The sequence below is a fragment of the Chionomys nivalis genome, chromosome 4, assembly GCF_950005125.1.
Source record: "Chionomys nivalis chromosome 4, mChiNiv1.1, whole genome shotgun sequence".
Lineage (NCBI taxonomy): Eukaryota > Metazoa > Chordata > Mammalia > Rodentia > Cricetidae > Chionomys > Chionomys nivalis.
This window is the reverse complement of record NC_080089.1, coordinates 73936492-74180284: the sequence shown is the minus strand read 5'-3', so window position 1 is coordinate 74180284 and position 243793 is coordinate 73936492. Positions and strand designations below refer to the sequence as shown.

Here is a 243793-nt window from a genome sequence, read left to right as displayed (position 1 = left end):
GCCTCTCCCCTCCCCTTCAATCCTCTCCAAGGTCGCCATGCTCCCAATTTATTCAGGAGATCTTGTCTTTTTCTACTTTCCATGTAGATTAGATCCATGTATGTCTCTCTTAGAGTCCTCATTATTGTCTAAGTTCTCTAGGATTGTGGTTTGTAGGCTGGCTTTCTTTGTTTTATGTTTAAAAATCACCTATGAGTGAGCACATGTGATAATTGTCTTTTCGTGTCTGGGTTACCTCACTCAAAATAATATTTTCTAGATCCATCCATTTGCCTGCAAAATTCAAGATGTCGTTATTTTTTTCTGCTGTGTAGTACTCCATTGTGTAAATGTACCACATTTTCCTTATCCATTCTTCAGTCAAGGGACAATTAGGTTGTTTCCAGGTTCTGGCTATGACAAACAAAGCTGCTATGAACATAGTTGAGCACATGTCCTTGTGGCACGATTGAGCATCCTTTGGATATATACCCAAAAGTGGTATTGCTGGGTCTTGAGGAAGGTTGTTTCCTAATTTTCTGAGAAATCGCCACATTGACATCCAAAGGGGTTGTACCAGTTTGCATTCCCACCAGCAATGCAGAAGTGTTCCCTTTACTCCACATCTCTCCAGCATAAGTTGTCCTCAGTGTTTTTGATCTTGGCCATTCTTACAGGTGTAAGATGGAATCTCAGAGTTGTTTTGATTTGCATTTCTCTGATGACTAAGGATGTTGAACATTTCCTTAAGTGTCTTTCAGCCATTTTACATTCCTCTGTTGAGAGTTCTCTCTTTAGGCCTGTAATTCTCTTTCTTAGTAATGTCTTTATGTGGTTTGGGTATCAGGGTAATTGTAGCCTCATAAAAAGAGTTTGGCAATGTTCCTTCTGTTTCTATTGAGTGGAACAATTTGAGGAATATTGGTATTAGTTCTTCTTTGATAATCTTGTAGAATTCTGAGCTGAACCATCTGGTTCGGGATTTGTTTTTTTTTTTTTTTTTTTTTGGTTGGAAGACTTTTGATGACTGCTTCTATTTCTTCAGTAATTATAGGTCTGTTTAATTTGTTTATCTGGTCTTGATTTAATTTGGGTAAGTGATATTTATCCAGAAAGTTGTCCATTTCCTTTAAGTTTTCCAATTTTGTGGAGTACAGGTTTTCACAATATGACCTGATAATTTTCTGTATTTCTTCCGTGTCTGTTGTTACGTCCCCTTTTCATTTCTGATTTTGTTAATTTTGATATTCTCTCTCTGCCTTTTGGTTAGTTTGGAAAATGTTTCTCTATTTTGTTGATTTTCAGGAAGAACCAACTCATTGTCTCATTGATTCTTTGTATTGGTTACTTTGTTTCTATTTTGTTGATTTTAGCTCTCAATTTGATTATTTCCTGCTTTCTAGTTCTCTTGGGTGACTTTGATTCTTTTTGTTCTAAAGTTTTCAAATGTTCTGTTAATTCACAAGTGTGGGATTTTTCCAGCTTTTTTATGTAGGCATTTAGTGCTATGAACTTTCCTCTTAATAGTGCTTTCATTGTGTTTCATAAAATTGGGTTTGTTGTGTGGTCATTTTCATTGAATTTTGGAAAGTTTTTTATTTCTCTCATTATTTCTTCCTTGACCCATTGATGATTCAGGTGAGCATTATTTAATTTCCATGTGTTTGTGGGCTTTCTGGAATTAGTATTGCTGTTGAATTCTAGTTTTAAGCCATGGTGATCTGATAAGATACATGAGGTTATTCCAATTTTTTTGTATCTATTGAGGTTTATTTTGTTACCGAGTATGTGGTCAATTTTCAAGAAGGTTCCACAAGGTGCTGAGAAGAAGGTATATTCTTTTATGTTTGGATGGAATATTCTATAGATGTCTGTTAAGTCCATTTGAGTCATAACATCTGTTAGTTCCCTTATTTCTCTGTTAATTTTTTGTCTGAGTGACCTGTCTAGTGGTGAGAGTGGACTGTTAAAGTCTCCCACTATTAGTGTGTGGTGTTTAATGTATGATTTAAGCTTTAGAAGTTTTTTTTTTTTTTCATATAAGGGTGCCCTTGTATTTGGGGCATAAATGTTCAGTATTGAGATTTCCTCTTGAGGGATTTTTTCCTGTGACTAAGATGAAATGTCCTTCTTTGTCTCTTTTGATTGATTTTAGTTTGAAGTCTATTTTGTTAGATATAAGGATAGCTATACCAGCCTGTTTCTTAGGTCCATTTGATTGGAAAAATTTTTCCCAACCTTTTACTGTCAGGCAGTGTCTGTCTTTGAGGTTGAGGTGTGTTCCTAGTATGCAGCAGTAGAATGGATTCTGTTTTCATATCCAATCTGTTAGCCTGTGTCTTTTTATAGGTGAGTTGAGTCCATTTATATTAAGGAATATTAATAACCAGTGATTGCTATCTCCTGTTAATTAATTAATTAATTAATTTATTTATTTATTTTTTGGTTTTTCGAGACAGGGTTTCTCTGTGGTTCTGGAGCCTGTCCTGGAACTAGCTCTTGTAGACCAGGCTGGTCTCGAACTCACAGAGATCCGCCTGCCTCTGCCTCCCGAGTGCTGGGATTAAAGGCGTGCACCACCACTGCCCGGCTTCTCCTGTTAATTTAGTTTTCATTGTTGGTGATGTTAATTTGCATGCTTTTCCTGTCTTTGGGATTTCCTGCTGTGATATCATCAATTGTCTGTGTTTTTGTTGATGTGTTTTCCTTGGGTTGGAGTTTTCCTTCTAGTATTTTGTATATGGTTGGGTTTGTGGTTAAGTATTGGTTAAATCTGGTTTTGTCATGGAATATCTTGTTTTGTTCTTCTATGGTGATTGAAAGTTTTGCTGGGTGTAGTAGTCTATGCTGGCATGCTGGCATCCGTGGTCTTTTTTTTTTTTTTTTGGTTTTTCGAGACAGGGTTTCTCTGTGGTTTTGGAGCCTGTCCTGGAACTAGCTCTTGTAGACCAGGCTGGTCTCGAACTCACAGAGATCCGCCTGCCTCTGCCTCCCAAGTGCTGGGATTAAAGGCGTGCGCCACCACCGCCCGGCTATCCGTGGTCTCTTAATGTCTGCATAATGCTTGACCACGACCTTCTGGCTTTCATTGTCTCAAATGAAGTCAGGCGTAATTCTGATAGGTCTGCCTTTATATGTTACTTGACCTTTTTCCTTGGCTGCTCTTAATATTCTTTATTCTGTATGTTTAGTGTTTTGACTATTATGTGACAAGGGGACTTTTTTTTTGGATCCAGCCTATTTGGTGTTCTGTATGCTTCTTGTATCTTCATAGGCATATCTTTCTTCAGGTTGGGAAATTTTTTTCTTCTATGATTTTGTCAAACATATTTTCTATGCTTTTGAGTTGAACTACTTCTATACCTATTATTCTTAGGTTTGGTCTTTTTATGGTAACCCATATTTCCTAGATAGTTTGTGTTAAGCTTTTGTTAGACTTAATGTTTTCTTTGACTGATAAGTCTATTTCCTCTATTGTATCTTCAGCGCTTGAGATTCTCTCTTCTGTCTCTTGTATTCTGCTTTTTATATTTGCATTTGTGGTTCCTGATCGTTTTCTCATGATTTCTGTTTCTATAATTCCCTCAGCTTGTGTTTTCTTTATTGTCTCTCACTTTTAAAGTCTTGAATAGTTTCTTTCATATGTTTGATTGCTTTTTCTTGTTTTTCTTTAAGGGATTTGCTGATGTCTTCCAGTTTTTTGTTTGTCTTTTCCTCCATTTTTTTGAGAGGATTTCTTATTTCCTCTTTAAGAGTCTCAATCATTCTCCTGAAGTTATTTTTTAGGTCATTTTCTTCTGCTTCATTTATATTTGGTTGTTTAAGTCTTGCTGTTGTAGGGTCTGTAGATTTTACTGGTGCCATGCTGCTCTTTGTGGTGTTGCATGTGTTCTTACCTTGGCTACTCATCTTTTCCTCTAATTGGTGTGGTTGGGGCTGTGACTCTGGTGATTAATCTTCTAGGTGCCAGTGGATCCTAGGCTCAGATGGTTGTTCCACATGTACAGTCTGTGCCACAGTTCATTTTACCACGCTAGTCACTCCCACTCTGTGTTCCTAGGATTTGCTCTGCTCCTGTGGAGTTTGCTGCCTCAGGCCTGCTCCAGTGTAGGCTGCCACCTCAGACCTGTGCAGTTCCTGGTCTGGATCTGCTCCTGCAGACGTCCCTGGCTTGGGATTGGTCCTACAAAGGTCTCTGGTTCTGATCTTCTTCCTCAAAGGTTCCAGACTCAGGTGTGCCTGGACCCACAAAGGACCTGGGTCAGGCCTACTCCCTCAGAGGTCCCATACTCATGCCCAGACCCGCAGAAGTTTCTGGTTCCTGCCTACTCCCTTGGAGGTCCCAGACTCATGCCCAGACCTGCAGAGGTCCTGGCTCAGGCCTACTCCCTCAGAAATCCCAGATTCACACCAAGACCCACAAAGGTCCTGGCTCAGCCCCATATTTCTTATCTATGCTTTGCCACGTAGCTTGGTACCTTTTCTCAGTATGGCATGCCCATCTTACTTTGCTGTGTCTGTTCATGACTCCAGACTTTCTCCTTCCCAACATTCTCAGCTTGACTCTCCTGCATACCCTTGTCCTATCAAGCTATTGACCAGTCAGCTTCTTTATTAAACCAATCACAGCAACATAAATTCACACAGGAATTTTCCACAAAGTACCATATATACAGGTATTCATGAATTCTACTTTCATACAAGACTGTTCAGAGCTATAGTGTGCTCTGAACACAGTAAATATTATTCTACATGTCCAGGATTCACATGAAAATTCTATGGTCTTCTGGGCTCTTATTCTTGTTGGAAAGACAAATGGAACGTTAGACAGTGTTAAGTGTATGTGTTCATTTGCTAGAGTAATCTAAGTGCTACCATATGTGTTTCAACAATGGAAAAGTATCATCTCAGCTCGGGAACTGGAAATCCCAGAACAAGGTGTCAGCTTGTGGGTTCTCTGAGGTCTGCATGGGATAGTGTGTCCCATGTCATTCTCCTGGCTTCTGGTGTTTTAATCACAAACTTTTGTTCCTTCTTTTTTTTTTAGACGTGGAGTCTATACATAGTGAGGCTGGCTTGGAGCTCATCCTCATACCTCAGCCTCCCAGTGCTGGGATTATAAGAGTGTGCCACTACACCCAACTTTTTATATCTTGACATTGGTACAATACCCCATCTTTGTCTTCATCTTCATGTGGCATTCTCCCATGGAGAATGCATGTCTCTATATCCAAATGTCCCCTTTTTACAAGAACACTGGCATATTGAATTGCTTAGGTTTTTGGGTTTTTTTTTTGTTTTTTTTTTTTTTTTTTGGTTTTTCGAGACAGGGTTTCTCTGTGGTTTTGGAGCCTGTCCTGGAGCTAGCTCTTGTAGACCAGGTTGGTCTCGAACTCACAGAGATCCGCCTGCCTCTGCCTCCCATGTGCTGGGATTAAAGGCGTGCGCCACCACCGCCCAGCTTGGCATATTGAATTGAATACTACTTTATGACTTCAGATCAATTTGATTGCTTGCAAAAGATGTCTCCAAGATCACATTTGTGTAGGTTCGAGAGTGGGGAAGGACGTCAACACCTTATGAATGTACATAATTCAACCCATATCAGTATACACTGCAGAAAATCTATGCAGAGAGGATGAGAGAATGGAGAGTATGGGGAGACCAGAAACTTAAAATAGAGCACACATTGCAGTACTCAAGACATTTTAAAAATGAGGACTCTCTGTATTTCAGCAGTTAACACAATGAAAACACAAAAATAAATTTTCACTGGCCTATTGGTTGCTCATTCCAAGAGTTGGTTACAGGGCTAAGGAAAGGGCAGTCTACAACACTGTCTTATAGAGTAATACTTCTAGTTCTACAGCCAGGCAGAAGCCTAGAGGCAGAAACAAAGTTGATCTGTGTTATTTTGTTTGTGTTCTGACGAATATAGCTTGCTTGGAGATCAGAGGGTTGAGTTAGCCACTAGTTAACCATAGAAGCTGGGCAGTGGTGGCACAAGCCTTTAATCCCAGCAGTTGGGAGGTGGAGACAGGAAGTGATAAGGTGGGGCAGAGACAGGATCTCAGCTTTTTTGGACTGAGCAATGAGAGAGGAAGGAAGCAAGAGGTGGATGCTCCTGGTTCTCTGATCTTCCAGGATTTAGCCCGATATCTGGTTCCTGGTTTTTATTGATTAAGATTAATTAGATTAACATTTCACAAAGTGCTAGTTTCTAGTTGTGGAAATTAGAGTTCACACCTATCCTAATTTTTTTTTTTTTTTTTTTTTGGTTTTTCGAGACAGGGTTTCTCTGTGGCTTTGGAGCCTGTCCTGGAACCAGGCTGGTCTCGAACTCATAGAGATCCGCCTGCCTCTGCCTCCCAAGTGCTGGGATTAAAGGCGTGCGCCACCACCGCCCGGCCACCTATCCTAATTTTTAAATATTTTTGAAGACTGGGTACTGGGAATAGGTGAAATTTGGGTGAATGAAGAAGTTCTGATGGATGGGAGGTCTTTTCTGTTTGAAGGAGAGACAGAGGAACAGCTTAAGGGAAAGAAACACTGATGTAGATAAAGCATATATATGTATGAGTATGTATGTATTTTATATCTATGATCCTAGCTCTAAGGAGGCAGAGGCAGAAGAATCACTGCAAGCTCAAGGCCAGCCAGGGTTTCATATTTTGACGCTGCCCGAAAAAGCAGAACAGTTAAACTAGAAGTTAATTTCAATTTACAGCCATTATTAGATTGCAAATTAGAAAAAGGTCTAAGATTGTAAACAGACAGTGACTAATGTCGAAGCAGGTAGAAATGCTAATTACTGTGGTGTGATCATAACAGCATATCTACTTGTTAAAATTCAAAAAGCAGCTGAGCACGGCCATGTTTGCCTGCAATCCCAGAACTCTAGATGGAGACAAGAGGAGCAGGAGTTCAAAGTCATGCTCAACCACAGAGCCTCGGAAGATGGCAACTCTGTGGATACCTTGCTCTCAAGCTTCCAGCTTTCAGAAATGATAAGATTAATTTCTGTTATTAGGTCATCTGTCTGTGACTTTGTTATGGCAGACCCAACAAACTAATAAAATACCCCATTTTCATATAACATGCAGCTCTACATTCTCAGTTATTCCATATTGGTAATTCAGAATTCTTCTGAATAGGAGCCAACTCATTCCCCCATACAATCATTCATTAAATTATTTACTTTGGAGGGGTTCTTTTGGGAGATGGGGTTCAATGTCTTACTCAGTAGCTCTAGATGGCTGAGAAGTCATGATCCTCTGCTTTTTTCTCCCAAGTGCTGGGCAACAGGCATATTCCACCACACCTGGCACAACGATTTGTTTATATCACACCTGGTATGAATTGAAAGAATTTTAATAAGGTGCCTGCTTGTTGGGGTTTCTGTCCTGCCCAGTTCCCACAGTCTTTAGGTCCCAAAGAAAATCACACAGAAATCCACACCAGTCAAAAACCGATTGGCCCATTAGCTCAGACTTATTAACTCTTGTAACTTATATTAACCTATTATTCTTATCTATGTTAGCTACATGACTTGGTACCTTTTTCGGTGGGGCAGGTCACATCTTTCTTCTTCGGTGTCTGGACAGGACTGCAGAGAGAGCTTCCTTCTTCCCAGAATACTCCTGTTCTCATTGCCCCACTTCTACTTACTGTCTGGTTGTCCAGCCTATACTTCCTGCTTGGCTACTGGTCAATCAGCACTTATTTAAAACATAATTGACAGAATACAGAATTGTCCCACACCAGGTGTCAACTTGTTTGTTCAAGTCATTGACACTACAGAGAGCTTTTAGTTGTCCCCTTTGTCCTTGATATACATCCATTGTGGAAATTTGTTTGGGGAGCATTTCCTTACTTTTGAGCATACTTTTCAGGGTCATCTTGTACTTATCTTCTCTGTTTCTCCAAGATATCTGCTTTCCCTTTATTCAAGAATGTGTGCCTTTGTTGCTAATGTGGTACTTAGCTTCTAAACTCTTAGGTGCTATAGCAAAAGGAAATAATTATGTATTCTAACTGCCTATAAGTATCTTTAAATGTAGCTACCTGCATCTATGTTAAGCCAACCATAAGTTCACATTGTGTAACGTTCTCAGTTTATTACTACATGGATGATCCTAACCAATTTGTCTTTCTTTTTATAACTCCCATTCAAATAGTGAGAAGCCCATATGTCTTTTAAGGGTTTCTATTACCACAAACAGATACCATGACTATGGCAACTTTTATAAAGGAAAGCATTTAATTGGGGTGGCTCGCTTACAGTTTCAGAGGTTCAGTCCATTATCACCATGGAAGGGAACATAGTGGTGTGCAGGCAGACACAGTGCTAGAGTAATAGCGGACAGCCCTACACCTTGTAGAAAACTGAGACACTGGGTGCTGTCCTGAGTCTAGGAAACCTCAAAGCCCACCCCCACGGTGACACACTTCCTCCTGCAAGGCCATACCCATTCCAACAAAGCCACACCTCCTAATAGTGCCACTGCTTATGAGATTATGGGTGTCAATTGCATTCAAACTACCACACCATACTTCTATTATTTATACAGAGCTTCCTTTTGTAGCCTAGATGGTCTTGAAAGTCATAACAATTCTCATGTCGCCTGCCTCCTGTTAGGATTATAGGCATTCACTACTGTGCTCAACTTGTAAGCCTTCCTTTTAATTTTTAACATTACATTTGTTTATTTATTAATGTATCTATTTATTTACTTTATGGGCACATGTGGAGGTCAGATGTAGGGGTTAAAGGACAACTTGTGGGAGCTGGGTCTCTCCTTCTACCATGTGGGTCCTTGGGATGGAAGTCAGGTCATCAGGCTTGGCAGCAAACATCAATCCCCATAACACACCCCTCTTTCTCCCTCCCCCACTCTCTCCCTCCATTTTTCCCTCCCCCCCCCCTTCTCTGTTTCTGGAAAACTCTTGTTGTTAAGAGGTTCAAGTAGGATAAGTGAAAACACGTACTGGAGAGGTGGGTACGGCAGTGTGTGCTTGTAATCTGAGCACTTGATGGAGATGAAGCAATGATAAGACGCTGAAGGTCAGCCTGAGCCTCATGAGAACCTTGGGGTGGACAAAAAGAGGGAGCAGGGTCCTAGGGGTGTAGTTCACTTGGTAAAATACATACCGAGCAATCTAGAAGCCCGGGATTTGGTTCCCTACACTGTGTGTAGACTGGATATGGTGATGTGGTGTGACTGTATTACAATAATTGAAATTATTTTGGCTTTGGTTGACTGGTTGGAGTCAAGATCTCTTGTAGTCTATACTGGTTTCAAACTCTATACTGACAAAGAAGGTCTTGAACAGGATCCTCTTTGTCTCCATCTCCAAATGCTGAGATGCCGGGTGTATGCCTCCATCACTGGCTTCAGCACACTGTAATCACCCGAGGGACAACCCTGCTGTACTCTACTGTGAAAATACATCTGCACAAGATTCAGAGCTACCTAGAACTTCTGTTTGCTATGTTCACAGCCACAGAGTCGGGCAACTCTTGGAACAAATAGTGGTCACATCAAGGTCAGGCGATTGCCAGGCAGTGGTGGTGCACCACTTTAATCCCAGCACTCGGGAGGCAGAGGCAGGCAGATCTCTGTGAGTTTGAGGCCAACCTGGGCCAGCCTGGTTTACAGAGTGAGTTAAGGCTACAAAGAGAAACCCTGTCTTGAAAAAACAGAAAATAAAGAAAAAGAAAGAAAAGAAAAAAGAAAGGTGAAATTCCATCACTAAACATAGCAAAGAAGCATTTAAAAGAATCAAAGATAGTGAAAATTTGCCTGAAATGGATGTGCACAACTGCAATTTCAGCACTTGTTTTGTGTTTGTTTGTATAATTAGTATTAGTGTTGGTGTGTGTGTGTGTGTACTATGGTCTACACAAGCAGAGGCTGGGATTACAGGTGTGTAAACTGAGACAGGAGGATCTCAAATTTGAAGTTAGCTAGGTTACAAAGTGATCCAGGAGGAGGAGGGAGGAAGGAAGGAGATAAACCTCATTCACTTCTATCATTCTTCCCGTTTTTCCTTTTTTATCAACCTACAGCTGATGGCATTTGTTCCAGTAGGAGCTAGCTCTCTCTCTCTCTCTCTCTCTCTCTCTCTCTCTCTCTCTCTCTCTCTCAAATCTGAATTTAAACAATGACCTTGATAATCAGCCTCAGGAGGGGGGATTAGCCAAATATTGGAATAGACCTTAGAGGCTAGCATCAGGAAAGTAATCTGATGGTTTTTAGCAAGGCAGAAGGGACTGGGGAGAAGGCCAAGACGTGCCGGAACCACGTGTTCAAGTGGCTAGTGTACCTTCATTCCGCTTTTTTCGTTTTATTATTGGGTGGCTGGGTATTATCTCTGGCTGCTTCCTGCTTACATTGGGGCTTTGTTGTTTGGGGACCAAGGGGTCAAGGTCAGGAGCTTCAGGCTGTGTCAGCCAATGTCCAGGTTCTGTGGGATCATCTGAGGCTAGAGAAGTGTAGTCTGTGAGGCTGGACCAGGATATAGATTGAGGAGATAGCTGGGGCTGGCTGTGGAGTTGTTGGAACAGTCTGTAGTTGATTTGAAATCTGTTGGGACAGATAGACTAGGGACAGAGGTGAAGTTAAAGTTTAGAAAACAATTACCTTGGATGTACATTTGAAATTGTTAGGTTCATGGTCCTGGTGTTGGGAAGAGGAGTCCCAAGACTAGGGTTGGGGGAGAGATCTCACCCTTATTTAGCCAATCCCTCCTCTGTAGGTTGACTACCAAGGCCCCAGCTATCAAAGTATTGGAATCAAAAGCCCCCTTTGCTTCACTAATTAACAGGCCCAATTAAAATTAAACACTTAACCCAGGGTTTTCCTTTGGACCTTTATAAACCGCCATTTTCCTATGTGCTACATCTGTCTCCTCTCTGGCTAAAGGCAGTTCTTTGTCCTCTGGGGCAAATACTTCTGTCCTCTTTCCCTAGTTCCTTTCCCCTTCTTCCTCTATCTCCTATCTCTGTCCCTTAACCCTGCCATCTGTCCATCTGAAGCAAGTAACTCCTTTGGGCTGAGAACTTGGTCTTGGGGGGTTCTGAGTCGATACTTTGCCTTTCAAGCACACTTTTTGGGGATTATAGCATGCTGTCCCTTTCATTCAGAGGCACTCTTCAGTCTCACCTCTAGTGACTCACCTCCTGACACTTTCAAAGACATGCCAAGACTGATCTCTGTCTCAATTCTTGTCCTCTTGCCTCGCTTGAATTTTTGCTTTCTTCGCGTTTTAAAAAAACAGGTTGGAGTGTAAATTCTACAGGGATTAACACACACACACAATTCTAGACAGCCTTTGACCAGGGAAACTCCCTAATAGTTAGTCACTAGCCACTTCCCGACAGGTCAGGTCAGAGCATCTTTTTTTCCACTCTGTTTGGCCCACGACTGGCATAGTTTGAATCTAGAGCTCATGAATTAAGAGGGCTGGCCCCCAGCTTACTTGGCTATTGGAGACGGTGGGTCTTCATGGGAGATTTTATGTCATCAGAGACACGCCCACAAAGGAAACTGTGGGGCCCAAGATGCCTCCTCAGTCATGTCTCCCCGCTGTGAAGTTTTTGTTCTGCCACAAGGTCTCTGCCATGATGTGCTGCTCCCCTACAGACCCCAAAGCCATGGGGCAAATGATGATGGACTGAAACTTCAAAGCTTATGAGCCCAAATAAACCTGTTATCCATCTAAACTACTTCACGAATTTGTTACAGCAACTGAATGAGCTGTTGTGGAATATTATCATAACTAGACAAAGATGTTACGCTTGTTTACACTGAGGACTATTACGTTAACTATGTGAAGATGTGCTACCTTGGTTTATTTATGAAAAGATGTGCTGTCTTTGTTTCTCCTTGCTTGCCTAAGACATCTGATTGGTCTAATAAAAAGCTGAATGGCCAATAGCTAGGCAAGAGAAAGGAAAGGCGGGACTGGCAGGCAGAAAGAATAAATAGGAGAGAAAAAAGAAGAGGAAGAATGAAAAGAGAGGGGAGAAGAGGGACATGTCTGGGGTAAGAAGCCAGACAGAGAAGCAGTGAAAGTAAGATACACAAAGGCAGGTAAGGTAACAAGCCTTGAGGCAAATGGTAGATCAAGAGAAACAGGTTAATTTTAGTTAAAGAAGGAGCCAGAAATGTGCCTAAGCTAGGTCAGGCATTCAAAACTAATACGACTCTGTGTCATGATTTGGGATCTGGTTGGTGGCTCAAAAGAAAAAACCTGGGGCTGGAGAGATGGCTCAGAGGTTAAGAGCACTGGCTGCTTTTTCAGAGGTCCTGAGTTCTATTCCCAGCAACCATATGACATCTGGTGCCCTCTTCTGGCAGGCAGGCATATATACATAATAAACAAAAATAAATAAATAAATAAATAAATAAATAAATAAATAAATAAATAAATAAACCTAGTACAGAGATCACTAACAAATGACTCTATTCAAAACTTTCCAAACATATAACAGCAAAAACAATTCCTCTAAACTGGAATCTTGTTATATGTCAGAGTCTCTCAAAAGGACTAGGTCCCTCATTGCTAATTTATCTTAAATTATTTGTTACTCTTCTTACATTCCTCCGCCACAGGCAGGTATCTCCTTCTCGATGGGAATGGTGCTCTCCAATGAAAACACAGACTCCCAAATCAACAGCCCCTTCCTCAGGTCCCTCTCTTTGCACTGTCCACTACACTGCACATAGTTGTCTTCACACTAAATCTTTCCCCTCTTTTTGCTTCAGACACTTGTAGAACATCTCTCCATGGGAACGAAACATACTGTGGATCAACAACATCTTAAAAGAACAGATTTACAAGTAACAATTTGTCGAACACATTGTAAAAGGTAGCTCTTCAGCCAGAAAGTAGTGGTGCACACTTTTAATGCCAGCACTCAAGAGGCAGAGGTAGGAGGACCTCAATGAGTTCAAGGCCAGCTAGCTGGTCTACACAGTGAGTTCCAGGACAGTCACATCTTGGGAAAAAAATGTAGCTCTTCAAAGTTTACATAGAATTGAAAAAAACTTTCCTTTTCTTTTTAGAATTGTGGGACTTGAATCCAGCGCCTCAAAAATGCTAGTCAAGTGCTTTACAACTAAGCCACGTAACTTCACTCACCAGCTTTCATATAAAATACTAGACTACAAATAATGTGAACACTATTACACACGATTCTCTTAAATGTGCATGGCTAGCAACTCAAGCAGTAGAGTACAGTGCATTCAAGTCAGATGTCTCAACCAGTAGTAGTCTTATAAACCATAGCACTAATAGATTTTTTTTAAAAATCATCTTTTAGCAAGAAGTCATAGTGATTACTGTTTCCCATGTTAAGGCGGCTTAGAACTGAGGAAAATATGAACGGTGGACAACTGACACGGAAGCTCTGTTGTGACTATGCAGTAATTCGACAGCCGATACCTACACACAAAGTGGCTAGAAATGCTAGCACTTACAGATGCTAAAGGAAAGCGAGAGCTCACCATGCTCTCCACAGCCCGATTCAGTAACTAATGAGGAGGTCATGGAGCAGTGAGCAGTTTCGATCAGAGAGAGAATGTTTGCAAAGTTTTAACCACAAACTAGAAGCAATGAACACATATCCCCATCATGTGAGTGTAGATCAATTTCAGTGAAGCCTGGGCTTTATGAGAATAGAATTATTTGGCACACTCTCACATAACTGAGCCTAAGGGCCTAGATCCAGAAGCAAGTTGCACTTGCTTGTCCTCTGGTTCCCCATCTATAATTTTGTCTTGACATCCCATTGCTGCTTTTTTGTTTTTTCAAATACTTGGGAGACTGTGTTTTTTCCAAAACAGGATGTCACTATGCATCCTTCACTGGCCTGAAACTCATGATGTAGAACAGGCTAGCCTTGAACTCAGAGAAACACCTGTCTCTGCTTTCCAAGTGCTGGGATCAAAGATGAACAACACACAGCACAACCAGCCTCCATTTGTGTATTTGATTACGTATAAGCCAGTTTTATGTGCTAGATCACAGTAATGAAATAAATTTCCTTTTGAGGAAGTTAGAAGTTGAACTAATAACACAGAAAAGCACATAAGTTCTAAACCAGAGTGGTTCATGAAGGGATTCAGAAATTAGCTGTGGGTTTTAAAACCTTATTAGTGGAGCTAGTTTTGTCAAGTTGGCAGTTTTGAATCACCTAGGAAATCTTAATGAAGAATTATTTAGAATAGTTTGCCCTGTGGACACACCTGTAGGGATTATCTTGATTATATTAAGTGGAAGGACCCATCCACTGTGAGGGGCAACATTCCCTAGGCAGGGTGCTAATACTGAACTAAGAAAGTAATTTGAGCACTAGAATGCATTTTAGATTAGCTTTTTCCTCTCTGCTTGTGTGTGTGTCCTGGAACTCAGAGAGATCCACCTGCCTCTGCCTCCCAAGGGCTGGGGTTAAAGGTGCACACCAACACCACCTCCGGCTTCCTCTCTGCTTCTTAACTGAATGCAATGTGACCAGCTGTCTCAAGCTCTTGCTACTGTGATTTACAACAATGGCATGGAACCTGGAACTATACGCCAGAATAAATGCTTTCTTCTCTAATTGCTTTTGTCAAGGCTTTTTACCAATACAGCAATAGGAAACAAAACTAAGTCAATTAGCTTCTGCTTGCTGTGACAAACACCTGAGAAAACAATTAAGAGAGCATTTTCTTTGCTTCATGGCTTCAGAAATTTCAGCTCTGGTCACTGAACTCCACCTAGGGTTTTTGTTTGGGGCCGTAATGGAAATTAAACACAGGTCCTTGTGGCTGCTACACAAGGGCTCTACCATTCAGCACCAGGCTTCTTGTTGAGTATGTCTCAAGTCCAATAGGGACACTGGTTACCAACAAGGCACTAGCATCACTACCGTAGGGTCCCTTCCCTTACTTTTGGGTCTGAGTATGGTGAAGCAAATAGTGGTGGAAAGCATGTTCATGGAGCAGTGACCCACCTCACGGAACACAGGAAGAAACCCAGAACCAGTCTTTCAAAACATGTCCTCAGCAACCCAGTCTCTATGAAGATGCACCATATCCACTCCTTCACAGCAGTCTTGGATTATGAATCCATCAGTGGATTAATAAGAGCTCATGACCAGAAGACCGTCCTCTAAATACTGCATTCTGTAACATTTCACACCCAAACTCTAGAAGCTACATGAGACTCACATGATTTAAATCACTGTGTTGCCTGGTATGGAGGTATTCAATTACTCAGGATGCTTAAGTGTATTACTTGAGCCCAACACTGAAGGAAAGTCTGGGGAACAAAACCAGATCCCTGTCTAAGAAAACCGCCGTGGCTTCCACAGTAATCAACGTGGAAGGGGTTAGAGTAGGGTGGCAGAGAGCAAGAACAGCTCGGAGCTACAGTAGTGACACCAGACGTGCTGGCTCATGCCTGTAATCCCAACACTCAGAGGCTAAGCAGGAGGGTTGCCCTGAGTCTAAAAGAAGCCTAGTCTACAGGTCAAGTCTGAAGTCAGCCTAGGCTAGAGACCCTGCCTTAAAAAATATAATAAAAAGCATTAGTGGCTTTGAGTATGGTACAATAAATGTCTGGTCACTACTTCCCCCCAAGGAGGAAAAAAAAATGAGGATAACTTCAGAGCCTTTGAATGCCTGAGTGAAGTCATGGAGGTATTTAGAAAGTATGACTGTAGAGAGGTCCAAATTTAAGGAGAAAAAAAAGCTGGTTACACGTTTTCAATCTTCCTTACAAAAGCTCACCTTTGGCCGGGCGGTGGTGGCGCACGCCTTTAATCCCAGCACTCGGGACGCAGAGGCAGGCGGATCTCTGTGAGTTCGAGACCAGCCTGGTCTACAAGAGCTAGTTCCAGGGCAGGCTCCAAAGCCACAGAGAAACCCTGTCTCGAAAAACAAAAACAAAAAACAAAAGCTCACCTTTCTCCACTTCTTCTCTTTGTAAGAATGAAGTTTCCTTCACCCCAAAATGCATTTTTCTTCATTCCTCCCACCCATCCTCACAGCAACTGCTACCTAACACCACCTGAAAACTCGTCTCTGCTGTGCCACACATACTCTACCTGAAGAACTCCTTGCACTAGATGTTTTAGAACTTTACTGAGATGGTCTTATAAAGTTGTGTTCAAGGATGATCTTGAACTCCTGATCCTCCTTTCTGCCTCCCTATGAGGTTACAAACATGTGCACCCAGACCCAGCCTACAGTGATAGGAACTGAACCCAAGATTCTGTGTATGTTAGGCAAGCATCTACCAACTAAGCTATATCCTCAGCCCTGTAGGCTTCCTGAAACTATTTCTACCTGTCTCTTTCATCTTTCTGTACCTAATATTCTATACACAAGATGAGAACAGCAGGGTTTCATTAACACATTTAAATTAAGATCTAAGATCACAATTTCTTCATAGTGGCTTAACTTCAGAAAACATTAACAAATAAGACAAAACTGCATATTAAAATCAATAAAAATTAGGTAGATCCATTTATTTTGGGTATATTTTACAAGTATAAGTTTAGAAGGGCTATTTGACAAACCAGCATTAGCCACCAAATCTACAAGCATCCTTAACAAGAAAAGGCAATTGTGTTGGTCCTTTGCAAACAGGCAGTGTCCTATTGCATATCAAATGGCAGAGATGCAGTGACAGATTTGAGGGCATAAAGGAGTTAGATTTCTACTGCTATTTAGTTGACAAATATCACAGAAACATACATGGATGGGTTCACCACCACCAGTGATTTATAGAATTGAAACCTATGGGTCTACCTACTTAGAAAGCTGGAACTAGTAAGAGTATCCTGTTGTCATCAATTCATGAAATACTATAAGTTTCTTTGATCCTAATTTCTAAAAGTTGTATGAAAAGTTGGAGAAAGAGACCCGGGTAAGACTGGCAGTACATGCCAAGTGAGATCAAGATAGTGCTTTAGAAAATGTTAAGTGTGCTGAGTGGTGGCGCATGCCTTTAATCCCAGCACTTGGGAGGCAGAGGCAGGCAGATCTCTGAGTTCGAGGCCAACCTGGTCTACAAGAGCTAGTTCCAGGACAGGCTCCAAAGCTACAGAGAAACCGTCTCGAAAAATCAAAAAAAAAAAAAAAAAAAAAGGGAAAATGTTAAGTGCTTACAGTGGGCTTCAAGGATGAACAGAAATGGGTTACAACGTACGTAGTGAGTTTGACAAAGCCTTGATCAGGACTGCTCTTCCCACAAGATACCTGTGTTTGACCACCAAATACTAAGTTTAGAGCAGAGTTTGGGTTGATAGTTCAGCTTTGGTAAGACAGTGACATATTAAGAATACAAGTCTTACTGGGCAGTGATGGGGACGCCTTTAATCTCAGCACTTGGGAGATAGAGACAGGTGGATCTCTAAGTTTGAGGCCAGCCTGGTCTACAAGAGCTAGTTCCAGGACAGGCTCTAAAGCTACAGAGAAACCATGTCTCAAAACCAAAAACAAAACAAGATTAAAAAACAAAAAAACAAGTCTTACTTACTAATGACTTCCAATAAATACTCAGAGGTATACTTTGGGCACATCAAGTAAAAAGAGCAACTAATTCTAACTGTGGAATAATAACAAGAGGAGGCCTTGCCATGACTGCTTTAAACAGTTTGGACATGTTTCCAAGTCAGCAGTACAAAATTATCTAACAACTTGTAGATTACAAAATGCCCCTCAATATAACCCAACGCTATTCCAATAGACACGAGCTGCAGCTATTAGTCAGATGTAGCCTTCAAGGTATTTCTTAGAGGAGGTACTGAACAAAATAGACTTTAGCCAGTTTGCCTTTAGTATTTTTATCAACTTCAATTTTACTCTAACATTAAAACTAGTCGTTCCTTAGACACAACTTTGACATACAAATGGACAATTAAGCTCATTTAATCAGTCTTCACTAAATGATGACCAAAAATCCTGCAAACATGTCTACAATAAGTTTTGAAGCAGAACAAAAGACAGGAAAATGTAAAACTTCTCTCAAGCACCAATAATGGAAGCTATGCAGCTATACGTACACATCCTTAACAGGTCTTTCCTTCTGGAAAATCCTGAGATTTTACTTAAGCACTGCTACTTTATAGAAGGCAGGTTGGTTCAGTGAGGAAACTTACTTTTGATAGTGATATTTTATTTGGGGCACTTAGTATTTCACAGATCCTCAAGTCTTGAGGTAGGTTAAAGATCAGTGTCCTATTATACAAATCAAAACTCACTCAGGTGTTACTCACTTGTCATAAACTGAGTCTGGTAGTCAGGAAGAAAGAGTATGGCCACTGCGATTTTAGATGCATCTAATGAACTTAACGGTGTGGGCTTGCAAATATCCATGGGGGGAAAACTAGATACCAATCCTACGGTGAATTACACATATTACAGAATAGTCCATTTGCTCATTACAAATGCATTTACATAAAATGTGGAGTGTGTTGCTTTTTTGCCCTTCAGATTGAGTGGAGGACTAATCACTAGTGTGGAACCACAGGAAAGCAGGTACATAAATGTAGCCACAATACAAAATGATGCCTGTATTCCCATAGTGGGATAGGTCTCATCCCAGCCCAAGATGAAGAGAAAGAATAGTATCAGCTCAGGCTGCTGCGGCTCAATATTCCTCCCCAACACCCCAAGGGAAGAGCTGTAAAAGAACAGTAAATGTATCCCAATAAAGTGTGCTGTTTTCACTAACACATAAACCACAAGTAAAAGTAAAGTGATATTTTATTAAAATGACATGAATAAGGGAAACCTAATTTTAATGTTTTACCTACTACATAAATCACTGTAATATTGTTATAAGCCCAAATTCTCCTAGTTCATTCTAATTACTTAAAATTATTTACCAGAATTCAGCTAATCCTGACAGTTTCCTAGACCAATCTTTTCAACTACTTGCTTCATTATAAAGTTCCCTTAGGGATAAGAGCGTAGTTCCATAGTACAGTGCTTGCTAAGCACATGTAAGACAGTGGTTTGATCCTCAGCATAACAAAAAAACCCTCACAAAAGTCCTTTTATTTAAGCAAGTTTAAAAAGTAAAGACAAGATATAGATATGTATGTTCTCATATAAATGGAACGGCCCAACACAAGTCACAGAAGCAAAAGAGCGAAGATGGGGGTTGAGAAGAATACAGAAGGCAGAGAATGCAAGCCTTTAACTTTAGTATCCCCCAAAGTTGAGTGTGGAAGTAAAAGTTTCTACATTAAGAAAGTTTATATAAATTATATGAATTGTAATTTTTTGTAAGAGTCAAAATGAAATGTTCTGCATAGAACAAAAGATATGCCTAAGCAACATATCATATTTGTACAAGGCCACTGAAAGTCATGAATATTAGTAACAAATAAAAATGCTTAATTCTGTATCAGGGTGAGTAGATTTTAGTTTGGTATTCTAATAAGCTCAAGATTGTAAACTATTCTTATACAAAAGCAGTAATGGTGGGCAGATTTGTGTAGGAAGTCTTGTGCTTCTGGTTGGCACATTATCTACTTTCTAATATGGTAAAATTAATACAGACATTTGTAAAAGGTTGTGCAAAACTATTGTATTTACAAAAATGGCACAAAAGTGAATGCAATAGTCAGTGCACATGCACACCCATTCACGTCTTCAACAAAGAAAGCTGTCTCAAGACTGCAGAACCGAGGAAGAGCACTAGCTTCAATGACAGCTGGTAAGCACTGGAGTCACACAAGTCACACCAGAACGGGCAAATATCGCCCAGGTAAGATGCTCCTGTTAAAGCTGAAACAGCAGGTTTAAGGCCGTCAAGTCCAAGCAGTTATTCAAATCTTTTGCCGCCCATTTACTTGTGTTTGAATTATGTGACTTGTCTTCCAACTTGTGGTCTTAAACTTCTGTCTTACAAAATTCAAAAGGAAAATACAGAAGAAACCAATACAACAGAGGTTCTATTAAATAAGAGTAACATACAAAGCTGTAATTACGAGGAAGTAAGGAAAACCAGAACATTAAAGCTGTAAAACTTGCTTGCTACTTGTTGGAGCCAGCCCTACACCAGCTAGGTAATATGTACAATTATTATAATGTCAATTACTTAAGTTGCTGTTACATGTCCTTTGCATCAGTGCACTGTAAACTAACCAAAACCTCTACATATGTATGCTCCCTTAAGACAGCAGCACACACTACCACTATCTGCAAAGCTGTCCGTCTCAAATGACAGAGTGAGTGAAAGGAAACAGAAAGTGGGGAAGGAACATAGTAAGGAGAAATAAAGGACATTAGAAGACTCATGCAGTTCAGCTCTTTTAATCAGCCAGCCAGCTTGCTAGCAACCAGGGATGGTTTCCGCTGAGGAAGGTCCTGTGGAGTGGGAATGTGGTCACCAGTGACCTCTGTCTTATCCGGGGCTGCAGCAGGAAGCTGCTTGTTCTTCATCTTTGCTTTTGCCATGTTGTAATCCCCAGAATCAAAATACTTTTGCTGCAAACAAAAAACAAAAAATTAGATTAGAGTTTAAAAGTTCTTCATACCATTGGACTGATTTTGGATGGAAAAAACCATAGGCCTCTAATACCAGGATAAAGCTGTAACAATAGCTTAATGACAACCAGGGGAATCTGCTTGAGGTCTGGCTCATATCCATTTCTACTGAATGTCTGCTATACATAAACTAATGTTCAAGAGCTAGTGAGAGATAAAAAATGGTCAATTAAAATCAACCATCATAACAACTTTTACAATCAAAGATAAGGTTTGGTCATTAAAGTCTGGGTTTGGCAAAATGAAATAATAAAATGATGAAATGATGGCCTGGATAAATAATGAGCAGAAAAAAATTTCTCATACTTTAGAGTCCCTAAAATGAAGTAGCTGAGACTCACAGTTAGCATAAGGCTACTGAATGGCCTAGGAAACAGGTCTTATTAGCTGGCTCCCCCTTTTTGATAAGCCAGATCTGTGCTATGGCCAATGGACCTATGAATAGAAACTACTTTGGGGATAGCACTGTACAAGTTTTATATGGAGCAGTTATCAATGAAATGCAGGCAAGGTATGTCTGAGGTTGTTGCAGTATCATTTTTGTATGATGCTTTAAAATGAGTGTAGAATTCTAATGCCCCAAATCAAGAAGCTGCTTCTAGCTAAGTATGTGTGGCACACCTGGAATCTCTGCATTAGGATGTGAAGGCAGGAAGACAGATGCTCAAAGTTTGCTTCAACTATGTGAAACCCTGTCTTAAAAAGGAAAATGGAGCACTGCTGGCATATGGACAACAAACAGCCTGGTAAATTTCTTATGTGTGTTACTTAATTACAAAGTAAGAAACTGAACACTACAAACTAAATTAAATAAATAATTATATTTACTTATTTACTGGGTATGTGTGTCAAGAGAGTCTATGTGGAGGTCAGAGGGCAATTTTCACAGTTGGTTCTCTCATTCCACCTCGTTTGAGTCATGGGGACTGAACTAAGGTCAACAGGCTCGGCAGCAAGATTCTTTATCCTCTCTCATCTTACATGCCTAAGCACCATAAAATTTCCTCCAATTTAATGAACTCAGTTTCTAACAAGAACTGTTTTATACTAAAAATATTAATCATAAAATTGCATATTGGGATGTTCTGCTGAAGAGAATACACAATCCTCAATTTGGAGTCTTTGTGCAGCAGGAATATGAGAGCAAGTTTGAAGTCAGCTTGGGCTAATTAGTAAGCTCCAGGCTAGTGTGAGCTATACTAAGACCCTATCTCAAGTAATACAAACTCCTTAAAACCAAATAAAATATACTTTAGATCATATGGAAGGCAATCTTACAAAAGCCTCTCTTCATATTCATTCATTCATTCATTCATTCATTCATTCATTCATTCATTCATTCATTCATTCGAGAAAATGCCTCATGTAGCCCAGGATGCCTGAACTCTCAAGTACTGACATCACATACATTCCCACACCTAATTTCCCACTAAAATTGAAAAGCACTGACACTATGAATGTGATTACCTAACATGACAAACTTTAAAGTCATGTTTATTAGAACTGGGTCCTCGGTCTTGGTACTTTACAAACCTTACAAATACAGAAAATCATGCGCTAGACTGTTCAAACCCTTACCCACTCTGATGGGCTATAACATCATGTACACAGTATTACTGTTAAAAGCGCAATGGGAATATTATATAACACTAACTTCATAATACCACCAATAATACAGAAATAGATCTGTATAATAATACAGAAAAAGATCTGATATGGTAATTAAATGCAATTTAACTCTCTCAAGAAACAAAGTCTCTTAGCTTGTTAACTATCATGGCAGAAGAAAATTGAAATCTAGAACTTTGTGACTCAGACTTTAAAAAAATTCTAAAACAACAGCAACAACAAAAAAGCTTACTTCATTGACAGTCTGAGAAAATACAGAACCATTCAAACATTCACATTCCAAATTCTACAGAATTATTTGATTCAAAGCACAAAAAGCTTATTCCATTGATAGTTTGAGAAAATACAGACTCAAACATTCACATTTCAAATTATATAGAATTATTTGATTCAAGTGGCATTTACTTCATTTCCAACTGTTTACATCTACAATACCAACTTTAAGATACATTAATTCATTAAGAGAGACATATATGAATCTAATCTACATTGGAAGTAGAAAAAGACAGGATCTCCTGAGTAAATCTGGAGCGTGGGGATCATGGAACAGGGTAGAAAGGGAGGAGAGAGGAAGGGAGGGGAAGCAGAGAAAAATATATAGCTCAATAAAAAAAGAAAAAAAGATATATTAATTCTGCTGTGGAGAAACCATCTCTTAACTAATACTAATAACCAGTCAAGTGCAAACATGAATTTGATGCCCAGGATTATACATGATTATGTCATAGCTGAAAATATACCTAATCGTAACAGTACTGAAAGCAGACAGTACACGAACATTTTGCACAGCTAGATTCCTAATGAATGCAGTTCTCACTGTGAGATTTCTATTTACCCACTACATGATTTTTACAATCATGATTTTATATAACCACATATTCTATTTTGTTGACTGATTATAACTTAGTATTTCTCTGATGATGAACAATAAGGCTGTTTCTAATTATAGTAAAAGCTTTAAGAGGGGAAAAAAAAGCTTCAAATTTGAAGATATTTTTCTCATACTGAATTATACTCTAAAATTAATTTATAAGAGATTAGTCAATGTAAACACTTCCATAAATCTCCCATAAAACACTTTAAAAATTAAGAGTAATGATTTTAATGTTTATACAAAACAAGTTATCAGTAATATTTAATTTCAAACTCAGCAGCAGGAATTATTCTAAGTATTTTCCCACTTTGGCTGAAGTTAGTACGATTTCTATCATGCATGTAAACAGTCATTATTTCCTCTGTTAAATCCTTTATTTAGAGTCATGTTAATGTTTTATAAGGTCCCGATATTTGAAATAATTTCCCTCCTAGATTCTGTTTTATGGTACAGAAAATTTACATTTTTCTATATTTAACATAATTGTCTATATATTATTTGAAAGATGTGAATCCTTTCATTTCACAAGTTTAAAAAAACACGTTATTTGTTGGTATCTTTAAAAACCATTTGTTAAAAATCACTTTTGGAGTTCAGAGTTGAGAAAATAGTTCATATGTAACTATGGTGCACACCCACAGACTTGTTTTTTATATATAAGCAGTGGATACCAATACACTTAAGGTATTTACTTAAAGAGAAATATAAAAATCTAGCATCTTCTACAATAAGTAATTGTCTTCCACATATACTTCATCATTCATTCTCTGATCCTCATATGATAAAGAATTCAAATGTGCTTTAATCCTAATTTTCAAATTTTTTTCAAGAAGGAAGGAGTTGAGAAAAAATTGGAAACAAACGAGTAGCACTACGATTTCAATGCTAAGAGATAATGAAATGTTTTCATTAATTTGAACTACTAAGATTATACTGTGCAAATTGGATTAAAGAAACTATGAAGCAAATTAGATGATTTTATAAAGGATCGTAAGCCTCTGGATGTTATGTGGGGCTTGCTTTCTAATAGGTAAGCTTTAGTAAGGGTGGTAGGGTAAAACGCCAGTTTCTAGACATCGGTTCTTTCTGAAGAGAAGAGGGAGAAGGGTCATAGAGAAAATACAGGGTAGGTTTGAATTATGCCTACAATTAGTTTCTTACAAAGGTGACAATACATCAATAGTAAATGAAGGTGGTGGTTATAGGACTTCTCTTACATTATCATCTGTACTATGCTACATACTTGAAATACTTATAATTTAAAACATTATAATTGATTCTTTTCATACATATTCATGGTATGAGGTATGTAAAATATTGACAAAGACACACACACCTGAAATACAGAGATAAAAATGCAGACATTCACCTCACAGCCTGTCAGCACATTAAGCTCATTTCCCCATGAGGGAAGACATTACTCAACAACTTACCCCTTTCTGCAATCGCTTCCTTAAGAAATCGGACCCGCCAGGCTTTTGTCCCAAGTGTGGGTACCTTGCTTTTAATTTTGCTTCTTCAGCTTTCTCTGGACTAGTTACTTTATCTTCCATTTCCTGAAATAATTTCAAGTAAATTATTTCTATTAAAACTCAGATTTGAAAATAATTCACCTTTTAATATCTGGATTCTGACTTTTGTTGTTGAATGCCAAGTAATCCAGTCTCTAACTAAGACCAAGCAGAGGAACCTTCTAAGCGCCTCTGTCTTCCTTCTCGAATGTCCCATGTGACAGCTCTATTATAGCTGTGATGCATGTATAACACCCCACACACTGGATAAAAATACCGAGACAGCTCAGCTCTCAAGGCTTGCAGTCACTTTCAGTCATGTATAATACATTTATAGTTAGTCTCCTTCTATGGACTCTTCAGCTCTCTGTCTATATTTACAGAATCTTCTTAATACCACCATAATCTAAGGCCTTTCTGATTTCCTATTTATTCAAAATGATGTAGAATTTTAGAATTTTAAACTCCTAAGACTCTTTTTTTTTTTTTTTTTTTTTTTTTTTTTTTTTTTTTTTGGTTTTTCAAGACAGGGTTTCTCTGTGGCTTTGGAGCCTGTCCTGGAACTAGTTCTTGTAGACCAGGCTGGTCTCGAACTCACAGAGATCCGCTTGCCTCTGTCTCCCGAGTGCTAGGATTAAAGGTGTGCGCCACCACCGCCCGGCCTCCTAAGATTCTTTACTAGACATTAATAGCTGCCCAAATACCAGCATGTTTTTCCTAACTAAATGAATTCAGAAGACCTTGAAGTCTGTAAAGGAGAGAAATATGTTCACTAATCCTCACATCTGGCTGGATGTGAGAGATTATGCCTTTAATCACAGTACCCAAGAGTCTGAGGCAGGAAGATTGTATAAAGTTCAAGGCCAGCCTACAGTGACTCCCTATTTCCTACCAACAAAAGGCAAATTCCATTCATGTCGAAGAGATCACATATTTTTAGGTATCAAAGTATTTTCTAAAAAGACCGTCATTAAATTTCCCCTCCCGGGCTAAGGATTAAACATGGGGGCACTCGCTTATACCTCTGGTCCTGTCACTGTATGAAGATCATTTTCTCAAAACCTATCTTGATTTAGCCCACATTCTTCAAAATGCTATCTTTACAGAAAAGAATTTATTCATCATATCATGTCAGAAACAATAAATCAAGAAAATCACAGGCTTCCTATTATGGGAGGTTGGGCAGCTGGCAAGGGCAAGTTTAGCTATCAGACTCATTCTGAATGGCAAAAACCTTACTTTGGCTCATTTTGAATCTCTAAGGTTATTTGTGAAGTAAAAATAGCCGAAATGTTAAATCTATAAATGTCAAGCCAACCAACCGTTCTTACACAGCAAGTAAATAACTTACTTAGGAACTTTTCAATCTTTTTTTTTTTTAAGATTTTCCTCAAAATCACATTTATACATATTCTATTCCCTTCTGTATTATCAACACTTGGCCCTCAACAACTCCTTTATGCACCTCGTTTATGTCTTAGAGGATTTTGAGGGAAAAGGTGCTAATGGCAGATACCCTTTGTTTTCTAATCTCTTTACATAAACCTGCCTTTTCTGTTTCAGATGTCCTACTTCTATCTTCTAGGCTGCAGTTTCATATACCTATGTTGACTTCCAATCTCTTACTGTAGCCATTCACACATATGCTTCATAAAAAATTTATCTGTGTATTCAGCACAGGTAAGAATCTAAATAATGATTTTTCCAGTCCTTACATTTAAGAATGGTATGTTCAAAAGTTCAAATGTGAGGTATACAATACAAACCCCGGGTAACTCTCAGTGCGTAAGCATATCAACATGCTGTTTATTACTGTCACATTTAAAAGCTAAGCCTTCATAAGCCCACTACTTCAGCTGGTATGCAAGTTGTATGAACAAGTAAAAACAAAAATTAACTGCAATATCATCATTCTTTAAGGAATTTTATGTTTGTCTTTGAGACAGGGTTTCATTCTGTAGCTCTGGCTGTCCTGGAACTATGCAGACCAAACTGGCCTTGAACTCAAAGAAATCTACCAGCCTCTGCTTCCTGAGGGTTGGGGTAGTTCCTAATTTAATGCATGATTTCTGTCTCATAAAGTGTAGAACCTAACTAGGTAAAGATATGAAGATACCGTACTTATGTAAAGCTAGACACGCTAAGAAAAAAACAAGGTATGCAGTTTAATGCAAGGTGTGCTAGAGCCTTAGCGACATCTAGTGGCTGGCTGCTCACCCTTCACTACACAAATCTGCAATCCACTGGCATTCTCAGAACTGCAATTTCAAAGCAAAACTGGATGCAAGAACCTATTAATCTTGGGCTTCCCTGTCCAGTTAGCCCATTTTAAATATTGTTATTGAAAAGGAGCCAAAGGCAACTGCTGGCCTTTAGTCCCAGAACTTTCAAACCTTCCTGTCACAGAATCAGATTTTCTTGGGCCAAAAAGATTACACAGCAGCTAAAGAAGCTTGCCACATAAACTTGGCAACCTGAGTTTAATCTCTGTCTCTGATGGTGGTTGGTGAGAACCAAGTCCTGAGAGTTGCTTTCTGACCTGCACGTGTATATGGAGCACACATGCACCCACACTCATGCTCACACAAGAAAAAAATGAGGCTAAGCTGGTGGTCTACATATCCAGTTCCAGAAGAACGTCTACACAGAGACATTCTCATTCTCTCTCATATTCTCTCCCTCTCTCCCTCCCTCCCTCCCTCCCCCCCCCCCACACCAAACCCACTTCTTTTGATAACTACTTGAACCTAGGACCTCAAAAGTTTGAGACCAATGAGACCTCATCTCAAAACAAGGAGAGGATGACAGGGAGAAGAGAGAGGTGAGACCAAGTGAAGGGTGGAGGAAGAAAGAGGGGAATCTAATTCTTGACTGTCCTTGCCAATACATAACACATTATCAATAAGTGCTGCTAGTACAATTTCCTAGATGAAGTCAAACTTTCTGTATTCAATAAGAGAAGGAAAGATATGAAAAGGCAGACCTAAACTACAATTTAAAACAAAGTGAAGCACTATCAAGACTTCCACAATACTTTTCATGAACCATACAAAACCATTCTTAATCTACTGCAGAAGTTTTAGGACCTTACATTAAATAACTCCAAGTTGCTGGACTTTCACTAACATTCTAGCTACAGATTTGCTTATATCGATATAAAAGTGTGGGGGTGGGGTGCTGTGGCTGCTGGCATTTAGCCACTATTGCTCTGCTCTACAGGCTTCCCCAAACAGTACAAATAGAAAGCTAAAACTACGTTTTCCAAACTGTATTCCAATGAGGTAGCCAATGGTAGCCACAACAGATTAAAAATAAAAAGGTGTGGGAGAAAAGAACCCATTCTTCTCTTGACCATACTGCTACAGAGCAGCAGGCCCCTGTGAGTTCCTCCAGTGGGGTATTCACAGATAATCAAGGGGTCTTGTAGCAGCTACATGGCAGTGGGGTAGAAGATGGCAGGCTCCAAATAGGACTTACTCCTACAGTCAGAGACATTCCTCAATCTCTGCCTCTGGAAACATCTCTTTATTTCTCCCTCTGTCCTTCCAACCCTTTCAAGACTTTGTAATCTAGCACCCCAAACCATTTCCTTTCTGTTTGAACTATGTCAAGTAGCTTTTGTTCTTGTCCTCTTCATATGATGCTTAATAAAAGTCAAGTGGAATAATTTATACCTGTAGTTGTGCTAAAAATGGAAGCAGACTGAATTTGCTATGATTACAGGTTCTTGAACATCAAAGACATTCTCGAACATTTAATTGAGCTAAGAAAGAAAACAAACTGAAGGGAGAAAACGATTTGAGATAAAGAGAATGAAATATAAAACAAACAAAAAAATAGGTTACATATGCATCAAATATTTATACCCTAGATGTCTTTTGCAGGAGGGGGTAAAGGGAGAGATTCAGGGCCAGGGATGTCGCCTGTGTTAGAGAGCACAGAGGCCATAGACTCACAATTTCCTGCATCTGAGAGGGAAGGAGGTAGGCAACAAAGGGCTGGGGTGTGGCTCAGTATAGAGCACTTGCCAAGAATGGGCAGGGCCCCGGGTTCAATTTCAAGTGCCACAAAAACAAAATGAGACAGAAAAAGAAAAACATACGTCAGGACAGTGTTTTTAACTTACATGTTGTAATGTGGAAGTCGTGATGGGTTTATACTGACTGTCAAAACATGATAGGAACCATAATCTCTAGGTATATTGTAAGGGAGTTTATAGATGGTTAATTAGGTAGCAAGATCTACCCTAGATGTTGTCAATATCATTTTATAGGCTGGGGCACTAGACTGAATTTTAAAAAGTGGACTAAAGAGATGGCTCAATGGTTTAAGAGAAGTTATACAATCACAAGGACTGGAGTTTGGATCCTAACACCTATGTAATAAGGCACACATTGTACAAACACTTGTCACTCCAGCTCCAGAAAATGTGATGTCCTCTTCTGGACTTCATATGTGCACTTACACACATGTTCATGCATGCGCGCGTGTGCACATATACACACACACACAATATGAGAAGAGGATAAAGGGAGAAAGATGAACACCAACATTCATCTCTGCTTCCTGGCTATAGATGCACTGGCTCATGCTACCATACATTCCTAGCCATCAAGGAGTATATCCTCAATCTCTGAGCAAAAGTAAACCCTTCCTTTAAGCGACTTTTTATCAGATATTGAGTTAGAGCCATGAGAAAATAAATTAATACATAAGTGGTCTTTTATTTTTTTCAGGACGGGTCTCTCTGTGTAGCCTTGGCTGTCCTGGCACTTGCACTACCGATCAGGCTGCCCTTAAACTCACAGAGATCTGCCCGCCTCTACATCCCGAGTGTTGGAATTAAAGGCATGTGCCATCACCACCTGGCTTGCAGAATAAAGTTTTAAATGGGGCTAACTAAACAAAAATAAAGCATAACATTTCCAAATTGGTAGTTTAGTAGTGAAGAAAAAATCAATGAGGAAAGTTAATAAAATAATAACGGGATACTACCCACATAGCACCATAATAACAAAGGGACAAAGTAAACATGATTTGCTCAAAATGAAAAAAGGTGAGATGAAAAATAAAAACAAACAAAAACACTGAAAATGTCAATGATCACAATAACTATAAAAGGACTGATGGACCTGTCCATTTAAATCTGTAGCTGGAAGCCAAGAGAGACAGTCATGCCTGTAATCCTAGTATTTGAGAGACAGAACCAAAAGGATTGCCACCAAGTCCATAAGCATGGCCAACATAGCAAGTTCCAGGACCGCCTGTTCAAAATGCCAAAATAAACAAATGAACAGATAAAAATTCAGATACAGAATAAGAAACAACAAAAACTAGTCACTTACTAAGTAAAATTTAAAAATAAGTGACAGGTAGAAAATAAACAGAGGAAATAACATATTAAACAAGCCCTAATCAAATGCCAGTGCACCTATATTGAGTAACATAGATACTAAAAGTATTATTAGAAATATATAGGACAGCCAGGTGGTGAATGGCACGCCTTTAATCTTAGGAGAAGGTGGATGAGTTCGAGTCTAGCCTGAACTATAGAGTTAGTTCCAGGATAGCCAGGGCTACACAAAGAAACTCTGCCTCTTCAAAACAAACAAACAAACAAACAAAACAGGCTGGAGAGATGGCTCAGCGATTAAGAGCACTGCCTGTTTTTCCCAGAGGACGGTGGGTGCCCTCTTCTGGCCTGCAGGAATACATGCAGGCAGAACACTGCATACACAATCAATCAATCAATCAATCAATCAATCAATCAAGAAAGAAAGAAAGCGAGCTTAAAAAAAAAAAAACCAAAACAAAAAAAACCCACAGAAATACAGAGGCCCTGCTCTCTGTGCAGTTCCCTGGGCGGGCATGGGATGGCAAGTGCTACTTACTGGTACTCTACGATGAGAAGGTACAAGTCTGTGTGTTGTATAAAATAAACACAGGTGCCCGATCATGCAAGTAGGTCCCAGCACCACAAAAGGGATCGAAGATAGTCAGTGTTGTTTTATCCTTTGAAGGAAGGAAACGTAACTGGCACTAGAGGCCCACCCAGGAACAGTACTGGTTGTTTGCTTTTTTTTTTTTCTCTTTCTTCTCTCTCTCTTTCTCCCTCCCTCTCCTGAGACAGGGTTTCTCTGTTTAACAGTCCTAGCAGTCCTTGAACTATCTCTGGTAGACCAGGCTGGCCTCAAACTAACAGATTCGCCTGTGCCTGCCTCTGGGATTAAAGGTGCCACCATCACCCAGCAGCAACAGAGCTGTTTTACCCGAGGAATGAAAGCCTGGGGTCTGGAATTTCCCCCTTGGAGGAGACTGGCATGGCAGCAAGGCTTTGATGATTTCTGTGATGATTTCTGCTGTTTCAACTATGAGCAATGTCAGGAGCAGAGACGTCATTCAGGTTACTGTGGACTTTGTCGCTACAAAGGATAATTTCTGGACCCTAGGAACTCTGGTCTTTCCTATGTTAATCAGTGTGAGCAGTTATCAACTTATTATGGAAAAAAAGGCTTGAAATCAGCACATTTATGAACGAGGCAGCTAGTTCACCATTAGCTGAGTATGCTGGCAGAATCACTTGAGTATGAGTTCAATGTCAGCCTGGAAAAACTTACTGAGAGCTCATTGTGCCCCATCCTAAAGCAGAAAGCATTTACTTACATTTATTTATCTTACAAGTACTTGGTTTTACAAAAAAGATCCCAATAATTTCTTTTACATGTATGTATTTATGTATGTATGTTGTGTGTGGGGCATCTGCATATCACAACAACAGAAGTGTGGAAGTCAAAGGATAACTTGCAGGAGTTGGTTCTCTTATTCTACCACACAAGATCTGGAGATCAAACTAAAGTTTTCAGGCTTAAAGGCAAGAACCTTAACACTCTAAGCCATCTCATGAAGCCCTGATAAGAGAGGGAGGAAGGAAGGAAGGAAAGACTGATCAGGTCTAATTACGTATGCCAACATTCCTATTATTCAAGATTTGTGGAAATTTATGGTGAGTTCAGGGACTCCCTGGCTAGTGATACCTGCCTCGATACAAAACAAAAGGAAGTCACACAAAGACTGTATACATGTGTACCCTTAATTCAACTGCAGAGCAGTTGCTTGGGTAGTATGAAGACCTGAGTTTAATTCACAGCAGGGGTCAGGAAAAGGGCAATAAGCAAAGAAACTAGTAAGAGTCAAGCAGCCTCAAACTTCTAGGCAAGATTACAAGCTCGAGGACAGCTTGGACATACTAGAGATTTCCAGGCCAGCTGGGGATACAAAATGAGACTGTTAAGCAGAAGCTTAAAAACTGGGCATATGTAACCCCAGCGTGCACAAAGTGGAGGCAAGAGAATCAGGAGTTTCAAGCCAGGATGCAATATATAAAGCCAAGTTTTAAAAAACAAACAAACGGGCTGGAGAGATGGCTCAGCAGTTAAGAGCATTGCCTGCTCTTCCAAAGGTCCTGAGTTCAATTCCCAGCAACCACATGGTGGTCCACAACCATCTGTATTGAGGTCTGGTGCCCTCTTCTGGCTAACTGCATACAAAATAAATAAATAAATATTTAAAAAACAAACAAACAAAAACAATAGTAAAGGAAGCTGGGCAAACGTGCTGGCAAAGCCTTTAATCACACCACTCAGGAGAAAGAGGCAGAAGACTCTCTAAGAGTTCAAGATCAGCCTGGACAAGAGTGCCAGAATGGACAGGGATACACAGAGAAACTCTGTCTTTAAAAAAAAAAAAAAAAAAAAAAATCAATCAAACAACAAACCCCAACCAACCAAAGACACTCAAAAAGCCCCCACAAAAGTAAAGGGCCACTTGTCACCAAGCTTAATGACCTCAGTTTGATCCCTGGGTCCTGGATTGTAGGAGAGAACAGACTCCCACAAGTTGTTCTCTATTCTGCCCATATATACTGTGGTAGATGGGCACTTGCACACTCACACTCACTCACCAATAAAATATAATAAAATTTAAAAAGCTTAAAAAGAAATGCCAAACTCAGGAAGAAAAGTAGTTTTAAAAATTCAAAGCTGATTTTGAAATTTTATTCTTTAAAACCTGTGTCACATGCTGTGGATTATGCTCATTGTTAATAAAATGCTGACTGGCTGAGAGTCAGGCAAAAAGTATAGGCGGGTGATCAGACTGAGGATGCTGGGAGAAAGAACGGTGGAGTCAGAGCTGCTGAGCAAGCAGGACGTGTAGAAAATGAGGTAACAAGCCATGACATGTGGCAAAGTCTAAAAAGAAATATGGGTTAATTTAAGTGTAAGAACTAGTAACAAGCCTGAGCCATTAGCCGAACATTTACAATTAATATAAGTCTCTGTATGGTAATTTGGAAGCAGCTCCTGGGACAGAAAACCTCTACAGTCACAGGTTTATATATTTTAATAATACACGATGAAATAAAGTATACCTATATAACTAAGTGACTTAACAAATAACGGTGGGATGGTTATAACTGTCTTCGTATATGTAGGGCCCAGGTCTACCCTTGTTCCTGGGGTGCATCTGCGAGGACAGTTTCTGGTCAGCTGACAAAGCTTTCTGTTTGTACCTGTGCTTCCCCTGCCCCGCCTGGTGATTAGCTGTAGGGCATTGACTCCATTGTTGGTATGGTAATTTCCCACCTGCCTGGGCGGAGGTCCTTGTGCAGCAGTTAGATACTTAAGGACTTCCCCAAGTCTGAATAAACGGCATTTGGCGAATGACCCAGGTCTCTTTGTGTGTTCTTTCAATCTCCAGGCCCTTGCCCGACTCGCCTACGGTACAGTGGCGCTCGAACTGTACCGAGGGTGTAACACAGAATCGGGTGTTACACGTATAGTCTACATTTAGAAGAGAACCAAATCCTTATCAAATGTAAACGTGAACTAAGATTAACACATGTATTTCTGTGAGTTTTACTATGAGAATACAATAGAAACCCTTTGTTACTAAGGCATAAGCTATGAATACATATCTGGAAATATTCAAGGGCTAGAGTTCAGTAGCAAAGCACAATCTAAAATCCATGAGGTCCCAGGTTCAATAGCTCAGCACCAACAATAGCAAAAGGCCTTTGAAAAATTATTAGGCCTGGGGATGTAGCTCAATGGTACAGTGCTTGCTTCACATATGCATGATATTTCCTAGGTTCAATCTTTAGTACTGAAAAAAAGTTAAATGATTATTTTATATTCTAATAAGCTAATAATAATTTTATCAAAACATTTTTCAGCCTGTGGCTAAGTTAAATAGCTCAGCAGTAAAACCTGGGCACTTGAATCAGTTCTCTGTCTGCTAAGCAATATGGCAACATGTTCACTAAGGCACTGATGAATTGACAAAGGTCAATAGACCTAACGATATTGTTAGGAAGGTTCAAGTATCCGGGCGGTGGTGGCGCACGCCTTTAATACCAGCTCTCGGGAGGCAGAGGCAGGTGAATCTCTCTAAGTTCGAGGCCAGACTGGTCTACAAGAGCTAGTTCTAGGACAGGCTCTCGAAACCCTGTCTCGAAAAACAAAGGAAGGCTCAACTACTGTTACCAATTTATTGAGTCATTTTTGTCCTGTAAATCCTTAAGATTTGCCAGTGCTTGGCATTCAATGACAGTAAGTAGAAGTCTCCGGAAGGACAATGTCTTTCAACTGCATCCATAAAACCAAGAAACTTTCAACATAGATAGATTTACCATTGGCTTGAGAATATTTGATGCCACAGAATTAATAGGTTCAGGAATCTAAGTTACAAAGTACAAATCTTACACATACTACAGAAGCAAATCTAACAAGCTGGTAGAGCTGGAAACGTAATTAACAAGGTTCTGGGTTTCCTCCCTAGCACCACAAGACGGGACATGACTGAAATCCCAGTACTCAGGAGGTAGAAGTAATGAGGTAAGGAGTTCAAACTCATCCTGACTACCCTTTTAGTTCAAGGCCAGTCTGGGATAGGAGACCCCATTGGACAAACAAGAGAGAAATCTGTCTGGATAGAAAAAAAGAACACTATTAAGCCTACCAAAAAATATCAAGATCAAAATTAACTAGAATTTTTTAAAAACAGGGTTGGGGGGGGTGGCAAATTTACATGTACTGCTAAACACTGACATAAGGAAACAGTCATGTTACACATATGATTAGGGATGTTCAGGAAAATGTATTGTCATTAGAAGACATCAGAGATGGTTCCGTGGTTAAAAGCAATGGCTCTTCCAGAGGACCTGGATTCAATTCCCAGCACATACAAAGTGGCTCACGATGGTCTCTAACTCCAGTCCCAGGTAGGTGATCTGATGCACTCTTCTGACCTTCCAGGGCACCAAGCAGCACACAGATACACAGACATACATGCAGACAAAACACCCATACACATTAAAACAGCCGATAAGAGATAAATGCCATGTGTAAGATTTAAGAAGCCTCCCATGAAGAAAAGAATACAGTTTTTGCCCTCTGTGTCCTTTCTCATGGTTTAATGAGCTCAAAATGTCTGAAACTGAAGCAGCCATACTGCAGTAAGAACTGAGGTGCTAAGAATGGTGGAGCAGCAACAAAGGATATAAGGTTTTTGAAAACCTCAGAACCACTATCCCAGTCCTTGGGCTAGCCTTTTCGGCCTCTCTGTCAAGAAAGGAAAATTAACCTCTATCTTGTTTAAACTACTATTAGCTTCATCTTCCTGCCACCTGTAACCAAGCATAACTCTGATTACAGAAAAGGCATGTAGGATTTAGACACACAAAGATGTAGGCAAGCAGGTTTTGTCTAAGGATGGAGGAAGCATCAGTAAGAGAATGTAACAGGGTGGGCAAGGGGAGATGAAGCAAGAGAATGATGAAAGGAGCTGGTGAGCTTGGACTTCATCCTGTGACAATCGGGCAGATAAATTTAGCCCCAGCCTGGGCTGTGCAAGCTCACCCCCCAATCCACCAACAGGCAGCCCTTGAGAGAACAGGAGGTTTTTCACTGCAATTCTATTTAACAGTTCTCTTCTTTTTACACCATGAACAAAAACACCAGGCCTTGATATATATTTGTATTTTTTTTCGGGGGGGGGGGTGCTTGTTTATTTTTGAGATAAGGTCTCTCTACATAGCTCTGGCTGTTCTAGAACGCTCAATGTGACCAGGCTAGCATTAAACTCAGAGACCTGCCTGCCTCTGTCTACAGTGTACTGGATTTAAAGTGAGCGCTACACACCTGGCCTGTATCTTTTTAAAAAATAATTATTTTTAAGTTTGTGTATTTTGTCTGCATGTATGTCTGTATACTACTCATGTACCCTGGACAGAAGAGGACACTAGATCCTCTGAAACTGGAGTTAAAGATGGTGGTGAGCCACCATGTGGGTGCTGAGAATGAAACCAGTTCCTCTGGAAGAGCAGCCAGTGCTCTTAACTACCTCTCCAGCCTGGCCAGGTGTTCTTTAATAGAATATTTCAGTTGGGAGCTCTACTTCAGCTAGTCAGTCTAAGACACTTTACCTAGCCTGAGTAAAATAATCTCTAGAAACCCTGCTACTGGCATCTTAAAGAAACAAAACAAAACAACAACAACAACAAAATCCAACCTGAGCCACAATGCACATAAACATTATGTATTTAGTTTTGTTCATATTTTTAAAGTGGATCAAAGTTAAGGTTTCTATGCTTTATCACCATGGGCTCACTGTGTTATACTGGACAGCTTCTGCTTCCTGACTGCTGGGATTATTAGGTGTGAACCACTATGCCTAGCTAGAACTAATTTTAAAATTATCTTAGGTTCTAAATAGTTAAATGACCTCATAGCTTATGTTAAAAGGAGAACTTAGTCATCACATGGCCAATGGGGTAGTTAACTTTTAACAGCAGCTACCATTTCTCAATATATTTAGTTTCAGCACAATACCAGCTATAATGAATAGTTTATACATAGGCTGTGTTTCTGTTTAAGACTGATACAAAGAAACAGATATCTGTGTTTTTATGCTCACACATATCTAATTAATAACCTAATTAAAAATAGGTGCCTATCTGATTGCCTTCTCTTTTAAAAAAAATTGCTTTCAATTTTATAACCATTGGTCTGTGTACTTCTTCTCTTAACATGAGTGTGTGCCATTTATCAGGCGTAGAAACAGTGACCTTGTCCTACTTCTTGCAGGGCCCCGCTATCTTAAACTTTTAAAGACAACAAGCTAACAAAAATCTTAAAAGTATTTTTAACTGAATACTTTGGGTATAATTGAAAGGTCAAATGGGAACAGAGACAATAATCAACTTTTTAGGTCATGTAACTGTTCTTCCAAATAGAAGAAACAGGTGATCTGGCTCACTAGAACACAGAAGTGACTTTGCACATTTTCCTCTTGTTTAAGGATAGTGTTCATGCCTCAGGCACTCTTCAATTCAAAAAGGGACATCACATTCCCAACACCCTCTAATTTATATTAATGATATTAGCTAGAAACAGACTTTAAAAAATGCTTAAAGAGAAAACATTAAAATTATCCTTGATATTAGGTATTATATTAGGCTATTTTAATCCAAAGTATTTATACCCTAGAAAGCAATACTTCAAAGTTTGGCAACATACTAACAAATCCTGTCACCCAAAATTATTTTAGCTGGGTGTAGTGGCAGCTGGACTGTAATCCTTGAACTTGGGAGGTTTAAAGCCAGAGGAGCACTTCACATCAAAGGCAAGCAAGGGCTACAGAGTGAGCCCCTGCCTGAAAAATAATTAAACAAGGGCTAGCAGGATGGCTCAATGGGTGGGAGCTCTAGCCACCAATGCTGACAACCCAAATACTGGTGTTCTCATAGTAGAAGGAGAAAGCCAGCTCCTGCAGGTTATTCTCCAACCTCTACACAAATACCCCCAACATACAATAAATTAAAAAAAAAAATCACCTCCCACACCATTATGTATCAAATTAAAACCAAGATTTATTTCAGTGTATTTAAGACAAGATAGAGATGGGCTTTGAGTTCCTAAATCCTAAACAATTGTGAATACATCAAAGCTTACAATATGAACAGGTAATATTTAAGATTACTGTTCAGACTATAATCCTTAAACTGTATGCATTTTATTTAATTTTTTTGGCTTCCAAAATTCATTACTCAGCTGGCCCTCATGGCACAGGTTTATATAACCTGAGTCACTTGGTGTCTGAGCTTAGAGGATCACCAAATTCAAGGCTTGTCTGGGCAACTTAGTGAGATCATTTAAAAACTAAAAACAAAAAGATTAGGGCCAGCATGGTAACCGACCAATAGTTTCAGGGCCATACTCTCTGGCTAGCCTGAGCCACACCAGTTCTTGTCCCAAAAAGACAGCAGGGGCTGGGTCAGTAAAGGGCTTGCTCTGCACACACATATTCTCTTTTCTTCTTACTTGCTGTTCTCACAAAAGCAGAAGGTGACCCCAGGAATAGAGCTCCGAGGTAAAGCCCTTCCTTGCCTAGGTTGCCCCAGAGGCCCCCTACTGCAGAAAGAAAAAGAGAAGGAGGAAGGGATAAGAAATCTTTCTTCTTGCAAAGGATACAACCAAATAATGTGGTGTTTTTTATTATCTTTGTTTTCCTTTTCATCAGTTAATTTACAAGTACTGTCAGAACGGAACTATCACATGGAAGAAATTACACAGAAAAAGTTGACATGCTTAAGAACATACAGGACGGGCACAGAACACTAATCTACACGGCAACATTAAGTATAAGCCCTAAGAAAGTTTAGACAGTAGACCAAATCTCATTTACAGTAAAGCAGCGTAATCATCCATTAATTAATTTGAGACAGGGTCTCATTATGTAGCTCCAGCTGGCCTGGAACTCACAGACATCTGCCTGCTTTTTTGCCTGAGTGCTGGGATGAAAGGCGCAGTTTGATTTTAAGAAAAAATGTTGGGAACTCTCCCTAAAACAATGTAAGAACCGAGACCAAGGGCTGTTCTCCTTTCTTAGCTAACTGATTCCACGCACCCAGGAAGGCAAGGCCTCGGAACAATTAACTACGATGGAATGGGCAGGCAACAGCCCAGATAAACACACAGGCCTCGTATTCCTAGACGGATGGTTAGCTCGTTTTTCTTCGTCAGGGAAAACACAAATGAGCTGACAAAAGCATCCCCATGTTTCGAGAAATACCTGAGTAGTGAAAATTTGTAAAGCTCCAATTCTCGAATTTTAGTCAAGTTGTGCTGGGTTTCCATGATCTCGGCTGGGCCTCACAGCAGTGGTGGGAAGTGGACACTATCACCTGGACTTTACCGACACCGATCATGGGGGCCGCGCGGCTCACCATCCTGATCTAGATCTACATCGCCCCCCTGAACCGAGACACCGCTTGGGGGAGGGGGGGGTTACCTGCAAGCTTACAAGTGGTCGGAGCGCTTCCGGGAGAAACCAACGTCCTAAGCAAATAAAAAGCTCACTATAAAACTTGGGTCCCTGGCACGGGCCCGAGGCCTGCCTCCCTCACATACTCAAGTGACACACCGAGGCACCGTGGAGAAGCGTTGGGTGTCCGAGCCTCCGGGGGCCCCGGCTGCGGGGAGAGCCGACCGCCTCGTGTGGTGTCGCCAGGCAGCCTCCAGCGGAAGGCTCCGTCGGGCCGCGCTCCCGCAGGCCCGCCGGCCAAGGACCCCGCCACACCTGCTTCCCTCAGCCCCGCCGAGCCACCGCCGCACGCTCACCTTCTGCTCCTCCGCCGACGCTGCCTCGGGGACTTCCGCGGACATGGTGCTCCTTCTGCAGAAGAGACGCCGGGAGGGGACTGATTACCGGGTGGCAAGGCCTCCCGCTGCCTTTTGCCTGCCCAGCTGCCCGCCGGGCTGGCGGCTGTCGCCTTGTGACGACACGGCTGCCCGGCTCCCGCCCGCCGTGGCTCCCGCAGCCCAGGCCCGCCAGACTCCCGCGCCGCGCCCTTACCTACCTATCCCCGCGCCTCCGGCCCTGAGACGCCCAAGCACTTCCTCTTTCCCTCAAAGGTTGAGGCTCGCGCCTCACCTCACTTCCGTCCGTGAACGTACAGTGCTTTCTGGGAATTGTAGTTTATCTGTAGCACCGTCTTTTCTCCCTTCTCTGGCCTTTCCAGACTACTCTGACCTCCCATTTACCCATCTGCTTGCACTGTGATCTGCAGTAGCTCTGCTTCAGTTTAACCCCGTCCACCATTACTTCTTCAGTTCCCCCACCTTGTCTCAGCACAATCTTTTCTTCTTAGATCAACCTCTTCAAAGCTATCACAATAAGCACAGCATCATTAGACAGGAACTATGATCTCTTTGGTAATGTCGCCTTCCCTCTCTAATGCATTAGCCACACTAGGGATAGGGCCAATATTTCACTCTGAGATCCTCCCCAGATCTTGGTATTTCCTACGAAATAAATAAGTAACGAATGAATTCAGCTTCCATTCCTTGTTCTTTCATGGCAGTTAGCTCAAAACACTGAGCTCCATAAAGACTTTCTTAATTGCCAAGTCCTGTGGCTTCGAATCTACTCGTGATTCTACAAAGCATCTTATACCTGCTGGCGCATCTGGTTCCAAAGTATTGTGCCTCAGAACTCTTGGAATAAAGTGGCCTTGTACGTTCAGCTAGTAGGAATTGGAAGGTAATGAATGGGGAGCAATCCAAAGGTCCTAATAATTGGATGTGGAATTTGGAAGCCATAAAAACTGGAGGTGGGCCCTGTGGCATAGGAATGTAATCCCAGCTGTCTGGGAGGTTGAGGCAGAAGGATGGCAAATTTATGCCTGCCTAGGCTATAGAGTAAATAAAAGACCAAGCTGGGCAATTTAATGAGGCCCTATATCAAAAGGCAGGTATGGAGCTCCTCAGTGGTAGAGGGTTTTGCTGTGGGATAATGCTTTTGTACATTGTAAAGATTTGTCACTCATATTGGTTTAATAAACGCTGATTGGCCAGTAGCCAGGCAGGAAGTATAGGTAGGGCCACCATGCAGGAGAATTCTGGGAAGAGGAAAGGCAGAGAGGCAGTCATAAGCCAGATGCAGAGGAAGCAAGATGAGAATGCCCAACTGAGGAAAGGTACCAAGACACATGGCTAAACAAAGATAAGAATTATGGGTTAATTTAAGTTGTAAGAGCTGAGCTAATAGGCCAAGCAGTTTATAATTAATATAAGCCTCTGTGTGTTTATTTGGGACTGAATGACTGCAGAACTGGATGGGACAGAAACTTCCATCTACAGGGTTTGCTTAGTATGTACAAATTCCTGCATTCAATCTCTCTCTATCTAGCACCAAAACAACATGGGGGGGAGGGGGAGAGCACGCTAGGAACTTAACTCAGTAGTAGATGGATCATTTGCCTGGAACAAGTTTGACTCCCAGCACCACATAAAACCAAAATGGTGGGGGTTGAGAGATGGCTCAGTGGTTAAGAGTACTGCCTGCTCGTCTAAAGGTCCTGAGTTCAATTCCCAGCAACCACATGATGGCTTACAACCATCTTTAATGAGATCTGGTGCCCTCTTCTGGCCTGCAAGCATGAATGTAGGCAGAATACTATATACACAATAAATAAATAAATTAAAAAAAAAAACCCAACATGGTGATTCATGCCTGCATACCTATAGTCCTAGCATGGGGGAGGTAGAGGAAGAAGGGTCAAGAAGTTCGAGGTCATCCTTAGTTTGACCTTGAGGCTAGCCTGGGCTACATGAGGCTCTGTCTCAAAAATAAAACAAGACAACAACAAAAGTCAAGGAAACACAAAGCCTCAACAAGTGCAGGATTGCCGGGCAGTGGTGGCGCACGCCTTTAATCCCAGCACTCGGGAGGCAGAGGCAGGCGGATCTCTGTGAGTTCGAGACCAGCCTGGTCTACAAGAGGTAGTTCCAGGACAGGCTCCAAAACCACAGAGAAACCCTGTCTCGAAACCCCCCCCCCCCCAAAAAAAACACCCAACAACAACAAGTACAGGATCTCACACAGGAAGAATTGCCTGGGACTTAAGTTTGAAAAATAAAGTGAGTCATAATACTGAATTCCTGTTGAAAAAGGAAGGGAAGGTTAGTCAGCCTTAAATAGGCACTTAACCAAGTGCCTGTTGATGACAAAGGGCTTAAGGGACTAACTCTTGGACAAAGATATCCCTTGAGAATGGCTGGATTTCTTCACAAATCAAATGTAGTGCATGCTTCGAATCCCAGAACTTTGCAAGCAGAGAGGAAGAATGTCAGTCTAAGGCCAGTCTCAGTTATGGGTGAGTTCAAGTTCAGCCCACATGGCATGAAGGTATCCTCAAAACCAGAACTGCACAAAAAGAATAAAAACAACTGTGTGTTTGTTATCCTTCTATACTGACAAAGTAACCGTCTGATATTTGCTCCCCACCCCGATTTTTTTTTTTTTTTTTGAGACAGAGCCTCTCATGTATTCCTAGCTATCCTAGAACTCACAGAAATCTGCCTGCCTACATGGGCCACATCTGACATTGTTTGTTTGAGACAGGGTCTCACTCTAGCCCAGGCAGGCTTGGAACTCGCAGCAGACCTTTTACTTTAGCCTCTCAGTGCTTTTCATTTGAGTAGAGCTATAGATGGAAGAAAGATTGTACTAATGGACACATCTAACTAGCACTTTTAATTAATCAAATACACACACAGATATATGAATAAACTTGAGTAAATTTTGGGTTAAGATGTGACAAGAAAAACGGGGGGGGGGGGGAAGGTATTTGTGACCTTACAAAGAATCTGTTCAATCGGGCAGAGGTGTGGCGCACCTTTAATTCCAACACTCAGGAGCAGAGGCAGGTCAGTCTCTGAATTCAAAACCAGCCTGACCTACAGAGTAAATTCCAGAACAGCCAGGGCTACATGGAGAAACCCATTCTCAAAAAAAAAAAAAAAATCCCTACAATGAAAAAAAAAGCTTCTATGTAAAAATGACAAATTGATAATCCACTGTACCAAAAGTTCACTTCTAAGAATTGAATCCTAATGATGCCATGCCTATCTACAATTCTTTCTGTAACTGTTACACAAATAATGTGTTGATAATAAAAACTCTGCACGTTTCAGTGTGCACATGCATGCATATACACGAGGAGAGAGAGAGAGATGGGGGTAGGAGAAGACAGAGACTTTAAATATATATCTGTTCCTAAAAGATAGATAGTAACATTCATGTCAGAACAAATCTAATTTCTGGGAGGCAGGGTGATCAAATAAAAAATTCCTCAATGGCAATGTCATATCCTAGAACTGTCTGAGAAGCCATCCTTCCCCCAAGTAACACTGTCAACAGGATAAAGCTTGGCTCTGGTCCCAGTGTAATGCTCACCTGCATTAGGAGAAAAGAAGATGTTAGATGTGGTGGTACATGCCTGTAATCTCAATACTTGGGAAGCAGGTACATGAGTTCCATTTCTTTTCTTTTTTTTTTTTTTTTTTTGTTTTTTCGAGACAGGGTTTCTCTGTGGTTTTGGAGCCTGTCCTGGAACTAGCTCTTGTAGACCAGGCTGGTCTTGAACTCACAGAGATCCTCCTGCCTCTGCCTCCATGAGTTCCATTTCTTTGCCTTACTCATATTAGTGTTCCTACATAGAAATGATGAAATAGAAGTCAGGACACGTGCACATACATGTAGTAGGAGGTCACTTGTTTGTTTCCTGGCTGCTCAGACCCAAAATAACCACACAGAAACTGTATTAATTAAATCACTGCTTGGCCCACTAGCTCTAGCTTCTTATTGGCTAACTCTTATATCTTAATTTAACCCATTTCTAGTAATTTGTGTATTGCCACATGGCTGTGGCTTACCAATAAAGTCCTAGTGTCTGTCTCCGGCAGGGTTACATGGCTTCTCTCTGACTCTGCCTCCTTTCTCCCAGCATTCAGTTTAGTTTTCACCACCTACCTCTTTTCTGCTCTGCGCAGACCCAAGACAGTTTGTTTGTTTGTTTGTTTCTTTCTTTCTTTCTTTCTTTCCCTTCTTCCTTCCTTCCTTTCTTTTTCTTTCTTTCTTTTTTTTTTGATTTTTCGAGACAGGGTTTCTCCATAGCTTTTTGGTTCCTGTCCTGGAACCAGCTCTTGTAGACCAGGCTGGCCTTGAACTCACAGAGATCCGCCTGCCTCTGCCTGCTGGGATTAAAGGCGTGCGCCACCACCACCCGGCTGACAGCTTCTTTGTTAACCAATGGTATTCACAGCATACAGAGAGGAATCCCACATCACATACAGATTTAGTCCTGTGCCCAAGATACCAGAACTGGGAGCTAGAAGGGCCAGGGTTTGGGGGCAGGCCAATTTCATTCCCAGCGTGTTATATTCTTTAGGAAGCAACTTTTGGCAAATCTTAATTCCCAGGGCCTGTTAGAACACGATTCTGCACCATCATTACTCATGTACTTTAATCTTTAAAACCGCACATTGATTCCCAATACCTCATTCCTCAAAATGCTGTCCTTTTGACCTCTAGATATTGGCCACACCTCCTCCACTTTTTGTTGCTAAGATAGGGGCTTACTAAGAAGCTAAATAGGCCGGCCTCAAATTTGCTGCAAAGCTCAGTTTGGCTCAAATTAAATGATTCTCCCTCCTTTGGCTGATTCCTGCTGTAGCTAAGTCAGCTATTTGCCTCTTTTTACCAAGAAGCAGAGAAAACCAAGAAATGGCAGCGGTTTAAAGGAAATGTGGCTTTGTTTCTGTTGTTGGCGCTTTTCTCTTTTTAGTTTGGAACAAAAGTGACAGAGAAAAGTCCTCAGTGCCTCCCCACCTGGACGGCAGCTACATGTAAGTCATGGAAACCACGAAACTCAACTCAAGGAATTCGTATGTGTGGCTGTAGCTATACATTGTTGAAATCTTTGCTTGGGGAAATCTCTCGGTGTTTAGGAATTTGGGCTACTCTAGTTCCCAGCATTGGGTTTCCTGAAACATTTTTATTCTCTATGGTCCCTGTACCTGAAACATTTATCCCCTACGGTCCTTGTACATACCACATCACAAGGTACGAGCCGCCATTCCTGCCCCTGCCCTGCCCTTTGTCGAGATGAGTGGTCTCACACTATGCTTTAGGTTGGTCTTGAAATCATGAATTTCCTGGGTTCAATCTTCAGAATTCATCGACTTCTTGATTTTTCACAAATGGTCTATATTGTGTAATCACACTGAGGTAAATGAAGCTGATTTATTAAGGACTTGCAATGGTAGCTCAGTCAGTACAGCATGGGGCTCTTAATCCCAGGGTCGTAGGTTTGTGGCCCACGTTGGGCACCAGATATTGCATAATCACACTGGGGGAAATAAAACCGATTTATAAAGAGTTTGCAATGGAAAGGCACAAACTCACAATTGCAGAGACAGGACAGAAGCCATTGCCGATCCTGCGCTGTCTCTCGGCTGTCCAGGGTCTCCCCTCACACTAAAGGAGAGCCAGAGCAAGAGAGCTTTCTCTTGCAGCTTATCACCTTGGACCACACCCAAAGGGCTGGTCCCCCAAAGGTAATTGGCTAAATGGACTCCCACAGCAAGTCTAACTCAGGCTAACCTTCAACTTGCTATGGATTTACAGCTAGACTTGAACTCATGGTCCTCCTGCTTCAGGCTTTGGAATGCTGGATTATATGAGCCACTATGCCTTTTTACCTGAACTTTGACCGAGTTCTTCATTTTTTTTTTTTTTTTTGTCTTGAGACAGACTAATTGTGCAGTCTATATGCTGGGTTCTAATAACAGTCTCCCAAACGTTGGGATTACAGGCCTGTACCACTATACCTGGCTTTACTTACCTAACAAGATTTTGGGGCTAGTGGGATGGCCTTAGTAGGTAAGGCACTTGACCCCAAACCTGACAACTGATTTTAATGTTTTCTCTTTAATCCCATTCTCTTACTTCCAGTTTTACCCTCTTCCAGAGATCACTTCTACCCTTGTAGACTGACCAGCCATCAATCCAGAATAGGGCTGTTCCATAGTATTTTCTGTGATGATGTGAGTAGTCTACATTTGTGCTATTGGACACACTAGCTACTAATCATATATGGCATTTAGATGCCACTGAGCATTTAATGTGGCTAGTACAAGGAACGGAATGCTTAAAGAACTAGCCATCGAGATTAGAAACACCCAAACACTCTTGACAGAGATTCTTACAATTAGGGCCAGTCCAAGAACAGATGCTAACCAAAATTCCCTCTGGTGGTTCTGATGTGAATGTGCACACAATATTTGGAATCTAGTAAGCACATAAAGCTTTTAAAAGATCAGAATTTTTCTTCCTTCCCACCCTCCCTCCCTTTGTTTTTGAGACAGATTTTTAGCTCAGGTTGGCCTCAAACTCACTATGAATCAGGAATAACCTTGAACTCCTGATCCTCCTGCTTCAGTCTCCCTTGTGCTGGGATTACAATGTGTACCACCATGCCTGGTTCACTCTGTGCTGTGGGATTAACTCCGGGCTTTGTGCATGTCAGACAAGCACTCCACGACTGATCTACAGTTCATCAAAGGAGAGAATGGATTTTCAACTTAGTAGATATATAGTAGGAGACTTGAAAATTATCTGAAACCAAGTGAGATGCTTGGTAGTTCAAATAGGATTTCTCCCTCCCTCCCTCCCTCCCTCCCTCCCTCCCTCCCTCCCTCCCTCCCTCCCTCCCTCTTACAGGGTCTATGTAGTCCTGGCTGTCCTGGAGCTCACTATGTAGACCAAGCTGGCTTCAAACTTGAAGCAATCCTCTAACCTCTGCACCCCCAGTGTTGTGATTACAGGAGTGTGACCCAATCCTGATCTGCACTCCAAATATTCCTGCCCTGTTGTCTAGTATGCTGCCCATCACCCCAACGTGAATATCAAGACTGCTGTGTTCTATCCAAGCATGACAGGAGGAGGCTTCTCCTACATCCAGTCAAGCTCTCTTGCTTGGTAGCCTTTCCAATTTTCAAATGCTTCACTCCTTGGCAGCTGCAGAGGTAGAATGGAAACTGTCTGATGGCTAATGCAACAGTCATATAAATATCTCATCTAAAAAGAAAAGCCAAATACACATTTTAGTTTTCTGCATATATTTACAATATAAATATTAATTTGTTTTTAAAAGTACATATTCTTTTCAAAAGTGTGAGAAAATTATCTAGCATGGGACAACAATTTAAGTAAAACCTCTACAGTAGTGATTCAGGAAAAATAGAACATTTTGGGTGGAGGACCTTAGAAGGAATGAGAATGGGGATGAGGCTGAGAGCTTGCCAGGGGAATAGAGCAGCTTTCTCTGACTGCACCGAGAACAGTATGTTACTCCAGAGACAGCCCCTGGATGAGTGTTATAAAAACTAACCCGGAGAGATATAAAAAGCATACATGCTTGCATAGTGCATTAATCTTAAAGAAGCCCAACATTTCATTCTCAGTAGCTTAAATGAACAGCACTTAAAACACACCACACAAAAATTAAAGACTTGTGCATATATTTCAGATTTCAACATTAACATCAAAAATACATAGGATGATTTTACATAGGATTGTGCTACATTAGAACACTAGAGACAAACATCACTTGAGTATGAAGAAAACATTAAATATTAAATAAGAGAAATAAAATGTGCAAACACTAATCTAACTGGGGATTTTGCTATTGCAGCTGTCCAATGAAGTGGTTTCGACAGTATGAAAAGGATGAAGACACGGATGCTTCCAGTCCACTTGAAGTCATGGATCTCACTTCAGGGGTCCTTTAATAAACCTGGTCAAGGACAATGGAAGAGGGCCACTCTCCTGGCTCTGATTTGATGTACTCCATTCTGTGAATGCTCACGTTTAAGCTTGGGTACTGAGCGAATACTTTTAGTTGCCCCTCCACCCCCATCAACATCTTGGTGAAAACTGAGGGTTTGTTGGCGATTCAGTGTACGATTTGAGTTCATACGCAGCGCCACTATCAACCTCCATGGACTTTCTAGAGAACAGGAGCCGTACATCTCTATGGAGGTAGATCTTTCCAGATTTAGAACTCTGGAACCTAAGTACAGAGAAAGAAAGAATAATAATGTTAGAGAACGAGTCTTTAAATGCACTCCTGATTCATCATTTCCTAAACTGCATTCCTGTTCTGTAGTGGGGTCAGGGCTTCTTTTTCCTGTGAGCCTGCGTTTCAGCTCCGCTGTTCCTCTGCTGTATCTGCACTTTCCTCATCCACGGTATCCAATTTCCACTGACATTAGCCAATTACATGATTATGCCTTGGGCTTTGTGGTTAGGCATATTCTAGACACACAGACAAATGTGTGTCTGCCCATGATTCAGGATAGATTAAAATGAATTCCATACCTGAAGAATACTAAAAGCTTTCTGTATATTACTGCGAATGCCTGCAACCACACCATTCGTAGACTGAGGCAAGAGGACTGTCATGCTTGAGACCACCACGGATTATATATTGAGTAACAAACTAGTCTGGAGTCTAATATAAAACTCTATCCCAAAGCAAAACAAAACCCAGACAAGATTCAAGTTTTTCTTAAATGTGTACTTGTGCATGTGAGCATCCCTGTGTGTATCTTCCTCAGTTGCTCTCCACTTCATTTATGAGGGGAGCACTCTTGCTGAACCCAGAACTCACTACGTAGCTAGTCTGGTAGCTTAACTACGGTTTCTAAAGCTGTGATAAAACTCAATTACACAAACATGGGGAGGAAAAGGGTTCATTTACTGCATCTTACAACTTGTAGTCCATCAATCTGGGAAGCCAGGGTAGGTACTCAAGGCAGGAACCTAGAGGCAGAAACTGAAGTAAAGGCCATAGAGGGGCACTGCTTACTGGCTTGCTCTTCCGCTTTCTTGTTGCACCCAGGACGGCCAACCCAGAGGTGGCACTTCCCACAGTGATCTGGGTCCTCCCACATCAACTGTCTATCAGGAAAAGCATCACACGTTTGCCCACAGGCCAAGCTGGTGGGGGCATCTTCTCAGTTGAGTGTCCCACTTCCCAAATGACAAACGTATGTCAGGTTGACATAAACACTAGTCAGCACCTCTAGCCAGTCAGTTCACTCCAGGAATTTCATCTCCGCCTCCCAAGAGCAAGTATTCTAGATGGCTGCCAGTCTTCCCAGCCTGTATGTCTGTTCTGGATCTCAGATCTGTGCAGCAGGAGCTTTACCTACTGAGTCATCCCCTAGCCCATAGTTTTTGTTTTGATGTTGGGTCTCAACAGTACTCAAGCTGCCCTGGAACTCACTATATAATGACAGCTGGCCTTGATCTTTTAGCAGTCTTCCTGCCTTAGCGTCCTTAGTGCTGCTAGTATTACAGATGTATGCATCATGCCAGGTAAGCTTCAAGTTCTGGGATAATCACTGCTATTCTTAGCAGCTGGTTAAACAAAATCATCAAACCTAACACCACTAGCAGTAATGATAAAAGTTAGTGGTGAAATGAAATCAAAAGCTGGCTCGGAGCTGTTTCTATCTTCCACTAACCTTCCCGAGCAGACTCCACACCGTGCTATTTTCTCCTAGTTTCCTTGGCATAGCAGAAATAGTCTGTGTTTGTGGATTTTACTCCAAAACTAATGGAAAGGCCTGGTGTGACAACATGTGCCAGGGTGGACTTCACTGGCCGGCTCACACTCCTCCCCTAAGTTTTCACCTTGGGAAGCCTTAGGGAAGATGCCATTTCTTCAATTAGGCTCCGTACAGTTGTATATAAATACTTTGAGTATTTAGTCATTGGGTGAAGACTTAAAGGAGAGGTCGCTGATTTGGGATAAATGTTGACTATACATGCAAAGGCTGTAAGCTGTGTCTTCAGCCCTCCTTTTTCTTTTGATTCTGACAAGGTCTCACTATGCTGTCAAGGCTGGTCTTGATCATGCACTGTAGCCCAGGTAGAGCTGAACTTGGGATCCTCCCTCTTCAGCCCCTCAACCTGCTAAAATCAATGTCTATGTCACCAGTGTTGGCTTGTTACTATTTCTACTATTATTATTTATTTTTGTAGCACTGAAAATTGAATCCAGGGCCTTCCTCAAACTAGGGAGACACTCTCTCAGTAAGCAGCACTGCCAACCACTGGAAGTATTGCTATGGCATGCTATCTGATTACACATCTCCTTGTATTTATCTGCTGCTATTTCATTACACATCTCATTTTATCTATTTGTTTTTTAAGTTTCTTGCACCAGGATATCACTCAATTATCCACGTTTACATGAAATTCACTATATAGTCTGGGATGACCTTGAACTCATGGCAGTCAGTCCTCCTGCCTCTGCCTCCCCAAGTGCTTGGTTTAACTATCTGGAAACATTTACATATATTTAAATTTCTTTACATTAAAAAAATTTGTGTGTGTGTGTGTGTGTGAGAGAGAGAGGGGGTACTTGAACCATGCAAGTAAAGTTCAAAGAACACCTTGTGGGAGTTGGTTTACCATCTGGGTCATATCTCACTGGCCCATGTGTCTTCTTTAGAAAAATTTTTTTTTTTTTTTTGGTTTTTCGAGACAGGGTCTCTCTGTGGTTTTGGAACCTGTCCTGGAACTAGCTCTTATAGACCAGGCTGGTCTCGAACTCAGAAAGATCCACCTGCCTCTGCCTCCCAAGTGCTGGGATTAAAGGCGTGCGCCACCACCGCCCGGCCTAGAAAATTTTTTTCAAGTTTGTGTTTTATAGACAGCTTTTCATACTTATAGCTTGAACAGCTAGTCACTTCTACAGGTGTGGAACTTGCATGTCTAACTAACTCCCTACCCCCCAAGTTGCAGCATTGGTGGTTATACTCTGGACACCCGGGACCCACAGGGTTCCTGACATTAGAGAGTCAATCACTGATACGGCTGAAAATGTTCTATAGTTACAGGAACAAGCTGCTGACTTCTGGTTTGCTTTGCTTAATGTTCCTGAGGGCTACACGGGAATTGTGAGGCTTAAAATGCACCTTAGAGACGTTGGCAAAATGGGCCAGAAAGACAACAGACAACAAAGCCATTATACAACCTAGAGTTCAGTAACTTGCAGGATAAGACATCTCTAAAATGTGTCCTCCATGTCAGCACTGTTACCTCCCAGATTTCTAGAAGCAAGCCCTACAGGAAATGGTCAAGGAGAGACTGAGTCAATTTTCAGAACCCCTCTGTGCAATATGGTCACTATCTACATGTTGCTAACAGCCACCTGAAACAGAACCACTTCAAACTGACTGTGCTGCTGTAAAATACATTGCTGATTTTGGAGATGGAAAAGCACCCAGACGCCTCTACCACCCAGCTGCTGTGATTACAGCTAAGAGGCTCCATAGCCAACTCTGTCACTTTGCTATATGTCTGCTGCTAGCTGCAAACCAGGCTGATGGCTCAGACTGAGTTTCTATCAACATCACTCATTTAAAAACTTATTGCTTGAATTATCAGGCTTCATTCTGACTTTTAGTATTTACCATTTAACAGTTACAAGTGTGAGCCCTGATTTCAATAAGTAGCAAGGGTGGTAAGAATGAATGCCACTTGTTCTCCACATCAGCATGTTGTCAAAAGACCCCATGAGCAGATTACACGGTACTGGTCCACTCAGTCAAATCCTTTCCTTAAAAACCAAGTGTAATGATGTTACATTGTCCTATTAATTTGAAACATCACCTCAGATGTATGAGGTAGCGTAATAACTGTGCTGTGTGCTGGACGTTGTCCTTATTAATACTTCTCTTCATTTCTTGTTTAACAGGAACAGAAAACGTCCTCTGTCGCAGGAATGTCTGGTGATTGGCTGGCATACCTCGTAGGTCATACATCACAACAAACATCTTCACCACAGTCTTATTAGGATTGAATAAGGTCTGAAGAAATAACAGAGGGGTTATTCTTCACAATGATGATAGATTTATATGACTCAGAACACCATGCCAGTAACTACACAGGTGGTTTAGTAATCTAATTCCACTGGATAAGTTTCATTTCAGAGGCTAACATTAACGTTTCAAAAGTTCACAAAATAATCAAAGATTCAACTTCATTTCTTATGTCATAATAAGAGAACCTTGTAATAAGTCAAAATCTTTTGTCACAAATTTCATATTAATAGCAAACTAGGCACATTTTGTCATTGTTCAGATTTTCAGAAATTGTTCTAATTTAAGCATAACACACCTTTCGTGGTGTATTCTGCATTAGAATATTCTAGGTTTCTTTCATCATTTCAAATATTAGCTTCACTGGATATTAAGCGCAAATCCTCAAGGTGGATTCAATTTTTCTTATATTTTAATGGACTGAAATTTTTAAAATAAAAATACAAGCTCAGCAAAGAAGGATTTTTAAAGCAGCCGTTTTAACTACTTACTATAAAATTGCTATAGACGCTCAAGGGGAGACTTTCTATTGAAAACATTTCAAGGCCAGGAAATAAAGCTCATTCTCATTAGGTCCAAAGTCTATAGCAACACTGTTTTCACTCTTGGAATCGTTCACAAACAGTCAGGCTTTACAAACCATCAGTATCATTACAGACCAAAATACGTATTCTCAGAGAAGACTGAAGTACTTCAATTGTTCTTGGCTATGAATCATTTTTTATAAATATACATTTGTAAATAAAAACCCAAGCTGCTGAACTGACTTTAACCAAATTACCAACACATCAATCGGTAACTTGGTGCCATGCTTTCAGAAGCTCATCCCAGGGACTGGACATCACTCACTGAATCAAAATGAGAAATACATCAACATTATGATCCAAGTTTACAACCTAGCACGTGCTAAGATCAAGGCTGATACATTCAACAAGCACAAGCAGACCCAGGATTTCAAACCATGTAAGAAATAGAATCATGCTTAAGATAGGCCACTGAGAGGTGGACTTCTCTTTCTGGGTTAATGTCTTATTCCTAGGGTAGCTCACAGTTAGCTCTCCAAGGATCCACACGCCCTCACGGGTTTCACAGTCAGGAGCTAGGGAACGGGCACCTGTTACTCTTTAACTTTAAAAAATGTCTGGGATAGAGAAACTCATTTTAATATGCAGCCATTCTTCTGTGGTACACATGCACTTGCTCACTACTGTCTCACCCCGTGAGATGCCAGACAAATGCACAGGCTTGGCATAGCACTGGTACGGATGTGGTATGGTGTGATCAGATCCCTGAGGTCACAGCACTCAGGGAACCTGTAGGCTATACCAGGGGCTGAGTGTGAGCAGCCAGCCTCAGCCAGATTCTTCCAGTCTGCAAAATCTGAAGCAGATTGAGGACTTGTGGTGCTATCCTTGCAGGTAACAGTAAGAAAACGCACATCAGGCCTGCCCTGGTTATAAGGGTATCCTGAGTCCAAATTAGATGAATCTATAGATGAAGGAATGCCACCTTCTCTGCCCTGGAATCATCAGATTGCATTGGTTCAGTTTTAGAAATCATTACCCTAGTAATAATACCTCGTTTCCCAAATTTTCCTACCAGAGTGACACTACTATTCTGGGGGTCTCCTTTTATATAGGTCAATCTCAATATGGTTTATATTTAATAGAAGGCACTGGTCAGGATCTAATTATATTGGAAACAGGTCAGTTGGTGTCATGTAAATCATTCGTATTACTTGTCTAAAGTATTCACCTCTATTAGTTTACTAATCTTTTTCTTTAATGGAGGTCCCCCAAATGCTCATTCCTGGGGCAGAGCATGGCAACTCCAAACAGAGCTGCAGCCCCACTGTTACTTACCGAGGTTGTTGCAGCAGCAGTAGCAGGAGAAAGGGCTAAGCTCTATATGTGTGTGAGAGAATGATTATTGCAATTGTAGGCTATAAAACACATACCACTTGTATCGTTCCTGAAGGAGGTACTCGATAACCCCTTTTACCAAGGGACTCTAAAGTAATCACACCCTTGAAACAAAAGAAGACAAATTGAGTGCATAGGTATATAAAAGACAAAAGCAAGAACACAACAGGTTAATTCAAGTTCAGTAACATATTTCTATGGAAATTGCATTGAGATACAGTCTGTGAATAAAACAGTGAGGCTCCCCCTTCTAAAGAAACCATTCACTGCTGCTCTTCCCGGACATGTTGCAACAAGCAGCATACAGCATTACATAAGGCCGCACTGCTGAGAATTGCCACTGAGACACAGACTAAGGGGTCAGGTTTCCTAGCCATAAGGAAGCAAAGTGAGGCTATAGGATTGGTCTAAGAGGAGGGGGAATGGAGAAGCAAAGAAATGATTTGATTAGTCTTGGAGTATGGAAAAGTAATGAGTACACAAAGTAAAATTTTGGGCCCCAGCTGGAAGGAATTCTTCAGTCAGGGAGTCAACTTACACATTTGAATTCCTAATGACAGAAAGAAGAAAAGAATGCAGTCATCAAGTAAGTGGGGTTGAGGGCTGGGTTTCAGTCTGATAAATTTCCAGAGGAAGAGATGTTCAAAGCAAACGTGAAACACGAAGGTTTCACAGTGACACAAGGCTGCCTGTTGTGTGAAAAAGCCACACAACTCCCTTTTCCAAGAGGAAATGCTACTTTAGAGTACCTGAGTCACGTTGTCTTAATCTTACATTTTTATATCACAGGGTCTCATGTAGTCCAGGCTGGTCTCAAACATACTGTTTGCTGAGGCTGGCCTTGAACTCCAGAGTCTCCTGCTTCTGCTTTCCATGTGCTGGAATTACACTGTGTGTGTCACCATGGCCAGCTTATTTCTATTTCTTTTGGCTGGCTTTTTTGTTTACACAAAGCCTTCTATGTAGCCACGACTGGGCTAGAACTGATGAAACTCCTCCAACCTTAGCCTCTCGAGTGCTGGAACACCCAGGCACTGCCTTTTAGCTGTTTATTTGTTAAGAATATGAGACTTTGAACTGGCTCTAAAACTCAAGCACAGTGGCTTGACTCTCTGGGGCGAGACTCGAGGAGAGGAGAAAGGGAAAGTGCAGTCATTTCCCCAGACGAATCTAAGAGGAGACAACGAGGTCCTCAACATAGTCTGGTGCTCAGAGCGGCAGGAGCAGCAGCAGCACATACGGCCTTGCTGGAAAAGCAGTCTGCTTGGCCACTCTCCAGATCTACCAAACCAAATCTTCCTTTCAACAGGACTTTACTGATGACATCATTATAAGCCAAGTTTAAGAAAACCTTAACCTTAAGCATAGGTACTTTTTCCTGCAAAGTCCAAACAATGTAAAGTAAGTTCAAAGCTCAGACTAAATGTTAAAAGCTTCTCAATAACCAGGGTGACCACAGGTGGCAACAGTGAATCTGACGCTTGTCTACTCTCTGGGTGATTCTTTTCCTTCCAGTAGTTAAGGCAGGCAAGCAGAGTAAGTGTGTGCTGTACAAAGTTCATGATTCCATCATTACGTATTGTAAATAGAAATCATAAGGTAAATATAACACAGGCCTGCTACACTAGGTGGTATCTTTGTTGGGCTTTGAAACTAGACTTAGGTTGGGAGTATGAAGGAGTGGACCAAGGTGAAGAGAGAGCCATACTCTGACATATGATCCTAACTTCCCACAGACAGCAGGGATGTTACATAGTATTTTCCCACAGTGTGCTCAGCATACTCACTGAGACACTCAAGAACAAGCACTGTGGACAGTTACATGAAAAACACACTCTTCATTCTAGTTCCAGAAAGAAAAGGTAAAGCTTATTAAAATGATAGCTAATTTATAATCACACTGGTAGAGTCAGGAGTTACTGTCCTACCTCACAACTTCCTTCCCATACAAGGAGAAATGTACAACTCTGATAGTTTTAAGAACATAATAATAATGTGATTAAGCAGATAGTGACTGAAGATCTTTAAAAGGTCTTTTACGTTTAGGACAGCACTCAATACAACCATTTCTTTTTCTTCTTTTTAATTCTGTGTACTTGTGCATATGAGTACAGTACACTTGGAAGTCAAAGAGGGCACTGGATTTCCTGAAACTATCATCAGAGATAGTTTGAGTTGTGAGTTGCCCGAGGTGGGTGCTGGAAACCAAACTTGGGTCCTCTGGAGGAATAGCCAGCGTTCTTAACTGCTAAGCCATCACCCTAGCTGCCAAACAACAATCTCTAAAGGATATAAAACCAGTAGAAGCACTGGACAGTTAGGAAATGCAAATATCAGGATTTGATTGCTATTACTTGATTTGTTTCATAGGCCAGACTATTGATATTTATTAATATAAAATTATTAGGAACATAAAGAAATATCTCCGCTGGCATTTTTGTAATAATAAGGTTAAAATAAACGAAACTTGATAGACTCCTAGTACACACAAAAGTAATCTTTAAGTTATCGTGTAATAAATAATATGAATTGCTGGGTGTGGTGACACACCAGTAACCCAGAACTTGGGATGTGGAGGCAAGAAGACCAGGAGTTCAAAGCCAGCCTCAGCTACATAGACTTTGACGTCAGACTGTCCTACATGGATTGCATGTCAAAAACCAAAAGAAACAACAACAAAAACTGATCTGGAACAGTAGATGGAAAACTGAGAGCTGCCAGCCTTGGCCTGACCAATTACAAACAGGCAGAAGCTGCACCTGGCCAGTCATGAGTCCATAGTGCAAGGCCTAGCCTGAATTCACCACCATGATGGCTGGCTTCTCTGGCAGCTTCTAAGCAGCTGAGTGGCACGGTGGAGTTCCTGGAGAATACTCTTATCGTTGATGCCAACATGAAGAATTAATTTTTAAAGAATTGTTTGATGCAAAATCCCACCACAAAGACTGTTCTGTCCTAACATTTTACCTCTGGGGACCATTCAATCTGAGGAAAGGTTATACAATTACTAGAGTAACAAAGGTGCATTACTCCTGATGGTTTGTGATATGTATCATCTAATAAAACAGTCCTATCTTACAAAACATGATCAGTCCTTTTAAAGAGGATTAAGCTATCAAAATAGAAAGAACAACATTTAAGATAAATCTGTGATGGACTGTTTGAAGTGAGCCACTATGAAAGGAACCCACACCTACCAAGGAAGCAGACTTGGGGAAAACATGACAGGCAGCTGAGTGAAGACTATCACAGGAAAGTCAGGCAGGCATTGCTTTTTAGTTGCTTTAGGCTTTTGAGACAGGATTCTCCTCTGTAGCCAAGGCTCTTCTAGAACTTACTATATAGCCCATGCTGGCCTTAAACCTACTGAGATATGATGGCAGGCATCCTTAAAAGGATGGATTAACTTAATTCAGTAGGCTGACTTAGCCCCTTTCCAAGAACTACTCAGAGTCCTCTGTTTGAATGTATTTTGGAATTTTGTTTCCTTTCCCACCCAGACCATTATCTTCTATCAAAGTAAAATACTAGGAAGGACCCTGACAAAAATTTCACCCTAAAAATGGAGTAAACCTAAACTAACCTCCTTGACAAACTAGGTGAGCAGTGAGATGGCCACTTAGGTCCCTAAAAAGTATAGCGTCTCCTCCTCTCAGGTATACATAAAGCTTTTCATAGCTTTTATTTTTAAAAAAAAAAATACTTTCACTAATGTTCTTCAAAGCACTGAAGGCAGGAGAGAGGAAGCCACTGGCAGGTGCTAAGCCAGGGCTGCACAGTTCTAGGCCTGTGAGAATTTCTGCTTCTCACAGAGAGACAATGTTACTCTGTGCTTTACACCATCACTACAAACTGCTCCTCTGTATTTGAAGAAGTGTTTATATACACTCCAGAAGCTTCTGCAGGGTAATGCTGATTTTACCCAGAATCCACTGCAGTAGGAAATGGGAAAGGTGAATTTATAGGACCTCAGGCTCAGGACTGTGCTCTAATTCCCAGGAGCTCTCTTACTCCCCACTAAGACACTGGTGTGATCAGAAATAGCTCACACTCACACTCTCTAGCACCCTGGAATCAAAAAAGGATGGGCCAGAGACAAACTAAACAGGAGAAGGGGAGAGGGGTAAGGGAACCTCAGGTAGTCACAAGTCTGACTGAGATAGGAACCATGTGAGAAGGCAGCCATCTGGAATTAGAGTGTACAGTAAGATTGGGGATTTGTGTGAACTTAGCAAGCTGGACTGACTGTGTCAGCCGTCAGTAAGTCATGCAGAAATGAGTAAAATTTCAGCACCTCTTTCAAATGCAAAACAGGCCACCTGTTATTTAAGCCAGCTGAGAAAAAGGTCATGGACAGTATTTTGGCTTATTGATCTGTATTCACTTTCTGACTTTCTCTTAGGAATTGCTTCACGCTTTCAAGGACAGGACTGAAGCAAAGGTGTGAATTATTCTTAGGTTCCCTGATTCTTGCAGAAAAAGACAATTAAAAGTACTTGCCATATAAGGCGAGGGAGCATTATCATCCGAAACACTGTAGAATGACACTTCCACCGGCAGAGTTAAGTGTGTGGGGCAGAAAGTACCACTGGCTCCAACCTCGGCAGTAAAGCCATCAACTATGCCGAGGGGGTCTAAACGGTAATTCAGAACAGATTCCTGGAAGACAAAGTAACAAGCTGTGTTTTAAAAAGATAGAAAAGTTAGTAATTAATTTCATTTTCTTTCTTTCTTTTCCAACACAGGGTTTCTCTGTGTGGCCCTGGCTGTTCTGAAATTTGTTCTGTAAACCAGGCTTTCCTGAAGTCAGAGGTTCACTTGCCTCTGCCTCCTGAGTGCAGGATTGAAGGAAGGCATGCACCACCTTTATTTTCTATTTAAGAAAATATTTGACTATATTTTCTAGTTTCCATGGTAGCATGCATTTGCTACATTTGGGAGGCTAAAGTAAAAGTATTATGAGTAGCCACTTGGGAGCCAGACTGTGCTAGAGAGTAAGTTCAAGGCTAGGCTGGGTGACGTAGAGAGACCGGGTCTCAAAAAGAAAAATGATGGCTGTTATAATAAGTCACACCTGTAATCTCTGCACTTGGGTATCTGAGGCAACAGAATTTCTATGAGTTCAAGGCTCGCCTAGGCTATGTTCAAAATAGGCCAGATTTTGAAATAAAACAAAACACTCTACCATAGAAGGTATTTGGCCCTGAGAGAGCTCCCTAGAAGGTGCTAGAAGGACTTAAACAGGCCACATACAGAAGTTGCATTAGAAGGCTAAGCCAAACATTTGTCATGTTGAAAATTTATTGCTTCTTTTAAAAATGCTGTTGTAGAATATATGGGGCTTTGTTTAGTTTACCTGAAAAAAAATGAGAAAATATGCACTAGAGACACGACAGGGCAGAAACCAGAGTGGAAAAGCTCTGCCTACCCATTTGGTGCTCACGCCCAGGGACCACCTCTGAGGGAGTCAGCATTCTAGGTGCTCTCAAGCCCCTCACAAGCTTATGAGAACTGACCAATGAGCACACTAGGGTGTGTGCAGAGCTTCCCTTCAATTAGGTGATCACTTGAGAAGGGCAAGGTAAGTAATTTCAAGGCTTTGGAGAAAGAGTCTAACCATTTATTCCCTTTTCAGAAAGAGTGAAGACATAATAGTCCTACTTTGGGGAACTTCGACCCCTAAAACAGTTTCAAAACAGCATTACCTCAAAACTTCCTAGGAGACTAAGACTTGTGATTGCTGGAGCGCTCGAACTCAGAAAAGGTTTTTCATGAGCATCTGGGTCCTCTTCAATATTCAGACATGGTCGAGAGCTGTTTAAAAAAAAACAAGGAAAAAAGAACACATTAACTGCAATATTTTTTATTTACATCTGTAAAAAGGAGTAAAAGCTCATTAGAATTAGAAATTAATTCAAACTACTATAATAAAATTAATGTTATCAAATTTTAAGACAAAATTTGTAGTGAAATTTCATATTAAATATTCTATTGCTAGTATTTGGTAAAGAATACATACATACATACAAACATCATTCACTGACGAGTTTCAAGGTATAATTTATAATACATCGCAGAGCGGAAGCTACTGGAAATGTATGATATTCAGAATTTTACATCCATCTCACTTTCAGCTGAAAACAAGAATTCAAAGGCAAAATTATGTGGCTGTGATTACTGGGCTGGAGATAGAGCCCAGAGAGTGGTAGAATGCTTAACTACTGTATATGAAGTCCTTGGCTGGATCCCAGTGCTGACAAGGAAGGAAGAAGGGAGGGAGGCAATGTGGCTAGAAGACAGAGGTTAAGGATCAGAAATGAATGAATCGACTTCAGACCTTAAGCTGGTGTGTTTCTGGTTACGGTGACAATGAATGACTATGTCAAACTGTAAGCTGGTGTGTTTCTGGTTACGGTGACAATGAATGACTATGTCAAACCGTAAACTGGTGTGCTTCTGGTTACGGTGACAAGAGCACAGTGAGGCTCGCTGTGTGTGCGACATCATGATGAAAACAAGACTTCCTTTTTCTTTAATTAAAAATTTTTGATTTCTATAAAGTTTATGTACAAGGGATGTTTTGTCTGTATGTACATCTGTGCACATGTCTGTGGAGGCCATAAGAAGGTCAGATTACATCTGCAACTAGAGTTACATATGGTTGCAAACCACCATGTGAGTGCTGGGAATTGAACCAGGGTCTTTACAAGAGCAGCCAGTGCTCTTAACCACTGAGCTATTTCTCTAGCCCCAAGAAAAAATATATATTTTTACTACACTTTGACTGAGAGTCAGCAGGTCTGCTGCACTGGTCTGCTGTGCCATTGTTTTACACACACACACATACACACACTCTGAGTCGTTACCTTCTAGAGGACAAACTTCTCAGATGCAGCAGCGATGTGTCCAGATCAAAGCAACCCGACTGTGTTTTTCTTTGAGGAACCTAAAGGCAAAATAATTAGTTGTATTGTTTAATGGACTACCTTTTAAATTAATAAAACACTTAGAAAATCCAAGTTAAGCATATGGTTTTGTTTTTTTAAGATTTCATTTATTATGTATACAGTGTTCTGCCTGCATGTATGCCTATAGGCCAGAAGAGGGCACCACACCTCATTACAGATGGTTGTGAGTCACCATGTGGTTGCTGGGAATTAAACTCAGGACCTCTGGAAGAGCAGCCAGTGCTCTTAACCACTGAGTCATCTCTCCAGCCAAAGCATATTGTTTAAATGACATTTATCTCCTGTTTTGTACATGTGTGGGTACATGCATGCAAGGGCACACATATAGAGGTCAGAGGACACACACAGAGTCAGTTCTCTCCTTCCATCATGTGGGTCCAAGAGATTGAATTTAGGTCATATGACTTGGCAGCAAGCACCTTTATCTGCTGAGCCATCTCGCTGGCCCAGGCATATCCTTAAAGTAATAAAATTTCTCTAATTAACAGTTTACTTCAAATAATGAGGCTTACCACATATTTTTCTCTCATTCTCATTCTATTAACTAATATGGGAAAACCCCAGATACTCATAAAAACACTTTGACTATGTTTTAAATGGAACTAGGATTTTCCCAAAACTAAAGCTTGTGTGGTGTCTCTGTACAAGGACTCTTACTCATGTGTGTGTGTGTGTGTTGTATGAATTTGTGTACAAGTGCAAGCATGTGTTTACAGATATGCACGCGTGTGGAGGTCAGAAGTCAATGTCAGGCGTCTTCTTCAGTCATTCCTTACCTCCCTTTATGAGTCAAGGTCTTTCACTGAGCCTGGGGCTCACTGATGCTACTAGACTGGTGGTTAAGCAAATGCCAGAGCTCCCCTCTCCCCTCGTCTCTGCCTCCCATCCCCAGGACTACAGACACATGCTATAGTGGGTGCTCTTGATTGGCACTGAGGATCAGAACTTAGCTCCTCAGGCTTGTGAGCTGAGCACTACCTACTAAACTATCTTTCCATCCCAAGACTTTTACTTGTATACCTTATATATCTGTGTACTTGGGGTAGGTGCGTGTGTGTGTGTAGCCTATACCACTTAAGCGCTTAAATTAAAAGGGGCATGAGAGTGCTGGCATCCTATCCACTATAACAGTCCCAAGAAATGTAATACTTTTCAGAGAATGGCTTTAAAAAATAGTGCTCTGGATTTTCAATCACCAGCATACACTAAATTATATTTCTCGTAAACCACTTATCAAAGCACATTAAAAATGGAAACTCTACTTAAGGGCAAATCAAAGATAGTCAGATACAACATGAGAATTTTATCTGTTTTTGGAATTAATATAAGATATGCATAAAAAAATCTGATGTGCTGGGGAGAGATGGTAACCCGATAAACCTCATAGGATGCTGAGGCAAGAGGACAGGAAGCTCAGGGCCAGAATGGAAAACTCTGGGAGACTCTGCCTCAAAGCCAACCACCCCAGACCACAAAAAAAAAAAAATTGGTAGGGCACTTTCCTAGCATTTGCTTATTCAAATGGGTTCAACCTTTTAATACCACTGAAAACATCTCTGAATCAAATGTGTCCCAGAGCCAGACCATATAAAACAAACCAACAAAAACAAATAAAAAAGAACGAGTCTGTACAATTCTCAGCCTGACTCATGCTTCAGAAAACCTCTGGCTTCCTCTTCTTCTTCATTCTCCATGCTCTGCTGGACGTCCTGAGCAGGTCACTTGGTTGTCTGTGGCCCTTTCAAGGTTGCCATTCCCTCCCTTTCTGTCTGTCATGCTAGGTTCTTGCTAAATATCTGTCTTACACCTACTGAACTTCCACTCAGCCCATTCCATTCTACTAGTTTATCCACATGGAGTGCATGTGTGTATGTGTGGGTTTACATGTATAGGTGTGTATATGCATGGTTGTGTGTGTTAACACTTCAAGGAGAATAATTTCATATCCAGATGTCTTCTTTCAAACATAACCCCACCTTTTGGAGACAGGGCCTTACTTTCTAGCCCAGGATAGCCCTGACTTGCAGTCATCCAACCTCACCCTCCCAACTGGTGCTGGGATGGAACCCAGGGCCTCCTGCATCGGTTTGCTGTCTCTGAACAACACCCCACGCCCTCCAAAGCAAGACTTTAACCACTGCACTTGAAACTATGGAACTATTTGTACCAGTTTCTAGATAATACTGCTGCTGGTGCCAATATTTGCTGATACTTAAAAAAATTTTTTGTAGGAATTTCTATCAACAAAAATGTATCTTTAAAAATCTTTTCTTTCTTCTACACGTAGTAACAATTAAAATGTTCAGCAAAAGAACTGGGAAAATTACAATACCAATGAAATACATTTTATTTTTGTTCCATTTATAGTCCTTCCCAATATAATCATATAGCTATTAAATGTACTTTCAAAACCCACAAGGTTTTCTAACTGAAAATTTATTTCACAGGCTCTGAAACATTTCAATTAACGTTAGCTGAGATGCTTGCGAGCTGCCTGCAGGTGCTGGGCATGAGGGAACGCAGGGCACTTACGGGACTTGAGAGGAGAGGCAACCCTGTCTGAGGGTGAAAGGCTCTGGTTGATGTCCCATCCAAGGAATGAAAATTATGTTTTCTCCAGATGCTTGAATGTTTCAGTGTATCCCTCTGTTGGGAAAAGTACTAGATTTTAGTGGGAATATCCAAATAATGGCAAATTTGTAGATTCATTCCTAATGTAGTCTGAGGTATATACCCTTGGTGGGAAAACTGAAGATCCCTTTCCATTTTGTATGTATGAACATACACATACATCAGCACAGAAAACATTGTTTTTATATGTATGAACATACATACACACATCAGTACAGAACATTGTTTTTATATGTATGAACATACACATACATCAGCACAGAAAACAGTGTGTGTTTTTATATGTACGAACACACACATACATCAGCACAGAAAACAGTGTGTGTTTTTGATATCTTGCTTCAAAAGTTCTGAAGTGTGCCCAATGCAACTGTTTTACCAGCATGTTCACTCACAGTCTAGCATCAACTGTTTTAACTTATGAAAAACAAAGCTGGAAAACAAAGTTAAGACTGTAAAGTATAAAACCATATCAGTAACAAGAGCCATTTTTAGGGGATTTAATTTGGTTTGACAAGTTCAGAAATATAAAACAGGCTGGAGAGATGACTCAGCAGTTAAGAGCACTTACTGCTCTTCCAGAGGACTCAAGTGTGGTCCCCAGCATCCACATGGTGGCTCACTATCATCTGTACCTTTAGTTACAGAGATCCAGTGCCCTCCTCCGGTCTCTGTGGACACCAGACACACATGTGGTACTCATATATATGGGCAAAGTGCCTACAGACATAAAATAAAAGTAAAAAAATCTTTCCTAAAAACTAGTATAAATCGCCGGGCGGTGGTGGCACACGCCTTTAATCCCAGCACTTGGGAGGCAGAGGCAGGCGGATCTCTGTGAGTTCGAGACCAGCCTGGTCTACAAGAGCTAGCCCAGGACAGGCTCCAAAACCATAGAGAAACCCTGTCTCGAAAAAACAAAACAAAACAAAACAAAACAAAAAAAACCCCAAAAAACAAAAAAACCTAGTATAAATCAAGAAACACAGTCACAGTACTATGTTTTTACTGAGTCAGGAAACAGGCAAAGTGGGAATGGTGGCATATGCTTGCCATCCAGTGGCTTACAAGGCTAAGGCAAGAGGACTGCTGAGCCCAGGGTATTCGAGCCCAGCCTGGGCAACCACGTGAGAGTCTCACAAAGCAGGGGGACTTCTTACAAACTGGACAAATTTATATCCAAAGATCAGAAATTCACAAAAAAATATATCAATGAAAACTAAAAAAGGCTGAGTTGGCCACAATTCTAACATTTCCCAGCTTAGTGACCAGGACATTATTTAGCCCTTCCGGCTTGTGGGAAAAGAGCGCCTGACCCAAGGAGAGGGAGGGTTTGGGCAGACAAACACCCACACAGTGTGCTGCCCTAGAGCACATCGCAAGTGGGACACAATTTTATGAAAAATAAAACCAGGAACAAACATGTCAGTGCTAGAGACAAAACAAAAAACATATCCAAATTACTCTTGAAGGGCCTGCTCACCTGACAGGGCGGCCTTGAGCCCACATCTCTCTTCCCTGAGCTCTAAAATCCTGGAACTGCAGGCATGCTCCACTGTGCCTCTCCAAAAACATCTAGTGTTGTTAAGGCCACAGTAAGTCTTCGTGACTATTGCACTTTTAGGGTGTACTTTCCTACTTAAGCAGTATGTTAAAGGTTCATGCACTATAAAGAGCGATTATCATTTTCAGAATTATATGGTTGATTTGGTGTGACTCAAGGACTAAGCTGTGAGGGGGGGGGGGACCAGGAACTAAGTCCTCTGATTAACCACTTAGTGGAACTCTTGCAGACAGCCTAACTCATTGCTGTGCAACATCTGTGCCAGGCCAGAGTGGCTTGAAAACTTACCAAGCTGACAGGGGTGTCTGATTCCTGGTTATTTTCTACTGATTGTTTACAATACTCAAATAAAAAGCCAACAGGAAAAATCCAAGTGAACTGAGGACTTGCACAGCCCACAGATTTGTCCTTGATTAATATGAGGGAGCAATAGAACCCTGGATTACAAGAAATCTGAAAAGGGGGTAAGGAGTGCACTAGGCACATCCAACACTTGGAGCCTCAGTTTCCCCCACTATTGTACCTGACCCCCGACAAAGCGTCAAAAGGAACTGAGTGCTCTATAATCATGTGACATCACCAAGAGGAGGCTGTAAAGAATGCAGAAATCAACTGGGTTTTTTGTTTGTTTTTATAAACAGCACTCATTCCTGCATCTACAGGCCAAACATAAAGGCCAGGTCATGTGGCCTTTAGATGGTGCTGAGGGTAGAAACGACAGACCTCACAGACCTGGGAAAACTGACTCCTGTAATTGCAGTTTTTAAAAAAGGGACCACACGGGGCTGGAGAGATGGCTCAGAGGTTAAGAGCATTGCCTGCTCTTTCAAAGGTTCTGAGTTCAATTCCCAGCAACCACATGGTGGCTCACAACCATCTGTAATGGGGTCTGGTGCCCTCTTCTGGTCTGCAGGCATACACACAGACAGAATATTGTATACATAATAAATAAATGTATTAAAAAAAAAAAAGGGACCACACACTGCATTTTAAACCATGAGATCCGTGATCTACTTCTGTTACCTAGTGGGCTACTGGTGAGGATATTAATAGTTCTGTAGAAGGTTTGCCATACCAGACTAGGTATTCTACAGATAGCAAGCACATTGGGGCCTTTGTAACCAGATCTCCTATGACTAACAGTTAACAGCTAGTAGTTGAAAATTATGTTCGAAATATTACATGTTACCTACCAACGTGTCTGCATTTTTCAGTCTTTCACCCGTAGACAAACAATACTTCACACTTTTCCTTTGAGGTTTTCCATCGACAGAATCTTCTTTTTCCTCCTGCTCAGTTTCCAGCTGGTCTGAGGCTGTACACCTGGAGCCTTCAGTACCATCACTGAGGTCATGTTCTGTGCTAAGCTGACTGCTCTGCTCACAAGTCTTTGATCTTTGTGAGTCTTTATTTGAACAATTAGTTTTGTACTTACTGAAACAGTCAGACATTTCCAACACAGTAACTTTTATTTGTGAGTCAATACCATTTGAATCATCACATTGGATATGACTGAGAGATCCTGGGTTATAATTCTCGTTATTTATTTTCTCTGTACATTTATTTGTGCAAATCTGTTTGTCAATACTGTTGCAATGTGAACACTGTTTCTCAGTTTCACGGCTCATTTCATGTTCCTTAAATTGTGATTTACAAGGTGTACTTTCCAATCTGCTAATCAAACCCATGTTACTTTCATTGGAGAGAGCCATATTAGAGGAAGTCAGTAAGCCAACAGCCTTGTTCTGTGCCTCCTGCCCGGCGCTGTGGATGATGTCACCAGGATGCATCTGATGCTGAGTTCTTACTTCATGTGTCAGAGGCTTTTCTTGGGGACCATATGTGAAAGATCGGAAGCATTTACTAGGTTTTGGGCTTTTCCCATCCCCTCTGGCTCCCAGTAAGGACGCTTCTGCATGTGAAGCAGAAATAGAGGCATTCTCTCTGTTCTTCTTCAACAAGGTTTTGCCATCATATGAACTCCTGAACACTTTAGAAGGAATGGAATTGGAGTCATGCTTGCTGAATGTAGGCCGGGGAATGTGAGCTGTGGGGTCGATGTGTTCCAAGTGCTGTGCGATCCTGGCTATGACGTCCTGTCGCTCCTGGAGCAAAGAGCCAATTAGTGGGTTCGCCTCCCCAGCAGGCTGGCGAAGGTAAGGGCTGTGAGAGGTGCAGCTTTCTCCTTGCGTAGTTTCCGACTTCCCTTTCCCCTCACTGGCGTTTTCTGTGGTACTAATATCTGGGCTCCCAAAAGATCCTTCTCTGCATCTCCTCACACTCTCATTGTCCTGGGAAATGCGGTGAAGCTTGGAGCTAAGTGAGGTGGACTCCTGGGTATTGAAGGGGTGTTCAGACATGCGAGAGGAGCTGGGGTCACAGTGGATCAGATGCTGAGCAATCCTGGCAATGACTTCTTGTCGATCCTGAATCAAGGAGTCAATTAGAGGGTTAGGCTCCCCCACTGCCTGCCGGGAGCTCGGACAGCTGGAGACACTGGAATCGATCAAAGAGAATGATTTCAAAGTTCTCACTGACGCCTCCTGTGATGACCTTACTTCTCCCGTGGTGCCATTGAAGCCCAGGACACTGTCTTGAGATGCCTCATGATCAGACTTGCTGCCTGTGACTGGGCAGAGCCTGACATTTCTAATGGCTGCAGTGTACTCAGGAGTCACGCCACTTCTTACATGCAGGGCACTCCCGGGTGCTGCGGTCCATGTGTGTTTGCTGCACACACTTTGGGAGCTGCTGGGACAATGGTGTTCTATTTCACCAGGGCCACGGTGTTGATAGGCTTTTAGCTCCTGCTCTTGAATTCTCTTCTCATAAAGAATGTTAGTATGAATACTACAGGTCAAAACCGGATAATGAGCTTGTCTGGGCAGGGACTGAACACTGACTTTCAAGGCCACGTTGTGAGAGACGTTGGGAACAGGAAACACGTGTTCAGTTGGAGTCTGTGAAAAACTCCACTGTAAGTCGACATCAGCAGCACTGATTCTAGGGCCAAACAACACAGGTCAGTCATAAGCAGCCCTCTGCCTCTGCACAACACTTTCAGGGGAAAAGGCAGCCATGTGCTATGCATTAATTCCCACCAAGGTCCACACTCAGCACTTTACCATGCATGTCACTGCCAAAACCAACACACATGGCACAACAGAGTACTTGGTAATGACTGTTCTTAATATTTTGTTCTTTAAGACAGTTTCATAGCTGGGCTGTGGTGCTGCACGCCTTTAATCCCAGCACTTGGGAGGCAGAGGCAGGTGGATCTCTGAATTTGAGGCTAGCCTGGTCTACATAATGAGTTCTAGGACAGCTAGGGCTACACAGAGAAACTCTGCCCCCCCAAACAAAAATAAAAATAAAACAAACAAGACAGAGTTTCACTCTGTAGCCCAGGATGTCCCAGAATTTACTACATGGCACAGGTTGGTTTCAAACTTGCAATGATCCTCCTACTTTAGCTGTCTGTGGGATTATAGGCATGAGGCACCATGAGCAGCTGAGATATCTTTTTAAGAACTTAAACACTAAGAGCTCAAGAATATTATAATTTAATCATATTTACCAAAATAGAAAGGAAAAAGGACTTTGCATTTATTAAGTGGGTTCTGCTCATTTTAATTGAGCAAGATAATTTAGAAACTATTTAACCTGCATAAAAATATTAGTTGCTTTGCAGTCTGCATGTTTGTGTACACATACAAATACACAATCACACACACATGCATACAGGAACTCACACACACGTACTTTTTTTTTTTTTTTTTTTTTTTTTTTGGTTTTTCGAGACAGGGTTTCTCTGTAGCTTTGGTGCCTGTCCTGGAACTAGCTCTTGTAGACCAGGCTGGCCTCGAACTCACAGAAATCCGCCTGCCTCTGCCTCCCGAGTGCTGGGATTAAAGGCGTGCGCCACCACCGCCCGGCCATGTACTTTTTTTTTTAAAAGACAAGTTCTTGCTATTTTTCTCAGGTTCAAACTCACTGCTCAACAATTCTCCTACCCCAGCATCCTCAGTAACTTGGTGATGTGGGCACACAGTACTTTTTTTTTTTTTTTTTTTTTTTTTTGAGACAGGGTTTCTCCGTAGCTTTTGGTTCCTGTCCTGGAACTAGCTCTTATAGATCAGGCTGGCCTCGAACTCACAGAGATCCACTTGCCTCTCTGCCTCTCGAGTGCTGGGATAAAAGGCGTGCGCCACCACCGCCCAGCTGTGGGCACACAGTGCTATGCCCAACAATGTTTATGTGTTTTAGATAGAAAATTCTATTCATCAAAAGAAGTAACAAACCCATGTGGCTTCTGTTTCTACTTTATCATGACATTAAGGCTGGACTGGCTTCCTAAAGTAAGCTTGAATGCTTTCAAAACATTATTCTACACAAATTTAACCCACCAAGCTATCTTAACAAGACTTAACCCAACAAGATTACCCATAATATTACTCTTAACTTGTTTTGAGAAAAACTTTTACTGATTTTCATTTTAAAATTAAGGAAATTCGCTTTTGACAGGTAAGACACCATTCAGTAAACTGGCCGTGAGTATGCACTGTCCCTCTTCCCCTAGACTTACCTGTAAAGGATATTTCGTGGAATAGCACCATGAGAAACACTCAGCCAAGCACTTAACTGAGAAAAAAATACAAACGACCGGACAGCCAGCAGAAGCGTCTTCTCTTCAACAAAGCGATCGCCACTCCTAAGGGGAGGAAGAAGGCACAATCACAGGCCAGCAAATACAGAGTGACTGCTTTTGCCGGAGAAAAGTGGGGACAAGAGCCTCCTGGGATGTGTGCTCTGGGAGCACACACATGCACTTCCTAATGTCACTGGGTGTCAGAATTACTTAGTGAACACAGTAAGTATCTCATCTTTACTACATAAAAAGAGGGAGTCAGAGACATGATGCGATATCACAGTAAGGTGTAAGAGGTCTTGGAAAACTTGAGACCAAGTTTAACAACTCACTGTCGGGGAACCGGCTCCAAGATCCACCTCTCCAGTAACAGCGCGTCTTGCTTAATGGCGGGGTCATTCAGATCCGTCCCCTCAGCGCTAGGCCCCTCGTCGCTGTAGCAGCAGTCTGGCAGGAGCATTACTTCCACCATGATTGGAAGATTATTTTTCCACAACAGTGCGACCTCAGATCTGGTTCGTCTGGCTTGGCGACACTTAAGAGAAAATGAAAATAAACAAATGTCTCAACAACTGTCCTAATTTTGTATTTAAATCTCAGAACTCTAATCGCAGGCATCTGCATGAGGAGCATGCCATGTGGCAGTGCTGCCCAGGCTTGGCCATGTGGCAGTGCTCGCCCAGGCTTGGCCATGTGGCAGTGCTCGCCCAGGCTTGGCCATGTGGCAGTGCTCGCCCAGGCTTGGCCATGTGGCAATGCTTGCCCAGGCTTGGCCGTCTTGTGTTCTTGTTAAATGCCGATCTGTGCACTGGACTCACTGTACAACATTTATGCTGTACATTTTCTTGGCAAGAGTAATTTTGCTCTATTTTATGGGAAAGAATAGCTACATACAAAGTCTGACAGGTCACTGAGTGTTCCCAGTGTGCCTCGTCAATTTTACCAGTTCACAGAAAAGATTCTGAAACCTGAAGACTAAAACATAAAAATTTATTTTCATTAAATAATCAAAAGAAACATGATTTTTTTAAAGTTTGTATTTTTAAGTTTAAAAATTAGAATGTTGGAGAGATGGCTCAGCATTTGAGAGCACTGGCTGTTCTTCCAGTGGACCCAGGTTCACTTCCCAGCACCCACATGGTGACTCACAACTATCTGTAATTCCAGTTCCAGGGATCTGATGCTCTCTTCTGGGTTCCATGGGCATCTGGCATTCAAGTGGTATGGAATACATGCAGTCAAAACACTCATATTTACTAAACATTTTTTTTTTTTAAAGTAAGCCAGGAAGTGGTGGTGCATGCCTTTAATTCCAGCACTGGGAAGGCAGAGGCAAGTGGACCTCTGAGTTTGAGGCCAGTCTGCTGTACAGAGTGAGTTCCAGAACATCCAGAACTACCCAGAGAAACCCTGTCTCAAAACAACAACAACAAGAAATTTAAAGTTCAATATATTAAAGAAATAATTGAGAAAAATTAAAAAAATATGTACTACTTATGGAAATGTTTTAACATTTAAAAAAAATATTGATAACAAAAATTATTACCATTGAAAATTACAGGGGAGGAGCAGGAGAGATGGCTCAGTGGTTAAGAGCACTGACTGCCCTTCCAGAGGAATCAGGTCCAATTCCCAGCACCCACATGACAGACAGCTCACAGCTGTCTGCAACTCCAGTTCCAGGGGACCCCAAACCCTCACCCTGACATACATGCAAAGCACCACTGTACTTAAAATAAAAATAAATAAATTTTTAAAAGAAAAACATACAGGGGAAATAGGTAACGTAGGAAAACCATCCTAACATTAGGAACACGAACTGGAAGGGTCAGGGTAAGAATCTCCAAGAGGAGAGAAGGGAATCACACAATGAAGGTTGGCCAGCCTCCCTTCCCCTCAGTGACGTCACCTACAGCACTTTCAACACCCACTTGAATACAAACACCACTGTGACAGAATGGTAGGGATGAAAAAATTGGAAGAGGTTTACACAAAGGACAGATCCCAACAGCAACGGAGCCCAGTCCTCACCTGGGCCAGCTTGTCGCTGCACTCATGCCTGGCTGTTCCTGGGAAGCGAGACTGCGCTGGAGGGCAGTGGAAACTCTCTGCACGGCCCTTCACAGAGCACTCGGGTGTCCGTCCTTCTGTTATCAGCAAGGCCAGAGAGACCAAGAACTCCTCTGCGTCATATTCAAAATACTCATCCAGGGCATCTGGCATTTTAAAAAAGGAAAGTTTTTTAAATTAAAAATTGCATTAAAAATTCCATCACTTGAATTAATCACATTTTTGTACAGTGTTATTGTTTATCTATCATTGTGGGGCTGAACCCAGGAACATACACAGACTAGGCAAGGGCTTTGCCATGCTTACAAGTACTCTACAACTGAGCTATAATCCTGCTTCATTAATTTTTAATTAATTGATTGTAGATAGGGTCTCATGCAGCCCAGGCTGGCCTTGAATTCACAAGTGGTAGAGGTTGGTCTTAAACTCCTAACCTCTGCCTCTTTTTGTTTGTTTGTTTATTTTGAGACAGGATTTCTCTGGGTATCCTTGACTGTCCTGGAACTCACTCTAGACCAGGTTGACCCCGAACTAACAGAGACCTGTCTGCCTCTGACTCCTAAGTGCTGGGATTAAAGATGTGCACCACCACTTTCTGGCCTGGCTCTGGCTCTTATGAGCTGAGATTACAGGTGTGCAGCTCCAGGCCTGGCTACTCTAACTTACTCTGTCTCTGAGATACACTTCTAACCCTAAAGTACTCAATGGGAACTCATGTGAGCTGGGTGCAATGGTACATGTCAGCATGCACTCAGGAGGCTAAGACGGAGGACTTCTGTATGTTGTGGCCAGTCTAGATTACCCAGTAAGTTGCAGGCTACTAATGGTTATATAGCAAGACCCCTGTCTCAAAAAACCAAAAACCCCTCCAAATGCAAAACCCAAACCACTGCCTCCAACAACAAATACCGTCTCTAATTAAGGGTAGTAGCCTAGGTCTAAAATCCCAGCTCTGGGATTTTACTCTGTGCTATGAGTGGCAAGGAATCTTTCTATTACCTTGGCAGGCTGTAGAAATAAGTCAAACAGCATGTGCAACAACAGCCTAGCGGCCCTGGGAAGAACACTCCTCCTCCATTGCCCTGCAAAACTAGGTGGGGTTTTCAAGGATGTGCATTGCAGGTATTGGTGCAGTCAGAGGCTCTGCTCACCCTGCGTCTCTTAGGAAGCATGGCTGCGATCTCTCCAAGTTTTTTTCCAAGCTACTTCTGCCTCCCCTTTATTTTCTTGTTAGTTCATTAAGTTTCTCTCTCTCTCTCTCTTTTTTTTTTTTTTTTTTTTTTGGTTTTTTGAGACAGGGTTTCTCTGTTGTTTTGGAGCCTGTCCTGGAACTAGCTCTTGTAGACCAGGCTGGTCTCGAACTCACAGAGATCTGCCTGCTTCTGCCTCCCGAGTGCTGGGATTAAAGGCGTGCGCCACCACCGCCCGGCTCATTTTTTTTTTTTTTAAAGATAAATTCTAATTTACCACAGGCAGGCCCCAGATTCACTACATAGTCAAGGCTATCCTTAACCTTCTGATCTTCCTGCCTTTACTTCTCAAATGCTGAAGCACATCCAGCTCCACTGCTTCTGAAGAGCAGAGATTCACAAACTCTCAAGGTTGAAAGAAGCTTGAGGAAGTCTAATTCGACCGCTCCCGACAGCCTTCAAACGCTGTGCTGCAACTGTCAGCAGCTGTCCTTGCACGCCTAGTGGTGAGGGAGCCTATCTTCCCAAGCAGCTAGAGCTTTCACTATGCCTAAGTTGCTTACTTTCCTAGCTGAAGTGGACTGAAGTCCAGAGCTTCAAGAACACGGCTCTCCAAAGTCCCAGCCTAGCCCCAGATCCCAGACAGACTGCAAGCACAGGGCACAGAAGCAAGGGAATCTGTGCCCTGTTCCATCTCCTACCCCAGTACAGATCTATCCTACTGAAAACCTACTCCATGATAATCCTTAGGGTATGAAGGTTCTGTTATTCCTCTTCTTCACTGGTTGGCTTCCTAATTAATCCACTTATAACCCTTCAAGCTTGACACTATGGTCATAGCTGTCACACAGAGCCAGCTGTTCTAACTGGACAATGTGACAGGTACTCTGCTGTGGATGCTGCCCGAGTCCCAGGTCAACTCAGCTTTTACAGCTTCCTGCATGGCCTCTCCACCCCAGACAAATTCTTATCTACAGAGTTCTTGTCCTTTCCATTCTCCTTCCAACCCACCAGGCATGCCTTTGTCCTCTCCTTTTCACCTGCCACAGCTTCTGAGACCTCCCGATCTTGCCTTGAAAGGCCTCTATTCTACATGCTCTCTACATTGACCTCCTATTGAATTCCTTCTCTGTCCACAGCTGCATAAGCCACTGACACATTCGGCTGTGGCAAGATGCTGGCATGCAGCCTAGAGCCATGGGCACATGGGTACATCCACATGGGTTCACATCATCCATTTTCCATGAGTGGACAAATTATTTCAGACAACCTTCTCCAAAACTTGGGGCACTAACCACTAATGTGACCAGGAGAAAAGGAAGGCTGAAGGAGCCAAGCGGCACTACAGCTGAACTCAGGTAACTGTCCTGATAGCTCTGTAACACCAGGAATCTTCCACTTCTTCACACTGAGAGTCTTAACACTTCATCCCTGGAACCTGAAAAAATGTGAAAGAACCAACCGCCCACAGTTGGTTCTCTACCCTCCCCATGCACATCATATATATGCACACACACACGTCCATACACACTACACGTATACACACAAAACTAGTGTTTTCTTTAAAAATGTAAAAGAATTTAAATCTTCAATAAATTGATTATAAGAAACGCCAGTAACAAACCTATCATGGATTAACTTGGTTTTTGTTTTAGATTTTTTCTTTAAAGATTTGATTTGTAAATTAAGTACATATGTGTGTATCTGCGTGTGGAAATGTGCAGGTGAGTGCTGGTACCTTCAGAACCCAGAAGAGGAAGTTGGCTCCACTGGAGCTGAGGCTACAGGTGAGTGGTCCAACATGGGTGCTGGGAACTGAACTCTGGTCCTCTGAACTACGGAGCCACCTTCCTAGCCCCATATCCAACTTCTTTAATTCAGCTTTCCCCTTATTTAATTTTTGTATCTTTGCATGTGTGTGAGGGTGCATGTGAAGGACAGAGAATGTTGCCTGGTGTCTTCCTCGACTGTTCTCCATTTTCTCTGAGGTAGGCCTCTGGTTGAATCTGGAGCTCACCACTGAGGGATTGTAGCTAGTCAGCTGGTCTGGGGGTCCGCTGTCTCCACTTCTCAACTGGAGATGCAGGTGGGTTAGCTGAAGTTACAGACACCAAGAAAATATCACACTTACCTAGCTTCTCCAGATCCTGATGTGGTACACAATTTTCAGCATCCCCCAACTAAGGCTGTTATGCACCCTTTTTTCATTAAAGAAACATCTCCTCCTCCTCCTCCTCCTCCTCCTCCTCCTCCTCCTCCTCCTCCTCCTCCTCCGTGTGTGTGTGTGTGCCTGCGCACACATCCCCAAGTGCAAGCTTGTGTGTCCCACACTACATGTGTGGAGACCGGAGGGCATTTTCTGGAGTCAGTCTCTCCCCTTACCACGTTACTATGGTTCTCGGCATGTACTCAGGCTTGTTTCGCAAGTGCCTTTACCTGCTGCACCATTTCATTGACCCTCTTGTGTGGGCTCCAGACAAACAATATTTTAAACATTTTAAACATTAACTCTATGCAATAAAGGTTAAGTTAATTTTGAACCTGGATTCTTACAATGTGATAGTGCAACCTATGGCAAATCAGTTGTAAGCTGAGCTAATGGAGTGAATGAGCAAGCTGAAATGATACTTTCCCCAATGCTGGAATCAGGTCCAGGAGAGCTGGGGTCCTCTTCTGGGTTCTGTGGACACTGCATTCATGTGCACAAACATACACAGACAAACATGTACATGAAATATAAAAAAATAAAAACAAACTTAAAAAAATGTCCATTGGGAGACAAGGCTCAGTGGCTATGAGCACTGACTGCTCTTCCAGAGAACCCAGGTTAAATCCTTAGCACCTATATGTTGGCTCACAATGATCTCTATGTGTTTTTTCCTGACTTCTATGGGTACCAGGCATAAACATCATACACAGACATACATGCAGGGAAGACACCCATAGTCATTTTTTTTAAAGGCCCATTGTGGTGTCACGTGCTTGCAATTTTTCTGCCAGGAAGGCAGAGATGGACAAATCTTTGGGGCTTGCTGGCTAGCCTACTTGTTAAGTTCTGGGCCAGTGAGAGAGCTTGTCACAAAACAAAACAAAAAGAAGACAGGACTTGAGGAACATGGACACCCCAGCTTGTCCTTTGGACTCCAAAGGACATACAGGTACTTGTTCCACCACACAAACATTGTGGATGTGTAGACACACATATACACACTGTGAGGGGACACAGCACAAAGGCTCTTGCTAGTTACAGTAGTTCCTCAGTCTTCAACTTCTTAGTCACAAACCTGCAGGAAGTAAATCTGTCCCCTGTCTACTCCAACAGGGTCTCGTTATATTGTCATTACAATTCTCTTGCCTCAGGCTCTCACACAGCTGAAACTAAGGTGTGTACACATCCCTGTGCTAAGTTAAATGTATGTTCTTTTAAAGTTCTGAATTTTGAAAGTTATTGAGATGATTCGGTAACTATAGATTCTTGCTGGCAAGCTCAATATTCTGTTTCCTTGGGACCCACATGGTAGGAAGAGAGAGATGGTTTCCACAGCTGTCCTGAGACTTCCATACATGTGCTGTGACATGAGTATAGCCATGCATCTGCATACACATTCACATGAATTCAAACACACAATAAATATAACAGTTTTTAAAATTATGATGCCTAAGATTATTGTCATAATAGTACAAAACTAAGACAATTACCTTGACTTCCTGTTACGTTAACTATAATTAAGGTATATAATTACTTTATAGTTATTATAATGATTAGAAATGGGTATGCCACACATTGAAGTGGTCTCACTTAAATGAAGAAGAATCTGCTCTGTGGTAGGATACATAATGAAATTAAGATGAAGATAGAGAGAACAAAGAAACCATAAAGACAGACAGAGGGACAAGAAAAACAGCTACAATGAATCCATTGAGCACAGAGTCATCTGCTACCCTGTCCTGTTCCTATCCTCCCAGCCCCACACCTATTCTTCTTTCTACATTTTCTCTACATTCTAACACTGCACTCGCTCAAGGAGCCTCGCTAGCTGGTTTTCTTTCCCACTCTATGGCTGTAATCTCTTCCAGGGTAACTACAACAGTTCCCTGGATGGGATCTCTACATCTACTCCTCCTTCTATTCCATCCATTCCTAACTTCCTCAACAGACATCTCTGTACAGGATAAATGATTATGTTGGATCAAATTTCCACAATGGTGCCCACTATTTACTTTTTAATGTCCAAATTTCTGTTAAGAAACAGTCTATCTGGGCAGTGGTGGCGCACGCCTTTAATCCCAGCACTTGGGAGGCAGAGCAGGTGGATCTCTGTAAGTCTGAGGCCAGCCTGGTCTACAAAATGATTGTTATACAGAGAAACCATGTCTCAAAAAAAAAAAGGAAGGAAGAGAAGGAAGGGGAGACAGGGAGAGAGGGGGAGGGGGAGAGGGAGAGAGAGAGAGAGAGAGAGAGAGAGAGAGAGAGAGAGAGAGAGTATAAAACTACTAAATACAGGCATACAGTACTGTTACTAAGGCTAGTCACCAGGGTACCAGGGTGTTCATGTATCGTGCATTCAGGATATTCTAAGTAATCAACCATAATTAGTGCAAATGAGTTTTGCTTCTCTGTTTCCAGTCTTTATGTTTTAACTTGTTTTTCATGCCATATTACAATGGCCAGTTACACAACACAAGCAAGTAGTAATTGTGAACATTTTATTTCTGACCTTGGCAACAGTGTTACATACTTCACAACTAAATATATAACTAGTTGAATATTTTTCACATACATCATTTGTTTGGTCAAGAAGGTTTGTTTATAAAGTTACCTCCATTTGATATATGTCATGTGAAACAGAATCCTCATAAATATGACATCCATTATTTCACACTGTCCAGCTAGTTTGTATCTTTTGTATTGAGACAGAGACTCATTACGCACCCAAGGCTGGCTTGGAACTGATTCTGTATCCCAAGTTGGCCTTGAATTCTCCTGCCTCTGCATCCTGAGAGCCAGGATTACAGCTATGCATCATGTTCAGCTTTCATTTTTTTTTTCATTTTTTGTAGGACTGTAAATTAAGTGCTCTACCACAGAGCTGCACCTCTAATCCTAGTTAAGGACTTACAGCATTTCAGTGCCTGGTAAATCTAAACAGACAGTACTTACCAAGGTCTTCGCATCTAAAACCAGAAAAGATATATGTTGGGCAGTGGTGGCGCATGCCTTTAATCCCAGCACTTGGGAGGCAGAGGCAGGCAGATCTCTGTGAGTTCAAGGCCAGCCTGATCTACAAAGTGAGTTCCAGGACAGCAAGGGCTGTTACACAGAGAAACCCTGTCTCAAAACAAAACAACAACAAACTAAACTAAAAATGGTTTGCTAGTACGAGAGAAGAAAGGGTTGTTACTAGACTTGTATTGCAAGCAAAGAGCTATTAAGCAACCAGGGAAGGGCCTTGCTAAAACAACTTCATTCTCCAAGTCTATTATGAATAGGTTTTCTTTTTGTATAACCTCTAATACCAAATTTCTTGGATAAAATTCCATGGACTATTGTAACAATGGGTATTACATTTCTGTATTTTGGAAAAATGTCAGAACAAGAGTCTTTAATGAGCAGCACTCCACTCTATAGCACACCCATTCGGCATTCTACAAATGCAGCAGTCGAAGAAACACCAACAGCATCAGTTAGATTTCTGCTTGCTAAAGGACTTGCCTGCAGTACAGAGCTGTGGGAACAGCCAATGTCTTTCGCTGACACTGCAGAGCCCTGTGCACTGTTCTCTGCACTGGTTGTGGATTTACTGCACTGTTAGCTCTAACACTGCTACAAGGCCATAGCAACTCACTCTTAGGTGCCTTCTGGATGCCGGACACCATGGTACACATTATATCTCATTTAATCTCACAATATTAATACAATAAAATGTAAAGATATCAGTGGCAGACTAGAGATGGGTCACCGGATTAGAGTGTGATCTGCTCTTTGAAGACATTGAAGTTCTATTCCTAACAACCATGTTGGCTAGCTCAACTACCCCAATTCCTGGGATTCCATACCACCTGCCTTGACAGGCACCTATGCTCACACATACAAAGTCACATTCAAACCCACACATATACATATAATTAAAGATAAAAATGAATCTAAAACATGTTTGTCAAGCCCTGGTCACATTGTCCACCTCCAAGAAGTGGCCATTAAATTTAAGTCTTTTATGTACAATTACAGTTGTTACTTCATCAAATCTGTAATGTCATTAATTTTAAGATACACAACTTGTCTTAGTTAGGTTTTTTATTGCTGTGAAGAGACACCTTGACCACAGCGACTCTTATAAAGAAAATATTTAATTGGGGTAGCTCGCTTACAGTTTCAGAGGTATTGGTCCATTATCATCATGGTGGGAAGCATGGCAGCATGTAGGCAGATGTAGCTAAGAGTCCTACATCTTGGAGGCAACAGGAAGTCAACTGAGACACTGGGTGGTATCCTGAGCACCTCATAACCTGCCCCTACTGACACACTTTCTGCAACAAGGTCATATCCAATCCAATGAAGCCACACTTCCTAATAGTGCCACTCCCTATGAGATTATGGGTGCCAAATACATTCAAACTACCACACAACTATTTATTATTTTCCATTTAAGAAAAAAAAGGCCTGTCAATTAAACTATTATGTTCCATCAAGTATTCATTTAGCAAGTGGAAGATGTACACCTGTTAAAAACCAACCAAGTGTAGAAACATAAAGTGATGGTATTTATCCGATTCTTGTTTACATGCCATATAACATGACTGGCCAAAACAAAAGCAAGCAAACTCTATTGGTTAATATTGGTTGTCACCAAGAATGACGACAAATTATGATGTCATGGTTATGATCAGGTTAACAAATAGCCTGAGTCTTGACTGTACTTTGAGCTATGTAAGCTAAGAAAATAGATCTTATCTATTTAAAGCTTATTTTCCTGAGAAAGATGGAGACAATATATAGCTTATAGCATCGTTCACTTCAAAGGTAAAGCACTTTGTCTGAACATGCTTATGGTATAAATGCTATTATGTAACATGATTCTTATCTTAATGAGATTTAAGAGGTAACTTCAAAAGTTTGAAATTTTGTGTTTTGAGTTTTAACTACACATAGAACAAACTGGAAATCTTTGAAAAACAAAAATAGTGGCTGGGAATGTAGCTCAGTGGCATAGTTTACGATTCATATGCAAGGCCCCGCATCTAATTCTGAGAACCCAAACAAAAACACAATTACAAAATAATACTAGGGCTCCACTTCAGACCAAGCATTATATTTGTTTTTCAAGCACTGTATCTTTAAGAAAGGATTCCTAGGAAATTTCAAAGTGCAGCCACTGCGGATAATGTTTAGAGATTCAGAACTCCTGTTCTTATTTTTTTTTAACTTTTATTATTTTATTTTATTTTGTGTGTGTGTGTGTGTGTGTGGTGTGTGGTGTCCACAAAGGCCAGAAGAGGGCATCATATCTCCTAGAACGTAAGATATAGGTCATTATGAACTTTCCCACATGGGTGCTATGAACCAAACGTCAGTCCTCTGAAAGAGAATCAAGTACTCAACTACTGGGCTATCTCTTCAACCCCCAGGAACTCCCTGCTCTTTTTATTTGTTTGTTTGTTTGTTTGTTTGTTTGTTTTTGAGACAGTTTCTGGGCAGCCTTGGCTATCCTGGAACTCGCTCTGTATACCAGGCTGCCTTTGAATTCATATTTGCCTGCCTCTGCCAGCCTTGCTGCTCTTAACACAACCTTGAAACCAGGTGATAAGAAGAGAGTGAGCACTAAGCAAAGGAGACTCAGAGAGGGCAGAAGGAGTTGTGTCATAATGGGAGCACCATCTACGCTGTATGCAAGAGTCTTGTGTCAGCTGTAATCACAAACTGCATAGATCAACCAATAACACATAAATGAGGAATGGGTATGGTTGTGGGATATTTGTACACTGTGAAGCTGTACTGCTGTGATTGGTGTAATAAAAAGATGAACAATCAATAGTTATGTAGGAGATATAGGCAGGACTTGAAGGCAGAGAGAAATTGTGAGAAGGAATCTGGATATATAATTTCACCAGCAGACTTAGAGCAAGTTGGATATGCTGTACTAAGAAGACGTATCTGAGCCACATGGCAGAATGTAGATTAAAAGAATATGGGTTAATTATTAGTTGGGAAAAGTTTAAGCTAAAGTAAAACTTTAAAAATTAATAATAAGTTTCTGGGTCATTATTTGTGGGTTAGTCCAAAAAAGATAGTCCAACAATAAAGATGGATTCCTTCAAAAGTAATAAAGGTCAAATCTTATTGGGGGAGACCTCCTGAAAATCTTGGCTACAAACATGAAGAAAAACAAGCAAACAAACAAACAAACAAGAAACCACTAAAAATACAATACAGGTGATATATATGCTGATTCCTCAACATAGGAACAGAACACATAGGGTGTCTGGATCCTGTATGATGCTTTGTTGACTTTAAATTTTTTAAATACTAATGAGCAAAAACCAACAGCTTCTGAGAGACACTGGATTATGGAAACTGCTAAATTAAACCAACCTATAGATTTTAATAATGTCTTAACTTCTGAATGCAAGTCAGAAAATATGCTGCACTGGGGAAGAGGTTTTACTTTTGTTTCTATAGGAAACAAAAAACTATGAATTCCTTCAAAATTAATAAAGATCAGATTGATGGGGGAGATCTGAAAATCTTAGCTACAGACATGAAGAAAAAGCAAGAAAGACTACAAGACAGCTGATTCCTCAGCATGGAAACAGCTCTGAGACATGATAAACCCTGTTGGGTACTCAAAAATTAGAATTACATGCTATACTTTCATAGGGCATGAATAGAGATCTGATTATACAGTCCAAATGAACATATAAAGTTGACAGGTGCCTTTTACCTGCCCAAACATGAAACAAGAAAATCATCTTTAGCTGGATTGTATACTATACACTGCACATTCCATACTTGTGTTAATACAGATATGTATTTTACCACTAAAAGTCTGTGGGTTTTAGAAGAAAATGACCAAATGCCAATGAAATTAAGTAGCCTTGGTGATCCAGCTTCTCAAAATGCCTCTGTTGCAGTTCCCTCAAAATTCTGCATCCAGAACAGTTGTTAGCTGAGATGGTCCATCCTCACAGACTACTCCAGTTAAAACTTCAGATGAGGGGCTGCTCAGAGGTTAAGAGCACTGTCTGCTCTTCCAAAGGTACTGAGTTCAATTCCCAGCAACCACATGGTGGCTCACAACCATCTGTAATGATGTCTGGTGCCCTCTTCTGGCCTGCAGGCATACACGCAGACAGAATACCATATACTTAATAAATAAATAAATTTAAAAAAATTAAAAAAAAAAACTTCAGATGAGCTCTACATTTTCTCATCACAGAGACTAAACAAAAAAATAATAGAGCTAACTTTCCAAGGACTTGACCATTATCCCAATTATCTCAGGTCCCCTAAAGATGCCTTCACCCACAGACAACAGAAAGCAGTCTAGAGAACATGATACCCACATTCCCAAAGGTGGAGTGGGTGACTTTTGGTTATTCAATGGATTATGGATGTTTATAATCATTTAAGAAGGTTGGTTACAAGTTGTTGTTGGTCATAGTCAGATAGAAAGCTGATCAAAGTAGATTAGATTCAGGGAATTCATTCTGGAAAAAAAAAGGAGGATATAGAAATGATAGGCTAAAAGGGTAGATTACTGAATCTATGTTAAACTAAAAAGCAACTATAAATCTCAAATATTTAACACTGGTTAAATATTTTTTATATTGATACAAATTTAAGATTATTTTTGTTATAATTATATATAATATATTTTGTTATACTATATAATAAAACATATATTTGTATATATGTTTCTACTCTTGTTTAGGTATTTTACCTATGCAGTTAATTTAAAAATGTAATATATAATTAAAAAATGCAGTTTAGTTGTTAGTCACATTTTCACGGTTAAACTGGTATACTTTAGATAGATAAGTGATCTTCAAACACTTCAGAGACCTACAGAATATGGAATTTGAGATGTCTTAATAACAAGAAGCTTTCTATGAAAGTGAGACATGTCTGCTCTGGCAACATGAATTTACTTCAAAAAAGGGCGATTGGCATTGAAGAACATCCAGATGGAGATTGCCTTCACTGTGGCAAAGTTAGACATTGGGCAAGAAACTGCACTTGCCTTGATTATTGACAATGTTGTTCAAATTAGACAAGCAGGATACCAAAGAAGGCAACTGACAAACTTTGTCAAGAAAAGGTAGAACAGTCCTCCACAAATTCCTGCTTCATAGAAAAGTCTATCACATATTCTAGGCTTGTAGGCCGAAGATGGATACCCCAATGTTGCAGAGGAATTTTGGGTTCCTCTGTCCAGGTGGCCAGCTGATTCTGTCATTTAATTCTGGAAGTTACTTGCTCTGTACTTCCTGTTTACTCAGGTAATATTCTATTCATCTTGGGTCTCTGATAGACTTGGAGACCAGATATAATTACAGTTTTTCTTAGTTATAATAGAAAATAAATTAGGTACAAAACTTTGGACTCACCAAGCAAGGATAGATAACAGTAGTTTCTCTAAATTTTCTACATACAAATGGACTGGATATTGCAAATGTAATTCTTATTTGACAATTGCTCTTATTGCATACAGTTTTAAATGTATTAGAGTTAAAACCTTTCCTTTTTATTTAGACAAAAAAGGGGGACGTTGTGGGATAGTTGTATAGTGTGTGAAGATGTATTGCAGTGATTTGTGTAATAAAAAGTTGAATGGCCAATAGCTAGGCAGGAGGTGGGACTTCCAGGCAGAGAGGGAATTCTAGGGAAAAGAAAGGCAGTCACCAGAAAGATGCAGAGGAAGGAGGATTAGCAAAATGGAGACGAGGAAATGAGCCATGCAGAAGAATGCAGATTAAACAATATGGATTAATTAAATTATAAGAATTAGTTAGGAACAAGTTTAAGCTAAGGATGACCTTTCATACTACTAATAAATCTTTATGCCATTGTTTGTGAGCTATTGGCCCCAAGGAGAAAGCACTGTTACAAGATATTTCTCAAACTGGAACATTTGACTTCCTGGGGAACTGACAGGGTCTTTCTCTTCAAATCAATATGACTTATTTCAAAGTGATTTATATCAATGAATCATTTAAAAACTAACACAAAGTTATCCTGATAAACCTATCCTGAGTCTTATCAGTGCCATAAAGCAAGTGCTGCCTCACACTCACTGTGATCAGCATTTATAGATGGACTGCTCTAACTGCATGATTTCAACAGCTCTATGGACAGAGGTAATTAAAATACAGGTTGTGACATGTGCAAGGTGTCATGGTGGCTTGGAAGACTAAGAGTTGACATTGCTCTACAAGCAAATATCAAGATACACAGCATCACAAATACTACCAACTCTGAAAGACCTGGCCCCTAACACTGAACCAACCACTGAGCTCATATATCAGTAACTTTATAACTGTAACATGTCACAGTGGCTTACAGTGTATTGGTTCTGTAATTTGATTGGCTTTAAAATTGTTAAAGGGTCACCTCTTCTGGCCCTTCAGCATGTGCAAACCCACAAGCCTAGTTCCAGACCCATGACCCATAAGAACTCTCTTTGTGTGAGAGCCATTGTTCCTTATTAAGTTTAGTTACCAAAGAAGCCTCTCTTTCTACCAAGTTGAAACCATTACAGAAAACCAAGACTGTACACAATGCAGAAATCAACAGTTCATGGTGAGTCCAGCCCCAGTGGGTATACCTCCACCATGGCTTCTGCATCTATAGCTCAAGGAACATCAAAGAAGAGGGAACAGAAAATTTGTAAGAGCCAGGATACCAGGCAGTCTGCTGTGAAACAGCCTCTCCTACAAACGACTGCATAAAGAGGACCAGGACAATGGCAGTTACCAGTAAACATGTTACTACAGAAGGGAGGAAATTCCATGGGATCCACCATTAGACATTTTAAAAGCTACAGGCAACTAACAACTGCTGGAAGAAGGAGAATGAGCCCCTTGATGGTTGTCCACTGCAAAGTGATCAGCCTTGAAACCATGCACACACACACAAACGGACTCAGCAGGCTGAATTTCTATATATCTGTGCACACGCACACATATGTAACAAAATCAAGTTGAGAAGGGGATGTGAGAGGGATTCCAGAGCAGTGGCGGGGAAGGGTTAGTGGGAGAGCGGGGCAATATAATTCTATTTCAATTAAAGTATATTAAAATGCTGAAATCTTTGGTTTTATATTTTATGAGGACTATGTATGAGGATAATTTTTTTACTAAGTTATTTTTCTACATTGTAATTAAAAATAACTTATGCAAGCCATTTCAATTTAATGTTTTTATCCTTAGGCAGTTTTGAGAGGCCTGGAAGACACTGAGTAGGTTCTAATCTCATTTTTTAAGTTATGAGAATGTCTTCAAATTTTTATAAAACATTTAAGACATCCCTCCCTTGTACCTTGAAGTCAGTAAAAGTTGTACTTTGCCTTCCTAAACACATGACGGATTTCTTAAAATACTCTGAATGCTTGTGTCCTCTGAAAGTCTTCATTGAAACTAGCACCCAAAATGATGGTAGTCAGAGTTGGGCCTCTGGGGGCACCCAAAGGAGCCTGTTTGTCCCTTTACTTGAGGATATAACAGGAAGGCTTGTCTCTGAAGCAGAAGTGAGCCTTTTACAGACCTAAATCTTCTGGTGCCTAGATCTTTGGACTTCCCAGCATCCAGAACTGTAAGCAACACATTTCTCTTTGTCATAAATTACTTAGTTTAGTGCATTTTGTTATAGCTGCTGAGATGAAATGAGACAGTTCCTAAAAGCAAGCCAACTTCTTTTTATTTATTAATTCTCCCTGATAAAACATTAAAGAAGTTCAAAAAAAAATTCACGATGGCGGCGCACGCCTTTAATCCCAGCACTTGGGAGGCAGAGGCAGGCAGTCTCTGTCCTGATTTACAAGAGCTAGTTCTAGGAAAGGCTCCAAAACTACAGAGAAACCCTGTCTCGAAAAACCAAAATAAATAAATAAAATAAAATAAAATAAAAATAAAGAAGTTCCAGAGGAAGTCTAGACAGGTTATGTAACCTCCTTCAACATACACAGGAAACGCCTCCAACAGCACATCTCGGTCCCATTTCAGTACTCGAGTCTCCAGTCAACAAAGCCCCACAGACCTCACTACTTACTAATTTTCTGTCTTTAACAACTCTATCAGAGTTGGTTCGTCTGTAGTCTCCAAGGCTCAAGGACTTTGTACTGGGTTGATCCTAAATATATATATATTTTTTTTTACAAAGGACATCAACTTTACACCACTCAAAGTATTTCACTAGCAGTAAAGACAAGGAAACAAGATTTTCCTGTCCCATCTACACTAAATGTGATTCTGACATGAACAAGACATGCTGCTGAGACAGATCCAGGGGAGGAAGTGGAAAAGCAAAGTACAAACCATGATCCTTCATTTTGAAAATGCATGTAACATGTGTGCATTTGCTCTACTTCATTATTTATAATAACAAAATAACATCCTAAACTCAGGAGCAATGGAGAGGCCATTTACTTTATATAATATTCTAATTATGGTTGCTCAATTTGACAAAAATAAAACTTGCCCAACTACATTTGAACTTCAGTACAGGATATACTTGTACTACAAAATTACTCATTCATCTGAAACTTTGATTTAAATGAGGCACCATATTTAAAAAACAACACTGCTGATCAAGTCTACATTACTATTTCTAATGTTTGAGCATCTAGGATTTCTGAGCCTTATATATCTACACAGTGCCCCAACACTAATGGAAGTACCTAGAATATGCATTTATTTCCTACAATGTGCAGCTGAATAAGCAAGGCTGGCAGTGTGGTTCAGAAACACAGCATGTGCTTAGCATGTACAAGGGTCCTTTCTCTAGCACCCAAATGACAAAACTGCTTCGAAAGTATGTCAACACAAGTACATTCCTACACAGCAAACTATGCTACTGCTAGCGTCATTAACTCTACAGATGCAAAGCCACTGCTCTGCAGGGACAGAGGAAGCTGATGACATAAATACAGGATGGTCCTCTTTCTGGTTTTAGGAGTTATAAGGCATGCAAAATCATTTGCATTTATGTGGCTAAAAAGTGGCTAGAAATATTGGAGATACCTAAATCACACCGCTGTCACCATTTAGTGGTGTGGGAGGTCCTTCAATCTCTGTGTTGCTTTTATTGGTTAATGAACAAAGAACTGCTTTGAGCCTGTGGCAGGGAAGAACAGAACTAGGCAGGGAAAGCTAGGCTGTATGATGGGAAAAAGAAGGGTGGAATCAGAGAGATGCCATGGAGCTGCTGGAAATAGATAGACGCTGTGAACTTTACCCGGCAAGCCATAGCCATATGGCGATATACAGATAGAGTTAGCCAATAAGAAGCTAGAGCTAATGGGCCAAGCAGTGATTTAATTAATACAGTTTCTGTGTGATTATTTTGGGTCGAAGTTGTCAGGCAGCCGGAAACCAACAAGTGGCTTCTTCCAACAATTTAGCCCTGAGAAACAGAAAACAGTAAAAAAGGAGTCAGCTCTATTTGATGACATGCTGTCTTGTTTTCGTTTTGTTTCAAACATCGTGTAGCATTTTTGTAATGTCTTAAAAACAAATCTTAACAAGCTGGGGCATCGTAGAAATCAAACAAACACATGTGCAGACCTATCTGGCTCTATGTCTTTCAAAGACACAGACAAGATTTATGAAAACAACAGAAATCTAAAACAATACAGACTTTTACATTTTGCTAAAGGTATTTTTAAAAAAAGAATCTTATTTAGCAAAATGCATGATGAAGTTCACTCAGTTAAAAAGAAATACAATTTCATATTTCTTAATTTTTGAATAATGCCTAAAGATATGTTAAGCATGGTAGATCATACCTGTAATCCCAGCACCTGGGAAAGACCAGGAATTCAAGGCCAGCCTAGATGCATAGTGAGTTTTGGGTTAGCCGAGGCTATATGAGATTGTCATAAAAATAAAGGAAAAGAGTAGTATTAAGGATAATATAAAAAAATCAAAATAACATAAGCTTGCTAATTTTCAGGATTAAGAGTCTATATACTAAAGATGTTACTATTTTGCTCCCTAAGCAAAAGTACAGGACTACAAAAAGAAGTATTAGGCTGGGCAGTGGCAAACGCCTTTAATCCCAGCACTTGGGAGGCAGAAGTAAGCGGATCTCTGTGAGTTCAAGGCCAGCCTGGTCTAGTTCCAGGACAGGCTCCAAAGCTACAGAGAAACCCTGTCTTGAAAAACAAACAGAAACAAATAGAAAAAAGACAGAAAGAAAAAAGTGAGGTGTTTTAAACTTCACTTCATCATAATTTCATAAATGAAAAGATACTTTAGAATAGATGCTAGGAGGCAGAATCATGATGGGCTGGCCTGTCTCTGCTCTGGATATCTGCCATCCCTTAGTAAAAGCACAGACAGGCTTGAGGTTGGCAGTAACCAGGAGCTTCAGCACAGCATTACTGCGAGGTCCTTCTGCTTCCCCACATCCCTCCCCCCAAAGTCAAGAGACCTGTGCTCCCCAAAATGGAAAACAATGGAGACACGGGTCAGAAGTGTGGAAGAAAGTTTTCTGGGACTGGGAGATGGTTCTGCGGTTAAAAGCACTGACTGCTCTTTCAGATGACCCAGGTTCAATCCACACGGCGCCTCACAGCTGTTTGAAGCTCCAGGGATACAAGGCCCTCTTCTGGCTTAATCAGCATTAGGCATGCATGTGGTGCACGCATGCAGGGAAACTACCCCTACACATAAAATAAAATTTTAAAAACAACAGGTTTTCTAAAAGAAGATGAGACATTACAGCAGCATTTGGAAAGAGGAACCACAGCTTCCTCCAGTGACTTGACTACCTGAGGCAGAATATGCCATCTACTGGCCATTCCCTTCCTCGAGGGATTCAATAATTCCTCTTTATACACCGCTACAGAGATCAATCATTTAGGATGCAACATTTTAGCTTAACTATCAGCTTTTTTTTTTTAAAAAAAAAGTATCACCTTATTATCAGGTTGGTAAGAACAGAAGCCATACTTTCTTCAGCTTTTATCTTCAAATGCCATTCCAAGCACCCTAGCTTCCCTTTAGAGTGGCAAAGGCCAGAGATGGGATCCTTTGTTAAATACAATGATCAAGCTGTGGGATTTAATAACACAGCAACACTTTTAATTAATGTTTTATTGGATCGCAGTGGTCATTATCATCAGCTTCAGGCAATCAAGCACAGACTATTTCCTAGGGCCAGATTAAACTGGTTTGAGGCCAGCCAATCAAATGTGCACAGTTTTTATAAGTAAGCAATTATTTGCTGCTCATTAGCCCCAAATTTATCTTGAAGATAGTGTGCCAATATGCTTAAAGTCCACATTCCACTTCCATACTTGGCTCTTTCTCCCTAAATTAAAGAAAATATTTTTTGATAGAGTCTCATATCACCTAAGCTGGTCTTAAACTGGCTGTGTAGCTGATGATGACCTTGGAACTCCCCCCATCCTTCTGCCACCATCTTCAAAGTGCTGGGATTACAGGTGTGTGACACCTTACCTGGCTTCTTCCTAAATTCTGACAGCCAAGAAACACATCTTTAGGTCAGTATTTGTAGTTGTACCATATCTTGAAATTCATAGATCTCTCAAAAAAAAAAAAAAAACCCACAAGACAACCAAGCAACAACAAAAGCTAAACAAACAACCAAAAACCAAAAACAAAAGCCGAATAAAAGCAGCATTTCCCGTCCTGTTTTCAGGTCACGGAACAGCTCAGGAAATGCTGCTCCAGAGCCACGTGTCAGACCCTGCAGTCACGGAGTCTCCAGGCCCTAGCGAAGGTCAAACCCTCTGCCCCTCCCTCAGCCCATGCTGACAATAGAGGTGTGTGAAACTCAACGGGCATCTTCCAGTTTCAGTCCTTGCAGTCAGCAGCACCATTCCATCTGTTGTTTGTAATACCACTTTGGCCACAGGCACAGGTTGACCCTAAGTCTATCCTACCACAACAAACTAAAAATAATCACAGGGGTGCTAGCTGGATGGAAGCCTTGTCCCAACCACAGCTGCATTTTGAGACTTGAAACCTAAGAATGACATACACTTCATTTCCATCTCTGTCCCCAGCGTGCCATGTGTTTTAGTCTCATTGCTCTATTTCCAGCAATTCCTTATTTCTGACCCATGGACATTTCCAGGACAGCTGGATGCTGGAAGCCCAGTAACAGGGCATGGGGTGAAAAATCCAAACCCCAACCTATTCTTTTATTTACTTAGTGTTTTGTTTTGAGACAGAATCTGTGTATCCCTGCCTGGCCTGGAATTCTCCGTGTAGATCAGGTTGGCTTCAGACTGGGATTTATCTGCCTGCCTCTGCCTCTGGAGTGCTGGGATCAAATGTGTGCACCACCAAGCCCCAGGACATGTACCTCATTCTCCTTCACTCAGTCAGTCACCTCAGTCACTGAACTGCTCATTTCTAGTACCACCTCCTGAAGGTCTCAGGAGCTACACCATGGAGACCTGGGTATTCCAGAAGGTAATTCATCCTCTTGCGCACCCGAAGAGCACACCCATTCTTCAGCACCCTCGTCCTGCTTTCCTTGAGATGTCACTTGAACTTATTACTGGGTCCCTATAACTATAGCTAGAGATCAAAACAACAATCACCTTCTAGAAGCCATGGGGGCTTAGATCTCACCATTTGTGAGAGCCTCTTAAGACACCCACTGGGAACTCTGCAGTCAAGCTCTCACAGCAGGTAGAGGGGATCAAGCTGGGTTTAACTTATTTATTTTATGTGGAGGTGTCAGATCTCCTGGAACTGGGGTTACAGAGAGTTGAGAGTTGCCATGTGGGTGCTGGGAATTGAACCTGGGACCTCTGGAAGAACAGCCAGTGCTCTTAACCACTGAGCCATCTCTCCAGCCTCCAATCAAGCTGGGTTTAAAAAGTGCAAGCAGATGTTCCCTTTATATTTCCTAACATAATTTTTAAGGGAAAATTCATCATATTCTACTTATCAAAAAATATGCTATGGACTGGGTGTGGTGGCTCTCACCTATAATCCTAGTACTCTGGAAGGTGAGACAGGAGGATGACTAGCTTAAGGGTAGTTTGGACTATATAGTGAGATCTGCCTGAAAAGAGGAAGGGTGGATATAAAACAATTAGAAGAGCTCCATTTCAGCTCATGAACACTACTACCCTTCTTTGACTCTCCCCATCATCTGAAGCCTATATCCTCTTCTGCAGCTCCGTCTTTGGAAGACCCCACTGCAGTGTGCTTTTCCTTCCTAAACTCAGCATGAATAAAACACATCTTTAGTTGAAACTCCATGGAAAGAAGGCCAATAAGGTGTGTATGCGCGTGTGCGTGTACATGATGTATGTATGTGTGTGTACATGTGTGTGTATAAATGTGCCTGAATGCATGTGAATCGTACAGAGGATAATCTTATGGAGTTTTCTTCCATTTTTACTTGGGTTCTGGACATTAAACTTGGGTTTTTAGGGTTGTACCACAAGCCCTTTACCTGCTGATCCCACTTGCTGGCTGAGATGTGTTCAGCAGGAACAGGTTCTTGAATGAAAACTCAGTGTTGGTTCTAGATTTGTTTTCTTATTTTCAGCTTCTTTCTGATTTAAGTGATAAAAAGTTTCTCATTTGCCTTCCCATAAAATGATTTCCATTATCCTTACAATCTTCGTAGTTTAATAGCCAACTACTTTCTAATCTATCAATATAGATTCCCTTAAATGGGGAAAAAGAGTAGCATTTATTTTTAAAATAAGCAAACTGCCTTAGGCAATCACTCATGAAGTCTCTAACACAAGAGTCAAAGGTATCCAAATCCATAAAAAAACAAGAGATGAGAGAGAAATTCCTAGGCCTGGGCAATCTTTTAATAGGACTGCAAATAAACATTATACAATCTACTGAATGCTTACATAAGGAATTGGGGGTAACCAAGTCTCTAGAAAAGCCCTCTGAACTCAAACTGAAGAATTAGCTCGAAGATTGGAGTGGAAACAAGGAACTTAATGTTTAGGTGTGAAAAACTATCAGCAAAACTCAGCTCTTCAGAAAACAGAAACAATGCCAAGCAGTGGTGGCACACTCCTTTATCCCAGCATTGCGGAGGCAGAGGCAGGTGGATCTCTGTGAGTTTGAGGCCAGCCTGGTCTACAGAGCCAGTTCCAGGAAGGTTGAACAAGACACCATCACAACTTCCAAGGGAAGGGTGGAGCAAGACTCCATTACACCGTCAAGGAGAGTGCCATCTGCAAGGATGGCAAGGGGGTCTCATTTGTGTTATGGTGAGAGTTAATAGTGAAACAGAGGGACCTCGATTCATCAGAGGAAGCTGTCACTCTCAGGGAATCCACTGGTATCCTGGAGGATACAGTTTTGCCTCCTTATAATTTGGGCTGCAAAACTATGCTTTCATCCATGTCCGAGATGTCTGCACTGGGGGCCACACAGCTCTGGTTCACTGCCGTCTTCCTTGCCTAAGCCCACTTCACATCACTTCTCTGTATTCCTTGAAAAGCATCAGCCTTAAGACGTTGCTCTTTCAGGCTGAAAGGCCTCAAGGAGAAGGTATCCTTTCCGCTGTCCTTTGTAGAAACATTCGCACTGTCTGGTATTATTATTCCACAGCCCACGCAGAAAGCACTTGGAGAGGACACTGTCCAGTAGAAAGCCAGTGCCCCCCCGTTCAGAACCACATGCTCTAGATTTAGCCGAGTGCTCAGAGAATAGTCTGTGCTAAAAAGGTGACCATCTACTATTCTTGTGCTGCTTTGTTTTGTTCCAGCCTTACTAATCCCTGATAACTGGCACATAACTTTCCAAAATTATCCTTAAGCCTAACCTAATTTAGTCTTGCATTTCACCTCATGGGAATATGGTTACAACACAGGCTGGTCCCCCAAAACACACTCAGTCCTTTCAACATTCATCCCTCTGCCACATGTGTGATCCTTCACTCCTTAGCGCTCTCAGCATTCACATTTTCCACTGAGTGTGTGTTTGTGTGAAACCTAAAACTCCTGGAGAAATAAGAAAAGATAATGGGACACAGACGTGCTTCTAATTGCCAGATGAAGCAGCAGCAGCTCAGCTGGACTGTCTTAAACAAAGATGGAGGAAGCTGACAGTCAATGGACCTCCATTTCTAGAACAGGACCATGTCTGCAGAGTCCAGGTAGCTTCGGGTGTCCAGAAATTCCAGCCTGTGGCTCAGAGTAAATTCCAGACTGATCTTTCCGTGCCTGGCTCTTTGCCACAGTCCATTCAGAATGCAGAAGTCAATGCAGACACTGGGCTTCATCAGGACAACCTTAAAAGCAGTCATTTAAAGGATACACTCTGGTACATGTCACCATCTCCTTTGAGGCTCCCAAATCCATGCAGGTGTTCAAAACCTAACGTTTTTCTCTCATGCATGTCCTGAAATCTTTACTCCATCTGTCTTAAGCCTGAATTCTGTGTCTGTGTGCATGTGTGTATATGATGTACATGTATGTATGTGTATGCGCACATGTGTGTACCTTTGTGTAAGTATAGGAGTACCACACCATAGCATGCACGTGGAGGTCGGAGGTCAACTTTAGGTGTCAGTCTCAGCTCCCAAGTTTCCCTTTTGTTGTCTGTTACTGCTGCGTAGGCCTTGCTAGCTGGTTCAAGAATCTACCTCTTATCACAAGGGTTGTATACATGCATTACTATGCCCAGCTTTCCACAGGTTCTGAGAACTAAGACTCAGGTGTCAATATCTGAGTGGCAATGGCTTTACTCTCTGAGCCATCTTCTTCAGCTTTGTTTCGGTTTTTGAAGACAGAGAGTCTCATGTCATTCAGGCTGATCTTGAATTCACTATGTAGACAAAGATGACTTTCTCGACCTCCTGTCTCTACCTCCAGGTGCTAAGACTATAACTGTATATCGCTCATGCCTCACTTCTATTGTTTTGTTTTGTTGTTTTTTAAGATGGGGTCTTGTTAAGAAGCCCTAGAAGGCCTGGTACTAACAATATAGCTTAGGCTGGCTTTGAACTTGTGGTAATTCTACTGCCCCAAACTCTTAAAGGCTGTGTTATTTTTTTTATTAAATACAAAATAATCCCTGGGCCTGATCCAGACAGCATACTAGCAGAACCACTGTACTGACAGCAAGAACATGGGGGCTGATAGGAGGCATCAGCTTCCTTTTTTAATTTTCTTGCTTTTTAACTATCAACTAACTACGTGGTCTTCAGCAGGTGTAAAGATGTTTATGTGGGGACCAAATCATCTCAGAACTAGGGCTGGGTGCAGCTCAGTGGGGGAGTGTTTGCCTTGCAAATATGAGGCCCTGGGTATGACCCCCCACACACAAACATACACACACAAACCTTAGTATTAAAAGAAAGCATAAAAGTCAGGATGGGATCCAGACTAAATCTTGCTCATAACACAATAAAATTATCATAACTTAAAACAGCGAAAACACTGCGATCATTAGAAACTTTGTGAATGAATTAAAGTGACCTTTTAAAAGAGTGTTTTCTGAAATTTTTCACTTTGAAGTTTGAGTTTTCAAAGTGTAGCTTCATAATAGCCGAAATTCTATTCTGGAAATTTTTGCACTCTGGGACAACTCTTATTCATCCCATTTGTGAGGTCCACTTCCTGGCTTCAAGACAGCAGGCAATGGTAGCAATGATAAGGTTGCCCTGCTAAATTCCTGCTGGCGAACCCCAGGGAGAAACAAGTTACTACCCAGAGACTTGACTCAGAGGTCAGAGCAGTTGGGCATTAGCAGGGTGGGGTGTGCACAGCCCAGCCCACAGAAGACTGCTCTGAACACAGCCTTTCTTTTCCTTCCCCGCCTTCCCTCACTCTCTAGGCCCACTGTCTGCAGTGAGCTGCTGTCTGACAGCCATCCTCTCTGACTCCCTTTTCTGAGTCAATCCTCATGTCTCTTTACATAGCTTGACACAGCTCACAAAATTGAGAAATGTATATCTATAAATGTGAATCTTGGGACAAAGTCTTAAAAACTTCAACTTAAAGTAATACCGAGAAAATTTAACACATTCACATTTGGGGATTTACGTCAGCCTTCACTGAGTGTTTAAATGGGTCATTAACCTGGGTACTTCTGTACATTTTTTTCATTGAGACCTCAACACACCCTGAAGAAGAGCCAGGGTCCATGGTCCTCCAAGGCACAACTCAGATCCCAAGCCTCCACAGGAAAACAGGCCAAATCATTAGTATTATTGTTATCACTATTTGAGACACTGTCTCACTGTGTGTCCCAGGCTGGGGTTGAATTCACAATCCTCCTGCTCCGGCCAACAGAGGTTCCAGGCTTGGCCCACAATGCTCAGTTTTCAACTTCAATCTTAATGCCAAGTATATTTAAGAATACAAGTTGGAGATGGGGCATGTATAACCAGCTGCCTCAGTTCCCTCTTGTACCACACAGGAAACTCTAGCAAATCTGAGGTCTGACTGGTTATTTTTTACATGCTATCTTGACTAGTTCCTGTAATTTGTAATTTTATTGTCCCAATGTGCACCATTATTTCCTTGGATGGCTCAGAATCTCTGAATAAGAACAAGAAGGTAATAATTCCAGCTTCCCTGCCAACAGTCCTCTGCTGCCAGTTTCGTAACAGTCTTGGCACAAAGGATTATATAACCAGACCCAATTAATATCACCAACAGGTAGATTTTCCCATCACCAGTCTTTGACTTTCCACAGTGACATCTGAAGGCTAAAATAAGACACACTCTGTTCTTACAAAAGCATCAAGTCTATATACTAGCACAATGATGTGTGAAATTGCCCAGCAACAGCCTGGGAGCTGCCATGCTGGAGGCTAGTTCCTGTTAGGGGAGGCTGAGGCAGGATGGTCACCTGAGCTCAAGAGTTCATCCAACTGGATATGAGACACTGTCTCAAAGAAAACAAATGGAAAAAGCAGAGAGAGAGAGACAGAAAGAGAAAGAGAGAGAGAGAAGAGAGAGAGAGAGAGAGAGAGAGAGAAGGGAGGGGAGGAAGAGAGAATAGCTGACCAAAAGAAAGAAAAGTTATGATCCATCTGCCCCACCTAGCTGACTATGTAAACTAATCTTTCCTGTACTCAGGCTACAGACAAGCAGGGAGTTTCTGCAGGGGAAAGCTCAAGGTTCTTTCATGCAGCATTTAGGGGACACTTACAGAACAAGGAAGCACACATCTATGGTAACATCTACAGTAGCAATGATTTCACAGGCCTAGACTGAAAAGCCACTGCTGCCAGACTGGTACTCATTCTAGTCCCAAAAGTTTAAACAGCAGAGCTTAGTTAGGAACCGCGCTGGAGAAGAGGCGCAGTGGCAGTACACTTACCTAGTTTGTCCACTTGGCCTAAGCCCCAGCACCACCTACAACATTCCTCCTTCCAACACAGGGCAGAATTTAGGACTAGGAAATGAGATGTATTTACATAACACAGTTTACGGATTTCAAAACATACAGGCAAATTTCTACATCACTGTACCTGATAAATAGAACTGCATTTGCTTCAATAAAGCAAAGTGCAAAGGCATATAGTCAATTTACAGATCTGATACAGAAGGCAGGGGAATTTCTACCATCAATAAACCAGGAGTTAATCTAGATAGCACCGCCACTCTGACTACTGGTTTCTAGCTGTCCGTCATCCCAAGATTCTGACAGCCAACGGGATTCCCAGTGCTCTCATACAGAAAACATCTTCAGATGCTCAGCAAGGACGCAGAGGAAGGCTCTGCCAGGAATATCCCTGCTGGATACAGCAAAGCCTGTGTGACCAGTGAGTGTGCTCAGCTCTGTGTTCTCCCATCTTTCACAGCATATGAAAACAGCCTGCACCTAGAGTTCAATTAATTCTTATGAAGTAAACCAAAGGGAACTGGAGAGCAAAACATTTTAAGTAAAGCTCTGGGTTGTGATTATGTAACTTAGACAATAAAATTAGCAGTTGATGAGAATGAGTTCAAAAAGAGAAGACAGCAGATTGACTCCACGTGGTCATTTTCTTCTTTTAAACACAGGGTCTGGCTCTGTAGCCCAGGCTGGCCTCTAATTTGTGATCCTCTTGCCTCAGCTTTTCAAGGGCTGGGAATACTGGAGTGTGCCACCAGACCCAGCAAGATTTAACAAATGGATTGTTAAAAATAAGTAACAAAGGACATAAAAGCACAAACATATTTTAAGTTGTTTACAAAGGAAAGAAACATCTTTTCCTCACTTATCAAAAATGCTGACATTGGTTGCTATGACTTTCTAATTACAAGGACTTTTTGAAAAGAACAGAAAACAATCCTATTCCAAAGAATGTTTATAAAGATTAAAAAGTTCAGACACAAGTCTCAAAGTGAATTGAAAAGGAATGACTTACACAACCACATAAAAGAAAATGTGATGGTTGACAAGGTAGTTCAGAGACACAGTGCTTGCTTAGTATGGAGAAGGCCTGAATCTGATCCCTGGTACCACAAAATAAAAGTAAAACCACAACCAAAGCCTGTACTAGTTACAGGTCAACAATGTTCATAAATAGGAAACTAGCTAATTGTTCTGTTTTACTTTAATTAGCTTAAAGAATCATCACCTGTATCAATTATATAAATTCTGATTTCACAGTATTTAATTAAAAAACTGAAGCCAGGGAGTGGTGGCACACGCCTTTAATCTCAGCTCAGCTCTCAGGAGGCAGAGGCATAAGGATCTCTGAGTTCGAGGCCAGCCTGGTCTACAGAGTGAGTTCCAAAGACAGCCAGGGCTACAGAGAAACCCTGTGTCACATGCACAAAAAAGGGAGGGGGGAGAGAAAGAAAAAAAGGAAGGAAACAACCAAAAACCCTCATTATATAGGCCAGTATTTTCAGACCTCAAACTGTACCTTATAACCTATTCAATTACTAAATCAGTGTTGTTTAATTAATAATTTTTTAATACTTGCAATTAGCTCACCAGGTGTAGAATTATACTTAGGAGACTAACTTTAGTCTTAAAATACTATTGTAAATAAACATTTGTAGGTTGGCTTCAAAATCTCTTGCTCTCTAAAAAAAAAAAAAAAAAAAAAAATCTCTTGCTCTATTTTCCAGATAGACATTTAACTGATTTAGTGGTGAATTACATCATCGTATCCTATCTGAACTGCATAAAACTGCACAAAAATTAAGAGCCTGTTTAATTCTGGAGAGCATTTTTCATAAGTGCACATGGATGGGCAGTATGGTTCCCTTCCTGTCAAAAATCACTAAGCTAATTCTTGACAGTTTTGATCTCACTCAGAAATAATTAATTCAACTAAACATACATAACAGATTTTCCAAACATTCCTTGGCAGCTTTTGTTTTAAAATGCATTCTGTGCACGCAGCCAGGACTTCTGGCTAACTGCGCTCCCTCTTCCACGTTCTCATTTCTATCACATTTTTCCTCATTAAAGTGAGCACACTGTATGTATCTGGTTTCTTTTCTTCCCACTCATTGTTCAGATTAGCATTTTAATAATCATTCAGGCAATGCAGTTCAAAGAAAACAGGCTATCTGCAGCAAAGAACAATTCCCTATGTCCCATGACTCTCAAAGTCCAATCATATCTCTGGACCTGTTTATTAAAAATCCACATAAAGCAGCCGTACAATCAACAACCACCCCAAACTGGACGCTTGACAACAAAGCCACTGAAAACACCTCATTACACACCTTGTCTTCGGAGCCCTTTGTTCCCACTGAAAACCATCCTAGAAGCCTCCAGCTGTCAGTTGCTACACTGTCAGCCACGGAGGGATCCAGCTGTCGGCAGTGGTGGAAAGCACGGGAGCTGAGCGGAGCGCAGCACTTCCCGGTGCAGGCTCCTCACAAAGGCAGAGTAGGGAGCACATAGCAACAGTGCGCTCAGCTGATTGGATGCGGGCTGTGCTCAACCTCACTCCTGGGTCGGCTGCTCGCTCACAGGGCTTCCTGTCTACTTGGCAGCACTGTCGTGTTTTCTTTGCTCCTCTTAAGAACTCAGCTGTGTTTAGGCAACTTGAAAGGGAAGAACAGCGAACTGACAATGACCAGCACGGGGCCCCAACACTTGTACTTCTAATTGCTCTTAGAAGACCAGAAGTATGTAAGATAAAATTGATTGTTACTGTTGTACATGAAACCCAGGACAAAGCAGGGAAGGGAGGGGAAACATTTATTACCTTCCACTTCAAGTAAATCGTGTTCTCACTCAAGCGAAACCCTCAAACAACACGTAAAGACAGAAATAGTAACCATGTGAAGGCAGTACAGACCTTCAGTATCTACCTACTACTATCAGCAAACTCCTAGAAAGACACCACCAGAGAGGCACTCAACTGGCAGGCAGGGCCTGTCTGTCTGACCTCACAAATCCCAGTGCCTTACGAGGTTAGCAGGTCGCAGAGTAAGAGTCAAAAGGGAAAAGTCACAAGATGCTTACTGAGCTCTTACAGTGTAGGAATTCCAGCATAAGGTCTCTTGTTACATGAAGCAAGGCACATAATCTAAGTTCATTTACTTTTATCTCAAAATTACCTGGACATGGGAAGGTACTGATATTTTTCAGGTTTCATGTATACTAGCCCATATTGTCTCCATGAACATCAACAGCAAAAAACACCTTGCCAGCTTGCAAAGCTGTCTGGATTTTAAATTTTTTTTTTTTAGTGGCATTGGTTATTGAACCTAGGGCCTTGTGCTCTCCAGGCAATCTCTGTGTCACTGTCATACCCCAAGTCCCTGTAAGAGCCTGGGAGCCTCAACTCTGGTATTAAGGGACAAACAGGAAGGATCACAAATGTTTCTATTTCAGATATGTTTTTCTGAACATCTGTCTCATCAAGCAGGGCATAGAGCTCTGAATGTTAAAGCAGTGGAACCTTTATGAGTTCTTGGTGGCAGCTCTGAGAGATCTGCAGAGCAGCCACAGCAATCTGCTTGTTACTGGGAGCTTTGTTTACCTCAAGTGTCCTAGGTGGGGGGAGTACAGGACGATGGAAATACTGGCCACTGCGCTGGGTGAGCACCACAGGGCTATTTTTACACGAGAGGCCACAAACAGCACGGCAGTTTCATAACAGCCCCAGAATCCACAGGATTACCACCCCAAGGAAGCGTCTAGATCGGGGGGTTTGTAACACACAAGTAAACACACCCAGACTTAACTCTAACCCTACTGTGCAGGCAGCAGAAGGGCTCCCTACTCTCCTGAGGGGCTGGGTAGGGGTATGCTGAGAACACAGAATGAGCCTGTGACTTGATGCAGGTAACTCAAGGAATGCTACCGTAGAGAAGGCAGAGTTTTAAAGTCAGACCAAATGGTTCAAAACATGAATCTTCTATTGACTCACAGTAAGAGAGAAAAGTACAAAGTCACTAAAAACTTCCCTGGTTCAAGACTAGCCTCAGGGCCCCTAAGTACTGGACCTAGTATACTGCTGCTGCAAGTGGCCACTTTATGGGGTTTCCTCCGCCACACTGCATGCTCTTCAGATGGCAGTACCACATTGCATGTCATGACTGCTAACCCAGCACCACACCAACTTAATCCCACATAATTTAATTTTATCCCCAAACTACTGAAGATGAATAGAACACAAATGAATAGAGGGTATTATTTCCAAAGCTCAAATAAGAAAACTGGTTCATGGAAGGGATCACATTAAAAATCTGGTTTAATAAATTTGTATTTCAAAATCAACTTTTCTTATCTTTCAAAAAAGAGAAGACTACATAAAACACAGCTGAGCATGGTGGAACACAGCTGCAACATTAGCATTCTAGAGGCTGAGGCAGGATGATTACAATATCCAGGTCATCTCGGGTTATGTAGTGTAGATTCTGTCTTGGAAATAAACACAATACTAATAGTTCCTAGATAGAATGGGAACACTTCCTTTCATTTATGCTGTTGAGCTCTGTGGTTAACAGCTTATGCTACTGAGTGCTTACTGATACTAGAGTATGGCTCAACAGCATAAAGAAAAAATTTCCAGGCCAGGTGTAGTGCACACCTATAATCCCAGCACTTAGGAAGCTGAGGCAAGAAGAATCAGATTTTGAGACCAGTCTGGGTTACATAATGATACTCTGTTTCAAATACACACATACATATATACTAAGCAAGAAAAAAAGAACTCAGAAGATACATTAAAATTATTTAGTCACTCCGGGCAGTGGTGGCCCACGCCTTTAATCCCAGCACTCGGGAGGCAGAGGCAAGTGGATCTCTGTAAGTTTGAAGCCAGTCTGGTCTACAAGAGCTAGTTGCAGGACAGGCACCAAAGCTACAGAGAAACCTTGTCTCAAAAAACCAAATAAAAAATTATTTAGTCAGGATGTAATTATAAATTAATAACCTAAAGCATACCACCTTGAAAAATAAAAACCAACCAGGAAAAGTTTGTTTAGTAGAATGCTCCCCCTGTGCTGCTGGTTTCCAGTATTTTGAAAAGCACCCTCCGTCTTTCTGAAGGAGTCTTGCTGACCTTAGTAAACAAAGCAATGACAGATACGCTTGGCAGCACAGCTTCAGTTCTGCAGATCTCTATCCGTAGGCCAAGAGTCTAGACACAGATGCTACACAAGGGCTGGCTGCTGTCCTTAGTCTCTGCCCCGCCACACATACACTTAGTACACAATCTACATGGCCCAGTTCAGGAAGTTACTTCTGTTATCCTGATGCAAGGAAACTGACAGGAAAGCTCATCTTTTATAATGGGTTTTAAAACAATATATTTATTCCAAATAGAAAATGGAAGAACTTCAAAAGTCAACTTTTTAGATTGTTTTAGATTATCCATGTTTCCTTGTAGCAGAAATAACTGCTAAGATACTTTAGGTACAAGCTTTGACACTTCCTGAACAAAAAGGGCCTTTCAAAGGTACCTGTCAAGCAATGTGGGTATGTTCAGTAACTACCATGGATATATGCACACTGGGGAGCCACTACATAGGAGCTGCCACCCAACTTGCTACATACCCACCTCCTCTCACTCTCAGGCAGTTGTTAGCGAACACCTGAGAAAACTGACTTGCTACTGCCCAAGTAACAGGAGTCAAGTGGACAAAACTAAGGTTCAAATGTAGTTCTTCCTGTAAGAGCTTAGACACAGATGTCCTCAGAAGCTGTGTGTGAGGGGGAAACAGACAGACAACAGACAGACACTGGGGACTGAACTAAGGGCCTTGAACATGCTGGACAAGTGCATTATCACAGAAATACATCTACAGTGGTTATTTTTCTTTCTTTCTCTTTCTTTCTGTCTGTCTGTCTTTTTTTTCCTTCACTGAGTCTTGCTATGTAACCCTGGCTGACCTCAAACGCACTGTGTAGCCAAGGTGGCCTTGAGTTTACAGTGATCCTTTGGCCTCAGTCCTGTAAGTGTTGGGATAACAGTTGCTCGGCACCATACCTACTTTGCCAATTTTTTACTTATTTAAATTGAAATGGGGTCTCAAAACCTTGCTTGTCTTCCCTGACCCAGAATTCACTATAGTGCACAGGCAGACCTTGAACTTGGGCTTCCCTGCCTCAGCATGATGAGCAGATATAATTACAGGCCTGTGCCACCACACTGGACCAATGCTTCTTATATCCATCCATCCATCTCCATCCATAAGGCAAATACTGACTCACACAAGGATAAGATTTAAACATGGAAAGTGTCTAAATTAAGAGAAAGCATTAATGTTTTCTATCTTCTAGCTAGTTTCTGCCACTACAGCCCACAGCATGCCAAAGCTGCAATCAGGCTGGGACACACCTCAGCAGCAGAGTGCTCCTAGGAGGATAAATGCAAAACCAAAACAAACCATCTATCTGTAAAGCAACACTCGTTATGTAGGAAACCTGGAAGCAGCAAGGCCATGAGGTGAACAACAAAAGGATCAAGCTGGAAAGCTTGTCAACTCATGACAGAGGTCACTCGCTCAGTCCAAGGGAAGTGAAGCAAGTGAAAATGGACAGTGACCTGAGAGCCACAGACCGAAGACTTAAACTTGGCTTCCAACCAGCTCTGTGAATGAAGTGCAGCTTTGAAATGCTCCAAGAGTGCACAAGGAAGGCCAAATGAGACAAAGCTGTGAAGGCTGCCAGGTGCGCCACGACTAGGCTCTAACTTCCCAGGGTGAACTTCCGAGACAAAAGCCCAGGTGGGAAGTGCAGGCACTTTTTCACATGAACGCTAACCTCACTGCAAAGATCACTCAGGGCGGAGGCTCTCTGTCCTAGCAAAAGCTCCCTGAGCTTATTTATTCATGAAGTGAAAATAAAGATTTCTCCAATGCCACAAACCATCTAGCCCAGCACTTGGCCTTCAAGCAATTCAAGAATGTGTAAGTCTCTTCTTGGGCAGGGAAACACAGCTCAGTAGCAGTCAGTGCTTGTACAATGCCCTCAGCTGGATTCCCAGCTAATATTTTAAGTTTCTTTACCTTTGGATACATGAGGTCCAGGCTATAACAAAGAAATTCAGAGCACTCCCAACACCTCCCCACATGTATACACAGAAAAGAGAGACACAGAGACAGACAGACAGACACACACACACAGAGCAATACAGATAAATAACAAAGAGATGAAACTGATCTTCACTACCAAAGGTCTCTATTCTTATTTTTGACATTTCTTGTCATTTAACACAATAATTAAGTTGCAAGAAAGATAACAAAATAGTTAAAATTTAACATGGTTAACGGTTCTAGACACAGCTACGCCCTTTTGAAAATTAAAAACAGAGTATTATGCTGGTGGGATGGCCTAGGGATAAATGAAGATATTAGCCACATTCATTTCCTCTCCCATGAATGCCGAACAAGGAGTCTGTATTTGCTGAGATGGTTTGGGTGGCAAAAGAGCACCCAGAATGCTTTGTTATTAACAGTCAAAAGCGTCTTTTATATAAATTATAAGACTCAAAGGAACCTAATTGGCATCCTCATCTGTGCAGAGGTCTGGGTTACAATGACCTAGATGGGGGGCAGCAGCAGAGCCTTGCAAAGTACCTCCAGAGCCTTGTTTACAAGACCTATGATCTTGGAGAGAAGAAAATGTTCTAGCTGGTTCTTTTGGCACCATTCATACTACATTGTTTAAAATGAGCTAGAACAGGGGTTATTTTAATCTAAGCTACTGGGCAAACACTTTGTCTAATAATATCTGCACACACATTAGTCACATACAATAAGCATCAAGATCAGGTGTAAAAATTCATTTTAATACCCTATAGCATATGGCTAATTTCAGCATTATTACATAAAGCGTGTGTCGAGGTGCACATGGATCTCTCTGTACTTCCTCACAGATGCACTCTGGGTTTGCTAACACCCTGTTCTTGCAAAGCATGCTACTTTCAAGTCAACTAGAACCAATACTTTTTATTCTGATAACTCGATGTTTTCCTGAAAGCTTTTCCCATGGTGCTAAGAGCCCATAATTACCTATTCTTCTGTTCCTGAAATAGTATTTTGAAGATTAAGAGGCTGACTAAAGAAACTAAAGCAGTTGGTGAGTGACAACTCCAACTTATATGCCTGTCATTGATATATTTACTGTCACCTCTATTAACGGGGCTGTTGTCAGTGACAGATTCTGTGTTATATTCTGGAGAAGTTTAGCAAAAAATAAGTAAGGTGAACAGACACAGACCTAGTCAACCTAGTCTGGTGACACACACTTGTAATCCCAGCACTAGACACCCTGAGACAGGAAGATAGGGCAGGCAGTCTGAGGTCAGCCTGGGTTACACAAAAAGATTCTCTCAAAAAACAGGGATGGGGACATCACTGAATAGTAAAGGACTTTCCTAGCATGCACAAAGCTCTGGGTTCCACCCCCAGCACAGCGCTGCACTAAATTTAGTTAACTAATTAAACACACACAGAGAGAGAGAGAGAGAGAGAGAGAGAGAGCGAGAGAGAGCGAGAGAGAGAGACAGAGAGAGCAGGTAGTAAAATTAAAGTGTTGAAAAACAACAAAGAAACCAAAACTGTCATTTAAAAAAGAAAAAAAATCCATTTTTCTTTATTTATGTGTGTAGTGTGGATGCCCTCAGAGGTCTGATGAGGTTGCCAGATCCCCAGGAGCTGGAAATACAGGCGGCTATGAGCCTGGCATAGGTCCTGGGAATAAGAATCAGGTACTCTGCTATTAAGTCACTGAGACATCTCTCTAGCTCCATTTCTTTTTAATAAATAAGGAAAAGGAAAACATTAGCCACCGATGCATGCAGAAAAACTGACAAATGACTCTGGCAGAAGGGAAAAGGTTATCTCAGAGCAGCAATGTCAACTATCACTGAAATTATTTCAATATACTCTATGAAGGTATGCTAATATTTTCATTTTATTTTTTAAGGTACCATATGAAATCCAAGCACAACAACACATATCTGTAATCCCAGGACTTAGGAGGTAGAGCTAGGACTATCAGCAGTTTAAAGCCTGTGAGGGCCCACAGATCTAAGTCATGTGACTTACGACAAAGGCCAACCTCAGCTCTGTAGGGAGTTCAAGGCCAACGCAGGCAATGTGAGATCCTTCTGAAACACACCAAGGCACACCAAACTCCTCACACATCCTGCCTGTCCCTTTCTACTCATCTCCAAGGTGCCCTTGTTGACTAAGCAAGAGATGAGCAAGACACTGGTTTATAAACACTCTCTAAAGCCAATTCTGTGGCAGGAAGAAGAGACACAGTCAAGGGCTTGGATGCACCCTCTTCCCTTGGAGAATAAAAACTCAAGTGAGCAATCAGGTTAAGGCAGTAAAAAAAGTGTAGTCAGTACCTGGTCTTCCTTCAGTTCCAAGAGGAGGCCAGGCTCTTCCTAAATTTAGTGTCTTTGTACAAGACACCTTGCCCTGGAACATTCTGCCCCGACTCCCTGCACAGTTGACTTCCTCTTGTCCTCTGTTCTCTTTCTTGGAGGTCTTAACCACTTTCTCTCTGATCTCAGCCTCTCTTTTGACCTTTGTAGGTTTCTGTCAGAGCACCTGGAAGATGTGATCAACCTATGTATTGAAGAAATGCTAGCATTCACAGCAATAAGCAGCACTGCAAATTGTTTAGAATCAAGTTGTAGACTCAACACTTTCCACAGCTCACCTCCGCTGACAGCTGCAACAGCCCTGTGCACAGGTCCTACAACAAATGCTGTGCAGCTAGGAAACTGAAGCCAGCTTTTACAGCTGGACAGGTGAATACTTTTCTCCAAGCCTTGTCTTCCCCTACCACTTCCCTCTCTCCCTTCCTTCTTTTTTTCTTAGAACTCATTCTGTAGTCCAGACTGGCCTTCAACTTAGAGATCTGTCTGCTTCTGCCTCCTAAGTGCTGGGATTAAAGGCGTGTGCCACCACCACCTGACCAAAGCTTAATTTTTTTAAAGATTTATTTATTAATTATGTATATAGTGTTCTGCCTGCATGTATCCCTGCAGGCCAGAAGAGGGCACCAAATCCCATTACAGGTGGTTGTAAGCCACTACGTGGGTGCTGAGAATTGAACTCAGGACCTCTGGAAGATCGGTCTGATGTGGTATTCCCCTCTGTATGCTATGAATATGTTTTATTATCATTGTTTATTAAAGAAGATACTTTGTCCTATGGCAGGGCAGAATATAGCAAGGTGGGAAATCCAAGCAGAGATAGAGGAGGAAAAAAAGGTGGAGTCAGCCAAATGCCATGTAGCCGCCCAAGAAACAAGATGTGAGGTAACAAACCACAAGCCTCATGGTAAGATATAAAATAATATAGCTGGGCAGTGGTGGCACACACCTTTATTAATCCCGGCACTCGGGAGGCAGAGGCAGGCGGATCTCTGTGAGTTCGAGGCCAGCCTGGTCTACAAGAGCTAGTTCCAAGACAGGCTCTAAAGCTACAGAGAAACCCTGTCTCAAAAACCCAAACTCAAAAAAGTAGTAGTAGTAGTAGTAGTAGTCATGGGTTAATTTAAGATAGAAATAAACCTAAGCTGTTGGTCAAATAGAGTTGTAATTAATAGTTTTTGTATGATTATTTGGGCCTGAGTGGCCAGGAAACAAAAGTGTTGTCTCCCTCCGTTTACAGCAGCCAATGCTCTTAATTGTTGAGTCATCTCTCCAGCCCCCATTTTTAAAGATTTACTCTTTTTTTGGGTTTCTCTGTGTATCTTTGGCTGTCCTGGAACCCACTCTATAGAGCAGGCTGGCCTTGAACTCAGAGATCTGTCTGCTTCTGCCTTCCAAGTGCTAAGATTAAAGGTATTATGTACACATGGTACAAAGTCTGGTTTTCTTAACTGCAAAAGTTAAAGAGCTTCACATTCTCCAAAAGCCTTTCTCACTCAGGCTTCTAACAGCTGAATCTGTGCCACTATGTATGTAACCTGAGGCTTTCCCTCTGAACTGAGCCATTCAGAGTACCTGGTAGACACCTGAACTCTTCAACCCGAGTTACCAGAAAGGCACAGGTCAAGGTTAGATGATGACAAGCTGAGCACAGTAGACCTCCAGGACCAGTGTTCACTCTGCATAGTCACTGCTAAGATGAGAACACACTTTCTCAATGGTCTGGCTAGATCCTTCCCAGCTTTTAAGTAGACATGTCCAGAGAAACAGAAAGGAGTTATGAATAAAGGGACAATGAACCTAGAAGGGCCCAGAAGTCATCTCATCCAGCCATCAGATGAAGAGGCTAAAGGGAGGGTGACTATTCACACAGACAGCCAGAGAACTAAGACCCAGACCCTCGTAGTTTTTGCTTCATGCTCTTCCTATCCTAAAAAAGCCTCGTCTGCTGTCCACCAGCTTTCCTTCCTTAATCCTTAGTTGTGGATGGGGAAGGAAAGATGCATGACCATCCTCTCCCCAACACAGCCAGCAAAACTGATCCATGTTGCAGGGATCGTCATGCTCAGGGCTCACAGGAAGCTGAAGGATAAGACATCTAATTACATAAGAGTCATTAAGTTACTGCAAACAGTTGTCTAGAATGGGAAAAGGAACCTCTGTCTTCCCACCTTACCATGTGTGTTTTTCCCTCACATGTTAGAACCTGTAGCTAAACACTAGTGCAGCTTACTGCTCGACAAGAGTATCATAAAACAGCAAGCACATGATGATTAGTGCTGTGCACGACACTGGTAGTTCACGAACTCTCAGAATGGAGAAAACTAACTCTTCGTGTTCATAATCAAAGAACAAAGGCAAAGAGGAGGATAAACGAGGAAGAGGAAGCAGAGGTTAGTGCTAAGTAATTTTTCTAAGTGCAGGTCACAATGTAACTCTGAGATCTAAAACATGATCTCAAGACTGTCCGTATTATCTCTAGGCTTGCTTACAGCTAAATTAAAGAAACAAAATCCAATGATTTTTCTAAAAAGTTCTCTGTCGTCATCCCAAAGTACTTACTAGCTAGTGTCCACCAAATAGATTAAGTAAGCCCAAAGTTCTTGGCTTAATTAAAAAATTGAATCTCTTCTACTCCTAAATTAGACCTCAATCCAAGATTCTGTCTTCTACCTTGTTTTAGTTAAGGTTTCTAGTGCTGTAAAGAGACACCATGACCATAGCAACTCTTATAAAGGAAAGCATTTAGTTGGGGCTTGCTTACAGTTTCAGAGGTTTAGTCCATTATCTTCATGGTGGCAGGTAAGCAGACATGGGCCAGAAATGTAACTGTGAGGAGTTCTACACCCAGATCAGCAGGCAGCAGGAAGAGAAACACTGGGCTTGGCTTGGACACTGGAAACCTCAAAGCCGATCCCTAGTGACACACTGCCTCCAACTCGGTCACACCTACTCCAACAAGGCCACAAATCCTAATCCTTTCAAATAGTGCCACTCCCTATGAGCCTATGGGGATCATTTTCATTCAAATTCAAAATTGCAGCTCTCCTTAGAATGCCCTTTGCATTGTCTCAACCCACAATTGAAAAAAAAAAGCCCATCTATGTCGACATAAAATGTGTCTTTTAAGGCTCAACACAGCTGCTGTGTCTTTTTAGTTGTACACCTTTAAATCCATCTTCCTGGCTACCATCAATCACCCCATAGCACTCTGATGGAATCACAGCTCTGGGGCTCCCTCGCTATCAGCTCATTTCTGATGACTACAAGCTGCTACGAGACAAACAATTACGAGTCAGAGTTGCAGAAACTGTTCTGTATAACCATAACTTTTCTTAGCAAGACCTCAAAAAATGGAAGGGATTTTACAGATGAAGTAGCTATCTATGTTGACATTAAAACAATGCCACAAAAAATCTAAATTCATTCCACAGCAATTTTGAATTCCACATCAGGGAAGGTGTGTGTGTGTTCTTTATTATGGCCCTGAGGGAACTTCTCAGAGACCCCAGCAGTGGGGTCCCCTTTACATGTGCACCTACTCCTAGGTCACAGCTGTATCAGATCACTAACTGTGCTGGCCTCGATGCTTCTGGCCCTTTTCCCACTGGATTCTCATTGCCTTGACTTAATCCTCTCTATGTGTGGGGAACACCCAGGTGACATATAAGCACACATGCTTAGACACAGACTCTCTTGTGCTAGTTGGGGTGGTGAAGCCTGTAATGCCAACACTCTGGAGGCAGAAGCAGTAGACAGCTTTGAGTTCAAGGTCTGCCTAGGCTACATAGTAAGAACAGACTAGCTTGGGCTACATGCTAAGACCCTGTTTTGTTTTGTTTTAAAAAAGCAAACAAAAAGACTAAATAATTTCTTATGTTTAGTACATATATAGTTCTTCTTTATCATATAATTTCATTCAACCCACAGATAACCTTACAGGAATAAATATCCCCATTTAGAAGAGAAAAAAAAACGCTGGGCGGTGGTGGCGCACGCCTTTAATCCCAGAGGCAGAGGCAGGCGGATCTCTATGAGTTCGGGGCCAGCCTGGTCTACAAAGGGAGTTCCAGGACAGGCTCCAAAGCTACAGAGAAACCCTGTCTCGAAAAACCAAAAAAAAAAAAAAAAAAAAGAAAAAGAAAAAGAAAAACAACACCAGAGTATTTCATTTTACAATTTTACATTATAAAGCTAACAAATTATAAAATGATACACAGAAATTACCATTAATTCAAAAAACTAAAAGGAAAGAAAGTCCCATTAATGACCAGTTCTTTACCCCTCTCCCCCAAAGGTTTTAACTGACATTGGCTATTACTTACAGTACCATGATACAAGTCTGAATTCTGGGCTTGGAGAAGAGCCTGGTCCAAGTCCTGTGGAATCCTAGGCAATGCTCTCAATTACCAAACTTCAGTTCTGGCTAGTAACTCATCATTCTGTATTTTCCGTCACATTCCTAGTGCCCACCACTGCCCCAATCTCTCTGCCCTAGTATTATTCTAAACTGGTCATCACCACCCAGAAACAGCTGGATTAACCTACTTCCCCTTTCTTGTGGTGTCTGCATAGTTCAATGTGGGTTTCAACTTCAAGTTTGCATAGTGCACACAGTGTTGATGGGGACATAGTCTGTTGACCTTTTGTGCCTGTTAAAAGTAGTTTTTATAACAAAGTTCTGAAATACTCAGTTCTTCAGAATAGATGAGGAAAAGCAAAAACCAGAGCTAACCCTAAATCCCTTCCTGTATTATGCGTGGGCTAGGTCTTTCTGAAACCCACGAGACAAGTGAGCTAACCCATACCCCTGCCTGTGAGGCATATGGTGCCTGCCACTGCCAAATTCTCAGTTCACTTTCCAAAAGGCTTCGGGTTGACAGTGTCAGAGCAAGAACTGTTACTCACACAATGTAACTGTCTAAGGGTCATTTTGGTATGACAAATATTGGCATTATAGTACGTGAATATTATATATATTTATTTATTCTGTGTGTACCATGTGAGTGCCTGGAAGTGAAAGACAGCTGAATTATCATGTGGGTGCTGAGAACTGAAGCTAAGTCCTCTGCAAGAACAGCAACTTCTCTTATCACTGCGTCATCTCTCCAGCCAGCCCCTGCAGTTAGAATTTCAATCCAGATTTAATCATGAGGTCTCAGATCCTTAACTCTTGTTACATTACATCACACAGCTAAGAGGGTCCAACTGACCTGACTAAATGATGGTCATGGTTTAATAGTCCTGGAAAATCATCTAACCAAGCTGGGCCTGTGGTACAGCCCCATTACCCCAGCTACGTGGAAGGCCAAGGCAAGGGACAAGTCCCATCTGGGCTGTGAAGACAGTTGAAGGCTAGCCCAGGTGGCTAAATAAGATACTGTCTCAAACTCTGAAAATAAAAAGTATATCTATATATGCATTTATTAGTTGAAATGACTCTATACTTGGTATAACAAGTGGGGGAATGAGGAGTAATTCATTTTTCTATTTTTGGTTGTGAGCCTAGCCTTTAACGGCTGAGCCATCCCTCCAGGCCGTAATTCAATTTTTTTTTTAAAATATTTATTTATTTATTATGTATACAATATTCTGTCTGTGTGTCTGCAGCCAGAAGAGGGCATCAGATCTCATTTCAGATGGTTGTGAGCCACCATGTGGTTGCTGGGAATTGAACTCAGGGCCTTTGGAAGAGCAGGCAGTGCTCTTAACCTCTGAGCCGTCTCTCCAGCCCCCGTAATTCAATTTTAAATGTGTAAGTTGCGATTAGGAGAGAAGCCCCAACTGTGAAGCACCTGATTGTCCTTGGAGCATTTCAGCTCCTACTCAAAAAGATTCTCCCTTCAGGGTAAACCAAGAGTGTCATTATAGCATTCCAGCTCAGAGTCCTTTGTCGCATCATTTCACCTGAGCTCAGAAACAATACTGAGCCAAACACATTTTCTAGATGAGGAAAGAGGTTTGGGACTTGACCCAAATCACAAAAATTTATTCCCTCCCTCCTGAAACAATAGGAACCAGCTGAGCGTGAGGAAAGTGATCAGAGTTTTCTCCAAATGTTTTTGTGGATCACTTGCTAATCAGATAACATAGAGACCACTGACACCTGACCAAAGAGCCTTTGCCTACTTATTTTATAGTATTTTATTTCAGTTCAACTTGACTTTACAACATACACATATGCACACACTTTTTTCAATAAGAAAGCGCTAGGCTGGTGATGTGGCCCAGTTGGTAGTAGAGGGGTTGCCTAGCTAGCATGCAAGAAGCCCTGGGGCTGATCCCTAGCACTGCATAAAACTGCACAGTGGCCACAACCTGCAATCCCAGTCTTGGAATGGGCAAATGTTTTAAAATGGGTTTCAGGGGCCTGGAGAGATGGCTCAGTGGTTAAGAGCATTGCCTGCTCTTCCAAAGGTCCTGAGTTCAATTCCCAGCAACCACATGGTGGTTCACAACCATCTGTAATGAGGTCTGGTGCCCTCTTCTGGCCTACACACATACATACAGACAAAATATTGTATACATAATAAATAAATAAATATTTAAAAAATAAATAAAATAGGTTTGAAAAAAATCAGGTATAAAGTTGTGATAATAGCCTCCAAGTTACAGCTCAGAGAAATACCTAAGATGGAAAAATTTCAGTTGGTGTCAATATCTACTTTTTCTTTCTCCCATTTCTTCCACACTGATGTGTACTCGCCATTCATCCATTCATTAGTTCATTTAACAAGTGTCTATCAATGTATTGTAGGTGCACCGACAATATACCTGCTGTCTACAAAGTCGATGAGCCAGGGAATATAACTATGGCCTCATTTATCAACAGACAGCAAACAAGAAAAAAAAGATAACTAATTACAAAATTTGGTAAATGCTATTAAAGGATCACAGAATGCTGACACAGAACAGCAAGAGACATCTAGTTTAACAGACATATCAATAGTAACAGTTAATGTGAGTGAAGAACATGAGAGTAATCAGGGAAAAAAAATACCTCTCTGAAAGAAATGGCATTCCAGCCTAGAAGACAAAAACAAGGAGCACCATGAGATCCTGGAGAGAAGGGCTTTTTTCGATAAAATGAAAAGTGTGATAATCCAACTCTAAAAAGGTGGCCAGTGGCACTGGGTGTAAACAAAAGGAAGGTATGAACAAGGCCTGTTTTATCTGATGAGTACTGTCTAGGTGAAAGGGAACTGTGTGGAAGCTCACCTCAGATGTCTACCTGGAGTTCACGTATCGGATTCAGCCCTGGGTCTAATGTTTCGGTTAGGAACTGCAGTCTTTGCCCAGTCAGACCAACGGGAACCTCAGACATAATATGGAACTACTCCGATTTTGTTGTTTGCTTTTGTTTCTTTGGATATAACATCACACTCTGAAGTCAAGACTGGCCTGGAACTCATTCTGTAGCCCAGGCAGGCCCTGGAATTTGTGATAATTTTCCACCTCATGCTGCTGAGTGCTGGAGATGTGTGAATTGGCAGACTGGGTCTATTCTGCATCTTCCCCCAGCTAAGTAAGGAGAGAATGACCCGCTATTCCAAGTATAGCGATTTCCCTTTAAATCATACCAACACCAGGAATAGGTAACGCTAAGAAGTTTAGTGTTCTCACTTTAAAAAGTTCTCAGCTTCCAGAAGAAGCAAGGAAGACACTACCATGATCAGATGTAAAAATGAGAGGGACCAAAGAATAAAGCAAGCCAGGTGTGGTGGAAACCTGCGACCCTGGCAGTCCAGAAGCTAAGGCAGGAGGAGTGTTCCAAGCTTGAGGCTGGTCTGGGATACAGAGTAAGACTCTGTCTCAAGAAGAAAACAAAAACAAGAAAAAGAATAAATATAAATGATATTTGATTAAACAACTAAAATCCTCTGTACTTGTTTACGTAAGATGCTCAAAACACATAGATTCATCACTGTTTGAAGATAAATGAAATTTTAACATTTAAATCATTCAGTGTACATATACATTAGCTTTCCAAGTCTACCTTCAGATTTTTTCCTCATTGGACAGAGAAATGACAGTGCTCAGTCCACTAAATCACTTCCTTTTCACTGGATGACAAGCAAAAACATAGGGTTCCTCCCTGTCCACCCCTTTACCATCCCAGACTCAAAAGTCGCATCAAAGCGAGCAATTATCTGTCAGCGCCTGGTGTCAAGGCTCATCAGCGTAAGTGTGTGACAGCCTGACAGGGCGGCCGCTCTTAACTCAGATCACCTCAACTCTGAGCAGGAGCTCAATCAGCCCCTTTGTTTCTTCCTCCCGGCTTTCTCTAAATGCCTGGCTTCTTCCTTAGAAAATGTCCAACCGCAACAACAGCAGAGCACATTTGCATGCTTTCTAAGTGGCAGCTGCTGTTCTGAGCACATTATGTATGTTAACTTCATTTGCAGGGTAACTCTGAGCCAAGGTACTATTTATTAAAAAGCCCATTGTGAAGGCACTGGAGCTGTGAGGACCGGGAGCATCCGGAGTCAAGGAGCTCAGGGATAGTTGTTGCGGTTTCCCCAGCTTCTACATTTATTTGTTTGTGGTGTGTGTGACGGAGGGGGGGTGTCTGTTGTCTCCCTTCACCATGTGGGTCTTAGGAGTGAAACTTGGACTGTCAGGACTGACGGCCAGACTCCCTCAAGCCTACTTTCCCCACCAATTAAGATGTATCGTATAATACTTTAATGTAAATGACCGCCACCAGTGAAGCTGGGAGCACATACCTGAACTCGCTGTGAACTCAGGCTCACCTTTTTAACTATCTGGATGCTTTCTATAAGAAACTAAAATTCTAGCCGGGCGATGGTGGCGCACGCCTTTAATCCCAGCACTCGGGAGGCAGAGGCAGGCGGATCTCTGTGAGTTCGAGACCAGCCTGGTCTACAGAGCTAGTTCCAGGACAGGCTTCAAAGCCACAGAGAAACCCTGTCTCGAAAAACCAAAAAAAAAAAAAAAGAAACTAAAATTCTAGTCAGGTGGTGGTGGCACACGCCTTTAATCCCAGCACTGGGGGCGGGGGGGGGGGGCAGAGGCAGGCGGATCTCTGGGAGTTCGAGGCCAGCCTGGTCTACAAGAGCTAGTTCCAGGACAGGAACCAAAAAAAAGCTACGGAGAAACCCTGTCTCGAAAATCAAAAAAAAAAAAAAAAAAAAAAAATGCTATAGAGTATGTGGAATGTAGTCATTTGCTACACAGTAACATGTTAACTGAGTGTATTCTATTACTTAACAAGCAGTGTTAACTAGTATACCCACCATAAAAGGGAACTGATACACATGCACACACTCAACACCAGCAGACAATGTGCAATTTCTGGTTGCCTGAACACTTCTGTTTCACTAGAGATGCATAACTTATAAAAATCTAGAAGACTGGTCTCTTGCTACTAAATTCATTTGCACCACTCTCTCCATTACAGTAAACAAAGGAACAGTGCATTCAAAAACTATTGCTGTGAAAAGCAAATTGAATGCTTTGGAACAAGTCAGTCAGTCCATCCACCCATCCATCCACCCACCCATCCATATATCCGCCATCCATCTGCCATCTACCTACCTATCTATCCCTTCATTATCCATTCCCTCATTCATGCATCCATATTTCCACAGAGCAAATCAGTACATGCACACTGGGGATTGAATCTTGAGCTTTAAGTGTACTAACTATACCCTAACTGAGCTATACCTTAAACCCCCAAAATACACTTTTGATGAACTTCCCTCCCCCTAAAACACACTTGTGAATTATATAATACAAAATAACTAAAAAATTGCTTGTAAAATTAGAAATTATTAAAAATGTGAGATTCCAGCCTTAGGCTGCTCTGATAGTCTTCTTCCACCATACACCTGTGTTCGGATTGGTTTGCACAAGAAATAGTATGCCTAACTCTAAAAACAGACTACTTTCACCTCCAAAGGCTCAAAGAGATAGGGTATGACTTAAGGGTACTGAGCGTACAGGCCCTGGGGTTAATTCCTAGTGCCAAAAAGAAGAAATGAAGGGCTGAGGACCTGGCTCAGTGGTTAAGAGAAGACTGCTCTTGCAGAGGACCCAGGTTCAGTTCCCAGCCCTCTCACGGTGGCTCAAAACTGTGTGTAACTCTAGGTCCAGGGCATCTGATGTCCTCTTATGGCCTCTGAAGATAGCAGGAGCAACACACACACACACACACACACACACACACACTGAAGGACATGAAACGAAAAGCATTTTGATTTTTCTGTGATTCCCACTGCTTTTTATCAGCCAACCAAGTATCACACCCAATCATAAAGCATGTTCCAGAGCAATGTGGTCTACACAGTGAAATCTTGTCTCAAAAATGAGGGTGGACACAGCTGTACCCTCTTAAGCAAACAGTTTCAAGTTGCTACATTAAAACACACGCTTTACGAGTTCTTAGACAGTACCTGAGAGTCTCTTATTTGCCCTCATTTTACAGAGAACCTGGTATCAAGTAGGATCACATAGTTCTCCAGGACACAGACTAAAAGCCGGAAACAAGAGGAACAAGAACATTAGCAACAGAGGCTGCTAAAACAGGGGGCCAAAAACCAGATTTAACAAACGGAAGAAAACAGTGGAGTGCTTGAAGTTAGAGACACCAAGAAAATGTCTCACCTAGCTTCTCTAGATCCTGACACGGCGCCCAATTTTCAGCGTCCCCCGCCACTACCCCATTTGCAATCAACTAAGGCTGCTATACTGACTGTATGCACTCTTTTTCCTTTAAGAAGCATCTGTGTTTTGTGTGTGTCTTATAGAGAAAGGAAGGGAGGGGGAGAGAGAAAGAGAGAGGAAGAGGGGCAAAAGAGGGCATCAGATCCCCTGGAATTGGAGTGACTGGTGACTGTGAGCCACCATGTGGGTGCTAGGACCTGAACTCAATTCCTTTGGAAGAGCAGCAGGTGCTCTCAACTGCTGAGCAATCTCTCCAGCCGCTCTTTCTTTGTACTAAAATAAATGCCAGTACTTAGGTGGTGGAGGCAGGAGAATCAGGTTTGATGCCAGCCTCAATGACAAAGTAAGTTGAAGGTTAGCCTGGGCTAAATGAGACCAGACAAGAGCATGTTGCTTGAAAATTGAAAAAAAATCTGTGAAAAACTTACTTCAGTGTCTCTGTAGTAGTTTGTTAAGAATTTGTAGTTATTCTGAACATTGTTAAAAAAAAATCTCCGGGCGGTACTGGAGCAGATCTTTAATCCCAGCACTTGAAAGGCAGAGGCAGACAGATCTCTGTGAGTTAGAGGCCAGCCTGGTCTACAAAGTACGTTCCAGGACAGCCAGTGAAACCCTGACTCGAAAAACAAAAACAATAAACAAAATAAACCCATGAACTAGACAGTTCATGGATTTAGTTGTTTGTTGGTCGGTTAGTTTTATTTTTATTTTTTCCAGACAAGGTTTCTCTGTGTAGCCTTGACTCTCCTGAAACTTCATCTGTAGCCCAGGCTGCCCCTGCCTCCGGAGGGCTGGGATTCAAAGTGTGTGCCACCACCACCCAACAACAGTTCATGTTTTTATGGAATAAAATGCAACATTGGATTTAGGATTATTTCATTTCTGACCTGAGAATAATTAAAAAGATCAACAGCTTTCAAGGGAAAGAAAATCACTCTCACTTCTCTGGGAATCTTGGTAAATGGATTTATTTTCCTTATTAACTTGTATCAGTCCATAATCAAACCTTTATTGTTTAGTTACAGTTTTATCTAAGGTAAAACATGCTTTATAAAGTTTCTGTTAGCCAGGCGGTGGTGGCGCACGCCTTTAATCCCAGCACTCGGGAGGCAGAGGCAGGCGGATCTCTGTGAGTTCAAGATCAGGCTGGTCTACAAGAGCTAGTTCTAGGACAAGCTCCAAAACCACAGAGAAACCCTGTCTCGGAAATAAATAAATAAAGTTTCTGTTGTAAATGCTATTTTTCAACTGCTGTGGCTTTAAAGCAACTTTTTAATAAGAATCCAAGACAAACAGTGACTTTGATTTTATTTGCTTGTTTATTCTGAGATGCAGCTCCTGACCTTGGTGCCAGTTTTTCCAGTCACTGATGTAATCTAAAAATCTAAACTTAGCATGGTACACAGGCAACCCTCTCAGCAGCAATGCATTTGACGATATGCCTACAGACATAACTGTACACTTATTTCAACTAACAGTAGAACACTCAAAAACTAACTGAAAGCATGAAATTAATATAGCTGTCTCCCACTTCTTCCTAGTATATTTCAGTAGACATTATTACCAAAAGACATACTTTAACTAGACAATTTGTATTTCTAATCATTTTGAAAAATGGATATAGGAAAATAACCATTTTAATGCACAGATTCTTGAAAATCCGCTTCAGAGGATAAATCACTTTTTCCAGTCCTGAGAGCTGAGATTTCAAAGAGTTCCATTGTCTAGCCCTTCCTTCCGAACACAATGATACCTACTGCACGATTTCTTGGAATCAAACTCACAACTGATAAAGAAGTCTTCACTCCTAACCACTACTATTTTATCAAACTCGCCTCAGGGCTGTCCTTATCCCTAATCAGAAGGCTGACAAACAACTTCTGAAGTCTCTGAAAAGCAAAAGAAGGCTGGTGTGTGGTGTTGAGGGACTGTAATCTCAGTGTGCAGGAGACTGAGGCAGATGGGCTCTAGCCACAGCCACATGGGACACATCATTTATACTTTTTCTTTTTAAGGTATTTTTTATTATGTTAAAATATTCATATATTGGGTCTGTGTGTGCAAATGCGCATGGGTTGAGATCAGAGGACAACTTTCAGGAGTCGGTTTTCTCCTTTGTAGGCTCCAGGGTTTGAACTCAGATCATCAGGTTTGGTGGCACCTTTACCTACTGAGCCATCTTCTAGGCTTGTGACGGGGAGGGGCAAGGTATAGACATTATTTTCTAAGTCTTGAAAATGTAGGGTTAGAGCCTGGCAATGGTGCAGTTAATCCCAGCACTTGGGAGGCTGAGGCCAGAGGCTCTGAGTTCCTGAATTCAAGGCCAGCCTGATCTACAGAGCAAGTTCTAGGACAGACAGAATTACACAGAAACCCCACCCAGGGGGTGGGGTGGAAAAAACAAACAAACAATAAGTCTGGCAGTGGTGGCGCACCTTTAATTTCAGTGCTCAGTAGGCAGAGAAAGGTGGATCTCTGTGAGTTCAAGGCCAGCCTGGTCTACCAAATGAGTTCCAGGAGAGGCTCCAAAGCCACAGAGAAACCCTGTCTTGAAAAAAGCAAAACAAACAAAAAATAGATAATAATAATAATAATACAGGTTTAGAATGGAAAATTGGGCCCTAATTGTCCATATAGGGGACTGAAGCTGGGGTACTCTAAAAAAAAAAAAAACAAAACAACTGGAATTCACTAAGAGCACTAAAATGAACCAAGGAGAGGTGGGGGGGGGGGCGCATGCCTGTAATGCCAATATCGTGGAGGCTAAGGCAGAAAGATGGTTAGTGAGTTCTGGGCCAGCCCGGGTTACACAGTGAGATCTGTGACAGCCTAGAAAACTTGGCAAACAACAAACAAACCCACAAAAACAAAACACAGCTAGTGAAAAACAGTAATGATAATAAAATAATACTCTTTATCAAGTTCAAACTGAAGTTTCAAAAGTCGAAAAACTTTTCAGAAGTTGGATTGACTTTACCTAAAAAATGAGTAACTGCAACTAAAAAGGACACGAAGCATGCGGCCACTCATTAAACGCTATTTCTGTCACCTTCATTGTGCCACACACCAAACACTCTCCTAGAACTGGTCCTCCCATCCGACTTCAACCACCCACTCCATAAGCTCATCTCGTCCTCGGCAGCTGGTGTCTTCACAGAAACTGTCCTTTCACGTCTGAAACAGGAATAGTTGATCCTGTGGAAAATTAGGTTAACGCCTCTGAAAGGAGACAGAGAAACAAAACACAACTCAGGCCCTACTTAAATAAATCATTTACCTCGGTCTGGCTTCATTTTCGCATCCAATTTCCACCCAAAGTGCTGTAAAACACAGGTGTGGGTTCTTCCAACCGGCACACCGCTGACTCAACAGCTTCTGCTTCGTTTTCCGAACGCTATGAAAATAAAAAAGAAACATTCGAGTCTCGTTTTAACCCCTAGATCTTGCAAGAAAAACTACTAAGTTAGGCCTCTTCCTGGTGCAGACTGCAGTGACAGAACCCTGGGCAGGTCTGAAGAAAAAAAAAAAAAACAACCCTCAAGTCTGTGCACCGCCTCCCCGGGCGTCCTCGGGCCTAGCACCCCTGCTCCCCGCCCCTCGGCTCTCCAGGCCAAGGTGTCCTCCTCTGACACAGCGTCTCGGAAGCACAAGCAGGATCTATTTATGCCCTGGAGGGACAGGCACGGAGGAGGAAGAGTCGGGCCAAGGGAGCTAAGGCAGCCCTCGGTCAAGTGTCCTCTGGGCACCGAGGCACCACCGCAGGGGCCGGGGCGCAGCAGCCCCCGCAGCCCCCCGGGCCTCACCTGCGGGGCTCCCCCTCAGGCTAGCCTCGCCGAGGCCTCGGTAGGCGGGTTCCCGCCGGAGTCGGAGTCGGTCAGCAGCAGAACCCGGGCATGTCCTCAGCCGCGCCGACCCACGCGTGGCGCTGCCCACCCGAGAGCGGCTCCCATGGCCCGCCCGCTCGCCGCCCTCCGGGACCCCTCGTTCCTCCTCCCGGCACTGCTCTCCGCGGCCGCCCGGCCGCTCACATCACACTCCGTGCTCCGGGCCACGCCTCCCCGAGCGCAGCGCGCAGCGACCCCGCGGCCGACGAGACGCCCAGACGCCGAGACGCCGCGCCCCGCGCATCCACCGGCCTCGCTCGCTGCCTGCCCGCCTCGCTCGCTCTCTACTCTTTCTCTCACTGTTTGCCCTGTCAAAACACTACCCGGGTCACGTGTCCCAACAACAGCCAACCCACTCTCGTCACTTCCTTCGCCAAGGCTGCGCGCGCCGGTTGTTATGGCAACGCCGCCGCCGCGCGCCCTGGAGTTGGAGTTTGGGGACCTGTCTTCCCGGGCCAGGGTCTCAGAGGACGCGGGACCCACAGGGGCCACCTACGCTGCGCACTTAAGCAGCTACGGAACTGCGCCCAGAGTGCACTAGGGTCACCTGGGAGATGCCACCCCAGGGCTTACCCCAGACGGGAAGATAATTATAGTTCCTCCTCCTCCACAGGGATGCTGGCCTGGCGCAGAAGAGTTGGAACCCAGCCCTAAATACATGCAATTCCCCATAGAACCCGTGTTTGTTGTGACCAGGACAGGAAGATGGGGGCCATACATATCAGGTCCTCTGCATCCCTAAATTTTTCCGTATCTGCTAGGACTCAAGCTTCAGAAGCACTGGATGAGCTAAAAATAGCTCGCAACTTCTAAAGCACTGACTCACCACCAAGCGGACACTTCTGACATCATGTTATTGTTGGGGAGCTGTAATTTTCTTGTTGTGCTATAACAATGTGACACGATGACATTGCGTGTTCTGATGTTGTGTCATCACTTAAGCACAAACAGATGTCAAGAATCTGCTACAGCTAAAAAAAGCAACAAGGGCTGCAGCTATTAGCCGCTCAGATTATAGGCAAACCCAAATGAAGAAGTACAAAATTGCAAGGTTCTAGTTTCATTGGAAAAAAACACACTTATTTAAGAAACTTTTTTTTTTTTTTGCATATGAGTGAGAATCACAACAGGAAGGACTATGGCCGGCTCTGTGTCTTTTCCCCTTTATAGTTTTTCCATTTCTAAATTTTTAGAGGTATGATTTTTAACCCACGTTTTTGGCAAAGCACGAAATTGGCAATACTAGTATTATTAATTAAAGATTTGGTTTGATTTTTTTTTGTATATGAGTGAGGGCTTGGGATACTGCTCAGTGGTAGGGTGCTTGCCTAGCATGCACAAGGCCCTGGTTCAAATCTCTAGTGCCAAAGGAAAAATATAACAATGCATATGTGTATAAGTATTTATCCACTTGTGTTTTTGTCTATGTACCACATGCAGGCAGTGCATCCAGAAGTCAGAAGAGAATGCCAGCTCTCCTGGAACTAGAGTTACAGAAAGTTGTGAGTTGGGAACTGAACACAGGTCCTCTACAAGTGTTTTTAACTGCTGAGCCATCTTTCCAGCCATCATCATCATCATCATCATCATCGTTTTGCTTCAGATAAATTACATGGAATTTCTGTTGTGAATAAGTAGTATTTTGTTGATGATTAGATATGTACAATAAAATAACATGCACAACCGACGTGACTAACTTTAGCTCCAAAGCTGCTTTGTGCAGGGCAGAACATGGAGAGGTGAGCTGTTTCAGCAATGAGACATGAACCTTTGGACAACCGAAAGAGCTCTTTGAGATAGTGGTGGCCACAAATGTTAGCTGCTGGAAGACTTCCCATGGACATTATTTAGCAATGTCTTGTGCAATTTTTAAAGAAGGGAACAGAAGTTTGACGTGTTCTGCAATCTCTTCTTAGTTAACCCTAGTAATGGGAAACAGACAAAACAGTTACAGACAATCAAAAATAATTTAACACAACAGCTGGGGTCACATACCAGCTATTGTAGGAGGCTTATGGGAGAATAGGCAGCGAGAGCTGTGACTCAGCACCAACACCCCTGCTTAGCTTCTAAGAAGTATGAAAAACAGAAAAAATGGGCTGACGAAATCACTTAGGTGGTAAAAAGTGTTTGCTGCCAGGCCTGGTGACCTGAGTTCTATTACCCCAGTCCTAGGACCTACATGGTGGAAGAAAAAACCCGAAGCCCTCAACTTGTTCTCTGACTTCCATTCATGCATATATATATATATATATATATATATATATATATATATATCCTTCCACAATAATAAATATAGTTATAAACAAGAATAGAAAAATGTAGCTGGGCAGCGATGGTGCACACCTTTAATCCCAGCAGGTGGATCTCTGTGAGTTTGAGGCCAGTCTGGTCTTAAAAGATAGCCAGCGCTACAAAGAGAAACCATGTCTTGAAAAAAAAACCCAAAAAACAAACAAAACAAACAAAAAACAGAAAAAAGAAACAGAAAAAAGGAAGAAAGAAAGAAAGGAAGGAAGGAAGGAAGGAAGGAAGGAAGGGAGGGAATAAAAAGTGTTGAGAGAACACCTGTAATCCTACTACTCAGGGGCTGAGACAGGAGGATTGTTGTAAATCTGAGATTAGCCTAAACTAGCCTGGACTATGCAATGAGTTTCAGGTCAACCAAGGCCACAGAGCAAGAGTCTCCATTTTATCGTTGTTTTTTTTTTTTGTTTTGTTTTGTTTTTTTTTGTTTTTTTGAGACAGAATCTCTCTGGGTAGCCCTGGCTATCCTGAAACCCACTTTGTAGACCAGGTGGCCTTGAACTCGCTGAGATCTGCTTGCCTCTGCCTCCAGAGTGCTGGTTAAAGGCTTGTGCCACCATATCCAGCTGAGATTCTATTAAAAACCAAAACAAAGCATCTTCAGAAAGGCTGGAGGTGTGCTCTGTGGCAGAGTTCTTATCTGACATGAGCTCCCAACACTGCAAGGAAGAAATATGAAGACGAAGGAGACAAAGGCTGAAACTCGGTCATGTGACAAAAAGATCAGCAATCCAGAGGATGGTCACTAAAACATGAAGGTATTTATTTATTTATTTATTTATTTATTTATTTATTTATTTATTTATTTTTGAGACAGGGTTTCTCTGTGTCGATTTGGAGCCTGTCCTGGAACTAGCTCTTATAGACCAGGTCGGCCTTGAACTCATAGAGATCCACCTGCTTCTGCCCCCCAAGTGCTGGGATTAAAGGCGTGCGCCACCACCACCTGGCACATGAAGGTCTTTAATTCCACAAAAATCATTATAAACCAATTGAAAATGTTAAGAAAATCTTTCAGATATCAAATGTAAGTCTATGGGCTGGAGAGATGATTAAGAACATTGGTTGTTCTTCCAAAGGACCCTGCTTATAGGTGCCCATAGCTCCAGTTCCAGGGGATCCAATACTCTCTTCTGGACCAGGCACCAAGCACTCATATGATATCCACACATACGTACAGCAAAATCCCATGTGCATAAAATAAAAATAATTTTTAAAAGTAATTCTATCATTTATAGCTCAAGGACAATCATAAAAGAGCACTTAAGAATCATCTAATGTAGCCGGGCAGTGGGAGGCAGAGGCAGGCGGATCTCTGTGAGTTCGAGACCAGCCTGGTCTACAAGAGCTAGTTCCAGGACAGGCTCCAAAACCACAGAGAAACCCTGCTCGAAAAACCAAAAAAAAAAAAAAAAAAAAAGAAGAAGAAGAATCATCTAATGCAAACACGCGCTGGGCTTGCCTGCTTAGAGGCAGAGTCTGGCTATGTAACCCTGGCTGGACTTGAACCCAAGATCCCCTTTCTCAACCTCCCAAGTAATGTTATTACAGGGTGTGTGCCACAATTCCCAGAAATATACTCTTTCAAGTATGGCATTTGATAGCTTTTTTCATCATAAAGTATGTGGAAATAAAAATGCAAAGATAATTAGAATATATGGCTAAATCTAGTCTTGCACGGTAACTAACAACAGACAGACCAAACTGTGTGGGTTTCCTCTCTGAAGTGTAAGCTGTCTTTTCTAAATGGTTTCTCATAGCCAAGACACCAGCTTCTATAAACAATCCTATGCCTTTCCTTCCATTGGTTGTCTTCTCTGTCCTTTTGTGACACTGTCTACTCTCTGACCACAGGTATAAGGAAGTGAAAACTGGTTCTAGTTCCTGCCTGCAGAAGTGACTGTAGTACCTAGACACGCAAACACTTCTAAATTTAAAACCATGGCAACTTTTAATTATTCCGCAGGTTTGCTGAGCTGTGGGAGGTCTCTGTGTCATGGCATGTGTGAGCCTGTATCTGAGGTCAGAGGTCAAGCTTGGGTATCATTCCCTACCCCTTTGTCCATGAATGTGTTGCATTTGTCTTCCTAAACTTGGATTACATAATTAAAATTGCTTTTTCAGTTTTATCCATTTTCCTCCAAAATTCATTTTTTTTCCTTTTCAGCATGTGTATGTATCACATTTGCATTTCCAGTTCATCAGCTGATACATGTCTAGGCTTATCTGGTGTCTGGCTGTTATGAAAAGAACAGCCCCAGCAGCGGTTATAAAGAGATTTTGGTAGCGCACAGGCTCCTTGGGTGTGCCAACCATGTTCTTTTAAAGGCTTATTTTATTTTAACAATGTGTCTCTCTATGTGGAGGGGAGCTGGTGTGCATGTGTGTGCTGGGGTCCAAGGAAGCCAGGAGAGGGTTTCAGATCCCCAGAGCTGGACTTACAGGAGGTAACCATCTGCTTCGTGTGAAGGCTGGGAATTTAACTCAGGGCCTGGGCAGGAGTAGTACACACACACACACACACACACACACACACCCCTAAACCATCTCTCTAGCCTCCTAAAACTCCTACTTTTAATATGTGAACTAGGAGTTATAAAAAAATGAAGTTGTGGTTCCCCTCTCCTCTTTCCCTCCCTCTGTCTGTCTCTGTCTCTGTGTCTCTGCTCTCCCAATACACTCTTCCCAAATAAACTTCACACCCAAGCTCTAGAAGAAGAAGAAGGAGAAGGAGGAGGAGGGAAGGAGGAGGAGGAGGGAAGGAGAAGAAAGAGAAGAAGGAGAAGGAGGAGGAGGAGAAGGAGGAGAAGGAGGAGGAAGAGGAGGAGGAGGAGGAGGAGGAGGAGGAGGAGGAGAAGAAGAAGAAGAAGAAGAAGAAGAAGAAGAAGAAGAAGAAGAAGAAGAAGAAGAAGAAGAAGAAGAAGAAGAAGAAGGTGGTGGTGTCCAGGGGAGATGCTGAAGGGGACTAGGAGTAGATATGATTACATTCCTTTGTATGCATCTATAAAATATAAAAAATAAAAGTAAATGGAATATAAGAGAAATACCAGGTTGACTGGTGAGGTATGGGGAGAAGGAAAAGTGAGAATAAGAGAATTGTGTTTTAGGTACATTGTGTTTGAAAAACCCGTAAGCATCTAAACAGACATTCAGAAATAGAAAAATATTCTGCCCTGGGACCTGCAGCTGGGGTCTCACTCTAAGTACACCATGGTAGTGACTCCATGGGAGAAAAAGAGATAATCAGGCCTGTGGGGTATCTAGAAAAAAAGAGTGCTCACTTACCTCAACTGCAGCAAAGACCTCAGATAAGGCAAGGACTGAAAAACGTCCTTTGATTTGACTGTCACATCACATGTAAAGGAAGAAACAGTTTTGAAACTGCTTTTACAAAGAGAGAGACAGGGACTAGGTACACATTCAGCAAGTCATCCATGTTTGGGAAATTTACCATGTATTGCTGTGGATATGATTGTTATTTCATATCAGGTTAGTGTGGTATAATCCTGAGATGCGCTAATGTGCTTCTCTTGAACACATGTTTTGGGAATTCAGCATCATTTATACTAAATTCCAGAAATTCTATTATGCATTATATGATGGAAGGTTCCAACAACAACAACAACAAAAATATATAACATATTGTGGCTGGAGAGATGGTGCAGCATTTAAAAAAGCTTATTTGTTGAAAAGGACCAGGGTTTGCTTCCCAACACTCACAAGCACATCACAGCAACCTGTTATTCCAGCTCTAGAGGATCAGATGACCTCTTCTGGCCTCCATAGATATCTACACACACACACACACACACACACACTTTAAAATAAATCTTTGGGTGAAAAGTCTAACATCCAGAAATCTTTTTTTTAAATTTTTATTTATTTATTAAAGATTTCTGCCTTCTCCCCGCCACCACCTCCCATTTCCCTCCCCTTCCCCCATCAAGTCCCCCTCTCTCATCATCCCTAAGAGTAATCCGGGTTCCCTGCCCTCTGGGAAGTCCAAGGACCACCCAGCTCCATCCAGGTCTAGTAAGGTGAGCATCCAAACTGCCTAGGCTCCCACAAAGCCAGTACGTGCAGTAGGATCAAAAACCCATTGCCATTGTTCTTGAGTTCTCAGTAGTCCTCATTGTCCATTATGTTCAGCAAGTCCGGTTTTATCCCATGCTTTTTCAGACCCAGGCCAGCTGGCCTTGGTGAGTTCCTTGCAGAAAGTGTTTTGCTGAGAGTAATGTACTTCTGAGATGTTTCCTGGAGTACTGGAACGCCACACAGTGAACACTACAGGGTTCTCGCAGTCTCGCTCACAGATATCTGTGGATGGGGTTTTTCTGCATTGTGCTACACGTACTTTCTTCCCAGTGTATTCTGACTCATGTCTAACTCTTCATCAGAACACATCAGGATGATTCCAGGAAACATGGCTGGACATCCACGTCCTGTTCAAGTGAACATCTCACAGCAGAGCTATTTCATGAAGATGCGGGTATGCAATGAAGGCAGCATGGCTGTTCAGGTTACTGACACGGGCACGAGACACGTGCCCTGGGTATGGCTCAGAATACCTGCCTTGTTCGGGACTCCCTTTGTGCCAGAATTCTGATGCTCCTGGCCACTGGGATTTATCCAGGGATCAATACCTGACCTGAAGCAACCCCCTGCACCATGGGTGGCCTGCAGAGTGTCCAGCTGCTGGAGAACTGAGCCAGATAGGAGTGTACCATGCTGGTAAATGAGTAGCTAAACCAGAAAGAAGCGTGTTATGCTGACGAGTGACAGCTAAGCCAAAGAGGCAAGGGTTACACTGGTTAGGGACTTGCTAAGCCAGATAGGAATGTGTTACACTGGTTAGTGAGGAGTTAAGGCAGATAGATGTGTATTATTCTGATCAATGACTGGCTGCATGTATTCATCTTGATGGTGGTAGTGGGAGGACTGGAATGTGATCCAGATATGCACAGCTAGTACCAGCTAACTCTCCAACATAGAGCTCTCCCTGAGAGCAGGCAACAGATAAGGGAGTAAGAGCACTTACGTCTCAAAGAATACCAAGTGATCCTTTTTTTTTTTTTTTTTTTTGTGGTTTTTCGAGACAGGGTTTCTCTGTGGCTTTGGAACCTGTCCTGGAATTAGCTCTTGTAGACCAGGCTGGTCTCGAACTCACAGAGATCTGCTTGCCTCTGCCTCCCAAGTGCTGGGATTAAAGGCGTGCGCCACCACTGCCCGGCTCCAAGTGATCTTTTTTAAAAAAGAGAGAGTTAATCATTTTTTATTTTATGTGTAGGAGCATGTGCCTGCATATGTATGTGTGCATCATGTGCATGCAGTGCCCATAAAGGCCTGAAAAAAGCCTTGGATCCTCAGGAACTAGAGTTATACATGATTGTGAATAGCCATGTGAGTCCTAGGAATTGAACCCAGGTCCTCTGGATGAGTGGCCAGTATTTTTAACCTGGACCCATCTCTCCAGCCCTGAAACCAATTGCTCTCAACCTAAGAGCTTCCATTGTAGGCTACAGGAGGTGCCAGGTGAGAACCAGGTGGTCCATTGTTCCCTGGCTTGGGTGCTACGGCTAATGAGTGCCTTCTGTGCTATGTAATGAGACCATGTCTAAGCAAGTAAATAAAAGTAAAACAATCTTACACAACTTCAAGTCATGAGTGAAAAAGTTAAAAATAAACTCCTAATTAGTTCTCTACACACATCTGTTATTCAGTCAACGATATGTCTGGTTGCCTACTATGTGACAGACACTTGTACTAATTAGGAGTTTAATAGTGAACAAAGTTGTTGTGATTCCTGCCTCCTGGTGCTAGAGTCTGCAGGAATGTATAGGCTATGCATCCTGTGGACAAACTTTAACTTCACAGAGCTCAGAAGCTTGCGATCTGTACTCATCTGTTTTTTTCTTTTTTAAATGTATTTGGTCTTTTAGACATATTACACCCACAACATATCAAGACTCGTGTGTTAGAATACTTCCACAAACACTACAAAATTTAGCCACGGACTTTCTAAAACTTAGCACTTTGAAACAAGGCAAGCGGCAGAAAGCAGCCTCAGTAAACGTGTAACTATTAACTAGACCGTGGTCCCTCGGTAGCACTAGAAGTATAAAATATAATGAAATTTGCAAAACTCAATTACAAGCAGCTGATGACCTGTACGAGGCTAGCATTTTGTATCAATGGGAAAGTGCCACAGACAAATGAAAAGGAACCCAGAGAGTAATAAGTCTTCCTTCCTCATCCTAAGAATGAGATATACTGAAAATTAATGGCTTGGAATGCCCAAGATAAGAGGCTGAGAAAATGAAGAGATGGGTAATTTATTAAACTAGATTAAGGAAGATGGAGGAGATGGGATCTGATACTTGGTGAAATTGAAACGTCCAGGACCTGACATTGATGCATTCCAAGATGACCCTGCTGTGATTAAGGGGCCAAGCCAAAAATCTAAATGTTACGTTTCTTATACCAACAGAATTAAAAATGTTTTCCCCAGAGGAGATAAAGTAGCCCCAGGGGGTTGGGTTCCAGCACTCAGAGTGTTGAGGTACAGCTTTGAAGAGTTGGGGTGCAGCATTGGAGGTTTGGGGTGCAGCACTAAGGTGCTAAGTGGTTTATAGTTGCTCAGAATCATTAGGTATTAATCTATTTGAACTTCAAGGAACTACAAATGTTTCAGTTATATTCTACCATTCAAAATTTGTACAGACTTTCTTTCTAAAACACCCAAATCCCTAAATGCGAGAACTCTTAATTCTTGCATGAGACTTAATCTGGCTGCTACAGTAGCACCGTGGGGATTCTCTCTTGTTGCTTTTAATTAAATAGGTTGCAGTTCTACAAAGAGAACACAGACATTAGAGATGAGGACTGCTCACTTTAATTATGAAAATGTTACTTATAATTTTATATAAGGACATTCAAAAAGTAAGGCGAATGAGTAAAATGTAAATCATAAAACGAAATCAAACTAGGTAGAGGCAAGTGTGGTGCACCTGCCTAATCCCAGCACTCGGGAAGCTGAAGCAGGAGGACTGAGGCAGGAGGGTCTCTGTGAGTTCGAGACCAGCCTAGTCTACAAGAGCTAGTTCCAGGACAAGCTCCAAAGCTACAGAGAAACCCTGTCTAGAAAAACACAAACAAAAACAAAACAAAACAAAACAAAATCAGGTTTACAAAAAAAGATACTAATTAAATGGGCCTGCAATATACATGTGCCTAACCATTTGAATTGTTCTTTAGTTCAATAAATCAGGCAGAGCTTCTAAATAGAGTGCCCTGTATGATCCGACTAGTTTTCATTTTGATGCAGTCTCTTCAAACACACAACATGGTGGCCCATGCCTGTCACCCCGAAGCTCAGGAGACTGGAGCAGGTCGCTGTGAATTTGGAGCCAGCCTGGGCTATACAGAACATTCAAGGCCATCTTGGGCTATACAGTGCATTTCAGGCCAGCCTTGGATTTAGTGTCCAAAACAAAACAGTATCAACAAAAACAACTCGGTCCTCAGCACCCAACTCAAATATACAATGTAGAATTACAGTACTATGGGCATCAGTGTCTGGCCGCCGCTCCTCCTCCTTGTCTTCCTCCTCCTCTGTTTTATAAAATTCTCCTCACCCCTTTCTTTGTTTTTCTCTTTTGAAACATAGTTCCATGTATTCTATGCTGTTCTCAAACTCCTTATATAGCCAGAGATTACACTGAACTTCTGATCCCCCTTCCTCTACCTCTCAAGTGCTAGGATTACAGGCAATGCACACTGCCATGTTTAGGGTAGGCAATGCTGGGCTAAAGCTCAGGGTTTTGCGTATGCTAATGCTAAGCAAAGACTCGACTAGCTGAGTCACACCCTCTGCCCTTGCATCACCTTCTTAAGGCCTACCTCGATAGTCTTTGATATGAGATTGCTTAGAATTAAAGTAGGTATTATCATTTCTCCTTAGAGTCAAATAATTCATGGAAATTTGACATGCATCTTTATTTCAAATGACTCAGAAAATCTAAAACACAGAGAAGACCAAAATAAATCATTAATGACACAAAAATGTCACTGTTTTACAAGAGCACCAAAGCCAAAACATTAGACAAGTTCCTACCACATGCCTTAAAATCTAATTCAGAAATACATTTTCTCTTGCCGGTCATGGTGGTGAATGCCTATAACCCTAGCACTAGAGAGGTAGAGATAGGAGGATTAAGAGTTCAGGATCAGCCTCCTCTACACAGTGAGTTTAAGACCAACTCACTAACCTTTTCGTGATGATCTGTTGCCAAGTTCACATTCCTAGCCCCTGACCCTCTGATCATCCAGCTCTTGGAAGCAAGGGTTTTTTTTTTTTTTTTAATTATTATATTTAGGAGTATGAGGACTGTAGGCATACTGGACATGTGTTATATCATGGAGTTACACCATTAATCCAAAGAGACTTTTTAAGGTGCGGTTGTCAGACTGTGTCTCCCTGGGTGAGCTGAAGGGGGTCAAAATCATATACATCCTGATGTGTTACAGGATACAACAGAGGATTCTCTGCGGGAACTGTCCCGGCAAAGGCTCACGGCCAACAATGATGGAGAAAACTTCATGAAGAGGCGTGGAGGACAGTTGGGAATGGGTCTGAAAGACAGAGGGGTCTACATCAGCTGGGGTCTCAGTGGCAACTAAGATGACTTTGACATTACGTGAGCTACTTATTTTGCAGAAGTCATTTTAACTGCTATGCTGAAATTAGCCTCTAGTAGGGCAAGGACAGACCTAAAGGGCAGGTTAGTAGGCTGTGACTATTGTCTCTGAATGACCTAGTATGGCTTGGGCTGCCTTCCACTTCTTACCCAAGCTAAAAGTGAGCAATCCCAGTCATTCTTCTCCGCCATTTACCCAGCCACCTCCCACCTGAGTTAGTCACTCTCCTGTTGCTGAGACCGAATACCCACGACAACATCCTAGGGGAGCAAAGGCTGATCTTGCTCACGTTTCTGTGGGTTTCCATCTGCCAGGCTGGAGGGTGTGGTGGAGCAGAACAAATCACTGTGCAGAAACAAGATGCAGAGGAGGAAGGGAGTGGGGACCGGGCAGGATCTTCAGAGGCATGCCCCCAGTGACCTACTTCAAGCTAGGCTTCCTAATGGCTCCTACACCTCGAAAACAGTACCATCATCTGGGTATTGAGTGTTCAACTCATAAGCAAGTTGAGGACAGTTCTTCTTCAAACCATGACACCAGCTGTCTTCCAACCCACAAACCCCTAATCCCACCCACTGCCTCGATGCTATACAGAATCCTCTACTCAGACTTATCTGGACTACTGAGGCTTCCTAAATGGCTGTTCTGCTTCCTGTTTTCTGGTAGGCAAAGGTGTTTTAGTAACAGAGGATCTGAAGCTGGGATGTGTGTGTGTTTTATACACAGTCTGTAAGAGAGGCTTGATTTCGTTTTTGTTAACATAGAAACAAGGATTGAATTTCCTTTGATTGTGTATATATGTGCCAGATCATAATATATCAGCAGTTCCTGCACCTGTCGCCAGCAGGAATGATAGACATCCTCAAATCACAATGAAGTTGTTACTTTTATCCCAAGAAGCTGCTTACTCTCCCTTGGAAATTACATTAGGTCTATGGCTGGATTTTCGTATGCTTATAATGGAGCTACTATCACAGGAAATGTTTCAGAGTTGGGCATGGTGGCCTGTGCCTATAACCCAGCTCTCAGGAGCTTGACACAGAGAGATGGAGAGCCAGAGGCCAGACTGCCCTACATAGGGAGTTTGAGACCAGTTACTTAGTGAGATTGTCTCAAAAAAAGTTGTGTGTGTCTCAACATTTTTGTATATCTTTAAATTTTATTACATTGTGTGTGTGCGCGCGCACACACGTGTGCATGCATGTGTGCATGTATGTGTATGCATGCCACATTATGCCTGTGGATGTCGGAGGACAATTGTTAGTTCTTTTATGTGGTGGTTGGATTTAGGTAGGCTTGGGAACAAGCATCTTTACCTGCTGAACCATAGCAGCCCTTTGTATATCTTTCTTTCGTATGCCTTACTATATAGCTCTGGCTGGCCTGGAACTTGCTATGTAGACCAGGCTGGACTCAAACTCGGAGAAATCTTCCTGCCTCTACCTCTCCTTTTCCCTCCTAGTATTGGGATTACAAGCATTTACCACCTGTAATACAGATTGTGTTCTTTTAATTTCTATGCATTTATTTACTTGTCAGAGAGTCTCATGTAGTTCAGACTGGCTGTGAATTATTAATCCTCCTGCCTCTACCTCCTAAGTGCTGGGATTGTTGGAGCATGCTGCCAGACTCATCTTGCATTTTGATTTATACATTTTAAAAATAATATCAGCTAACTATGGTGGCTAACACCTGTGATCTAAGTACTTGGGAGGTTGAGACAGGAGGATGGTCATGACTTGAAGGCCAAACTAGGCTACATTATGAATTCCAAGTCAGCTTGTGCTACTTAGCAGAATCTTATTTCAAAAAAGAAAAGACATTAAAAAGAAAAAATAATAATAAAGTTATATTCTGTGGAATTTGTGGACTTCACCAGGTTGTCAAAGGAACTCAAGTCCAGAAAAGACTAAAATTTTGTAAAAGTCATTTCAAATCTCTGCTGGCCTGATCTTATCACTGCCTGGCCTGGAGCTTCCTGGGTGCTTGTCAGTGTAGAGGGTGCAAGCTCAGAGTCTCTTGTTTTCTTGTGTGGACTCAGAAGCAAAGCCAGGGCCTCACACACTAGGCAAGAGCTCCGCCACTAAGTCAAACTCCTGCTCTTAGACCGTATTCCATTGTATAACTACACGACATTCAAAAAATTGTCCTGCTTTGTGGCCTAGGCTGATTCAAGTAATCTTCCCACCTTAGCTTCATAAATAGCCAGCATGGTTAGCAAACCCCCTGCTCCTCAAGGCTGCCAGGGATCTTCGTATCTGTGCTTAGTTTACTTCTATTTGCTAGAAACTTTTCTCCTTTAAATAAGCCCTCATACAGTACTTCTTGGGTGTACTTAACTCACAGCCTCTGATGGCTAAATCCCACAGTTCTCAATGTGAGTGCCCTTGCCAGAAGTCAAATGTGAGGGGGGAAAAACCTTATTCCAATTGCTTCTGAAACTAAGTAGATTTCAGCAGAGCCTGAGACGCTATGTTAAGTTGTCGGTCAGAACTTGGCTCTTGTAGCTGCAGGAAAACAGAGATAAATGAAGACTATTCTGGCCATCTCAGATCCCTGTTGGCCCTTGGCCACTTTGTCCCTGTGGGTGTTCCTCATGTTTCCTGATCCAGCAAAGCCTGTCCAACCATGGACAACTGTTCTATATTCCAGAGTTCTCCTCTGCTAGGAGTGCCCTCTCCCCCACCCACTTAGAATGAATTAGTCTCTGCCTCTCCTCTTTCTCCTCCTTCTCTACCTTCCCCTTCCTACATCACATTATGCATGCCCTTCAACATCCTCTTTGGAGTCCTGGTTGACCTACTTGCCTTTGCTTGCTCAACAGTAACACCTCATGGAGAGAACCTCTCTTACATGCCTTAGAATCCCTAGAGGGTGTCAACAGATGCTTTAGTGGTGAGTGAAACCGAATTAAACTATGACCTTTTAGATAATTGATTCGAGAATATGATTCAGTTCCTTTTGTGTGTGTGTGTGCGCATGTGGGCTCATGTATTGTGTATGAGTGTTTATATACAAGCTTAAAAGTGTTTGTGGGCATGAGTGTGGGTATGTGTGTACATGTATATGTTCATGCACATAGAGACCAGAAGCTGATGTTGGTTATCATCCTCCATTCCTTACCACTTTATGTATTGAGGTACAGTCTGTTGTTTGACCCACAGCTCACTAATTTAGCAAGTCTAACTAGCTAGCTTGCTGCAGTGATCTCATCTCTATTCTCTGTGCTCTGTGATTACAGGCAGCTAAAAGTGTTTGACCAGCACTTATGTGGCAGCTAGGGGTCTGATCGCAGGTCCCCAGGCTTGCATGACAAGTGCCCCACCCACAAGAAATCTTCCCAACTCCCTGACTCACTTCTTTAGCTCATAAGGACACGATGGGCTACACCTCAGAATATTTTCCCTATCTTCGAATATGCAATTCTATTTGCTTTATAACTTAATTTTTATTTGCAAAACACAGACTAGAAGGAAGTTGCATTCATTAGATGCAAACACTCACTGTTTGTTGACTGTCCTCAACTTGTTTTGTAGACTAGGCTGGCCTCATACTCACAGAGATCCGACTGCCTCTGCCTCCTGAGTCCTGACATTAAAAGACGTATTTGTTTGTTTTTGAGAAAATCTCAAAGTCCAGGAAGGCCTCCCACTGATAATGTAGTCAAAATTCCTTTGAGCTTCCTGATTCTCTTGATTACCTCCCAAGTGCTGGGACCGCAAGTCTGTGCTACCATATCTAGTTTATACATTGCTAGGGATCAAACCCAGAGCTTTGTGTGCGCTAGGCAAACACTCCACCACTTAAGATACATCCCAAGTCTCAGAAACACCATGTTATAAAAAGGCTCCTATAACTTGTTTAAATAAAGATTTGAGCCAGGTGGTAGTGGCACACGCATTTAATCCCAGTACTTGGGAAGCAGAGGCAGGTGGATCTCTGTGAGTTCGAGGACAGCCTGGTCTACAAGAGCTAATACCAGGACAGCTAAGGCTGTTTCACAGAGAAGCCCTGTCTTGAACAACCAAAAAAGAAAAAAGAAAAGAAAATCAGCAAAGTACAAAGCATGGGCAATGGTGTAGCTCAGTGTGTTTGTAGCTCTGGATTCAGTCTCCCATACTAAAGAAAACTTAGGCAAAGACTTGACTAGAAACTTAGAAAAGGAAACTTTTCAGAGCATTAAAAGAAAAGACAAGAAGAAAAAAGAATGAGGAAAACAACTTAGTGAGGATCATCCAGCCTTACAAATACCTCAGAAAATACAAAAGAAGGTTGAAAAAACTCAAAAGGCTAAAATTATGAATATTGATAACATCAAATATTTTCTTTTTTTTTTTTTCGAGACAGGGTTTCTCTATGGCTGTGGAGCCTGTCCTGGAACTAGCTCTGTAGACCAGGCTGGTCTCGAACTCACAGAGATCCGCCTGCCTCTGCCTCCCAAGTGCTGGGATTAAAGGCGTGCGCCACCACCGCCCGGCCAACATCAAATATTTTCAAGAATGTAGAATCCAGCCGGGCGGTGGTGGCGCACGCCTTTAATCCCAGCACTTGGGAGGCAGAGGCAGGCGGATCTCTGTGAGTTCGAGACCAGCCTGGTCTACAAGAGCTAGTTCCAGGACAGGCTCCAAAACCACAGAGAAACCCTGTCTCAAAAAGCCAAAAAAAAAAAAAAAAAAAAAAAAAAAAATGTAGAATCCATACCTGCAGGGATGTGTAAAAGGATGCTATGTTTTTGGAAAACTACCTGTTAGTTTCTGCTTTAGTTAAACCTGCCTCTGCTTTATCATCCAACAATTCTATTTAATGCTGAGAATCAAACCCACAGCCCCAGACATTCTGGGCAAGCATTCTACCACTGAGCCACATTGCCAGCCTCATATTTTTTTTCTTTTTAGTTTGACACAGGATTTCACTAAGTTGAAACAATCAATTCCATCAGAACACAAATGATAGTAAATTTACAGAGAAAAACACTACACCATAATTTAAAAAATGCCTTGAGGGTAGTGCTACACTTCTGTAATTCATCACTCAGGAGGCAGAGGCAGGAGAATCAAGAGTTTAAGGTCAGCCTGAGCAATCTAGTAAGACCAGGCTCAACACACCAGGAGCTGAAGATTTAGCTCAGTCCAGCATGCAAAGGACACTGGGTTGGATCTCCTAACGGCACAAACAAGCAAATGAACAACCGCAGGAGCATTGATCAGCTTCAAGAAGATCAAGAAATCTTACAAAGACTGAGAAAAAGCCAAACACAGGAGGAATGATAAGAAAAGGGAACAAGTTGGGGCAGAGAAAGACAAATGTCACTTATTTTCTTCCATATGTGAAATCTACAGTTAATACATACATATATATATATGTATATACATATATATATATATATGAAAGAAGATCAAAAGTACATGATACAGAACTGGAGAGATGGCTCAGAGGTTAAGAGCACTGGCTGCTCTTCCCGGGGTCCTGAACTCAAGTCCTGGCAACCACATGGTGGCTCACAACCATCTATAATGAGAACTGATACCCTCTTCTGTCATATGAAAGCACTGTATACATAATAATAAATAAATCTTTTTTAAAAAAATAAATGATATATATGTCTGCAAAAGTCTTAGTGGCGTACATTTTCTATTTTCTATGCCAAATAAAAATGATGACTTCCAGACATGAAAGAGTTCTAGTCTATGACTCTTTTTATATAAAAGTTAAGCAAAATCCTGTCTAAAAGATGTTCCTAGAAGCCATATCAGGGAACCATTCTTTCAGGACCCAGAATGAAAAGCACACAAAGGGGCTCTCATGGATACAAAATATGTTCTGTCGTTTATCTAGATAGTGGCTATTTAGATATAGAATGTGGACTGACATTTAATCGCTTTGCTATTAGATGTTATTACTAGTACAACAACAGAATAAGTAAACAAACCAGCAGCAGTGGTCATGGTTTTGGAGATTCATGTGTGGCAAAATGTGGGGGAAGGGTTTTGATATAGTCCAACACAAATTGCCATTTGACCTAGTGGAAAGAAGAAAGTTATTCTTGGATGGGTAAAACAGGGGAGTGAAAACAAAAGTATTTTTGAAAATAGAAGCACTGTATAAATGTGGAGCATTAAGAGAAACATTCCCCGGCCCAGGGTGAACAAGAGCCTGCTTAAACCCAAAGGCCCCTCCCTAAGCGCCGTGGTAGGATGGCCTCCTACAGGGAGCCAATAGTAGTTTTCCTATCTACCTTTTATTTCCTTTTTCTTGTCTATACCTTCATACTGGTTGTGTTTGGGCTGAAAAGAACTGTATTCTTGTTGCTGTCAGGCAGGACATGGGAAGATGAGGGGCATCCTTGGCCATGGGGAGAGGGGCTCTCCTTGTGTGGCCTCCAGGTTTCAAATGCTCATGTCCTTACATAGCAAATCTTTCTGTTTTGTTTAGTTCTTTTTTTTTTTTTTGCAGAGAAAGTGGGTATTTATTTAGTGGGTTATGGAGGGGAAAGGGAAAGGGGTAAAGGGGAGGAGGGGGAAGAGCAGAGAGAGAGAAAGAGAAACAGAGAGAGTAGCGCAGAGGAGAGGAGAAGCTACCTCTTCGGGAGAGAGATGGAAAAGCTTGGTTTGGTTTTTCTTTTTCTTTTTCTTTTCTTTCTTCTTTTTTTTTTTTCTTCAGTTTTTTGAGACAGGGTTTCTCTGTAGCTTTGGAGCCTGTCCTGGAACTAGCTCTTGTAGACCAGGCTGGCCTCGAACTCACAAAGATCTGCCTGTCTCTGCCTTCTGGGATTAAAAGCATGTGCCACTACCGCCTGGCTTTGGTTTGGTTCTTTAAGATAAAGTCTTACTATGTCATCTGAGACAGCTTCAAACTCAATATTCTTCTGTCTCTTCTGCTTGAGTTCTGGGGTTACAAGTGTGTCCCACTATGCCAGACTTTTTTTTAAAAAACAAACAAACAAACAAACATGTTTTGGGGGAAATTGAATTTATGTCCTTGTGCTTTACAAATTAAGCTAACTCCTTATTCCTGAGATGTGTACTCTTATTTCCCCTTTCTGTATCAGTCTGATTTAGTATTGTCAGAATGAGGCATCAGCAGCAATTGGGTTTTGCATTCTCTTTGTTAGAATAGTCAGCTCTAGAGCAAGTTTTTCTAACCAAATGTGATACCATAGGCATGAGGCTTTCTAAAACACAGCTGTCTCTTTTTTTAATACTCAGAATAAGTACATTCTCTTAATGTACAAATCTAAACTTTAGATTTCTTTTTTTTTTGGGGTTAAACTTTAGATTTCTTAAGTTTCTTTCTTTTCCTTTCTTCTCTCCCTCTCTCCCTCCTTCCTTCCTTCATTCTTTCTTTCTTTCCTTCCTCCTCCTTCTCCCCCCCCCTCTGTTTCTCCCCTCCTTTCTCTGGTATTGGAGATCAAGCCAGGGCCCTGTGAGTGCCAGAGAATTATTCTGAGTTATGCCCTAAGACCTAAAGTTTAGATTCACAAATTAACTGTGAGTGGAAAACCAGCACAGATGCTTATTCTCCTTTCTCAGATGATGCCGAAATCTACTACCAACTTGAGCAGTAGACAGGTCCATTTGAAGCAAGGCTTCAGCGACTTCTGGGTACTTGGGCAGTTAAACATCAAGAAACACCTTCATAGGTGGTCCTCTGTGAGTGGGGTACCCTTGAAGTATTCCCTTTTCTTAATCAATTTTTTTCAGATTAATCTAATTTTCCATGCCCCTGAGCCTGGGATAGGTATGATCTGGCTAATTATTGAAATTTCCTTCAGGTGTTTCCCCTTATTGTCCTGATGAAACTTGGTTGACTTCCTTTTAATAGGCCCTCACCACTTCTAAAATCACACTGTTTTTAGCTCCTACTTTGTATGAGCACTTTTGATCAAGCTACAAGTTTTTCAAGGCTTTCTTTCCCTTCTGTCTTTCGCCACCAGTCTCACTATGAATCTGGTGAAAGGTATCTAGGTATAGTCATGACATAGTCTGAATACTAGGCCATTTTGAAATATCCTCTGCTAAATTAATTTGTTTGCCACTTTAAAGCTCAACTATCCACAAAATCTAGGACATGGAAAAGATGTCAACAAATTCATTGCCTCATTGTAATATTGATTGCTCCTGGCAGCCCGATTCCTTGCAGAGTCCTTGTTCCCACCTGAAGGCCTCAGAGGCTGATTTTCAGCTCTCTATATTCTCATAGGGTGTTCTGGTCTTCTGAGCTCCCTCCAGAATCACATGTCAATCTGAGTTTGCAGCATTCTAGGGTATGGCTATCCCACTCCTCCAAATACCCCCAAACCAGATCCAAAACAGCAACAACCCCACTTCTGGTACCAGTTTTCTCTATTAGTTATTTTTCCATAGCCATGACCAAAACTCCTGAGAGAACAACTTAAGGAGGGAGACATCCACTTTGGATCGCAGTTTCAGGGGTTCAGTGCATGGTGGCTTGGTCCCACCCTCTTGGCAGGAGCATATGACAGAGAAGATTCTTCAACTCATGACAGACAGACACTGAACAGAGAGAGACACAGGAGGGGCCAGGACAAGATACCCTTGAGAGTCTGTTCCCAGGGACCCATTTCCCTCAATTATCATCTCCCACCTCCTAAAATTTCCAGAAACTTTCAAAATAGCACCAACCACATGGATACAGGCCCCTAACACATGGACCTTTCATAGAATGTTTCACATTCAAACCACAGCAGTAGCTTTCAGTCTGGGGCTGAGTAGGATTCATGGTTCCTTCAAAAACAAACAAACGGGCCTCGTGACTGGTCCTACCATTATACATATTTACCTAGAGCACATTCAAGGAAATGATATCTAGCAAACTTCAGCCCCAATTGCTTATAGTTTCTAAAGACAGTTGAACAGTGTTTATTACAATAATGTACATCATTATAATTGGATGCTGGGGGCTAAATCAAGGGCTATGTGTGTGCTAAGCACAATCACTGAAAGGTGACCATTTTATAACCATCCAGGAGAGATCAGTTTGGATGAGAGTAGATGCTAACCCAGAGGGGATGTTCACATGAGGAACAGGGTATTTGTATAACCTTGCTGGATCTACAGAATACTTAAAGGCTTCAAGGGAATAAGGAGCAGAGACACAAAGAATCACATACAGTGACAGGTGAAGAAAAATGACATCCTACAATAGAGAACAACAGATACCCTGTGCCTTATCTTTGACCTTCTAAGGACATAAAACTACCCATCCAATTCAAGAACATGTGAAATGTCAATGTCGCAAGTGATAAAAATCAGTTAATACCAAGTTAAGGGTGGAAAAGAGACATGATCAAAAGCAACATTGGAGCCAGGCGGTGGTGGCGCACGCCTTTAATCCCAGCACTTGGGAGGCAGAGGCAGGCGGATCTCTGTGAGTTCGAGACCAGCCTGGTCTACAAGAGCTGGTTCCAGGACAGGCTCCAAAGCCACAGAGAAATCCTGTCTCAAAAAACCAAAAAAAAAAAAAAAAAAAAAAAAAAAAAAAAAAAAAAAAGCAACATTGGTGGGAGGAAAAAAAATGATTATTTGGGCAACTGACAAAATTGAAACAACATATGAACTGTAGTTTATATGAAAACAATCAGTTGCTATAAAAAGTTCTAGGATTTCGTGCTAATGTGGCATGTAAAAGAATGTATTTGATGTTTGATGTAGAGAGATATTTCAGTGGGAAAAGTGCTTGCCATGCAAGTGTGAGGACCCAAGTTCAGGTCTCCAGTAGCATGTTAAAAGCTGTCCTGCTGCAGGGCTTGCTCTCCTACACACCCGCCCCCACCCCCACCCCCAAACCTGCCTTGTCTGCAAGGTCCTTAGCTGTGGAACAGTTTCCTGCCATTTCACTAAGGCTACCAACCCAGAGCAGTGAGTCCCTGACCAGAGGGCAGGCCTCAAGGTCCCCGCCAGGGAAAGCGGGCCCTTGCTGCTGGGGCTGCAGTCTCTGCTGTGATCTGCTGGACCTGCTCTGCCTGCGCCCTACTTCCATTAGTCCCTGGCTCATTGGGGCATCCAGGAGTTCCTGTGTAGGTGCCAAGAAGTTTCATCGGGACGGGTGAGTGTGTACTATCCTGGGGCGGACGGTCCCGGTAGAGAGCACAAACGCCCCTACACTAAGGCTACCCAACCAGAGCAGCGGGCAGGCCTCAGCAACCCCCGAAAGGGAGCGCAGGCACCTCCAGCTGCAGTGTCGCCTGTGTTCTACTGGACCCCGCCCGACCCCTTGCATTCGGCCTTCTTTACGCGGGTCATTGGAATACCACGCATCCATGTTTTGGTGTTGAGGAGTTCACCTGGAAGGGAACGGTTCCTGCCCCTACACTGAGGAGATACACCTAGAGAGTTAGTCACAGCAAAGACTGGTCCAAGACATCAGGCCTCTCCTGGCTCCATTTGAAGGAAAAGATGGGCAGGCGCCAATGCAAGAATTCCCCCAACAACTTGAAAGGCAACGTGACATCACCAGGATCCAGGAATCCCGAAATGAGAAGTCTAAACCCTAATACAGAAGAATTAGAAGAATTCGACTCAAAAGTGAATTTTATGAAAATAATAGAGGACCTTAAACAGGAGGTGAAAAACTGCCACAACCAATTAGAGATTACAAACAAAAAGGTAGAGGAAATGAATAAATCTCTCAAAGATACCCAAGAAAACCAAGAGAAACAAGAAAAAGTAATCAAACAGGTAAGGGAAACGGTTCAAGACTTGAAGAACGAAGTGGAAGTAATAAAGAAAACACAAACCGAGGGAAGGATGGAGATGGAAAATTTGAATAAACCAACAGGAACTACAGAGACAAGTACCACCAACAGATTACAAGAGATAGAAGAAAGAATCTCAGACACTGAAGATACCATAGAGAAAATAAACACTCTCATCAAAGAAAACAGCATAACCAACAAATTCTCATCACAAAACATTCAGGAAATCTGGGACACAATAAAAAGACCAAACCTAAGAATAATAGGGATAGAAGAAGGAGAAGAAGTACAGCTCAATGGTCCAGAAAATATATTTAATAAAATTATAGAAGAAAACTTTCCCAACCTTAAGAAAGATATTCCTTTGAAGGTCCAAGAAGCATACAGAACACCAAATCGACTGGATCAAAAAAAAACATCTCCTCGTCATATAATAATCAAAACACAAAACATACAGAATAAAGAAAGAATATTAAGAGCTGCAAAGGAAAAAGGTCAAGTTACCTATAAAGGTAAACCTATCAGACTTACACCTGATTTCTCTATGGAAACCATGAAAGCCAGAAGGTCCTGGATAGATATACTGCAGAAACTACGAGACCATGGATGCAAGCCCAGACTACTATACCCAGCCAAGCTTTCGTTCACTATAAATGGAGAAAACAAAGTTTTCCAGGATAAAAACAAATTTAAACAATACGTAGCCACAAATCCAGCCCTTCAGAAAGTAATTGAAGGAAAATCACAAGCCAAGGAGTCCAACAATGCCCACAATAACTCAGACATCTAAAGACCCTTCACCAGCACAACTTGAAGAAGGGAAACACACAAACTCTACTACCAAAGGAAAGAAAGAAAGAAAGGAAAAATGACCGGAGTTAACAACCACTGGTCATTAATATCACTTAATATCAATGGACTCAACTCACCTATAAAGAGGCACAGGCTAAGAGATTGGATACGAAAACAGGATCCAACATTCTGCTGCTTACAAGAAACACACCTCAACCACAAAGACAGACATCTACTCAGAGTAAAGGGCTGGGAAAAGGTTTATCAAGCAAACGGACCTAAGAAACAAGCAGGTGTGGCCATACTAATTTCTAAGAAAGTTGACTTCACACTAAAATCAATCAAAAGAGATGGAGATGGACATTTTTTACTCATAACAGGAACAATTCACCAGGATGAAATCTCAATCCTGAATATATATGCCCCTAATATAAAAGCACCCACTTATGTAAAAGAAACGTTACTAAAACTCAAGGCAGTCATCAAACCACACACACTAATAGTAGGAGATTTCAACACTCCTCTCTCACCAATGGACAGGTCAATCAAACAGAAACCTAACAGAGAAATAAGAGGATTAAGGGAGGTAATGAATCAAATGGACTTAACAGACATCTATAGAACATTCCACCCAAATAGGAAAGAATATACCTTCTTCTCTGCAGCTCATGGAACCTTCTCGAAAATAGACCACATACTCGGTAACAAAGCAAACTTACACAGTTACAAAAAAATATCGGTAACCACCTGTGTCTTATCAGATCACCATGGATTAAAGTTAGAATTCAACAACAATGCTATCCCCAGAAAGCCTATGAACTCATGGAAACTGGACAGTCAACTACTGAACCTCACCTGGATCAAGGAAGAAATAAAGAAAGAAATTAAAGTCTTTCTTGAATTCAATGAAAATGAAGACTCAACATACTCAAACCTATGGGACACTATGAAAGCAGTGCTAAGAGGAAAATTCATAGCATTAAGTGCCCACTTAAAGAAAACGGAGAAAGCACACATTGGAGACTTAATAGCCCACCTGAAAGCTTTAGAAAAAAAAGAAGCAGACTCACCTAGGAGAAGTAGAAGACTGGAAATAATCAAATTGAGGGCTGAAATCAACAAAATAGAAACACAGAAAACAATCCAAAGAATCAATGAAACAAAAAGCTGGTTCATGGAGAAAATCAATAAGATTGATAAACCCCTATCCAAACTAATCAAACGGCGGAGAGAGAATACGCAAATTAACAAAATCAGAAACGAAAAGGGAGACATAACCACAGACTCAGAGGAAATTCAGAGAATCATTAGATCTTACTACAAAAATCTGTATGCCACAAAATTGGAAAATGTTATAGAAATGGACACTTTTTTAGATAAGTACCATATACCAAAGTTAAACCAGGACCAGGTGAACAATCTAAATAGACCTGTTAGTCGCGAAGAATTAGAAGTTGTTATAAAAAACCTCCCCACCAAAAAAAGCCCAGGTCCAGATGGCTTCAATGCAGAATTCTACCAGAACTTCCAAGAAGACCTAATACCTATACTCCTTAATGTATTTCACAATATTGAAACAGAGAAGTCATTGCCAAATTCCTTTTATGAAGCTGAAGTTACTCTGATACCAAAACCACACAAAGACACAACCAAGAAAGAGAACTACAGGCCAATCTCACTCATGAACATCGACGCAAAAATACTCAATAAAATACTGGCAAACCGAATCCAAGAACACATCAGAAAAATTATCCATTATGATCAAGTAGGCTTCATCCCAGAGATGCAGGGCTGGTTCAACATACGAAAATCTATCAATGTAATCCATCATATAAATAAACTGAAAGAAAAAAACCATATGATCATTTCATTAGATGCTGAAAAAGCATTTGACAAAATTCAACATCCCTTTATGATAAAGGTCTTAGAGAGATTAGGAATACAAGGGTCGTTCCTAACTATAATAAAAGCTATTTATAGCAAGCCGTCAGCTAACATCAAATTAAATGGAGAGAAACTCAAAGCTATTCCACTAAAATCAGGAACACGACAAGGTTGTCCACTCTCTCCATACCTCTTTAATATAGTGCTTGAAATTCTAGCAATAGCAATAAGACAACATAAGGGGATCAAAGGGATTCAAATCGGAAAGGAAGAAGTTAAACTTTCATTATTTGCAGATGATATGATAGTGTACATAAGCGACCCCAAAAACTCCAGCAAAGAACTCCTTCAGCTGATAAACACCTTTAGTAGCGTTGCAGGATACAAGATCAATTCCAAAAAATCAGTTGCCCTCCTATACACAAAGGATAAGGAAGCAGAGATGGAAATCAGAGAAGCATCACCCTTCACGATAGCCACAAATAGCATAAAATATCTTGGGGTAACCCTAACCAAGGAAGTAAAGGATCTATTTGACAAGAACTTTAAGTCAATGAAGAAAGAAATTGAGGAGGATACCAGAAAATGGAAGGATCTCCCTTGCTCTTGGATAGGGAGGATCAACATAGTAAAAATGGCAATTCTACCAAGGGCAATTTATAGATTCAATGCAATCCCCATTAAAATCCCATCAAAATTCTTCACAGATCTTGAGAGGACAATAATCAACTTTATATGGAGAAACAAAAAACCCAGGATAGCCAAAACAATCTTATATAATAAAGGATCGTCTGGAGGCATTACCATCCCTGACCTCAAACTCTATTACAGAGTCTCAGTATTGAAAACAGTTTGGTATTGGCATAAAAACAGAGAAGTCGACCAATGGAACCGAGTAGAAGACCCTGATTTTAACCCACAAACTTATGAACACCTAATTTTTGATAAAGGAGCTAAAAGTATTCAATGGAAAAAAGAGAGCATCTTCAACAAATGGTGCTGGCAGAACTGGTTGTCAACGTGTAGAAGAATGAAAATAGATCCATATCTATCACCATGCACAAAACTCAAGTCCAAATGGATTAAAGACCTCAATATTAGTCTGAACACACTGAACCTGATAGAAGAAAAAGTTGGAAGTACTCTACAACATATGGGTACAGGAGATCACTTCCTACGTTTATCCCCAGCAGCACAGACATTAAGGGCAACATTGAATAAATGGGACCTCCTGAAACTGAGTAGCTTCTGTAAAGCAAAGGACACTGTCACTAAGACAAAAAGGCAACCCACTGACTGGGAGAAGATCTTCACCAACCCTGCAACAGACAAAGGTCTGATCACCAAAATATATAAAGAACTCAAGAAACTAAACTTTAAAATGCTAATGAACCCAATAAAAAAATGGGGCACTGATCTGAACAGAGAATTCTCAACAGAAGAAATTCAAATGGCCAAAAGACACCTAAGGTCATGCTCAACCTCCTTAGCAATAAGGGAAATGCAAATTAAAACAACTTTGAGATACCATCTTACACCTGTCAGAATGGCTAAAATCAAGAACACCAATGATAGCCTTTGCTGGAGAGGTTGTGGAGAAAGAGGCACACTCATTCATTGCTGGTGGGAATGCAAACTTGTGCAACCACTTTGGAAATCAGTGTGGCGATTTCTCAGGAAATTTGGGATCAACCTACCCCAAGATCCAGTAATACCACTATTGGGAATATACCCAAGAGATGCCACATCAAATGACAAAAGTATCTGTTCAACTATGTTCATAGCAGCATTGTTTGTAATAGCCAAAACCTGGAAACAACCTAGATGCCCTTCAATGGAGGAATGGATGAAGAAAGTGTGGAATATATACATATTAGAGTACTACTCAGCAGTAAAAAACAATGACTTCTCGAATTTTGCGTGCAAATGGATGGAAATAGAAAACACTATCCTGAGTGAGGTATCCCAGACTCAAAAAGAGGAACATGGGATGTACTCACTCATAATCGGTTTCTAGCCATAAAATAAAAGACATTAAGCATATAATGTGTGATCCTATAGAAGCTAAATAAGAAAGTGAACCCAAAGAAAATCATATAGTCATCCGCATGGAGAGGGGGAAGTAGACAAGATTGCAGGGCAAAAACTGGGAACTTGCGGGTGAGGTGGCATGGGGCAAAGGGGAAATGGGATGAGAAATATGAGAAGGGGAGGATGGGAGGAGCTCGGAGGATTGGGATGGTTGGGATATAGGAAGGATGGATACGGGAGCAGCGAAGTATATATCCTATCTAAGGGAGCCATCTTAGGGTTGGCAAGAGACTTGACTCTTGAGGGGTTCGCAGGTGTCCAGGAATATGTCCCCAGCTGGTACCTTGGGCAACTAAGGAGAGGGAACCTGAAATGACCCTATCCTATACTGATGAATATCTTGCATATCACCTTAGAACCTTCATCTGGCAATGGATCGAGGTAGAGACAGAGTCTCAATTTGGAGCAACGGTCTGAGCTCTTAAGGTCCAAATGAGGAGCAGAAGGAGGGAGAACATGAGCAAAAAATCAGGACCACGAGGGATGCACCCACCCACTGTGACAGTGGAACTGATTTATTGGGAGCCCACCAAGGCCAGCTGGTCTGGGACTGAATAAGCATGGGTTGATTCCGGACTCTCTGAGCATGGCGGTCAATGAAGACTGATGAGAAGCCAAGGACAATGGCACTAGGTTTCGATCCTAATACATGAACTGGCTTTGTGGGAGCTTAGCCTGTTTGGACGCTCACCTTTCTGGACGTAGATAGAAGGACCTTGGTCTTCCCGCAGGGCAGGGAATTTGGTCTGCTCTTCAGTATCGAGAGGGAGGGGGAATGGAGTGGGGGGAGGAGAAGAGGAGTGGGGATAGGGGGAGGCAAGTGGGGGGAGGGCAATATTTGGGAGGAGGGGAGGGAAATGGGAAATGGGGAGCAGGTGGAAATTTTAATTAAAAAAGAATAAAAATAAATAAATAAGTAAAAAAAAAACAAAAAAAAAAAAAAAAAAAAAACCAAAAAAGATATTTTCAGCACACAAGAAAAAAAAAAAAAAGCTGGGCACAGCTGAGACACTACCCTTCCAACACTGGCAGGTGGCGGTCCCTGGGTTGGCTCACTAGCCAATTTAGCTGAAACGTGGAACTCCAGGTTCAGCAAGATGAAATGAGAGGGCACACCCCCTCGCACACAGAGAGGAATTTCCTTAGAGAAGATTAGACTGAGGGACCATATATTTTCCATCTACTTTCAAGTTACTCAAAAGCAAACAAATAAACTGAAATGCAGTGACCATATGGAAAGAGACTCAAACCAGGGCGTTTTACCAACTGAGCCATATCACCAACCAACCCGTATGCCGTTTATAGATGAACCTCTGAGTGCAGGCTTGTCACCTATTAAAATCTTGTCCTGAATCCACTTGCTTTCCATACCACAGCAACCCTGTTACCAGTGAAGTCAGGGGAGGCTCAGGGATTTTTTTTTTTTCTTTCTGCGACTTCAAGAAAGGAGAAAGGAGTTGGGTGTGGTGGTGCAAGCCTTTATTCCTAGTCTTCCTGAGGCAGAGGAGGGGGCAGGCAGTTCAAGGTCAGCCTGGTCTTCCGAGGGAATTCCTGGACAGTTAGGCCTTCACAGAGAAACCCTGGTCTTGAAAAACCAAAACAAACAAACAAGCAAGCAAACAAACAAACAGAACAAGAGACAACAGCAACAAAAAGAAGCAGCGAGGAGAATTGAGTTGTCTTGGGGGAAAAATTGCTGTGCATATTAATTTAGAATGGTCATTAAATAGGACGAAGTGAATGAACAAAGCAAAGGAAAGAAAGGTCAAGCGAGCCCCTTCCAGTGTGCGAGTTATGTTTGATGTGAACCGACTCAGAGACTGTTCAGTGGGAGAGACTCCGGCCACCTTCCCTGACAAGTATGCAACTTTAGAACAGCCCTGGGGTCTGGGAGCTGAAGCAGAATTACAGGGGGGAAGTCAACCACAAGCATGGAGAGGTTGGGTTTGTTTGTTTATTTGTTTGGTGTGTGGTTCTTTTTTTCTATTTTCTTTTCTGAGGCACAGTCTCACTTGAAATCCTCCTGCTTCAGCTGTGTTGGGATGAAAGGCATTGGACACCAAATCCTGTAACAAAGCTGGTGACATTTTCCATCTTGATCAGGTTCTTTAATCCCTTTACCTCTGCAGCTGATCACTTTCATCCATTCCGACTCTCATCTTCTTACCCCCATCACCTGCTGCAGGTCCCGTTTCCTCTAGGTTCCTACCTACCAGGTGTCCACCACAGCGGCCAGGGTCTGTTCTGTGGAAGAGAACTGAGGGCCTGAGAGCTGAGATCGGAGCCTGCAGGACAGCAGCCTACGCTATAAAGAGAGCAAGGCTTCCACGGAGAAGCCCAGAGGGAGGCTGATTAAAAGAGATCTACTCCTCAGGGAGCCCTGCCCTGCCTGCAGTGCAGAAGGCCCTTGACTGTCCTAGCCTAGCTCTCCCAAAATAGTTCAGACCTGGCTCCCCTAAGGGCAGTGGTTCTCAACCTTCCTAATGCCGCAACCCTTTAATACAGCTCCTCACGTTGTGGTGATCCCAACCATAAAACGTTATTTGTTGATATTTTATAACTGTAATTTTGCTACTGTTGTGAATCATAATGTAAATATCTGATATGCAAGATATCTGTTATGTGGTTCCTGTAAAAAGATCATTCCTCTCCCCCCTACATCCCTCCCCCCAGGGCTGCAACCCACAGGTTGAGAACCATTGTGCTAAGGACTCTGGGTGTTTTGTTGTTGTTTTCAAGGTAATGGTGTTGAATTTTATACCCTGATACTTGTGTTGATGAGCTGATAGTCACCCCACAGAACTACAAATGCCCGGAGCTACAGAAATGCTACTTATGAGATGCCTCGCTGTATTTGCTGGCACTGATCCCAAAGAGAGGCAGCATTAAAGTGTCCTCAAGTGCCAAGACCCAGCGGGACGTTTGACAGTTAGTGCTGAAAACTGCAGCTGTCAAGTCTGCTCTCCTCCCCTCCCCTCTCTCTCCTCCTTTCCCTTTCTCTCTCCTCCTCTTCCTTCCCTTTCTCTCTTTTCCTTTCCTCTCCTTCCATTCTCCCCCCTCTTTTTCCTTCTTTCCATCCTTCCCTCCTTCCTCCCTTCCTTTTCTCTTTTCTTAGACTGTCCCTCAGGAAGCTTCAAAACTGAACCAAGCTTATGAATGAATAAAAGGATTTTATTCTCGGAAACTAGATGGTCCCTCATGTAACAAATACCCACATCCAGTTTTCAGATGCATTTTCAACAAGAAGTTTAGTCGAAGCCCACCCCCCCCCCCCAGCCAGGCATGTCACAGCTAGTCTGGAGGCTGGGGCAGGAGGATCACAAGATCAAGGCCTGCCGGTCCCTGGAGTGAGTTCAAGGCCAGCTTTGGCAACTTAGACTCTGGCTCTAAGTAAAAAGCAAAGAAGACAAAAGATGCCTGTGAGGGCTGGGAACATAGCTTATCAGTAGAGTGCTTGCCTAGCAAGCACAGTGCCCTAGATTCAATTCCCAACATCCCCCCACTGGAAAAAGAAACAAACATATTTCAGTAACACAGGAGGCTAACAAAGGAGGCTCTGGAGCCCATGGCCAGCTTGAACTATTGTGCTGGTGAGGCGGGTCATGTTACTTGGGAATAACCTTTGAAACCGTATTTCAACACCCAGAGAACACAGATACTGAGAATGTTCTAGGGCTCGGAGTGTCTCTTGTGAAGGAGATCTGGCAGGAGGCTGGGATTGCAGGAGGCCAACATGCTGCCTTTAAAGCTCCACGAGAGGACCGTGACAGGCCATGCTGCTGCAGGCGGAGCCACCTGCAAGTCCATGGGAGGACTGGGACAGGACACACGGCTGCAGGTGGAACCACCTGCAAGTCCATTAGGGGACTGGGACAGGACACACGGCTGCAGGTGGAACCACCTGCAAGTCCATGGGAGGACTGGGACAGGACACACGGCTGCAGGTGGAACCACCTGCAAGTCCATTAGGGGACTGGGACAGGACACACGGCTGCAGGTGGAACCACCTGCAAGTCCATGGGAGGACTGGGACAGGACACACGGCTGCAGGTGGAACCACCTGCAAGTCCATGGGAGGACTGGGACAGGACACACGGCTGCAGGTGGAACCACCTGCAAGTCCATTAGGGGACTGGGACAGGACACACGGCTGCAGGTGGAACCACCTGCAAGTCCATGGGAGGACTGGGACAGGACACACGGCTGCAGGTGGAACCACCTGCAAGTCCATTAGGGGACTGGGATAGGACACACGGCTGCAGGTGGAACCACCTGCAAGTCCATGACTGGGACAGGACACACAGCTGCAGGTGGAACCACCTGCAAGTCCATTAGGGGACTGGGACAGGCCACACAACTGCAGGCAGAGCCACCTACAAGTCATCCTGTTGAAAGCCTCTCTCCTTCTCTTTCTCTCTCTCTCTTTCATTCATTCTTTCTTCCTTCCTTTTTAAAATTTCTTTTTCCTATGTATCTTTTACACCATGTATCTTGATCCCCGTGCCTTCATTTCCCCATCCCTTTGCATCTGCCCTCCACCCATGTAGCCCCCCCCAATAAAACAAAATTTAAGACAAAAAAGAAAAAATTAAGATAGAAAGGAAAAAATTAAAATCTCATCATGGAAGCTGCACCATGGCACAGCGAGTCATGCCGTAAACCCCTTTGTCCATATGTCCTGCAAGTGTTCATTGCAAAGAGTCACTGATCTGATTCGAGGTCTCTGGTTTCTGCTGTGCTATCTCTATAGGTGCTGGGCCCTCACTGGGACTCTTTGGGTATCCTGTTGTTGCCCTGTGTTGTGGAGATCCTGCAGTTTTGAGTCTGCGGGTCAGGCCCCTTCACGTGCTCTAGCAGATCCTAGACGGGGTGGATGCTGGGGCGGGCCAAGTCATAACCTTGGGTCTGGGCCTGGGCAGCGGTGGGGATGATCTGCCAGATGTGAAATGGGGACAGCTCTCCCATATTCACAACTTTGGGCCTGGCTTACCCATGCCTGCACTCACAAGGTCGGCTCTACTGTGCTGCCCTGGCGATATGCAGGGTTTGAGAGCCTCTTTCCTTTCCAAGATTCTGGGTCTCTATGTGAGCCAGTACCAGTTTGGCTCCGAAGGGCATTGGTTTTGTGAGCCATTTTTCTAGACACTGGACTATGCATAGCGAGCATTTCAAGACTTTGAATTGCCTGGATAATTTCTGTTGAGTTGTAAGTAAACCTTCGTTTGTGCCCTCAGTCTCCTGAGAAAATGCAGACTTTAAAATGCTGGTAACTTGGTAACATTCTAAAAGCCTTCACTGATCTGGGAGTGGTGGCTTTATGCCTGTAATCCAATCATTTGGGAGGCTGAGACAAGAGAATTTCCTTGAGATCAAGGCCAGCCTAGGGTATATATTGAGTTCCAGCTTGGGCTACAGTAGGAGTTTCTGTTTCAAAAGTCAATACAACAGCCAGAGAGCGTCATACACAGAGAAACTCTGTCTCAAAAAAAACAAAGCAAACAACAACTACAAAACCAAAAGCAAAATGAAAAAATCAATACAACTTCTACTACTAATAATAATCAGGAAGAGAAGAGGAGGGGAAAAGCAAGGAGGATGGGGGAAAAGGAAGAAGAGAAGGAGAAAAATTCCTCCTTAGGAATCAACCTGTAGGATTCTGGGGTTACTACCTGACACCCTAGAGATTCATACAATAAAACCTGTAGGATTCTGGGGTTATCTACCTGACACCCTAGAGATTCGAACAATAAAACCTCTGGGTACATACTTCCGAACTTCCTCAGAAGGAGCAAATTTTCATCTGTTTGTTCAGTTATAATTGTTGCCCAACAATCCATTCCAAGGCTTATCTATATATGAGATTTTTTTTGTTTTGTGTTATTTCTTTAGTATATTTTTTATCAATTCTTCAAACATTTTCCCATTATAATTTTTATTAAATATTTCAGAATTTCATAAAACACACCCTGATCACACTCACTTCCCACACCTCCCAGGTCCATTCTCCCATGCTTGTGCCCCCCCCCCCGCAACACACTAAGTCCAATTTGTATTGCCCATATACTCATGTTCAAACTCCCAGTGGCCAGTCCTTAAAGAAAACTGAGTCCTTCCCCACCCACCACCAGAAGCCATCACTGTGAAGAGCTACACTTCAGAAATTTATCACCATTTCAAAAGCTTCCTGTCTAAATTGTTTCTTTTCTGGGGCGGGGGATGGAGTGGGAAGAGGTTGTCACAGAATCCTTCAATGTCTCTCACTCTCAGATATGAGTCTTCAGCAAAAGAAGCTTCCCTGTCCACAGCAGCTGGTGACAGCACCATGGACTTCCACATGGTTTCCAGAGGCAGCTTGGAACACTGACGTCAACCTCGTCCCTGGGAGCAGCCCAGGTCGTGGACATGGAGTATCCTCCCTGTTCTGTGCTGGAATGGTGGCTTGTTTTGTGTGTATTTTTTTTATATGTACAATCTTGTTGTAGAGCGCAGGTCGGTCTCAAGTGAGTAACCCTCCTACTTCTGCCTCCTGATACTGGGGTAACACACATGTATCACCGTTTCCAACAAAAGATTGATTGAATCTCTTGTCCGCACAGATTCTGCATTGGGAAGTCTGACAGGGAAGAAAGGCAATGGCCCAACTCTGTTTGGTGAGATCTGGATCCTCCACGAGGAAGAAGGTGCGTGAAACAGAGGCTCAAAGCTGGAATCCACTGCCCCACCCACATATCTGGCACTTGATGGCTGGACACATCTACTTACGGTCTCTCAGTGGAGTCTCTATTCAGAACTATTTGGACTTCCGAACATAGCAGCTGGCTTCCAAGAACCAGTGTCCCCAGAGATGAGGGCCAGAGGCATGTGAGATATTTCTGTCCAGGCTCGAGGTCTCATGTTAAAATCGGAATGTGGGGTGAGATGATGTATTACAGTCATCTTTGGAAGATCATAATCAACAGCCATAGATCTGACTTTCAGAAACAGCTCAAATTCCTTGGGAGTTAAGCTTGATAAAGAAGAGAGGGGAGTGAAGCTGTTTGGATCATAAACTAAGAGTTATGGGCTGAGGATGTGGTTCAGTTGGTAGAGTGCTTGCCTGGGACACACAAGGCCCTGGGTTGAATCCACAGTACTGCATAAACCAGGCCCGTTGGCACAGGCCTGTAATCCCAGGGAGGGGTGGGGATACGCTCCAGGCTAACAAGATCCTGTCTCAAAACAAACAAACCAGACAGAACATCCACACCCACACCCACAAAACGGTTTTTGACAAAGTGTGCGCTCCAGTGGTGACCTTGGCCACTTTGAATTGGCCCTGTACAGACCCGTAGTCACCTCAGGAGCACTTGAAGAGCTGCCTAGTGGACTGGCACATTCATGCAGGAGAAAGTAGCCATGTTTCTAATCAAGAGTCTCTAGACTGGTTGGATTTTTTTTTTTTTTTTTTTTTTGGATTTTTCGAGACAGGGTTTCTCTGTAGCTTTTGGGGCCTGTCCTGGAACTAGCTCTTGTAGACCTGGCTGGCCTCGAACTCATAGAGATCCCCCTGCCTCTGCCTCCCGAGTGCTGGGATTAAAGGCGTGTGCCACCACCGCCCGGCTCGACTGGTTGGATTTTATGGATGGGATATTTTTAATTTTTGTAGAGATGAGATATTATAGATTCATAAACTGGGCTTGGGTTGGGTTATCTTTGATACTCGCCTCTTGGAGACAGGGTCTCATGTAGCCTAGACTTCCCAGACTGGTCTTGAACTCACTATATAGCATTGATGATGCCCTTTATCCTCTGAGTGCTGGGATTCTAGGTGGGTACCACCACACACATGCGATCCTGGGGAAGGAACTCAGGGTCTTTTTAGGCGGGTACCATCCTGAGCTATGTCCAAGGAGGTTGCACTTTTGTTGTTTTTGTTGTTGCTAATGTTGTCCATTTGCTTTTTGAGACATGGTTTCTCTGTGTAGCCCTGGACGTCCTGGAACTGACTCTGTAGACCAGGCTGGCTTGGAACTTACAGAGATGCGATTGCCTCTGCCTCCTGAGTGCTGGGATTAAGGTGTGTACACTACTGTCTGGCTTACCCAACTCTCCTCTCCTCTGTCCTCTCCCTCAAATCCCCTTCTGAGACAGGATCTCTACAGCACTGGCTGGCCTTGTGCCAAGCTGGATTTGGAAGACTGGCAATTCTCCCACTACAGCTTTAAGGTTTTTAATTGTATTTGTGTGTGGAGGGTATGTGTCTGTAAACACATGTGTACATGTGACTAAACATGTATATGTAACCTGATAGGTCAACCATTGTTTATTTTTCTCTATTTCCACTTTATATTTTTACATTTTTATTTATTATTATTATTTTTTAAAATTTCGAGTCAGGGTCTCACTATGTAGCATTGACAGGCCTGGAACGCACATTGATCCACCTGTTGTATTTCTATTTCCTGGTCCACACACCACTATTGCTCGGCCAGTTTACTTTTGAGTCAGAGTTCACTGGCAGGCTGTGCTGCCTGGCCAGAGAGCCCCAGAAATCCTCTGGTCTCTGCGGACCAGCATATGGGCTAAAGGCACGAGCTACAATCCTTGGCTTTCATGTGCCGGGGCAGTGAACGCAGATCCTCATGTTTGTGCGGCACACAATCTACTGATGGAACCATCTCCCCAGGCCCTGTTACAGTCCCTGTTACAGTGTTGAGTGCTGGGATCACAGGCATGCCACACCATAGCTGACTCAAATGCTTTCTAATGGTGTTTCCTAAAACTTTATTCTGCAAAATATTAGTTCCTGGAGATGGGAAGTTCTCTTCCTGTTGCAATATGAAATATTTCCACACTAGCCCAGAACTAAGTATAATAAAGGCTAATTTATAAGGGGGTAAACTCACAGAATTAGTAGTAATATGCTGTCCTCTGTGTGTGCTGGGAACCGGAACTGAATCCAGCAACCAAAGGGCTCGCACCCTCACCTACATCTGCATATGCAGTACACAAGACCATGCCCGCTAGCATCCCACAAACCATTGGTTAAAGGAGTTCCCACAGCATCTTCCAGATACAACTAATTACAAATTCAGCTGAGAATGAAAAGGTCTCCACAAAGGAAACACATCTGTGGAGCTGGGCTTGCCCCAGCTCTGCAGCACAGCAAGGAATTTGTCGGGGAGCTTCAACTCTAGAAGGAAAGCACAGAACAAAGGTGTTTGATGTTTGAACCCAGAAGCCAAAGACTCCTCTTTCAAAGAGATCTTACTGCTGTCTCTTGGAGCAGGGGAGAACACTGCTGTGCAGTCCCATCCTTAAAGAAAGACCTAGAACTGATCACGGCAGCTGCTGTGCAGCTGATTTGCTGTTTGCTCTGCGTTCGTTTTTAGTTTCTGATTAAACTGGCACCAGCTGATCTGATTCATTTGGGGACTTCAAGGCCGCCTGGGGCCGTTTGATAAAGGCTCATTAATATAACACAATTGTGTTGCCCAGGTTTCCAGGCTGCTTTCACAAACATGAAAGGCAATCTGGGGTATAAATGGTAAAAGGAACCGCTGAGCTGGAAGAAACCTGAGAGATTATCTCCTTCATTGTAAGGATGAAAACTGAGGCTTAGCTTCTGTTGGGCGACTTCCCCAAGAAAACATTCGTCAATGCCAGCTAAACCAGCACCCGGTGCCAAGCGCACTTTACCTGACGCAGCTCTTTCAAACAGAAACGGTGTGACTGTGTGTCCCGGGCAAAATCTAGATCCTTAGGCGGCAGAAGCAAAGCTCTATGGTTTTAGATTTATTAATTATCTGTGTATGTGGGAGATGGTATATGCACGTGAGCGCAGGTGTTTATAGAGACCAGAGATATTGGGTCCCCTGGAGCTATAGGCAGTTGTGAGCCAACTGATGCGGGTGCTGGGAACTGAACTTGAGTCCTCTGTAAGAGCAGTGTATGCTCTTAACCACTGAGTTGTCTCTCCAGCACCAGAAGCAGGACTACATCAGTTCTTAATGGCTAGATCTTTTAGATGCTCTACAAATTGTTTCTCTTCCCCTGAGCCTCTGCTTTCTCGTCTATAAAACGGTATTGATTCTGTACCCAGCTGACTTGTGGAGTAATCCTAAGGGTCAAATGAGGTAATGTTTGGGAAACACTTTAAATAAACTTTGTAGTTCTGGGGATGAACCAGGTGGAGTGCTTGCCTAGCAGGCTCAAAACCCTGGGATGAAAGGTGGGTGAGGTGGTGTGTGGCTGTTGAGGCAAGAGGATCAGAAGTTCAAGATCATCCTCCAGAACACAGGGAGTTCAAGGCCAACTTGGACAATGTGAGCTCCTCTCAAAAACAAAAACAAAACAAAACAAAAAAAAAAACAAAACAAAACAAAACAAAAAAACCAACTCACAAAGTAGCCATTTTCTTTTTTTCCCTTTTGTCAAGGAATGAATAATTGAGAGCAAATCCACACATGCTCAAGAACTCTTGGAGATAAAAACAAGCACCCACAGCTATCTTCCTACTGGGCTTACTAGTTGAAGGACCAGATGTTTGGTGCTGAGAGGCCAGTTAGAGAGGCCTGCCACAAACACTTTAGGGCAAGGAGGGTGAGGCTACAAACAGGGAGGGGCTTCTATACCTTGGGTCTGTGCACAGAGAAGTTGTGAGCAAAGTAAAGCTGTATCTGAACAAACACACTCTTATCTTGCTATGATGAGGAACACACCTTCATAATAACCCAGAGCTGTGTGAATGTAATATTCTCAGAATTTCACACACACACACACACACACACACACGGCATCACAGAAAGAATCAAACCTGGTCCCGGGCCCAGGCGTCTGGCCCCTGCTCATAGCCCACGGGTGCACTTTTCATCTGTGGACACTGGCTGCACTACACAGGCAGTCCCTCCAGGAACTGGCCATCTCAGTTCCCATATTCAAACTGGATTTCCACATTCCCTTTGAAAAATCCATACCAGTCCCTCCTCCAGACCAGGAGGTGTGTACTAGAAAGGTGGAGTTCAGGAAAAATGCTAACTGACTCCCACTGCAGGCTCAGGACTGCCTTGATTCCAAGGAATTCGAAAGCTCAAAAAGAGTATTGCAATAGTGGTCTAGATTCAGGGACTTATATTTCGAAGCAGGTCTCTTATCTGCCATTTCACTGTCGTCCTGACTTTGCCAAGAGAGGCAAGGCCAGTGGAAGGACAATCAGGATATAAAATAAACATACAGAGCTGGGGAGATTGCTCCGGAAGTTAAGATAAGAGCACTTGCTGTTCTGCCAGAGGACCTGAGTTCAATTTCCACTACCCACATAGAGGCTCACAACCATTTGTAACCTAGCCTCTTAAGAGCTAGGATTACAAGCCCGCCTGTCAAACAGAATAGATTCTTGTTCTTTGAGAGTGCTGAGAAGCAAAAGGAAAGAATTCCTTGCTGAGCAGTTCTCCCGCAGAGTTGATAACATCTGCATCTGGACTGTCAGGTAGTCATGTGTACCCTCACTTCTGGTTCTAAATCAGTTGAAGGACAGTCTCAAGAGCCTACTAGGAACCCCAGTTTTACCAGTGAGAGCAGAGAGTACAGCTTGACCTTGTGACCAGGGGACAGCCATCAGTCAGCATTCTACCATCTTACTCTTCCTGTGGGTAGGAAGTGCTGATCCTTCCCTATGGAAGAGGAGATGCAGAGGGGTGTGGGCCTTCTAGGGAGGCCGTGGGTCTCAGTCATCTCTGTCTGGCACATGGGAACAAAACCAGAGAGGGCAAGGTGCAGGCAGACTCAGCAAGAGAGAGTGAGCGGACAATGGACCTTCACCCCATCTGTCCCCAACATGGGTCACTCCTCCCCAAGGGCCAGAGCCCAGAGCAGCTTTTGCTACTTTACTGAACGACAAAGTGTGAGAAGTCACTTCAGGGCCAATGGTGGCAGAAGAGACAAATGTGTCTTTCCCAATCAGAACATTGCAGACCAGGGGTTCCTGGAAGCTAGATTTCCAAATGAACTCCACTTTTTACAAGAATGGGGCCGGCTGCCATCCACTTCATGTGGCTCTGGGTGGGTGAATGAGGTGACAGAGAAGACATATGTAGTTTATGAACTGAGCTGTGGCAACTGGAACTCTTGATACCAGTTTTGAAAAGTAGCCAAGCGCTTCCTACTGGGAGTCCCACACGATGGGATTGGAGAGAAGAAAGTGATAGTTGTGTGTGTGTGTGTGTGTGTGTGTGTGTAGGCCAGAGGTCAATCTTGAGTGCCATTTTTGAGGTGCTATTTACCTTAGGTTTTGAGACAGGGTCTCTCATAGACCCAGAGCTCACTATTAGACCATCAAGCCTTAGGGATTATTTTGTATCCACTGCCTCAGTGCTGGGGTCACAAGCATGCAGTACCATATCTGGCTTTTTTTTCTTTTTAATGTGGATCATGGGTATCAAACGCAGGTCCTCATGCTCATGCAGCAAGCATTTTAGTGACAAGCCCATCTCTCCAGCCCCCTCCCCCTTCCCGAAGTGAAAGGACAGAACGAAAAAAATGTGTCCCTCCTGGGATTGTAAATCAGAGAGAAAAGCTTGGGGTTGATTGGGGTATCTAAGGATGTGCTGGAGTTTTGGCAGAGTGTGAAAATTAGACAAATTTCTAATACCTCTCTCTGGTCTCCTTTTTCCCATAGCTTCCTGTATGCCTGTCCCATCTTCCATGTCTTTTCATCTAAACTAAGTCAGATTCAGGCATCCCTTCATCCCTTCACATGTAGCTCATGGGTAGACGGAGAAAATGCAATTAATTAAAATAGCCAATAGTGACGTAAGATTCCTAGGTCTCCTAAGACACCAAAGACACTTTTGTGCTTTGAAAGAACAGAGTGCTTATGGGAATAAGTTCAGTGGTCTACATTCCAGGCAGAATTCTGAAGCTGTTTGTCTGAGGATGGGAGATAGGTCTGTTCTCAGCCCTCACAGACAATACAGCCTTCTGTGGAACAGAGAGCGGGGAAGCACCAGTCACAGACTCGGCAGAGGTCATGCATGGAGACATAGAGATGACCACTGATGGTGTAGAATGAGGTCACTGGTTACTTCAGGAGCTAGGGAGAACTGTCGATGGTGAATTATACCATGTGGATTTGGTTTAGCAAGGAGTTTGGGGTGTTTGTCTCCTAAAGCCTGGGCCGATGTAACAGCCTAGAGGGGAATATATTACTTATATTATTCCATACTTACTGGAATAATAGGATATTGCTTCTGAGAGATAAGAAAAAAAACTTTTTAGAACACTGGACATTTAAAAAGAAAGACAAGGTCTTGTTTTTCTCAGGCTAACCTTGAACTTGCTGTGTGGCTGAGGCTGGCCTTGAACTCCTGCTCTTTTGCTTCCATCTCTTGAATGCTGGAATTACAGGCAGGCAAATGCCATCAAGTTTAGCTATACCCTGGACATGCAACTGCTGAGCTTGCTTCTTTTTTCCAAGCAAACCTTTAGTCTTTAACTAAGGAAAAGTTAGCCTGTCCCTTGCTGCCAACTCATGGACACCTGGCCCTTCTGCTGAGGTAAGCACTTGGACAGTCTAGCCAAGCACATGGTCCCTTCCTCGCCCCGGGCAATCCCTCCCCTCCTCCACACTGCTTCCTTACTCTTGCCTTGAAGCCTTCATTCCTCTCTCCTCACCTCTACTCTAGGTTCTCCTCCACCTTTCCAGCAAGGCTCCCTCTGCCCCTCAGAATAGTACACATCCTTCCAAGCCTGCTCAAGATTCCAGAACTTTAAGTAACAGGACCCCCTACTCCTGATTCCTGAACTCTGAGGTTCTATCACCTTTTTGATCTATCTATATATCTATTTGTATCTATCTATCTATCTATCTATCTATCTATCTATCTATCTATCATCTATCTGTCTGTCTGTCTATCTATCTATCTATCTATCTATCTATCTATCTATCTTCACCATCGTCATCATTTTATTTATATAATACTAAGGTCTGACCTTTAGGCTCTTGAGCATTTGAGGCAAGGGCTCTCTCAATGAGCTACAGCCCCAGACTTCTTTTCACTCTTTGAGACAGAGTTTCACTTGGTTGCCCAGGCTGATCTTGAACCCATTCTTTAGCTCAGACAGTCCTTGAATTTGTAATCCTCTTGCCTCATCCTTCCTAAGTGTCTGAGATTATAATCTGTGCCACCAGGTCTGTCTGAACTTGCAATATAATAACAACGCTCACGGTAATGATCACGACTGTAAGAATGAGGTCTTAATGTTGGCATATTACAAAGAATGGCAACAACATGCTATTGCATTTGAGTGTTACAGGATTATAACATAAGATAAGGGTTTAGTATGATTACTGCCTAAAAATAAAAACAAAAACAATGAAAATGTTCAACATGGAAGCCGAGGTCCAGAAAGAATAAATTTTGTGGACTGGAGAGATGGTTCAGTGGTTAAGAGCAGCACTGCCTGCTCTTCCAAAGGTCCTGAGTTCAATTCCCGGCAACCACATGGTGGCTCACAACCATCTGTAATGAGGTCTGGTGCCCTCTTCTGGCCTGCAGGAACATACACTGACAGAATATTGTATACATAATAAATAAATAAATAAATATTTTAAAAATGGGGAAGAAAACGTTTTAAAAAAAAGAATAAATTTTGTTTCAGAAGATGGCGAAGTACCTGTGGTGGTTTGAAAGAAAATGGCTCCCAAAAGAAGAGGCACTTTTAGGAGGTGTGGCCTTGTTGAAGTAGGTGTGGCCTTGTTGAAGGAAGTATGTCACTGTGGGGGCGGGCTTTGAGATCTCTTTTGCTTAAGTTTCACTCAGTGTAACACTCAGAACAATTCCTGCTGCCTGCAAGCCAAGATGTAGGACACTCAGCTACCTCTCCAGCATCGTATCTGTCTGCATGTCCCCATGTCCCACCATGATGATAATGGACTGAACCTCTGAACTGTAAGCAAGCTACCCCAGTTACATGCTTTCCTTTATAAGAGTTATTATGGTCATGGTGTTTCTTCACAGCAATACAAACCCTAACTAAGACAGGCCCTTTCCATTTTGGTCTCTTAGGTTTATGGACAGCTATGTAAGTGGCCAAATATATGACAAACTACTTAAATCATTTAAGGGCTTTGTTTTCACACCTTAACTAGGCAGTTCTCTGTAGATGACAACATCATTTTGCAATGTCACAAGTTTGAACACACCTGGTAGTTTCTGATTAACTGGGGTTTTACAGAAGCCAGGTGTGGTGGTACATGCCTGCAGTCCCAGCTAGCTACTTAGGAGACCGGGACAGGAGGGGCAGGAGTTCTAGACAAGACTGAGTTACATGGTGAATTTGAGAACATCCTGAGTAAGTCAGCAAGACCTTGGCTCAAGCACATGTGTGCTCACACAACCCCCCTTGCAGTGTTTTTAAGTCTTTTCCATTGCTAATTTGACTCTCTAGTAAGATCACGGGTTTCTTCAGGGCAGGAAACCTCTACTGGGGTTTTCATTTTGTTTGTATTTTTCTCAGCTTCTAGAATTGTAGCAAATGTGTAATTGGGGCTTAGGAAGTGCCACATCGAGCTGGGGGTGAAGTTTAGTGGGAGGGCATCCCTCCGGCACGAAGGAGGGCTGGGGTTACACACCAGCAGTGAAGGAGGAGGACCCTGTGCAAGCATGAGTGTGGAAGAATGGACTCCTGGGTGAGTCCACTCACTTCATTCAGGTGTTGAAGGGAATGGAGAGTGTAGAGACTTCAAAGGACTCTTTGAGATGGAAGCTTCATTACTAATCTCAAAAGTTCTTCAGTGTTGGAATCCACTTGCTTGTTGCCACACAAACTTGTGTCCCAAGTGAGGCTATACAATCTTCTGATGGCATCAGGGAGCTTTGTGAAGATTTACATTTGTAAACATAATGGATGGAACATTAAAGTTTCAGTACTTGGAGTATCGATCACTGTGCAAAAAGATTAATTTGAACCCCATTCTATGTTGAGTATATAAGCGTGCCAGCAAGATTTCAGAGGCAAAATCACCAGTGTATGCTTCCTAGTCCCCAGATCACCTTTAATAAACACGTAACAACTTCTTTCGCTTCTAACTAAGACATCAAATGTTCCTGAGAAGTTGACCTTCTCTGGAGGGAAATCAATCAAACTATGAAAAGCAATGAATGCCCTGAATAAACACAAGAGCTGGGGAAATAAATATATTTGTGATGACAAGGATTATTTTATTTTTCAGAATTTTTCTCCCTTCTATACATCAGACTAGGAAATCTTAGAGAGAGAAAGTTTAAAAAGTAGTTTGAAATTCTAAGTGCAAGGGGTGGGGGTGTGTAGCTTGGCATAATGGTGTTTGCCTAGTGTGAATGAGGCTGGGGGGGTCTGATCCCCATCATTCACAAACTGGGTGTGATGGTTTGTGATCCCAGTACTGGGGAGGTAGAAGCAGGAGGATCTGAAATTCAAGGTTATCTTTGACTCCATAGAGAGTTCAAGGCCCGCCTGGGCTACGTGGAACCCTACCATCAACATAAAATGATAAATTCTAAGTATGAAAATGTTTCTTGTATACATAGTAAGGTATAAAATCATATCAGACAGTCAGAGAAGCAATCAGAAACTATATCTTAAGCAAGAGAGACCAAAAAATGGCAGATGTATGGAATGGGGTCTGTTATGTAGTTAGTCTGAGTTCATGCAACTGGTCTCTGAGGGTAAAATAGCAAGTTTTTCAGTAATGTTAGTTACATGCCTAGTGTTATCTCAAGCAATTTAAACATATTGAGATATTTAATTGTCAACTCGATAAGTTAGATTTTATTCTATTTGTTTCATAAATAAAGGAATCATGACCAAGATCAGTTTAGAAATTTATCCAAAGTCACACAACCAGCACTGAAAATACAGTCTCAAGGAATCCAGAGGCAAGGTTATCTAACCCAGCGTGACCTTCGACTCACAACAATCCTGCTTCGGTCCTGGGATTATATGTATGCACTATCATTTTCTGCAAGGCCGTGGTCTTAACCATATAGAATCTCAAGTTTCAAATATGACCACTGATAATAGTAACAACAACAACAACAACAATAATAATAATTTTAGTTTTTTTTTCTTATGTTAAAATCCAAGGTAAAAGTTGGGATATTAATGAGATACATGCTTGCAGACACCTGATCACAGTTCTATAGCAAGCCATATCCACAATCCCATCTTATTATGTCTTGGATTGTGACTGACAGGCAAGGGGCTGGTTCTGGAAGGTTCTGAAAGTTGACTATCAGCTCACAGCTCATCTAAGGAATTCTCTACATATAGATTACTTAATGAGCTGTGGAGACATACCCTTCACTCCAGGCACCAAGGCCATCTGAAGACCAGCTGGTGCCCTGCAGAATGGCTTCGGCAGAGGCCTTTGACCACTCCTGTGATAGGCCCAGCCAAACTTTCTCTGTGAGACTTCTCATGTGAAAGTAGGTGCAACCAGGAGGAGTGGGCAGCCTGTGGTAGCAGAGGCTAGACTAGCTGGGAGGGGCAGGGCATCTGCTGGCTGGTGGGAAGGGGTAAAATGATGAGATATCAGCTTTGCAGGCTTGATGGCTGCACAGCCCATGGGTGACAGGGCTGTGTGGCATCTTGAACCAATCCAAGTGACATTGTCTGTGAAGATGGCAATGAGAATGTGGAGATGTTCTCGTGTGTTCTTGAAGAGCCCACAGACCCTTAGGAGCAAGTCCTATCCTCCAAGAGGGCTATCACCATTTCCTGTTCTGTGATAAAATGTCTAGACAAGATGCAGCGGGGGTGGGGGAGTGTGTTTTAATGCATAATTCCTGGTTCCAGCCCGTGAGTGAAGTCATGGGATCAGAGACTTGAAGCAGAGAGTCACGTCACAGTCGCAGGCAAGAGCAGAAACAAGCATTTACTGCCCAGCTATCTTTCCTCTACTCCTGTATAGTTCAGGGCCACAAACCGGGAAACAATGCCATACACTTTAGGGCTGGCTCTCCCCACATCAGCGAAGGCAGTCATGACAAGCCAGCACAGACATGTACACAGGGCACCTGCTCATCTAGACAGTCTCTCACTGAGACTTTTCCCAAGCAATTCTACTTGTGCCAAGTTGACAGTCGAAGCTGGCCATGGTAAGAGCCTTTTTGTAGCTGGCAATAAAAAAAGAACTGAGCAACCCAGGCACTGCGACCCCCTTCTCCATTTCCCTGCTTCCAAGACCACCTACTCTCAAACAGAGCCAACCCTGTCTGCCAGCCTTCATTTCCAACCTACCTCAACTGCGAGCCCCCCATCCCTCCTACAGAGGCCTACAAGGAGCTCCCAGTAGGACTCACTTTAGAAACATAATTTGTTTAAAAAACAAAACATTCTGATGAAGAATTTTCAATGAGTTCTAGGCTCATTTGCAAAAAGAAAAACCTTTAAAATTTTTGATTAGTATGCTATTATTGCTGATTGGAATCAGAACATATGGAAATTTCCAAGCTGGGTTTCAGCAAAAGTGCTCGCATAATGGGGACATGGGGCTGAAAAATAGCGATCATGATTTATGAACACACGGATTCCTTGGGGTCTGCTTTACCTTGGTGAGGTGTCATTCATCAAACTTGATGGCCCCTCAAATTCTGTGTCAAAACACACCAATCTTCTGCATGGAGAGATGCTTAGAATGATGGAGTGTTACCCACCTTTCTGCTCATACTTAAACTATTAATGCTGTTTCCAGGAATAACAAACACTTAAAAAAATTACTCAGGGGTCCCATTGGCACAAAACTATGTTCTTAGTAACACGAAGCCTGGGTTAAAACTCTGCACCACAAAAATAAATTATTTATGAGCTAGGAGGGCACTGGGGCCCTGGATCTACAAGACAATATTAGGTTATCTCCATTCTTTCTCCTCTTGCCTTTCCGGCCATCCTCTGCCAGTGCTCACTGCGCTGGCTGCTCTGCAAGATCCTGCTGCATGGAGCCCCTCTCAGCCTCTCCTTACACAGTGGTTTCTGTTGGTTCCTTACACCATCTTGGATGGTTGAATTCAGTCTATTTGAAAAAAGCCCTTACTATTTACATTCTCCTTTCTTCACACCCCTTCTTTCCCTTCCCCTACCCCTCTTCCTCTCTTGTTCTAGAACTCAATCTGTAGTCCAGAATGGCTGCAAACTCTTGTCAATCCTCCTGCCTCAGGCTCCCGAGTGCTGGGATTGCAGGCATTAGCTTCCTAACGGTGGTTCAGACAGAGGCTCTCCAGCATGCTGCTGGGATTCCCATCTTCGACTGACCACAGTTTTCCTGTGCCCTGATGTTTCACATCTGCATCCCTGAGAATTTTCCCGAAACTTCTATCAGCCCAGTGATCCCAAGAAAGCAGATTTTATTTCAGGTCCTGCTGTTTCACAAGCATCTAAGTATCTCAGATGCCTCTGTGAGCACGCAGTTGTTCTAGCTTTGTGATATCAGCCTGAGTAATCTCCCCGTGGGACTCCTACCTTCCTCATGCTCTTAGACCTGGCCATACATTATATGCTTCCATTTAGGCTTCCTGAGAATTAGCGACCAACCATTCCCGTGAAAACAGAGGTCGACTCCTACAGTTCCTCTCACAGCCCATGAGACAATCCCAGCTGCTGGGTGCCTTGACTTCATGTTTAACCCCCAGACATCTGCTGCTTGTCAGTATTGCGTCCAACAAACAGGCTGCGTGAGCTACAGGGTAGGTTGTGGCTATGAAGTGGCCTAAGGGCATTTTCACAATAGGAAGCTCCCATCTCAGGCCCATTTCAGAGAGCCTCTGAAAAGGCAAGAGAAACACCTTCCTTTCTGGCCAGAAACATTCCTGAAGAAAATGACCTCACGGATGAGGCGGGGAATTCTAAATCATTCACAGGCCCTGGTCTTCTTGAGACATAGCACGGAGGATAGAAGCTCTAGTTATTGACTCACCCGGAAAGGAAAGCACAGCCACCTGTCATGACTCACGCGGGCCGTCTGTCAGTGGTTTCCAGGTTTGCCCTCCAATTAAGAAGCTGAGCATAAGGACAGAGATTGTCTAGTTGAGCCTGTCGGGTAACAGGTGTTCAGACCCTAAGTCCATGAAGTCACTCCCAGCATGGGGACTTCGTCTGAAGATGAATTCTGATTTTTGAAAGTGGTTAGGCCAGGGACTGGGAATGCAGCGTCGCTGGTAGTGCCTAGCAAGCACACAGCCCTGGGCTCAATCCTCACCGCTGGCTAACCAGGCGTAGAGGCATGAGGATTCCAAAGTTCAGAGAGGTCAGCTGCTCAACCCTCAGCAGCTCTCTCTCTCTGTCTCTGTCTCTCTGTCCCCCTCTGTCTCTGTCTCTCTCTCTACACACACACATACACACCCCAACACGCACATAAACAGGTAGTTGTGAGCTGATACATATTATTTATATATTATATAATATATTTTATGTATTAATTATATTTAAAATCATATATGAATAATATAAATAACATATCATATGTGTATATAATTTTAAAATCAAAAAACCAAAAATTACTGAACTCTGCAGTGGAGTCTGAACACAAGCGAGTCACTTCATATTACAGGAATAAACAGGAACTTAAGTGACAGAATCAGTGGTTCAGTGATCATTCAGCCTCTGGTCAGAGCAGTCCCCGTGACTTTGAACTGCAGACTAAGATACTATCAGATAAAGCAGAGCTGGGGAGAGGTTGAGTAAAGGCGGAAGCTGGGGGAGTGGGCAAACTGAAGTCTGGAAGAAGAGCCTGCAGCTGAGGGTTCTTGGAAACATGGAAACATCCCTCCTCCCTCCAGCCTGAGGGGGATCCCGAGGGGCTTTAACCAGGCACCTGGGCTCTGGAATGAGAGAATCCTGAGCTAAGTTTTACCTGTCCCCGTCCCTGTGTGGCAACAGGGAAGTGGCAATATGTCCAGCCCAGAAGCCAGCCCTCAGTTTATGTGAAAGATTTTGGAGAGATCATCTTGTTCTTAGGCCAGTGTCAACCCCCAAACCTGGACTGAGCTTGAGTTAGACTCTTGAATGGACTGTTTTCTGTCGGGCCTTAGAACTGGCTGAGTGCAGTGCCCAGGACAGCAACTCCAGCTAGGTAAGAGGTGGAAGGAAGCACAAGGAATTCAGATGTGAGGCCCACAGCCCGGGCTACGAAGCAAGACAAGTATTAAAAAAAAAAAAAAAAATCCAGGGGGTTGGAGAGATGGCTCAGCTGTTAGGTTCCCAGCACCCAGGTCACATGGCTCACAAGAATATGTAACTCCAGCTCCAGGGGATCCAAAGCTCTCTTTTGGTCTCTACTGCACTTGCGTGGAGCATCCCTACAGACACACACACGCACAGACACATACGTACAGACATAAACACACACACAGACAGACACAGAGCTGCTGAGTTAAGGGGTCACATAACTTTGTAATCAAAATTGATTTTGCGGTATTTCTTTTTTGAATCAAAGCCAGTCCTTGTTTGTCTCTATGCATTTTTTTGCGTGGGCGTTCGAGACAGGGTTTTGCTGTAGTTTTAAAGCCTGTCCTGGAACTAGCTCTTGTAGACCAGGCTGGCCTCGAACTCACAGAGATCTGCCTGCCTCTAGAACCTCCCAAATGCTGGGATTAAAGGTGTACCACCATCGCCCGGCCCCTGTTGTTCTCTTAAGAGAAAATACGGCCGGGCGTTGGTGGCGCACGCCTTTAATCCCAGCACTTGGGAGGCAGAGGCAGGCGGATCTCTGTGAGTTCGAGACCAGCCTGGTCTACAAGAGCTAGTTCCAGGACAGGCTCCAAAACCACAGAGAAACCCTGTCTCAAAAAAACAAAACAAAACAAAACAAAACAAAAAAAAAAAAAAAGAGAGAAAATACGATTGTTACTGACTGGGAACAAACTAAAGTTACTTTCTAGTTCAGCACATGGGCTGAGGGAGTCTTGTGGCGATACACACTTGCTTGCTACCTGAACAGAACTCTCAAAACAGAGTGTGGTGGTTCACATCTACAGACCCAGCTGCTCTGGAGGCTGAGACTGGGAGAGCATTTTCAGGAATTCGCAGCTAGCCTGGGCAGTATAGTGGGCACCTGTCTCGACAGAAAAGTCATCTTTCCTTTCCTCTGGTTTTTGAGACAGGGTTTCATGTAGCCCAGGCTGGTCTCAGATTCAGTCTGTAGTTAAGACTGGTCTTTTTTTTTTAAATTCTTTTTTTTATATTTATTTATTTATTATGTATACAATATTCTGTCTGTGTGTATGCCTGCAGACCAGAAGAAGGCACCAGATCTCCTTACAGATGGTTGTGAGCCACCATGTGTTTTGCCGGGAATCGAACTCAGGACCTTGGGAAGAGCAGGCAATGTTCTTAACCTCTGAGCCATCTCTCCAGCCCAAGACTTGTCTTGAATTCCTGATTCTCCTGCCTCCACCTTCTTCGTGCTAGAACTGTAGGCGTGTGTCACTGTGCTCAGAGTCTTCATTCTGATTTGGGGGAGAGAAATCACTAGCATCCCCCAATTTCCAAAGACCTTTTGTGTACAGCACACCTGCTTCAGTATACGCCCCTATTTTGTGACAATGTGATCAGTTTCCTGTTGATTTGGTTTGTCCCAGGCACGTGCCAGCCAGCCTTATGACTAATGCGCACCTTACGAAGCCCTAAATAGCTGACCTGCCATTCTGGTTTTTTTGGTAATAGGCCCACGTCTGGTCTCTCTTCCTCCTCCAGCTGAGACAGGTGTTACCAAGGTCACTTTCCTGTTTCTGCCCCATTGGGATGTGGCTGAGGTTAGTCACTTAGACTCCTACTTCTTGTAGAGGGGGCTGGGAGTGTGGCTCAGGTGGCAGAATGCTTCCCTAGTCTGCACAAAGCCCAGGGTTAAATCTCCAGCACTGTGGGGTATAATCCCAGCACTTAGGAGGTGGAGGCAGGAGGATCAAAGTCCTTCTTGGTCACATAGTGCATTCAAGGTCCTCCTGGGTGACCTGAGACCATCTCTCTCAACACACACACACACACACACACACACACACACACATGGGCGGGTGGGGGACAGGTTAAGTGCTTGCAGGCAAGCATAATAAATAAATCTTACTCATAAAGCTCCTATCCCCATCCTCTAAGGTCTATAACCTGCTTACTGACAGGTTGGGCAATGAGTTGGCCTGTCACCACCTCCTCCCCACCCTGCCAGCCCCCACAGCTTTCTTCCTCACATCACATCATAGAGAGTACCTGAAACCATATGCAAGCCACAGTCATCCCCCAGCCCACTCCCAGCAACATTGTACACATATTTAGGCACACGGATGGCACATAGCCACTGCCACAGCCCTCCCTGTTTAGTCCATGTGTGGCAACATTCTGAAACTCCTCGCGCCCACCCCACCAATCTTTATTTCCTTGCTTGCCTTCGAAGTTCCGTTTGCTCAGAAGACACTGTGTGCTGGGGCCTCCGGCACTGCCTGGTTCCCTGCTCCTCACCACGGCAGAGCCCAGAGCTGGCCTGGCTCAAGGATGACTCGGAGGCCTATGCCCCACACTCTGGAAACAAAGGGGTTTTCCAGGCTTTGTGCTCCAGTGTGCCGAGCCTTGGCAGCACTAGCAGGCGGCCTGTGTTAGTAGAGATACAAGCTCACAGAACAGATTGATTATTCCCTAAAATGCGGTCAAATGTTTATAACTGGGTTCAGACTAAGCTTGGGAATTAGAGGCTATTGGAGCCATACATGTAGCTCTGTGGCAGAGTGGGTGCTTAGTGTGTGCAAGGCCACACTAAGTGTCACCCAAAGAAGAAAGACACTAGATACTTTGTAAACCTGGGGAATGAGATATAATGCCTGTCTTAGTTAGGGTTACTATTGCCGTGAAGGGACACCATCACCACAGCAAATCTTTTTACTTAATTTTTTTGTTTTGCTTTGTTTTGTTTGTTTCAAGGCAGGGTTTCTCTGTGTAGCTTTGGAGTCTGTCCTGGAACACTCACTCTGTAGATCAGGCTGGCCTTGAACTCACAGAAATCCACCTGCCTCTGCCTCTCAAATGCTGGGATTAAAGGTGTGCGCCACCACCGCCAAGCCATGAAAACTCTTAAAAAGAAAACACTTAATTGGGGTGGCTCACTTAGGGTTTCAGAGGTTCAGTCCGTTATCATCGTGGTGGGGAGCATGGCGGCATGCAGGCAGACACGGTGCTGCAGCTGAGAGCGCTGCATCTTGTAGGCAACAGGAAGTTGCCTGAGACACTGGGCACTATCCTAAGCATAGGAAACCTCAAAGCCCGCCCCCACAGTGACACACTTGCTCCATCAAGGACATACCCACTCCAACAAAGCCACACCTCCTAATAGTGTCTCTCCCTGTGAGATTTTTGGGGGCCAATTTACATTCAAACTACCATAATGTCATCTCCAGCCTCCCCTGCCTGCATTCTCTCACATCTGGGTCTGCGGCCACTGGAGGGGTTGACCCAGGGCAGTACTAGAAGTGGAGTCAAGGCTGTGAGTCAAAAAGTAGACACCAAGGGCTGGGGCTGTAGCTCAGTAGCAGACCAGTTGCCTTGCGTGTGTGTCAATCCCTGGTATTGAAAAAATAAAAAGATTCATGTCCACATCTACCTCCTCATAGAGAAACACATATATACAGACAGCTAGACAGACAGACAGGTGAACAGACACACACAGAAACACACACACAGTCAGGCAGGCAGACAGACAGACAGACAGACACACACACACACAAAGTCGAATCCAAGAAAAAGCTAGGGTTGGAGGAGGCTGGAGAGTTGACTCAGTGGTTAAGAGCACTGACTGCTCTTCTAGATGGACCTGGGTTCAATTCCCAACACCCACATGGCAGCTCACAACTGTCTGTAACTCCAGGATCCAATGTCCTCACACAGATATACAAGCAAAACACCAATTACATAAAATAAATTTTAAAAGGAGACATTCTATAAATCCCTTTGTTTGAGATAAAAGTCTACTTAATAAGAAAACAAGCTGCTTTTAAAAAATAAGAAAAAAAAGAACAAACAAACAAATAAATAAGAAAAAGCAGGAGGGCTCTTGTAGATGTTTTAAAATATTCTGGTAGGCCGGGCGGTGGTGGCGCACGCCTTTAATCCCAGCACTCGGGAGGCAGAGGCAGGCGGATCTCTGTGAGTTCGAGACCAGCCTGGTCTACAAGAGCTAGTTCCAGGACAGGCTCCAAAACTACAGAGAAACCCTGTCTCGAAAAACCAACCAAACAAACAAACAAAAAAAAAAAAAAAAGTAAAATATTCTGGTAGCTTTTGTATAGATTTCTTCCAAATCACATCAGACCACAGTTAGCTACATTCTGAATGTAGTTTTAAGTAGGCCCCTCTTGCGTAGAGTACACAAGTAGGTTTTCCATTTCCCAGGAGGAACTCTCCCTGAGCAGTATGTGCATGTGTGATGCTTTACATGATGTGTGGATTTGCCTTTATGGGGGTCAGCTTTTCTGTGCAGTACTTTTTCTACTCCTGAAATAGCCTTAGAGGGAGCGAGGATGAGGCTCAGTCAATAGAACATTTCTCTAGAGTGCAGGGAGCCCTGGGTTTGACCCATGCACCCCAGAAACTAAGCGTGATGATGTACACCCGTAATCCTAGCATTCAGGAGGTGGAGGCAGGAGGATCAAAAGTTCAAGGTCAGCCTTGGCTGTGTGGTAAGTTTTCCCAGCCTGGGATACATGAGACCCTGTCTAAAGGCTTAAAATTCTAGCACTTTAGAAATATTTAATTATATATATATTTATTTATATAAACATTTATTCATGTCTAGACATAACTTCCAGCATGCAAGAAATCAACAGAGAAGCCAGTAGACACAACCAAGTGGCCTGGCACCCTCTGGGTCAGTCGACCCTGTCCCCAAGGAGTCTGGGCAGATCTAAAGGAGCTTTGTGGTTTGAGATGGACATAAAGGTTTACAGGCATATAAAAATCAGGCACATTGTATGATCTCGTATGGATCCTAGTTTTCATAAATGCACCATAAAGAACATTTTTAGAGACAATTTGGGAAATTTTAGTATTTACTGCAAATTATATAGTATTGAGGATATAATTACACAATTTAATTTGGTTAACTGTGAGAGGTGATATTTTGGCCCTAAAAGGTGCTTTTATTTTTAAAAGATGTGCACTGAGTTTTAAAAAACGACTTGTTTTTTCTTTCCCTGGAATTCTCAGCCTTTGAAAAGGAGGTGACAAAGTGACAAAGTGACGTGATTGTGCTGCCGTCTCATTTTCGCTCCGGCTACTGGAAAGCAAATGGTGTGACTGACACGCTGGGGACAGATTTGTGGGGAGAAAGATGAGCAAAACGCACGCACGCACGCACACATGCACACACACCCCTCTCCTGAGAGGCCTCTGTGAGAAGTGAGCTCTACAAAGTCAGTAAGGCAGAGCCTGCATTACATAAAGCCAGGCTTCTTTTTTCGAGACAGGGTTTCTCTGTGGCTTTGGAGCCTGTCCTGGAACTAGCTCTGTAGACCAGGCTGGTCTCGAACTCACAGAGATCCTCCTGCCTCGGCCTCCCAAGTGCTGGGATTAAAGGCGTGCGCCACCATCGCCCGGCTAAAGCCAGGCTTCTTGCACCACAGTTTGGAGCCCCCTTACCCACATCCTACCACACTCACTGAAGATATGGCGAGGCACTCTGAAACAGCGCAAGAGGCAGACCCATCCTTGTTTGCACCGTGTGTGCAAGGCCTCTCCCTTCAGGGACCCGCTTCAGAGGTAGCAGGAAGCCCTGAGTTACTGTTACCAAAGGCCTCACACGTGGGCCGGAAGGCAGATGACGTCTCTAGGGGCTTTAGTTCCTCCAGGCGTGCAGACCTTTAGAGCTATGCCTTTAACCACTAATGAGCACCTCAGGAAGGAGCGCATATGAACTGGGGCCCCAGTTTTCTTGGACTGTGCAGCTTGGAACAAACCTTGAGATTCACAGAGAGCCGGTGGCCCTGGATGTTCTCAACACGAACCAAGAAACAACTGATTAGAACTAATCCAAAAAACTCATCTCTGCTGGCTGTGGTCAAGCACACCTGAAATCCTAGCACTTTGAGGCCAAGGCAGGAAAGCTCAGAATTGGAAGCCAACTCAGGCTTGCAAAGTGAGTTCCACTTTAGCCTATATAGTGAGACTCTGTCTCAGATGAAGACAACGAAAACAAAACCCCAGTCTGGCCTCAGGGCTCCCATGCTCGGGCGGCAGCTAACCTGAGTTCTGGTCCTCTGCCTGGTCTTCAAGGTTTTGCTGGGAGGGTTGGATGTTTCATGGTGCTGAGAAGAGAGCAGGAAATAGCTGAGTATTCCACGGTTGCTCTCGGAGCAGGCGGGGATGCCCCTCCACCAGTTAGCAGCAGCCTGTGGATTAGGAGTGGCAGAAAGGATGTCTTTAAATAGATTGCCTTTTTTGTTTGTTTGGTTTGAGGCTTGGTGATGGAGGTCACTCTGGGAGAAGTTTGGGACGTAGGAGAAGACTCTGGGTCGAGGCTTTGGGCTTAGATTTCACCACCATCGCCCTTCCACTTTAGTGAGGGGGGGCAAGGTTGGCAGGGTGGGGTACACAAACGAGAAACGGAAGGAATCAGCGCAGTAAAGTCAGCAGTGCAATCCTAGGGAAATGCACTTGATGGCGGAGAGTGTAGCTCAGTGGTAGGAGCACTTGTTCAGCAAGCATAAGGCTCCAGGTGCCATGTCAGGCTCCACAAACAGAAAGGGGACCCACAGCTATGGCTCCGGAGAATTCAGTTCAGCTGGCAGGACTCGCGGCTCCTTGGTGCTCACAGCTGGAAAGCAAGGGCCTTCTGAATAAAGTCTGCAAGGGATAAATAAATTTATTCAGGGTCCTAACTAGGTTAAGTCCTTCATCAGACACTTAACTTGCAGGGTTTGTGGGTGGTGGTGGGGCATAAACACAGTGTTCTACCATGCATCCCAGCCTAGCCTTGATCCTCCTGTCTGTCTCCAGTTTTCATGTGCACCTCATGCCCAGAGAGCCTTAGTATTTAAACAAATTCTTTGGTTTCCCTGGGGCGACTAACAAAGAGCTGAACTCACCAGGGCTGGGTGCTGACTTGAATAACTGCTTACTGAGTGAGCAGATCCGCGGTTTGGGAGAAAATTGAATGAACCCAACTCAGGTGTACGACTATAGGGAAAAAAGTGTGTGTGTGTGTGTGTATGTATGTGTAGTGTATATGTTGGGCATATATATATATATATTACAAATACAAACTTACATTAATTTGTTTATAATTTTGTTTTTAAAACGACTTAAGGAAAAAATGAGAAAAAAAATGATGTGGTGTACAGTTTCTTGGACCTAAATATTTGGGAGTACCTTTGCTACTTTTCAGCAATGTGACCTTGTGCACCTGGGGAGCCCTCCTTGAGCACAGAGGAGGAACCCTGCCTAGGACTCCTTCAGGACACTGCAAGCAGCAGAAGGAAGGAGGGCGGGAAAGGGTGGAGTGCATAGTTTAGCCTCTGAACTTTACCTCACTGTTTACTGGCTCATTCGTCTGTACCTCATCACTTAAGTGTCCATAAAGACGGCATCTCCAGTAGTGATATACATCACACAGTGATGTCACCTGCTCCACTATGAGCAGGAGCTATCTCATTGTTTTAAAGCTCTTTATTTGAGCCCTGGTCCTTCCCAGTTTTGCTGACAGGCATGTGGTCAAGTGCTGCCATCTAGTGGCCAAAATACATATAACTAATCCTGGAAAAGATTAAGGGCCCAGGCATGTCCAGCCTGGAAAGGCGGTCATCTCCAAAGTTCATGCTGGAGAATGCCCAATCAAGTTAAAAAGCCAAATACACACACACACACGCACACTCAATCACAGAACTCACACACAATCACAGAACTCATAATGTTTTAACATTTCCATTTTTTTCTTTTTCCTTTTTTTTCTTTTTTGTTTGTTTGTTTCTTGAGATGGGGTTTCTCTGTGTAACAGCTCTGGCTGTCCTGCAACTCACTCTGTAGACCAGGATGACCTCAAGCTCATACAGATCTGCCTGCCACTGCTTCCCGAGAGTTGGGATTAAAGGCGTGCGCCATTAATGCCCTGATGAATGCTAGTTCTTTCTTTCTTTCTTTCTTTCTTTCTTTCTTTTTTTTTTTTTTTTTTGGTTTTTCGAGACAGGGTTTCTCTGTAGCTTTGGTGCCCGTCCCGGAACTAGCTCATGTAGACCAGGCTGGCCTCGAACTCACTGAGATCCGCCTGCCTCTGCCTCCCGAGTGCTGGGATTAAATGCTTGCGCCACCACTGCCCGACTGAATGTTAGTTCTTACCAGCTCTTTTTCTAGAGTGCTGGTTAAGAAGGGATGCCACAGCCTATGGATAAAATCCTTGTCTTGGGGAGAGAACTTTTGGGAGCTAACTATTTCCCCTAAACAAAAATCTTTAAAGATGAAGTCAAATGCACAATATTCCTACTTCAGGTCTCCTTAAGGGTCTGGGTGACAACACAGACCCTGTGTATTTCCAAACTCAGCAACTGGAGTAAGATTAGAGAAGACTGAAGTGGGGCAGCTCCTTAAACACCCAGAAAGACAAGAGGGGGAGACCTCCCTCCCTGACTAGAGTAGACACAGGGCTGAGTTGCCACAGAAGAATGTTCTCGGCAGTCAGAACCTACACTGGTTTCAGTGCTTTAAGAAACAGGTGGTGAGATCACTCAGCAGGTAAAGGCATTTGCTGCCAAGCCTGATGATCTGAGTTCAATCCTTTGGTCCCCCATTATGGAAGAAGTGAACCAATTCCTGTAAGGTTCTGTCTTCTAACCTCCCTCCACAAGTACACTGTGACAACGCACACACACACACACACACACACACACACACACACACACTAATTTTTTGTTTATCCCCCCCCCCAAGACAGGGTTTCTCTCCTGGAACTCACTCTGTAGACTAGACTGGCCTCAAACTCTCAGAGATCCACCTACCTCTGCCTCCGGAGTGCTGGGTTTAAAGGTGTGCGCCACCACCAACTGGCAAATGTAATGCTTTAAAAAGAAAGATAGGAGACTGTGGCCCCCATAATCCCAAAGGAAGTGGTACTATTAGGAGGTGTGGCCTTGTTGAAGGAAGTGTGTTACTGTGGGAATGGACTTTGAGCTCCCCTATGCTTACACTACTCCCAGTGCCATAACCCACTTCCTGTTGTTTTCTGATCAAGATGTAGCCAGCATCATGTCTGTAAGGAGCTGTCATGCTCCCTGCCTTGATGCTAATGGACTGAACCTCTGAATTGAAAACTGCCACCTCGATTAAACATTTTCCTTTATAAGAGTTGCTATGGGACTGGAGATATGGCTCAGCAGTTAAGAACACTGGCTGTTCTTCCAGAGGTCCTGAGTTCAATTCCCAGCAACCACATGGTGGCTCACAGTCATCAGTAATGAGATCTGATGCCCTCTTCTGGCCTGCAGGCAGAACACTGCATACATAATAAATAAATAAATAAATAAAATCTTTAAAGAAAAAAAGTTACTATGGTCATGGCATCTCTTCACAGCAACAGAAACCTTAATTGAGACAGAAGTTGGTACCAGGGACTGGCGTATTGCTGTGATAGGCCTGACCATGGTTTTGTTTGGAGGAATCTGAACTTTGATACTGAGGGTTAAACAGAGACACATTAACTATTCCTGAAATAGCTATTTTTTCTGACTTCTTTTTTTTTTTTTCAGACAGGGTCTCAATATGTAGCCCTGGCTGGTGTAGAATTCACTGTGTAGACCAAGTTGGCTTTGAACTCACAGAGATCTGCCTGTCTCTGGCTTCCTAAGGGCTGGATTTAAAGGTGTGAGCCATCATGCCTAAGAAAGCAATTCGGTTCTTATGTTTAAAATATGAAAACTTGGGTCTAAGAGATGACTCAGAGGGTCAAGGCAGCTGCTGCCAAGCCTGATTGATGACTTTGAGTTCCACACCTGGGGTCCTTACCGTGGAAGGAGATAACTGATCCCCCCACGTTGTCCTCTGATCTCCAGTCATATGCTGTGGCATGCACACACATGTGTGCAAACACAAAAGAGATTGATAGAAATGGAATAGAACACTTTAAAAAGAAACTTGAGAGTTGGTTGTTTTCATCGTGGCTGTGTGATGGGAATGAGAAGACAAACCAAATCTGCTTTTACCAGGTAAGCTAAGAGCCATTGAGGACTACGCCAAAGTCTGCGTGAGCCCCATAACAACCGCGCAAAGCAGGCAGGCCCATGATTCAGAAAGGAAACTGAGCCTGGGGGGATGCTCACAGCCCTGGACAGCACAAATTGGACTCAGTGTGCCAGCGGCTATTGGCTGAAGGAGAGGAAGGAGCTCCTGCAACATCAGTGGGCTGCTGACAGAAAAATGAAGAAGTGGTGGGTGGGGTGGCTCTGGGAGGAGTCATGGGGGAGTAGGGTGTGCATGGGACTGAAACACGTTATGTGGAATTCTCAAAAATATTAATAAAAATACATTTAAAATTTTGTTTTCTTAATTTTTTTTGTTTGTTTTTCGAGACAGGGTTTCTCAGTATAACAGTCCTGGCCGTCCTGCGCTCGCCTTGTAGACCAGGCTGGCCTTAGACTCACTGAGATCTGCCTGCCTCTGCCTCCCAAGTGCTGGGTTAAAGGAGTGCAGCACCACCACCACCTTAATCTTTCTTTAAGCACAACACTGGCTCCCATTCTTGGCCTTGCTCCCCTCTCACCCCCACCCCAAAGAAAATCCACGGGCTGCTTCCCCAGGGCTGCAGGCAGAATAAAACCAAAGAACACAAGAAGTGTTTCCATGTAAAGTGCTGGGAAACCCAACATTTTATTCACTACATCTCGGCGACTACACAAATGCGGAAACATCGGAACACTGGGAGCGTGATGACATCACCACTTGCTTTTTTTTTTCTTTTTCTTTTTCTTTAGCAAACACAGCAGATGATATTGCACGGCATAAAGAGAGAACAGTATTGAAGCTCAAAAAATATTAAAACAAAAAAAAGAAAAGGAAAGAAAGAAACCTTAATGCAGTACAAACCAGAAGAATGCCTAACACACGACGCATTTTGTCGCTACGCACGAAAAATACAGAAGAAGCGTCAACAGAGAGAAAGACAAAGTCTCAGCAAATGACTGTGACTGGGTACAATAATCGTTTCATCCGACGCGTTGATGCAGTGTAGAAACTACCACTGTTTTCTAATTGACAGAGAAAAGGACAGTAACATTTGTCTTCTATCAAAAATCTCCTAAGCCCCTCATGGTTAGGTGTGTAGTTAAATAATCATGTATTTAGCTTTTCAGTTGTTTTTTTTTTATTCATTGCTAAGGAAGAACTCCCCCTGCCCTTGGAAGACTTGCTACTCTACAGACCTTCTATTTAATTTTTACCTGGTGATTGTCTTAGGCACCCTCCTTATATAATAAACCATCAAGCTAACTTGAACAGGGAAACTGAGTCACACTCCTCTTTCAATAGCTGAGGTCAAACGTGTGCTGAAAATAGAAAAAGGGGAAGGGACAGGTCTCAGTGAGTGACAGATGGGCTGGTTCTGGGGAGGGGAGACAGCAACTTGGGGGGCAAGACATGAAACAGGTAGCAAAACAGGTGGAAGGCAGTGATTTCAAGTTTATTCTTATTATTCATTGTCAGTTGGTTCAGACGGCAATTCTAAAATGAGCCCAAAATGATTATGAAATAAATGCAGAGCATCCTATAAAAAAAATAATCAACGCTAACATAGACATAGAAGTGTGACCTTATAAAGATAATTCTACTTTGAAGTTCACCGCCAACCGTTCAAAACCTTCTGTCAGCATCGTAACTCCCGGGGCACTGACGCCTGGGCTGAGAGTGGACTTATTACCGATTCACATACACAATCAGTATAAAAAGGTTCCTCTTGACCGGAAACTGGCACCCTCCCCTCCCCTTCCCTGCCCCAAGCACGCCTGCGAAAGAAAAGAAGGCCAAATGCCAGCATTGAGGGCGATGTTGGGGACACCAATGAGTCTAAGCAACCTACTACGTTGGGAAAGCTGACTGACAGCCGTGGCGCCTGTGAGGGCGGCCCTGGTCCTCGAGGGTTCTGTGTGTGCTGATCAAGGACCAGACCCGCCTTGGCTAAGGGGCCTGGCCAAGGCTCGTGTCTAGGAGATGGAGAGCGAGAAAACACAAATTCCAATCGCTCCGCGGTACAGTCTCGCCCCAGGACCCCTAGAGTCCTTCCCATTTGGGTAGGGTACACATAAGAAGGCAAGGATGGGGCAGCTGTGGGGAGCAGGGGTGTGGCACTCTTAATGAATTTCCTAAATTAGGGTGGTCATTAAGCCAAGTGAATTTGTTTTGCTTCTTGCAAGGGCTGCTGGGGAGTTACTGGCCCCAGTCCGGTATTTTTCTTAAAGACAGCTTGGTGGGAAGGCTGTCTTGGTGGAGAGGCTGTCACCAAGAAGGGCAGAAACAATAGCGTTGAGAGAGTTTCCAGATTCAAGTTAGCTTGTCTCTTTAGGTTTTTATACTCTGACTTCTTATGCCTGGATAGTTAAAAACAAACAGAAGCAGGGTGGAGCAAAGTATCCCACAGACACAGGTACTGCGAGACATCCGGGAAGGTCTTAAGCTCTGAAGTTTCAGGTCTTACCTGCAAAATAATTTTTTTTCTTCTGAAAAATAATAATAATAAAGAGAAACCGCAGGTAATGCCTTCCATCGTTCTACCTTGGTACACTCATTTGGCATGTACACGTTTTCGAGGGGGAGCTGGCAGTGTCGAGAGCACAAGCGGATGTGCTCAACAGGAACAAACTAAAGCTAACACTCCGAAGGCAAGAGAGGCTCTTTCTCCAGCTTAGCATCAAGAACAAAAGAGATTGTAACATAAAGTTTTGGCCATTTCATTGTACTATATACACCGTAAAAACTACAAGTCATAAATTAACGAAGTGATTAAATAAGTTCATATAAAATGTAATTAAATTAAAACAAATCACAGCACATTATAGAGAAAAATAGGAACCAGTTTCACAAAAGATTATATATATATATATAATTTTTTTTTTACCCTGTGGAAACAAATTTTCTACAAAACACAAACTTTCATAAGTAATGATCAAAATGAAAATCATTTCTTATTCCATCCTTGCATTTTTACACAACCCTTAACTTTTAACCCACTTGGGGAACATTCCCAAAAACTAACTCTTCCTTGAGCAACTGAGAAGTTCAGCCAAGAAAACAAACCCCAAACCAAAGTGGGAGGGGAGAGGGAACACCCAAACACACAGCTACAAAATAAATAAGAATTATAAAGGTTTTTTTTTCTTTAAAGTAACCTTAACAATTAACAAACTAGTAAGTTCTGCCTTATCACATAGACTCTCTATACAACATAACCCTAAAGTTTTATTACTATGAGGTATTTGAAGGAATTGGTAAAAGTGACGCACGGCCTGCCTGGGGAAGGGACTCCGGGAAGGGCGGGGAGGGCCTCAGGGAGAAGTAAGAGGAGGAGCTTTGGTTTATCAGCAAGAATTGGGGGTGGGGGAAGTCATCCTTTGGTATCAAAGAAAGTTTCATTGCATGGTTGCGCAGAAAAAGCACCACGGTGAATAATTATTCCTTTTTTTTTTTTTCATTAGTGGCCTTTCTAAGAGGCTGAGGTATTCAAAGAGTATAAGGTGAGAGAGGTTAACAGCGGTTTAACACTTTGGTTCAAGCAAGGCACTCGTCCTAGGAGTTTACAAACTTTGCAACGTGTTTGCCTAGAGATTTCCAGAAGTAGCAGGAATAAGAGTAGGCGTTCCTAATGTCGTTGTTCTCGGTATTGTGTTGTTAGTAAGAATGAAGACAACTTTACACACTGAGTGAAGAGGGAGAAGGCGGGGGGGGGGGGGGGGGGGGCGGGGCGGGGCGGAGTTCCCTCTGCAGACCTTGGCCGTGCATGAAAATATCTTTGGTATTCTTTGGTATATCAATGTGATTAAAATCACCAATGGAAATTGAGTGAGGTAGCGTCTTTGGTTCACACTATAAATAGTAGATCTTTACACTTTCTTTTTTTTTTTCCTTTTTTTCTTTTTTTCATTTTTTTTAAATCTTTTTTTTTTCTTTTTTTTTTTTTAAACACATGGAAGTAGCTATTTCTTACCTTCTGCTTCTTTGTCCACACTATTTGGGGAGTAGTTACCCAATGCACTGTAGAGCAAACCCACACCACAGTTATAATCCAGAAGGCCAAGTGCATCCCCCAAACAGCCTCTGGTATTTGAATGCACCCTAAACAACTAGATAGAAAAGGGAACCGTGCTTTCTCTTTGTTTGCTAAATGCATAGTTTCATCCTGTCTGTACAAAGGAGGGAGGACGGACCGTAAGGAAAGTGTCCTTAGACTCTTTGGTATAGCAAAGTTACAATTAACCTGCAAAGACGGTTCTTCACCTGGGGGAGCAATGGGAGAGGGCTGAGTCCAAATGTAGCAATTGCTTTCATGTTGTTCTGGGAAAATAATTATGTGTTTCTGGGGGACTGAGGAGCGTGATGAGTGGCAAGTTAGTTCTGTTAGAACTTGTGGATCTCCCCATACATTTTCTTTGGTCTTTGGAATCATTTCCCAAGGCGCTCAGAGACCGGAGTACTCAGCCAGGGGCATCCAGAATTCCTCTATCTGGACAGTTACTGAGATCCAAGTTTTATAAAGTCTCCAGACTCCAAACATTCCTGCTGGCTTTCAGCAAAAGCTTCCTGTTATTTGAGGACCTGAATGACATATGGCCAAAAACACTAAACAAAACAAACAAACAAACAAACAAAAAATACCAAAACACTAAACAAAACAAAGAAAGAAAGGAAAGAGAGGAAGAAAATAGGAAGGTGGATAACGATGAGGGACGAGCTTTTGAGGGGACGGTGTGAAAGGATTGAGAGGGGACAAGATCTGCTCTGGAGAACATGAGCGGAGCCATAGAACAGGAATGGAAACATGACCTCTGAACGCTGATTCCAAAGCAAAGGAAGAGCTGTTCCTACAGGTGTGAGAAGGTATTGCTTAGGAAAGCTGAGTGTATCTGCTACGGTTTCTAAGAAGCGAAAGTTTGGAGTATGCTCGGTCAAGTAAGAAAATTGCTCTTCAGGCTCTGACTTGTGCCCTTGTTTACGAGAAAATATATCTCTAGGCCCTGAAATTGTGTAATTGGTGCAAATTTAATGCTGGTATGAAGTCATCTTTGGTGTCAGCAAGTAGGGTAACTGGTTATTTCTCAGATAACCATCATGGTGGGATTTTTAAAACGTAGTCATCTTTTTTTTTTTTTGAAGACTGTGCCTCCACAGTACCAAAATGATTGGCTTGAAAAAATTGAAACATGCTGTTGGGTTAATCATGGAAGTAACACGGTAAAAGCCAAGCTAAGTCTCAGGTTGAGTGAATCTTTTTTTCTTTTCTATTTTTTTTTTCTTGGAGTATTGAAAGTTGGTAAGACTATGTAGACACAGTTAGGTTTCCCCTGAATTTTTAATTCCCTTGTTTTAAGTAAATAAGGCTATGCCCCCTCTTAAATTATAAATGTACTCCCCAGCTCACTCCACTATGAAGAGAGAAAACAATGTTTCTATTTTTAGCTTTTGTTTATGCTACTGAAAACTTCGGTAAATCTCGAAGGGTGGCAATTGACTGGTTATTCATGACTGGACTAGAATTGTGCCATATTTAGAAGAAAAACTTTCAAGTTGCAATTTTGAGCGAACTTTAAAAAAAATATTACGACAAAACATGGCAAGGCGCCTGCTGATTTCCTTTGCACAATCGCCAGCGAATGGAAAGGAGACTGATGGTTCGCTGGTTGGCTTAGGCGCCTCTCTCTGGGGGCTGACCCTTGGCCCCCAGGAGTGAGATTTTTTGTTATATAATTTTTACTTTTTAAAATCCGTTTGGCATTTTAGTGAATTTCAATGGACAGCTTACTATTAGGATAGCTTTCGGTGTTATGTATCTAGTTGGGTGTGATATTAACTGAGGGCACCCCATTCCTGACTTCCCTGTGCAGCGACTGTCTGCTCACATCAGTTGTAGTTCAGCCGAGTTCAGACAGAGTGTTTCTGAGTGTCAAATGATGTCTAGAACGTTGTGTTTGCTTCCTGCCTTGGTCTGTGCGGCCCCAGTTAAATGATTTGGAAAAAGTCAAAATTTAAAACTTTGATTAGAAAGCTTAGGTTTTAATTTAGGTCCCTGCCTGAGAGGAGAAGCCATGAGATAAAATTCCAGGGTTGTTTATAGCGAAAAGGAATGTAAATGCTTTGGATGCTATGCTTAGTAAAATGCATCTGTTAATTCTGAAAGAACCAAGTCTTGTGTGAGGCTGGCGCTCTGACTTTTTGTATGCAGGCCTCCTATGCTCCTGCTTCTCAGAGGCACCTGTTGTTTTCCTGACATCTGCCTGATACTACATCTGGAACTGACAATAGAGTTAGTCCAATTGCTATTTTAGGATGGCTACAAAATACAGGATAACTAATTGTTATTAATATTGATCTGCTGTCTTCATTAGTGTTTAGGAAGAATTTAAAAATAAGCATTTGGTGCTAAGTATATAAAGCAATTTAAACAAAATTAGTCTATGTTTTTTTTTAAGGAGGAAATTTACTAAAAATGATCACTTTGGACAATTTTTAAAATTTAGTTATCTGTCCTGGTAAGCTTAGTTTCTTAGTGTTTATACGGGAACCTACTCTGAAAGGGTGCTCACATCTTCTTGGCTATGAGTAGATTATGCATTTTGTCTTTTCTCTGGGTCAGTAACATTTCCAGATCCCATGTGCACCGCGTCAACCTCTCTGCCGTGGTGGTAACTGCTTCCCTGAAGCTACATTCTTCCTTGCCAGTCTGAAAACTCACATCTCAAATGCTTCAAGAGTCATACATAATAGTCCTGAATCTACGTGGCATGTGGATTACAGCTAGATCAGTTCATACGTATAACTTTACATAGTATCATGTGTAAAAATAGCTTTGGTTATTAAAATCATTGCAATAAAATACCTGCACTATAATATTGTGTGTTCTTTGGTACCTGGGTGATATATTTTTTTTAATGGATGGACTCTTGTTTCATTTTTTTTTTAAAAAATATCTGAACATTTCTTAACAAACAAAGAGAGTGCACTGGTTTAGGCGCCATTCAAATTTTCTTTGCTGGGTTTGAATCCGCATTTAGGTTGTGGGCCTGGCAGGTTCAAACACTAGGCTAGATGAGAGAAATCACACCTTCCATCCAATGAATTTAGAGATCCCACACTGTGTTGGTCACACTCCTCTGGTGCAACCCTTCCTGAAGACCAGCCCTGCCTGAGTCCCTAACCACTGGTGGTGGCGGATGGGTGTGCGGATCTCCGCGCACTCACCCACACAAGATATTGAGACACTATACACCTTCGTGGCGTGGTGGGAGAGATGAGAATGTCTGATCTTAAAAGATGACCGCTCGACGGCTCAAACATTACTGTGCTTCGAGCCACGGAGCAGCCACACACAGTGAGGCGCTCGGGTTGAAGGCGTGAGATCCGATGTTTTTCCGATCATCGTTTTTCTTGCCAAGTCTTGCCCCGCTGAAGTATGTCTCTCGGAACAAAGTCAGAATGCAGGTGAGCTTCAGTCTTTGGTTTCTTTGGACTATAAATACCACTTTTATTTCTTCAAATATTTCTAAGTATAAACCTGCTATCTTGAGGTCCTGGTCTTTAAAAACTTTTTTTTTTTTTTTTAAATTAAATTTAAAGCTTTTCCACCGAGGTTTGAGTCCGTGGTTCTTCCTTCATGCTTTGGTGCAAGTGCTCGATGAGGACGATGAGTTGCCTGAGCTGGCGCTGCCCTCGTCCTGCCACTTGTCCAGACTCCTCCTCCTCGCATTCATGAAGAAGTTGCTGACAGTGCTCAGCTCCAACCCCAGTTGCTGGGAGATGGTGATTTGTAATTCTTTGGACGGACGCTTATTTTCCTTGAATATTGCATGTAGAGTTCGACGTTGAACGTCTGTGAAGACCAGCCTGGGCTTTTTGGGGGTGTTGCCTCTATCCTTCCCGTGTTCTTGCTCTTTCCTTTTGCAAGCTGCAAAGAAACATGGAAGACGTTTAGAACGAAGTCCCTCGGGAGGATTGGCCAGCTTTTCCTCATAACCTGCTTTTTGGTCTGCTGAGCCCTGACTAAAGTACCAAGGACGGCTGGGAAGAAATGTAACGGAAGTACAGAGAGCTGAAGTAAAGCTGGAATTTTGTACACTGTGGGTGGGTCCTGGCATCCGTCAGTTTCTGCACTCTGTCTTAGGTAGGCCAGGTAGCTCCACTAGGCCTCTGGCTAAATGAACTGGTAGGTTTGAGTTTTTCTTCTAAAAGAACATTTAATTCTTAAAAAAAAATTGTATGTGTGTCTGTGTCTGGATATGTACACAGGAGTGCAGGTGCCAATGGTGGCAAGGCGAGGGCATCAGATCCCCTGGAGCTGGAGTTACAGGTGGTGGCCAACCACTTGACACAGGTTCTGGGAACTGAACTCGCCTTCTCTGGAAGACCAGCCGATGCTCTTGACCACTTAGCTGTTTCTTTAGCTCCTAATTTGAATATCAGGTTTCTTTATTTTTAAAATTGTATTTATTTATTTGTGTGTGTGTGTGTGTGTGTGTGCGCAACTCCACCACACTCTGCTAAGCTCCCCCTTCCCCCACAGCCGTAATTCTCTGAGGGACTCTCCATCTCCTCCCAGTGTGTAAGTCTCTGAAACACCGAGGCTGTCTCCCACAAACCCTGAGCAGAGACAGAAGCCAGGTGACAATGTCTGTAGGGAAGAACTAAAGTTAGACAGTGGCAACTGAGGAGTGGCACCCACTTCTCAAGAGGTGGAATTCAGAGGACACCCCGACAACCTGGCTGGGCTGGGGGTGAGGGGGCGGGTGGCAGGGAAGTGGTGAGCTAAGAAGGAAAAGTTTAAGATATGCCCAGGTTTCTGGTTAGATGGTGGGGCACATAAAACGGAGTTTTATGAGGCTGTAATTACTTGTATGTAGGACAGAGCGTGTTGGAAGTGCTGGCTGGGCATTCTGCTAAAGATCTCCGATAGGTAGTTGTCCAGTAGACAGCAGGATGTATGGAGCCTGGTGCTCGGGGGAGAGGTCTGACGAGAAAGCCAGCGCTGGAAGTCATTAGGGCTCCAGATGATAAATTATACAACACATGCTTATGGAAAAGTAAATAACAATATTGGGCAAAACCTCAACTTATCTATCATTCAGAAGGCAGAGCTAAGGAAAATCTCCACAAAGAGACGTCCTTCTTCCAGTGAACCAGGAAGCACATTGGAAGGACATTAAGAGATCCTGGGTACTTGGCAGGATTCTGTGGCCTGAAGCTACCCACAGCCAGTGTTTTCCAAGTGGCATCAGAGCTGCAAGAACCTCTTCCACCGAGGTTCTATGAAAGGAAGGTTTACAGGTCAAGAGCACTTAGAGAAAAAACCTTACCCACAGAGCCTCTTCCCCAAGACTCACAATGTACACTAGCCTATCTGTTTCTCAGAGCCTTTCAACCAAAACCCTTTGTGGTGGAGTATGTCTAATCACAAGTCACATGCTACTCATCAGGGGGACATGGGTCAGTATATTTTGCCCCAGGGTTTCAAGATATTGCAAGGTCAGAGACTGGAAGGTGGAACACTGCCGGAGCAGGGACCTGGCTAGCCTCTTAACCGCCCTGCCTCACCAGGGCATCCTGAGAAATGCAGGCTGGAAGGGGAGCTTAGAACAGGTGGGGTTATTGGAGATGGTACCTGTAAGTGTGCGTGCTTATATCTGTAGAGAACATAACAAAAGTCAGAATTGCCAAATACGAAGGTCGTGGTACCAATAGATTAGAGAACAGACAAGCTCGCGTGGAATCATAAGGTTACCAGAGGAGAAGAGAAACAACCGGCAGAGATAAAGTCATACTTCTGGAAGTTTACGTAGAATTATAACTGTTAGAGTCCTTGAGAGACCATATGAATGAGAGAAATACTTTGGGAGACATTGCGGCATAGAGACAACCCAGGTCAAGACAGGAAAACTGCAGCTAGGGGTCTGAGTCACCACACATGCATGGGTAGGGGGCATGAACCAGAAACAAGGGGCCAGAGACACTGCGGTGCAGGGAAGTACCCCCATAGGAAGGCACACACCAGATAGACACAGGCAGTGGGAGGGGGCAGAACTGGGTTTGGGGGTTACTGAAGATACACGAAGTCCCAGTTTGAGTCCTCTCCAGGAAGGAGGCAAGCCAATGTGCCTTCAGGATTCTGTGGGAAATTGTAGTGGGAGATGCCTCAGCCGCACGGGTAGCTTTGATCTTCAAGGGTGTGGCCTCTCACATGAACACTGTGCAGGAGGCAGAAGTAGGCATGGAAATGTACCCAGCTCACACTGTCAGGAAGCCCTCTCTGCAGGGAATTTTAGGACTTGTTTCCCTTGGAGGAGTGCTTCTCAGTGTGGTTGGCTGCCCTTGAGCTGGTCTATGAGCTGTCGCTAACCTACAAGATCACAGCAGGAAACTGGGAGTGGCCAGGAAGGACCGTTTATAGATGCTTGACATTGTTGGGATATTCAAGCATGAGTGTGTTCCTCCCAATTATTTTTTTCCATATTCTAGAACTGCAGGGATAAGACACACGCAGTTCCTTACTTGCAGGGATAAGACACACGCAGTTCCTTACTACCTAGATTTTAAGACGCTTTTCCCTGGAACACATTTTATGTTCTAGCTCGGGGCCTGTGCCTTAACACCACCTTGTCTATTTTCCTTCCTTAAGGACCCAAAGCCCTATCCAACCTGGAAAGTGTTGACTGATGGGACTGAGAGATGGCTCAGCATTAAGAGCTCCCAGTGCTCTCACAGGGGCTGGGAACTGGCTCTCAACTCACATCAGCTGGTTCACAGTTGCCTCTAACTCTATCTCCAGGAGACCGGATACCCTCTTTGGACCTCTGCAGGCACCGTACTCAAGCGTATATACCCACACAAGACACGCATGCATACACATACATTAAAAATAAAGTAAGTTTGAAGTGTTGGCTGAGTTGTGTAAAAGTTTACCAGGAATCTGTCTCAGAATATGTGGGCATGGATATCTTGGCCTGGGGGACATTTACAAAGTCAGATAGAAGCCAGGCAGTGGGGGCGCATGCCTTTAATCCCAGCACTTGGGAGTTCAACGCCAGCCTGGTCTACAAGAGCTAGTTCCAGGACAGGCACCAAAGCTCCACAGAGAAACTCTGTCTCGAAAAACAAAAAAACAAAACAAAACAAAGCCAGATGGACGTGGAATACTTGTTAGATAAACCTGGTCTCAGAAGATACAGTGGATAGTCCTGGGGCCACTAAAGATATGCAATTCTGTGCAAGTCCCTTATCATTCTTTTTAGCCTAATGTCCCTGTTTACAGTGGGTTTCATACTTCCCAGGATGATAATAAGTTTTAAATAAGAACATATTTGCATAGATGTGATTAAAACCTTGAGCTCATAAGTAGTGCAGAAGTTTGCAAATTAGCAAACACAAGGCCTCAAGTTCAATCCCCATCACTAAATTCTTTTGTGTATGAATTTACCATGCTTTCCTTCCTCCTTTAGTCAGCGTGCTAGTCAGACACTGGGCTCAGGTCTTCGCTGACCTGAACTTCCGTTATGAAGCCGACAGACTCTGGAGACCTCTTTCCCTGAGCGAGAGCATGGCAAGGCCTCTGAGGACCCTGGGACTGAAGCTCCTCTTCTGCTTCCCAAAGTCTATTATGACCTTAATTAAATAATGTCCAAGGTCATCCTTCTCTCTGTCGGGGGGGGGGGGGGAGATAGCTCCTCCAATGACTTCCATTGTACCATCTATGACCTGTATGGATTTTTAATTCCTTATTCTTATTGTTTGCTTGTTTGTTTGGGACAGGATTTAATTTCTTAGGCTGACCTGGAACTCACTGTGTAACCGAGAATGAGGATCGGAGATCCTCCTGCTTCTTTCTGCCTTTCAAGTTTGGGGTTCCCATCCAGGCATATGTGCCACCACATTCCATTTGTGTAGTTCTGGGGATCGATCCTGCCTTCATGCATGCCACAAAAGCACTTTGCCCTCCAGACTCTTTTGCGGTTTTTGAAGAAGAGCAAATAAGCCATGGTACGCATCTATAATCTGTCCAAGGCCACACTGGGCCACAAAGGGAGATCCTGTCCTCTGCCAATGAACGAATAATAATAGCAACAACAAAATAATCCAACGACGGCTCTGCAATCAGCTAGTCCAGATTCATTCTCATGCAGATGAAGGTGGTAAGGCAACCGCTTGCTCCTCATGAATCATGAACACAATAATGACAAGCATCACAGGCTCCAGTAACAGCTCAACATTGTATCTTCTAGACTGCTGAGCCATTAAAAATAGAGGCTGGAGGGACCACTCGGCAGTTGAGGGCGCATGAGGGATGACTCAGCAGTTGAGGGCACACGCTGTTCTTGTAGGGGACCTGAGTTTGATTCCCAGCCCGTGTCAGGTGGCTCACCCCTGTAGGTTTACCTCTGGGGCACCTGTAAGCTTTGCTCTAAGGCAACTGCACTCATGCACACCTACACGTAGACATCCACATAAACCTAATTAAAAGTAGTCAAACCAAATCTTACAGTATCTGTGCACACATACACACACACACACACACACACACACACACACACACACACACACGCGTGCGCGCATTTCCATGTGTCCTTGCTCTTTGAGGCTGAGTTTCTACTTTTGCATTACAGTTGGAGACCGACTGTTTGAGCTGGTTGGTGTCCTTAATATATCTGTCCCAGGGTTGGTTGGAACACAGCAGAGCTGTGGGTAGAGAGAAGCTCTTTTTCAGGGTGTATGTGCTATAAATTCAGGGGGGTCTGGGAGGGCCCATCGGAAGAAAAGCACCCCTGTGCCAGAAGCCTCAATTCTGCTGCAGAGCTAAGAAAATCCTTCTACCAACCTGGGCCAAGTTCTTCCAGGGAAAAAATGAAATGTAGCTCCGTTACCTGATAAAGCCAACAACCACCATGACCATGGGGCATGGCAGGCAGGGCAGAGCCTGTCAGGTACTGACAGATCTCTGGGTAAGATATGGACAGCTTGAGCCCGGCCTGGCGGCACACGCCTGGAATGACAGCACTTAGGAAGTTGGGTTGTGGGGATTGTTGAGGGCGGCAGGCCCAGGATCTTGAGACAAGATCCTGTCTCAATCCTCTCCCCAACCCAGAAATGAATGAACTCCTCAAGAAGTATGAGTTGAACTGCCATCTCTTGGATCCGCTGGTCAGCCTCTCTGTTCTGTAGCCCCTTGTCTCACTGTTCACGTACCTCAACCTCAGCCTTAGTCCTGTAAGCAGAGATGAGCATGATGTGGGACATACTAGGAAAAGAAGTCCTTTTTTAGCATCCACGTGGAAGAGGAGAGATGGGGAACTGAGGACTTTATGTCCACATACACACACATAATTTAAAAATATTAAAAAAGCCCTTCTATCACTGGGAGTTCAGTAATTGGTGTGGCTCTACAGTTACGATGTTTGTTCTACAAGTCAGCTAAGATATATAGCTGACCTGATGAACTACATGCTTACTTTGCATTTTAGCTCACAGAGGTCTATTGTGAATTGTAAAATTTATTGATCTGCTTTTTATAATTAGTACTATATATTTTGTAGTATTCATAACAACTAAAAGTGATACACGCACACACACACACACACACACAAACAGAACTATAACACACAAACAGAACTTTCCCGGGAAGGGAGATGACTCAGCAGGTAAGAACTTTCGCTCTACAAGCACGGGGGCCTGAGTTTGAATCCCCAACACTCACATAAAAAGTTGGATGTGACAGTATATGCCTGTAATTCCAGTGCTGTGGAGTCAGGGGAATTGCTGGGGCTTACTGGTTGCCCGTCTAGCTCCAGGTTCAGTGAGAGACTGTCTCAAGGGAATAAAGAGCGACGGAGCTGGGCATCTGATGTCTTCCTCTGGCCTCTGAGTACAGACAGCATGGCTGTACACAGTTGTGTACATAAATGTATACAACATATACGCAACAATTTTAATTAAATTAATCTATAGTTAATTTCAAACAAGTGAAGCCTGCCTTGTTTGTATTTCTGGAAAGACGCCTATATATCCACACTGCAAATGTCTATAATATGCCAATAATGTGCACGAAAAATGAACTTCACCAAAGTCTCCTGAAGCACAAGAAGAAAGCACAATGACTGCTCTACCTCAGTGTCGAAGGATCTTGATACTCGGACCTCAACCATTCTTCGTCTTTCTCTCCTATTGTCCACCCACTCACTGCCCACCATGTCCACCACGCCCATGCCCACCACACCCATCATGCCCGCTGCACTGCTTGGAGGCTGTGCCTAGATGCACTAAGCACATTCTTGCTTCTACACCTTTGTCTACACTGTTTCCTCCAGCCAGGATGCCATTGTTTCCCTTCTTTCCATAGAAAGAATTCCTTATACAGCTAAGACTAAATTCCAGCATTTCCTTTCTTCTATGCTTTCTCTGTCCCAGGGAAGATTGTTGATTCCTGTGATAACAGGGCAACTCACATCAGTCTCTCCCACTAGAGTGGACACACTCTGTTATATAGAGAAGAAGAAGAATGAGGAGAAGGAGAGGAGGAAAAGAAGAAGAAGAAAAAAGAAAGACAGGAAGAAAGGAAGCAAGAAAAATAAAAAGGCTAGACCACAGATTTTAATTTTTTCGGCATTCTTGTTATATAAATGAGCTAGACGTGGGCCTGCATAAAGTAGAGACACTTAAGACAAAATTTAGTATCAAATTTCTGAAATCCTTTTCCTGTACAGTTCCCCTTGAAACAGGTTACCACTACTGAGGAGCTATTTCTAAAGTGGCATTAGAAGAATCAGCGGAGAGTCGGCTCAGTGGTCAAGAGCACATGTTGCTCTTGCAGAGGACCTGCATTTGAATCCCAGCACCCTAGTGGTGACAAAACTGTAACTCCAGTCCCCTCTGATTCACTACCCTCTTCTGGCCTCTGCAGGCACCAAGTGTACACGCACGCACGCACGCACACACACTCACACACAAACACACACACACAGAGACACGCATGCACGCACGCGCACACATGTGCACAGGGAAAACACGATTACACATAAGCTAATAAAATAAATAAATCCAAAAAGAAATAAGGGAAAAGAAATCAGTATAAGTCAGCTGAGTTCTTGGGGCAAAGGAAGTTGAGATGCCCTGAATCAGAAGGCAGTTCAAGGGCAGGCAGGGAGCAAGTGGGACGGATGGAGCTGGAGAGGCAGAAGGTGAAGAGGAATTAAACTGGTCTGAGACCCCAAAGGAGTTGAGAGTAAAGTAACCACACCTGTCACAGACAATGGTGTGCAAGCTGAGGCTCCGGGCCCCAGAAGGCTAAGATACACTATGATCGGCTTTGCTAAGTCTGGAGTGTAACTGATCAATATATGCCTAATTAAGGGTACAGAAGAAAATAATTGTTTTTTTTCCCTCCTAAACAGGGTCTTTTGTAGCTTAGTTTGACCTCAAGCTTGCTATGTATATGAAAATGAGCCAGAACTTCTGATCCTTCTGCCTGTACCTCCCAAGTGTTGGAATTACTATGTCCAGTGTTGGGGAACAAACCCAGCACTCTACCAAAGGAGCCATTTCTTTAGACCAAGCATTGGCATCGTGCTTGTGGACAGCACTTACATGGTTCAGCGGGGTTTAGAAGAAGCCAAGTGATGCAGTGGGTATGCTTGACGGAAGAGCTGAGAGTTACTCCTATCAAAAAACAGGCTTGGAAACAAGCCTGTCACAGGATCAAACAAACATTGTGTGTGTGTGTGTGTGAGCGTGCGTGCATGCACATGCACACATGCGCACAATGCACACGAACACATATGAGAGGAATATAATGATAATTGATTATTGGGTGTCAGACTTCTGACTGTAGACTGAAGGATATATAAATAGGGCACGAGGAACAGCAAAATATCCATGGGAATATTTCACAAATATGTGGGTGCAGATATTGATACAAAGGTATGATTTTACACACACACAGAGCCATTAAGATGGCTCAAAGGGTAAATGAGCTTGTCATTAAGTCTGAAAACCTTAGTTTCATCTTTAGCATCCATCACCCACGTGGTGGAAGGAGAGGACTGGTTACTATCCATTCTCCTCTGAACTTTACCCAAGTCACATCATGTACGTATGTTCATGAGTACAAGCATATACACATAAAAATAAATGAATGTAACACAAATATAAATATGCGAATGTGTCTATGCATAGCTGTGTGTATATATTCTTCCCAGCTTTACCTGAGAGAGTGGAGAAACAAAGCCATGCTAAAAGCTCATGCATACATAGTACTCAGCTCTTCTCAGTCTCTAATGCCTTATCAACCAGCATAAGCCACGGTTCATCAGAGAAGGGGCAAATCCAAAGCTTGGAGAAAGGAGGGTACCAGATGATCTTGGAATATCATTTTTTTTTGTTTGTTTTTTTTTTGTTTTTTTTTTTTGTTGTTGTTTTTCGAGACGGGGTTTCTCTGTGGCTTTCTTGGAACTAACTCTGTAGACCAGGCTGGTCTCGAACTCACAGAGATCCGCCTGCCTCTGCCTCCTGAGTGCTGGGATTAAAGGCGTGCGCCACCATCGCCCGGCGGAATATCTTTTTTTTATGGTGGAAAGTTTTCAAAAAATAATGAGAACATGTCACAGAACATAGAAGGGGCTCACATGTTAAAGGGATTCCCATCAGTCACATCTGGGACAGCCTGAGCTCCAAAATAATTGAAAGCAAGTAACACATTGCAAATTGTTGATTAAAAAAGGAACGTGTGAGTCCACACCAATAGTAAATGGGTGAGAGAGAGAGAGAGAGAGAGAGAGAGAGAGAGAGAGAGAGAGAGAGAGAGAGAGAGCGCTGAGGACTGCCTGCCCAACGTGCAGAAATGCTGAGGATGGAAAGTTAGATAGACCAGGCAAAGCTCAGCAGGTGCTAAAAAAATAGAGAATTCTGAGGAGAAGTAGACTAACGCATTGTCTTAAAATATCACCCATGGATTTATTTTTAATTGGAAGGAAGGGGAACAGTGTCCAGTGATTACACAGTAAAGGAATTAGACAAGACTTTGGGTAAAGAAAACACACTCACCAGGTAAGTGGGGAACAGACAGTTGGGGGCCTCCAGATGTGATCCTCAGAGAAGGCACACTGCCACCCATGCCGCTTTCTGGGTAAGAGAGCAGAAGCTCAATGGAACACAAGGAAACAGAAGAAACACAGGAGAAACGAGCAAATTCTATGGGGGCTGATAATAAAGGTAACTTGACCGGAGTTCAATTTCTGGGACCCACACGTTGGAAAGGGAGACCCAACTTCTGCGAAATGTCCTCTGGCCTCCACGTAGGTGCTCTGGCATGCCCGCACCTCCACACATACACACATGCATACACACCTACAAACAGACAAACAAATGAATGAATGAATGAATGAATGCAAACAAAACAGAAAAATTTAAAGGAGAATTGCATTCCTCAAATGTGCAAGCTTGGTAAAAGATAGAGGAAGATGGAAGAGAAGCATTTGACAGTAAAGGAAGCAAAAGAGCTGTGGCAGCAGAATCCGAGATGGAATTCTGTACTGGAGAACCATGCTCTAAGGACATCACAGAGTCACCCGACAAAGTTGAGCAGTGACCGAACATGAGAATATTCTCGTTCTTACGAAAACACTAGATATTTTGAGGTAAGGGGTCATGATGAATGTAGTCTGCCTTCAAGGAAAATAAACCTACATGGGAAGAGAGCAAACATGAAGCAATTTGGACACTAACCACTGGTCAGTGTTCACTGGTGAGGAGGGCACCCCAAATGGCCTTTGTTCTATTTATCTTTGCAGATTTCCATAATTTGGAATGAGTTTCAAATGAAGATTTAAACAGCTTCCTGTGCTCCTGAATGGTATTTAATGACACTGAGGCATGTTCGATTGTAAATACTCTATCAAGTTAATTTTGTAAAAAAATAAAAAAATTAAGGTATATCTTATATACAATTGTATTGTATTTGCGTCTGTGTGTGTGTGTGTGTGAGAGAGAGCGAGAGCGAGAGCGAGAGAGAGAGAGAGAGAGAGAGAGAGAGAGAGAGAGAGAGAGAGAGAGAGCGAGAGCGAGCAGGTAGAGGTCAGAGGAAAACTAGGGGAGTTGGTTTTCTCCTCCCACTATGAGGGTCCAGGAGATTGAACTCAGGTTATCCGACCCGTGGCAAGTGCCCATTTACACATGTGCCATTAAAAAGCTAGAAGGAAAGCATGTGGGCTCCAGAGGTCAGGGAGGACTGGAGCAAAACAGCATCATGTGGACATGGCAGGACCCCTGCACTCACGCGCTCACGGCAGCTATGGCTGCCAAGAGAAGACCTGCACAAGACCAACCAGCCAACACCCCAGCATGGACTGGGAAGGGGTTCCCAATCCCCCACCCCTAACTGAGGAGCTATGAACTGTTGACAGCTTCTGGGGGAGGGAGAGTTAGTTCCCTTTAAGTGTGGGGTACTTGGTTGGGTTGCTATGTTCTAGTGGACGGCCTCACACCCATGAGATTGTCGGCAGCATAAATTGGACTCAGTGGGGTTTTTTTTTTTTTTTTGAATAGAGGCCATGAAGTTTGGAGGGTAAGGAGAGTAAGGAAAATCTGGGAGGAGTTAGGAGAAGTGGGTGTGGGTGATATGATTGAAATCCAGTGTGGGAAATTCTCAAAGAATTAACAACAGTGTTACAGCTCTTTCAAGCAAGAAAGAACGAATCCAATATATAGAAAGGTATTCTCTCTTGGTTTTAGAATGATGAACAATTTTGCCCTGTTTCTTTGTTATAATCTTATATTTTCTAAAGTTTCAATACGGGCATCAAATGCTTAGAGGGAAAAACATCTTGAAAATCAAATCTTTGGTAAAACATCTATAATACTGCAGGCTGCTGTGCCATTCGATAATGCAAAAGCCCTAAATACAGTGAAATATTCAAGGATAGGAATGGTTGCTGGAGAAGACATGTGAATTATGATACTTCTAAAATATAAAACCATAAAACTTTAATTCCCTGAGCAGTTTATAGACCAATGTAAGTGTCTAAAAATAGGAGATTGATTAAATAAATTATAGCACAACTATAAAATAGAAGATTCATAAATGTTTTCTGGCATTAAGTTCTCTGAGAGCAAAGGTAGAATGTGTGCTGTGTGGTCTTGCAGATTATGAGCATCCTTATCTTTACATAGCTATTGAATGAATGAATGAATGAATGAATGCTACTCATATTAGTTTGGGAAGGGGAAATGGTGGAATTACTAGGGATTATTATGTTCTCTGTTATTCTTTCATGTGTTCTCAAATATTACACTGTAAATGCAATAACATGAGACATTTTTATTTATAATTTTTATATTTAATTGTGTGTATACCTCTGTGCCTCTATGTGTGTGCATGTGGCTACAGTGCTTGTGGAGGCCAGAAGAGGGCATTAGATTCCCTAGAGCTAGAGTTACACGTGATTGTGAGCCAGTTGACATGGGTGCTGGAGGTATACTCTCTCAGCCTGCCAGCCGACTCTCTAGCCCCTGGGTAGCTTTTTAAAGATAACCTGGAATAGAGGAAACCCTGTTGAAGTTGGGACCACTTTCCACCTCCCTGGAGCATGGTCACCTTGTTTGCCACTTCACTACTTTGTCACTCAGGCTGCTGCACTGGAGCACTGCCTGATGTGGAAATAAACATTTCTAGAAATGTTGAAAGAATTAAAAGTCAGTCAAAAGAATTAAAACAAGACGCATTCTCCATTTCCCCTAGAAACTTCTAGATGGAGGGATGAAGAAGCCTTTAATTATTTACAAAGAAGATCACCCACCCTACACACACAAACACACACACACACACACACACACACTTTGGAGAGCACAGAAGAATCAGGTTCAGAAGTCCCCCACCTCACCCCGTATCCCTGTACAGATAACCAACCCTTTTGGTGTGTGAATATACTTTCAGTTATTCCTGATGGAATGATACGTACCGAAATTTAAAGTGTTATATTATTAGCTTCAGTATGGAGTACTTGAAAACACACAAAAGTATAGTGACAACCTTAATAACAGGAGAATGGGTTAGGAAGAAAACTTTAAATGCCTATTTATGTTTAACTTTTTAAAAATTATCATTATAAGACATATATGAAAATGCATATTTATTAATTGGAAACAATCCTTTCATTTTGGGGCTCATGGGACAATCATGCAAGTAACTCTGGTACTAGGTAGTTTTGTGAACTAGATATAAGCCAGGGTGATCTGGGAGGAAGAATTTCTAGAGAAAATTCCTCAGACTGGCCCGGAGATGAGTTCATGGGAAATTCTCTTGACTAATAGTGGGAGGCCTCAGCCCATCATGAGCACCCCTGGCCAGGTGGTCCTGGTTATGTAAGAAAGCAGGCTGAGCAATCTATGAGTTAGTGACGGTAAGCAGTGAGCTGCATTCCCTCCTTAGTTTCTGTTTCGTTCTTTGCCTCTGATTCCTCCCTTGACTTTTTCCTTCATGATGCACTGGAAGCTGTAATATAAACTTCTTTCTCTCCCAAGTTTATTTTGTATTTTAATAAGGGTGGGCTGGCTTGGAACTCACAAGAGATCTGACTGCCTCTGCCTTCCGGGTGCTGGGATTAAAGGCGTGTGCCACCATGCCTGTCCCAGTTTGGTTCTGGACAGTATTTTATCACAGCAGTAGAAAGCAAACTAAGACAACTAGATTAAAGAAAAGCAGAATTCTCTTTCTGATGAAATAATGCTTGTGTTTTGAGTGCTGTTCCCACCACAGGGTGACTCACAACTCAACCAAGACTCGCCAGCACTTGCCCACTGCACACACATATGTAGTCTTTGCTGACAGATTGGTGCCCTGTTCTTAGGGTTACTTTTGTTCCTCTAACAACAGGGGTGGGTGTGTCTAATCCCTTGCATTGGTTCTCTAAGAGCCCTATGTCCTCGGAGACAGCGATTGGCTGGGGTGGGAAGGACTAGCTACCACACCATCACAGTTGTTCTGTGGGTAAAGGTACCCAAATGCCCATCTTCGCAAGGCAGGGTCACAGAAGTTACTCCCCACCAGACCTGTGCCCCAGGATGCCTGCCCCATCTTACTTTAGATGGAGCTCTCAGACTTTACTCCCCACCCTCATGTTTGTAGCCCATGTCTCTTAGCTACTACTCAGCTGTTCATCTGCCCCCTCCATTCCAGGATGCTTTCAAAATCGCGAACCTGATCATTTCATTTCACAACTGGCCACAGCTGCCTTTAGCCCCGACTCCCAGAGGCCCCTGACCTTGTACAGACACACAAGGTCTCTACCAGTACTTTTAAGGTTCCTCTTTCGTGTGTCTGTATTTTGTCCAGTGCCTGATGTATGAGTGTTTCTAGCCAGGCAGTGTTTGGGCAAATAAAGGAACAGGGACACGCTGAAGGTTTTTCTATAGGTCCTTCTCAGACTGTACACATATGGGAACCTCCTTGGGACCCTGTGAAAATACAGACTTTGATGCAGGAGGGCAGAGTTCCTAGCTGATGCTGCTGGTCTCTGAGACTCACCCAGAGAAGAAAGGATGCATAGAATCAGGATAGCTTTCAAGTCGGAAGAGTGTGCATTTGGAATTAACTCTTCCTATCTTGAAATCATGAGTGTACTTTAGAATTGAAAGAGATGAAAAGAAGTTAGAGATTTTATATACAGTCCCTGTGCATACTGAACAAGGCTATGGGCTATTCCAGAAGTAAGAGAAAGTAAATAAAAGTCACTTGGTATTAAATTCCCAGGACCAACTTTTTAAAAATCAGGGTCTTACATAGATCTACTGGCCTTGAACTTCTTCCAGGTTCTCTTGCTTGAGCATTAGACTGCAGGGGATACGGATGTGTATCGCTACATCACGCCACACCTGGGGATCTTTCCTTTCCTCTACTTCTCCACCAATCTGATATTCTCCCCTGGAGGAATGCGAGATGTATGATACTTTGTTCTCCATTACTGAAGTCAGAGACTGGAAGATGCTTTTGTTGCTGATGGGAAGGTGTTGCTGAGCTGGGGGAAGAGAGAAGCTGCCAGCTTTATAATAATTCAGATCCAAGAAATTTGCAGAGAACAAAAGGTATGGGCAACTCATGCCTGTAGTTTCAGCACTGGGGAGGTGAAGACAGGAAGATGAGAAGCTCAAGGCCAGCCTGGGCTACAGAGTGAGCCAGAGATCAGCCTGGGCTACATGAGAGAAAATTATTTTAAAAACGAACGAACAAACAACTACAGAGGGATTTTAGCTCAGGCTCCATGCATTCTGTTCCTGCCGTCCTGACTTCAGACTTAATCCCATCACATTCTCTAGGTCTTTAGAAGTTTCCTTTCACTACACCTAGACTTCTTCCTGCAAGACACTTTGAACTTAACACTCTCAGCTCCTGGAAGAAGCACTTGAACAGCCTGTTGTCTCTCTCCACCAGTCCTATTTCCTGGACAAGTGTGCAGTGCCTTTGGGTCTTCCTAGAGCCAACTGCACTAGGGCAGAGACTCAGGAATTCAGCAATTCTTCCCAGACCTTCTGTCCCTCCCTATACTCTGCCCACAATGGACTACCTTTCCCTGACAAAACCGGTATCTAGTAAGAATCAAGTCCTGAGAAAAATGACAATACAGAATGCTCAGGATGTATTTGAAAAAAGTAGGATTTCTGCCTCTTCCCCGCCACCACCTCCCGTTCCCTCCCCCTCCCCCAATCAAGTCTTCCTCCCTCCTCAGCCCAAAGAGCAAGCAGGTTTCTCTGCCCTGTGGGAGGTCCAAGGACCACCCACCTCCATCCAGGTCTATTAAGGTGAGCATCCAAGCTACCTGGGCTCCCACAAAGCCATTATGTGCAATAGGATCAAGAACCCATTGCCATTGTTCTTCAGTTCTCAGTAGTCCTCATTGTCCATTATGTTCAGCGAGACCGGTTTTGTCCCATGCTTTTTCAGACCCCGGCCAGCTGGCCTTGGTGAGTTCCCAATAGAACATCCCCTTTGCCTCAGTGTGTGGGTGCACCCCTCGCGGTCCTGAGTTCCTTGCTCGTGCTCACTCTCCTTCTGCTCCTCCTTTGGATCGTGAGACTTCAGTCTAGTGCTCCAAATCTTTAATAATTAAATAAATTAATTAATAAAAAAATAAATTAATTAATTAGGCTAAAACACATGTGTGTATCTTGCACCCACTGTATGCCCAAAATGCTTCCATACTATGGAAGATTCATAATCAGATGAATAGGAAGGAAAGATGTTACAGATGAAAGAGCAATCTTTCAACCTTATGAATTTTCTATGAAAAATGGATGGAATACTAAAATCAAACTAGGTAGCAAAATTAACCAACTAATACTAGTAAAGCATATATTTGTAATGAAAAAAAAAAAAGAAAAAAGTAGGTTGAGTGGTCAGACCAAAAAACAACCCCAAACAAACTCCCCAAACCACCTTCTTCCTCCTCAATGTTTAAACTATTTAATAGTGTTTTCAAAAGACTATGTATCATGTATATAGAATCTGAAAAGGTTACAAAATGAGATCTTTTTAAAAAAAGATTTATTTATTTATTATGTATACAGTGTTCTAACGGCATGTATGTCTGCATGCATGCCAGAAGAGGGTGCCAGATCTCATTATAGACGGCTGTGAGTCACCATGTGGTTGCTGGGAATTGAACTCAGGACCTCTGGAAGAGCAGCCAGTGCTCCTAATTTCTGAGCCATCTCTCCAGCCCCAAAATGAGCTCTTAAACTCATCCAGCACCCAACAACACAACAGGAGAATTTGAACACCTCTGTTGTATAAAGACATAGGGAATTTGTTTCTCTTTTTGTGATGCCAGGGATACAACCAAGTGCTTGAATAAGCACTCCACTGCTAAGCTACATCTATGCCCATTGTCTGTCTGTCTGTCTGTCTGTCTGTCTGTCTGTCTATCTATCTATCTTCTATTGTTTATCTATCTATCTATCTATCTATCTATCTATCTATCTATCTATCTATCTATCTATCTTCTATTGTCTATCTATCTATCTATCTATCTATCTATCTATCTATCTATCATCTATCTATCTTCTATTGTCTGTCTGTCTATCTATCTATCTATCTATCTATCTTCTATTATCTATCTATCTATCTATCTATCTATCTATCTATCTATCTATCTTCTATTGTCTATCATCTATCTATCTATCTATCTATCTATCTATCTATCTATCTATCTATCTATCTATCTGTCTATCTTCTATTGTCTATCTATCATCTATCTATCTATCTATCTATCTATCTATCTATCTATCTATCTATCTATCTATCCATCTATCTATCTATCTTCTATTGTTTATCTATCTATCTATCTATCTATCTATCTATCTATCTATCTATCTTCTATTGTTTATCTATCTATCTATCTATCTATCTATCTATCTATCTATCTATCTATCTATCTATCTATCATCTATCCACCTATCATTTATTGTCTATCATTCATTTACCATCTTCTCTCTACCATCTACATACCTATCTATTTACCCATCCACCTATTTATCTTCTATCTTATCTATGTTTAAAAATTAGTTTGCATCACATATCCACAAATCTCTAGACATAGTTGTTTAGCCTTGCTTGCTTTTGAGTTTTGCATTATGTAAGAACGTTCTGCTTCATATGTGCACACCTTACATTGGACTGTTCTGTTTTTTTTTCTCTTCAGAGTAAAAGTTCCAGCAACTGTCTTTTCACATTTCCAGGAATGCTGTGAGTTTAGAATTACACAAAGAGTGGAATTACTAGACGCGTGTGGACCCATGGTTATATGATGACAACAAATCTGTTTAGCAAAGATGCTAATTTACACTCCCATGGTAATATATAGGTAGTGTATATGTGTTCATGAAAATCCATGTTATCCCTGTCAGCTTGTCTCCCTGGAACACAGGCAGTAGAATCTTACACTGCAGCACTTCTGTGCCAAGAGACAATGCTCTTGACTGCATGGGCTGTTAGCTCCCGAGCACCTGAAGAGAGAGGTGAGCCAGAGACTACCATCCAGATTGAGTACCGTGCCCCACATCTTGTCTAATCCTAATATAGGTGGACAGGACACTAAATGGAGATAAGAGATAAAGGTGTCCACTGGGCTTTGCCATGGTCCCACAGTCATGATAGGAGGCAATCAACGGCAAAATGAGACCTGGAAGGAACTTGAAGGCCAAATCCTTCATTTTACACTTAAGGGGATGGAGGCTCAGAAAGGTTAAATTACTTGACAAGGTCTAAGAACTAATTACTGCATGAACCTCTCCCTAGGGTACTTGATTCTTAATCCAGAGTTGCATACTTTTAGTAATTTAAGACAGCATGATGTCATGGATGAATTTCTCAAAGAATGAATAAAATATTATATTAAAAAGGCAGCATGACATTGATTCATAATGATCTTAAATATTCAAATAATCTATCTATTTTTAAAGGTAATTGTTTAACTTTAATGACTGATGAATTTGGTAATGCACACTTCTTTGCTTATGGTGTGCACTGGAGTGATATTCAATGGGATGAGCGGAAGAAAGAGACAACCTCAGTTATGGTTTCAATATGCAAAGTTAACTGTACTAAGAGACACGGGTCTCTTGAGGAAAATAAAATAATCCCCAATTAACTTATTGATGATTCTTATTCTTGGATAACGTTCTCAGGAAAATGTAAAGGCACCTCCTTAAAAGGAGAGAGAGAGAGAGAGAGAGAGAGAGAGAGAGAGAGAGAGAGAGAGAAGCAAACTTCAAATTCTTAAGTTTCGATTCAACTCTCTTTTATGAACATAATAAAGTTATCCTAGGAGGCTGGGGGCCTTGAGGTTATGGCAGGACAGTCTCAGTGAACTTCTGCTTTATAATGTGAGACTACTTTACAATGGGACACGGAAAACTCATTGAAAAGGGACCAATTTGGAGGAGATGCTTAGTGCTCTTCAGAGTGAGCATAATAATTGACCATGCTTGTAACCCAGTGCAGGCGACTCTGACTCCCTCACTACAGAGAAAAGAGTCCAGCTGGGGAGGGGAGGTTCAGCACTTAGGGAAGCGCTATGAATCTGCACAGGAAGCGGCTCCTGCAGCCTACAGGGGAAATGCTCGCTCATGTTTACCATGGGAATTCTCTGCTTCCCCACTCCTGCTCACCCGCCTCGTTCCTCTCTACTCCAAGGAGCCATTCTCCTTTTAAGAACATTTCTTTAGGGCTGGAGATGGCGCTGACTGGGTGGTGTGCTTGCCTCAAACGCTTAAAGGACATGGATTGGATCCTCAGCGCTGCATAAACTGGGCATGGTGGCATACCCCAGCACTCAGGAAGTGGAGACAGGAGGATGAGAAGTTCAAGGGCATCCTTGGTTACACAGTGAGTTCAAGACTGGTCTAGGCTACATAAGATACTGCTGCCTTCTTTTTCGGGGCGAATGTTTACATTCAACAATGTCTTTGGTTTGATAATAAAAGCCTTCTGTGTGCCACCCCCCTTTCAATGATAGAATAAAGCTCAGTAGGTGTTCATTACTTTGGGGCGAGGGCTTGGAGGGAAAGAACACCTACTGATTTTGCCCAAGAGTGCTGACTATACCATACTGCGTTACTTCTTGCTCAAGTTTTCCTCCTGGCAGCCATTTTAATCAGCACTTCTCCTATTTAATGAGCATGGAGTGCCATTACATAATCACCCCGCTCGCCAGATTGATGATGAAAAGAGGAACTGATTTTTCCAGCTGCATCATTGGAAGTAAACGTTAACTTTCTTTCTGAGTCCTTCGTCTAACAGCATTAGCGTGACAAATATGTCTTTCTCTAGCATAAGTAATTAGAATTTAATCACTTTAACTGCATCTTAATTACCCCAAATGAATTGAAAGGACATTTAATAGCAAAGATTAAATTGCCTTAATGAACGATTTTTGTGACTCCATCAATACTGGAATCACGGTAGCCGCTCCTCACCCACTCACCAAGATGCCTACGATGAGCGCCACTGTCACTAGGTGGCGTGCTTCACACGCTTGCGCATTTAGCACCCCCCCACCTCCAAATCCTCTGTTTAAAAAGGCAAGAGGAAAAGTGAGAAGCTCATCATTTGCTGTGTTCCTCTGATAGCTTCTCTTAGAGACTATGCGATCATCATGTTAAAAGAAAGGACTTATGGTAGAAACTGTCCATACTCGGTACCCCGGGACATACGCAAAGAATGAAGGGCGGCGGGTGCACGAGTGCCTGACTGAAACTGAGCTGCTCTCAATCACCAACATACATGCAGAGCTTTCTGTCAGTTTGCTCTGTGTGTGTGTGTGTGTGTGTGTGTGTGTGTGTGTATGTGTAGTCTTAATGTATGGATAATAGGCAGGTGTTGGTAGAACAGAGCCCAAGGCAGATGAGAACATCGGCCTCGGAAGCATGGGTGGTCTTGGGCCTTTGGGCCTTCCTCCAGGCATGGGTCCCAGAGGGCCAAGCTTGCCCGCAGAGCACATCTAATGAGATGGGCCTTTCCCATCAATAATTGTTTAAGTGAACAAGGAGAGAGAGAGAGAGAGAGAGAGAGAGAGAGAGAGAGAGAGAGAGAGAGAGAGAGAGGAGCTTTATGTCTGTTAGCAACCACTCTGACTGCTTCCTTGGAGCAATTAAAAGAAATCTTGCCTATACATCTGAGAAGAAAGAATGTTTCAAAAAATTTTCCTTGAGAACCCAAGAAGAAAGATTTATTCTCTAATTTCAAGAGCTTTATGATGCATGGACCCTGTTAAATGGATACTTTAAAGGTTAGGCTGGCCCATGGTGGTGCACACCTTTAAACCCAGCACTCAGGAGGCAGAGGCAGGCGGATCTCTGTGAGCTCTAAGTCAGCCTAGTCTACAGGATACATAGAGAAATCCTGTCTTGGGAAAAAAAAACAAAAAAAAACAAAAAACAAAAAAAACCCAAACAAACAAGAAATCAAAAACCAATCGAGAGAGAGAGAGCGAGAGCGAGAGCGAGAGCGAGAGCGAGAGCGAGAGAGAGAGAGAGAGAGAGAGAGAGAAGAGATAGTGTGTCAGATATCCACATTCTGAATGCATTGACTGTGGTCTGGAACTGTCCACAGAAGCCAGTGGTGGAGAATATGCTTGGCCAGTGCCTTGGGGAAACTGAGTCCAGGGCACCAGTACACTCCAGTGAAGTGACCAGAGACAGCTTATTTCAACCTACTACAGAGAACATTGGAGAAAGCAAAGAAAACTACTACACCCCATATAGATTCCCAGACCTCCACGCACATTAAGGTCACCTGGGAGCCCAGGTCACACCCCACTCAATTAGACTGGAATATCTGGGGTTGCAGCCAGACATTAGTTGTTTAAGACTTTAAGTGATTTCTATGTGTAGTAAGACTTATGAGCCATTGGCATAGACAGAGTATTAAATGGCAATGTCTACCGCAGCATGTAATAAACAGAAGGTGAACAACCAGCTTAAATTCTCTCCCTTTCCAATGGTATGACAGAGCTGACGAATTGTCTTCTAGGGTTGGGCTCTGCTCAGCTGTTGTCTTATTAAATCTACACATTAGAGGGATGGAAATGTTCTAGAAGCTATTTGTTCCATTGTAACATCTTTGGGATGAAACCTATGTAGCAGATAGAACATTAAGACCTTGATAAATAATTGTAAGTTTGTATCAAATGGTCACATTGTCACATGGCTGGCCTAGTCACCTTTCACGTCAGCAAGAAAGTAGGCTTTATCAGAGGGAATATAATAGTTTTAAAATAAAAGCCTGTAAAGTGGATAAGATAGGAATGGAAGACTGTGTACTAAACTAATTTACATTTGAAATAAGACCTTCCTTCTTCACGGACTGTGAGACTGACATTTTCCATGTAGACAGAATGTGGCTATCTTCTGAAGGTGCTCACCGGTCTTATTCAAATGTCGGCACACAGAAAATAATCTGCGATGCCTATGGATTGAATTTGTATTATAAATGTGTTCAATGACAAACATAACTTCATGAGATTCTTTTTCTGTAGCAACCTTTGGTTGGGGGGGGCATTCAATTTTACCAAAGTGTGGAAATCTTAGTACTTAATTAGGGTCTGAAATGAAACCCTTTTGAGCCACTGGGGGGTTGAGTTACAAAAACGAGCGTGTGTTTAAATACTTTATTATATGCAGTTTACAGAGAACACTGGGCATTGCCACTTCAAGGACGTGGCTGCCACTGGCTATGGAAGCCCAGGAGTGAGACACCTGGGAACCTCCTTCTAAATTACCCACAGCCATTAGAGTTGAATATTTCCTCTTCTTGACAAGAAAACCAAGAATGGATTTTTACCAGTATGCTCTGTAAGAACTGTTGCTTGGGAGAACTTTGGGGACCAGCGTGTTTGATTCGCTGAATTTGCCACGGATGTGGAAGGATGATGACATCAAGCAGCTAGTGTAACAACCTCCTTAAAGACCTGGTAGATTAGAGATGACTATAGATTTTTCCCCAGCACGGATCAAAGGGACTGAATTGAACGTTTTAGCTTAATGATCCAACTCTTGTCACACCCACAGGGACGCAAATTCCGATTTTATATGCTGGTGTGCACGTGTCATGCCACGTGGGGACAAACCAACCAGCCCCTGATCTTTGACGACGGTTTTGATCTTTTTGACGACCCGACAGGGCCAGTGTTTATTCTGGAGGGGTCTCCCGCTCTCAAAAACTTCGGAATATTTGCTATTAATGTTTCTTTGCTGCAGCGTGGAATCCTGTACCTTCCCAGTTGCCTCTTTAGAGATGGAGTCCAGCCTTAGGCTGCTAGGCGGTGGGGATCTGTCCAGGGTCCTGACTCTGGGCCAGGGTTCCATGCCTGCAGGCTCCGACAGCGCTTTCACTCACCCCACGGGAGAGGAAAACAAAGGCTTCCAAGCTTAAGGCCTGGGGGCTGCGTTCTGACTCACTCTGGCCAGTTTGCTGGGAAGCAAGCCAAACAAAGGAACTGTTAATCTGTGCGGACTACATTGGTCCCAGCTTCCGACTTCAGACTGCCAGGGTCACCTCTGCACTCATCGTTCCTCTTAGGTAAAAATATGTCAGAGAGCTTAATTCCGGGGCATGGAACCGCAATAGTCACCCTTTCTGGGTAGGTTAGAGTTCGGGGTGTAATTGGTAGGGAAGGTAATCGTGTCTTCCTCGATAGGGGCTTTTGATAGGCATCCTCTTCCTCCTCCACGCCTTCTTACTACCAAAATACTGCTTAAAAAATCTTTAGGACTAAAATGCTCTAAAAACAAAGCCTCGGCCAGCCTAAGTCTATCTCCTGTCCCCTCGCCAGGCGGCCACTAGGGGGCGCGCGCAGCGTCCTCTGCGCTGTCACCCCAGCTGCAGCAAAGCTAACCTAGGTTCCAAAGTCCCAGAGCAAAGCCAGTTCACCCCTGACTCTGCTGAGCTCGCAGGGGGCAAAAAGCGTCAAAGATAGTCACATTTTAGGTTTTGGAAAGGCTTTACTGCTACGAACTACCTGTACTATTGTAGTTTTAAGCGACTGGGTCTGAAGTGATCGCAGGACGCTGACCCTGGGTCTTTGGGGATAACACTCGAATTATCCAAGGATCTCCGGGTTGCATCCTGGAGTCGGGGTGATAGGTAGGCACCTTCTGAACATGCCATGGGGTTTGTTTCTGGTGGGCGTCCTTCTTTGCCGGCCACAAAATCACCACACCGCAGCCACCAGGTCTCCTTCAGCCTCAGAAAGCAGGCTTAACCCGGTACAAAAACTACAATCGCTAATCATCGCCACAGGCCCCCATCAACCTCGCTGCACTTCCTCTCCTCATGGGATGCCGGTTGCCACCAACAAAAAACGCACAAAGGCAACTATTGTCCCACCGAGGGGACAGATAGTCTGTAAGAAAGACGTCGCTCAGAGCCTTCTGGTGACTGTCCCCAAGTCCTTTTGACTTTACATCCGCTTGGTGTGTGTGTGTGTGTGTTCTGATTACCCCAGTTCACCCCTACCATTCATCTCTGGAGGCTCTAGGACTCTCGGTTGCCTTCTGATAACGGGTTATCCCTTAGCCACGCTGAGAGAAAGCAATCCCAGGCCTTGACCCCAGCCTCCAAGGCGGACACGGTCGGTCGCGCCCTGCCGGCCCTTTGTTTAAGCAGCAGAGGGCTAGGAGCAGCTGCACCACGGGAGAGTCACAGTGCTGGGCGCCAGGGAATCGGTGTGGTGGTGCCGCCTTCCCTTCCCACTCTGGAGCCCGGGAGCTCTTCCATTCCTGGCATCTCTCATGCCCAGTCCACTCCCCCCCCCCAGTCTCTCCACCCAGAATTCTTCTGGGATTGAACAACTTCGGTTCTTCGGGGCCAGTCTGGCTCTCCTGCCTGGCTCTCGCTGCCGGGGCAGAACCGGACACTTGAAATGTCACTGGTCGGGATAAATATTAACACAAAAGCAAATGGACGTGTGCAGAGCCAGTTATCAATCAACCAGGCCGCAAGGCCACTCACAGCAAACACGGCCCAGGTTGGGTTGGGCAAGACTTTCTCAGGGCTACTTCCAGGTAGACCACCCCCCCTCCAGCCCTTAGTTTAGATCTGCCTCTAGCACAAAGGAGCAAATACCCGACCCTAAGGGGGCGAAGTACCGGGTGCGGAAGAGCAGGCCATCTTCACGTAGGGCTCTGGAGGTCTCCTCACCTCTGGCAGGGCTGAGTGCTCAGCACACAGCTTTGCCTGGGCTGAGGACCTGAGCCAACACCACCTTCTGTGAGTGCACAGTGTTAGTCGCACTCACTTGTGGGTGTCTCTTGCAGTCTCTTCCCGTGCTGCCAAAGCCTTCTGGAATATTTAATTGGAAGCTAATCTCCTCCTGTCTTGATAGACGCCCATGTCAGAGGCGGGGCACCCAGCTTAGCTTCCCCACCCCACTCGGGACCAGAAGCGGCGTGCATCTGGTCACGCTGCGTTTTAATGAGCAGCAGCAAGCATTACGTTGAGGCAACATATATTGATTTTTAAAAGGTAGTTAATTTGGTGAGAATTTCCTCCAGTCTTTCATCAGCACTTGTAATTTATACATTCTTCTGGCGCCTCCCCAAACATACTGCCACGTGCAGAGGACTCTGACCCTCCAAACACGCTGCTTGGAACGCGGGTCCCAGAGAGGCGACTGAAGAAACCACTCTTCCCCCAAAGAGTGAGGGAACTCGGTCAGGCCTTACAAGGTGCTTGAGAAAAGATGAGGGTTTAGTCTTAAGGGCTACAGCTAGCAAAACTGCAGTGGCTGGTGATGGGGAGCCGGCCCTGAGTTCCTGCGGCTGTCTAGGCAAAGCTTCAGACTATCAGTCCTCAGACTCCATCACTGAGGCCTGCCGGTCACCTTCCCAAGGATCAGAAGCTTCGAAGAAGAAGAAGAAAGAGGAGGAGGAGGAGGAGGAGGAGGAGGAGGAGGAGGAGGAGAAGAGAAGAAGAAGAAGAAGAAGAAGAAGAAGAAGAAGAAGAAGAAGAAGAAGAAGAAGAAGAAGAAGAAGAAGAAGAAGAAGCAGCAGCAACCAGGCTGACTGTTCTTTAGTTACTCAAAAATGGGCCTTGACTTTCGAGGCAGAGTGGATGATTCTGGGTTTCTTGCATGTGCACCCTGCCCCTCATGGCAGACTTAGGTTCCAGTCTTCTCACTCCTTTATGTTTCAGAAACAAAAATGAAAGAGGTGGTGCTCCACTCCGTCTTAGGACACCCAGTGTCCTTGGGATCAGTGTCAGCTTGAGCCTCCTACTTTCCACACATTCTAGGAAAAGGTCACATGCTTGGAGCCAAGAATAACAGAGCTAGTCATTTGGACCTAGTGTACAGACACCCTTTGGTGACCTTCTGGGTCCCATGAGCACCTGCTCAGCACCCAACTCATGCCTTTGGTGTGCAGGTTCTAGAACTTAGTCTTCATTCACTGGGCTCCCCAGCACCAAGCACCAGCCCCTCCCCAACTCAGCTTTCTTATCTGGAAGTCAGGGGGCTTTGCACAGGATAGACAGGCTAGGTTTCCAGGACGAGGCACTCAGCACAGGACCTACCAGTCCCTCCTTCCAGGGTGTGACTGAAGACCATGTGGGGTGTCGCTGATGTCTGGAGTGTCTTCACCAAGTGGTGGGATGGGACTTTAGCGAGAGAGTACGGCCTTTTTATCCATATTTCCGCGCCCCACACAGGCTAGCCTCAGAGCCCTCCCTACCTGCCTGGAAGTCGGGAGCCCTGGCTTCAGGCGAGGGTGCTATGGAAGGTTCTGAGGGAACAGTGGGAGAGCAGCAAGATCAGCTGCACCGCGGGGACTCAATGGGCCCACCAGGGGCTCCAACACCACAGAAAGTCGTAGTGGAACCGTGAGGCTTAGGCATTCGGTCGGCCCTCGGTCGGGCCAGGGTCGCCTTATCCTTTGCCTCACCTCACTCCTGGGAGTAATAACCCTAGCCTGCCTTGGGAACTTTAGAGCAAAGAACTGAGTGAGTTAGCCTGGAAATTCTGGGCGGCCAGAGGCTGAAGCAGCGTGGCACCTACCACCGAAGGCCTCTAGAGCCCAGATGCAGGGAACACTAGGGTAGCCCGCGCGGGCTAGGATCCCAGGCTAGTCCGCACCTGCCTTTCCTCCGCTTCTCATTGGTAGGCACCGGGTGGGGGAGGGGGATCGGCCTCATGCTTTGATTTTAGTCGGTGAAACGGCTCAGTGCCCTCGGCTCAGAGCGGATTGACTGTCTCTCGTTCTCTAGGGACGAATTAATGGAGAACGATCAGTTAATTAACAAACCCTCATTCCAGCGTTTACCTTTCTTTTCACCAAGACTCAGACCTGGGTGCAGGGCTCAGATGAGGCTGCATGTGTCTTGAGGCCGGGTGGGGGGTGGGGTGGGGGGACTTGGACACAGGAGTCAATCAACGCGGTAACCTCCACCCAGGTCTCATGAACACAGTCCGCCACTAGGCTGCCCTCTTCTCGCCTCTTCAAGGGTCGCCGAGTGTGTCTGAATCCCTGGTGCGGTTCATCATCTGGGCTCAGCTGTCCACTAGGTCTCCTGACCCACTACGGGAGTCAGGCATGTGCCTGCACTTGGCAGCTGAGACTTTCAGTGATCAAAATCAAACAGCCTGCTAGGGGTTTGGAACTGGGAGCCCGGCTTGCTGATTTGGGGAACATTTACATACTCGCACCCAAGAGCACAGAGACTTAGATGAAAAATCACGAAAACGAAAAAGCGAGTTGTCAGCGGTGATCCCTGGGCTCAACGGGAAGTACCTGGGGACCTGGTCACTGTCTGTCTCTGTCCCTCTCCTTTCCACAGCCGGTTATACGCGCAGCCCATGTGTGGTAGGTAACCCTGGCGAAGCCAAGTTTGGAATCTGTGTACACACCCTACCGAAGTGTGGCTCCCCGGACGTGCGGTGCCAATAAAATGGGGTAAGAGTGGGTGGCCGCAGGCAGCTCAGCCAAATATTGACTGGCAGCGTGAGCAGCGCCAGTCCCGCGCCGGGTATGTGCCTTGTGCAAGCGGAGCTAGTTTTAGGTTTTCTTCGTCCCTTCCTAAACCCGCTATGTTCCTCTGAGAACCACACAACCAGTGTTCCACCAGGTTCTAAGAGTCTCTCGGCCTGAGGCTCAAAACCCTGCAGTTCTGTCCCCGAGCACAAATGCGACCCCGAAGCCATGGTGGCTGCCTTGTTCAGTCTTCGAAGCCTCCCACAGCCCAAAGCACTGAGCCCCTGGAGGAGAATGTCGGTTGCCTAAGCTAGCTCTCCCAGGTCTAGGAAAGAAAGGGGAGGCGGAGCGGGACGAAGCGCGCCCAGCCTTCTCTCATTCCCTCCCACCTTCAGTCCCTTATCTCGCCCACGCGCCCGTCGGCTCACCTGCTAAACGGAGCGCGGACATGCGCTGGAACTCTGGCTCCTGCAGCCACTTCCACATTCTCCGGAAGGTTTCCCGGCCGGACTTGAGTTTGCTCCAGGGCTTGGGGTTTCGCAGCAGGTCCGAAAGGGTCCCCTGGGAACGGCAGAGCACCCTCTGCGCGAAGATGGCCTGTGGGATGCTGTAACGTTTGAGCTCGGTGGTGATACGCTGAGCCACCTCTTTGGTATTGATCTCTTCCATCTGCCCTGAATTACTTCCATTGCTGACCTGCGAGCCGGTCACCGAAGGGTTGGGCTCCCGGGCTGTGCCCAGGAGCTGTCCGTGACCCTGGGCATTCAGGTGGGCATGGGGATGGTGCGGAGGAAGGCCATTGATAGACACCATGCCGGCCGAGGTGGGCGTGAGGTGCTGCTCTCCGTGGCGACCGAGCATGGCAGGGTGGTGGGCTTCAAAGCCATTTGGGGTAAGCATCTTGTCGGTGGGCATAGCCGCTCCGGGATGAGCATAGTGGGGAAGCCCTTGCTGGGAGTTGTGAATGCTGCCCAGACCGGAGCCAGAGAGGGGCGAGAGGCTCTGGCCCATGCCAGCCACGTCCTTGTGGTAAGGGGTATAGAGGTTATTCATGGAGGCTAGCCCGCGCTCATCCCGCATAAGAGTGAAACTACCACTCACGTTGCCCGCCAGGCGCTGGTGGTGGTGTGGGTGGTGGTGGTGATGGTGGTGGTGATGGTGGTGAGGGAACTTGTCAGACACAGTGGAGATGGGCGGCAGCGGCTGCAGAGGGGTTAAGGTGGTGTAGGTGGTGGGCATGCTCATACCTGGGGGAGTTTCACAGGCCATGGTCATGGTGGGGTGCAGGGGGCCAGTCAGGCTGTGCTCAGGGGCGCGGTGGTGGTGGTGGTAATCGCTGCCTCCGCTGCCGCCGTCCAGCAGGGACGCCATGCCCATGGAACGCGGGTGCGCCGGAGGCAGGTGGCTGCCGCGGTGCCCCACGGAGCTGCGCGCGTGAGGGCTGCCGCCCAGCAGGTCGGCAGGGGCGGGCACCGGCTCATGGCTCACCCCGTGCAGCTCGCCGATCGCCTCCATGGTCAGCTGCGCGTTCATCGTGATGCGGGCGAGCGGGCTGCAACATCGATGTGGCCGGGCAGAGGCGGCGAGGGGCACACGGAGTCCAGTCTTCACATCGGCTGCCGGCGACTGTGGCCTTTCTTTCTCTCACTGTGGGGATCTGTGTCTCTCTCTCTTTCTCTGTGTGTCTCGCCTTCTCGCTTGCTCCCACCTTCCCCTCTGCTTTTTTTTTTTTTTTTTTAATATTAATCTCCAAAAAGGATCCGCACTGTTGGGAGAGCGCGGTGCCCCCTAGCCTGCCCAGCCCGGCCCCCTCTCGCCCCTCTCCTTAGAATCGTGCTGCCCCCGGCTCCCTTAACGCGGCCCGTGCGCCTGCCGCGGCTGCTGTTTGCCTGCGCCGCCCGCCAGCTTGAGCCATGGCTCGGTTACTGTTGCAGACTGTGGCCGCGATTCGGTAGCCGCCGCTGCCGCCGCTGCCCGCCCTCACGCCCGCCGGGCGCAGCGCGCATGCGCGCTTCTAGACCCCGCCCCCGCGGTCCCAGAGCAAGGGCTCCGTGACGTTCCAGTACAAATGAACCGGAGTGGGGGGGGGGGGGAGAGCTTTCTCGGTGGCGCTGGAGGGCCCCGGAGCGGTGCGCACGTGCACGGGACGCGCGCAGAGCGCGACCTGGAGCCGCTGCCACAGTCCCCGGAGGCTTGCTTTCCCCCTGGTCTTTCTCCCTGCCTCCCTCTCGCTTCCCAGTCCCAGACTCTGTTGCCTGGCTTCTGTCACAGTGGGTCAGCTAGATTAGAGAGTTAAAGTTCCTGGGTCTGAGTGGCTGTTTGTCTGTGCAGGTTACCCGCGAGGGGCCGGGAATTGTGCTATGGCCCTCGCCCACTCTTCCACTCGCCCCCCCCCCCCGGGCTTTATTCCCTGGAAGGTCGCTCATTCCCCATCCTTAAAAGCCTGGGCTACGGGTCCTAAGAGGTGTATACCTTAAAGGCCTATGTCAGCATGGCCGCAGTTGATCTGGCACCTACATCCTCCTGGGTACTCCTAGATCCACCTTTCCCCATCTGAGCCAAAGCCAGAGGATCATACAGTGCCTTGCGTCCAGATCGAGGCCACATCTCGCTGTCCCAGACTTCAGAGGAGGTCTTCCATTATGCTCCCAATTAAGGCGGCTCTCCACTTCTGTTAACTCTGCTTGGAGGATCGTGAGGTGGACTAAAGAGAGTGCCTGGATGGGCTCCCTGGTTAACATCAGGGGTTGGTCTTTTAGTTACTCTATAGCCTTCATAGAAAAGCACCTAGAGGCTGCTGCTGTTCGGGAGGAGAACCCACGCAGGCAGAGTGCACGCAGCCGCGCTGGTCTCTGCTTGGCCCGCAGGGACGCTTTCCTCTTCCCGGCGTCCCTGCAAGAAGCCTCCAGATTTGAAAATCAATTCAGCTCTGGGCATAATTGCGCCCCTGTCACAGTCACGCTCCAATCCGGAATTGAACCCGGGCCTTTAGCCTGGTGGGGACGCGTGGGGAGGCCCCCAGTGTGGGACACACACCCGGCCGCCACATGCCGCGGCTTTCTTTTATTTACAAAAGAAAGAAAGAAAAAAGTCCGTAACAAAAGGCAGAGCCTTGTCTGCTTAGGTGCTTTTATCCCTTGGAGAAAGGACAGATGTGCCCATTGTCAGGCCCTTGGCAGTTATGGCCGGGTCAGCGCCGAGCCTCAGCCCGGGGCTAGCGGTGTTCATAATAAGGATAGTCTCAGAGCCGGGATTTCAGGGCTCAGTTACTGAACAAAGTGTCTGAGGCCTGCTATGTGCCAAACACAGAGCCCATTGCCTATAACTGTTTTTCAGAGGCTAGGACTGAGTCGTGGTGGTGGTGTCTGTGAGGAAAATTTGGTATATGGTGAATCCTGGGGCCGAAATCCCATCAACTAAGGCACACAGGGGCTCATCTCTTAGCTTAGGTCCCTGCCACCAACAGCCCAAGACTACTTCAGGCCAGTCAAGGTCAGTGGGTACAGCAAGACTTCCTAGAACACTGGGCTCTGGGACTTAATTTGCTGGGTCTCATCATCAGAAAGCCCCCATCCTATCCCAATAACTCCTGTAGATTCTAATTTTTGTCTATTTGGCCATGATCATTTAGGAATCTGGAGTCACTTACCCCCCAGGAAAAAGTCTTTGGGAGGGGATACACTGGCTAAAACTAAAATTACACTAATTTAATTTATTTTTAAATCATCTCTTCAGACACATTCAAGGATAAAATATTTTCTCTTTAGTAAATCAGCTTCAGAAGCCAAATCCACATTTCTTTATTATTTTTGAGCCCCTTTCCTGTAGTATAGAGTACTTGCCTCTCATATAAGACCAAAGGATGAACTAAAGCAATCTAGGCTAAACTGTTTCTGCCATCACATTTTAATTCCATTGGAATGATTGCTCTGCCCTGTGACCGTCTCTTCCTGAAAGACAGTTCGTTTAAAAAAATTAAAGAAATTAGTATACAAATTGTTCATCCTCCAGTCCACTAGAGACTTAATCTTGGAACTCCTCCTTCATGAAGACTCCTGGCTGAGGTCCTGGAGCCCACCTGAAGAAGGGTGGGCTCATGGGAGCTCAACTCTGCTCAGTCAGCAAGGGACTTCATCAAAAATGTGGGTTGTTTCAGCTTTGGTTCCCAAGGGAGAAAGGGAGTTCTGGAAGGATCTCTTGGCCTTGCTCACTTCAGTGTTTGACACCGCACTCCTTACAAAGGACTCTGAATCTCGCACTGCAGGACTTGGTTCCCGAATCTCCCTCTTCCTCCTCTTCCATTTCACACCTATTACTGAAGCATCATTTTCCTGTAGTTGCTGAGTCAGAAGCGCCCTGTCTTTTGACCTCTCAGAAGCATTTCCTGTCGCCCAGTATGGTGTAGAGAAAGCATGTTTTTCTCCTCTGGCTTCTGAGAGATTGTCAAATGCTAGGGGACTGGGTTATCTTTTGTTATCTTGTTTCCTCATCTTCTCAGAGTGCCCAGCACAAAGCTTGGCTCCCTTAGGTGTACTCCAAGGAAAGAGAACAAGAGTCTGCAGAAGAATTCCTTGAAACTGGAGAGGTAAATGTGTGAGGGGAAGGAAAGGGCGTCAATCCCAAGAAACTGCAGGAGAATTAAAAAAAAAAACAATGCCCAAAATTATATTAAAACATACGTGTTTTAAAAACAGGAACTACAGGCTCAACTAGATACTTGTTACATGTATTTTCATGTTGGAAATCAGCTTTTTTTTTTTTTTTTTTTTTTTTTTTTTTTTTTTTTTTTTTTTTTTTTTTTGCTACTGAGGACTGAACCTAGGGTCTTGAGCTGGACAAAAACTATCACTGATGTTTATTTTGCAAATGTCTTAAGTGCCTGGGAGAGGTAGGTAAATGAAATTTGTCCTCTGGTAAATAGACTTCAGTTTGCAGGAAACACCCTCAGACTTGGGGGAAAAGGCCACACAAGGTTCTCTAAGAAGGGTCCATGCTGTGCAGTCAATGGCTTACTTTTCTTCGTGAGTAGTAGAGATATAACATGGACCATTCCAAAGACATGGCATCAAGTGCTCAGTTTCTGTTTGGTGTCTGGCAGTCCTGGGGTTCAGCAAATATTCCTATCCCGGGCTTCAGGGTGAGAGACCCTTGGTTACAGCTTCTGAAGCCTCCAGCATTTCTGAAGCTTGCGTGGCTAGCATGAAACTCCTGGGGAGGGACCTGTGGGCAGCGTCTGGTTAGAGCAGAACCCTTGATAAATGGGGTGAAGGATTTGATTACAGAAACTTCCAGCAGGGTTCTACTGTCTTCCTCTAGAGTCTTTTCATCTCTGGAGAAAATTTATTCAGAAAATTGCTGTTTGTGCTTCGAATAGACAAGAATTTTAGAATAAGTGGTCTGGTGCTGTATTATTGAAAAAATTAAAACAACAAATTAATTTCCAGTTCCATGCGATGTGACACACCCTCCCAAATCCCGCTCCCGCTCCACAGGGGGAAAATAGTGACTTCCCATTCGGGTGGAGGACGTGGGAACCAATGATTCTAGCGGCTCTCTTCAAACTTTGCTCCTGTATTTATTTTCTATATGGTTTTTGTTCTATCCGACTAACCTCCCTCCTCTTTTTCCTTCCTAAATATTGCTTTGCGCATGAAAATGATTTTAAACTCAGCATTTTTTTTTTGTGCCACCCGTTCTTTCATCTCCTGTCCCCTCACAGTCCCAAAGAAGATGCCTGCGGAAGGGCGGTCAGCTCCCTCCAACCCCAGCTTACATGGAGTTCCAGGAATTGCTTGGAGCCGCCTCGGTGGCGGTCAGAGAACTGACCACGCGAGAGCATCTCTGGTTACTTCCTGGGCAAGGAAAAAAACCGCCTGCTCTCCCGGGACCCTGGGTGAACTATCAACGGATTCTTCTGGGTTGAAACTCTTTCTGGGAGTAGCCTACTTTGGTAAAGGCTCTGCAGGTCTTCAAGCCAAGAACGCTGAAGAGGTGTCACACTGGTCCTGGGACTGAGGGAGAAGCTTCTAACTCCTGGGTGACAGGTGGCAGGGCCCAGCGCTGGACAAGGTTAGCCTCACTCCCTGGAAATTGGCCTTCTGTAGTCTGACTTTCAGTGGGTTTTCTCTTTTGGTTAGAATTCTATATTAACGGAGGAGGAACCCTAACCAAGATTGTGAGAAGACGACGGGACTTTTCAGATTTGGGACAGCGGTGAACACTACTTTTCTAGCCCTCGTCTTTTGGAAGTCCGCGACGGATTAGCAGTGGCCGTCTGATGGTGGAGAGTGTCAAAGCTGGGAACTGAAAAGGCAGGGGTGAGAGTGAGGACCCTCCTGTTGATGTCATTCAAAGCGACTCAAAGTAAGGAAAACTCAGAGGGGTGGACCAAGCGCCAATTGTATTAGCGACGCTCTCTAGAACAACGTTCGTCTCCGACGTTGTAGATGATTACTAAAGAGCAGAAATCAACAGCCACCACCCAGCCTCCGACGCGCAGGGCTGGGAGCAGCCAACCTACCCCAAGCCCGGCCCGACGCATGCCAACTTGGCGAACTCCACCGTCGCCCAGCAACGCCGCCGACGCAGGCCCAGAACAGCTGCACTTGGGAAGGAGGAAAACTCTTTAAACAAATCATTTTGGTGTCTAATCAATTAGTGTTTGCGCAGTCAAGTACCATAGATTTAACAGAATAATCGTTACTGCCCTTGTCTTTATTTGACCCGCAGACACCTAGAAGATTTAAAAATAAAACGCAGGTGTTCTGAGCGCCTGCCCTGTTGCCTGCACCTCCCTCCTCGGCCTGCTCTGCTGGGTTTGGCTTTTGGTTTTACCAAGACAGGGGTGGGGTGGGGCGGAGGAACTCATATTTTTCTTTGTCCTTCACTTTCCTACTTCACCCTCCCCCATTCCCGACTTGGCCCTTCACAAATCAGTCTCCTTATCGGTGTGTCCCCATCCTTGATCTCTGACCCAGAGACTCTGTGCCCTGGCCCTTTTGCTTGATGGTGTAGGATTATGGAGTGGACCGCAGTCAGTCCACTGGTCCACCCCAGTCTCCAGACGTTGGCCCTCATGCGCCTTTCAGAACCTGTCCAAGACACAAGGGGTCTAGTGCTTGACCTTCAGTTTCTATGGAGTTGGGGAAAGACCTTGGCCTGGCATGGGTCTTGCTCCACAAATCTCTCTCCCTCTCTCTCTCTCTCTCTCTCTCTCTCTCTCTCTCTCTCTCTCTCTCTCTCTCTCTCTCTCTCTCTCTCTCTCCTCTCCTTCTCTTTCTCCCTCTCCTAAAGGGAAAAAGGAAAAGTAGAAAAGCTTTGGTCCACATCCCATTACCCTGTCACTTCCCCACTGGTAAGTGGGGTATACCAGCCCGTGGGACTGAAGAAGAGCCAAGCCAGAGGTTTATTAAGGTAAAGGGTACTGCCTATCAGAGGCAGGCTTCTCTAGGCTGGGGTCATCCCAAGGTCTATGAGTCCATTTGGAAGGTCTCCAAACTCTTGTGCCTTGTGTCTTTTACAGATTTCACACGCGGATCCTTGTGTGTGTGCGTGTGCGTGTGTGTGTGTGAAGTGTATGTGTAGCTGGTTAGATACACTAATGTGTTTCCCTACGCCTGAGATGAGGTCCCAGACTACCGAAGGATGTCAGTAGGGCCTGTGGAAATATGTCCATGCAGGTGAGAAACTTTGGAAGACCCAGGCTGAATACTTGCAACCACTGTGAAGCCGATGCACCTAGGTTGCTGGTTTTGTTAAATGCAAGGCTGTAACTCTACAAGCAGGGCATAGGTGGGGGGTGAAACTGCAGGTGAATCTACCTTCCGGCCACTTTGCCAGCCCCTCCAGTGCCAGAGGCCCCAAACACTCCAGAGTGTTACCACCTGGTTGGAAATGCCTGGTGCCCCAGGTTCCAACATCACTAGAGGAACCTTCTTTTCAAAAATAAATGATTAGAATGTGCTTGACTAATGCCCGTATTTTCCTGTTTAACATACATTAATCCAAGGAACAAAAAATCAATACTGCTAACAACATTGCAAACAAATTCTAGTCCATCTCACACAAAAACCTCAGATTTTCAATCACCCCTATCCCCTTGAATTTGCTAATCTCTGGGGATACCAACAGGTCCTGACTGCTGTGGAAATCAATCCTAACTTTTCAATACGGGTCTCTAAAATCCCATCCTCCCCCAGTCTTTTATCGTGGGTATATATGGGGAGAGGCACTGAAGACACTCTATAGCCTAGCCGCCTCTCTTCTGGAGCTATTCCAGAACCTCAAATTCTCTTAATCCTGTCTCATTGGCCACCAGGCGAATGCCTAAGGTCACTGGACAATATTCCGGATTTTCTTTTCTCTCCTGGACAAAACCCCATAGGTAGCAGATTCCAGCATCTTCCCAGAGCGGGGATCCCACACGTTTTTGTGCCTGTCCTAACTATCTGAACCTACCGTTAGCTGGTGGTTCTTGTTGGAAGTTTATTGTAATTATTATTTTTAAAATCTGGTGTTTTCCACCAGGAGGAAACAAACTAGAGGGGCTGGCTAATGAAGGAACTTAGGTTTGCAAAACACTGTAAATAATTTATTATTGTATTTCAAGGGAAAAAATAGCTTTCTTAAATCATCCCCACAATATAAATGGCAGACTTACAGTATGGTCCTGGTAAGTCTAAATTTTTAAAGGAGCAATATTCAAAGAGACATAGATGTCTGTATTAATTATTTATTCGCCGGTGCCTTCCTTCGTTTCTGACTTATTATTAATTAGGCGCCTCTAGTCTTTCACAGAGCGCTCCACTGAGCCGGTTGCAGCTTTAAATATGAATTAAAAGCAAATCCAAGCTACTGTAATGCGAAAATTATTCCGTGTCTTGCATGGCAGAGATGAATAGCTGCGTGGATCAATACCGTGAAACTCGGCTCCCAACGACAAGGTTATTGATAGTTCGTAGTAATGACATTAATGATGGAAAAAGGGGAATAACCGCCCACCCCCCTTGGAAACTTTTTAGCCACTGAAACCCCCGCAATAAAAATGGGAAGGGAGCAGGAAGGTCTTAAATGTAAGAAGAAAATTATTTATGAAACCCGGATAAACGACTTATCTACCTAGATGCATTTGAACTTAAAGCTCTTGGCTTCTGGCGGCCCTGGCTCCAGCTGGGGAGACCGCGAAAACCCCAAGCAGTGGAGAGCTGGGGAGCTAGGTGCGCTGCAGCAGCCTTAGCCTCCGGTGTGCAGCCCCTCTGCCTGGTTCCCTGCTGGGAGAGCCAGGTGGAGGCGCCGAAGACAGAAGCTTCTGGAAGTGGGTGGAAGGGGGATTGGCGTGAGGCCGGTTCCAGCTGTCCGGGAGGCTACTGGAGGCCAAACCTCTGCGGTCGGGACTTTGGCCTTGGTTTTACCTCTGGTTGGCCTGGCACCAGTCCCCGAAGAGGGGGTCAAAAGCTGCGGCGTCGCGGGGGCCCACGGCCCGGCTCACCCCGGCCTGAGTGACGGGAAAACTGTTTGAGACCCCGCAGGAAGCCCAGGCCTCGCAGCCCCCTCCTCTCCTTGCTATCCGCCTGGTTAACGGGGTCTTGACCTGCGTCTGCTCTACGATGCTGGGTGCTCCAGACCTGCAGAGCCGGCGGGCTCGGGTCTTCACCCACATCGGGTCCTCTGTGGTCACCGAGGCTGCCAGTCCCAGCATCGGTCCCTCTCACTGTCCCCTAGCCGACGCCACAGCGAGAGAGGACGCGTGCAGCGGGGACGCGAAAGGTTACGTCTTGACCCGGAGGGGCCGCGGAAAAGGTCAGCGCCCGAGGGACCGTAGCAGGCCCGTGGTCCCCTCCCCCCTTGCTGGACGCTCGGCCGCCTCGTCCCCTCCTCCAGCACGAAGACCAGCCTCTGGGGGCGGAGGTCGTGGTGACCCTGACAGCTACCCGAAGGACTGTGCAGAGGCTGCGGGTCGCTGCTGGCGGGCAGGCCTGGCCGCGGTTCTGGAGCGTGTCCTGACAAGTGTTTTAGGTTAGAGTGGGCTGTTGGAACGTTTACTGTGGCCCCCGAAAGAGACGAGAGGACGCCCAGTGTTGGGAGAGTGGGGGCCACCATATTCGCCCCTGAAAATATGGGTGATTTTGTATTTTTGCCTATTCAGTCTCCCTCCCTCTGTTTTCTCCGTCTTTCCTGTCCAACACCATCATTCTTTCGTCCTTCTCATCCCTTAAACTTCTCCCACTCTCTTCCTTGTAACCATCCCCCCTCCCCCGTCCTTCCCCCACTTTTCTTCCCTCCCACCCTAGTCTTATTTGGTGCCTCTAGCTTTCTTCACTACACCTCTTCTGGGGTCTGCTACAGTCCTCACCTCTAGACTTCCATAGGAAAGGCGCCAGTTCCATTTAGCACCAACTTCCTTTGAAGAAGGAAGGGCAGGTGAGCAAAGGGATCACCTGCTCTTCGGTGGTCCCTTGCTGTGAGCTTCTCTGCTAGGTTTTAGCTGCTGCCAAGGTTCGTCTGGCTGGAGCCTGGACTTGTCGGGAAGAGTTGCGATGCCTTGCCGACCTCCCGACACTAGCAAGACTTCTGTGTGCTACTTGCTTTTCTTTTACTTTATTTTATTAGATAAAGGAGGATATCAAAATTAGTCGCAGAGGTCATAACCACTAAAATCAACAGTTGAACCTTAGCTCTATTTCAGAACATAAGAGTGGCTAAGTTGAAACCGGTTTTCGTATGGTTATAACAACCCCGAACTTCCTGCCACCGAGAAAAGTCCACAGTCAGGTTCGTGTTTCATAGAAACACCCTCCACACACACATTGAATCCACGGCCCTCGTTCCCACAAGGTCCACAAGCAAAGAGTGTTTTCAGAAAGGAAACACAACAGACTGCAAAAGAAAAAAAACACACTTGATTCTGGAAAAAATCAATATCCAAATTAGATTTATTGTCTGCTTATGCGATTAAAAATGACAAAGTGTTGGCTTTTATTTTCATAAAAAGACAGAAGGCTGAACAAAATAATTTACTATTGAGTTCTTTGAGTTTCATTTGCCTGGCAAAACCCTGAGGGGGCTGATAAGGCAGTTGGGAAGTGTAGTGCCCCAGTCAGGAGTCCCCCAGAGGAGAGGCAAGAGCACTTTTTAAACCCCCCCCCCCCGCCCCCGCCCCCAGGTGATTGCTGCAGTTCCTAGAAGACATTTCTCAATCTCAGATCCGAAGCAATTGTGTCCCACTGAAAAACTCTCAGTTCTGTCTTGCTCCAAAGAAATGCTGGGTGACCCCAACATGACCTCAAACCCAGGTCTCAAGTTTTGTTTCCCAAGGTTACTTCTGCATTCAGGATGATCTGTTTTGCTTTTTTGGGACTCCATAGCTTCAGAACTCAGCCAGCCACAGGCAGAGGAACAACTGTTTGAAGTCTGCTTCTTCCCCCAGGTATCTGCATGAGATTGTTTGTTTGTTTGTCTTGGCTTTCAGAGGTGCTGGAATTGGCAAAGTGTATGTTTGTTTGCTTGCTTGCTTTCCACACCAGCCTAGGCTAGTAGATATAAGTGTAGTGGCTGGGAGTACCCGTGAGGAACATCTCATAATTACATCAACAGCTGGGTTCTGTTCGTTTTTAAGTGTTTTAAAAGAAAAACAAAGAGCCCACAGTGTGTACTTCCCTCTACACTCCCCAAATTCTCAAGCTGAGTGTCAGAATCCTCGGGAGTCTCTTGGCTTTCACCCCCTGCTCTGCATGCTGTCTGCCCACGTCTACATTTTCACTGCCTTGTTCTGGAACAACAGGGCCTCTTGACAGCGGCTTCACACACTTTTCACAACATTCCAGGGCCAGGACCCTTAGCGCCCTTAAATACGGCATGTGCTGGGGCTCATTTAGAAAACCTTTAATTGCTTCTTTACATTGTTGATGTTCTCGAAATCAGCCTAGAGGGCTTAGCTCCTGGTACTTGTAGAAATGAATGCCTCTTCCTTGGTCCCTCTAGGTGTCAGGGCTGAAGGAGAAGGGTATGGATCGGATTGCTTGTTCCTTGGAAATAGAACAGGCTCTGTGGAGGGATCCAATTGTGACTTTCCCCTAATTGGAGGCAGTGAGGAGGTCCCTTACTAGGCTATGAAGGAGATGGGCAGGCAGCCTTTGGCAGGTCAAGTCTTCCGGGTCTCCTGATTCAAAGTGGCATCAGTTCCTGGAGATCTGGTAGGCATATTCCAAATCCAGCTTCCTGAAGCACTCATCTGGCCTTCCCCACCGCCCTCAAGGCCCTCTTCTCAGGCCTCATTTTGGGACCAGCCTCTCTCTAGCAACCTGGGGCGGTGAGTTTCAGGGTCAAAGGTCAGGCAGAGGTTCCTTCTTTACTGTAGTTGGGCATTGTAGCCATGGCTCCTATCATGGAGGCTGGGTGCCCAAGGCCAACCAGACTCATTGCAGATCGCTCAGTCCACGTTAGCCTCTCTGTAATGTTGTAGGGTCTTGAAAGAGTGGGAGGAGGATGAAAATTAGGAAATAATATTCTTACGTAAAAATCAAGAACAAGTTTTGTTGAGGGGGCATTGTTTAATGCTTCTTTAAGTATTTCTGTTGTGGGCTAGCTTCGCCCAAAAGCCAGAGGAGAAATCTTCCATTGTCTCATTTTCTTCCCCGGGCTGGCTAGAGCTGGAAAGAACTTACCAACGAATACCCAGCCTTGCAAGTAGCCCTGTCTGTTCCAAAGGGACTGACCTTTTGCCGGAATGGGGGCAAGGCCAGCAGAGTAAAAAGCAGGTTTCTATGCATGCCCACGTGGATCCATGTCACCCACACATGTCCATCAATTCCTGCAGGTCAGAGCTGGATTTACGCGTTTCCAGCCTCAGTTCTGAGCTCAGAGCCATCAGGAGTTAGAATTCTCCCTCCTGATGAAAGCCATGGTCAATAGAATTCTGGGTATCAAATGAGCAATAATTTGCTGTGGCTACATGCTGGATAATGAAAGATGTTAGTGGGATCAATAAAAAATGAAAACACTTTTACTTACATCTTGAGTTACAGTTTTAGGAGAGGGAGAGAAGCAACCAACCCAACGCTGGTTCCGAGTCTCCTGTCTGTCTCCCCAGAGCCGCTAGGCTTCTCCACCACCTGACTGGCCCTTCTGACCCCCAGGGCTTCTACTTCTTCTGTGCTGACAGGAGAGTAGACTATTTGCATTAAATTAACTCCTCAGGAACGAGTAATAACTGCCAGGCTTTTCTTCTCCCCCAAAGGCAGATATAAAATTAAAATAGTTTCCCGCCAGAACTAAAGGTCCCCTAATTGGTTGCAGTTTACTGAAAATGTAAGCAAGTGTCTCGCAGTGAAACCGTCTTTTAACATCCTCGGAGTGTACACTTGATCAAGATGGCTTTGGGCAGGCCTCTTGTCTTCAGTTAGATGCACAAGGGCAAGCCAATGTATTCAATTCCTTTGGCTTCGTTTGCGTTGGGAATAAAACCTAGAGATTTCAGCTTTAAACCTGCTTCCCCCACAGATATTAATTGCTCATATCTTTTTCATAGTTTCGCTTGCTTTGTCCAATTTGCTTTTAATTTATGTTGAATTTATTTGCTCCAACCTGTCTGCTTTTCCCGACGTTCAATTTCAAACAAAATTTTACTGTTTCGGATTCCTAAGAATCAGTTAGGAAAAGAACAGAGAAACAGTCTACGTTTTTCAAAGCTATCAAAACAAACAAACAAACAAACAAACAAACAAACAAAAAACCAAGAAAAATATTCCGTGCATCCTGCATAAAACAGGGACCATTAAGCTCCCTGCCCGCTCTCAGCACTGAAGCAATATGAGAAGAATATTTGAAAATGTATTTGGCTTTGTCTGCAGGTTTAAATAACCTACGTCCCCCCTTCAGTACTTAAAACAAAACAAAACAAAACAACACAAATTTAGCCACTGTTGAAGTGAACGAGGTGATTTTTGCCACAGCATTCTGAGTGTCAAGGTCACTGGCTGGGTTATCTTTAGAAGGGTTGGGTTAGATTCCGAGGAACAGCGGAGTAACCTGGGCGGTGTAGAAACGTCAACTAGAAGTGGGGCAGAATAGACAGATTCTAGTTGGGGGCCTGCTCCAAGGAGTGTATCTTGCCCAGTCCGTTTGTACAAAACGCACAAAGCAGGTGCACGGGGCCGCGGCGCGCTGCTCGGGAACAGAACCGCGCGCAAAGCTCAGCAGCGCGCTCGCGTACCCGCCACCCGCGTTTACACCCCGCTCCGAGGCCAGCTCTCTGTTTTCATTTGCTGCTTTAAACTCGTGGGGGGGACCTGTTACCCACGGTGGCGGGCAGACAGTCTGGGAGGGGGGGGCGCCCCCTTTCAGTTTCCCGGGCGTGACGCGGGCTGTGCCCTCCGCCCCCGGCTCCCACCCTATTTGCGTGGCCACGAGCTCAGCAAAGGACCCGCGTGGCACACCCTCAAGCACCTGGCTGCGCTGACTCCCCATTCTTAGTCCACTGCGGCGTGGACCTACGAGGCTGGCTTACCGCGGTGGGCGAGTCTGTGCGCATTAGCGGATTTCATGGCAGGTTGCTTCTGACACGCGACCAGGTTTCAGCTTTTCCTCCTAGGAGAGAGGGAAACCCGAGTCAATTTGCATAATTTCAAATGAGAAGCGAAGAAACGAGGAGCCCCATTTTAAGCCCCCAATCCCACCCCTCACCCTCCCGGTGCAGAACCGGAAAAAGTAACCAGTGTTCGTCGCAGGTACCTTTCTTTGCGTTCATTTTAAAGACCGGGACGCAGCGGCCGACACTTTCTCCAAAGCCGCTCTCAGTCCTGAGGATTCCTGCAAGGTCGCGGTGATTAGGATAGCGGGCAAGAAAGCCCACTGGCTCCCCATCGGAACCCAGGGTCTGAATCCCACTCAGAACCCCAAATCCCCTACACTCCTTCGGCTTCAGCTTTGAGTCCAGGTAAACATCAATTCCCTCCCTCCTGCGCTGTCTCTCTGGCTCACACGCGTTTGTAGTCATAAATAAACAGCTAATTCAGGAACCGAAAAGCGAGGAAGAAACCGGGAGAAAAGAGGTGACCCAGAACCCCAGCGCTGGTCTCGGCTCGCCCCGCGTCGAGCCGCTCCTTTTGCTCAGGCCAGCAGCGCATTTGGGGACGCAACTTGCATTTGAATAGCTGCCTGCGCTTGTTACGGACCCGAGAAAGCTCTGAAAGGGAATCACTATGCAAATTGTCCCAGTTACAATCGAAAGGTTCGATCTCCCAGAGCTGCCTGACGGAAGTTGATGTCAGCTATCTGTGCATTAGTCTTACGTTACCGCCTTCCCCGGCCTGTTCGCCACCCCCGCTCGCGCCTGTCTGGAGGATTTTTTTTTTTTTTTTGCTTATGTGTATATTTTCCCTAGTAATTAGAAAAAAAAGCATTAAAAAGAAAAAGAGACTGAAGGTGGTTGTCTAGCTGGCTCAGGCCTGGGAGTCCCAAGGGCACCCCAGGGAGGTGTGGCGACTGGGCCCTTTTCTTTTCTTTCCTTTCCTTCCCCCACCTCGTTTTTTTTCCCCTGCAGGTGTTAATAGTGTGTCTGAAATCAAACGTTTAGAAACGCGCGCACACACACACACTTGCACTTGCGCGCGCGCACACACACATATATTTAAAGAGCTTTGAGGGACCAGGAGGTGGAGGGGTGGTGGTGGCTGGGCTGCACGTCTGCCTCCGCCAGTCTGCTTTATCCTACAATGCAGGCTGCAGATCAATACCCGCTCACTGTAATCCCAGTAATTGTAGGGCTCGCAGCTTTTATTTTAAAGAAATAGGACACTAGGTCGCAGGCGGGCGGTGGAGGCTCTGGGGTTGGGTTGTGGTGCTTCCAGGAGTCTTTGGGTCTGTCTGTCTATCTATCTATCTATCTATCTATCTATCTATCTATCTATCTATCTATCTATCTATCTATCTATCTATCTACCTACCTACCTCTGTCAAACCAGGAAATTCCGAGAGCTCTCTACAATAGGGTGGAGCCCTACCCGGGCCTTGCCAGGCAGTGAACCCCACCCGGGACTTGCCAGGCCTTCGTGGTTTCTACATGGGATTGGCAAATCTGGAGGTAGGTTCGCAGAGAAGACAGCTCAGGGTCAGTCTTTCTGCAGACCTTGTCCGGGCAGAGTCAGGTTGGCCTGAGCCTCTTGGCCCTGGAACTGAGCCTGGGGTGCACACGTGCCAGATCTTGTCTACAGAGGACCCAGGATGCCAGACTTTGGCCTAGAAATGGAGGGCCAGAGGCCCAACCAGTATTGGACTGCGTGGAGCTTGGCAGGCAGACGGGGCGCTAGGACCCGGTTAAGCGGCCCCTGAGGCCGCGGCCTCTTCCTAGGGCAGGGGCAAGCCAATGAATGCAGCCGCTGAGATCCACGCTGAGCCCTCAGGCCCCGCAGGTCCCCGGCTGCCTTGGCCGCCCACCCCCGGCAGGCAGAACCCGAGCAAGGCCGCCCCGTCCTGAGCCCCTCCACTGGCCGGTGCAGCTTCTGGCGCCCCCGAAAATGACCATCTGTCATTCAATTAAGGTTTCAGGGCAGCTGATGGGGGAGCGAGGGTCAGCGACCCCAGGACAAAACGGCCTGCTGCCTCGGATAGGAGAAGTTCAAATGTTAAACGCAGAACATTGTGTCCTGTCCTGGTCCCGGCCCCCACCGGGCCGCAGGTCCGGCCTGTGGACAGCAGCGAGGTGAAGGGCAGCGGTCATTAGACTTAGATTTCAGCTCTGGGCTGGGGACCCTTCTGTTGGGCTATTTCGACCAGAGAACCTTTAACCCTTTCCCGCCAGCCCTCCCCCTAGGGTAGGACAGATTGTGGGGAGAGAGAGACAGATGTAGTCCTATAAAGGGATCTGCTCACTAATCTGTAGGAAGTGCAGACGACATACCTAGAAGAGAGATTAATAATCACTATAGCAGACTAACTCAAGGGTCTCCCCAAGTCTTACTATTTTACTTATTTATTAGAGTTTTCATTTTAGAGAAGGGATATATCTATGAAATGATCGTGATCCAGTCAGACCAGTGTGTGTGTGTAAAAATTGCAAACTTCCTTTTGAATTGTGCTTACCCATACCTGGATGAGTGGAGATGAGCTCAGCTAGTCAGACAGCTCCTTCTGGTGAAGGGGTCTCCTGTGCAATTAGTCTCCTTTATACTTGAAAGCATGTCAGTTGCCTTTCTTGTTCTGGACTTCCCCATAATTAAATGAGATAAAAAGGGGCTGAAGAACAAGCTCAGCACTTACGAACACTTGCTGCTCTTACAGGATACCGAGTCAGGTGGCTCACAACTGCTGGAACTGTAGCTCCAGGGCATCTGATGTCCCCTGCTGGCATCCTTGGACACCTGCACTCACATGCACATAAACAGACAGGCAAATAAAGAAAAATAAATTCCGTTTGTTAAAGATGAGATAAAGAATACGTGATATTCTTCATAAGAATAATACCCATTAAGCATCCAGAAGCCATGGGCATTTAGACATTCACACTGGTTTCTCCACACAGGACTAGGGAGAAGCAGTCACTTACCTAACAGATTCAATGGAAGAGCCAATTACTCTTCTTTTTCTTTCTTTCTTTCTTTTTTTCTTTTTTTTTTTTTTTGAATTTTTCGAGTCAGGGTTTCTCCGTAGCTTTTTGGTTCCGGTCCTGGAATTAGCTCTTGTAGGCCAGGCTGGCCTCGAACTCACAGAGATCCGCCTGCCTCTGCCTCCAATTACTCTTCTTAATTACTAACCACGAAGCCTAAAAACAGCTCTGTTATCAAGATACCATTGCAAGGTGTAGAAATACCTAGGTCTTCAGCAGCCTGGATAACAGCAGAGGACACTGAGGACTTCAGCCTCTAGTGTCCCACTGTCCACATGAAATCTAGCCACAACTTTTTGGAAGTAACTATCAAGTAATCAATTAGTCAATCAGGCATTCAGCATGGAAGTACCTTAGCAAATTTTTCACCAGGTAATGAATAATGCATGGCACTCCAGTCTATTGACTGTGGTAAATGATTTAAGGCAAGGTGCTGCAACAAGTACCTTTAAATAAAATCAAAATAAAAAGTTTACCACAATCATAATCAAGTGTTCAGTCATCTTCCTATTGACCTACATAGCATCTTTCTTCAGGGACATTTGGAGTTATTTCTTTCCCCCCTTACAAACAGGCCAGAACAAATTGATGAATTGAGCTTTCACTATGCTAATTTAGATATTATAAATATTTAATTAACATCTCTAATAGCCAGACATAGAGGACCTCCGATCTACTTTACAGTGTTAGTAATCTAAAGTAAATGCTTTCCCCATTAATAGCCTGATGCCACCTTAGCAGCCTTCTTGCTAAAAAGGCTCTGTTTAGCCCAAAAGGAGAGGTGTACTAAGCACTCTTCACGAGGCAGGGGCTTCTACCTTGTCTAGTTTTTATGTGCGGCTGCGCTAAGAATAAGACAGATTGTCCCATTTTTCAAGGCAAGCCAATCATTTGAGGTTGCACTAGGATGTACATTTTATTATATGCGTTTTAATTTTATTTATTTATTCATATTTATATACATGAGTTCATTTTTTAACCTGTGGATATATATCTGTACCATACATGAGCACGGTGCCCATGGAGGTCAAAAGAGGGTATTGTCCAATCCCATGGAATTGGATTTATGGATGCTTGTAAGCCATCATGCAGGTGCTGGGAAAAGCCCCTTGTCATCTATAAGATCAGGAAGTGCTCTAAGCACTAAGCCATATCTCCAGGACCTTGTATGCATTTTAGTAAGGTACATCCTACAGTAGATTACAGATCATGTGTGATAAACTTCCCAGCATGGACTATGCTAGTCTTTCTGGTGGGAAGTGGTATTAAAAAGAAATTTGAAACTCAAAGTATCCAAGTTGAGGTACAATGGCACTCATTTGCAGGAGGTCTCTTGGGTAAGTAAGTCTCTTTCCTAAGTGCCTTAAATTTCCCCTTTAAAATAGAGATGGTGGTTAGGTCTAGAGAGATGAGGGCTTTGCTCCTGCTGATCTTCCAGAGGACTGGAATTCAGTTCCCAGCATCTATGCTGGACAGCTGGCAATGACCAGGAACTCCAGCTCCAGGGAGTCCCACTCTACTCTTCTGCCTGCCAGCAGCACTTTACAGTTCCAAATGGCGACTGACTCTTAAGTCCCTTGTTTCTGGGATGTGCAGCAGGAGAGACTAGGAGGCTTAAACTGACAGGCAGCACAAAACCAGGTACTGGAATGTAGGCCTTCGAAAGCTGCCAGCCACTGAAATATCCTTATACAACAGCCCGTGTGGTTTAGGAAGTTTCCAGAAGTGGCATTGTATTTCCTAGGTAACAGGAATCAGGTCAAAACCGAGGGCTCAAGAAACCAGAAACTCCCTGGGAAGATCTGACTCAGGCAGGAAAACCTGGAGATGGGAAGATGCATGAAAAGAAAGAAATCTCAGGAGTGTTCAGAACACTGGGAAGTCATCCCACATAGAGCATCTGTCAAAGAATTTGATACAAAACAGAATTGACTTATTGGATGTTGGAAAATAGCAATCCAGAATTATTCTTTTTGTTAACACAAAATAAGCATGTGCAATTGTAATGTATGCATTTGTGCTGACACAACAGATATTTGTTTAGATGGGGAAAATAACCCAGTAAAGTCACATACTTTCGATTTTTTGGTACAAATTGCATTTCCCTTTTTGTTTTCTTTTGTTTTAACAGGAAGTTCACAGAGAGAAAGGCCAGTGTGGAAGCGATGGAAGACTGACTGGTGCAGAGAGTAAGCAGGAGCTCTGAGTTGAAGATGACAGTCTGGTCCTGGACAGCAGAAATGTCTTCTGTTCTTTTTAAAGGCGGAGTCTCCTTAGCCTAGGCTTGTACTGAATTTGCTATGTAGACAAGGATGATCTTGAACTCCTGATCCTCCTGTTCTACCTCCAGAACACTGGGATTATAGTCATGTGTCGCTATGGGAGATCTAACACAGGGCCTCATGCATGCTAGAGTAACCACTCTACCTGGCCCCTGTTCACACCTTTTGATATTTAAAACCTTTATCAGTTAATGGGATTTAAAAAATCTCCATGTTAAAAAAAGATTTATTTTATTTTATTATCTGTGTTTGTCTGTGTGTATGTATGTGTACCACATGTGTGTAGTATGCATGGAGGCTGGAAGATGGTGTTGAATCCCCTGGAATTAGAGTCAGGTGGTTGTGAATGTCCATGCGGGTGATGGGAATTGAACCCAGATCCTCTGCAAGAGTAGCAAGTGCTCTTACCCATTGAGCCTTCTGTGGTGGTTTGAAAGAAAATGGTCCCTTTAGGGATGTGAGGCTATTGGGAGGTGTAGCTTTGTTGGAGTGGGTACTGCCTTGTTGGAGGAAGTGTGTCACTGTGGGGAAGGCTTTGAGGTCTTGCTTAAGCTTCCTTCAGTGTCACAGTCTCCTTCCCATTGACTGCAAGATGTAGGACTCTCAGCTACTACTCCAGCACCAATTCTGCCTGCACTCTGCCATGCTCTCTGTCACGATGGCAATAAACTGTAAACGAGCCACCCCAATTAAATGTTTTCTTCATGTGTGCTTCAATGGCCGTGGTCTCTTCACAGCAATAGAAACCCTAACTAAGACACCATCTTTGCAATCCCTAGGTCTCCATTTTGAAGAAGTTGAGGTAGAGGAGTGATAGTATAAGTTTGGTTAAGCAGGCTAAGGTTTCATTATAACTCTGGTTGACCTGGAACTCATTAACTGTTTTTGAATTCACAGAGATCTGCTGGCTCTTGTTCTCACTCTTTGATGAACTTGATTTACTAGTTTAGTGTGGACAATGTGGTCCTAAGAGTGGGCTGGCTATAACCCCAGTGAAACACAAAGTGCTCCCAAAAGCCTTGAAGAAGGTTGGGAATGTGCTAGAAACTCCTGAGTGTCATTTCCCAGTGAACCCACCCCCGGGGCAAGCCTGTGAGGGAGTTTCTAGACTCGGTTAGCTGAGGTAGGAAAGTCCATGCAAACTGTGAGTCCTCGACTGAATACAGAGAAAGTGAGCTGAGTTCCAGCACTCATCTCACCCGCTTCCAGACTACAGACGCAGCGTGAGCAGCTCTTGCCACCATGGCTTCTCCACTGCCAAAGGTAGCCTTGAATCACGAGCTGGGATGACTTCTCTTTCCCGTACGTTGCTTTGGTCAGCAGTGAGACCAGTGAGCAATACACAAGGCATATTGGTTGGTTCCCTTTCTCTAGTATATCACGTACAGGAATATATGGTTTCTTACTACTTATCTGAACTATAATTTTGTCCTTTGATGACTTCACACATACATATGATGTACCCAAGTTAATAATACAAAATTATAAAATATTAAAATTGTTTTTCTTTTCTTTTTTATCCCACTCCCACCCCTGCCAGTTCTCCTTCTTCCCTGTAAACCTCTTTCCTGTATGTATGAGTTTTTTTTTTTTTTTTTGTGTGTGTGTGTGTGTGTGTGTGTGTGTGTGTGTGTGTGTCCCACTGAGTTTTAACAGTGGCGTCAGTTTGAAACTATCTATTGGAGTCTGGTGTGCTCAGCAGTGGGCACACAATTGAATGCTATGCCTCCCTCTCTCCCAGAATCTGTTGGTTGCCAAGATGAAAACTGCAAAAATTTTATTCTATGTCACTTTTCCCCCAATTGGTTTCTCATTAGGAATGTTTTTAGATTTTCTCATGTTTTTTAAAATGAGGTTGATTTACTATTGATCTTTGTGAGCTTCCAAATACTCCAATGTCTTCCAAATACTTCAGTGTCATCATGCCTGAACATTTGCATCGAGGGACACATGCATACTCTTAAATAAGAGACTGCTTTTGTCCTTGCCGCCATAGTTGGAGTCATGAGAGCCATGAGAGATACCTGCATCTGTAAGCTACACTGTCAACAAAGTTACTTCATGATCCTAAAAAGACACAAAAGTGTCAGTTTCGTTTTCTTTCTTTTTTTTACATACTAATCCCAGTTTTCCCTCCCCACTCCCCCCACCTTTTCCTCACCCCACTTCCATCTGCTCCTCAGAGAGGGTAAGGCTCCCATAGGGAGTAAAGGAATTTTGTCAGGAGGCCTTGTCCTGCCTCAACCTGGTGATGTGCTGGCTCAGATTGTGTTGGGCGATGCCCTTCAGATCCAACCATAGCACAATATCTGCTTCCCCAGGCTGACAAGCAACTCTCCGAGGCTGGCCTGCATCCAGGGGAGTTTAAGGCGGTGGAGACTTGATCTTCCACTGAAAGAATGAGACATTGTCAGTAGAAAGGTCAACCTGAATGACCTCGGCCAAAAGGCACACCAGTAGGGTTTTCTCCTGCGCTTGAGATTGATTCACTTATCCTCGTCTCTCCTGGAACATATGGCATCATTTTCTTTCTGTTGTGATTAGTGTTCTTCATCTCAGATTTGATATAAGCAGTAAAATTCCTAAATATGTGGAAAAATATGCCCATGCTCCTCTTCCTCTTGTTGCTATTTCTGTTCCAGAGCGCTTGGCCATCACTACTGATGTGTCCTGAGTGGCGCCAGTCCCATTTCCCATCGATGGCATCTCCTGGTCTCCCTCGATTTAAAACAAAGTTGTGCTGCTCAAGTGAAAGGATTGAATTACATGAAAACAGCGACTTTATCCCTTGAAATAGCCGTGCCTTTCTCTTTGGGTTCTTGAAACTCAAAACTCCAGCCGGAGTTAGAGTCTAGAAATAGAATCAAAGCAGAATGAACTATATAAAGCAATAGGCAACTTGATTAGAGGCAGGTATCTAGTTATTTAAGTTACAAACCAAAATTTAACACATGTCACTACTTAAATTTATGTTACGAAATTGATCATTTTCAGGACAAGAGTAAAGTTCCAGGGACTTCTGTGGGCACGGACACGCCTCTCCTGGAAACTTGGATTCTCAGGGGACTGGGTGAGGATGATGTTTGGTAGGCAGAGCACTGAGCTTCTCCCTGCTCACACACATTTTGGGTATTAATTAGTCTTGATAGGGAACTCTTTTCTGGAAGCCATAGGAGCCATTGTGCAGTGGCATTTTGTTGAATTCAAGCAAGCACAGCAGTTAGTATTTTCAGCACCTGTATGTAACCTAAATCTCTTTATTAATATTATTTTTTGAAAATTTGTGATTTTTCTTTAACTCTTTTTTTTTCTATTTTTAAAAATTTTTTGTTGAGCTCTACATTTTTCTCTGCTCCTCTCCCTGCCTCTCCCCTCCCCTTCAGTCCTCTCCCAAGGTCTCCATGCTCCCAATTTACTCAGGAGATCTTGTCTTTTTCTACTTCCCATGTAGATTAGATCTATGTATGTCTCTCTTAGGGTTCTTATTGTTGTCTGGATTGTAATTTTTTGGCTGGTTTTCTTTGCTTTATGTTTAAAAACCACTCATGAGTGAGTACATGGGATAATTGTCTTTCTGGGTCTGGGTTACCTCACTCAAAATGATGTTTTCTAGCTCCATCAATTTGCTTGCAAAATTCAAGATGTAAAAATTTGTGATTGTTAACCAATAAATAAATACAATGAAGAAAAAATATTCTTTTAAAAGTTGCATTTTGTTCTGGGGATATTGGTATAATGTTTACCTAGCATGCACAAAACCCAGGGGCTCAGTCTCCAGCATGGTATGGTGGCTCATGCTGTAATCCCTGCATTTGGGAAGCAAAGGCAGGATGGTCAAGAGTTCAAGGTCATCCTCAGCTACAAACTCATCTGGAGTCCAAGTTCAGCCTGAGCTACATGAGACTCTGTTTTTCTCCCTACTCACAACATTACTTTTAGCATTCAAGCAAAAATATAATTTATATATATAATATAATTAATAATATAATATAAATAATATTATATATATAATATCCCATCTAATTTATTTTGCCAAAGGAAGATACTATATTCAAATGGATTTGTTTATTGTTTTAAGGGAATTTTGTTGATGGGCTCTAATATGCCAATTTGATCCTATTATTACAGGAGAGGAAGGTTTATACTTGGAAAACAAGGGGAATATGCTTTTGTGAGGAGAGATTGCTGTTTATTGCTCACCTAAGCACAGTTTAACAAGGATGCCATGGGTTGGTAGACGTCTTTCACTGTGTCATCAGGGGATACAGGCTCATTTTAGCTTAGGGCTGGTGGTTTGCATGATACATTCACAATAGAAATTCATAAACATGGGTATGAGGAGATGTCTCTGATAGCAAAAGCATTTGCTGCACAAGCACCCAAGGACGTGAGTTCAAATCCCAAGACCCTACATTAAAAATACCAGGCTTGGCTGCACATGACTGTAACCTCAACACTGTGGGGGTACAGAGACAGGAAGATTGCTGGGACTTTCTGAAGATTCCAATTTAAGGGAATAAGGCAGACAGTGATAAACAGGACTGTAGGTGCACATCAGCCCTTACACCTGCATACCCATAAGCACACGTGCCACACACACATGCACACACATACACATCACACACAATATCACACCCACCATATACACACCTACACTCAATCAAATACACACACACACAGACATGCCATATCACACCTACAGCCACCACATATGCACACTATACACTACTAAAGTATATAGTATATGTATAGTGTGCATACCTATACATTACTCCAAACTCACATATACCATACCACATCCATACCCAGTGAACACACCCACCCACAGAATTTAAAAAAATCTTGCTGTGTTTTAAATATGAATTCCCTTAAATCTTTGTATCAAACTTAGAGAGAACTGACATCTTCATTGAATCTTCAGTGTATGAACATGGTGTTTCTGTTTTCCAAACCTTCGACCTCTTTCTCGTGTCAACACTAATTCTCAGCCCACAGACCCTGCGCAAGTTTAAGCTTACTATTCATTCTTTATTTTCTTTGCAAATGGTTGCAAATGGCCTTCTGTTTTAAATTTCAGTTACCATACGTGTGTTGGTTATGACTTTATACACATGTGGTTGGCTTTTTGTGCTGATACTCTATTGTGGATAGTTGGTATTGATCATCAGCTTGGCAGAATGTAGAATTCCCTGGGAGAAGAGCATATGGGCATGGCTGTGGGAATTATCTTCTTCGGGTTATGTGAAGTGGAAAGACCGGCCCATTGTGGGTGGTACCATTCCCTCGACAAGGATCCTGAACTGTGTAAATGGAGAAAGGTCCTTGAAAAGCAGCATGCATTCATTCCTCTTTTCTTCCTGGCTGCCTATTTTAGATGACCGTGTAACTGGCTGCTTCAGGTTCCCACCTCAATTTCCCTGCCCTGATGGGCTGTATCCGAATTAAAACAAACCTTCCCTTCTTAAGTTGCTCCTGACAGTGTATTTTTATCTCAGTCACAGGAGAAGAAACTAAGTCACGTTTTAAGAGATTTCTACTCTACAAAATGAAAGGTTTGTGTGAAACAGACCTTGAGGGTCCCCTCTATACCTCCGAGTCTTTAGATATTCAGTATGGAATTTGGAGGCTTGCAGTTAGAAATGAAGTGGGGAATTTGAGTTTACTGGCCTTCCTTTGTTGTAGGAAAGACATTTGTTCATTTCCTGGCCACCAAGACTCCTGAAATAACCACACAGAAACCATATTATTTAAAATACTGTTTGGCCAATAGCTTAAGCGTATTTTTGGCTAACTCATATCCTAAACTAATCCATCTCCAATAATCTGTGAATCACCACATGGCTGTGGCTTACCGGGTAAAATTCTGTCTGATATCTGTCTTCAGCAGGGGCTACATGGCTTCTCTCTGACTATGGCTTCTCACTGACTTTGCCTTTTTTCTCCCAGCATTCAGTTTTGTCGCCCCTCCCGCCTCTCTTTATTCTACCCTATCACAGGCTCAGACAGTTTTTTTTTTGCATTGTAGCATGGATTTTCCTGATCTAAACACTCTATATTCCTGTGTTTATTGTCTATTGTTCTTGTAGCATTTAGCAATTGAGTACAAAACCAGTAAAAGCTGTATTTACATCTTAACTGAGCCGTATTGTTTTTTCACCACTTGGACTGGAATAAAAACAATTTATTAGAAACACCCATGTACCTGTGACCTGGAACTAAATTGATCAGTTAATTCATCCATCCCCCAAAGCACATGCTCAGGATGAACATCTAAGCTATCTCCTAGGATTTCTTTTCTGTAGACCGGAAATAAAATGCTAACAAGTAACCCTTGTCATCTTTATGGTGTATTTGCATGCCTTCAGCATGGGGATTACCTGGTAGAGGTGGCTGGGCTGTGCCAGGTGGGGAAGTTTTCATCCATAGGAGTCATTGCCCACCACTCAGTCTGTTTGAATTAATTTCTGATGCGGTCCTTACAAACAAGCACTCCAGGGTCTCACTTAGAATTTGGCAAAAATAAACACAGTCATGTGACCATCAGTTGTGATAACTCAAATCCTTGTAGTTTTCCTCTTGTGGAGGGATTCTGGGGAGCTTACAGGGCTTCCATCGATAGGGAAGAGACTGAATTGTCCTATGTTATCAATTTTGGTCATGTATATAATACTACAAGGTAACACAAATTAAATGCTTGGGAAATACTCATTGAATAAGTGAATGAATGCTGGTCATCCTTATTTATATCTCAGAAATTTATCCTACACCTCATTTGTTAACAATAAGATAAAAGAATCTCATGAAATATCAGCTCCATCCTGCTCTCAAGAGGGATGGACTTGACCTTAAACTGACTCATCTGAAACCATCCTGGCTGGCATGTAGAATGCAGAGAATATGCTGTTTTGATTCAAAGAATGAACTACAGGAAATAGTATAATGGGTGACTGAGTTGAATTTGTGCTGCTTTCATTAAGAATAATAGAAGCCACAGTAACAATCCCAATTTTATTCTGCAATGCTCACTCTATATACCAGATTATAAAATCTGTTTATCTATCTATCTATCTATCTATCTATCTATCTATCTATCTATCTAGTATCTATTTCTATCATCTATCTATTGCTTTGTTATGTGTCTACTATATCTTCATATCAATTATCTGTTTATCTATCTATCATCAACCAATTACTGTAGATCATATTTATATCTATCTACATATTATCTACCTATATCTAGCTACATATTATCTGTCAACTGTCATCTTTCTCCCTCTGCTTTAGGGTGACTAACTTGAATCATTTTCTTGATATTGTCCTAGTTTAGCACCAAAATTTCACTATTTCATGAATGGTTTCCTATTGCCCCCAGGCCAAAGGAAACTGAGAGATTTGTGAATTATGTATAAGAGCCTGTGATTTTTATTCTAAGAAAACTTTTTCAAAGATAGCAGGTATCATGACAACAAACACTTTGTCTACTTAAAATTTACCTATCTATGCACATCTCTCTTATGCATGTATGTGTGGAGGTCAGATGCCAACTTTCATACAGCAGGCTTTTGTGGACCACCAGCCCCCAAATCATGACTCGGAGACTTCCTAGTTACTAATGCTTGGTCTTAGTTTAAGTTTGTCCCACTAGCTCTTATAACTTATTTTAATCTTCATCGACATTTTACCTCAGGGCTTTTTACTTTTCTTTCATTCTGTATGTTCTACTTTCCTGCTTCCTTTGTGTCTGTCTGACTGGTGGCTGCCTAACTGGCTAGCCCCAGGCATCTCCTTCTCTTTCTCCCTTGTTCTCTCTGTTAAGTCTAGACTCCTCTTGCTATTTATGTTTATGCTGTGGAATATTACTTTATGTGAAAGTATGTCACATTTGTTTATGCTGCCTTTGTTAACAATGTAAAGGTGTATTGCATTTGTTTCACCTTGCCTGCCTAAGACACTTGATTGGTCAAATAAAAAGCTTAATGGCCAATAGCTAGGCAGGAGAGGGATAGGTGGGGCTGGTGGGCAGAGTGAGTAACTAGGAGGAGAGACAGAGAAGGAGAGAAGAGAATGAGGGAGAAAGGCAGGGACATGGTCAGGGCCAGAAGCCAGGTAGCCAGCTAGCCATGGAGACATCATGAAAGTCAGATATACAGAAAGAAAGAAAGAAAGAAAGAAAGAAAGAAAGAAAGAAAGAAAGAAAGAAAGAAACGTAAACATCTCTGAGGCAAAGTGTAGATGAAGAGAAACAGATTAAGTTATGAGAGCTAACAAGAAACAAGCATAAGGCCAAGCATTCATAACTAATATTAAGTCTCCATACCATCATGATTTGGGAGCTGGTTGGTGGCCCTAAAGCAAAATCCTGCTACAGGAGACCATGATTTTGTTTTTTTTTTTTTTTTTTTTTTTTTTTTTTTCAAATGGTTAACCCGTTATTTCTCAAAAGCATACCGGGTCTTCCTCCAAGGGGGGATAAGCTCCGTGCTAGGACACAGAGGGGCATGAGGGATGTCTGGGTACCAACCGCACCCTAACACCTTTTTTTTTTTCTGTTTTTTTTCTTGCTGATTTTTTATTAATTAATTAATTTAATTATTAAAGATTTCTGCCTCTTCCCCGCCACCACCTCCCATTCCCTCCCCCTCCCCCATTCAAGTCTTCCTTCCTCCTCAGCCCAAAGAGCAAGCAGGTTTCTCTGCCCTGTGGGAGGTCCAAGGACCACCCACCTCCATCCAGGTCTATTAAGGTGAGCATCCAAACTACCTGGGCTCCCACAAAGCCATTACGTGCAATAGGATCAAGAACCCATTGCCATTGTTCTTCAGTTCTCAGTAGTCCTCATTGTCCGTTATGTTCAGCGAGACCGGTTTTGTCCCATGTTTTTTCAGTCCCCGGCCAGCTGGCCTTGGTGAGTTCCCGATAGATCATCCCCATTGCCTCAGTGTGTGGGTGCACCCCTCGCCGTCCTGAGTTCCTTGCTCGTGCTCATTCTCCTTCTGCTCCTCCTTTGGATCGTGAGACTTCAGTCCAGTGCTCCAATGTTGGTCTCTGTCTCTGTATTCTTTCATCGCCTGATGAAGGTTAATATTCAGGGGGATGCTTATATGTTTTTCTTTGGGTTCACCTTCTTATTTAGCTTCTCTAGAGTCACGAATTATAGTCTCAATGTCCTTTATTTATGGCTAGAAACCAAATATGAGTGAGTACATCCCATGTTCCTCTTTTTGGGTCTGGCTTACCTCACTCAGGATAGTGTTTTCAATTTCCGTCCATTTGTATGCAAAATTCAAGAAGTCATTGTTTTTTACTGCTGAGTAGTACTCTAATACGTATATATTCCATACTTTCTTCATCCATTCTTCCATTGAAGGACATCTAGGTTGTTTCCAGGTTCTGGCTATTACAAACGATGCTGCTATGAACATAGTTGAGCATATACTTTTGTTGTATGTTTGGGCATCTCTTGGGTATATTCCCAATAGTGGTATTGCTGGGTCAAGAGGTAGGTTGAACCCGACTTTCCTGAGAAACCGCCACACTGCTTTCCAAAGTGGTTGCACAAGTTTGCATTCCCACCAGCAATGGATGAGAGTGCCCCTTTCTCCACAACCTCTCCAGCAGAGGCTATCATTGGTGTTTTTGATTTTAGCCATTCTGACCGGTGTAAGATGGTATCTTAATGTTGTCTTGATTTGCATTTCCCTGATTGCTAAGGAAGTTGAGCATGATCTTAAGTGTCTTTTGGCCATTTGAACTTCTTCTGTTGAAAAGTCTATGTTCAGCTCAGTGCCCCATTTTATAATTGGATTGATTAACCTTTTACGGTCTAATTTCTTGAGTTCTTTGTATATTTTGGATATCAGACCTTTGTCAGTTGCGGGGTTGGTGAAGATCTTCTCCCAGTCAGTGGGTTGCCTTTCTGTCTTAGTGACAGTGTCCTTTGCTTTACAGAAGCTTCTCAGTCTCAGGAGGTCCCATTTATTCAATGATGTCCTTAGTGTTTGTGCTGCTGGGGTTATACGTAGGAAGTGTTCTCCTGTGCCCGAGACCATGATTTTGAAAGAGAGAAAGGAGAAGTATATGCAGAGGTTTGGAGGTAGGAAAGGGAAGGGCTGTGTAATTATAACCTCAAAAATAAAAGAAGAAATAATTAAAAAAATAAGGGTGGTCCTTTAGTTTTTTCTTTGGCCATGACTCTGTAGCTCATAGTTCTGTCCAGTTCCTCCTTATCTGTAAAGAGGAATAAAACAAACAAGTAAATCTTTTTATTCTACATGTTTAGCAATTGCTGAAATACGGAAAGAGAGAAGTCTCATTTCCATCACTGTCAAGAGGAAGACATAATGCTGTTAGATACAGTTAGTTATTTCATGTTTTTGTTCGCTGTGTATTTTCAGTCATGATGAAATACTGAAGATAAACCGAGAAGTGTGAGGAATGGGACAGCAAGCATCCGTGATGTGGGATTCCTCTCTGTATGCTATGAATATGTTTTATTACCATTGATAAACAAAGAAGCTGTTCTGGCCTATGGCGGGACAGAATATAGCTAGACAGAAAAACTAAACTGAATGCTGGGAGAAAGAAGGCGGAGTCAGGCAGACACCATGTCTACCCAAGAAACAAGATGTGAGGTAACAAACCACAAACCTCGCAGTAAGTATACAATAATAGAAATGGGTTAATTTGAGATGTAAGAGCTAGCTTGGCATATGCCCAAGATGTTGGCCAAACAGTGTTGTCATTAATATAGTTCTTGTGTGATTATTTGGGTCTGGGCGGCTGGCAAACCAAAGTGCAGTCTCCATTTACATATCTAGGGACCCAGTGTTCTGCTTGAGAAATGAAATGCTTGTGTGTGTGTGACTGAAACTCTGGGTATTCATGCTCTGTCTCCTAAGCTCTCTTAGAGAGATGATCATAGACAATGCTTTCATTCTCATTTCTGTTATTAAGTACTGTGTGTTGATTACCAAGTATTTCAAGGCATTTCTTTGCTTATTTTCATGGTTTATATACCTATTTTCCTGCAATTTGCATGCTGTTCAATGCTATGTTGGTGGGATTTAGACGTGTTCCTATGGCTCTTCTTTGTCCATTTTGTTTTGCTGTATAGTATCTATTTATCCATCTTTTTTATTAATAAAAATAAGCATTAACTGAGTTCATCAATAAGTTTTTGCAAGCATTAACTGAGTTCATCAATAAGTTTTTGTGGTCCAGCATGACAAACTAAAAACTTCCAAGGTTTTCTCTCTATATATATCTATAAAATGTTTCTCTGGGAACCTATTCTGAAAATAAATTCTTCAATATTACCAAATATTGCTAAATTATGGTTCTAGGCTCCACTATTTCGCAGATTTACCAACACCTGATATTTTCAGATCTTAAATTCTGTTGATCTGATGGTGTGAAGTGATACCTAATTATATTTTTTATTTCTCACTGCGAAATTTAATCCATGCCCATATTATTTATGCAGATATTGAATGGTAGTTTCAGAGCTCTGGTTGTGGTGGTGGCCAAGTTGCTCTTAGAAAGGCTGTTCCAACATTCTTGCCAACCAGAAGTGCCAAATTGCAACCTCGGATTGCAAGGGTTTTGCTGATATCGTTTCTGGATTCTCTGGAGAATGTTTCCAGATGCTTCCTATGAGCCATTTGGAGCACATGCTAAGGACATGGAGAGGGAGCTGGCTCAAGAGAATGGTCAGGATCTAGAAGGCTACAAAGCATCCAGTAGGGAGATGCGTTCCCCTCTGCTCCTTCCCAGGGAACCTGACCAAGAAAGGAGGGACCAAGCACTTGGGGCTCACTAGAGCTGGATGCACAACAGTTCCCTTCTTTTCTTCAGCATAGTCAATCCTTGACTTTTCTGATC

General features: G+C 43.3%; 3 protein-coding genes across 6 annotated transcripts; all 3 read right to left on the bottom strand.

Annotated features, from left to right (window-relative positions):
- Nucleotides 1-16469: 16469 nt before the first annotated feature.
- On the bottom strand, nucleotides 16470-44875 carry Arpp19 (cAMP regulated phosphoprotein 19). Its single transcript, XM_057768381.1, has 5 exons — nucleotides 44850-44875; nucleotides 39460-39564; nucleotides 39221-39275; nucleotides 24465-24587; nucleotides 16470-20468 (listed from the first exon to the last, which is right to left on the bottom strand). Exons 1-5 carry the CDS (start codon nucleotides 44873-44875, stop codon nucleotides 20298-20300), a joined length of 480 nt encoding a protein of 159 aa, XP_057624364.1. The 3' UTR covers nucleotides 16470-20297.
- Nucleotides 44876-46561: 1686 nt separating this feature from the next.
- Atosa (atos homolog A) lies at nucleotides 46562-120201 on the bottom strand. 4 transcript variants are annotated; one of them, XM_057766480.1, is made up of 13 exons: nucleotides 119809-120201; nucleotides 119283-119399; nucleotides 71105-71289; nucleotides 69406-69608; nucleotides 69011-69136; nucleotides 65619-67428; nucleotides 62763-62876; nucleotides 60129-60208; nucleotides 58968-59076; nucleotides 57763-57921; nucleotides 53298-53366; nucleotides 51132-51328; nucleotides 46562-47517 (listed from the first exon to the last, which is right to left on the bottom strand). In XM_057766480.1, the coding sequence occupies exons 2-13, from the start codon at nucleotides 119296-119298 to the stop codon at nucleotides 47364-47366; spliced, it is 3222 nt and encodes a 1073-aa protein (XP_057622463.1). In that variant the 5' UTR covers nucleotides 119299-119399; nucleotides 119809-120201; the 3' UTR covers nucleotides 46562-47363. The 4 variants fall into 4 exon arrangements, 3 of the variants coding, with proteins under 3 accessions (XP_057622463.1, XP_057622464.1, XP_057622462.1); XM_057766481.1 differs by having other exon boundaries at nucleotides 120034-120201; XM_057766479.1 differs by lacking the exons at nucleotides 119283-119399; nucleotides 119809-120201 and adding an exon at nucleotides 98190-98311.
- Nucleotides 120202-185196: 64995 nt separating this feature from the next.
- Onecut1 (one cut homeobox 1) lies at nucleotides 185197-213565 on the bottom strand. The gene is made up of 2 exons (XM_057768785.1): nucleotides 212461-213565; nucleotides 185197-185489 (listed from the first exon to the last, which is right to left on the bottom strand). The coding sequence occupies exons 1-2, from the start codon at nucleotides 213563-213565 to the stop codon at nucleotides 185197-185199; spliced, it is 1398 nt and encodes a 465-aa protein (XP_057624768.1).
- Between the last annotated feature and the right edge of the window lie 30228 nt (nucleotides 213566-243793).

Bases quoted from the DNA above. Each gene is read 5' to 3' on its own strand.
- Arpp19 (XM_057768381.1), bottom strand. From the start codon at position 44,875: ATGGCTTCTGTCCTGTCTCTGCAATT. The intron at 39,276-39,459 runs GTAGGTAAGGGC...TCTCTTCTGCAG, and splicing joins GGCCGGAGGCGCGGGGATAG to AAGGAGCACCATGTCCGCGG. The intron at 24,588-39,220 runs GTGAGCGTGCGG...AAATTATTTCAG, and splicing joins CGTCGGCGGAGGAGCAGAAG to GAAATGGAAGATAAAGTAAC.
- Atosa (XM_057766479.1), bottom strand. From the start codon at position 98,226: ATGGTTTTCAGTGGGAACAAAGGGCTCCGAAGACAAG. The intron at 57,922-58,967 runs GTAATGCTGTTT...TTTGTCTTCCAG, and splicing joins GTCTCCTAGGAAGTTTTGAG to GAATCTGTTCTGAATTACCG. The intron at 53,367-57,762 runs GCAAGTACTTTT...TTTTGTTTCAAG, and splicing joins ATGCTCCCTCGCCTTATATG to GGTGTGATTACTTTAGAGTC.
- Onecut1 (XM_057768785.1), bottom strand. From the start codon at position 213,565: ATGAACGCGCAGCTGACCATGGAGGCGATCGGCGAGCTGCACGGGGTG. The intron at 185,490-212,460 runs GTGAGCCGACGG...GTTTCTTTGCAG, and splicing joins GTCCGCGCTCCGTTTAGCAG to CTTGCAAAAGGAAAGAGCAA.